At 39.3% G+C, this 271,685-nt stretch overlaps 4 protein-coding genes and 3 pseudogenes across 10 annotated transcripts; 1 reads left to right on the top strand and 6 right to left on the bottom strand.

Moving 5' to 3' along the window:
• Window positions 1-12,873: 12,873 nt before the first annotated feature.
• On the bottom strand, window positions 12,874-29,779 carry RGN (regucalcin). Of its 4 annotated transcripts, none has more exons than XM_005228066.4 (7): window positions 29,644-29,779; window positions 27,572-27,752; window positions 24,465-24,647; window positions 16,426-16,641; window positions 14,720-14,851; window positions 14,208-14,362; window positions 12,874-13,293 (listed from the first exon to the last, which is right to left on the bottom strand). In XM_005228066.4, the coding sequence occupies exons 2-7, from the start codon at window positions 27,738-27,740 to the stop codon at window positions 13,243-13,245; spliced, it is 906 nt and encodes a 301-aa protein (XP_005228123.1). In that variant the 5' UTR covers window positions 27,741-27,752; window positions 29,644-29,779; the 3' UTR covers window positions 12,874-13,242. The 4 variants fall into 4 exon arrangements, with proteins under 4 accessions (XP_005228123.1, XP_005228122.1, XP_005228121.1 ...); XM_005228065.5 differs by having other exon boundaries at window positions 27,572-27,749; window positions 29,644-29,761; XM_005228064.5 differs by lacking the exon at window positions 29,644-29,779 and adding an exon at window positions 27,970-28,062 and having other exon boundaries at window positions 27,572-27,749.
• Window positions 29,780-35,288: 5,509 nt separating this feature from the next.
• On the bottom strand, window positions 35,289-36,230 carry LOC100298804 (serine/threonine-protein phosphatase 2A catalytic subunit alpha isoform-like; annotated as a pseudogene).
• Window positions 36,231-59,354: 23,124 nt separating this feature from the next.
• On the bottom strand, window positions 59,355-198,136 carry JADE3 (jade family PHD finger 3). 3 transcript variants are annotated; one of them, NM_001304988.1, is made up of 11 exons: window positions 198,084-198,136; window positions 127,439-127,495; window positions 126,600-126,679; window positions 107,996-108,153; window positions 91,687-91,877; window positions 88,286-88,497; window positions 83,616-83,783; window positions 81,043-81,159; window positions 68,571-69,041; window positions 66,694-66,811; window positions 59,355-62,444 (listed from the first exon to the last, which is right to left on the bottom strand). In NM_001304988.1, the coding sequence occupies exons 2-11, from the start codon at window positions 127,482-127,484 to the stop codon at window positions 61,534-61,536; spliced, it is 2,472 nt and encodes an 823-aa protein (NP_001291917.1). In that variant the 5' UTR covers window positions 127,485-127,495; window positions 198,084-198,136; the 3' UTR covers window positions 59,355-61,533. The 3 variants fall into 3 exon arrangements, with proteins under 3 accessions (NP_001291917.1, XP_005228155.1, XP_024843590.1); XM_005228098.5 differs by having other exon boundaries at window positions 197,622-198,134; XM_024987822.2 differs by lacking the exon at window positions 198,084-198,136 and adding an exon at window positions 197,409-197,595.
• On the top strand, window positions 111,605-121,854 carry LOC132344296 (4-hydroxybenzoate polyprenyltransferase, mitochondrial-like; annotated as a pseudogene).
• A 3,045-nt stretch (window positions 198,137-201,181) lies between the features above and the next one.
• Window positions 201,182-202,278, bottom strand: LOC100140878 (large ribosomal subunit protein P1). Its single transcript, XM_059883835.1, has 3 exons — window positions 202,235-202,278; window positions 201,867-201,990; window positions 201,182-201,806 (listed from the first exon to the last, which is right to left on the bottom strand). Exons 1-3 carry the CDS (start codon window positions 202,276-202,278, stop codon window positions 201,594-201,596), a joined length of 381 nt encoding a protein of 126 aa, XP_059739818.1. The 3' UTR covers window positions 201,182-201,593.
• An 18,681-nt stretch (window positions 202,279-220,959) lies between these two features.
• On the bottom strand, window positions 220,960-269,432 carry RP2 (RP2 activator of ARL3 GTPase). 2 transcript variants are annotated; one of them, XM_005228079.5, is made up of 5 exons: window positions 266,946-267,239; window positions 248,263-248,928; window positions 242,960-243,074; window positions 226,110-226,195; window positions 220,960-224,672 (listed from the first exon to the last, which is right to left on the bottom strand). In XM_005228079.5, the coding sequence occupies exons 1-5, from the start codon at window positions 267,045-267,047 to the stop codon at window positions 224,589-224,591; spliced, it is 1,053 nt and encodes a 350-aa protein (XP_005228136.1). In that variant the 5' UTR covers window positions 267,048-267,239; the 3' UTR covers window positions 220,960-224,588. The 2 variants fall into 2 exon arrangements, with proteins under 2 accessions (XP_005228136.1, NP_001030480.1); NM_001035403.1 differs by lacking the exon at window positions 266,946-267,239 and adding an exon at window positions 269,212-269,432 and having other exon boundaries at window positions 224,464-224,672.
• Window positions 269,433-270,480: 1,048 nt separating this feature from the next.
• Window positions 270,481-271,469, bottom strand: LOC506245 (large ribosomal subunit protein uL18-like; annotated as a pseudogene).
• Between the last annotated feature and the right edge of the window lie 216 nt (window positions 271,470-271,685).

Here is a 271,685-nt window from a genome sequence, read left to right as displayed (position 1 = left end):
CTGCTTATTTAACTTATATGCAGAGTACATCATGAGAAATGCTGGGCTGGAAGAAGCACAAGCTGGAATCAAGATTGCTGGGAGAAATATCAACAACCTCAGATATGCAGATGACACCACCCTTATGGCAGAAAGTGAAAAGGAACTAAAAAGCCTCTTGATGAAAGTGAAAGTGGAGAGTGAAAAAGTTGGCCTGAAGCTCAACATTCAGAAAACGAAGATCATGGCATCTGGTCCCACCACTTCATGGGAAATAGATGGGGAAACAGGGGGAAAAGTGTCAGACTTTATTTTTCTGGGCTCCATAATCACTGCGGATGGTGACTGCAGCCATGAAATTAAAAGACGCTTACTCCTTGGAAGGAAAGTTATGACCAACCTAGATAGCATATTCAAAAGCAGAGACATTACTTTGCCAACAAAGTTCATCTAGTCAAGGCTATGGTTTTTCCAGTGGTCATGTATGGATGTGAGAGTTGGACTGTGAAGAAGGCTGAGCGCCAAAGAACTGATGTTTTTGAACTGTGGTGTTGGAGAAGACTCTTGAGAGTCCCTTGGACTGCAAGGAGATCCAACCAGTCCATTCTGAAGGAGATCAGTCCTGGGTGTTCTTTGGAAGGACTGATGCTGAAGCTGAAACTCCAGTACTTTGGCCACCTCATGCAAAGAGTTGACTCATTGGAAAAGACTCTGATGCTGGGAGGGATTGGGGGCAGGAGGAGAAGGGGACGACAGAGGATGAGATGGCTGGATGGCATCACTGACTCGATGGACGTGAGTCTGAGTGAACTCTGGGAGTTGGTGATGGATAGGGAGGCCTGGCGAGCTGCAGTTCATGGGGTCGCAAAGATTCGGACAGGACTGAGCGACTGAACTGAACTGAACTGACTGATGCTTCTTCCTTCACTGCAGGGATTCTCAAGGACTCAAGTCTTTTCAAATGCAAATGACTTCTCCTAGATAATAACCAAAACCAAGATGTCACTGGGTTGCGGTAACCTCGTTAACTTGCTGCAGTTTGAGGATGAGTTTCATCTGGAGGTAGGGACCAGCCTTGAATGTCAGAGCTTTCTACAAAAAGGCCTCTTCTTCTCCTGAAGAGGCCCCCAGGGCTCCTGGCACTGGTCCTACTGATTGCAAAGGTAGGAACCCAGGGCCCCACAAGCTTATCCTGTTTGGAAGCCATCAAAGGGCCAGGAAGCCTGTCCTACTACTCTCTGACCTCACCTCTGAGAACTGGGGCTGGGAAGCAACAGGGTTGATGTGAAAGAGTTAGCCTCCTGAGGTGTGAGGAGCTTGATCTGAGGCTTTTCCTAGAGCTAGATGTCTGGAGGGGACCTCCTAAAAGGCCTCTGCACCCTGTGTGGAGGTCCAGGGGAGCTGAGAAAGTCAGTCAACTTTCCAGACTACAGCATGAGAGAGTGACAGTGTTAGGCTGGAGAGGATGGAGCTTAGATGAGGTTTCAAATGGTCCCTGTTCCATAGGAGGTTCCCCTGAAAGATTTCTTTATACTTCACATTGGCTCATGGGATCATTGCATGAGATTCCTTTGCTCCTTCACATGATAAACTGGAGCACAGATCACTGGTAGTTATTGGAAGACTAGCTGGATACAGAGAGGGGGGTTTCTTGGGGCCCCAGATCCATCCAGTTCCTACATTGCCCCTCCTGAAAGGCCACTCACTGCACCCACCAGGGAGAACCCCAGACTTGACTTGTGCTATTTTCATGAATTCTTTTCTCCCCTACATAAGAAATGAGGCCACAAAGTGTCCAGGTGCAGGTTGTGTGTCTAGCCAACTCTGTCGGGAGAACGTGTGCTTATATTTGGGTTTACCCCTTTTTCCCAGTGGGTCCATCCTAAAAGGCCTCTGTACCCTTGATGTTGGCCCCAGATGTTGTGCCACTGCTCCCCAACTTCCTCTGCCCAAGAAAGGGGGCTTCTAGGTGCCTGGGTCATTATCAACAGACCAACCAGCCACAGAAGGTAGGAGGGGCCTGCTCAGAGTCTCTAATTGTTCCTGGTTTTTCTAGGATCAGTCCTGAAGGGACTCTGTATCTTCTCTGGCAGACTCCAGGGTCTACCTTTGCTAGTCTCTCCCTGTTCCTTTCTCCTCTGCCTGAGAAATGGTACCATGAAATGTTTGGTTAAGATCAGGTGGTTAAACCCGCTTTGGTGATCACTTGTGGAAGTTGGGACTTAGCCTCTTCACTGAAAATTGGAGCCTTCATCTCATGACTAAGAACAAGGACTTAGATCCTGGAGCTGAAATTGGGACTTAGCACTTGGATGGGGAGTGGAGGTTTGGCCTCTGGTGGAGAAATTGGGGAACTTATTGATCATGGCACAGGATGGGAGGCAGAGTGCCTGACTTGATTTTTGGCAGGAGAGGTCAGAACTTGGTCTCTGTAGGGAGAGACTGGAATCTAGTCTCTGAAGCATAAAGTAGGAGATAGATTCTGGAGCTATATGTGTGGAATTAGCTTCTGGAGGTGGAATTGGGGCAGTAGTAGTTGGCAGCAGAGGTTGGGAGTTGGTATCTGGCAGGAGGGAGACAGGATCTAGTGCCTGGTATGAGGAGCTGGTGTTACTGCCTGGCCTGAGGACCCTGGACTCAGTGTCTGATGGGTGCAGGTCAATGTCCAGAACTGTAAAAGGTGGCTCAGATGGTAAAGAATCTGCCTCCAATGCGGGAGATCCAGGTTCTATCCCTGGGTCGGGAAGATCCCCTGGAGAAGGGACTGGCAACCCACTCCAGTATTCTTGCCTGGAGAACTCCATGGACAGAGGAGCCTGGCAGGCTACAGTCCATGGGGTCACAAAAGAGTTGAACATGACTGAGAGCGACTAACAGTTTCACACTGAGATTTTACCCTACTTGCAAGCTAACATGCTATCCTGTTTCAAGCAGAAGACATGAGACTCCTGGGTCAGAGATAAAGGACTTTACTATTCACAGCAAAAGCAGTAGCCAAAGAGCTAGCATAGTGTTTGAACTGGTTCTCCAAGCAGGTAACACAGGTGAGCCTAGATACATGCCTGTGCACATAGTGGAAAGGAACACTAAATGTTGGGTATTAATTGCTCATTGGAAAAGACTCTGATGCTGGGAGGGATTGGGGGCAGGAGGAGAAGGGAACGACAGAGGATGAGATGGCTGGATGGCATCACTGACTCGATGGAGGTAAGTCTGAGTGAACTCCGGGAGTTGGTGATGGACAGGGAGGCCTGGCGTGCTGCGATTCATGGGGTCGCAAAGAGTTGGATATGACTGAGTGACTGAACTGAACTGAATTGCTCCAAAAAGCAGCAACAAGCCTGCTTTTTGTCTGGAAGGAAATATTACCTCATTTCTCAAGGGAGCTTGCTGCAAACACAACTCTGAAAAATAAACTGAGTTAAGAGTAACTAGGGCCTTGCATTCTTGGCATGTCCAGCAAGAAATGTACAGGTACCCTCAGGGATAATAAAAGATTTCCCTTTGATAAGTCAAAGTGACCAGATGATCTGCTTTGGGGTTTGACAAGATGTTTTGATTCAGGGGTTGATCTGAACTGTGCATTTGTGGGTTAAACAGATGTCTTGATTCACTGCCAAGTAGATGTTATTTTAGAAGTTTTGTTGACTAGATGGCCATCTGGGCAGCTAGCCAGAAAAGACTCAAGATAGTGCAAGGGGGTTGTTTGTCATGGGAAAGACTTCCACTGCCAGGGGAGGGGGCTAGAGCCTGGGTCCCACTAGGTTGAGTTTCTGGGTCTAGGGGTCTTGGAGAGAGGAGAGTCACTCTGGAAACTTGGGATCACCTGAAATTCTAGATTTGCTCCTCAAAGTCCTTAGACAAGCCACCTTAGTCCCTGGAGCTCCTCTGATATTTCACCACTCTCTGATCTACCTTGAATGACGTGCCTCCTCAGCCATTCCACTGCTGTCACTATTTGGAAGTGAATGGGTTAAGAGCTGAGCCAGCTGAATTGGGGGAAGGAAAAGGTGTCCTATTTTGTGCTTCAGATCATCCCTGGTCCTGATGGTCTACAATAAAGCTTTCCATACCCTTCATGGAGTGCTGGGAGTCTCCTCACCCCAGCCTGGTTGCTCTCTGAACTCCCTTGAGAAATGAAAGTAGGACAGGACCAAGCAGAGATCAGACAACTAGAGGACTGCAGTGAAGACTGGGGCAGAAGGCTGGGTGAGGCTTCAGATCCACCATGCTTGCGTGAGATCTCCAACGAAAAGGTCTTTGCAGATTGAGCTTGAGCCCAGGTGTTCATAAACAACTTTATGGAGTTGCTTTCCCCAGCAACTGATCTGCATGTGCATGGATTGGATCTTGATTAAAGATCCAAAGATTTTGAGAACTGAGCTAATGCTGTACCTCTCCCCTGGTTCCAGACTCACCACTGGGGAATACACACATGAGACAGATCTGAATAGCACTGAAAAGCTTGTGAAAACTGAACTGACACTGGAACCACACTCGCAGAAGATAGGATGGAACCTGTGGACTGAGCTTAACCATGAAGATTGTCTGTTAAACAAATGTATCAACATTCTTCTGGCTTCCCTGCTGGCTCAATGGTAAAAAATCTGCCCAATGCAGGAGATGTGGGTTTGATTCCTGGGTTGGGAAGATATTCTGGAGAAGGAAATGGCAACCCACTCCAGTCTTCTTGCCTGGGAAATCCTATGATAGAGGAGCCTGGTGGGCTACAGTCCATGGTGTCACAAAGAGTTGGACACAACTTAGTGACTAAAACAAAAAAAGCAATCAGCAGTCTTTATAGGATTTAAACAAGACCTAGAGTCTCATAATGTAATATTCAAAATGTCCAGGATACAATCCAAAATTACTCAGTGTATAAAGAACAATGAAATATTTGATTCAAGTGGGGAATGACAATCAACAGGTGCCAAGAATGAGATAATTCAGATGTTGGAATTATCTGCTAAGCACTTTATAAAAATGATTGAATGAGCAATCATGAAAATTCTCAAAACAAATATGAAAATGGAAAGCATTGGAATATAAAAAAGACATAAAAATTAACCATTTTCATTTGTTTCTATGCATTTTTAAATTTCTTCTGTTATTTATTGTTTATTCAGAAGCATGTTGTTTAGCCTCCATATGTTTGTACCTATGGGATTCAGTAAAAGCAGTGCTAAGGGGAAGGTTCACAGCAATACAAGCTTACCTCAAGAAACAAGAGAAAAATCAAATAAATAATCTAACTTTACACCTAAAGCAACTAGAAAAAGAAGAAATGAAGAACCTCAGGGTTAATAGAAGGAAAGAAATCACAAAAATTAGGGCAGAAATAAATGAAAAAGAAACAAAGAAAACTATAGCAAAAATCAACAAAACTAAAAGCTGGTTCTCTGAGAAGATAAATAAAATAGACAAACCATTAGCCAGACTCATCAAGAAAAAAGGGAGAAGAGTCAAATCAACAAAATTAGAAATTAAAATGGAGAAATCACAACAGACAACACAAAAATACAAAGGATCATAAGAGACTACTATCAGCAACTATATGCCAATAAAACGGAAAACTTGGAAGAAATGGACAAATTCTTAGAAAAGTATAACTTTCCAAAACTGAACCAGGAAGAAATAGAAAATCTTAACAGACCCATCACAAGCATGGAAATCAAAACTGTAATCAGAAATCTTCCAACAAACAAAAGCCCAGGACCAGGCAGTTTCACAGCTGAATTCTACCAAAAATTTAGAGAGGAGCTAACACCTATCCCACTCAAACCCTTCCAAAAAATTGCAGAGGAAGGTAAACTTCCAAACTCATTCTATGAGGCCACCATCACCCTAATACCAAAACCAGACAAAGATGCCACACAAAAAAAGAAAACTACAGGCCAATATCACTGATGAACATAGATGCAAAAATCTTCAACAAAATTCTAGCAAACAGAATCCAACAACATAATAAAAAGATCATATATCATGACCAAGTGTGCTTTATCCCAGGGATGCAAAGATTCTTCAATATTTGCAAATCAATCAATGTGATACACCACATTAACAAATTGAAAGATAAAAATCATATGATTCTCTGAATAGATGCAGAGAAAGCCTTTAACAAAATTCAACATCCATTTATGATATAAAAAAAAAACCTCCAGAAAGCAGGCATAGAAGGAACCTTCAATATAATAAAAGCCATATATGATAAACCCACAATAAACATTATATTCAATGGTGAAAAATTGAAAGCATTTCCCCTAAAGGCAGGAATAAGACAAGGGTGCCCACTCTCACCACTACTTTTCAACATAGTTTTGGAAGTTTTAGCCACAGCAATCAGAAGAAAAAGAAATAAAAGGAATCCATATTGGAAAAGAAGTAAAACTCTCACTGTTTGCAGATGACATGATCCTCTGCATGGAAAACCCTAAAGACACCATCAGAAAATTGCTAGAGCTAATCAACGACTATAGTAAAGTTGCAGGATATAAAATTAATACACAGAAATCCCTTGCATTCTTATACACTAACAATGAGAAAACAGAAAGAGAAATCAAGGAAACAAGTCCTTTCACCATTGTGATGAAAAGAATAAAATACTTAGGAATAAATCTACCTAAAGAAACAAAAAAACTATATATAGAAAACTATAAAACACTGATGAGAGAAATCAAATGACACAAATAGATGGAGAAATAGACCATATTCATGATTCAGAAGAATCAATGTAGTGAAAATGAGTATACTACCCAAAGCAAACTATAGATTCAATGCAATCCCTATCAAGCTACCAATGGTATTTTTCAGAGAACTAGAACAAATAATTTCACAATTTGTATGGAAAAAGAACAAACCTCAAATAGCCAAAGCAATCTTGAGAAAGAAAACTGGAACTGGAGAAATCAACCTGCCTGACTTCAGACTATACTACAAAGCTACAGTCATCAAGACAGTATGGTACAGGCACAAAAACAGACATATACACCACTGGAACAAGATAGAAAACCCAGAGATAAATCCATACATCTGTGGACACCTTATATTTGACAAAGGAGGCAAGAATATACAATGGAGAAAAGACAATCTCTTTAACAAGTGGTGCTGGGAAAACTGGTCAACCACTTGTAAAAGAATGAAACTAGAACACTTTCTAACACCATACACAAAAATAAACTAAAAGTGGATTAAAGATCTAAATGTAAGACCAGAAACTATAAAACTCCTAGAGGAAAACATAGGCAAAACACTCTCTAACATAAATCACAGCAGGATCCTCTATGACCCACCTCCCAGAGTAATGGAAATAAAAACAAAAATAAACAAATGGGACCTAATTAAACTTAAAAGCTTTTTCACAACGAAGGAAACTATAAGCAAGGTGAAAAGACACCTTCAGAATGGGAGAAAATAATAGCAAACAAAGCAACTGACAAAGAATTAATCTCAAAAATATACAAGCAGCTCCTGCAGCTCAATTCCAGAAAAATAAACGACCCAATAAAAAAATGGGCCAAAGAACTAAACAGAAATTTCTCCAAAGAAGACATACAGATGGCTAACAAACACATGAAAAGATGCTCAACATCATTCATTATCAGAGAAATGCAAATTGAAACCAGAATGAGGTACCATCTCATACCTGTCAGAATCACTATCAAAAAGTCAACAAACAATAAATGCCGGAGAGGGTGTGGGGAAAAGGGAACCCTCTTACAGTGTTGGTGGGAATGCAAACTAGTACAGTCACTATAGGGAACAGTGTGGAGATTCCTTTAAGAACTGGAAATAGAACTGCCATACGACCCAGCAATCCCACTGCTTGGCATGTACTCAGAGGAAACCAGAATTGAAAGAGACACGTGTACCCCAGTGTTCGTTGCAGCACTGTTTACAATAGCTAGGACATGGAAGCAACCTAGATGTCCATCAGCCGATGAATGGATAAGAAAGCTGTGGTACATATACCCAATGGAATATTACTCAACTATTAGGACACATTTGAATCAGTTCTAATGAGGTGGATGAAACTGGAGCCTATTATACAGAGTGAAGTAAGTCAGAAAGAAAAACACCAATACAGTATATTAACACATATATATGGAATTTAGAAAGATGGTTACAATGACCCTATCTGTAAGACAGCAAAAGAGACACAGATGTATAGAACAGTCTTTTGGACTCTGTGGGAGAAGGCGAGGGTGGGATGATTTGAGAGAATAGCATTGAAACATGTATATTACCATATGTGAAACAGATGACCAGTCCAAGTTTGATGCATGAAACAGGGCACTCAAAATCCAGTGGGACAACCCTGAGGGATGGGATGGGGAGGGAGGTGGGAGTGGGGTTCAGGATGGGGGACACATGTACACCCATGGCTGATTCATGTCAATGTATGGCAAAAACCAGCACAATATTGTAAAGTAATTAGCATCCAATTAAAATAAATAAGTTAACTTTTAAAATTAACCAAATGGATATTTTAGAACTGAAAAATAAAACAGCAGCAAGAACAAAAAAAATCACTGGATGGACTCAACAGCAGAATAGAGATAACAGAGAAATAAAAAGCTAGTGAATCTGAAGCTAGATCAGTAAAAATTATCCAACCTGAACAAGAAAGAAAGAATTTTGAAAAAAATTAACTGAACTTCAGGAACTTGTGGTAAAACAATAAAAAGTCTAATATTCAGGTAATTGAAAGCCCAGAAAGAGGAATATGAGGCAGAAAAATATATTTTAAGAAACAATGGATCCCCCGAACTTCTCAAGTTAGGTAAAACACATAAACCTATAGATTTAAGATGCTGAGCAAACCATAAACAAGATCAACCCAAATAATTCATCTTCAGACACATTATAATCAAAATGCTCAAAACTAAAGACAGATTGAATAATCTTGAAATCAGTGAGAGAAAAATGACTCTTTGCCTGTAGTGGAACAATGATTTCAACAATTGAAGATTTCTCATCAGAAACCATGAAAACCAGAAGGAGATGGCACATTTTTAAACTGCTAGAAGGCTGAAAGAAAAGAACTATCAACCATGAAGTCCATATCCAGTGCAAATAGCCTTCAGGAGTGAGGGTGAAATAAAGACATTCTCCTACAAAGAAAAATTAAGAGAAATCATAGCCAGCATATCTACTCTAAAAGAATTGCTAAAGGAAGTTCTTCAGACAATAAAAATAATATAGGAAGGAAACTTGGAATATCAGAAATGAAGAACAACAAAAAATGGTAAGTATCTTGGTAAATATAGCATTCTTCTCTTGAGGTCTTTCAAACATGCTTGAGAGTTCCCTGGTAGCCCAGTGGTTAGGATTCTGGGCTTTCATCACCGTGGCCTGAGTTCAGTTCTTGATTGGGGAACTGTGATCTCACAAGCCACATGGCATGGCCAAAAAAAAAAAAAAAAAAGAAGAAGAAGAAGAAGAATAGAATATGCTTGATAGTTGAAAGCAAAAAATTTAACACTGATGATATAAATATGGTATGTAGATATAGTATGTATACAGATAGAGTATACAATACACTTATAACATGAAGGAAGAAGGGTAAAGGGACGTCTATGGTGGTGAAATTTATACATTCCAATTAAGTGACAAAACATTGATTCTAAATACACTATGAAGAATTAACTATGTATTTTATAATCCCCAAAGTAGTCATAAAATTAATGTAAACAGATATAGTCAAAATCATGATAGACACAAGAATAAGTTCAAATAACCCAAAAGAAGGCAGGGAGGAGTAAACAGAGGAGTGTTAAACAGGAAAAAAGAGAGAGAGAGAAAGCACATAATAAAATGACAGACTAAATTCCAACATATCAGAAACTATACCAAGTGTAAATAGTTTAAACACATCAATTAAAATATGAGATTAGATTTTAAAAATGTCTCAACTTACACCTGAAACTAACACAATATTGTAAATTAATTATTCTTCATTTTTTAAAATACTCAATTATATGCTATCTAGAAGAAACTCATTTCAAATATGATATAGGTACTTGAAAAGTAAAAGTTTGGAAAAAGATATAACATGCAAATATGAACCAAAAGAAACTGACAAAGTAGACTTTGGAACCAAGAAAATTACCAGGGATAAAGAGAGACCTTACATATTGAAGAAGAGTCAATTCACCAAGAAGACATACAATTCTAAAGGTATATGCACCTAACAACAGAGTTCCAAAATACACAAGGCCAAAACTTTCAGAACTGAATAGAGAAACAAATCCAAAATTATAGTTGGAGATTTCAACACTCCTTTCTCATTAACAGAATTAGAAGATAAAAACTCAGAAAGGATGTAAAACTGAACAACACCATCAACTGAATCTAACTGACATCTGTAGAACACTCCACTCACAACAGCAGAATATACGTTTTCCTCAATGCACATATAATACTTAGCAAGGTCCTAAGGTCCTTACCTAGGTCCCAAATCAAACTTCAGTGAATTTCAAGACCTGAAATTATAGAATGTATGCTCTCTGACCATAATGAAATTAAACCTGATGTCACTGCCAAAAAGAACAATAAAGCTCTCCAATCATTTGGAAATTAAGCAGCACTATACCTGTGGTGGATTCATTTTGATATTTGGCAAAACTAATACAATTTATAAAGTTTAAAAATAAAATAAAATAAATTTAAAAAAAGAAAGTCTCCAAGGAAATTAGAAAATATTTTGAACTTAAAAAAATGGAAATACAACATATCAATCTTTGTGGGCTTCAGAAAAAGCAGTGCCGAGGGAAAAATCATAGCATTAAATGCTTATTTTAGAAAAGAAGAAATGTCTCAAGTTCATAATCTAAGATTCTAACTTAAGAAGCTAGAAAAAGAAATAAACATATATACAAATAAACATAAACAGAAATAAAGCAGAAGGAATAAAATAATGAAGACAGGATAAACCGATTAAATAAAAAATTGGTTCTTTTAAAAGATTAATAACTGGATAAGCTTCTGGAAAGACAAAGAATAAAGAGAAGATACAAATAATCGGTACCAGAGGAAAAGGGGGATGTTATTACAAACCTCATTGACATTATTAAAAAATATGGAAACACTGTGAACAACACACAAAAATTTGACAATTTATATGAAAATGAACAGTTCCTTGAAAGCCAGAAACTAGCAAACCTCACCAAGATTAAATAGATAACCTGAGTAACCTTATAATTACTTAAGAAAGTTTGAAAAACCTTCTGAAAAAGAAATTTCCAGGTCCAAATGGCTTCACTGGTGCATTTTGCTAAGTATTTATAGAATAAATAACCATAGATAAACACCATCTTTTCCAGAGAATAGAAGAGGAAAAACTACTTTCTAACTCATTTTCTGAGGCTATTATTATCTTGATATCAACACCAGACAAAGATAGTAGAAATAAACTAGAGACAAATATTCCTGATGAACACAGATGCAAAAATCCTAAACAAAATTTTAGAAGGTTGAATCTAGTAATATACAAAAAGAATAATCCAGGGCAAGGTTTATCCCAGGAATAAAAATCTATCATAGCGATGTCTAAAAAAGAAAAGCCATATGATCATATCAACAAATGCAGAAAAAATTGATAAAATCCATCCATACTACTACTAATAATAACTCTCAGCAAACTAAACTAGAACAGAAATTCCTCAACCTGAGAAAGGCCATCTACAAATTACTACAGCTAACATCATATTTAATGAACAAAGACTGCATGCTTTTTTCCTAAGACTGGGAATAAGGCAATGATATCCACTCTTACTATTCTTATTCAAAATAATACCAGCAGTTGTAGTCAGTGCAATAAGGCAAGAAAAAGAAGTTAAAATGTACATATTATAAAGGACAAAATAAGACTGCCTACTCACAGAAGACATGATTATATATTCAAAGAACCTCAGAAAACCTATAGAGATAGTCAAGGTAGTAATAACTAATAAGTGAGTTTAGTGAAGTCATCACATGCAGGGTCAACCTACAAACACCAATCATAATTTGTGAGCAATGAACAACTAGAAACAAAAAATTTAAATAATAATGATACTTATGATAGCTCCAGAAAATGAAATACTTGGATATAAATCTAACAAAACATGTATAAGATTTGTATGCTGTAAACTACAAAATGGTGATGAAACAAGTCAGACAAGATTAAATAATTGGAAAGACATGTCATGTTCATGGATTGGAAGAATCAAAATAGTAAAAATGCCATTTCTCTTCAAATTGTTCTACAGATTTAAAGCAATTTCAATTAAAATTGCTCCAGGATTTTTCTGTAGATATAGTCAAGTTGATTCTAAAATTTATATGGAAGGCCAAAGGAACTAAAAGAGCTAAAGCAATTTTGAAAAAAAAAAAAAAGGAAGTTGAGAAATCACAGTATTCAATTTTAAGGCTAATTTATAGTGACAGAAATCAGATCAGTGGTTTCCTGGGAATGGGGGCAGGCATACAGAAGGAAAGACACAAGGGACACAGGGAAGGTCTTGGAGTAGTGGATAGATTCATTATCTTATTTGAGGTGTTGGTTCCATGAATACACACACACACACACACACACACATATGTCAAACTTATCAAACTGTACACTTTAAATATGTAATATGTGTAGGTCAATTATAACTCAATAAAGCTATTTTTTCAAAAAAGTATTCTTTCCAAAGTGATACATTACTTTTACATCTACATCTAGGTGGCAGTTGGAACCATGCATTTTGACAAAATGTTTGATTCTTATCTTCTAGCAATGTTTTAGTTTGTAAAATAACATATAGGAAGAGTAATATGAAGATAGGCTGGCTTTGCAGCATTTAAAACATTTTTCTGCAGCATTTTTTATATGATTATGATGAAAATAAAAAGGAACATAATCACAATAAGTCATTGCCAGACTACTATTTATTAGTGTTTTGAAGCTTTAGGTATAGTAAGTATGGAATGCAGAGTAAATAACAGATACAGTTTCTTCTCCCTCCCCCAACTCCACCAGCAATTTACAAAGAATCAAGAAGCTTCGTTGATAGTTAAACACCCCTATATTTCTATAGTACCTTTGCAGAAGGCCTTATAGTAGGTTATCAAGACCACCTGTCACCCCTTGTTAGAAATGCTCTACCTTTTAAAAATTGTAAATAAAAATTTAATCCTGTTAATGTCATTGCTTCATGTTTTTGGTAACTAGATGGAAATTTTAGCTCCAGAATTTTCTAATTGTCTTCTACATTTCCTCCACTAGGAAGAGGATGTCACTCATCCTGTGTAAGGATAGGGAGGAATTCCTTTGACTCCTAGGCCAGTTATCTGTTAAAAAAAGAAAAGAGAGAAACTCTGATACAATGTAATTCACAAGTATTCTCCAAAAGCATTTTTATGATTCACAATAGTATATTTAGCCAACTATTATCCTTCTTTTATTTCCTATAATAAAAAAGAATTATTTGATTAGGTATTTATGGTCCAATCAATTATTCACATGATAATAATTCAACTAGCAACCATTTACAACTAGGATTGAAAACTGAATTATTACTATCTTCTTCCCATCTGTTTAGCAAGGGATTTCTACATTCCTTTTCAACTCAAGAGGTCTATAATTTTTACCAGTGTTTATTTCACTGCCAAAAAGTTAAGAACCTGAAAATATTCTTGTAACATCAAAGCAATCAACTAATCTTATCAGTGTGTTTTAAACACTGATTTTCTAAGCTTATTCTACTGATTTATAGAATTTAGACAAACACTACTGAAGCAAAAAATATTTTAAAGTACTGTCCAAAGTAAGCTAAACACATTGTCCTGGACTTCAGATAACTTAAGGTCTGTGGTGGCGGTGGTTTAGTCTCTAAGTTGTGTCCAATTCTGTTGACCCCATGGACTGTAGCCCGCCAGACTCCTCTGTCCATGGGATTTCCTAGGCAAGAATACTGGAATAGGTTGCCATTTCCTTCTCCAGGGGATCTTTCCAACTCAGGGATCTAATAGGGATCTTGAACCCATGTCTCTTGCATTTCAGGCAGATTCTTTACCACTGAGCCACCAGGAAAGCCTAACTTAAAGTCTAGAAAATCTAAATAAAATGTTTTTAAATCTAGCATGATGAGCTTAAAATGCCAAGTAGAATTGTGTTTGGAAAGTACGAAAAAGCACTAATCACTGAGTTACCTAACTGAAAATCTCCCACCTCACCCTCAAAATATAAGAGATAGCCAGATCACCTTGAAAATTCCACCAGCCTCAGGTTGCTGCAGAAGACCCTTGGAGTCCAACCCATCCCGGGCACAGGTCACGTACATTTCAGAGTAATCCTTCCCTCCGAAGCAGCATGAGGTTGTTTTATCAACAGGCAACTTCACAGTTTGGAGTCTTTTCCCTAGATCACCAAATATTTCATTCAGTCTAGCTCTAGCAAATCTCCAACTACATAACCTTTTGGGACCCCTTGTGGAGCAATAAGAAAGGTCAAAGAAGATTTGAAGGTCAATTCTCCCAGGAGTTTCACCTACCTTCCTTGACAATTTCTTTTGAGAAAAAAGATATACCTCTACAGATAAAGGAGTTCTGACCATAACATTTTGGGCTTTATCTTTGGCCTTTATTTACAAAATCATCCAACTGAGACCTTTGAATATATTTCTCTATAACTTCATTAGTAAGGAAGCTTCTCTGGCCCCTAGTGTCCGGTGTTTTCTAGACATTGTGGGAATTTATCATTTTGCTGTGGGCCTACCTGTCTCAGGATCCAAACGGATCACTCTTCCTCCATTGTAACAGGCCACCCAGAGCTTCCCCTCAACATCAATACACATTCCATCTGGGATTTGTTCTTCCTTCTCCAGCTTGTAAACACTTCTGCGGTTGGCTATGGTAAAAAAGAAAACAAACAAAAACAACACCAAACCACACTCACACATACACACACACACCCCAAAACCACAGGTCACTCACTAGTGAGCATCAAACAATGAGCAATCAAGTTGATTATAAATACTGATTACTTCCGCTTATCCAGGGTCTGACAAGTGGGTGCCACAGGCAGGATGATTCATGAGGATTCCTAACTCTAAAAAAGTTTAGAAACATGAGTGGGCATCCCTCAACGAAGGATTTTTCACTGCAGGATTTGAGGTGGATTTGCTCCCTTCAGTCTGCATACAGACACAGCTCTCTTAAGCTTTCAGAGGAGGAGAGAAAAAGGAAAGCAGAATTCTTAATAAAATACCAAAAGACCTTTTTGAGGCTTACCTGAACTGAAGCCCTGCCTGCCCACCTCAGATACACTTCAGTCTATGGTTAAACCTTTGCCGTTTTACTTCCAAAACTGCCTGTTTTGTGGAATTCCCTGGCTGTCCAGTGGTTAGGACTCCATGCTCTCACTGCCGAGGGCCTGGGTCCGATTTGCAAATAGTTCATGCACAAAAACTGGCAAGACGTGTAGGCTCTGTTTCGCCCGATTTCGCTCCAAAATCACCTTATTGAAACTAAATATTAGAAGGGCTTGTTTCTGAAAAAAGGGGGTATTTTGAAACCAGCTGGCTGGCCTTAAAGAAAATCATAATATACAAAATAAAACAAACATCAAAATTCATAGGAACTTTACACTATACAATCCAAGTCATTACAGTAATCAGATTGAGGTATAATGGAAGGAATGTTGAAACCATGTGTAAGTAAAATGAGTAAAAACAGTCATGAAATAGGGCACTACATATTTCAAAGCAAAACACCTATGCTGGAAATTTTCTGCTTAAATCTGCATGAGACTCTTAGGATATTTTTCAAGTCATTTTTATGATTGGTTTGCTCTTGTGGTCTGGCACCTTTCATGAAAGTTTCAAGCATGCCCTTTTAAATTCCTCCCAATAATTCCTTCCCTCCCAGCTTCCAACTATGGCTCATTTAGAGCCCAGTGGTAGAGTTGAACAATCTGTAACTACCTTTTTAATTTTTCCATTTTGAATGGTTGTTAATTTGTCTTTGAGTATTTTCCTTTAGTTAACTAAAGTACAAATAAGAAATATCAACCCCAAACTCTAATTTCCTGTTCTTTTGTCCCATTCGGCTGTATATTATTTGACTTTAAACACTGGCCGGCAGAACAGGATCCATTTTACAGTGAGCCTCTTTCTAGTGATGGTTGCAAGAAAAAAGATTGAGGACCTAGCCATCTTATGACAATTGTGGCCATACTTAGTTGAGAGCTAAAGCCATGAGAGCCATGGCTGAGACCCAGGGATTGAACCCAGGTCTCCTGCTGACAGCCATGGCTTGACTGGCAGCATAGTCAAGCCTGTGTAATCATTACAATATTGGAATTATAACATTGGGCAGTTCTTTGAAAAATAAGGACCTTTTCAAATGGATTAAGGGAGCAACAGCTGACTAGTCATAAGCACGTGAAAAAGATACCACGAAAAATAATGAAAAGGCACATACAGATCTTTCCCGTCTGCAGGTCATAGTCAAAGGCATCCACGGAGTAGGACAGGCTATCTATGTAATAGAAGATTTTGTGGTCCATAGACCAATCCAAACCATTGGAGATGTCCACCTGGTCAAAGTACTTTTCCACATGGTGGTCAGGAAAGAGGGAGTACAGGGACCCTTGGCGGCGCTCCAAAACTGCCGGAGCTGTTTCCTCAGCCATGGTACCTACAAAATCCAAAGAGCATGGAGCTCAGCCACACAGCATCCTGCCTGTGCACAGTGTCATCTCTCACCAGGGCTCCTTCCCCATGATGAAATCAAGGAAATGATGATACAGTCCCAATCTGGGTCCTATGCTTTTTTTTTTTTTAATGGCAACTACCTTGCTTGCCATGCTAATTAAAACTACCTGGAGAGGTTTTAGTTCAAGACATCTGCATCAACACATTTTCTCCCACTGAGCAAACTCTAGTATTAGTTGCTCAGTCATGTCCGACTCTTTGCGAACCCATGGACTGTAGCCCACCAGGCTCCTCCATCCATGGGATTTTCCAGGCAAGAATACTGGAGTGGGTTGCCATTTCCTCCTCTAGGGGATCTTCCCAACCCAGGGTCGAACCTGGGTCTTCTGTGTTGCCGACAGACTCTTTACTGTCTGAACCACCTAAGCAAACTCTAAGACCTGGACAAAATACACAGCGTAGTTTTTTGAGAACTCTGTGATGTAAGTCAGCTCAGAGAAGAACAGAGAATTTGAAGTATCACCTAACCAGCAGTGAGTTTTCAAGTTCTCCATTTTATCCTCCAGTGAGGGACTAAACACAGCACAGCACATGTCCTGGCCTGAACTCAACCCAGTCTGAAACGTGGAAGTGAGCGCTGTGGTGCAGGCAGAATGAGGTCCAAGAGAAACCTCCGAATCTGGCACAAGGAGCAGAAAACACTCCTGTGGCTCAGAGAGAGAGAGAGAGAGAGTAGAAGAAAACCCCCGCTTATATTCCACTCCCTTTTTTCCATTTTCTCATGCACCAGCCCCCAGGCAATTTTGCAGCTAGAGCAGCAAAGGGAGAGAGCCGTCAGCAACAGGAAACTACAGGAATCAAAGGTGCCGTTCCTCTCCATTTAGTGAAGCTTCAGGGACAAAAGGGCAGCTCAAATGCTGTTGCTTTCAGGTTCTCTCTCTCTCTCTCTCTCTCTCTGCCTGCCACTTGGCCCTGGAGGCAGAATAATCATAGAAGTGGGTGGTTTCTGGCTGGAGGAATGAAAAGGAGAGCTCCAGGAAGCTGGAAAGTACTAGAAGCTAGTGAAGCGGGATGATGCTCAGGAATGCAGTCTCATAAAGTTGTTTGTGATCTGCTTGTCCATGCATGGATCTGATTCTAATTAGCATACTAAAAGACTTGGAGAATGGAGCTAATGGATAGAACTCTTCTTTCTAATTCTCAGAGTGACCACTGAGTGGCACACTTAATGCCACCTAATAGAAAGCAGGTTGGAACTGGTGGGTGCATGTGTGCTCAGTCACTTCAGTTGTGTCCGACTCATTGCAACCCTATGGACTGTAGCCCGCCCGGCTCCTCTGTCCGTGGGATTCTCCAGGCAAGAATACCAGAATGGGTTGCCATGCCTTCCTCCAAGGGGTTTGATTGATTTCCTCCTCCAAGGAACTGATGCTTTTGAACTGTGGTGTTGGAGTAGACTCTTGAGAGTCCCTTGGACTGTAGGGAGATCAAACCAGTCCATCCTAAAGGATATCAGTCCTGAATATTCATTGGAAGGACTGATGCTGAAGCTGAAACTCCAATACTTTGGCCACCTGATGTGAAGAATTGATTCATTGGAAAAGACCCTGATGCTGGGAAAGATTGAGGGCAGGAGGAGAAGGAGATTACAGAGGATGAGATGGTTGGATGGCATGACTGACTCAATGGACATGAGTTTGAGCAAGTTCCGGGAGATGATGAAGGACAGGGAAGCCTGGAATGCTGCAGTCCATGGGGTTGCAAAGAGTTGGACACAACTGAGTGACTGAACTATGAACTGCCTCCAAGGGATCTTCCGGACCTAGGGATTGAACTCGAGTCTCTTAAGTCTCCTGCATTGGCAGGAGGGTTTTTTACCACTTGCGCCAACCTAGGAAGCCCTTTGAGAAGCTGAGTAAACCTCAACAGGATCAGTCCAAAGGAACCTATACTTAGACACATCGTAATCAAATTTCCAAAAACTTAGGTTAAATAGAAATCCTTAAGATTAATAAAAGAAAAATGACATACTACATATAGGAAAATGATGATTTCAATGACTGTTGATTTTTCATGAGAAACTGGAGGTCAGAAGGAAGTGATACATATTTAATTTGTCAACCTAGGTAGGATTCTATATTAAGTGAAAATACCCTTGAAGAATAGAGGAGAAATAAAGACATTCTCATGTGAAGTAAAACTAAGAGAATTCATAGCCAGCAGACTTGTTCTAAAAGAATTGCTAAAGGAAGTTCTTCAGATAGAAAGGAAATATTGAAAGAAAAAATACCAAAAGTAATATCAGGAATGAAGAAAGAGCTATAGAAATAGTAAATGTGAGACACGTGTACCCCAATGTTCATCGCAGCATTGTTTATAATAGCCAGGACATGGAAGCAACCTAGATGTCCATCAGAAGATGAATGGAAAAGAAAGCTGTGGTACATATACACAATGGAGTACTACTCAGCCATTAAAAAGAATACATTTGAATCAGTTCTAATGAGGTGGATGAAACTGGAGCCTATTATACAGAGTGAAGTAAGCCAGAAGGAAAAACACCAATACAGTATACTAATGCATATATATGGAATTTAGAAAGATGGTAGTGATAACCCTGTATGCAAGACAGCTAAAGAGACACAGATGTATAGAACAGTCTTTTGGACTATGTGGGAAAGGGAGAGGGTGGGATGATTTGGGGGAATGGCATTGAAACATGTATAATATCATATAAGAAACGAATCGCCAGTCCAGGTTTGATACAGGATCCTTGGGGCTGGTGCACTGGGATGACCCAGAGGGATGGTATGGGGAGGGAGGTGGGAGGGGGGTTCAGGATGGGGAACACATGTATGCCCGTGGTGGATTCATGTTGATGTGTGGCAGAACCAATACAGTATTGTAAAGTAATTAGCCTCCAATTAAAATAAGTAAATTTAAATTAAAAAAAAGAAATAGTAAATGTATGAGTAAATATAATAGAAAGCAAAAATTACATTTTTCTGATGGGATTTTTAATCTATGTATATAAAGACAACTATAACATAAGTGGGTGATTATCAACTGAAGTGGTAAAATATTGGTTCTAGATAGACTGAAAAATTAACTATATATTTGCAACCCTTTCAGGAGCCCTTAAAAAATTACACGGAAAGATATGATGAAAATCATAATAAATAAATTGAATTCTATAAAATACTCAAATAACCCAAAAGAAGGCAGGAAAAGGGAAACAGAATAACAAAAAAATACAGCAGGAAAGAAGAGAAAATAACAAAATGGTAGCTCTAAGTCAAAGTGTGTGCTTGTGTACTTAGTCGCTCAGCTGTGTCTGACTCTTTTGTGACCCCATGGACTGTAGCCTGCCAGGCTCCTCTGTCCATGGGATTCTCCAAGCACGAATACTGGAGTGGGTTGCCATTTCCAACTCCAGGTGATTTCCTCACCCAGGGATTGAACCTGCATCTCTTGCATCTCCAGCATCGGCAGGCAGGTTCTTTACCACTAGTGTCACTTGGGAAGCCCAAGATACATACTATGCAAATATTAACTTAAAAAACTGCAGAGGCTATGTTAATATCAGATAAGATATACTTAGAGCAAAGGAAGTTACCAGGGATAAATAGGAGTACTATATATTGTGAAAATGGTCACTTTACTAAGCCGACATAATAATCCTAAATGTTCATGCGCTTAACAACAGAGCTTTAAAATATACAAAGGAAAAGACAGAACTGAAGGGAGAAACAAATCCGTAAATCTGGCTGGAGATGTTGGCATCCCTTTCTCAATAATAAATCCATGTAGATAGAAAATCAGCAAAGAAATAGAAGAACTGAACACCATCATCCAACTGGACCTAAGTGACATTTATAGAGAACACTCCATTAACTCAAGTGCCCATGGACAATGCACTTAGATTTGAGTGTGATCTCTGGGGACAGAGTAGAATTTCACATAATGTAGAAACTGGAAAGCTCATTTATTGTGACATACTCCATCTGAAAGAAGAGTGACTTAGAGCAAAATGGACTGAAACTGGGAAGCCTGAATAGGAAGCTGGACAGGGTAAATCCTTCCTCCCTATTTTCTTGCTATAAGACAATTGGGCTTGTTTCGTTACTATTCAACTGCGCTCCCTCCCCAACTCATCTCTTTCTCCCACTACCTGCCTCACAGAAAGAGATGTCTGTAACATGAAAGGGGATCCCCCACTGCTTGGAAAGGGCTCTTCTTTAGTGGGAAACAACAACCTGGAGCCCTGGGTTATGCATCACTGTCTAGTAGTGAGACCCGACAGGTGAGAACATGGGTGTTGGGACACCTTCAGGGTACTACCCACCACTAAGAGACCCCATCCAGATTATCAGATGAGCTCACCCTTTTCTGGGCCAGGGACAGCTCTCAACACCTGCCGAAAGCTATGAACTCTCTGTAGAAAAAAGGTCTTCGATGCTATTGACAGATGCACACGACCAGTGTGTATACTCACACTGATGCCTACAACTTTATGTGGTCTCCAGAAGGCAAAGGTTAAGGACTGGGGACTGGGGACTCCAGGCTAAGAAATCAGGCCTCTGAGGACATTATAATTTTGTCTCACCAAATGCCACAGAGCTGTACACTTATAGCTAAGAGGGAGAGAGAAAATCAATTTCAACAGGAGGCAGGGTATCTGATCATATTTCTTCATCCCACAGTACTGGCTGAAGGGCTTCCAATGGACTATTAGCTTTAATCTTTCAACCTGTCTTGGACTAAATCTGTGGTTGTATAAAGTCCAGGTAGATGGGAAACTATTCACACCACCTGCTCAGATCTTACCTCCCTTCAATGTTGAAAGTGAATGAAGCCAGACAGCATGGCTGATGATGTGAGGGGCTGAGTGGGGAGTGGAAACAGCAGGCATTTAGAATCAATTTTGGCTAATTATTGGGCTTCCCTAGTAACTTAGACATAAAGAATCTGCCTGCAATGCAGGAGACCTGGGTTCAATCCCTGGGTCGGGAAGATCTCCTGGAAGAGGAAATAGCTACCCACTCTAGTATTCTTTCCTGGAGAATCCCATGGATGGAGGAGCCTGGTGGGCTACAGTTCAGGGGTTTGCAAGGAGTCTGACACAACTGAGCATCTAACACTTGGTTAACTATAGGGTTGTTATGTTGGGATGAAAATGAGAACTAAATATGAAATGCATTATTAACTTCAACACAGACTTAAAATTCATTTTAAGCTGTGTATAAGTCATTCTGCAGCCATCTTCTTAAAGATGGCTTCAAGCACAAATCATCAAGTAATGTAAAACCTAAGGGAGAAATTTTGATGAGGACCAGGATATTTGCTTGGACTTAAAATGTCTCCTCATGTTGTAGCCAGTCTCTAGGATGGCCCTGAATGATCCCTGACTCCCATTATTCACACCCTTGTCTAGTCCCCTCCATAATTATGTGGCCAATAGCACCCGGCAGAAGTGATGCTATGTTATTTCTGAGATTGCTTATAATAGGACTGTAGCTTCCATCTTGGGTGTTTTCCTTCTTTTTCTCTCTCCCTCCCTCCCTCTCATCACCAGATCTAGGGAAGCCAGGTCCTGAGCAATCTTATGGAGAGGCCCATGTAGTAAGAAATTGAAATCTCTTGCCAACTGCCATGTGAGTGAGCTTTGAAGCAGATCCTCCAGACCCCTTTAGAGACTCTAGCCTCCTCCAAAGCTATAGACCCAAACAACAACTTGACTGCAATTTCATGACATAGCCTTGAACCATCCAGCTAAGCCAGACTCAGGTTTTTGACCTTCAGAAGATAATAGATGTTTGTTATTTTAATGACTAAATTTCAGGGTAATTTGTTACACGGTAATATATCACTAACAAACCCTACAAGCTGCTTATAAATCTCAATTAAAAATAGTAACTATGCAGTAGAGAAATCTAAGACCTCAACTGGGTGATCAAAACTAATATCACTGATGGGGGGCAGATGTTACCCAGATGGGAACCCTGAGAAGGACAGAACTATGCAGTGATTCCAGCCATGAATGTATATATAGCATCAATCTAATCACAAGGAAGCATTAGACAAATGCAACAACATGAGGAATGTTCTATAAAAAAAAGAGGAGAGTTGGGTAGGACTGTAGTCTTCAAAAATGGCAATGTCATAAAAAAAAGAAAGGCTATGTTCTGTTCTAGATGAAAAAAGATGAAAGAGAAATGACAACTAAATGCAGTACATAATCCTAGACTGGATTCTGTACTAGAAGGAAAAATACTACTCTTAAAAACATTTTTATATAAAATGTTTATATAAACTACATAAATACTATATTATATAATTATATATTTTAATATATATAAATATACCATACATTTTATACAATATATTATATATTTAATAATAAACTATATTATACATAAATAATATATATGTAAAAAGGCTGGTGAATTTGGTGAATTGATAAAACTGGAATGTAGGCAGTGCATCAGATAAAATTGTTGTATAATGTTAAACTTCTTTGAATTGATTACTGTACTGTGGTTATATAAGAATATGTCATTTTTTTCTTGGGAAATTCACAGGGAAATATTTTAGAAGTAAAGATACATGATATATACAACTTACTTTCAAATGATCCTGGAGAAAAATGTTTATATGTACTAAGAACAGACAGAACAAAATGCTGTTAATAGGTGAGTCTAGGTAAGGGCTATCAGAGAAGGCAATGGCACCCCACTCCAATACTCTTGCCTGGAAAATCCCATGGACGGAGGAGCCTGGTAGGCTGCAGTCCATGGGGTTGCTACGAGTCAGATACGACTGAGCAACTTCACTTTCACTTTTCACTTTCATGCATTGGAGAAGGTAATGGCAACCCACTCCAGTGTTCTTGCCTTGAGAATCCCAGGGACAGGGGAGCCTGGTGGGCTGCCGTCTATGAGGTCCCACAGAGTTGGACACGACTGAAGTGACTTAGCAGCAGCAGCAGCAGGTAAAGGCTATATGGGTGTTGTTTGTGTTGTTCTTACTTTTTTTCCCGTAAATTTGAAATTATTTCCAATTTAAACAGCAATCACAGTTTGCTGCTGCTGCTGCTGCTGCTAAGTTGCTTCAGTTGTGTCCAACTCTGTGCGACCCCATAGACGGCAGCACACCAGGCTCCCGTCCCTGGGATTCTCCAGGCAAGAACACTGGAGTGGGTTGCCATTGCCTTCTCCAATGCATGAGAGTGAAAAGTGAAAGTGAAGTCGCTCAGTCGTGTCCGACTCTGTGCGACCCCATCCACAGCAGCCCACCAGGCTCCTCCGTCCATGAGATTTTCCAGGCAATAACCTTGTCTTAAAACTTATTTAAACTACAAAATACCATACAAATTTAGGTTGCCTCAGACAGCAATTGAAAGAAATATCTAAGAAGTTTTTCTCATGGGATTTTTTTTTTTTTTTTTTTTGGATACAAGTGACTTAAGTAATAAGAAAAGAGGAACCCAAGACCCATTATGGATACTTCTTTTACCACTGCAGCTGTGAGACTTTTATAAGTCATATTCTTCTGTTTTTTTTAAAGTCACTCAGTCATGTCTGACTCTGCTACCCCATGGACTGTAACCCTCCAGTCCCTTTTGTCCATGGGATTTCCCAGGCAAGAATACTGGAGTGGGTCGCCATGCCCTCCTCCAGATCTTCTCAACCCAGGGATCGAACCCTCAATCTCTTGTATCTCCTGCTTTGGTAGGGGGATTCTTTACCACTAAGCCACCTGGGAAGCTCCAAATCTCAGTAAGTAGGTGCTAAAAATAAACCATACCAGCAAAGTATCTCCCAGCGGGATCCACCTTCCCGTCATTGAATCGATTGTTTTTCTTCTCTTTATCTACTGTGGCCAAGACAACTGCTGACTGATCTTCCCAGTTCAAAGCACAGAACTTTGTTCCAACTGTGGCAACATAGCCTCCCGACTGGCGAAGGGCCACAGAGCTGACAGGGGCATCTGCAGAGGCAAAAGCAGCAGTCAGAAGGTAGCCAGCAGTCACACTGCAGCCATCACACTACCCCGCATCTCTAGGTGTGTGCAGCTCTTTGACAATAGGAGTGCTCCCTCCTTTCTGTTGAACAGTGAAGGCTACATAACCGAGTATATTCGTTGAGCATGAACTCTGTGTGCTGTTCTGCGCAGCAGGGATGGAAAGATGGATGAAATCCAGCTTCCAGCCTAGTGGGTGAAGCAGAGAAGTCAAACCACAGCAGTCACCATACACTGGGGCAGGCACCAAAGCAAGTTCAGAGGAGAGGTTCCTAAGGATGTGTGATAAGTGTGTGTGTGTGTGTGTACCAGGACAGTTGATACAGAAGTGATACTCAATTTGCCTGATCTTCAGGAAATTCAGAGACAAAAATTGTGTTTTGTTCTAGCAACAGGGTTTTGCACCATCTCTCTCTCCAAAAAAGGGCTTGTCTTGTTTTTCTTTTTAATTAGGACTTATCTTTTTTTAAGGGACATATTTTGTATACTTTTAACTGAAATTTTCTTTTCAAATCCTTTTTGGTAGTTAAGCATAGTGAAAAAAAAAAAGAAATGTAGATGCAGTGATTTAAAACTCACATTGTCCTTATAGTACTCTATTTTGTATATTTAAATTTTAGGTTTCCTGGGTTTAACATTTTTCCATGGAAACTTTTTTTTTTTTTTTTTTAAGTGGATAGATTGATTACTGTGGTGTGCTCAAGGGAAACAAAATGACAGAATTTACGGTGAAAACATTTTGCAAGCAGCTATTCTGTACAAGACGGTGCTTGGGAGCAGCTGGGTGTTTGGGAAAGGCTCTTAGCTAAAAGCCCTGCAAAGAAGTGGATTCCAGCTGTGAATTGTCCCAGGAAATGTGTGTGTGCCTGCTCAGTCATGTCCGACTCTTTGTGACTCCATGGACTGTAGCCCGCCAGGCTCCTCTGTCCACGGGATTCTCCAGGAAAGAATACTGGACTGGTTTGCCATTTCCTCTGCCAGGGGATCTTCCCAACTCAGGGATCGAACCTGCGTCTCTTAACATCTTCTGCATTGGCAGGTGGATTCTTTACCACCAGGTGGCGCTAGCGGATGCTTTACCATCTGGTGGTGCTAGCGGATTCTTTACCACCTGGTGGCGCTAGTGGTAAAGAATCTGCCTGCTAATGCAGGAGATGCAAGAGACTCGGGTTTGATCACTATGTTGGGAAGATCCAACATAGGGATGTTGGCGGAGGTAATGGCAAGTCACTCCAGTATTCTTGCCTGGAGAATCCCATGGACAGAGGAACCTGGCAGGCTACAGTCCATGGGGTCACCAAGAGTTGGGCACGACTGAGCACTCGCACACACATTCCACCTGGGAAGACTCTCAGGGAATGTGCAGGACACTATTAGGAGCGTCACATCCTCATCAGGGATCCCAACCTGTGGCCTGTGCTGTATTCTGTGCTTAGTCGCTCAGTCTGCTCAGTCCCAACCCAGGAATCAAACCGGGGTCTCCCGCATTGAGGGTGGATTCTTTATCAGTTGAGCTACCCGGTTAGCGTTTAAGCCCTTCGGAGGGTTTGAGTTTTTGTCTTTGTTTTGCAGATTAGGGGTAGGAATATATCCCTGGGCTTCCCTGATAGCTCAGTTGGTAAAGAATCCGCCTGCAATGCAGGAGACTCTGTTCAATTCCTGGGTTGGGAAGATCCGCTGGAGAAGGGATAGCCTACCCACTTCAGGATTCTTGGGCTTCACTTGTGGCTCAGCTGGTAAAGAATCCACCTGCAATGCAGGAGACCTGGCTTCGATCCCTGGGTTGGGAAGATCCCCTGGAGAAGGGAAAGGCTACCCTCTCCAATATTCTGGCCTGGAAAATTCCATGGACTGTATAGTCCATGGGGTTGCAAAGAGTCGGACACGACTGAGTGACTTTCACAATTCACATAAATCCTTAATATGTGCACCCTAGGAAAGGGAGACTAGAGAAGGTCGTGGGTCCCTCCCCCGACTCTGATCATAGCAGGTCATAGTCATTTTTGCCTTTAGCCACAGTCATGTCCCTGAGTGTATTAAAAGCTGTTCCCTCTCATTAAAAAGGAAAAAAGTCCCCAGTTTTGAATTGAGAGAGTGTCCTAAGGTCACAGGACCCTGGTATCTCTTTCCCACCAGCACAATAAAGAAAAGAAACTTATTACTTCTGAAGCCCATACCCTTGGGCCATAGAAGGTGATAAACCCCTCCTTGGGAAATCACAGGGCCATTAACAGGCACTTGAAACTCTCTTGTGAATCCCATTTAGAACAAGGAACAGATGGGGAGGGAGGTGGGAGGGGGGTTCAGGATTGGGAACACATGTACACCTGTGGCAGATTCGTGTTGATATATGGCAAAACCAATACAATATTGTCAAGTAATTAGCCTCTAATTAAAATAAATAAATTTAAATTAAAAAAATAAAAATAAAACCTTAAAAAAAAAACAAAAACGAACAGAAAGTCCCCGTTTATGCTAAGTCCAAAAGCTCTTCTTTGCACATTCAAAGAGAGGATATATCTGTTGTTTATTTGTTTGCAAACTAAGGCTTTGGACTGACCCAAGGTAGATAACCTTTGCTGTGCCACAAACCGGGTCTCCAACTTTCAATGCTGGTGTTTGAAGGTATTAAGGAAAGAGCCTACTTTCTTGGACTGTGACTCACCATCCCAAACAAGACCGGGAATGTGGCACAGCACCCACAGGGGAAGAAGAAAGTATCGACTCTCCAGATTTTACTCTTGGGTCAAAGTGGGGGATCCAGATAATACAATAGTTTTCAAGCATAAGCTTTAACAATCAAGTCCCAGAGGAAAAACACACTAAGTGACCGCCCCTCCCCAGGGAAGATCTGCTGTCTGGGCAGATCCAGGCCCATCCTTCATCCTTACCCACGGTCACTCGCTGCACTTGCTTGCTGAGAGAATCCCACCGGCAAACCTTTTTGGCAGGAATATCTACGAAGAGCAGAGAGTTGGACGCCTCCTCCCACACTGGAGACTCACCACAGTGGCAGTTCTCCCGCAAAACACACTCAATCTTAATGGAAGACATTGTCATGGGGGAGACCTACTGAAGGCAACAGAGATATGTTATCACATAGAGCAAATTCAGCAAAACACCTGACTTAAGACCCTGGTAAGATCCCAGTAGAGGCTGCTTTTAAAATCGGAACTGGAAAGGCTGGACACACTTTCTCCAGGTAAGAATAAAATATGCAATGTGGCAGGAGGAAATGCATAAAAAAGAAAAAAGAAGCCATAACACAAGACATCTTCAATCAACTTACCAGTGTTTTTTTTTCAAAGTTTCTGTAAAAAAGAGAACAAAAACAACACTCCAACATCCACACCTTGGCTCTAGCTGACCCCCAGAGAGAGCTGGCTAGTTGGACTAGGCAAGGCTGCTTTTATGCCAGCACCCAAGCCCCCAAGGCTGGTCAGGGGGCGGACAGTTCCCTCATTGGGCGTCTGAAGGTCACCTTCTTCTCTGCCCTTCAGATCCGCCCACGGTGTCGATTGCCTTCTCTCACTGCCCAAAGGCCAATCTTCCTTCTCTGCATTTTTAGAAATGCACTAAATACACTAAATTAGAACTAACATCCATTTTCTTTTTTTAAAATTGAAATACAGTTGACTTACAATGTTGTGTTAATTACTGCTGTACAAAAAAGTGATTGTTATACATATATATGTACATTCTTTTTTTTAATATATTATTTTCCATTATGGTTAATCTTAGGATATTGAATACAGTTCTCTGTGCTGTACAGTAGGGCCTTGTCTATCTATTCTATATATAAAAACTTACATCTGCTAACTCCAATGTCCCACTTCATCCCTCCTCCAAACCGTCCCCCTTGGTAACCACCAGTCTTTTCTCTATAACATTCATTTTCAAATTCAGACACCGGAAAAGGGGGAGAAAAGAACCTCTCTGGGATACCCTTGTAGGAAATGACAGGCCCTTAGCTATTCCTTGCTATCTAGGAAGGCACCCTGCCAGTTTGGCAAGGATTCTTGAACTCCACAGGCAGGAACATTCTATGCTGGGACTTTTAGGCCAGAGGCTATGACTGGTGAACTGGTAGAAGAAAAAGAAAAATTATTGGAAAAGAAAAAAATCCTTACTTAAGCAACTCATGTGGGAGAGGAAAGACAACTTTCCAGAGCCTTCTCTCTTTCCCAAACTCTGTCCTAATGATAATCAAAATTGCCTGCATCTTTATCCTTTTTCCTGACAGCTATCTGATTTGAAGTCAGTGGTTCCACACACAGATGGGCAAATTAATGACAGGGAAAAAAAAAGAAAAATAATCTTTGGTTTAATATTTCCATCTATAAACAGTTTTTTGTTTTTTTTTTTTTTTTAAAGAAACATACAGCTCAAATCGTTCTCACATACGGCCTGCCAGCACCGTAGCATCTCACTGGTTGTTCAAAATTGGCAGAGGTTCCAAAGGCCTTCCTGCTATCAATTTGAGATAAGGCCCAAGATCAGACGCGGGACTTTTGCAATCGCAACTTTCAGCCCCATGCTCCGTGGCGCAAGCTGGGTGATGCCAATGACCCCTTTCCGCTCAGGCTTCGGAGAGCAGGGTGTGAGAGGAGGCCATGGCCGTGAATGGGTGGCCCGCCCAGCGGGGACACGACGTCATATGGCCGCGCTGCGCGAGGCCATCTGTGCGGGCGAGGGGGCCTCGCCCCCGCGCACCCGCTGGCGGCGCGGCTGCGGCCTCGCGTGACCGCGGGAACGCTGAAGGTTGCGCCTGCCTAGTCCCCAGCCCCCGTCGGCCCCGTGGGGTGCGCAAGGGGCGCGGGGGTCTTCTTCCCCCGCTATCGGTCTTCTTCCCCCGCGATCGGTCTTCTCCCGGCCGCGCGGGTTTGTGGGTGGGGGCGGCTGTTGCCAGATGGTACCGCTCCAGGGAGGGGACCGGGAGGCCGGCCCGACCCGGGGAACTCACCAGGCTGATGACTAGCAGGAGGCTGGAGGTCAGGTGGACAGTCGCCTGGCCGGGGCTGCGGTTGGGGGTGGGGATCGGCTCCCTCCACGCCGTCCTCTACTCTTCGGCTGCAAGAATCTCGCAGAGCCGCCGGGGGCAGGGAGGTGGGGCAAAGGCTTGGGGCCCAGTGAACCCAAGCTTTGGAGTTTGGACGGATAGCTAAAGGTTATCTCTGACTTAACTGAAAAAAAGTTATTGAAATGCCTCGATGAGAGATTGGGTCGAGGGTCTGATTAAACACAAACAGGTTCAAAAGGAAAGTTCAAAGCGGTTAAACAAATCTTCAGTTTTCCTAGTGGAGAAGAGTCGGCAGGCTGGAGGCCAACTCTTGCAAAAACGGTGTTTTTTTTTGGTTGGGGAAGAGGAGAGGCTTTAGTTGATGTGAAGTGAAATAAGCCAGACAGAGAAAGACAGATACTGTGGGATCTCATTTATAGATGGAATCTAAAAAAATACAACAAACTAGTAACAAAAATAAGCAGACTCAGATACAGAGAACAAGCTAGTGGTTATCAGTGAGCAGAGGGAAGGGGAATGGGGTAAGAGACGGGGGTAGGGGATAAAGAGGCACAAACTATTATACTATATTTATATGTATAATAGTAGCTCAGAGGTTAAAGAGACCTGGGTTCCATCCCTGGGTTGGGAAGATCCCCTGGAGAAGGAAATGGCAATCCACTCCAGTATTCTTGCCTGGAGAATACCATGGATGGAGGAGCTTGGTAGGCTACAGTCCATGGGGTCGCAAAGAGTCCGACACGACTGAGCGACTTCACTTTCACAAACTTTTCATGTATAAAATAAATAAGATACAAAAAATAATGTACAGCACAGAATATAGCCAATATTTTATAATAGCTATAAGTGGAATATAACCTTTAAAAATTGTGAATCATTGTGCTGTATACCTCTCCAGATGTTGAGGTTCTCTTGTGTCTTCTTCCTATTCAGCAGCTTCCTCTAACTCCTCACTGCTGATGACTCCCCCACATATATCTCAGCTCAGATGCCTCCCCTAAACTACAGTCCTGTATCTCAAACCCTCTACTTAACAGCATCATTGAGCTGTCCAAAATCAAGCCCTTCCTCTGCACAAACCGCCTGGGCACTCTCTTGGTGACTGGGACCATGGTCCAACCAATGGTCTGTCTAAGAAACTCGGACACCTCACTAGACCTCGCTTGTTCCCTGCCTCAAGTCCAGTTAGTCACCAGGTCATAAATATTGTCCCTTCAGTGTCCTTCTAATTATGTTGGCACTGCCCTAGTTCATTCAGGCCTTCCCTGCTTCTTGCCCAAATTGTTGTCATCTTCTTGGAGATCCTGTCTCACACCTTTGGATCTGCTGCCAAGATGGCCTCCTAGACTGTGAGTCTAGTAGGGTATGGGAGCATCTTATTCACTTTCACCCTACCAGGTCCCATCACAGTCCTAACACATAAAACTTTTCAACTACATGCTTTTATTTATTTATTTTTTGATAGGGAAGGGGTAATTGTATTTTGACAAAGTTGCAGTCTTACAGAATAGTTACAGAAATAATATGAGGAATTCATGACTATCCTTCACCTAGATTCCCCAAATATTAACAGTTTACCACATTTGCTTTATGCTTCTTTCATTTACATATATATATATATATATATATATATGTATATATATATATATTTTTTCTGAGCAGTTTTCTAAACAGTTTGAGAGTTAGTTATGGACATGATTTTCCTTTACCTAAATGTGGTGCACCTTTCCAGAAGACAAGGACATTCTCTTATATAACCACAGTACAATTATCAAGATCAGGTGATTTTTTTGGGGGGGGAGGTGCCACATGGCTCCTGGGAATCTTGACCAGGGATTGAATCTGAGCCCTCAGCAGCAGTGAAAATGCAGAGTCCTAACCACTGGAACACCAGAGAATTCCCAAGATCAGGCAATTAACATGGACATAGTATTATCTAGCTGAGTTACATCAGTTGTCCCATTGACATCCTCTCTAGCAAAAGAAAAAAAGTATTTAATTCCCAAATCCAGTCCAGGGTAAAGCATGGTGTTTAGTCATGTTTACTTTCCTTGAACCTAGAACAGCTTCTCAGCCATTTTTGTTTGTTTGTTTCATGACATTGATATTTTTGGAGTTCAAAATGTAGAATGTTCCTTAATTTGCGATCATTTAATTTTTCCTCAAGGTTAATTCAATTTATGTCTTTTTTGCAATACAACAAAAGTGATGCTGGATTTACCTCCATCTTAATATCTGGAGGTAAATGATTTTTTAACTTTGATCACAGTATGTGGTTATTGAATCTTCATAAAATACAATCTAATCCTACCACCCTTCAGTGGACCTAAAAGCATATAAGGCCCAGAAGACTTGATGGTAGTCCCTTCTTGACCTCAGTCATGATCTAGTTATATACTCTCTCTGCTTCTTGCCTTTGAACTTATTACTCTCTCTGACTAAAACATTATTTTCCTCCCACTAAATCCAACCCCTGCCTCTGTACTGGGCTAACTTCTACCTAAAATTCACCCTAGTTTCCCCTCTCCCAGGAAGCCTTCACTGACATCCCTGGCTCTGACATGTCACTTGTACAGCATCCTGTCTTTATGTTTTATTATGATATTCATCACACTGACAGAACTGTTTCTTTGTCTCTCTTGCTACATCATGAGCTCTTAGGGGGTAAGTCCTGGATCTTTTATTATGATGTAAGTCCTTTCATTCATTAATTTGTTCATCCAGTCATGCAAATCTGAGTTCATTGATTCCTTGTCATGAGGGAGAACATACATTCCACGGGATGTCTCAATAAGAAGGTGTTAGATTCTTTTATGGGGCTTCCCTGGTGGCTCAGAGGTTAAAGCGTCTGCCTGCAATATGGGAGACCCTGGTTCGAACCCTGGGTCGGGAAGATTCTTTTATGGGATGTGGCCTCATATAAGGCGATTTGTGGGGGAGATTCCAAGGATTGGAGGTTGTAGAAAGTGAGAGTGATTTTATGATTGGGTATATTAATTATTATCTAGAAAGGTGAGGTGAAGGGAGTGATTGACAAAGAAGCAGCACCCATTTATTTATATGAGCTAGGAGAGGATAATGTTTAGTCATTTTGGGAATTTGGACAATGTTTATTAGTCTAGTTTTGGTCTTGATCCATTAGTCACAGTGGCCTTGTCTGATGTTGGGAATCTGTGAAACTGGGCATGTTCAACAGGAGAGCACCTAGGCCTTGCTGTGAGTGCCAGGCCAGCTCCTGCATGTCAGGGGCTGCATGTCTTTCTTGCTCCTCCCTTTCATCGAAGGGCAGATGAGGTCAGGCCACAGGACATGAATCTATGTATTCTAGTCATCACCATTACTGAGATTTTGCTGATCTGGAGGTAGCACTGAGAAAGCTGGTGCAGAAGGACTTGGGCAAGTCTCTCTTGCTCCTTTTATTGCAGGATGAAGTGCTGAATCTTGTGATGTGACAAGGGCTGCTCAGTGGCATTTAGGGCTCTGGACAGGCTCTGCCCCAAAGCACCACAGGCAGTTACCAGAAACAAAATGATGATCATTCATCCTTGTAATAGACCCTGGACATAGGAGCCTAGGTGACCCAACCCAGGCCATGGAAACATGTCCTATGGTTCAGCTGGTCTATTGTAGAGAGCCTGGTGCCTTTTTCTTTTAGCGTCATCAGAAATTGTTCTATTGACCTGTAGTATTTATGTAAGTACATCAAGAGGTGTTTGCTAAAGGAGAACCCTTTCCTCTGCTAGCCAAGGAAATCAAGGGCTATAAGACTGCTAGTGACAATATGGCTAATAAATTTAGACATTTTTTTGGGGGGGTGGGGTGGGGGAGTCTTCTTGAGTAAAAGTTGTGTCATTTATGGCATCTGTTAAGATCAGAGACAGGTTTGGGGCCACCTTTTCACCACTGTGGGAACTGCAGCTCACAGAGAATGCATGAAGAGTCAGTTACCTTTCTGGGAGCTGTCCAGATTCTGCTTTTTCCCTTTACTTTTCATGAGAATTTGATCCATTGGAAGAGAGGTAGTTTTAAATATTTGAAAATCTCTAACAATTACCTCAATATATTGGATAAGTTAGTGTGTGGCGGGTGGGCGTAAGTCTGATGTCCACATAAGAAATGGTATTCTAATGGAGCACAGACCTTATTGGAAGTATAAGTATCATTTTGCATGAGTTAATTATATGTCCCTTAAAATGGGCGGATAATGTGAGTGGAAGTAAACAGTTCCCCAAAAGAACATCTCTGAAGAGAACAGGTATTTGTACCACCAGGGACTTCCCTGGCGGTCCAATGGTTAGAACGCCATGCTTCCACTGCAGGGGGCCTGGGTTTGATACCTGGTTGGGGAACTAAGATCCTGCAAGCCTTGTGGAGAGATTAAAAAAAAAAAGGGAAGCCTGGTGTGCTGCAGTCCATGGGGTCACAAAGAGTCGGACATGACTGAGCAACTGAACAGCAAGCCTCAGTAGAAGTATTTTGTTGATGTGAGGTCAGTTTTTTTTTTTAGTGGCCTTGATTCTTATTTTTCTTTATCTAGAATTCTATAGATTCTAACATTTATCAATTGATGCATCTTTTAAATAAACAACACCAGTCTTGCCCATTGATCAATTAAAATTTGACTTTCTCAGTTCTTAGTTCACAAGTTTATTATGAAAAACACTGCAGTGTTCTTGTGCAGTAACATCATTTTATAGGAGGGAGAAAAAAAAAAAAAAAAAACTCCATTCAAAACAACTCACCAGGTTCTGACAGTAACAAAGAACAATATGAGGCCAAGATTTTAGAAGCGGAGATAAATCGAGCACAGACAAATCATACAGTTAAATTAAATGGTATCCCTAAAAATAAACAAAATGATTTCAAAACTCACAAATAGAAGGGAGGCTTTGGTACTTATTTTTAAAAATGTTCATTAAGCTCCAATGATTGCTGCTATTCTTATCTACAGTCATACTGAGTAAAGCTATAGCTAAATGGAAGTTAAATTGTATTCACAAGGTGTTAATGTTTACATCTTATTATCTGCAGTTTCTCAGAGAAAACAAAGTAACTACAAACAGCGCTAGGACAGAAACTGGTTTCTTGACCAACAGTGTCGCTTCAGCATACAATGAATTGGTTCATTCTAAAGTGATCATGGCTGTTGATGACAGGTTCAGTTCAGCCTCTCAGTCGTGTCCAACTCTTTGTGACCCCATGGGCTGCAGCACACCAGGCTTCCCTGTCCTTCATCTCCTGGAGCTTGCTCAAACTCATGTCCATTGAATCAGTGATACGATCCAACCATCTCATCCTCTGTTGCCTCCTTCTTCTCCTGCCTTCAGTCTTTCCCAGCATCATGGTCTTTTCCAATGAGTTGGCTCTTTCCATCAGGTGGCCAAAGTATTGGAGCTTCAGCTTCAGCATCAGTCCTTCAGCTGAGTCCTTCATCAGTCCTTCCAAGAGGCTTTGTATTTTTATATGGCACATCTTTTTGGTCCATGTGAAAACAAGTTTTTTTGAGTGTTAACTGTTCTCTGACACTTGTGGAGTTGCTCTTCCCATATGACATGGGAAGAGCAAAACTGTACAAGTTTAAAACTTCATTACAGGAAGCAGTCTAGGGTACCATGAGTAACATGTGGCTCACTTCTGCAAGGTGCTGGGAGTATTTTCAAACTGCAAGAAAGAGTATTTTAGAATATCCATGATTGCAGCTTGGTTACCACAAGGATAACAACAGTCTGGAGCACTGAAAATCATTACTCCATTTAGGTCATGGCACCAGTTATATTCCTCCATCACCAGCTGATGAGGTCTAGATGCCAACGTGAGGCCATCAACATGATTAAATGTCTCAGAAATATCTTGCCCCAAGGTGTAACCAGCTCCTCGAGGAGATATAACCCAACCTCCACCTTTCATCTGGATCTGACCACAGCAAGTCACACACTGGACCGTAATGGAGAACTTTTTGTAGACGATCGAGTGCTCTGATGTGATCCAGTGTATCTATGGCTGCTGAGTGGCCACCATGTTGACAGATCTGCCCATCCAGTAATAGGAAGTGATATCCTATCCAGTGATAGGAAGATAGTCAAAAAGATCTGTAAAATATTTCTAAACAGTTGCATTTCTGTAGTTTCTTAAACACTCATCATAGAAACCATGTACTTGTGTGATCTGTCTGCTCTCATGATTTCCCTGAAGAAAGGTGATACATTCATGGTAATGAACCTTAAGAGCTACAAGCAGATTAACTGTTTTCACTGAATGATATCCTCTGTCAAAATAATTGCCCATAAACAAGTAATTCGTATCTGGTGATGTGCCACCAATTCTAAACAATTCCATGAGATCCTGAAATTTCCCATGCACATCTCTACAGACGATGACTAGACATCGAACGACTTGCACATTGGATTCTTTTGTCAGGATTTCGTTAGCCTTCTCACGGAGGCTCTTGACCTGGGGCTGGGACAGCTGCTTGCACTTGTTCAGCTGCTTGGTCCACTGGTCAGCTCCTTGGTGAACACCTTCTCATCCATGATGCCACCCGCCCGAACCGTGCTCCTTCCAGGCCGCCACCCACACATGGGCCACAAGTACACGCCGTCGCCAGTTCCCAGGGTACTTGTGCAGGTACTGGCAGTTGCTTGGCGCTAGCACTGGCCCTCTAACTCGCCCCTCTGTGTTTGGCCACCAGCTGCTGCCCTCCTCCACTTGCTCTAGCTCCAGAGCTCTGCTCTCTCTAACTGCGGCTGCCTGTGGGGTGACACCACGCCCAGCGTCAGGAGGTGGTGGGATGTGGAGGAGTAGAAGGGCCGGAACTGGAGCTGCAGAACTGGAGGTCAGTTATTATATGACCAAAGTTTGGGATTAATGATGTAAGGGAAACTTAAGAACCAGACAAGTGTGTTAGTGGCTCAGTTGTGTCCGACTCTTTGTGACCCATGGACTGTAGCCCACCAGGATCCTCTGTCCACGGGATTCTCCAGGCAAGAATACTGGAGTGGGTAGCCATTTCCTTCTACAGGGGATCTTCCCAACCCAGGGATCAAACCCAGGTCTCCTGCATTGCAGGCAAATTCTTTACCATCTGAGCCACCAGGGAAGCCCAGAAGAACCTGAATGGGCCTTAATAGGAAATGTATCTTCTCAAGTGTTTAAAAGAAAAATGATTAAATTTTTGTCAGCAAACAGTTAAGTTCAGAGCAGTAGTTATGGTTTGAGAAAGACCTGTCAGGACGTTTTATTTTTTAAGTGGCAGAAGGTCATATAGGGTCAAAAGTCAAAGGATGAAGGTAAGGGAGAACATATTGAGAAGATTTACTGGGGAGTGTAAAGTACAATAACAGGCATGATGAGTGGTAAAGGGAAAGAAAAAGGCTGCTCACTGAAGAATGAGATTAACCTTGGGCAGAAGTTGTCCACTTCTGCAGTCAGCAGTTCCTGGAGGAATCCTAAGAATAGTGTTAAATTGTGCCAATGGAATGGCTGTCCAGTATTCAGGTTGAAGTGATATATGTCTTTTAAGTCAGAAAACATAAACTTCAGTACTTTGGAGTTTTGTTGTGTCAGTTGCTAACAGTACCTGAAAATCTCTTTTCCATTGAGGCTCAAGGGCAGTTTTTCTCTGATGCCTCTTCAGGAAGCCAAGCCTTCAGGTTTGGGATCATGCAGAGGCTGCTTAGGTGGGTGTTTCGAAAAAAACAGCTGTACTTATTGGTGATAAAACTGGAGGTATGTGTCCCCTGCTGTAATTAGTGATATCAGCATGTCATAGGGTAGAGTCTAAGATGGAGAATACTTTCCAAATCCATGGGGTAACCTGATATTTACTCAGAAGGAGGTAACTTGTGGATCCTAGAGGAGACAGCTTACTGCTATTAAGTATAATGGCAAGACTTTAGGCTATGGACATTCAAGGAGTTTCTGAGAGCTTTAAATTTTTTGGTTTTGAAATCTCATTAGTTCTCTTCACTTTTCCTGAATTTATGGAAGATAAGGACAGTGTCGTTTCAGGAGATAAGAATAAAAGATTGTGTTCAATGACCAGTGTTTTGTATCTGTTTCTTACATAGAAACTGTCCAGATAGCCAAAGATTATTTATTAATTAACTTAACCTTTTATCTTAGGCCTTAAAGGTAGTCAGGATGTGGAAATTTCAATTTTAGCTAATATGTTAAATTTTTGTGATTTGTAGCAACTTAAGAATTTCATAAAATTAAACTCTATAAAAAGACATTGGTTATTGTCATTTGTTTGTATATATATTTTCTCATAAAATTATGGAGACAATGGTAACTTACTTAACTCATAAAACCAGTGTAAGAAATTTAGAAAGTTTAAATAATTTAACCCTGGTTTTGTACAAACCAAAATATTGTGGTGACATTATTTTTAAATGGTAAACTAATTTATAAAGACTCTCAATTGTATCAAAATTCTCCTTCATCTTGGAATTAAGTTCGTTTCTCATAATTAGAATAACAAAGGCTATTACGTAAGTACACTTTTCAGTGTCGACAAAAAGAAGCATCATTAATAAGTTTTTTCTTGTTTTTAGACATTTTGATGGCTTAATTTGGACTAGAAAAGTGTATATACACATAACAACTGAATGTTTTTCTGATCAGTTAATCTTTAAAAGTTTCCTAAAGAGGTAAAACGGAGAGAGAGGGACAAAAAAAATTTAGGAGGACCCAGCTTCAGACAAGATTTCCCAGGTGGTGCAGTGGTAAAGAATATGCCTGTCGATGCAGGAGAAGCAAGAGATTCAGGTTCAATCCCTGGGTCAGGAAGATCCTCTGCAGTAGGAAATGGCAACCCACTCCAGTATTCTTACCCTGAAAATTCCATGGGCAGAGGAGCCTGGTGGGCTACAGCCCCTGGGGTTGCAAAGTGTTGGACATGACTGAGTGACAGCACGCACAGCTTCAGACAAATGTGAAATTTCACTTTTTAAAGGCTATTTATGTTGCTTTTTGAAGGAGAAGGAAGAATGTATTGATAAAGAAACCACATTTTGAAAAACACAAGAAAGATAAAGAAATAAACAGATATATAGATATTGAGATTACAGCTGGTTGGACAATAACTCAGGCCACTGACAATTTTACCAATCTAAACAAATCTAAAGCTACCATTCATTAATCCTTGAAGTATAGAAACAAAGCTAATATAGTCTCTTATGTTAAAAATATTCTCTTTTTAAACAATTTCCTCATGAGAGTTTCTTCCCTTTTTGGTCTAACGTCCTTTTTTTGGGCCATGCCATAAAGCTTGTGGGATCTTAGTTCCCTGACCAGGGACTGAACCTGGGGCCCTCTTAAGTGAACAGTCTTCACGTCAAAAATTCCCCAATGTAGCCATGGTAATTTCAAATTGACCCTAGAGGAATTATGCCAGGTAGAGGGTATTCTAGTAGGAAAATATGAAGGAGTGGGTGTGTAGCATGGAAGAGTTGCAGTTTTAGATTCAGAAGACCCCCATGAGAACTTCATGAGCTGTCAGGTCGGTGCTTGTGCAATCTTGTGTCTTTAGAGCCTGGCTGAAGCCCAACCATTACTCATCAGAAGCTAAATAAAACCTCCTGATTCCAGGCCAATGAAACAAAGTTCTTAGGGGCACAGAGACATAATTTAAGAAGTCTTTTTTTTTTTAAAGAAGTCTTTCTAAGGTTTTATTTTAATAGCTTTATTGATGTATAAGAGACATATAATAAACCGACATATACAAAGAGTATAATTTGGTTAGTTTCAACATATGCCCGAAGCCATTACCACCATCAAGATAATGAATATATCCATCACTCTCCAGAGTTTCTTCTTGCCCCTTTATTATCTCTCTGTCCTGCCTCCCTGTGCGCCTAACTCCCAGGTGACCACTGATCCACTGTTACTCTAGATCGGTTTTCATTTTCTAGGTTTTTATATATATATATGGAATTATACAGTATGTTTTCTGTTTTGTATGGCTTCTTTTACTCAGTATAATTATTTTGAGAATCAAACTATCCACCCTGCTGTGTGTGTAGTTCATTTCATTTTGTTACTAAGAGATATTTCACTGTATGTAAATACTACAATTGTTTATCCATTTAAGTGTTGATGGACATTTGTGTTGTTTCTAGTTTGGGCAATCATAAACAAAGCTACTATGAACATTTGTGTACTAATTTTTGTATGAACATTTGCTTTCATTTCTCTTGAGTAAATATTTATGAGCAGAATGGCTGAATCTTATGGTAGGTGTATGCTTAACTTTGTAAGAAGCTTCCAAAGTGGCTGTGCCATTTTACATTCCCTTCTCCCATTGTATGAGAGTTTCAGTTCATGGGGTATGGTGAGTCTTTTCAATTTTAGCCATTCTATTAGAGGTGTAATGGTATCTCATTGTGGTTTTAATTTTCATTTCCCTAATGACTAATGGGGTTGAGCATCTTATTATGTGAGCATTTGCCATTTATTGTCTTCACTAAAGTGCCTGTTGAGATGGCTTGCTCATTTTCTAAAATTTATTTTTAATGGAGGGATAATTGCTTTACAATATTGTGTTAGTTTCTGCCATACATCAGCATGAATCAGCCATAGGTATACATATATCCCCTCCCTCTTGAATCTCCCTCCAACATCCCACCCTACCCCACCCCTCTAGGTTGTCACTGAGCACTGGGTTTGAGTTCCCTACATCATATAGCAAATTCCTGTTTGTTTTTTAAATTTTTTGTAAGTCTTTATTGAATTTGTTACAGTATTGTTTCTGTTGTTTTCTATGTTCTGGTTTTTTGGCCACAAGGAATGTGGGGTTAACTCTCTGACCAGTGATCAAACACACACACCCTGCACTGGAAAGGCAAAATCTTAACCACTGGACTGCCAGGGAAGTCCCCTTGCTCATTTTTTAATTAGGTTATTTTCTTTTCCTTTTTTGGCTGTTCCAGGTCTTCTTTGCTTTCTGAGGGCATTCTCTAGTCGTGGCGAGTGGGGGCTACTCTCCACTGCGGTGCACAGGATTCTCATTGTGGTGGTTTCTCTTGTTGTGGAGCACAAGCTCTAGGAGCTTGGGCTTCAGTAGTTGCAGCATGTGGTCTCAGTAGTTGCAGTGGAGGAGCGTAGTTGTTCTGTGGCATGTGGAATCTTCTCAGACCAGGGATCAAACCTGTGTCTCCTGCATTGGCAGGAGGATTCTTACCCACTGTGCCACCAGGGAAGTCCACAGTTAGGTTATTTTCCTGTTTTTAAGTTGTAAGGATCCTTGACACATTCTGGATACCACTCCTTTATCAGATAAATGATTTGCAAACCTTTTTTCCCCCAGTCTGACTTCATTTTTCATCCTTATAACAGTGTCTTTCAAAAAGTAGTTTTAATTTTGATGAAGTGTAATATAAGTATGTTCTTTTAAGGAAAGCGTTTTTGCTGTCCTGGTATGAGTTTAAAAAATTTATTTATTTTAAATGGAGGATAATTACTTTACAATATTGTAGTGGTTTTTGCCATACATCGACATGAATCAGCCATGGGTGTACATGTGTTCCCTCATCCTGAACCCCCTCCCACCTCCCTCCTCACCCCATCCCTCTGGGTTGTCCCAGAGCACCAGCTTTGAGTGCCCTGCTTCATGCATCGAACTTACACTGGTTATCTATTTTACATATGGTAATATACATGTTTCAGTGCTGTTCTCTCAAGTCATACCACCCTCGCCTTCTCCCACGGAGTCCAAAAGTCTGTTCTTTACATCTGTGTGTCTTTTTCTGCTTTGCATATATGATTGTTGTTGTTGCTGCTAAGTCACTTCAGTCGTGTTCGACTCTGTGCAACCCCATAGACTGCAGCCCACCAGGCTCCCCCGTCCCTGGGATTCTCCAGGCAAGAACACTGGAGTGGGTTGCCATTTCCTTCTCCAATGTATGAAAGTGAAAAGTGAAAGTGAAGTTGCTCAGCCGTGTCCGACATTTAGCGACCCCATGGACTGTAGCCCACCAGGCTCCTCCATCCATGGGATTTTACAGGCAAGAGTACTGGAGTAGGGTGCCATTGCCTTCTCCATGATTGTTGTTACTGTCTTTCTAAATTCCATATATATGTGTTAATATACTATATTGGTGTTTCTCTTTTTGACTTACTTCACTCTGTATAATAGGCTCCAGTTTCATCCACCTCATTAGAACTGACTCAAATGTATTCATTTTTATAGCTGAGTAATATTCCATTGTGTATATGTACCATAACTTCCTTATCCATTCATCTGCTGATGGATATCTAGGTTGCTTCCATGTCCTAGCTAAACAGTGCTGCAATGAACATTGGGGTACATATGTCTCTTTCAATTCTGGTTTCCTTGGTGTGTATGCCCAGCAGTGGGATTGCTGGGTCGTATGGCAGTTCTATTTCCAGTTTTTAAGGAATCTTCATATTGGTCTCCATAGTGGCTGTACTAGTTTGCATTCCCGCCAACAGTGTAAGAAGGTTCCCTTTTCTCCACACCCTTTCCAGCATTTAACGTTTGTGGGCTTTTTGATGGTGGCCATTTTGACTGGTGTGAGATGATACCTCATTGTGGTTTTGATTTGCATTTCTCTAATAATGAGTGATTTTGAGCATCTTTTGCATGTGTTTATTAGCCATCTGTATGTCTTCTTTGGAGAGATGTCTGTTTAGTTTTTTGGCCAACTTCTGATTGGGCTGTTCATTTTTCTGGAATTGAGCTGCATGAGCTACTTGTATATTTTTGAGATTGTCAGTTGTTTCATTTGCTGTTATTTTCTCCCATTCTAAAGGCTGTCCTTTCACCTTGCTTATAGTTTCCTTTCGGAGAAGGCGATGGCACCCCACTCCAGTACTCTTGCCTGGAAAATCCCATGGATGGAGGAGCTTGGTGGGCTGCAGTCCATAGGGTTGCTACAAGTCGGATACAACTGAGCAACTTCCCTTTCACTTTTCACTTTCATGCATTGGAGAAGGAAATGGTAACCCACTCCAGTGTTCTTTCCTGGAGAATCCCAGGGACGGGGAAGCCTGGTGGGCTGCCGTCTATGGGGTCACACAGAGTCAGACACGACTGAAGTGACTTAGCAGCAGCAGCATAGTTTCCTTTGTAGTGCAGCAACTTTTAATGTTAATTTTAATTAGGTCCCATTTGTTTATTTTTGTTTTTATTTCCATTTCTCTGGGAGATGGGTCATGAGGATCTCGCTGTGATTTGTCAGAGAATGTTCTGCCTATGTTTTCCTCCAAGAGTTTTATAGTTTCTGATCTTACATTTAGATCTTTAATCCATTTTGAGTTTATTTTTGTGTATGGTGTTAGAAAGTGTTCTAGTTTTGTTCTTTTACAAGTGATTGACCAGTTTTACCATCACCACTTGTTAAAGAGATTGTCTTTTCTCCATTGTATATTCTTGCCTCCTTTGTCAAAGATAAGGTGTCCATAGGTGCATAGATTTATCTCTGGGCTTTTTATTTTGTTCCATTGATCTGTATTTCTGTCTTTGTGCCAGTATCATACTGTCTTGATGACTGTAGCTTTGTAGTATAGTCTGAAGTCAGGCAGGTTGATTTCTCCAGTTCCATTCTTCTTTCTTTGCTTTGGCTATTCGAGTTTTTTTTGTTTCCATACAAATTGTGAAATTATTTGTTCTAGTTCTCTGAAAAATACCATTGGTAGCTTGATAGGGATTGCATCGAATCTATAGATTGTTTTGGGTTCAGTTCAGTTCAGTCGCTCAGTCATGTCTGACTCTTTGCGACCCCATGATTGTAGCACACCAGGCCTCCCTGTCCATCACCAACTCCCGGAGTTCACTCAAACTCATGTCCATCGAGTCGATGATGCCATCCAGCCATCTCTTCTTCTGTCGTCCCCTTCTCCTCCTGCCCCCAGTCCATCCCAGCATCAGAGTCTTTTCCAATGAGTCAACTCTTCGCATGAGGTGGCCAAAGGACTGGAGTTTCAGCTTCAGCATCAGTCCTTCCAATGAACACCCAGGACTGATCTCCTTTAGAATGGACTGGTTGGATCTCCTCGCAGTCCAAAGGACTCTCAAGAGTCTTCTCCAACATCACAGTTGAAAAGCATCAATTCCTTGGTGCTCAGCTTTCTTCACAGTCCAACTCTCACATCCATACATGACCACTGGAAAAACCATAGCCTTGACTAGACGGACCTTTGTTGGCAAAGTAATGTCTCTGCTTTTGAATATGCTATCTAGGTTGGTCATAACTTTCCTTCCAAGGAGTAAGCATCTTTTAATTTCATGGCTGCAATCACCATCTGCAGTGATTTTGGAGGCCGAAAAAATAAATTCAGCCACTGTTTCCACTGTTTCCCCATCTATTTCCCATGAAGTGATGGGACCAGATGCCATGATCTTCGTTTTCTGAATGTTGAGCTTTAAGCCAACTTTTTAATTCTCCTCTTTCACTTTCATCAAGAGGCCTTTTAGTGCTTCATTTTCTGCCATAAGGATGGTGTTATCTGCATATCTGAGGTTATTGATATTTCTCCCAGCAATCTTGATTCCAGCTTGTGCTTCTTCCAGCCCAGCATTTCTCATGATGTACTCTGCATATAAGTTAAGCAGGGTGACAATATACAGCCTTGACATACTTCTTTTCCTATTTGGAACCAGTCTGTTCCATGTCCAGTTCTAACTGTTGCTTCCTGACCTGCATACAGATTTCTCAAGAGGCAGGTCAGGTGGTCTGGTATTCCCATCTCTTTCAGAATTTTCCACAGTTTATTGTGATCCACACAGTCAAAGGCTTTGGCATAGTCAATAAAGCAGAAATAGATGTTTTTCTGGAACTCTCTTGCGTTTTCCATGATCTGTCGGATGTTGGCAATTTGATCTCTGGTTCCTCTGTCTTTTCTAAAACCAGCTTGAACATCTGGAAGTTCACGGTTCACGTATTGCTTAAGCCTTGCTTGGAGAATTTTGAGCATTACTTTACTAGTGTGTCAGATGAGTGCAATTGTGTGGTAGTTTGAGCATTCTTTGGCATTGCCTTTCTTTGGGATTGGGATGAAAACTGACCTTTTCCAGTCCTGTGGCCACTGCTGAGTTTTCCAAATTTGCTGGCATATTGAGTTCAGCACTTTCACAGCATCATCTTTCAGGATTTGAAATAGCTCAACTGGAATTCCATCATCTCCACTAGATTTGTTCATAGTGATGCTTTCTAAGGCCCACTTGACTTCACTTTCCAGGATGTCTGGCTCTAGGTCAGTGATCACACCATCGTGATTATCTGGGTCATGAAGCTCTTTTTTGTACAGTTCTTCTATTTATTCCTGCCACCTCTTCTTAATGTCTTCCGCTTCTGTTAGGTCCATACCATTTCTGTCCTTTATCGAGCCCATCTTTGCATGAAATGTTCCCTTGGTATCTCTCATTTTCTTGAAGAGATCTCTAGTCTTTGCCATTCTGTTGTTTTCCTCTATTTCTTTGCATTGATCGCTGAGGAAGGCTTTCTTATCTCTTCTTGCTATTCTTTGGAACTCTGCATTCAGATGCTTTTATCTTTCCTTTCTCCTTTGCTTTTCGCTTCTCTTCTTTTCACAGCTATTTGTAAGTCCTCCCCAGTAGCCATTTTGCTTTTTTGCATTTCTTTTTCATGGGGATGGTCTTGATCCCTGTCTCCTGTACAATGTCATGAACCTCATTCCATAGTTCATCAGGCACTCTATCTATCAGATCTAGGCTCTTAAATCTATTTCTCACTTCCACTGTATAATCATAAGGGATTTGATTTAGGTCATACCTGAATGGTCTAGTGGTTTTCCCTACTTTCTTCAGTTTAAGTCTGAATTTGGCAATAAGGAGTTCATGATCTGAGCCACAGTCAGCTCCTGGTCTTGTTTTTGCTGACTGTATAGAGCTTCTCCATCTTTGGCTGCAAAGAATATAATCAATCTGATTTCGGTGTTGACCATCTGGTGATGTCCATGTGTAGAGTATTCTCTTGTGTTGTTGGAAGAGGGTGTTTGTTATGACCAGTGTGTTCTCTTAGCAAAACTCTATTAGCCTTTGCCCTGCTTCATTCCGTATTCCAAGGCCAAATTTGCCTGTTACCCCAGGTGTTTCTTGACTTCCTACTTTTGCATTCCAGTCCCCTATAATGAAAAGGACATCTGTTTTGGGTGTTAGTTCTAAAAGGTCTTGTAGGTCTTCATAGAATTGTTCAACTTCAGCTTCTTCAGCGTCACTGGTTGGGGCATAGACTTGCATTACTGTGATATCGAATGGTTTGCCTTGGAAACGAACAGAGGTCATTCTGTCGTTTTTGAGATTGCATCCAAGTACTGCATTTCGGACTCTTTTGTTGACCATGATGGCTACTCCATTTCTTCTAAGGGATTCCTGCCCACAGTAGTAAAGATAATAGTCATCTGAGTTAAATTCACCCATTCCAGTCCATTTTAGTTCGCTGATTCCTAGAATGTTGACGTTCACTCTTGCCATCTCCTGTTTGACCACTTCCAATTTGCCTTGATTCATGGATCTAACATTCCAGGTTCCTATGCAATATTGCTCTCACAGCATCAGACCTTGCTTCTATCACCAGTCACTTCCACAACTGGGTATTGTTTTTGCTTTGGCTCCCTCCCTTCATTCTTTCTGGTGTTATTTTTCCACTGATCTCCAGTAGCATATTGGGCACCTACCAACCTGGGGAGTTCCTCTTTCAGTATCCTATCATTTTGCCTTTTCATACCATATTGTTTTGGGTAGTATACTCATTTTCACTATACTGATTCTTCCAATACATGAGCATGGTATATTTCTTCATCTATTTGTGTCATGTTTGATTTCTTTCATCAGCATTTTATAGTTTTCTATATGTAGATCTTTTGTTTCTTTAGCTAAATTTATTCCTAAGTATTTTATTCTTTTCATTGCAATGATGAATGGGATTGTTTCCTTAATTTCTCTTTCTTTTTTCTCATTGTTAGTGTGTAGGAATGCAAGGGATTTCTGTGTATTAATTTTATATCCTGCAACTTTACTATATTCATTGATTAGCGCTAGTAATTTTCTGGTGGTATCTTTAGGGTTTTCTTTGTAGAGCATCATGTCATCTGCAAACAGTGAGAGTTTTACTTCTTCTTTTCCAATGTGGATTCCTTTTATTTTTTTTTCTTCTCTGATTGCTGTGGCTAGGACTTCCAAAACTATGTTGAATAGTAGTGGTGAGAATGGGAACCCTTGTCATGTTCCTGATTTTAAAGGAAATGGTTTCAATTTTTCACCATAAAGGATAATGTTTGCTGTGGGTTCGTCATATATGGCTTTTCTTATGTTGAGGTATGTTCCTTCTATGCCTGCTTTCCTGATGTGATTTTGACTGGAATTGTATTGAATCTGTAGATCAACTTGTGGATGAATGAAATCATAATAATATTGAGCCTTCTGATCCATCAACATGGTGTCTTTCTCTATTTATTTAGGTCTCCTATTTTTCTCAGTAATGTTTTAAAAAATTTTAATTGGAGGATAATTGCTTTACAATGTTGTGTTGGTTTCTGCCATATGATACAAATCAGCCATAAGTGTCTGTCTGTCTGTATGTATGTATGTATATATCCCCTCCCTCTTGAACTGCCTTCACCCTCCCATCCCACCTCTCTAGGGAGCACCAGGCTGAGCTCCCTGTGTTGTATAGCAACTCCCCACCTCTGTAATGTTTTAATGATTGTAAAGGTCTTTCACATCTCTTGTCAGATTTATACATAAGAATTTCACATTTTTGGATGCTGTCATAAATGGGATTATTTTTATTATTTTATGTTGCATTTGTTTTTTAATTGGAATATAATTGCTTTACAATGTTGTGTTAGTTTCTGCTCTACAGCAACATGAATCAGCTGTATGTATACACATATCCCCTCCCTCTTGAGCCTCCTTCCCACCCTCCCACTCCTCCCATCTAGGTCATCACAGAGCACCAAGCTGAGCTCCTTGTACTATACTGCAGCTTCCCACTAGCTATCTATTTTACACATGGTAGTGTTTTTATATCAATTCATCCCTCTTTCCATCCCCCACTGTTTCCACAATCTGTTCTCTATGTCTGTGCCTCTATTCCTGCCCTGCAAATAGGTTCATTGGTACCATTTTTCCATGTGTGTGTGTGTGTGTTCAGTTGCTCAGTCATGTCTGACTCTGCGACCCCATGTACTGTATCCACTAGGCTCCTCTGTCCATGGAATTTTCCAGGTAAGAATACTAGAGTGGGTTGCCATTTCCTCCTCCAAGGGATATTCCTGACCCAGGGATCAAACCCATGTCTAGATTCTATATATGTGCTGTGCTGTGCTTAATCTCTCAGTCATGTCTGACTCTTTGTGACCCCATGGACTGTAGCCAGGCTCCTCTGTCCATGGCGATTCTCCAGGCAAGAATACTGCAGTGGGTTGCCATGTCCTCCTCTAGAGGATATTCCCAATCCAGGAATTGAACCGGGGTTTCCTGCATTGCAGGTGGATTCTTTATCAGCTGAGCTACCAGGGAAGTCCAGATCCATACATATGTGTTAATATATGATATTTGTTTTTCTCTTTCATAAATCTTATTATTTTTAAAATTTCAGCTTCTGATTGTTCGTTGTTATTGTATAATAGATTTTTGTATATTGACCTTTTATCCTGCAGCCTTGCTAGACTCACTTACTAGATTTGGTAGCTTTTTTTTTTGTGAATTCCATCTGATTTTCTACATAGAAAATCATGTTATCTGAGAATAAAGTAACAGTTCTTCCTTTCTAATAAGGATGCCTTTTATTTCTTTTTCTTGCCTTAATTCACTGACTAGAAATTCCAGTATAGTGTTGAATTCTTACTCTCTGTAGTGAGTACAGATACTCTTGTCTTATTCCTGATCGTAGAGGTTAAACATGAAGTCTTTCACTATTAAATATGATGTTAGCTGTAGGTTTTTCATACATGTCCTTTATCAGGTTCAGAAAGTTCCCTTCTATCCTTAGTTTGCTAAGCATTATCAGGAGTAAATATTGAAGTTTGTCAAATGCTTTTCATGTATCTTTGTGATACAGCAAATCACATTTTTTTTTTGAATGTTAACTCAATCTAGGACTTCTGGAATAAATCTCACTTGGCCATTGTTTGTTTGACATTGACTGAAATGTTTGTGTGCCCCCAAATTCATTTGTTGAAGCCTTAGCCCACAGTGACTTGGTATTTGGAGGTGGAGTCTTTGGGAGAAAACTAGGTTTAGATTAGGCCAGAAGGGTGGCCTCATGAGGGGATTAGTACCCTTATAAGAGAAAGAGATGTCTTTCTCCATAAGTAGGCACCAAGGAAAGGCCATGTGAGTACACAGTGAGAAAGCAGTTGTCTACAAGGCAGGAAATGGGCCCTCAGTTCAGTTCAGTTCAGTCACTCAGTCGTGTCTGACTCTCTGTGACCCCATGAATCGCAGCACGCCAGGCCTCTCTGTCCATCACCAACTCCCGGAGTTCATCAGACTCAGGTCCATCGAGTCAGTGATGCCATCCAGCCATCTCATCCTCTGTCGTCCCTTTCTCCTCCTGCCCCCAATCCCTCCCAGCATCAGAGTCTTTTCCAATGAGTCAACTCTTCGCATGAGGTGGCCAAAGGACTGGAGTTTCAGCTTTAGCATCATTCCTTCCAAAGAAATCCCAGGGCTAATCTCCTTCAGAATGGACTGGTTGGATCTCCTTGCAGTCCAAGGGACTCTCAAGAGTCTTCTCCAACACCACAGTTCAAAAGCATCAATTCTTCAGCGCTCAGCCTTCTTCACAGTCCAACTCTCACATCCATACATGACCACAGGGAAAACCATAGCCTTGACTAGATGGACCTTTGTTGGCAAAGTAATGTCTCTGCTTTTCAATATGCTGTCTAGTTTGGTCATAACTTTCCTTCCAAGGAGTAAGCATCTTTTAATTTCATGGCTGCAATCACCATCTGCAGTGATTTTGGAGCCCAGAAAAATAAAGTCTGACACTGTTTCCACTGTTTCCCCATCTATTTCCCATGAAGTGATGGGACCAGATGCCATGATCTTCGTTTTCTGAATGTTGAGCTTTAAGCCAACTTTTTTACTCTCCTCTTCCACTTTCATCAAGAGGCTTTTTAGTTCCTCTCCACTTTCTGCCATAAGGGTGGTGTCATCTGCATATCTGAGGTTATTGATATTTCTCCCGGCAATCTTGATTCCAGCTTGTGCTTCTTCCAGCTCAGCGTTTCTCATGATGTACTCTGCATATCAGTTAAATAAGCAGGGTGACAATATACAGCCTTGACGTACTCCTTTTCCTATTTGGAACCAGTCTGTTGTTCCATGTCCAGTTCTAACTGTTGCTTCCTGACCTGCATACAGATTTCTCAAGAGGCAGGTCAGGTGGTCTGGTATTCCCATCTCTTTCAGAATTTTCCACAGTTTATTGTGATCCACACAGTCAAAGGCTTTGGCATAGTCAATAAAGCAGAAATAGATGTTTTTCTGGAACTCTCTTGCTTTTTTGATGATCCAGCGGATGTTGGCAATTTGATCTCTGGTTCCTCTGCCTTTTCTAAAACCAGCTTGAACAGCTGGAAGTTCATGGTTCACGTATTGCTGAAGCCTGGCTTGGAGAATTTTGAGCATTACTTTACTAGCATGTGAGATGAGTGCACTTGTGCAGTAGTTTGAGCATTCTTTGGCATTGCCTTTCTTTGGGATTGGAATGAAAACTGACCTTTTCCAGTCCTGTGGCCAATGCTGAGTTTTCCAAATTTGCTGGTGTATTGAGTGCAGCACTTTCACAGCATCATCTTTCAGGATTTGAAATAGCTCTACTGGAATTCCATCACCTCCACTAGCTTTGTTCGTAGTGATGCTTTCTAAGGCCCACTTGACTTCACATTCCAGGATGTCTGGCTCTAGGTCAGTGATCACACCATCGTGATTATCTGGCTCGTGAAGCTCTTTTTTGTACAGTTCTTCTGTGTATTCTTGCCACCTCTTCTTAATATCTTCTGCTTCTGTTAGGTCCATACCATTTCTGTCCTTTATCGAGCCCATCTTTGCATGAAATGTTCCCTTGGTATCTCTCATTTTCTTGAAGAGATCTCTAGTCTTTGCCATTCTGTTGTTTTCCTCTATTTCTTTGCATTGATCGCTGAGGAAGGCTTTCTTATCTCTTCTTGCTATTCTTTGGAACTCTGCATTCAGATGCTTATATCTTTCCTTTTCTCCTTTGCTTTTCACTTCTCTTCTTTTCACAGCTATTTGTAAGGCCTCCCCAGACAGCCATTTTGCTTTTTTGCATTTCTTTTTCATGGGGATGGTCTTGATCCCTGTCTCCTGTACAATGTCATGAACCTCATTCCATAGTTCATCAGGCACTCTCTATCAGATCTAGGCCCTTAAATCTATTTCTCACTTCCACTGTATAATCATAAGGGATTTGATTTCGGTCATACCTGAATGGTCTAGTGGTTTTCCCTTCTTTCTTCAATTTAAGTCTGAATTTGGTAATAATGAGTTCATGATCGGAGCCACAGTAAGCTCCCCATCTTGTTTTTGTTGACTGTATAGAGCTTCTCCATCTTTGGCTGCAAAGAATATGATCAATCTGATTTCAGTATTGACCATCTGGTGATGTCCATGTGTAGAGTCTTCTCTTGTGTTGTTGGAAGAGGGTGTTTGCTATGACTAGTGCATTTTCTTGGCAAAATTCTATTAGTCTTTGCCCTGCTTCATTCCATATTCCAAGGCCAAATTTGCCTGTTACTCCAGGTGTTTCTTGACTTCCTACTTTTGCATTCCAGTCCCCTGTAATGAAAATGACATCTTTTTTGGGTGTTAGTTGTAAAAGGTCTTGTAGGTCTTCATAGAACCATTCAACTTCAACTTCTTCAGTGTTACTGGTTGGGGCATAGACTTGGGTTACCAGACAAGAATCTGATGGCAGCTTGATCATAAACTTTCCAGCTTCCAGACTGTGAGAAATAAATTCCTGTTTAAGCCACCCAGTCTATAGTCTACAGTTTTTTTTGTTATAGTAGCCCAAGTGGACCAAGATAGTCATGATATAATATCCTTTTGACATATTGTTGGAATTCAATTTGCTAATGTTTTAAGAACTTTAAATAAAGGATGTTGACCTGCATTATTTTGTTTGTTTTGTGTTGTTTTGGCCATGCCACACTATTTGTGGGATCTTAGCTCCTTGGCCAGTGATTGAACTTGGGTCTATGGCAGTTAAGAGTGCTGAGTCCTAACTACTGGACTGCCAGGGAACTCCTCATCTGTAGTTTTCTTATGTCTTTGTTTTCTGTATTAGGTTAATGCTGGCTCATAGAATGAGTTGAGAACTATTCTCTTGTATTAAAATTTTTTGGAAGAGTTGTGTAGAATTGATATTATTTGTTCCTTAAATGTTTGTTAGAATTTACCAGCAAAGTCTTTTGGGCCTGGAGTTTTCCTCATAAGCAAGTTTTTAACTGCAAATTCAATTTACTTAATAATAAAGGGCTTTTTAGGTTATCTATTTCTTCTTGAATATGCTTTAGTAGTTTGTGTCTTTTGTCTTCGTTGCTGAGTTTACTGGCATCAGATTGTTCATAATACTCCTTTATTAGTCTTTTAATATCTGGAGAATCTGTAGCAATGTCATTTCTCTCAATTCTAATATTGATAATTTGCCTTTTATTTTATTCTTATCAGTTTCATTAGAGGTTTATCACTTTATCTTGTCAAAGATTGAACTTTTGATTTCAATAATTTTCTCTATTCGTTTTCTTTCCTATTTCACTGATTTCAGCTCTGATCTTTTATTTCTTCTACTTTGGATTTAATTTCCTCTTTTTAGAATTTCTTAAGGTGGAAGGTGAGGTCACTGATTTGAGACCCTCCTTTTCTAATATAGGCATTTGGCACTATGTATAGAACTTCTCCAAGGCACTGCTTTAGCACCATCCCACAAATTGTATGTTTTTTTTTCATTCAGTTCAAAATACTTTTTGATTTCGTTTTTCAGTTCTCCTTTGACTCATGTGTTATTTAGAGGTGTGTTTAGTTTCCAATACTTAGATTTTCCAGAGATGTTTCCATTATTGATTTTTAACTTTATTCTATTGTGGTCAGAGAAAACATACTTTGTTTTTGAATCATTTTAAATTTATTAAGACTTGTTTAAGGGCCCAGAATATGGTCCATCTTGGTGAATGTTCCACTTGCATTTGAAAAAAAAATTTATATTTTCCTACTGTGGGGTGGAGTGGTATCAAAACTAGGTAGTTGATAGTTTTGTTCAAATCTTCTATATCCTATTTTTGTGTACTTGTTCTATTAATTAGACATAAACTGTAATTGCAGGCTTGTTCACTTCTCCCTGAAGTTCAAATCGCTTTCCCTTAATGTATTCTGAATTTATGTTATTAGATGCATAAACATTTAAGGTTTTTATGGCCTCTTGATGAATTTGCCCTCATGTGATACTAATATAGCCACTCCAGCTTTCTTTTGGTTAGTGTGAACATGGTATCCTTTTCCATCTTCTTACTTTTAACTTATTCATGTCTTTATACTTAAAAGTGTTTCTTGTGGGCAGTATAGAGTTGCATTCTTTAATCCTCAAACTCTGCTCAGATCCCTGGGACCTTCAAGAACTCTCTTAATTCTCCAGGCTACCCATCTCCTTATAGGAGGCTGTGATAATTAGAGCATCATTCCTCATAATGAGAGCCCCGCCTGCCTTCTATCACTTCCCTGCCCTGCGCCCCCCAGGAATAGCAGTGAATTGTTTCCACTTCCCCAGGACAGTTTTTCAGAAAACATGGACATCCAAACCTATGGCAAATCCTTAGGCAGTGCCAGATCCAGCCACACTGGATCAAGCAGGCCCATGGAAGATTACCCAAGGCTACTTAAGAAGTACCAAAGGCTACCTTGGAAAAAGTAAGTGTGGGGGAGAAGGAAATAGAAAACTAATTTCTAAGAGGAAGGATTTTATTGACTGAAAAAAAAAAAAAAACTCACATGTATTTTTTACATTTCCAGAAAGTGTTTCAACTAAGATTGAAAAAACAAGACCAATCTAGAGTGGTCAGCTGCAGGCCAGGTGGGCCCTTTGGTGAGGAGGAATGTGCTCCTGAAGGATAAGAAGCACTTGCTCTCTGTCTAATGTATTAGTTTCCTATTTCTGTTGTTAATAAATTACCACAAATTTAGCAGTTTAAAACAGCACAAATTTATTCTCTTATAGTTCTGGAAGTCAGAAGTCTAAAATCATGGTGTAGACAGGGCTGGGTGCCTTATGGAGACCTCAGGGGAGAATTCATTTCCTTTCCTTCTTCAGTTTGTAGAGGTCACCTGCATTCCTTGGCTCATGGCCCTTCTTAGCATCACTCCAACCTCTTGCTTCCATTATTCACACTCCTCCTTCTACTAATGCTAATCCCCTTTGCCTCCCTCTTAAAAGTACCTTTACGATTATACTGGTTGGGTTCACCTGGACAACCAAGGATAATTTCCACATTTCAGGTCCCTAACCTTAATCACACCAGCAAAATCCTTTCCAGCTTCCCAGGGTAGCACTAGTGGTAAATAACCTGCCTGCCAATGCAGGAGACTTGTAAGAGATGTGGGTTCAATCCCTGGGTCAGGAAGATCGCCTAGAGGAGGGCATGGCAACCCACTCCAGTATTCTTGCCTGAAGAATCCCACGGACAGAGGAGCCTGGTGAGCTATAATCCATAGAGTTGCAAAGAGTCAGACACGACTGAAACGACTTAGCATGCATGCAGAGTACTTTTTATCATGCAGGGTAACACATTCAGATTCCAGGGATTAGAAGGTGGACATCTTTAGGGGGCCATTATTTAGCCAATTACAGGTTAGACTAGCTATGGAGAAGTCAAGTTCACTAGGTCCTAGCTCTGGCATGAGGCCTGTCAAGTCCAGATTTGTGTGAATTATCTTGTTCTTTGAATGTGAGCCTCTGAACTGTTTGCCTTTGTGTTATATGACTAGTCCAATCATCTGTCCATATGGCAAGAATCAAGTGGTACAGAATTCATGAGTAACCCCCTCTCAGGTTGCTTTCTTCAGGGAGAAGCTGAGTAGAAACTTGCTATAGCAAGTGTTGGGAAGCACAGTGCAAAATAGCCTTGAAGGAGAAGGTCCTTGGGAAAATGGCAGAGGGGCCAGAAGTACCCAGGCTTTGTGTACTGATAACTGAAAAACATCTCCTGCCTCGAGCTGAAAAACATGCTCGGCCCCAAGATTTAATAATTAAATATTAAGGATGTTGCTTGAGAAAATGGGTCATGGGATAAACACATGGGTCATTTAGAACGCGCTGTCCTTGAAATAACTTTTACTGATTATGTCTTAACCCTGTACGTGCTCTGCTGGTCGTATACTCTAAGCTCTTTGTTCCTGCTTCTATAAAAAGGCTGGACTGCAGAAATAAACTTGTCAGTCCTTGCAAGAGACTGTCCGAGTATTGTTCTTTCAGGTTTGTCGTTTTCAAGTCCTGGAGAGAAAACCCCTGACAGCAAGTACAGCTTAATCAGCCCAATTCCATCTTTTTAGTTTGTTTATAACCTGACAATCGGTTAAAATAAAATGAAACTGAGAAGGTAGAGTGGGACGAATAGTCAGGGGAAGAGAAATTAATGCTTGGGAGTGTCCAGGATTTGAGGTTGGAATGCTCACACCCAAACTCACTTGAACAAGATGAAAAATGATGGATGTTTTGTTTATTAAGATAATGTATTCAGGGAGTGTCAAGGCAAAGAACTCATCAGTGACTGGACAAGGCAGAAGGTACCGGTCTGGGGTGTGACAACCCCCTTCATATTGGCTCACTTCAAGGATAACTATCCTCATGGTAGGTCATGCAATTCGTTCCAATCCATGAAGTAAAATGAACTGAATTCACAGAAGCCTCCCTCAACAGTGGTGAACTGAGTATTACAGAGCTCCATGTGTAGGAGCCTGGCTTGGAGAATTTTGAGCATTACTTTACTAGTGTGTGAGATGAATGCAATTGTGCGGTAGTTCGAGCATTCTTTGGCATTGTCTTTCTTTGGGATTGGGATGAAAACTGACCTTTTCCAGTCCTGTGGCCACTGCTGAGTTTTCCAAATTTGCTGGCATATTGAGTTCAGCACTTTCACAGCATCATCTTTCAGGATTTGAAATAGCTCTACTGGAATTCCATCACCTCCACTAGCTTTGTTCGTAGTGATGCTTTCTAAGGCCCACTTGACTTCACATTCCAGGATGTCTGGCTCTAGGTCAGTGATCACACCATCGTGATTATCTGGGTCGTGAAGCTCTTTTTTGTACAGTTCTTCTGTGTATTCTTGCCACCTCTTCTTAATATCTTCTGCTTCTGTTAGGTCCATACCATTTCTGTCCTTTATCGAGCCCATCTTTGCATGAAATGTTCCCTTGGTATCTCTCATTTTCTTGAAGAGATCTCTAGTCTTTGCCATTCTGTTGTTTTCCTCTATTTCTTTGCATTGATCGCTGAGGAAGGCTTTCTTATCTCTTCTTGCTATTCTTTGGAACTCTGCATTCAGATGCTTTTATCTTTCCTTTTCTCCTTTGCTTTTCGCTTCTCTTTTTTTTCACAGCTATTTGTAAGGCCTCCTCAGACAGCCATTTTGCTTTTTTGCTTTTCCATGGGGATGGTCTTGATCCCTGTCTCCTGTACAATGTCACGAACCTCCGTCCATAGTTCATCAGGCACTCTATCAGATCTAGTCCCTTAAATCTATTTCTCACTTCCACTGTATAATCATAAGGAATTTGATTTAGGTCATACCTGAATGGTCTAGTGGTTTTCCCTACTTCAGCAATACATGAGCTGTGAACTTCCAGATGTTCAAGTTGGTTTTATTTATTTTTTTAATTTTATTTTTAAACTTTACATAATTGTATTAGTTTTGCCAAATATCAAAATGAATCCACCACAGGTATATATGTGTTCCCCATCCTGAACCCTCCTCCCTCCTCCCTCCCCATACCATCCCTCTGGGTCGTCCCAGTGCACTAGCCCCAAGCATCCAGTATCATGCATCGAACCTGGACTGGCATCTCGTTTCATACATGATATTTTACATGTTTCAGTGCCATTCTCCCAAATCTTCCCACCCTCTCCCTCTCCCACAGAGTCCATAAGACTGTTCTATACATCAGTGTCTCTTTTGCTGTCTCGTACACAGGGTTATTGTTACCATCTTTCTAAATTCCATATATATGCGTTAGTATACTGTATTGGTGTTTTTCCTTCTGGCTTACTTCACTCTGTATGATAGGCTCCAGTTTCATCCACCTCATTAGAACTGATTCAAATGTATTCTTTTTAATGGCTGAGTAATACTCCATTGTGTATATGTACCACAGCTTTCTTATCCATTCATCTGCTGATGTACATCAAGTTGGTTTTAAAAAAGGCAGAGGAACCAGAGATCAAATTGCCAATATCCGCTGGATCATGGAAAAAGCAAGAGAGTTCCAGAAAAACATTTATTTCTGCTTTATTGACTACGCCAAAGCCTTTGACTGTGTGGATCACAATAAACTGTGGAAAATTCTGAAAGAGATGGGAATACCAGACCACCTGACCTGCCTCTTGAGAAATCTGTATGCAGGTCAGGAAGCAACAGTTAGAACTGGACATGGAACAACAGACTGGTTCCAAATAGGAAAAGGAGTACGTCAAGGCTGTATATTGTCACCCTGCTTATTTAACTGATATGCAGAGTACATCATGAGAAACGCTGAGCTGGAAGAAGCACAAGCTGGAATCAAGATTGCTGGGAGAAATATCAATAACCTCAGATATGCAGATGACAACACCCTTATGGCAGAAAGGGAAGAGGAACTAAAAAGCCTCTTGATGAAAGTGAAAGTGGAGAGTGAAAAAGTTGGCTTAAAGCTCAACATTCAGAAAATGAAGATCATGGCATCTGGTCCCATCACTTCACGAGAAATAGATGGGGAAACGGAAACAGTGTCAGACTTTGTTTTTTGGGGCTCCAAAATAACTGTAGATGGTGACTGCAGCCATGAAATTAAAAGACGCTTACTCCTTGGAAGAAAAGTTATGACCAACCTAGATAGCATATTGAAAAGCAGAGACATTACTTTGCCAACAAAGGTCCATCTAGTCAAGGCTATGGTTTTTCCAGTGGTCATGTATGGATGTGAGAGTTGGACTATGAAGAAAGCTGAGCGCCGAAGAATTGATGCTTTTGAACTGTGGTGTTGGAGAAGACTCTTGAGAGTCCCTTGGACTGCAAGGAGATCCAACCAGTCAATCCAACCATTCTGAAGGAGATCAGTCCTGGGATTTCTTTGGAGGGAATGATGCTGAAGCTGAAACTCCAGTCCTTTGGCCACCTCATGCAAAGAGTTGACTCATTGGAAAAGACTCTGATGCTGGGAGGGATTGGGGGCAGGAGGAGAAGGGGACGACAGAGGATGAGATGGCTGGATGGCATCGCTGACTCGATGGACGTGAGTCTGAGTGAACTCTGGGAGTTGGTGATGGACAGGGAGGCCTGGTGTGCTGCGATTCATGGGGTCACAAAGAGTTGGACATGACTGAGTGACTGAACTGAACTGAACTGATGTGTAGGAGAGACAGTCTCAGGGCAGGCCTTTATTAAAAGTTATAAAAAAGTCAATATGTAATTGATGCTTTTCATAAAACTTGAAAAATGTGAATTAAGGTCGTGAAAATCTAATGAATATTTGTTATAAATAAGATACATTTTTGAAAATATTACATGATAATTATTCAGTGGTGAATCAGGTTTTAATCCTATCATGTATTTTTCTTCCATTCTTAAGGGTCAGCATGCATACTGAGGACTGTAAAGTCCTTTTTTTTTAGCCCCAGGACTGTATATCCTCTGGTTTATTCTGTGAATTTGAAAGTTTCTTCAACGTAAAAACAAAAGTTCGTCTCTTATTAGAAATACAGTCATCAGCATAAACCCAAAGCTTTTGTTGGCTAAAAGAGCAGTATTTGTAGTTTTGGTACCACAACATTTTACCTAGAAATTTACTGAATCAAAAGAGTTATCTATGAATGTGGTATTGGGGAAAATGCAGGGGGAGAGGGGGAGGAGGAGAGGAAATGAGAAGAAGGGGGAGAGAAACTATAAAAGATAATTATCTTTTAACTATCTTCACTAATGATTTATCCAGTGACCTTTACCAAATACATTTTGTGAACATAATGAAAATGTTTATAATGCCCTCAAAATCCCCATGACACTATATAACCTTTATTACATTAATATACTCACATGACTCCAAATAGAATGAATATTGTAAAGAATGTGTATCTAAAAGTGAGGCTTGATCTAAGCCCTCTGAGCTTTGTGACTTTAGATAGGATCCATTTTCCTAGTGATTTCTGTTGACCCTATGGTTCCATCTTATCAGCCCAATGAAATTGTGATTTCCAGGTAGAGTCCAATTCCCCAGAGTTCTCTTTGGTCCCTGCTATTGACACGAATCATGAATTTGTGCTTCTAAACATTCAATCACTCCTTCTTCTTCCTTTCCCCTTACCATCTGTTTTAATGAATAAGATTTTTTTTAAATAAAAGGCACATATGTAAGTTTTTTGAAAACCCAGATGCCCAAAAAATTACCACACTGACAGCAGTTAGCAGTTTTCATAATTTAATGAAAAAGTATTGGTAAAAAGGTGACATTTGAAAAAAGACAGTTTGTCTTTGAAAACTGGACTATATAAGACAAAATGAAAAAGATTTAACAAGAAGGTTAAGAGGTAATACTTCAAACAACAGCAAAATGTAGCAAATACATTTTGGGGCAGTTGAAATGTATACAGCTGAAGGCTCCTTCATTTATTTAGGAAAATTCTGTAAAAATATTACAACTATATTTCCCTGACTGAAATTATTTTTGTCAATACTATCCCAATGGCATTACATATATGGAATTTGGCTGAAGCACTTTTTTCAATGTTTGCTTTTCTTCCCACTCACTCAGAATTGAAAGGCATGAAAGGACACAGGTTACTGTACTGGCCTTTAACAGAGGAGTTTATAACATAGCTCCACTAGAATGGCATTATCATGAAGGTGTCAAATTATTATCTAACCCAGGAAATGCAAAGAAAAAGTACAGAAACCTAGTGCATAAATTGGAGAAATTCTCTTCCTCATTTGGATAATCCATAGCCTTTTCCTTTGTATTCAAATGAAATACAGGACACTGATCACACATGCTATGGTATGTTCACACATGTACACAGGCACAAAAGAAACATTTTGAAGGTGTAGCCAAAGGAGAGGCAAAATACAGAAATTTTCAGAAAAGGAGGAAGAAATAAAACCAAAGACAGCTACAGAAACAAAAGTGGGAAAGAGGTTTTGAAAACTACTGAGTTTCCCATATTTATGGAGAGAAGGGCCCCTGCCTTTACTGCAGCTGGGATATTTCACCAGGAAGCAACTTTAAAAATCTAAAATGGCCTCATTGTCTGAAAAGTCTCACTACATGTTCCCAAAATAGAAGAAAGAGAACATTAATTTAAGGCTAAGAAAAGTGAGCAGAGAATTATATATAGTTGGCTTCACATTTTAAAAACTGTTAACATTTTCCTCTTCTTTAAATGGGAAGCAGGTATGTTTTATCCTCCACAAACCTAACTATTCTCTTCTTCCCCAGGATTAATCAAGGCTGATAGTTTGGGAACAGAGTATGAGCAACTTCTGAAAAACAGCTCCAGCCTTTTTGTTTTGGAAATTGCCTTGAACTCATAGTTGGTACAAAGCTAAATTATATCCATGTGTTTTTAAACACATGCTTTCAAATTCTGTTTGACAATAAAAATCTGTTTCAAAATTAAAGCAGATAAGAATATTTAACTTCTCTGCACTTTATTATCTTTTAATTATACCTCAATAAAAACTTTTATAAACATTAAAGCAGGCATACAAAAACTGTCAGCCAAACTTATTTAAGCCAAACTTATTTGAAAACAGTTAACACAAAAACCCTGACCTGATACAAATCCCTCAGAAATGTTCTCACTTTGGGAAAGGCTCTGGGATCCTTCACAAGCGCCTAAACTGAGAGAATCAGAGCATTTTCCTTGGAAGTAGTACTTTTGTAAACACTATCCACAAGTTAGCTTTTTATGCTTGTTAGCTGGGTGAAATAGTTACGAGTGTGTCCCCAACAAGCAAGTCTAGGAACAGGCACTGAACACTTATAAGCATTAGGTGTATTGACTTGGTAAGTTAAGATACTGTGAAAGGAACTCAACCTTGTGCAGAGCAAAGGAAGAGGGTAGTGAATTTGACAGTATCTGAAATATTGGTCCCTGGTCTCTCCCTGAAGAGTGTTTCCAGGTACCAGTGGAGTTAGAAACTTCCTACAGACACCAGGTCCGGGAGTCACATGCTGTAGCTTCGAAAGATAAGTAGTTTTAGTGTCTGATAATCATGGTCTCTTGCAAATCCATTAACAATGCATGGACTCTTAATATGTATGTATATCAATGTGTTAATATAATTGGAATGCTGCCCCAAAGTATTTACGGAGCAAATTACTCTGGTCCCAGCTGTTCTCACTAGCTTCTGGCAAAAAAAACACAACCACCCAAACTTTTGGACAGTATGTAATCCCTATAATGTGCTTGTAAAAACTAGACTTGATACCAGTTCAAAAACTGCAAGCCAATTTAGTGTGGAAAAATTTATATTCCCTTTTACTACAATTTCTCCCAACATATACTAGAGTCATTTTGGTGTATGAGTTTTCCCCAATATATGAGGCAAAGGCAAAGATGGAGGTTTTCTTGGAATTTCTAATCACCTCTGCATTGAACTGTGGGAAACAGGATATGTCTTGCTTTTACCATGGCAATCCCGTTTGGAATCATGGGGAGGATTTTCCCTATCAGAACTCTCTCTCTTTACCCTGACTTTTTCATCATTACCATCACTTTCTGCTTCTGAATCACTCAGCTCCACATCTGGGCAATACCCATCATTCTCCTGATATGGAGCTCTCCCTGCAGACCGCCTAACAAGCTGCTTGCCCCAGAGCTGCTCTTTGGGGTTAATATTCTTGGCTGCCTTCACATAGCGCTGGAGGTTCTCTGTGATCTTCACCCACTTATTGGTGGTCTCCTTAAAGGACCTGCTGGAGTGCTCCACAGTAGATTTTCTAAGGCTGCCCTGACTACCCAAGTGGGAGCTGAGCATGGGCTCCTGGTCAGAGAACATCTCACCTGAGCTATCTTTTTGGGTGACATCCCCAGACCAGGTACCCTCTAGGCCATTGGATTTGGCAAACTTGGGATTAGGTTGATTTTTCCCATTCCCAATGGAAGACTGTCCATGCAGGGCAGCCTGAAGGACCAGAGGCTTTCCCAGAGACTGCCCATGATAGAACTTAGGAGATGGAGGTTTGCAAGCAGGACTGGGATCCTCTGCTTCACTTCTATCATCACTGGGATTGGTCAGCAAACAGTCAGTCTGGCTCTCTTGTGGATGCTTTGGGTATGACTTCATTCTCATTTCCAGTGAATCTTGAGCCACCTGCATGCTCCTCATATTACAAGCAGGGGAGCTGTCATCAGGATAGAGAGGTCCATGATCAGGCTCTGTGGAGCTGTTACTGCCATCTTCTGTGGCTGATTTGGGCATTTTTAACTTTAAGGTAATTCTTGGTGGTGGGTAAAACAATGAATTTTCTAGTGCATTTGTCACAGGAAGTCCTGAGATTAAAAAAAGAAAGGTTCATTTTAACAACCAATCTAAATAACAGCATCTGTTTTCATGCAAATGGAAATAACAAGAAAGTGGGGGCAGCAATACTCTTAATTAGACAAAGTATACTTTAAAACAAAGTCTATAACAAAGACAAAGAAGGGCATTAAATACTGATAAAGGGAGGAATACAAAAGGAAGGTATTACACTTGTTACCACATATACCCAAATAGAGGAACAACAAATATAAACAGCCAATACTAACAGAGATGAAAGAGAAGCTGACAATAATACAGTAATAGTAGGAGACTTTAATGCCCCACTTACATTAATGGACAGATCACCCAGAAAGAGCATTAACAAGTAATGGTGATCTTAAATGACACAATAGACAAGTTGGACTTAACCAGTATCTATAGGATATTACATCCCAAAACAGCAAAATACACATTCTTTTCAAGAGCACATGGGATGTTTTCCAGGATATATCATATGTGAAACCACAAATCATTTCTTGGATTATAAGAATTAATGTTGTTAAAATGGCCATACTACATTTTTTACAGAATTACAATAAATAACCCTAAAATTCATATGGAACCACAAAAGACCCTGAACTGCCAAAGCAACCTTGAAATAAAAGAACAAAGCTGGAAGTATCATGTGCCCAGACTTCAGACTATACTATAAAGCTACAGTAATCAAAACAGCATGGTACTGGTGCAAAAACAGACACATAGATTAACGGAACAGACTAAAGAGCTCAGAAATAAACCCACACACCTGTGGTCAGTTACACTTGCCTACAACAAAGGAGGCAAGAATATACAATGGAGAAAAGACAGTCTCTTTAACAAGTGGTGCTGGGAAAACTGGACAGCTTCATGTAAAACAGTGAGATTAGAACACTTCCTCACACCATTTATGAAAATAAACTCAAAATGGATTGAAGACCTAAAATGTTATATCTGAAACCATAAAATTCCTAGAAGAAAACAGAACACTTTTGACATAAATCACAGCAGTAGTTTTTTTGGGGGATCTGTCTCATAAGACCAAAGAAATAAAAGCAAAAATAAACAAATGGGACCCAATTAAACCTAAAGGCTTTTGCATGCAAAGGAAACCACTGACAAAATGAAAAGACAACCTACAGAATGGGAGAAAATTTTTGTAAATGGTACAACCAATGATGAGTTAATATCCAAAATACATAAAACAGTTCATACAACTTGATATTATAAAAACAAGCAACCCAATTAAAAAATGGGGAGAAGACCTGAACATTTTTTGGAAGACATATAGATGGCCAACAGGTACATGAAAAGATGCTCAACATTGATAACTATTAGAGAAATGCAAATCAAAGCCCGAATGAGATTTCACCTCACACCTGTCAAAATGCCTATCATCAAAAAGTTTGCAAATAATAAATGTTGGAGAGGATGTGGAAAAAAAGGAACACTTGTACACTGTTGGTGGGTGTGTAAATTGCTGCAGCCACTATGGAAAACAGTAGGGAGGTTCCTCAAAAAGCTAAAATTATAACTACTATAGGACCCAGCAATTCCACTCCTGGGTATATACCTGGAAAAAAACAAAAACACTATTTTGAAAAGGTATGTGCATCCTAATTTTCACAGCAGCACTATTTACAATAGCCAACATATGGAAGCAACTGAAAAGCCCATGAACAGAAGAATGGATGAAGAAGAGGTTATATATATATATACACACACACATATACATACACATATATATATACACACAATGGAATATTACTCAACCATAAAAAGAATGAAATTCTACCATGTGCAGCAACATGGATTAACCCAGAGAATATGCTAAGTGAAATACGTTAGCAGCAAAAGACAAATACTTTATGACATCACTTATATGTGGAATCTAAAAAATAATACAAATGATTATATATGCAAAACAAACAGACTCACAGATATAGAAAATAAACCAGTGGTTAGCAAAGGAGAGAGGGAAAGGGGGAGGGAAAAATTAGGGTATGGGATTGAGAGATACAAACTAGTACGTATAAAATAAACAACAAGGATATATTGTATAGCACAGGGAATTATAGCCATTATCTTTTAGTAACTTTTAATGGAGTACAATCTGTAAAAATACTGAATTACTATGCTGTACACCTGAAACTAATATAATTTTGTAAAGCAACTATATTTCAATAAAAAAATAAACAAATAAAGGCATACATTCTTACAGCAGAGTTCACGTGACCACTCTTCCAAATACTGAACAAATACCTGTGTTTGATATGTGCATATAGCAGCTGAAGTTAGCTGAACTAGAGGTTAGGGTGGGGATTGCTACAGGTGGAAAACTTAGCACTGCCACTTTTTGCTGTGTGACTCCCAACCTCTTCACCTCTGTTCTCCTAGTCTGTAAAAATAATCACAAAGACTAGTGTGATGCCTCATACATCCTTTCTGCTCCTTCTATTTCTGAAAAGAATGTCACTAGCAGTGGTTTAGAATAGGGTCTTCCTATTTGTGTGTCTGTACATGTGCATGAGTGGGTACCGCATAGCATTCAGAACTTGCCTGAATGTTCGGGCTTCCCTGGCGGCGCAGGTGATAAAGAATCTGCCTGCAATGTGGTAGACCCAGGTTCGATCCCTGGGTCAGGAAGATCCCCTTGAGAAGGGAATGGCACTCTGGTATTATTGCCTGGGAAATCCCATGGACAGAGGAGCCTGGCAGGCTCCATACAGTCCATTGGGTTGCAAAGAGTCAGACATGACTGAGCCACCAACACTTTCCCTTTCTTTTACTCTGAACATAGACATTTCAGATCACACCCTCCAGTCTTCCTAAAGCAAGTCAAATACAAACTCATAAGAATGTAGTACAGGTTTTGGTGGTTCCCATATATTTTATGTCCTTAACTTAAAATAATTTCTTCACTATGAATGACCATCATGGAGGTGTGGGGCAGGTTTTGTAGTGGCAAGCCCCCCAGAAAAGAATCATGATGTTTCTGCCAATCATGATATTTCTGCTGCTATGGGCTTGGCCTTGGGAGTACTGGCAATCAATTACCTGGTTATATCAACCCTATAATCATATTTATGACAAGTATTCCTCTCTATTATTCTGAGTGTTCTGAAATCAAAAGGGCACTAGTATCAAACAATTTATTTTTGTATAAGGACTTGACCTTTGCCCATTACCATCTCACTGTAGCCTCACAAAGATGACATACAGAAAAGACAACTATTAGGTGCCTCAATGGACATCTGTTCCCTAAAGGTCTAAACTGAACACTCAGCCCCCACTTCTACCAGAGCCTGCCATCTGTTGCTGCCACAAGCAGTTATGGGGCTGGGTCCCACTAATTAGAAGTCACATGGTCTAGGGGCCAATTTCCTTGGCACCATGGAAGCTCTTCCTGCTGTCCTCTGGTTCTCCTTGTCTTGTCTATCATGGTACTCTTATGGCTGAGCAGCCCTGCTGTTTCCTCCTACACCATTCTGCCGTGGCCTGTGATCCTCACAACTTTCCATAAGACTTTGACACCTACCTCACACCTTATTTCTGGGTGTCTCTCTTGCTCTATAGCTGGCCCTTGGCAGAAGCTGGATTCTGCACACATTGCCCAGTGACCCCTAGTTGCCCAGGCTCTGCCACTGACCTCTGTATTAAATGAGGCAAAGGGAGGTTACAAATATCTCTGAATATGACTGTCATCATTCCAGCCAAGCTCCTATGCTTAGAGTACTGTAATTATGTTCACTTGTTTCTCTCACCAAGTGGGCAGAGTTCTCTGAAGGAAGGAATTCTGTCTTGCTCACTGCTCTGTCTTCTAGCTCAGCTCTTAGTTCATAGGAGGTGCTCAACAAACGTCAGTGAATAAGTGAAAAGATAAGAACCCAGATCTCCTACTAAATTCTGGCTAAGGATTTGTTATTAATATAACAGACTGTTAGGATGAGTAACCCTGGAATTAAATGTTTTCCGGAAACTAGGATCAGATCGTATCCTACTGATTTCTAAATGAATCCAATGATTTTAGAATCATTTCATGGCTCCAACTAACAGCCTCTAATATCTGTCTGGGACATAAGTTATCTGTCCTAGACCTGCAACTCCACCAACCCTACCCTGGGATTTCTTGCCTCATGAGTCAACAGTGAAATGGGCCATGTTACATCATGGTTGGACTAGAACAAATGAATTTAAAAGATTTTTAAGTGAAACAATTGATATAAGATTTATACAGCTTACCTGCAGCAACTTCCTCATTAGCAAGCTTGACTTGCAAACCAAAGATCTGTTCTTGTAATTTGTTGTATGATAGTTTCATTTTTTCTCGTCTGCTTATCATGTAGCACAGGTTTCGGACCTGTAAGCCCAACCCCCAACAAATAAGAGAGTTTTGTCATGTTACACAAACCTGACAACTGAACATTGTTTGGCTAAAATTAAGACAACTTAATTTTACGTCACATGGCATGGGGGGCTGAGGAGAGAAGACAGAATCTAAAAGCTGCATAAAGAGAGCCGCTACATAGGTATTCACATGGCACGGTCAATGGTGGGATCATGGTTCCCATATCAATCAGCAGCACAAGCAAAAGCTCCAAAGCTACCTTCTCAAGTCTACTCTTCCTTTGGCATCATGGGCTTGATATTTATCTGTGCAGTCAGGCTAGAAAACTGAATGATGACTTAACAGTTTAGCTTTCCCTTTAGATCCCTGAGTAAATGGTGGCAATGCTGGATCCAGTATTCTAATGAGTGCTGGACCAGTAGGATAAAAGTCTGCTGGGAAGACTGGAAGTAGCTTTTTTTGCTCACACTTCCAGCTCAGTCAAGTTTCCATAGCCACAAGGGTGAAATCCTCACTCTCTCATGCTCTCCCATCTGGACAAGTTACTCAAACTTTCTGTGTCCCAGTTTATTCATCTGAAAATAGGGATAACTGTACCTTCTTCTTATGCATGTCAGGATTATGAGTTAATATTTACAAAATGCTTAGAAGAGTGGTACCACATAGTAAGTGCTATATATATGTGTGAGTTAAATTTTAAAAAGTGAGTAAAATCAACCCTGCATATTCACTGGAAGGACTGAAGCTGAACCTGCAATACTCTGGCCACCTGATGTGAAGAACCGACTCCTGGAAAAGACCCTGATGCTGGGAAAGACTGAAGGCAGGAGGAGAAGGGGATAGCAGAGGACAAGATGTTTGGATGGTATCACTGACTGAAAGGACATGAGTTTGAGCAAACTCTGGGAGATGGTGAAGGACTGGGAAGCCTGGCATGCTGCAGTCCATGGGGTCGCAAAGAGTCGGACATGACTGAGTGACTGAACAACAAAAAATCTATTAGTTCCTCTCCAAGTTCTGGTAGCACAGAAAAAAACAAGCTACCATTACACTTGATTATAAGATTCTCTAGGGTAAACACAGGACCTAACTTATCTTTAAATCCCTGCAGTACCTAATTTAGTGTGAGTGAGTGTGTGTGTGTGTGTGTGTGTGTGTGTATCTCATGAGTTACACTGAATTATCTGGCACAGAGGCTCTCAACCAGGAGTAATTTTTCACCCCTAGAGGGCATCTGGTAATTTGGGAACATTTTTGGTTATCACAACTGGGCATGTTGGGGGTTTGCTACTAGCATCTAGTGGGTAGAGGCTGGGGATACTGCTAAACATTTTATAGTGTCCCCCACAATAAAGAACCATCCAGTCCCAAATGTCAATAGTACCAAGTTTAAGAAACTCTAATCTGGCACTTTCCTAAGCAAAATTCATTCTTTCTTCAGCCTGCAGTCTCATAAGTGTGTCAGTAAAATATAGCTGAGCCAATTTAGGTTTAACAGTGGAAAAAAAGTAAACCAAATGAAATATTTATTTCATATTTAAGGTTCATAAAGCATCTAAGTGAGGACAGACTCTTCTATTCTCTGATGTGTCTAGCAGAATTTCAACTAAGCCCAACATTTGGGGCCACAATGAAATCAGAAGATAAACAAGGGCATAGAAGCCTATACTACAAATATAAATGGGTTATTTTTTTTTTTTAATCTGGAAGTGTGGCCTCCATTCCTATGCAGACCAAGATGTATACACTAGGTCATAGTTGGTCACCTTACCCTCTCTAGGTCTTGCCGCAGGTGCATAAACATTCTCATGCGAGTGTGAATACTCTCTTCTCTTGGCTGTACCAGGACATTTTCTTCTTCCTCTTTTGGAGGAAATAATGGCTTATTGAAGTTACTCTTGCGCTTCAGCTTCCAGTAGTTATAGATGAAGTCCACAATTAGCATGGGCAGCCCCAGCTCTGTGGCCACATCTTCCACATTGACCATGGAATAGAACTCCTCCTCCAGCTCCCGAAGCTTCTGTGCCCGTAGACTGGTCTTCTCACTCTTGGCCTGGCTCTGCTCTGAAGCCCTGTGTAGGGGGTACTCGGACTCCCTGAGCTTTTGCCTGCTTTGGCTGTGTTTGAGGCAGTATGACTTGAACTTTACTTCATCCCCCTTATCTAGGATGGTCTTCATTTCTAGGCTGTGCTCAAAGGCACAGGTGACATGGAAGGCAGTGATGCAACTTTTTATTGAGCACTGTGGGGAGAAAAGATGTGTTAAGGCAGCAGGGCTGTGTGGGGAAGAGGAAGCTCTATATACCTGGGCCTAAACTGAGAGCTCATAGGAAGCAAAGGAAAGACAGGGAGAAAGTTGGTCTTAAACTGACTATGACAGACACCTTACAAGTAAGCCCGGAAATCTGCTCTTTTACAAAACAGTAAAAACAGAGGCAAAAAAATATTTTTTTTTCAAACTCTTCTTTAAATTTTAGCACAAGCGTTAAGTTTTTCTGAGAATTGTTCTTTGGCCCCTATAAAGAGTCATGCTGTATCTTTTCTGTGACCCCAATATCACCTCATCATATGCTTCTATAATGGTCCTTTTAAACTATACTTAGAGCATAACAAATGTAAAATTCCTGGCCATGGTTCTTAAAGACAGAAGCTGTGTCATTCATCTTTGCATTGTCATCAACTATTGAACTAGCAAGTGCTCAAGAAATGCTTCTGAACAAATGAAAGAAAACCAGAATCAATATTACTGCCAGAACAGCTACTGGTTCTAAAAACGTCACAGGAACTCCAATATTTAAGTAACCTAACTTCTTGAAATTGGTCTTATAGAACTGTGCTGTCCAACATGGTAGCTAAGGTAGCCAACTGGCTATCTTAAATTACATATAAAATAAAATTAAAATTACATACAATTAAAAATTCAATTCCTTAGTCACACTAGCCACATTTCAACCATACTGGACAGCACAAATTTCCATCACATCATAGAAAGTTCTACTGGACAGTATGGTTACAGACAATCTGGAATTAAGTTTACAATATTCTTCCATTCATAGATGTAACACATTTCTTAGGTATCACTATGGGATATGCACTGAGGATTCACAGGGAGGCAAAGAGAACCTAGCCCATGACTGCTAGACTCTTGTGCTTCAGTTAGTTTCAATTACCATTTGTTATGGCTATGTTACGATTTTCCTTCCAAGGATTTAACATGCACATGTATTTATATTTTTTTTGCAAATAAAAGAAGGAAAGCAATGGAGGATTTGTTTCAAAAGATATAGTGGGAATTCCCATGATTAAAGCCAAGTCTCACATCTTTTGGAAACACCCATCTGGAGGGCAGACTGCTCAATTATCTATATGTTGGGTTTTTGATAACAAAACATAGAGAAGGACCTTGGATACAAATAAAGACTAAAAAAATGCAAAACCTGGCAGGCCTCCTTAAAGACTGAGAAATTCAACACTTGAGAGAATACTGGCAACACAAGAAAAGATATTCAACATTGCTCATTATTAGAGAAATGCAAACCAAAATAATAGTGAGTTATCACCTCATGCTGGTTAGAATGGCCATCATCAAAAAAATTTACAAACTATAAATGCTGGAGAGGATGCAGAGAAAAGGGAACTCTCTTGCACTGCTGATGAGAATGTAAATTGATAAAACCAGTAAGGAGAACAGTGTGGAGATTTCTTTAAAAACTAGGAATAAAGCTACCATATAATTCAGTAACATATAGCTCAGTAATCCCATTACTGGGCATGTACTCTGAAAAACTGTAATTCAAGACACATGTACCCCCAATATTCATTGAAGCACTATTTATAATAGCTAGGACATGGAAGCAACCTAGATGACCATCAACAGATGAATGGATAAAGAAGTTGTGGTACATATATACAGTGGAATATCTGCCATAAAAAATGAACAAATTTGAGTCAGTTGAAATGAGGTGGATATACCTATAGCCTGTTATACAGAGTGAAGTCAGTCAGAAAGAGAAAAACAACTATCGTGTGTTAATGCATATATATGGAATATAGAAAAATGGTACTGATGAATCTATCTGCAGGGAAGGACACAGACGTAGAGGACTGTCTTGTGGGCACAGCAAGGGAAGGAGAAGGTGCGAGGAATCGAGACAGTAGCACTGACATATATACACTACCATGTGTAAAACAGATAGCTAACGAAAAGCTGCTATATAACACAGGGAGCCCAGCCCAGCACTCTGTGACGACCTAGAAGGGTAGGATGGGGGGCTGCGAGGAAGGCTCAAGAGTGAGGGGATATATATATGTGTGTGCACACACACACACACTTATGGTTGATGTGTTGTTGTATAGTAGAAACCACAACATAGTAAAGCAATTATCCTCCAATTAAAAAAAAGAATACTGGCAACCACAAAAGCTTTAATGGGAGCAGATTCCACTTAATCTAATTTCACAGGATAAAGAATTCCAAGGATGAACAACAATTCAAAGATTATCTTATCCAACCTCACACGTGTTATTACTTGTGAAAGTAGTTAAAGTGTTAGTTGCTTAGTTGTGTCTGAATCTTTGCGACCCCATGGACTGTAGCCCACCAGGGTCCTCTGTCCATGGAATTCTCCAGGCAAGAATATTGGAGTATGTTGCCATTTCCTTCTCCAGGGGATCTTCCCGACTCAGGGATTGAACCCGTGTCTCCTGAATTGCAGGTGGATTCTTTATTGTCTGAGCAACCAGGGAAGCCCATTATTACTTGTACTTCCTGTAAAGTACCTGATTTTATACCTAAACTGGCCCCTACCCTCAACTCCTACTTTTCAGTTAAGTGGTACTCTAGCCACCTACTGCATTCCTAAAACAGCCCACCCCAACTTAGCTTAACTGGAAGAGTTTGTTCCATTACATTGAAATTTGTATCCTTAAAAATTCTATGATTTGAAAAGCCTCAAGAAAACAAGGATGATGAAAAGCCCAAACTATACTTTTATCTGGATACCTTCTGTTATCTGAAACTAACTGGTCGTTTAAAAAACAAGTAGCAAAAGGCATTCCATAGGAAAAGGTTAAAAATGTTGGGCATAGTGCTCTTCTGCTGTTTAATAGACAAAAATATGGGAAGAGAAAGCAAAAGGAATGTTTTCTTTTCAAGGAGATGAGTGTGTGACATAAAACTGATGGGAAGCTAAAAACAGATCATCTCTCTTAGATCAAATTTATAAAATATAGAGACATAAATATAAATTACTCAAAATAAAAGACAATAATATGAACAAGAATTAGGTACTTAGATGAAAAATGAAATGTCCCTAGGAAACTGCCATAAAATCCATCTAGTTTCAAAAAAGGTCATTCTAAGGTCATACTCAAAGCTGGAAGTCCACATACATATCTTGGTGATAAAGGAGAAATGCTAACCAATCAAATAACTTTTTACTTTTTTCCAAAAATATATATTTGGCACATTCTATTAAACAAAATGCTTTTGTAAATATCTCATTTCTACTGTAATCACTTAAGGTGACAGGAGTGGTGGTGTTTTAATGCTCATTTAAAAAGAACAGCTTTACTGAGATATAATTTACACACCACAAAACTCATCAATTTTAAGTATACATTTCAATGTTTTTAGTGTATTTACAGAGTTGTACAACCATCACCACTATGTAATTCCAGTACATTTTCATGACCCCCAAAAGAAATCTCATTTCTATTTGCCACTCCCTGTTCCCAATCCCAGCCCTGAGCAACCACTAATCTACTTTGTGTCTCTATAGAAATGCCTAGTCTGGGCATTTCATGTAAGTGGAATCATAGGTGGCAGTTTATATCTGGTTTCTTTCTTAGCATGTTTTTAAGGTTCGTCCATGTTGCAGTATGTATTAGAATTTCATCCTTTTAAAAATATGGCCAAATAATATTCCATTATATTGGATATACCGCATTTGTTTATCCATTCTTCAGTTGATGGACATTTAGACTATTTTTACTTTTTAGCTATTATGAAATAATGCTGCTATGAAGATTTGTGTACCAGTTTTTGTGTGGACATATGTTTTCATTTCTCTTTGGTAACATGCAATAAAGGATTAACTTTGCCAAAGAAAACTTTGGCCCTTTGCCTCTAGCTCCTGAGAGGTAACCTCTTAACCTTCAGAATGTCCTGTCTGATAAGAGTGTCTTTATTTACCTGAAGGCCTTGGGCCATGTCAGCTAGTCTCTGCTAACAATGTGATTTATGGTGGAAGCTCTGAGTCATGTGGTATCAGCCTGACCTTTGGAGGGACTGGAGAGCCTAGAGACTAAGTCCAGCTATGCAGGTGGTCAGTCATGTCTACGTGACCAACTCCTAATAAAATCTCTGAACCCCAAGGCTTGAGTGGTTTTGCTGGTTGGCAATACTCTGTGTGTATTATCATACATCAATGCTGAGAAAAATAAGCACTATCCACAAGATTCCACTTAAAGAGGAAACTGGAAGCTCTGTGCCTGGTCTCTTCTGGACCCTGCCCTATGCACCTCTTCCTTTTGCTGATTTTAATCTGTATTCTTTCACTGTAATAAACTATGACTGTGAGTGTAATTGTCTTTTGAGTTCTGTGAGTCCTTCTAATGAATTATTGAATTTGAGGGTGGTCTTGGGGACCTCTAACTTGTAGATATATACTTAGAAGTGGAATTACCAAGACATATAGTAACTCTAGCTTCCCTGGTGCCTCAGACGGTAAAGCGTCTGCCTGCAACGTGGGAGACCCGGGTTTGATTCCTGGGTTGGGAAGATCCCCTGAAGAAAGAAATGGCAATCCACTCCAGCACTCTTGCCTGGAAAATCCCATGGATGGAGGAGCCTGATAGGCTACAGTTCATGGGGTCGCAAAGAGTCGGACACGACTGAGCGATTTCACTTTCACTTTCATAGTAACTCTATGTCTAACTTTTTGAAGAATTGCCAAACTGTTTTCCACAGTAGTTATGCATTTTACATTCCCACCAGCAACACATAAGTGTTCTAATTTCTCCACCTTCTTGCCAATAATTGTTATTGTCTGCTTTTTTGATTATTACCACCCTAATGAGTATGAAGTAATATCTCACTGTGGTTTACTTTTAAAGGGGTTAAGAAGAAATAATTTTCTACTTATTTTTCAGAAATTATAGAAGAGAAATGAGTTTTTGAAATACTTCCATTAGAGGGAAAATGCTATCCTTACATGTTCACATTTGTAAGGGGAGTTGGAGTTTCTTGTGGGATGAGAATTGAATCAGATAGGGTGGTTAGAATAAAAATCTTTGAAAAAGAACACCAGAGACTGATTTAGGAATTAAATTGTTTCTTGCCTCTTTAAAGAAATATTTTATTACCCGCCCTAAAAGAAAACAGTGTGTACTCCTCAAAAGCAGATAACATCTGTGCTGAACACCATGGGCCTGGTGCATTTGTCCTCAGCAGTTTTTATCCTGCTGCAGGGCAGTGTCCATTTGGTTGCCCTTAATACCTAGTAATCTGTGAACAGACAAATGGGTGATATCAGAGCAATTTTCTCAAAGTCTGGTCACTGACACCATGTCATAAATGGTTCAAAGTCAGCCTACAAAACTTATTTAGCTGTTATGTACTTAAATTCTAGCACCAACAGTGGCCACCAGTCTTTCTGATCTCTCATCCCTAAGGGTCTGCAAGGTCTGATGGGTGATGTCACTTGAGTGTTATTTAACTTTTCTCATGTTTGTATCTGGTCTCCCTTAATAGACTATACATGCCGGAAGGCAAGAACCAGAAATATCTTAGAACAGGAACAATCTGTATTCACAAATAAAATTTGGAATATATGAAAAAAATATTAAGGTGCTTTCTCTCTTTTTTTTTTTTGGTGCCCTTTAATCTTAGTATTTAATTTCCTTTTCTACTAGTACCATCTTTAACAGTCACTGAGTAGACATACTTGCATTTCCCCACTTGTCAAAGATTTTCACTTGTTTTAAAAAAGTTCACTTCCCTCATAGTCAAAAGCTATTTACTGTTAGCCTAACAGTAAACTCCTGGCTGCCCATCAATTTATTCTGACTTCAATATACATGTATGTAACTCCAGACATGCCCACATTCCTCTACTGTCAAAAGGGGCACCTATACCAGCACCAAGTGTCTAATGATTCTAGACACTTGGTGCTGGCGGATGAATGCCAGGACATCAACAAAGTCAGACTGATGCCAGGAAATAATATTAATATGAACAGTAACAAGTACAACTACTAGTATCACAAATATTTACTGAGTGTTCAGTATCTGTTAGGCACTGTGTTAAGTTCTTCACCACCTCCTTAAGTAGGTACTATTTTATCATCTCCATTTATAGATGTGGAAACTGAGGAACAGATCTGGTAGGTAACTTCCTCAAGACTACATAACAAACAAGAGATGGAACCAGGATTTGGACCCCAGAAATCTGGCTTCAAATGTCATATTTTTAACAACTGTTCTTTCTTTTTTTTTTTCCTCAAGGAAGGCCTAAAACATCTAGATTTAGGCTTAATGGGGCTTGAAGATAAGATACATAAGGACCCTAAAGGAATTCTGGAAAGGTGGCAGATAGACTGTATGTCCACGGTCTAGGCAAAATTCGGAGCTGTCTGGGGCATCTGTTTCTAACCCAGTCTTTAGAATCTGTTCCAGGATTACCAGAAACTTTCATCCTCAGAAGAAAGGTTCTAGCTCCCAGATATGGAGGCTGTAGATAGTGGCTAGTCTAGACCCCAAAACCACCAGTGTAAGATTCTATTCTTGCCAAATGAATGTTTCCAAATCCAAAGAAGGGGAGAGATGTGGGTATTCCCCACTGCTGGAAGGTAGGAAGAATTAAGAAATCTCCATGAAGATTTTATAAAGCAAAGTACTCGAAATGTGTGACTAATCACAAATACCCTTAAATAAACCTCTGAAAAACAATGATGTTAATAAAACTTGACCCCCACCCATATTCGGCTTATACTAGTGTAGAGTGTGCTTTGTTTTCCTAGCTGACATCTAGTTTTACTGTGGCAAAAGAGACCAAAACCCCTTTTCCCTTTTAAGCCACCATTAAGTTAATTCCAAACTGGTAAGTAATTTAGAATCTTGTTTCCTGTATGGGAATCAATAGTAAACAAATACAGTATATTGGTATAAGCAGAACATAGGTGGAGAAAAACACAACCACACTTTACAAGGTCACCTGCAGTTCACTCTCCCTCACCTGGGGGGAAGATTTTTAATGCAGCCTGGCAGTTAAACTGCACTTTCCCAAACCAAAACACTATTTCACACCTCTTCTCTCTCTAGACTGGAGACTTCACCCACAACCTTACTCTCAGCTGATGATTCTGTTTCCTGCCTCACTGAGGAAATTACAACAATCAAAAGAGCACTATGCAGATTCCCAGCAGCACACCTACTTAATACTGTGCCTACATACTCTGCCTTTGAGTCTGTTACCCAGGAAGAACAATCTGTGTTCTTACCTGAAGCCGCCCCTCTCTCACCTACTGAAAAACCTCTATCCAACAGTTTTTCCTCTCCACTGGGTCACTCTCTTTGCATGCACACTGTTATGTTCTATATGTTAACAAGCAAACATACAGTGTTAAGTGTTAGTCGCTCAGTTGTGTCCGACTCTTTGTGACCCCATGGACTGCAGCCCACCAGGCTCCTCTGTCCATGAGATTTTCCAGGTAAGGATACTGGAGTGGGTTGCCATTTCCTTCTCCAGGGGATCTTCCCGACCCAGGGATCGAACCTGGGTCTCCTGCACTGCAGGCAGATTCTTTATCGACTGAGCTACAGTAATACACAGGGAACTGGTTCTAGACTTCCTGTGGGTACCAAAATCCATGGATGCTTAATCCCTTATATACTGATAAAATGGCGAAGTATTTACATGTAACCTATTCATATCCTCCCATACTTTAAATCATTATAAAAGCTAATACAATGCAAATGCTATGTAATAGTTGTCTGCGCAAGGCAAATTCAAATTTCCTTTTTGGAACTCCCTGGAATTTTTTCTGAATATTTTCAATTTGCCATTGGTTGAACCTGTGGATGTGGAACCTGTGGAAACAGAGGGCTGACTGTACATACTTGTTATTTCTTCCATCTTAAAGAGTGAACTTCTTTTCCCTACTTTTCCAAACTTCCTACTCTATTTCTTTGCCCTGACCTTTGGCAATGTAGCTTTTGCCATCACCACTCCACCTAAATTGCTCATCCAGATAACTAATAATCACATTGCTAAATTCAGGGATCAATTTGTAGTCCTCATCTTACTTCAGCAGTATTTTTACATCACTGATCATTCCCTTCTCCTTGAAATGCTTTCTTTCCTTGGTTTCTAGGCTATTACACTCTCTTGGTTTCCTCCTGTCTCCCTGATGACTTCTCAGTCTTCTCTGCTTTCTCTCCCTATTCCCCCAACTACTTAACGCTGGAATGCTTCAAGATCTAGTGCTTGGTACTATTCTCCTCTCTGTCTACACACACTCACTCAGTGATCTTACCCAGTTCAGGGTAAAGATATCTACACGACAATGACTCCCATATTTATGTCTTCAGAGTAAAACTTCCTCACAAACTCCCACAGACAACCATCAGTTTATTTCCACTATGATAACTGATAGACATCTCAAACTTGAATATCTAAAACTGAACTCATGTTGATCTTTCCCTCCACATCTCTTCTAACTGGAGATTATTCCATTCAGTTTATGGAAACTTTACCCTTCTCCCTGTGTGGGCCAAAATCTGGAAACATCCCCAACTCCTATCTTTCTCTCTCACCTTGCATCCTATTCGTAGCTAATCCTGTTGGCTCTATTTTCAACATTCATCCAGAACCCAATCACTTTTCACCACCTCCACAGGGCTACCACTCCAGACAAAGCCACCCCAGCCATCTCTCAAGGATTACTGTAAAAGCTTCCCAATTGCTTTTCTTGTTCCTAACCTTCCCTCCTCACAGTCTACTTCAAATAAGCAGCAAGAGTGCCTATTTTTGTTTGTAACATTTTACTATGGAAAAATCTACATAACAGCATAGAGAACACTCATTATATACTCATTATCCAGCTTCGATAATTAATGTATGACCTATCTTGTTTCATTTTTAATCTCTGTAGTACCCTGCTCTCCAGAATGTTTTGAAGCAAATCTTAGACATCATTCCATAGTGATCTGTTAAAAATATAAATCAAATTATGTCTCTCATCTGCTCAAAACCTGCCAAGGCTCCCCCTTTAAATGCTGAGCAAAAACAAAAGATCTTTTTTTTAATCTCTTGGCAGCACTGTGTGGCATGTGGCATCTTAGTTCCCCTGAAAAGGGACCAAACCCATGCCCTTTGCCTTGGAAACTTGGAGTCTTAACCACTGGACAGCCAGGAAAGTCCTCAAATAAAAGACCTTATAAGGGCCCTCGGAGAAGGCGATGGCACCCCACTCCAGTACTCTTGCACCACAGCAGCATACATCTCTACTTCACTGATCCATGTATCAACACAATGATAATTGAAGCATGGCAGGAATTCACAGAAGAAATTCTCCACCTGATACTGACCACAGCGAGGCAAGAAGAAAGTCAACATTGTTTACACCAAAGAGTTGCTGAAATCTCTTACCCAAGCCACTGCTGCCAGTTGTTGGCATAGCTAAGAATGCATGGTAACTGTAATGGAGAGGCTGGCAGATAGTTACCTAATAATCAAAGGACATTACTGAAAGTATACATTCAGTGGCTCCTAAACCAAGGAAGAAGAAAAGTTGAGCTATGCATCCTACATAGCTGGTATTTCTCCAGTGGCTTTGGATGCTGATCAGCATTTGGGAGACAGTTGAGGTGGTATAGCAAAGGTCCAAATAAGAGAGATTAGCCAGAAAGAAATACACGGGGTGTGGAGTCTGGGATTAAGGCATGACAAGATAATGATGGCTGAATTCCCAAGGAGGGTCATTATGTAGAAAATGGAGACAGTCCCCCCAAAAAACCCCAAAACATTTCTAGTTTGGGCCATTCAGAGAAGTCCACCAGAACAAAGCAACTGGAGTGACAAGTGTTATCGAGTCTTCTCATTGCTTAACCCTACTTGCTGGGAACACCAGAGTCAGAATTTTGAAGCCAGATTATCCTTTGCTTAGAACTTAATGCTGGTTCATGAAACTACATGCAACAGAGGAACTGGATGGGGAATGTTGAAACAAGTAAAATGATGAATGTATTTTCTTTTATTACCTCAACAAGAAAGCTGAGAATTAGCTATTATATATCTGTATTTTAACAACCATATTTTAAGCCACTACTTTCATTTAGTAAACTCATAGTATACTAAGCAGAGATACTACAAAAGTAAAGGTAGTACAGATGCATTACAAATTATCTGTTATAAAAAGGTGTTGGATCTGTTAAGATTGAGAAAAACTAAGACTTCATTGGAACTTCATTAAATCTCTAATTTACTCAGTAAAAAAAAAATTAAGTCTTAATTTGGAAAGACCTTTACAAAACGCAGAATCTAAACTCTAAGTAATAAAAACAAAATCCACTTCAGTGCAAATGAAAAACCCACTCCAGAATGTTTTTTCCATCCATCTATTCATCTATCTTCTACCTATTGATCTCATATTTATTGTCAATCTGCCATGTCAGGGGTTTGGAGGATCTAAGGATGAAACAGTCCAAGCTTGTAGCCTCCTAGGGAAGCTAAGACTTGTAGGTAAGTAACTACAATAGAGGGAAGAATGTGATAATATGGTGTGTTTTTTTCTCTCATCACAGTCATGCTGCCAAATTACTAACTGCTGTAAAAAAAAATCATCCTTTAAAGCAGCAAATATGGGGGAAAATGCAGGGAGAACAGTAAGGACAGTAAGTAAATTAATGGATATAAATTCAATGTGCTATTATAAAATGACTATATGGTAATTATGAAAACATGGAGAATATTTTTTTTTACTGGGAAGAATGCATATTACATTTAATCTATGATACAATTAAATACAGTTATAGTTATTCAATGGGCTGACACTGGGCAGGCATTCTCCTTTGTGCTAGGGAAACAATGATGCATAACCTTGGCCCTCAAGAAGCTCATATCTGGGGAGCAATCAGGAGGGAACTTAGAAAAGCATAAAAAGGCAATGTGTTAATGCAGTAGACCCCATGGGAATAGTTTTCCTTAAACGATTTCCTCCTTATATTTGCTAAAGTGCTATAGTTAAATAAAATCAGCTGGAAAAATTTTTTTTAAAAAGCATGACAAAAAAAAAAAAAAAAAAAGCAAGACAAAGTATGCAGTCCTGTCAAATGTAAAAATGAGTTTAAAAATCTACAAGATGAATCAGATAGCAAGAAACCTCATGAAACACCTAGAGACACTGTCCCTAAGCTATGACATCATATGGCCCCCTTTCTGTGAAGAAAGTAAACATGCAAACCTAACTGCAACCAGCCTGTAGCTCCTATCAAGAGGTCTGGGGAGTGGAAGGTCAGCCCTTCCTCTCTTCTTGCCAGGAAAGCCACCTTATTACATTTGGAATAAAAGGTGAGATGACATTCTGGAAAACTAGATTATGAAGGATCAATATTTCTGCCTTTTCTGGGTGTGACTGGCCATTCTCCACCCCACCCCCCCAAATGATGCTTTTGGGTGCGCCAGCTACACTTCTACTTCAAGTAGCTAAATTTCTATGCCTCAAATGTCTCAGAAAACTCTATTTGCACTACCATATGCAACAACTGTGCCTTTGAGAATGACTTTCAAGTCTATCAAACCAGAATTTATCCATTTAGATGCATCTTTCCTATCAAGTGAGATGCACTTCGTCCAACAAAAGAATCATCTGTCAAACTGCCCTGGAACCCAAGTCGTCCATCCTCCATGGGTGAGCCACATAAGAACACGGGCCTGGTTGTTTAGAAGTTATGGCTTGTTTCCACCCAGGATCATCTAGCTTCAGAACTCACCTAATTCATCAGATCTGACAGCAAAGGATGGAAATCAACCACCACTATGGCTACCGAGAAGAATAAGCTGAAGGGTCCAGAGGCAACATCCAAAAAACGGTTCCAGAAATGGTCTGCACAGTAGCAGAGCTCCAGAAGTGAGTGGGAGGTGGCTTCCTGAGTAACCTTTCAGTTAGCAGGATGCTCTAACTGGGAGGATGAGTTTGGCTAATTTGGTGTTAACCCACTCAACCACTTCTCATTGGACTTACCTGTATACAAGCACCTGTCTTCAACTTGCACAGGCTGCAGACTAAGGCCCACCGACTGGGCGGAATATGGGAGATCTTTGTGATTGGTTCCATTCTCTCAGGACAAGCAATGCTGACCTACAAATAAAACACCACCATAAGGCAGAAGGCACCAAGGCATTGCAGAAGTACCTTTCACAAACCATGAGTGGTATTATTTGCAGCTCAGAACATCAAAACAATGAGGTGAGCCATATCTCTTAAGGTTATTATGGAACTAAGAATAAATGAAACCTGTCTCTAGCCACTGCTCAGGCCTTCAATCATTTCCAGTAATATAAACAATTCATATATAGGAGGAGAGGGCAGAAGTAGAGACTAAGCATGGTTACCTTAATGAATCAAAGATATCTACATTTTACTTAGGAACCAAAGAAAGCTACTGAGGAAAGGAATTAAGATTCACAAAATCTAGCACCTCTTACATGTTTGAGATGGTGCCATATGCCTTGTTTTTTTTCATTTAACTAATGAACGATGAAAAACAGAGGCAGTGACATAATATTATTGGAAAGTAGTAGCAATCTGCAGCACATAAGTAGAAAAGATGAGGATGTTAACATTTTAAAACCAGTTTTTAAAATCATGTAACTATTACCAGCTTAGTCTATTCTCCCAGCCAAAGTAGCTTGCTTGCTTTATTTATTTTTCATTTTTTTTTGGCCATGCCACGTGTACAGGATCTTAGTTTCCTGATCAGGGATTGAACCGTGCCTCCTGCAGTAGAAGCAGAGTCCTAACGACGTACTCAAAGTAGCTTAAAAGTGAAACAAGTCTTTGAGAGGGTGCTGAAAGAAATGCTTTTTTAAAAAAGATGGAAATTTGTGTGTGTGTGTGTGTGAGTGAAAATAAGGGGTCAAGCAACTTCTGGTAAGAAGTGTTTTCTTTTCCTTCTCTTTAAAAATATATAATGTGTTCTTAAGAAACAACTTTAAAAAAGTGAAGGACCATTGAATAAGGACAGTCAAATGAGTACAAGTTCCACCCACATCAAGAAAGCAACAGTAGAAAGATCAGGGACATCTTGAACAGGCCCAAAGGTACTAGAAATCAGGTACTAGAAACCATAAGAGAAGGTCAATGGTGAGAAAGCTTCTTTTGAAAAAAACTCTTTCTGAGTCATATTCCAGACTTTTAACATTTTTTTCAGACTTAATATTTTGAAAGAATCTGCTTTATTAGCTAGGGAATTTGCTACTGGAAATTAATGATTCTCTGGCCAGAAACCTCAGAGTTCATTTCACATGTCTATTAGCTGGATGTTCTTAGTAAGAAAAACAAAACCACTACTCAAATTAAAAAAAAATACTGACTTCTGTATCCATAAGAGGGCTTCCCAGGTGGTGCAGTGGTAAAGAATCCACCTGCCAATGCAGGTTTGGTCTCTAGGTCAGGAAGATCCCCTGGAGTAGGAAATGGGGTATTCTCCAGTATTCTTGCCTGGGAAATCCCATGGACAGAGGAGCTGGTGGGCTACAGTCCATGGGGTCGAAAAAAGTCAGACTCAGCACACATATCCACAAGAATACCGTAGTATGTACCTAGGATTTTCAGTTCAGAAGTTGCAGCTTGTAGGCTCTAGAGGATGTGGGTTCAGTAGTTGTGGTGCACGGGCCTAGTTGCCCGTGCATGTGGATTTTTCCTGGATCAGGGATTGAACTCATGTCCTCTGATTGAACCCAAGGCAGGCAGACTTTTAATCACTGGATCACCAGGGAAATCCAAGATATGGTACTTTTAAGGTAAGTGAAAAGTGAAAGTGAAGTCGCTTAGTTCTGTCCAACTCTTTGCAACCCCATGGACTATAGCCCACCAGGCTCCTCAGTCCATGGAATTTTCCAGACAAAAGTTCTGAAGTGGGTTGCCATTTCCTTCTCCAGGGGATCTTCCCAACCCAGGGATCGAACCCAGGTCTCCTGCACTATAGGCAGACACTTTACCATCTGAGCCACCAGGGATTACTTTTAAGGTAGGTTTTACCTTAAAAATATCTGCTGCTTATCCCCTTTTCTCTCATCCAAATTTATCCAATACCACTGGCAAAAGTGAAACATGAAAGTGTCAGTCGCTCAGTTGTGTCTGACTCTTGGTGACCCCATGGACTACAGCCTGCCAGGCTCCTATGTTCATGAAATTCTCCAAGCAAGAATACTGGAGTGGGTAGCCATTCTCTTTCTCCACTGGATCTTTCTGACCCAGGGAATCAAACCCTGGTCTTCTGCATTGCAGGCATATTCTTTAACATCTGAGCCACCAGGGAATAACCCTGGTGGTATTTAAGGTAGGTTTTACATTTTAAAAAATCTGCTGCTCATACCCTCTTCTCTCATCCAAATTTATCCAATACCACTGGTAGTACCACCTATAAATTAATTAGCATGGGCTCACATGCATCCAAGAAGGATGTGACGGAGGTCAAGGCAAACCATTATCAACTCAGAATCATGGGCAGGCATGAAGCATCTCTACAAAGCCTGAGTCAGTTTGAATGTTGTGGGAGAACAAATGGCTCACAGACTTGGATGAATTCATACCTCTGGAATCCATAGGGCACAGCTGACATGAGCCCATTTAGTCCCTGTTTTGGTGCTCTTCATGGCTCCACCTTTCTTTGGACATAACAGACATTGTGGATAAATGCCCAGGACACAGGAGCGACACAGCCAGCTGCCTTCTGGGACCTTGAGGATGCCGTAGCAGGCCTGGAGGCACGGGAAGGAGAGCAGGGAATGGTTAGCATCTACTTACTGGGTCAATGTCTGCTCTGGTACACAGTCACAGAGTACCCTCCACTTTTAGGAGAAAAGGTCAAACAAGCTCATATCCAGGATTTAGTAATTTTAAAACACTCAAAATAAAAAGCAACTTCTAGCATCTGTTAAGATCAGCATGTCTCTATATGAGAATTGATTTAAGGGCAACAGAATAAGACTAGAAGGATATACACACAAAGGTTAGCCCAACTGTTATGAGTTTTGTGATTACATTTTTTTTTTCTTTTTACCTCCATTTTCTAAAGCTTTCTCAATGCTTATGTATTATAATTAGTCAGTCATATACTTACTGAACAATGTCTGTATGTCATGCACTGTTGTGATCAAGGAAAAAGTGTTAGGAAATAAGCAGAATGACACTTCTGAAAAGCAAATGAGCTAATGTTAAAGAGCCTGATAGTGCCTGGTGCATAAAAAAAGCACTCTCAACAAATTGGAGCAATTACTTGCTTCGGTTGAAGAAAAAGGGACTTAATGGATCCTAAACTGAACACAATATTAGACTAATCACAATACTCCATAATGAGTTCTTGAAGCCACTTCAAATTCCTTACAGAACAAAGATGGATAAATAAATAAACTACTATGGGTGGGGAGAGGGAGATTAGATTGTGTAATATTTTAGATTTCCTTTTCACTACCTCTAATCTCACCCATCCTTCCCCCTTACTGCTCAATCCTGACCATTAGAGACTATAGCTGAGGGCCACTTGGCTCCCCAGGTGGCCTAGCATACCTTTACCAATGACTGATTCACCATTGCAGATTCAAAGTCTGTGCCTGCCCCAGAGAGTTCACCCACAGCTCAGATTCAAGTTCCAACAGTCATTATCAATGTTAGCCCCAACTAGTCTAAGCCCCTTTCCAAACTCTATCCATATCACCACCATACTTTGCAGCTTCCAGATCCAAATTCCTTGATCCCTATTATCCACTTTCCTTCATCTATTGTCCCTGGGCTTGCTAATATTCCCTTCAGAGTCGTCACTAGACTCTGACCATCTTCTCCATCTCCACCACAACTACTCCACCCAAGTCCTTATTCATATCATGCCTGGACTGATTTATTTCTAAATTCTCTTCTTTTTCCTTCATACCTTCAATCCTTCTATTTGGCTGCTATAGTCTTCATACCAATGCACAGCAATAAAGCCTCTAAAATCTCCTTCTGCTCCCACCCCCAACCCCATCTAAAACCAGGGGTTGGCAAACTACTTAAGGCCCATTTCATAAGGGGTACTTGGTCAATATCATGTATTCTTCTCTAACTGTTATGTTTTATCTCCTCAGTGATACTGTAAGGTCATTGGGGTAGGTTCTTTATCATCAATTTATCTGGATGGCTCTCTATGCTGAGCTTGAGTAGGTGGTTTGGTAGAACAAATACATTTCACTCAAGAACTGAAGCTGGATTCTAACTAGGCTGCTCTCACAAAAGCAGGACATCATTTTATAAGGTCCCTAACCTTCAAAGCTTTTTCCTTTTCTGAAATTCAGAAAGTCTGCAAAGAAATGAAAGCAAGCTTCCTCCCTAAAATAGAGCCTCTTTCAGATGAGCAGAAGAAAAACCAGTAGCTGGTTCTAGGAATACCCTTTATTATATGGCCATTTTATTGGGTAGCAAATCGTTTACTGAGCTCTTATGTAGACTTATTCCTAGTCATAAGATCACAGAAGCTTGTAATTCACTGTAGTGGCTCTCAACTTTTCCTAGACTATAAAATTATGAAGGCTGGACTCTTATTTTTAAAAAAACTGCCCACATGCACGAACATATGTTTCACATATAACTTCAGGGGGTTAATAAATTTAGTGCCAAACATTATATATATGATAGGTATAAAAACTATGAGCATGTACCTTCAGGTAAATTAATTTAGGCCTCAGTTTGAGTGTTCAATATTTGGGCTAAGAAGCAGAAAATGGAACACATTAAGGGACTTGGAATGGTCCCAATTTTCACACTTTTTAACGAAAAAAATTTAAGTTCTTTTTAAAATCCAAAATCTACTGATGTAAAATAAAACTCTCTTCTATAGCACTGACCATAAGTGTATTGTAGTCACAAAGAAACAAATATTTGATATAATATGGTGGCAGTAAAGAAGAAAAATTATGTTTAATAAAAACAATTGTCAACATGTCCCCAATTCTGTTAAGTAAACCAAATCTTCCAAATCATTTAAAGTCACTTTTCAGTCAACAGAGGGAGCTCTAACCTAAGTATCTCTTTAGAATTCAAGTGAACATACTCACTTAGGAAGAATTCTCTTACATGAAACTGTGTGTGGCACCAACATTCAGCTTTAATACATACCAGCTTATATTCTGCAAGGCCTGGTCATGTGTTATTGTCATTTCTTTCTACGTGAGGAAAGGGACCATTTATAGTCATTACTGGGTATGTTTTCAAAGTAAAATACCTTTAAGGAGAATTATTATGCTACATTTTGTTACCCAAAGAACCTGGAAATAATTCATTAATATTTTGTCCTAACTGTGAAGGAAAAATACAGAAAACATATACACATGATCTTGGTACTGTTACCTTCAAATCTACTAAAGATTCACAATCATTTATCTGAAAACTCTAGGGTAAGAAACATCAGGAAATTTAGAACTGTGCATATCTCAGGAAAGTAATACAGTATATACATGGCATATTATATTGGCATATTATATAACCCAATAATGGGATCAGGGCAGTACCATATAATCAAATACAATACATTAATAGTTCTCTAACAAAATATGAGTATTTTCACAAAAGGGACTAAAGACTACAAAAAGCCTCACACTGGGTAAGTCCTGCATCTTCCCTCAAATCATTTAGTATCAAACTTATATAAAAAACAAACAAACAAAACTTATAGTTTTCACAGCTTTAAAATTCTGGAAATGCAGAGAAGGGGCTGTGGACCTGTGCTGTCAGGTATTTATATATTTAAGTTCATACTTAAGTGATAAAGATTTTCTCTGTCACTAAAGGTGGGACATAAATGCTAATACCTGATAGAGTGAAGATAAATTTTCAAAATTCACTCCAAAAGGATGCAAGTAAAAGGAAGAAAGAGACCCAACTGATTACAGAATAATTCTGAATACCTTTTAATACAAAGGGTTAGGTTAGGTGGCCCAGAGAATTAAAGTCTTAAATCCTGGTTTCTCTCTCCTGTATTATTTAAATCATTTTAATAATTTTGTAGCCAGAATGACATTTCTGAATTACAAATCATATCCTTCAGGGTTGACAGGACAAAACCGAAGTTCCTTAGTTTATCAGGGAAGGCCTTTCACATGTTCCATGTATTACTCTCTAGTCTCACTCTCCATGCCTTCCCTACTTGACCCCATCACTCTCCACAGTTCTGAACTGCTCAGAGTTGCCTCTAACATACTTTGCCTACTCTTACTACCCCACCTGAACATGTTCTCCTCTCTGTCTGAACACATGCTGCTGTTTTTTTCTGGCATTTCCCTTTAGCTGTTAAGATTCAGCTTGGGTGCCACCTCCTGGAAGTTATCCCCAACCTCTATCCCTCCCATGCACTTCTACAGCAGCATGGACTTCTATCTACAAACATGCTTGGTATACTATGCTCAGTGGGCAGTTTCCTTGTAGAGCCTACACCAGACTGATTTCCCTGGGGGCAAAGACCTTGTCTGCCTCTTCATCATTGTGTCTTCAGCATGCAGCAGAGTTCTGGTACGTGGATGGTGTTGCATACCTATTTGCTAGATAAATTAACGAAATGAATGAAACACACATGTTCAAAAGGGTGAAAAATTACTTAGGGTAAGGGACTTCAAGAAAGGACTTGAACTAGATCTTGAAAGATATGTGAAGTTTTGTTAACCAGAAATGGGAGAAGGCTGTAAGAGGTTGGGTAAAGTCACTTCATTTCTCTTGGTATTATTTGTAAAATTAGGGAGTGGGTCAGTTTTTTACAATCCTAAAATTCTACTGTTTAAAAGTAGAGTGGACCAAGTTTTCTGAGAGTGGTATATTTGGGAGATGAAGGAGAGCTTTGGGTGCCAGGATGAGAAGTCCGCACTTCCAGATACAGGAAGTGTAAACTCACCAAGGTTACTGACCATGGGTGTAACCTGATGATATAAAAGGGACTCCAAGGCAGAGGAGACACTCCCAGGCAGGTAGCAAGGAGATACCCCAGGGTACTGTAAAAGTATTGAACAAGGCGATCTCAATGGCCTGGGCATGATGATACACAATAAAGACCTGGGTTTAGCCCCCTGGATTAAAGTTAATAAGAAGTATTATTTCTAAAGGAATTACTGGAGAACAGCCAGGCCAAGTTGGTATTTTCACCCTTAAATGCAAGTTGCTACCCAGATATGGGTGCTGGAGATCATCACTGAGCTTCAGAAAGGGTGACCGTGGGGAGGTGGCGGTCTCCACTCTCACTAACCTGATGCACACAGATGTTACACTTATCACAGAACACCATATCATTCCCTTCTTCACTGTCTGGAGACCGGCACACATCACAGATCACATCTTCATCATACTCTATGCCTAGCCCTTCCTCTGTCTCAATAGCATGGTTCATATTTTCATGGCAATGGCGTTCCAGGACTTCTACTGTCTTTTCCATAAGATTCTCATCAACTGGCCCATAACCTGCACAGAAATACAAACAATCAATCAACCCATCAGTCAGCTGTCATTCCCAAATCACCTACTGTGAGCCCGGTGCAAGCAAGGGTGTGGGGATTCTAAAGGATAAAATCATCTCTGATTTTAAAACCAGATTTTAAAGAATCTTTTACTAGAGCTGTTCTAAAATTAGTGTTTGAGACATGAAAGGAGAAATACATTTCACCATATTCCTTGTAAGTTACATACACTGACCCTTTCAATTTTCTGTCCAAATCCTAGCCAGTCTCCTCCTAAATTTGTTTTCTTTCTTTTTTATTTTTGGCTGCACCACTTGACTTGCAGGATCTCAGTTCCCCAACCAGGGACTGAACCTGGGCAATGGCAGTAAAAGCCTGGAATCCTAACCACTAGACCACCAGGGAACTCCCCTGAATCTGTTTTCTCTTAGTCCCACTGAGGGAGGACTTTCACTGAACTTTGTAATTTTGAACACTTTAATTTATAGTATAATAATTAGAATCATGTAACTATTTGGATATAAATAACAATTCATTCTCAGCAAACTAGTTCCAATGAGCACATTTAATGGAAATTTTCATACAAAAATGTATTAAGTCATAAAAGAAAATTCTAGGTACTGTATATGTGACTACACATATGAAATACTTGTTTTTCAAATCTGATTTTTAGAAAATTCAATAATATTTTCTAATGACAAACTATAATATAAAATAAACTTATTAGCATTCACAAATCTAATTGGAAATTCTGAAATTACCTTTTTTTGCCTCTTGATTCCTTTTCCTTCTATACTTTTAATTTTTCTCAGTCTTCTATACATAATAACCCAACTCAAAGATTCATATGGTGGCTATTGATAACAACTAACATTTTTCTTTTTAGGGGGACTGATGATTTTGTGAGAGCTCACATGAATTTACCCTAACAGCTTATAAACTCAGGAGTAATTCTCAAAATGATCCAAAACAAATTTACCCAAATATTTCACTTAATTTGTAATATAAGACCCTAAGGAACTTTAGAATTTCACATAAACTACCTTTTCAATGCTGTAGCTACTTATGAAACCAAAAACTACTCAGGAAGTATGTTTAATTTTTCCAGCCAAGACAAATTACACACTTTTCCCCATGAAGTGAAGGACTATAGTATCTGGTTAAAAAAACACTTGGATTCAAATTCCCACTTGACCTCATATTGGTTACATAAGCTTTGCAGTCCATGGGGTTGCAAAGAGTCAGACACGACTGAGAGACTGAACTGAACTGAAGCTTTGACAAGTTATTTGCCCTCTTTAGGACTTAGCTTCCTTATCTATAAAAATAAGGATAATAATACCAAACTCTTGATTTCTTATGAGGCAGAGATGAGATCATGTTCCTACATTGCTTAGTATAGTGCAATGTATAGTATAGTATGTATAGTATAGTATGCAGTAAGCTCTCAATTTTTAGAATTCCTTAATCTGAATAAAAAACATGCTGAAGTTAATATTATTTTTAAAACTATTTTAAGTTCTTAAAACCTTACTACAATATCACTCTAAAGGAAGGCTTGAGATAAAGTTATCCTCTTTTAAAAAATCATTCAAGCCTAAATGCAATGTGGTATCATGGATGGGATCCTGGAACAGAAAAAGGTCATTCGTGGAAAAACTGGTGAAAACCCAACGAAGCCTAGAATTTAGGTAATATAGCACTGTACCTGCACTGGTTTCTTAGCTCTGACAAATGTATCATAGTAAAGTGAGATGCTAACATGAGGGGAAACAAACTGCATGAGGGGTATGTATACTGTATTAAATCTGCAGCTTTTCTTCAGACTTAAAACTGTTTCAAAAATCTTTTAAAAAAAACTCATCCTAAGAGAATTAATGTGAGATACCAAAGGGACTTTGTTATAAGGCAGTGTCATGTTGAAGGCAGCACTGTAATGTCTTCAGTGTATATGAATGCTATATGGTTCATAAATACATTTGCGCATTGAGCCATCGATCCATTTGATTATACCCTCATACTCTCATTTTCCCTTTCTGTCAGTTTTTTATTCCCTTTTCTTTGGGGTTCCCACCCTAAAATTTTGACTCCTCTCTTTCCTCTTAGAAGGTAGAACAAGAGAAGACACTAAACAAAAAGTTTTAAAAAGCAAGAAGTAAGTATCGGTTACTGGCAGAATAACTATCACTATCATGCCAAATTGAATTTAATATAATTTTAATTTTTTATTCACATGCATTCAGATACCAACCTCAAAAGAGAGAAAAAAGAGGGAAGAAAAGGAAAACCACTGATCCCTGTACTAACAATGAACAAATGTGATTCAAACAAAAGCAAATGTATCCTTTACTGTATCTCATACAGAGAGTTAAGAACCACCCAGTTTCACAGGACCGCTTGGACCTAAACACTGTTTAGATGGAAGACAGGTCAAAAAGAACTATGTGTAAGTATAAGGTGAACTTCCTTTCAGCCCAGAATCTCCAAACATTGCTGGTATGGTACTGTATGGCATATGTTTACTTTAAAATTACTACTATGTTTACTTCCAATTTTTTTGTTTGCTTGTTTTTGCTTCATTTTATTCTATATTTTGAGAGTTGCACGACAACTTTAGAACTCACTTGAGGTAGCTAAGAACTGCTTTGGGGATGTTTTGCCTTAGGCCTGCCATTCTTCTTCCAGGCAGCAAAATTCTAAGTCCTTCATTAAGGCATCCTTGGTCATATCAACCTGTCAGTTGCAGTGGTGCTGCCTAATGCTAAAGTTGGAGCTTCTTGACATTAGGTGGCAATGTTAGAGGTGCCACTACCCTTGGCCCTGCTCACTGATCATAGTACTTTCCAGGGCTGAGTGAAGAACCAGTCTCAGAATCCTTCTCAACCCGAAGTCCAGCCAGTACAAGTCTCATACTCAGAAATGGGAAATGGCCTCATGAAACCTACATGCCATCTCTGATCTGTGATATTTACCATAAACAATGAAAGAAAAGGTCAGATTTAAATACTACTGCTCTACCTCAATATATTTATGCACTTCAGGAAATGCCTCATTAAGATTCAAGAGGAAAATAAATGAAGAGCCCAGAAAAGAAAGGAAGCCACAGAATGAAAGCAAGTTAAATGGTCCTGACAACTTAAAAAAAATAACAAATTCAGACAAGGAACAAGTTACATGTGAGGAAACAACTTACCCATTGCTGTGAGGTCTTCATTGAGTTCCTGGAGCCAGAAGATGTCCATGTCGTCTAGGTCATAGCGGCACACAGATGCCGCCAGCTCCACGATGTTGATGTAGCCAGGCTCTGTGGTCTCTGGGTTGGAGCACTGGATATATTTCCGGGGCCGGACAAACAGGACCTCTTTTTTCTTGTCGGCCATAACCCTAGCAAAGCAAAAAAAGACACTGATAACAATCAATGAATGAGAGATGCCATGCACTGACTGGATGGCTAGACAGCACTCAGGCCATGCAGTGGAGCTAAATTGTTATCCTTCCCCACCCTGGGGAAATCCCCTGCTCTGCCAACTGAAAGGCATGATAAGACCCCTTTTTAGAAGGCAAATGGTTCTGCAAATCCAGTTTTGTCATTTGCTGTGAATATTCTGACTTTTAATGAAATGCTTCATTTACCCCACGGCTCCTAAGTCCCTACTACCACTCATTCTAATAAAATGTTGCATTGTGCGTTCTTGGTGCAATGGCCACCACATTTATTTAGAAGGGGAAATAGCAGAAGGAGTGATACTTGTACAAAGGCACAGCCAGATTCCACACCAAAGGTAAGTTTTAGCTAAACTCATGTTTTCTATCATAGAGGCCATACTGGATGGTAGTAAAGAGTAGAGGCTATAGACTCACACCATCTGTTTTTCACTTCCACTCATTCACGTGGTGATCTTGGGCAATTACTTAATTTCTATAAAGTCTAGTTTTCTTAGCTAAAATATAAGGATGATAATCATAAATTATAATAGTATCAAACTTATAGGGTTATTATGATGATTATATGAAATAAAATACATAAAGTGCTTAGGACAGTGTACAGTAAAAGCTGGATGATTAATAATGCCATTGTTATTTTTATATCTCTTATTTTCACTATTTATACAGATGAGTTAAAGCCAAGAAGCTATAGATTTATACAAACTTAAGGCATTTATCAACCATAAATGTAAGTCTGGGCCAGGATAAGGCAATGGGATGAAAGATTCCCATTCTTCCAACATATTATCTAGCAGGCCTGAGTCAACCCATATTTCCCCTAATCTCTCCTGATACTTAAGATCCTAAGGCAAGGAAACCAAATAAGGGAAGAAACAGAAATTCTCACACCAATGACTGGCTCCATAATCAATGTTTTAGATGCTACATGAAGTATTAGAACACATAACCAAGAGGGGATCTGAATAATTATTCCCTGGAAATTTTAAAGAACAGGGTAAGCCATCTAAAAAATAAAGACATAGATATACAAAGAACAGGGTAAGCCATCTAAAAAAGAGAGAAAGAAATATATATACATATATAAAATAGTGAAAACTGTTTCTCTGGAAGGCTTCTGGAGCCAGTTTCCCTACTTTAGAGTTACTATGTATGTAGAATGATTCATAAACATTAATGTATTCATATGAATACACATAACTATATTAGGTTGGTGCAAAGGTAACTGTGCTTTTGCACTGTTGAATTTTGCTGTTTGATATTAGAATACATCCTTAAATAAACATGGCTATGTTACACATCATTTTAATGTACATTTCTTGCTTTATGTTTTTTGCTAATGCCCTATTACTTGCTGTTTATTTTATATTTATTTTGAACTATAGAAATTGTGTTAGACAAAAAGTAAATTCAAACAATTTTTTTATTCAAGTTCAAAATGAGTTGTAAAGCAGGGGAGACAACTCACAACATCAACAATGCATTTGGCTCAGGAACTGCTAACAAACATACAGTGCAGTGGTGGTTCAAGAAGTTCTGCAAAGGAGACAAGACCCTTGAAGATGAGGAGCATAGTGGCTGGCCATCAGAAGTAGCAACAACCAATTCAGAGCATCATTGAAATTGGTCCTCTTACAACTATATGAGAAGTTGCTGCAGAACTCAGTATTGACCATTCTACGGTTGTTTGACACTTGAAGCAAATTGGAAAGGTGAAAAAACTCATTAAGTGGGTGCCTCATGAGCTGAGTGAAAATAAAAAAAGATTGTCATTTTGAAGTGTCTTCTTCTCTTATTCTACACAACAACAAACCATTTCTCGATCAGATTGTGATGTGTGATGAAAAGTGGGTTTTATATGACAACCAGCGATGACCAGCTCAGTGGTTGGACTGAGAAGAAGTGCCAAAGCACTTCCCAAAGCCAAACTTGCACCAAGAAAAGGTCATGGTCACTGTTTGGTGGTCTGCTGCTGGTCTGATTGATGACAGCTTTCTGAATTCCAGCAAAACTATTACATCTGAAAAATATGCTTAGCAAGTTGATGAGATCACCAAAAATTGCAACACCTGAAGCTGGTACTGATCAACAGAAAGGGCCCAATTCTTCTCCACGACAATGCCTGCCCAACTGCACATCACATCACCAATGCTTCAGAAGTTGAACAAATTGGGCTATCAAGTTTTGCCTCATCTTCCATATTCTCCTGACCTCTAGCCAACTGACTACCACTTCTTCAAGCATCTTGACAACTTTTCTCAGGGAAAACACTTCCACAACCAGCAGAAGGCAGAAAATACTTTCTGAGTTCACTGAATCCTGAAGCATGGAGTTTTGCACTACAGGAATAAACAAACCTATTTCTCGTTAGCAAAAATGTGTTGATTGTAATGGTTCCTATTTTGATTAATAAAGATGTGTTTGAGCCTAGTTATAATGATTTAAAATTCATGGTCTGAAAATGCAATTACTTTTGTACCAACCTAATATACAGAGGCACAGTCCACTCTGTAAATATAGAGTGAACATTTCCTAAGCATTCTTCTAGAAACTTATGATTCCAAATAATGTGTGTTGAATAAAATAACTATATGCAATCACATATTTTAATTTTTAAAAAACCATATGGAGCTTTTAAAGCCAAAGGCAATAAAATATTTGAGGAAAAAGTAGAACTCTAAAATAATTAATGGAAGCTAAAAATTTGGGAAATGCTAAATGAGGCCTGCTTCCCACTGAAATGAACCCAACTGAAAAGGCCAAGACATGCGTATGAATTCTCCACAGTCCATGAGATTAAATATGCTGTGCTTTTTGGTGCATGCTTTATGAGGTAATTATAGAATATTTTTTTCAAGATTCATCTTTTTCTAATAGGAATAATATTTTGCTTATCTATTCATCTTAACTGCCTCAAATTCCCTGTGGAAAAAGGTAGACCTATAGATGTTCTTGACTTAAACTAATACATTTATTATGCTTCTGGAAGAAAATAAAAAGGAATATCTTTATGACCTTGGGATAGACAAAGATATTTTAAGTAAGACACAAAGTCATTAACCATAAAGGAAGAGATTGGAAATACTGTTTGTCAACAGTGTATAATAAACTTTTACAAATCAAATAGAAAATGACAGATAAATCAATTAAAAACTGGGCAAAAAATTTGAATAGACACTTCAAAAATAAGGCTATCCAGATGGCAAAAATCTCAAAAGGTTCTCAACTTCATCAGTTAATACAGAAATGCAGATTGAAATCATAATCATCATTACCTGCCAGAATGGCTAAACTTGAAAAGATTGACTAAAAATTGAAGATACTAAGTGCTTGCAAGGAAATGGAGCAAACAGACCACTGCTGCTGGGAGTGTGAACTGGTACAATCATTTTGGCAAACTATCTGGCAGCAGATATTATGGCTGAACATATGCATACCCTATGACCTAGCAAACCCACTCCTAGGAATATACTTTAAAAAGTACACATACATATATATACTAAAAGATGAACAAAAATGTCCATATTAGCATTTTTCATAATAGCTGGAAACTGAGAGCAACCCAATATCTATCAAAAGCAGAATGGATAAATAAAGTGTGGTATATTCACACAATGGAATATTACACAGAAGTGAAACTTAATGAAATGCTACATGCAACAGCATGGATGAATCTCACAACCATAATGATGAACAAAACAATCCAGTCTCAGTATGAAGGTTAAAAACTGGCAAAACTGTCACCTATGGTGAATGAAGTCAGTGGGAAGGAGAAGGAGGGCTTCTTGGGTGCTGATAATGCTTTATTTCTTGATCTGGGTGGAGGTTAAACAAGTGTATCATGAAAACAGAGTTATATAGTTATGCATTAGTTATCTTTCTGTGTGTATATTTCAATGCAAAATTTATAACATGATGATGATATTATCTCATTCATCTTTTCATATGTCTAAATCTAACGACTAAGACTACGACAATAAAAAAAAATTATAGGCTGAAACAGTAATGCCAAAGGATACCCACAAGCAGAAATTCTTATGATAGAGGGAAGGTCTATAACAATAAGTGAAAAAATACTGCTTTGGGTTTTGTAAAATGCAGCTCTAAGATCTTCAAATACACATTATATTGCTATAGCTGGTGGAAATCCCAGGATCATTCCTTGGTGATTTTCTTCTCTGGCCACTATACACTAGGTAGAGGGACATTCTCTCAATGGTCATCAGATCACTGAACAAAATAGCAAAAGCACACAAGTCTAGAGGTATGAACAATTTTGTTAGGGTGATGTAGTAAGTGCAGTTTTAAATTTGGATGCCTGAATGTAAATGAATGTGTAATAACTTCCTGGATGACCAATTTTGGTCAAAGGACCCACAACCACACCTGCTTAGCCTCACAGAAAGAAGGCCTCTCCATCTGCTCCTCAGGGTAGGTCAGCTAACCTCTGGCCCATGTGAACACTGCTGTGACACTAAAGAGGCATTAAAAGGAAGCTGGAACCACTCTAAGCTGACCTATAGCCTCTTCCAGTGTTTTATGCGCACTGAGTCCTCTAGTTGATCTAAATATTTAACAGGGAGAGACTATTATCAAAGAGACTTCATTTCCTGATGAGTGGATCAGAATCATTTGTGAATAGCACAAAAACTGCACAAATACCATAACATCATGGACTTCTAAAAGGCTTGAGTAAATGTCTTAAAAGCTAACTAAATAGAAGCCCCTTTTAATAATATCCCTAGGAATAGTTTCCCAAGATGTCCCTTGTTAATCTTGCCACTCTTGCTTCTCTGCAAGACTCCATGTCTCATCTATGAAACAAAGGACAATTATAACATCTATGACAGAAGGTATTTAAAAAATTCCACATGCTCTTCTACAATGTGACTCTGCCCCTCCCCCAAGTGGTGAAGTCTATTTCCCCTCATCTTGAATCAGGGAGGGTAATATGACTGTTTCCACGGATGGAATACAGCAGAAGTGATGCTATGAGAATTGCAAGGCTGGGTCATAAAAGGGAAAACAGCTTTCACCCTGTTTGCTGGAACACATGCATATGGACCCCTGTACCTAAGGCCTGTGAAGAGTCTTCCTACACTGAGGTTGTCATGCTATGAGGAAACCAAATCAAACAGAGAGGCCATGTGCAATATTTATATCATCCCAGCCCAGGGAGCAGACATGTTAGTGAAAAAACCTTTACATGATTCCAGCCCCCAACTACTGAGTCACCCCAAACTTCAAGTCTTCCTCACTGAGGCCCTAGACATCATAGAGTAAAGACTAACCATCCCAACTGTGCCCTGTCTGAATTTCTGACCCACAGAACCTATAAGTATAAAAACATGGTTGCCTGACAATAAGTTGGGGAGCAACAGTAACTGAAAAAGCAATTTATACAGTAATAGTAACTGGAAAAACCACCAAAAGACTGCTTTAAACTTTAAATAAGATAGATGTGTATATAAAAGTACTCTTTATTGATTCTCGTAACTGAAAGCAAAATGGTAGACTGCTGCTGCCTAAAACAGAAAGGAAAAAGAGCTGAAGAGTGGGGCAAGGACAGTACAGGGAGGTGACAGAAGTATGATGGTGAAATACAGCAGTGGAGTGAGAGGCAGGCTTGTGGTCCCATATATCACTAGGGGCCATTCTTCCTTTGACTTATATATATGAAATCTGATATATCTTGAAAGTAGAACCAAGGGGATCTCCTTTGATATTGAATATGGGGTATGAGGCAAGATGATTCTATGAATTTTGGTCTGAAAGACTGAACAGGAAGAATGAATCTGCTATCAGTTAAATGTATAAAATTACAGGTGGAACTAGTCTGGGAAGAATATCAGTAATTCAGTTTGGGACATTTTAAGTCTGAGATGTCTATTGGACATCCAAGTGGAAATGCTGCATTGGTGTTTACCTATTTGAGTCTAGAGTTTAGTGAAGAAAGTACTGCTGTCTGTAACCTAATCAAACATTTACATTCCAAGGAGAAATAGGGGCCTCTCTGGATATCTAATCATCCTCTCTTTCAATATCACTAGTGACTCAGAAGTATATTTGTTAAGTGAAAGAAGCAAGCTACAGAATATTCCCATTTATTTGTACATACATATGTACATGTTGTCAGAGAAGGCAATGGCAACCCACTCCAGTACTCTTGCCTGGAAAATCCCATGGACGGAGGAGCCTAGTAGGCTGCAGTCCATGGGGTTGTGAAGAGTGGGACACAACTAAGCGACTTCACTTTCACTTTCATGCATTGGAGAAGGAAATGGCAACCCACTCCAGTGTTCTTGCCTGGAGAATCCCAGGGATGGCGGAGCCTGGGGGGCTGCCATCTCTGGGGTCGCACAGAGTTGGACACGACTGAAGCGACTTAGCAGCAGCATGTACATATTGTATAAGCACACACATACAGTCAATATTTGTGTTCTGATGTTTTTGTTTCTACAGTAAGTCAATTAATAATTAATCTAAGGCTTCCCAGGTGGTGCTAGTGGTGAAGAATCTGCCTGCCAATGAAGGAGCCACAAGAGATGAGGGTTCCACCCCTGGGTCGGGAAGATCCCCTGGAGGAGGAAATGGCATCCTACTCCAGTATTCTTGCCTGGAAAATTCCAAGGGCAGAGGAGCCTGGCTGCTACAGTCCATGGGGCCACAAATAGTCAGACATGACCGAGCGAGTGAGCATGGGCACACAAGCACACACATACATTAACCATTTATGTGTAATATAACTTATAATGCATGCTTCCTTTCAAACAAACATAAAGCATTGTTTTCCTTCCATTGGACCCTTACTGTGAAAGAAACTATTTTAAATAAACAAATGAAAACAAAACAAAAACTATCTGAAGCTTATCACTGATGAGCATCAAAATCATCCAGTCTACCTAAAAAACATGTAATGGTGTTACAATCATTTTTATTTGTTGAACTTAACTTCAAAAAATTCCTGTGGTAATGAACAGGCTTATCTAAATAGCTGAAACTTGCAGTGCAAGATGGCTCTGTTTCATAATTCTCTGTACCCCTCACCTCAATCACCACATATACATACTACACTATCCTAAAGGACAAGAGAATTGCAGAAATGACAATAGAACAGAGAGGAAAACCTTACCTGAAAGCCAGAACACTTCTAAACGGATTTGCTCCACCTAATCTGCTGTATCTTTTTCCATCCCTTTTCAGTTACTACAGCAATGAATAAGAGTAATTCTAGGACCCAAGAAACATGTCAATTCATACACATCCAAAATTTCTTCTATAAGTCTATTAGAAAACACAATTCTGAAGTATCTTGACAATCTTGTGACTTAGATAATAAATAAAAAGCATGTTTAGTTTTATTAGTATTTAAGTTTCTCTAGCTGATTGACTTAATCTGGCTGTAGGCAATAAGACAAGTAACTCAAATACAAACATTACAAACATTACTATTGTGATGGATTGAAGATAGTCACAAATCCTTTAACAGTCCTGTCAAGAGGTAGGGTCAATTTCCCTCCTCTTCAGTCTGAGACTGCTCTAATAAAATATAGTAGAAGTAGTACTGTGCCATTTTCTGAGTCCAGGCCTTGAGAATGGCACCTTCTACTTCTTATCTCTAAGAATACTCACTCTTAGAGCCCAGAGCTGCCATGTAAGAAGTCAGGCTATCCTGATCATGTGGACAGGTCCTAATACTAAATGGGAATCTGGGCAATACACATCATAGCATCAACTACAGGGTTACAGTGGTGAATAAAATCAGTAAGGCTCCTGTGCTCATGTAGCTTTGAGTTTGTAATGCCACTACCAAAGTGTAAGAGAGAAATGCTAATATGTTCACCAAACCCTAGATGTTTTCCATCTAGGCACATAGCAAGGCTGCATTCCCCAGTACCCTTTGCAGTTAGGTGGGCCATATGAATGAGTTCTGGCTAATGGCATATGTGCACATCACCTACTTCAAAGTCTAGACCCCCTCCAAATCTACCTGCATCACCCTCCATGCTGTCTTGTCTTTTCCTGCAAACTGGATTTAAAAGTTTGGGGGTGGAAGAGTGGGAAAAGACCTAGCAGATAGAGGAGCCACTCCAAAAAAGAGCCTGAGTCTCTGAATGACTATGAGTGGCAGAGATGATTCACATCCCAAACCCACACTGGATGGAGACATGTGCAAAAAATAAAACCTTCATTGTGTTAAGATACTGAGATTCTTGGGGAGATGTTTGTTATAGCATTTGGCCTATCATGACTAATACATACATAATGGTAAAAAGTTATTTCCCAGTATTTTCATGTTTGTTTCCACTTAACTATTGCATTACATTAGATTCATTCTTAAATTTCTCTAACAGATTTATATTTTGGGATATTCTCTCTAGAGATAACCAACCAACAAGGTTTAAATTTTACTAAAACTAATATGGAGGAGTCAACTCAAAATAATATATTAAAAGATTTTTATTTTTACATTCTGATACTTTTTCTATGGTATGGTGAACTGCTGAAACATTCTTTATTAAAAACATTTAGCACAAAATCAAGGAATGTCCTCATGCTTTTACACACACATTAATTTTTTAAGTTTGGGAGGCAGGAAGAATTTTTACCATTAAATAAGTATTAGTGAACATTTCTGTTTTTTAAAAATGTAACAATATTAATTTAATGTAATAATGTTTGGTCAAAACTAAAATCACTATTTCAAAGATGAATCTAGCACTGATTCTCGAGGTGCAGGTTTTGAGTTTTATGTGCATAAACCACCCTGTGAATATTTCTTTGTATATGAAAGTAATATATAATCATTGAAAATATTAGTTTTAAATTTAAAAGCAATCATAGAAAGGGTTTGTTATGAAACATTTACATTTGTTTAGATTTGGCTAAAGTTGTGTCAGAAGAAAATACTTCTATTTATTTTGAGAATAAAGCTACATCTTTTAATTTCAAAAACTAAGTATTCTCTCAATAGTGTAAATAACCACACTGTTACCAGGCACCTCCTTAACTGCTAGGAAATTTGTAATCTATGAAAAAAACAACAAAAACATACAAAAAGAAACACTAACATAAAAAGTTATAAAATTAACCAATAAAAAGGAACATATCTGATATTGTCCTATATAGTGGGGAAAAGTAGCATCTTTGGACAGAGTGAAAGGTATAGTAGAGAAATTAGCATCTCAGTTCAAAATAGGAATAGCTAAAAAAAATCAGTTTGGTAGATTTGTGAAAGGGGATTTAAAAAAATGGAACTGGGATTTCTTGGTTATTCAAGAACCATGCTTTCTTTCTTAGCAGCCTGGTGGAACCAAGGTGGTTGAGGTTGGGATGTGGTGTCCATTTTCAAAAAGGAAGCTGCTCAACAAGTGGTATTGGGACACTTGGATATCCACATGCCAAAGGATGAAGTCAGACCTTTAACACCTCATACCATACACAAAAATCAACTGAAATGGATCAAAGACCCAAATATAAGAGTTAAAACTACAGAATTCTGAGAAGAATTCTAGGTATAAAACTTCATCTTGGTTTAGGTAATGATTTCTTAGATATGACACCAAAAGGACAAGCAACCAAAAGAAAAAAATAGATGCACTGAACTTCATCAAAATTAAAAACTTCTGTGCCTCAAAGGACACCACCAATGAAGTGAAAAGACAACCCAGAGAATGGGAGAAATTATTCGCAAATCATGTATCTGGTAAAAAAAAAAAAAAAAAAAAACCTGTATCTAGACTATGTAAAGAACTTTTACAATGTAACAATAAAAAGACAAATAACACATTTTTCTAATGGGCAAAATATGTGAATAATTTCCCCAAAGAAGAGATATACATAGGAGGTATGCATGGATGCATCAAGTAAAAATGGAACATTCTACAACTGCTGGTCAGGGGGACATCATCACCCTTTTCACTAAAAGGCTAGATTTTCAGCAGCCAAAGGCAGCCATTTCAAAGTGAATATGACAGAACATAAAGAGATGAACTGACATGTTTCACTTTACAGTTTGAACAGTAATGTTTCACAGGAAAGGAAAAAAAAAAAAACCAAAACATTGTATTTGCTAACCACATAAAAGCTTTTTCTCTTTGTAATAAAATACAAAAGCTCTCTTCCAAGAACATACAACTGGCTGGTAAGCACATAAAGAAAAGATGTTAGGACTTCTCTAGTGGTCCAGTGGTTAGGAATCTACCTTCTAATGCATGGGATGTGGGTTCAATCCCTGGTCTGGGAACTAAGATCCCACATGCCCAGGGGTAACTACTGAGCCTGTACCACAGAACTAGAGACCAGGTGCCACAACTAAGACCCAACATAGCCAAAAGTACACAAATAAATAAATAATAATAAAGAATAGATGCTCAACATCATTAGCCAACAAGCAAATGCAAAATCACAATGAGATGTACTTCATACCCACTAGGATAGCTATAATTAAAAAAATAGAAGTGTTGGTTAGTATGTGGAGAAAATGGAATCCTCATAAAATGCTGGTAGGAATGTATGGTTGACCCTTGAACAAGACAGGAGTAAGGGGTACTGACACCTCATACAGTCAAAAATTCACATATAATTTGCAGTTGGCCCTCCATATCTGTGTGGATCTGGATCTGTGGATTCAAACAACTGCAGGCTGCGTATTACTATAGTATTTACTATTGAAAAAATCCACATATAAGTGGACCTGCACAGTTCAAGCTCACGTTGTTCAAGGGTCAACTATAACATCTTTTGGTTGGTTACTAATTTTCTTTCCTAAAACCCACCCACTTTCCTCTTTGCTTCCTTCATCCTATTCTCTTTACAATGATAAATATACACTGAAAACCTACTATTAGGCAGTAAGGGTTCTGCTCTTAAGTAGCTTATAGTCAAATTTGTTGTCTTTCTTCCTTTTCTCTTCTAATCACATGTTGCTGTGCTGTCATGTGCCCACTACCACATTTTCTTACCATCTACACACTCTTGTATTTGTGATGATTGCATATATTTATAGTTATATATATGGATGATATTTTTATTAACATTATTGAGGTATAAATGACATATCAAGCTACATATATTTAAAATGTACAAATTAACAAGTTCTGACAGATATATAAATTTGTGCAACAAGAACTACAACCAAGATAATAAATATAACCATCACCTCTAAAAGTTCTCTTATATCCTCTTGCTCCACTGGCCACTTTCAAAAAACCCAATGATCTGCTGTCACCAAAGCAGGTAGTACTCACTTTGCACAGTGGTACTGTACTGTAAAAATGACTGTGCAAACTGAAACTGTGAAAAGCAATCTTAATAATCACTGGGGAAATTATGATTTTTCAGTGACCTTTAACATTTTTGTCAAAACATTTTACTCTCTTATTGTTGGCTATACTATATAGGGAAATAAAAAATATTAAAACCGATATGTATTTGATACCCTATCATTTGAAACACTGAGAATTTAAACTCTTTTATCTCTTTGTAAAACTTATCAAGAGTACAGTGCTTAATTCTTAATTTACAAAACTTATGAAACAGAATAAGCAACTCTTCTATGTCCTGGAAAGTTGTCATACTACTCTATGAACTTGGATTAGTTTCCAACATTTTGTCCTTTGTGCTTTCACTGCTATAAAATTTTTTGAGAGGTCCTTTAATGTGAAGTTTTATTCTGGCATCATTTTATCTGGAACATCTTCATTCTTTTCATCACAATCACTTTCTTCATGTCTGTATGTCTGCCTTCATTAAGTTCCTCTAGTTGCATATCTAGCAGCAGCAGCTGCATATCTAGAGCCTCTCAAACTGCAACAGTGCATCCACATTCCCATGTTCAACTATTTATTCAATAACTACATTGAATTTGATTCAAATTTCTCTTTCAGTATTATCAGTTTTTATTTCTTTAAATGTTTGGTAGAATTTCCCAGTGAAACCATCTGGGCCTGGAGGTATTTTTATGGAGAGTTTTTAACTACAAATTCAATTTCATTAATAGTTATGAGGCTATTCAACTGATTATTTCACATTGAGTAAGTTGTGGTAATTTGTTTGGATAACCCCCAGGAAGGCAGGAAAAACAAAAGAGAAAAATAAAAAACAGAGAACACTCATATACACACACAATAAAATAAAATGGCAGACTTAAGCCCTAACATATCATTAATTACATTAAATGTAAATGGTCTAAACACATTAAGTCAGAGGTTGGCAGAATGGATTAAAAAACATGATTCAAATATATGCTATCAAAAACACTTAAGATAGAAACATATAAATAAGTCAAAAGTAAAATAAAGGAGAAGATATAAATACAAACATTACTCAAAAGAAAGCAAGAGTGACAACATTAGTATCAGATTAAGTAGCTTTCATAGCAGAGAAAATTACCAGAGATGGGGAGGAATATTACATAATAAAGAAAGGATAAATTCACCAATAAAATATAGCAATCATAAATATATGTGCACCAAACAACAGTGATACAAAATATTTGAAACAAAAACTGATTGGGATGAAAGGAGAAAAAATAACTTCCCAATTATGGCTGGAGACTTCAACCTCTGTGATAGAACAGACAGAAAATCATCCAGGAGATAGAAGAACTCAACACTATCAATTAAGACGATTGAACTGACATTTATAGAATACTCCACCCAACAGTAGCAGCACAGGCATTATTTTCAAACACCCATGGAACATATACCATGATAGACCATATCCTGGGCTATAAAATAAAACTCAACAAATTTAAACAAATTGGTATTATACAGAGTGTTCTCTAATACAATGGAATCAAAACTAGAAATCAGTAATAGAAAGATAAGAAAATATTCAAATAAAGTAAAAACCACACTTTTAAATAAAAGAAGTCTCAAGGGGAAAAAAGTGAAGAAAAGAAGTCTCAAAGGAAAAAATACACTAAAATGAATGAAAATGAAAATATAACACATCAAATTTTTTGTGACATAGCTAAAGCAGTGATAAGAGGGAAATTTATAACATTAAATGCTCATATTGGAAAGAGGAAATGTCTCAAATCAATAAGCTATGCTCCCAATCCAAGAAACTAGAAGAGCTAAATAAATCCACAGCAAGTAAAATAATTGAAGTAGTAGAGATAAGAGCAGAAATAAATTAAAAACAGAAAAGATAATGAAACCAAACTCCAAATTCAGATTTACATCCTACAATTTATCATGTCAAGGGTCTGCTGTAACACCTGACTGCAGTGAAGCGTTTACCACTGGTTTATTGTGATTATTTTGGCCACTCCTGAAGGAAGAATGTTATTTATGTATGGCTGCAGCACCAAACAGACAGTGTGGCATATGAATGACAATGCAGCTTCCTGTGATGCTGTGGAACATGTGGGATACAGAACACTGCCTAAGATTCTGAGCCATACTGCCCCTCATTTTGCATGAGCAGCTATATAGCTTTGCAGTAGAAAAATCTAAAGAATCTATAGCACGTGTTGTAGTTTGGAGAAAGACAGAAGCACAAAGAAGCTATACCATGGAGAGTACTTTGTGTGGCTGTGATCAGGGAACATGTAAGGGTTTACAGATTGGTACTCGAGAATTGGAAGAGATGGGAGCAAAATTTTATGTTGGCCTATCATGTTTGAAAAGACTGATATCCCCATTCGAATATAATCTGCCTTCCCGTCTGCTTGATTTTGAAAATGACTTGATTGAATGGAGCTGCAAAGTAACTAGCCCCCCGCCACTTATGTTATGGATGAAGATGAACCTCGATTCCTTGGAGAAATAGATTACAGTACAGATAGTACTGATGAGTTAGATATTGAATTGACTGAAAACGCAAGAGACTATGAACCTTCTGCCCAAGAAGAAGTACTTTCTGATTCTGAATCAAGAACCCTTTGATTTAGAGGGTTGAGCCCTTTGCCATCTCTTGTTAATTGCAAAGAAGAAATGAAATACCTTGGTTTTTATTACACAGCAAGTTTGAGAGAAATGAGTTTATAGAGAGCTGACTCAGATAAACAGAAAGCAACCTGGGCCTGTTTGGTTTCATGAGACAATGAATATGTTTATTAATTCATGATAAAAAGATGGCTTTGTGAAATGGTCAATAAAAATGACCAACCTATAGCAAGTAAAAAAGGAGATAAAAATGGCCAATATCAGGTATGAAAGAGGGGGGATATACACCTGTTTCTTTTGCTTTAAGTGTGTTCATAATTGCTCACTGAAGCATTTTTATGATGGCTCCTTTTAAATCTTTGTTAGACAATTCTACTATCTCTGTCACATTGGTACTGGCAGCTACTGATTATCTTTGATCAAGTTGAGATCTTTTTAGTTCTTGATATGAGTGATTTTTTTCCACTGGAACCTGGGTATTATGCTACAAGACTCTGGATCTTCTTTAAACCTTTTATTTTTACTGGCTTCCTCTGACACTGCTCTGGCTGGAGATCTGGTTGGGGAGGATATCGCCTCATCACTGTTATGTGATTGTAGAAGTCCTGGTTCACCATCTGGCCTATGTTGACATTCAGGGGCAGGAATTCTTTGTTACTACTGGGGGAGACTGAGAGTTCTGGCTTCTCACCAGGCCTCCACTGATACCTCCCTTGCTGGGATTGGTAAGATAACTTTACTACTGCTCCCTATATGGTCTTCACTGATACCATGTGGCAGGGGGAGGTGTCCTCATCACCCCTAAGGAGTGGTTAAAGTCTCCTACAGATGGGAAAGAGAGGGATACATGATTATTACTGGTTTAAGGTGGTAATCTAGGCTCCTTGCTATTACTGCAACAGTATATAAAAATACTGACAGTAAAGACATGAAAATGTCTGACTTATGTTCATTCATGATACTCTTGTGATTTCTAGAGGATGGTGGCAATGATGATGAGCTAGTGAGGGTACGTATGTGTGTTGGGCAAGACTGAAGTTTTTCTTAACAGAGAATAGACAGTCTCTCTGTGGGTGGGACAGCCTGGGCTTGCATTTTTAGAAGTGATTTGACAAGCATTTCTGGAACATGACTAAGACCTAAGAACCTGCTGCTGCTGCTAAGTCGCTTCAGTCATGTCTGACCCTGTGTGACCCCATAGTCGGCAGCCCACCAGGCTCCTCTACCCCCGGGATTCTCCAGGAAAGAATACTGGAGTGGATTGCCATTTCCTTCTCCAAGAACCTGATGCTAGTGGCCAAAAATTCAAGAATGTGGTCTCTGATCTTTAAGAACCTAATATGTACTAGAAATAGATAGCTGTACAAAGAGATGTACAATTTCTCATAGTAACCAGGAGGTCCCACCAGCCCCTTTATCTGATGTTATTCCTTCCTTTTCCTTCCTTCCCTCACTCATTCATTTAAATTTATACCAAACATTTTATTTCATGCTGGCCTTCATGCAAAACACTGGCAAAGACCAGGAGGAAAAAATGGCTTCCAAAACTAGTCATTACTCTTGAAGAGCTAAACTTACTATGTCCTCTTGGCAAAAAATACTCTCCTACTTAAACTTCTTCTCAAGTCTTTGCAAAGGAAGGCTGTGTGCTTATGGTCAACCCAATTATTCCAGTTATCCCCTTTCATTTGGGTTTATGCATTTTAAAAACTCTGTATGTTTTGGCCCTCTGTTTACAGATGCTATCACTATGAGGCCCCTATTAAAATGAAGCAACTTCTCATGGAGTTATATATTAATAGGGGTATTATGGGGTTATGTAATTAGTGCTCTGTTTCTCTTCAAAGGCTAATAAATGCTACTGATTGTTGAGTCAGATTGGGAAATCTTGGTCTCCAAAACCTTATCATAATTTCAGATTGGACTTCAAACAGTTTTATCCTGTGAATAGGTACATGTTATATCCCTAAATAAAGAGTCTGAATGACTACTGACCTATCTTAGTCTGGTATAATCTGCCATTGGTCTGAATGAATCGCTGAACATGTATGTGACTTAGCATTATAAATGTATAGTTAGCCACTCAAAGTCTCCCCTCAAGCAGCTCACAGGCAACCATAAGAGCATTCATCCCCTAAATCAAAGGTACAACCATGAAAATACCTGACGGAAGGCTGTGGAAGAGTGTCTGGATTGGCTGGTACTTGGACTCCCTTTTCCCATTCTTCCTTCCATGTATCCGTGAAGAGGTAATAGTTGTCAGGGTTAATATGGTGAGAGTCTGGAATCTTCATGGCACTGATAAGGTCCTTCCGGAACACCTGGTAAGACATTGCACACACCTTGAGAAGACCATCACTATGGAATTAACACCATTTAATGTTCTTTTAAAAAGACCATCCCCACCCACTCTGCACTCCAACAAAAGAGACATCTCTAACTTCCTAAATGGTCACATCAACTTCTATTTGGAAAGGGTGTGAAGAATTGACAGGAAAGTCAGCTTGTTCTGGATTTAATAAAGAGTAAAGGGGTTCTTCCTAAATTTTGTTGGGCTCCTTGAATTTAAATCAACAGTACAGGTTACTCTTAAAAAGTCTATGTAAAACAAAAATCCTTAACTCTCTCAAATTAATCAACAAGTATCCTATGATAACTTATGATCATTTAGCTATCACCTAATTTTAAAATTATTTACATAATTTTAGTATTACAGAGAAGTTACTAAAATAATACAGAGATCCCATATATCCTTCTTATATTTCCCTCTAATGTTAACATCTTGTATAACCAGATTACAATTACCTAAACCAGGAAATTAACATTCACCTACAACTAATTTTCCCCCAATGTCTTTTTGTTCCAGAATTCAATCCAGAATCACACTTTGCAGTAGTTGTCATGTATCCTTTGTATCCTTCAATTTGTGATAGTTTCTCCTTTTCTTTCCAGACCTTGACACTTCTGAACAGTACCGCTCACATACTTTATATAATGTCCATACCATCTGGGTTTGTCTGGTATTTTCTCATGATTAGATTGAGGTTATTCATTTTTGAGCAAAAACGCCACAGAAAGGATGCTATGACTCTCTTATCCCATTATATAAGGAATGTATGATGCCAGTGTCATCTTAGTGGTAATGTTAAACTCGATCAGTTGGTTAAGATAGTGTGTCTTGCTGATTTTCTCAGCTGTCAGGTTACTATATTTTCCTTTCTACTTAATAAATATCTTAGAGGAGGTACTCTGAGATTATAAAAAACACCCTGTTTCTCCTCAAACTGCCATGAACTAATTTTAGCATTGACAGATATATTTCTTCCCCGCAAAAGTTATTACTTTTGTTATGGTATTCTAATGGTGATTTGTTATCTTCCTTAGTTCTACCAGCCCTACATTTATGAATTGGAATTCCTCTGTAAAAAAAAAAAAAAGGCCTGCCCCTTCTCCCTAATTTATTTTTTTGTTCATTCATTCAATTATTTATTTATATCATTAGCACCTTATATGGTGGTTTGTTGTTTTAGTTGCTAAGTTGTGTCCGACTCTTGTGACCCCATGGACTGTAGCCTGCCAGGCTTATCTGTCCGTGGGAGTCTCCAGGCAAGATGGAGTGGGTTGCCATGCCCCATTCCAGGGGATCTTCCCAATCCAGGGATAGAACCCAGGTCTCCTGCATTGCAGGCAGATTCTTTTACCGACTGAGCTATGAGGGAAGCCTCTAGAACCTCATGGATCTATTTTATTCTTTGGGTTATAATTCAGTATTACTGTTAATTAACAACTTTATGCTCAAGTTGTTCTACCTTTGGTCACTGGGAGCTCTTTCAGGTTGGCTTGCACCTATGCACTTTTGACACATCCCACTCTTTTTTTGAGTACTTTTTAAACTTCCTACATTACAACGTGCCCTAGGCATCTTCCACTTGATTATAAAAGCTATTGATTTTATATGTTAATGTCATATCCTGCCACCTTGCTGAATTCTTTTTTTTCTGGTGATTTTTTAAATTTGATTTATCCAATAAATGGAGAACATACTGTGAATTTAACACTATTGGGTTGCTTTCTCTGACCTCTCAAGTTCAAGACATTTTAAAAAATTAATTTATTTATTTTAATTGGAGGCTAATTACTTTACAATATTGTAGTGGTTTTTGCCATACGTTGACATGAATCAGCCACGGGTGTACATGTGTCCCCCAGGCTGAACCCCCTTCCCACCTCCCTCCCCATCCCATCCCTCAGTGTTGTCCCAGTGCACCGGCTTTGAGTGCCCTGTTTCATGCATCGAACTTGGACTGGTCATCTATTTCACATATGGTAATATACGTGTTTCAATGTTATTCTCTCAAATCATCCCACCCTTGCCTTCTCCCACAGAGTCCAAAAGTCTGTTCTTTATATCTGTGTCTCTTTTGCTGTTTCACACATAGGGTCATCATTACCATGAAAGTTGAAGTATAGAGTATGATACAATAAAGCAATTAATTCTCAGTTGGTGTAGTCTGTTTAAACTGACATTTCACAAAGTACAGGACTGAACAATCATATAATCAGTTCAGTTCAGTTGCTCAGTCGTGTCCGACTCTTTGTGACCCCATGGACCGCAGCATGCCAGGCCTCCCTACCCATCACCAACTCCCAGAGTTCATCCAAACCCATGTCCATCGAGTTGATGATGCCATCCAACCATCTCATCCTCTGTCATCCCCTTCTCCTCCTGCCCTCAATCTTTCCCAGCATCAGGGTCTTTTCAAATGAGTCAGCTCTTTGAATCAGGTGGCCAAAGTATTGGAGTTTCAGCTTCAACATCAGTCCTTCCAATGATGTCATTTAAATGAATAAGGACTCATTCCATTTGCTACTTTGCAGGGACAACTCTGCAAATGCCTATTGGTTTCATTTAGGGAAGATTTAGAATTAATAACATGACCTGAACAGGAAACCAACATTGAACATGCTGGTGATGAGGTGGTAACAAAATGACCTTCCTATGAAGAATCCTAGCCAATTAATTGGCTACTGTGTGGGGAGAAAGCTAAGTCTATAGGAAACAAAAATGGGAGGTTTATTACATAATGCTTTGTATAAGGAAGCAAGAGAGGATCACAGACATATCTATTAACATATTTTGCACAGGGCTCAGTGTTCTGGGTGGCCAGTGGGAGAAACTGAATCACCATTTTGCTGAAGACTCTGAACCATCTCTATAAATTACCAGAATGCCTTTAATGAGACAGTGGTTAAGAAGAGGCAGCAATTTACAATTGTGCTCAACTACTGCCTCTGTGAAACAGGGTTCTGTGGGAAATCCTACCTTAGCTCTGGAAAGACTATTACAACCAAGTATTTTTCAACCTCCTAAAATATTTCATTATTTTTCATATATTTCTCAAAATATATCAACTGACTGCAAAGTCATGCTTTGGGTTTAGTAACAATCACACAGCATATACCATGTCTTCATACCTGATAAAATTGCTTACAAAAATCTGTTCTGTAGCATTTTCTAAGTTAGCCTAGAGACACAGAAGTGGGCTGAATGGTGCCCCCCCAACTCCAAAAACATGTCCACATCCTAATTTATGGAACCTGTCAATGTTGCATTACTTTAGAAATGAGTTCTTGGCAGATAAAAATAATTTAAGGATTCTGAGATGAAAGGATAATCCTGGAAAATCCAGGTGGGCCTTAAATCCAGTAACAAGTGTCTTTATAAGAGAAAGCCAGAGGCAAATTTGAGACAGAAGAGAAGGGAGTACAACCATGGAGGTAGAGACTGGAATGATTCATCAATCCACAAGTCAGTAAGTGCGGACAGATATCAGAACCTGGAAGAGCAAAGAACAGAATTTCCCTAAAGTTTCTGGAGGGAGTAATCTGGTCGATTTTGGACTTGTGAGAAAATAAATTCCTGTTGTTTTAAGCCACTCAGTTTGTGGTAATTTGTTACAGCAGCCCTAGGAAACTAATACACACATTTACCAAACATAAGAGAAACTTGAAGACTCTAGACAAAGAGAAAAAGCAGAGGCCAGTGAAACTTGGCTCTTGTCCATTGCTTCAGAAACAGCAAACTTCCAGGGAACAGGAACATTGTGAAGTCTGGGGAACCTGGGACTGTAGAAATACCAATCAATTCATACCTATTTTTCTTAAGCAAATGAAAGCTAAATCCAATGACTACTGTAATTCTCTCTTCCACCTTTAGAAAAAAAGACTTATATGGTAAGCTTGATTTCAATTTAACAGGCTAGCCAGATTAAATAGCATCAGATCCAAGGTTTCCAGAGAAGCATTTTTACTCAAGGCAGAGTGCAAGAGTCTGCCTTATCTTGCTGTAGAAGTCAAACATTTCAAGTATGAGGCAGAACATAAAATGCTGAAGAGGGGATAGGAATGTGAGTTCAGTACTCAGGAAGATATCTGCAAAGTGATACAAAATATATTTACCAGACTGGTCTCATGAATCTGCTTCTGGTAAGAAAAGGTATTTTTTAAGGTTTTTAAAATAAACATGGGCAAACAAAATAGTTATAGTGTATCCTGATAGAGGTATCAGTTTTATACATATATAGTAGTACACACATACATTCATATTTGTATTTATTTTCATAAAGAAACAATAAAAAGATAAGCCAAGAACTTACAAAGAAAACCATTTAACGCTGAGAAAAGGGGAGAAAACAGGGACAAGAGAGACAAAAGCTGGATCTCTCTGAATGTATTTTGTTTCACAGTTTGATATTTGAACCAAACAAATGTTTCAAATGGTTAAAAATAAATTAAAAATCTTTATAAAGAAAGGAATATGTGTCTAGGGACAGACTGCTGGGATTGGTCTACTAATTTTACCACTTACTAGTTTGGGGAAGTTGTCTAAATTGTCTATGTCTCAGTTTACTTATCTGTAAAACAAGAATAAGAACCCTTAACCTCACTGGGGTAGTTGTAGGGATTAAATAGGTGAATTTATGTAAAGATCTTTAGTATGGTATTGGGCTCATGGTAATTGGTAAATAAACTCCAGCTGCAGTTATTTTACTATCATCAACATAGTCTCAGCTTTAGTTCTAAAAGCAGAAAGTTCTCTTTTCCAGTCCATAAATTAATTGTTGATAGGTAAAAGGAGACGTGAATTCATGGCTCAACTAAAACGTGGATGGTCTGACTTCCAAAGACAGTGTTCCCAAGCAATAGCCCCATCGAGAACTTTAACCAACATTCTATAGGTCACGAGGTAATGCAGAAACTTCACAGAATGAAACATGGGTATTTGCTGCTAAATTAAAGATTGTGAATGACGGATCTGGATATTGACACTGACCTAGGTAATGAAGTTTACAAGTTTTACAAGTTCTTAATTGTGTGCCTATTTTATATGCACTGGTAGTTTCCCCAAAAGTTCCTGAAACAAAAAGACTTTGTACTTACCAGATATCTGCTCATTTATGGTCAAAGAGGGAATTCACAGCCTAACATACAGTCCAGCAGCTATGCCAAGTCCAACAGTGCATGCCCATCCTGGCCCCTCAGATGCTTGCGGAAACAAAGGAGGCCTCACTACGAATTCAATTAGAATATCAATGCTTAACCTGCCAGAGCCACAAAATGAAAATGCCCTTCATGGACAGCTCTGGCTTTTACTGTTCTCATTAACATCTCTCAGTGGGCAGTTTCTTAAAGCACAGCTAGTCTGAACATTTCTGTGACATTTTTTAGAGGAAAAGCCAAAACATTTACTTCCTATATGACACAAAGGGGAACACTGTCTGGTCCATGTATAATGAAGCAGAGAAGATTGATCAGTTTTGATTCATAGTCACTAAATCTAAAACTATACATAACTGATGACAAACAGATGTCACCCCAAAAGTATTAAAAAAGAAAAAACAGCTGCAAACACAGTAACTATATCTAATCAAAAGGAATAAACTGTAAGTGATTTTCTTAGAATTATAAATCTTAAGGCAAAAAGAGACTTTTCAGGTTATCTAGAAAGAATAAACCATTCAAAGCAGAGAAAGCCTAGCAAAGAATTTCTATAAACAAAAATAGCCAATGTTGTCAAGATATTATGTCCCACAGTGGTTTTTCCAGTGAAGCGAAACTTATTTCTCAGTTTAAAGCTTTAAAAATCATGGACATATCTTTCAGATAGTTTAAAATAATTCTTAGGTTTCTTATAAAGAATAAATAGGACATTTCTGATGGCTATGGGCTGACATCAACTGAAACACTGATTCCCAAAAAGCAATGTACTTTTAGGCTGCTTAGATAGGTTTGATAATTCTCCTACCCTGTATCACAGAGGTATTTACCATGATACTGATATATTCTGGTAATGGAGGAGTGGGAGCAACTGAGTCTGACTTGAAGATCTGAGCAATTTTCGCATAAGAGATGACAACTGAAGTTTGCTTTCAAAGTTTTTCTCCCATTCCTCAACGTCCCTTTTTGTGCAATAAGTGTGCATTTGCAAGCTTAGTACTTTTTATCTGCTGTGGGTCAGAAAACCAAATAATCAAGTTTGTTAGAGATACAGGTAAAATGATATGAATAGGCTCTATTTGAGAGTATGCAGTGTATTCTGCTGACTTGAAATATATGAGCTTTCACCCTGCTGCTATGAAAGTCTCAGATGTAACGAATGAGACTCTAGGCCTAGAGGAGACACACAGTCAATCTTTTAAGGTAGGTTGATATGTTTCATAGACCAGTTAGACTAATATTAGGTGAAAATATCCAGGCTTTGAGAAAGAATGAAAGATTTTTTAATATATTCAAATTGGTCACCTAGTACTATGAACTTTTTCTACAGCAATTAGCTTTTTAAAAACTTCTTCAAGAATAGGGGCCCACTTGAGAATCAGAAGAAGGCTACTAGCTCAGAAAAAAATATACATAAAAACATATCCTTAAAAGTCTGCATACAATTTTCACAAGGTATCAAAGCCCCTAAACGTATGTGGAATTCACACAGCCCTAGGAAATGCTTCTCTAGAGGATAAATCAGGGGGAGGCACACACAGGAATCTCAGCAAAGCACTAAACATCAAAGAAAATATTTGTCTATCTGTGTAGCCAATTAAGCCTCAGAGAAAAAGATCATTTATACTGCATTTCAATGATTAACTCCTAGTTAAAAAAAAAAAAAAAAAAAAACACATGAGGTTTCATCTTGGACCTGTAGAGAGTCAGAAAAAAGAAATTCTCATCCTTACAAGAAGAAAAAGGCAGGAGAGGCAGCAAATTAACGATTTTTTGTGAAACCATTAGAGAAATGAGTCACAGGACAAATGGTCAGACTCAAAGAGAGACAACCATGCCTGCAGGGAGACATAGGACAGAAGCATTTACTTTCTTGGGGCAGAGGTCACAGTAGGAACATTAAATTAGAAATTCTGATGAATCTCTGGGGGCCAAGTGGGGACTACTATGAGAATATGAAGTTTCTGGGGGCTGTACTCATAGGGAGTTCCCACCTTCTTGTAAGCTTTTTCTCTAGAAACCTAGGAGCGATCTCACAGGGAAGTTAGGGAGAGAACCTGGAGAAAAAGCTCCCCCAGTGGTACTGTCTGGGTTGCTGGTGTTCAGTGTCCTGGCTCCCTTACTGAACAAAAGGCTTCATCTACAGAGGAAGGATTTCAAGTGAGGGCACTGAAATAATTTGACTAGTGCTATGGGAAGGGAGAAGCACCCAGCCTCAGCTTCCCTGTGTTACTCAAGGGAGAAAAAAGCCCTAATCTCAAGAGAGAGAATCTCAAGGACACAGACTGAGAATACTAGAGGATACCTGCTATAGGCAGACAGGATAATAGTGGGCAGGGGCAAAATGCTCTATCCCTGAAGGCCACTCTCCAACCCTGCTCCCAAACACAGGACTACTACATGCTCCTGAGATTGAGATGTAATCAGAAGAATAGAGAACACTATCCCTCCTAAATATCCTAAATATTTAATACCATTACCACCACACTAAAGCCTGATTGATAACAGTAGCTATACTAGAAGAGCTGCAGATGACAAAATCTCTGAGGACAAGCATAAAGGAAAAGGTCAAAAAAGGAGACAAAAACAGGGTCACCAGAGGAATGCCAAGTCTCTGGTACCCATAGTAAGAACTAATTTCAAACACCCTTGTACACTGCTGGTGGGAATATAAACTGATTAAGCCCCTTTGGAAGACAGTCTGGCATTCTCTCAAGTGGTTAAACAGTTACCATAGGACTCAGCAATCCTACACCTAGGTGTTTTTGAAAACATATGTCCACCTAAAAACATGTATATGAAAGCTCACAGCATCATTACTCATAATATTCCAAAAATGCAGACAACCCAAATTTCTATCAACTAAAGAACTGATTTTTCAAATGTGATATATGCATATAATGGAATATCATTTGGTCATAAAATGGAAATGAAGTATTGATACACGCTACAACACGGATGAATCTTGAAAATGTTGTTAAGTGAAAGAAGCCAGTCACAAAAGGCCATATATTGTATGATTCCATTTATATGGAATGTCCAGAATAGGCAAAACCATAGAAGCAGAAATTAGATTAGTGGTTGCCAGTGGCTGGGAGTGGGGTCCGGGGAGTTAACTGCTAATGGATAGGGTGTTTCTTTCTAGGGTAATGAAAATGTTCTAAATTTAGATTGTGGTAATGCTTACCCACACAACTCTGTGAATATACTAAAACCCCCTGAATTATACACTTTAAGTAGATGAATTATATGCTGTAAGAATATTTTAAAAAAGATGATAAAAATGTTTTTTTTTTTTTTTAAAAAAGAACAATCCCTATGGTACTAATAACATCATCTGAAAGGCGTTGACATCCACTCTCACTTAGCAATAACAAGGCATTCCTCCTCCTCAATGTGATATCAGTAGAGACTGGGTAGGGAGCCTAGACTGTCGCCACTGTCCATCAGTAATGCAGTACCTGTTACCACACCACTCCCTGCTATAAGTGGAGGCAACAAAATGCGGATTTCCACCCCTGCCAAGAAGTAATGAGATACCCTTCCCCATTCCCAGAGAGAGAACAGAACTACCTTCCTAGAGAGATAACAGAACTAGGATAAAGAATGTAGGGAAATCTGCAACTGGTGGTAAAAAGTCAGCACGCCTCTTCCCCACCGGTCTGGTTATTATGGAGGCCTGCCAAAAAAAGATTTAAATAAGACTTAGTGTCTGAGCTTTCTTGGTGGTTCAGTGGTAAAGAAACAATTTGCCAATGCCAGAGACACGGGTTTGATCCTTGATCTGGGAGGATCCCACATGCTTCAAAGCAACTAAGCCAGAGCACCACAACTATCGAGCCTGTGCTCTAGAGCCCAGGAGCCACAACTACTGAGCCCATGTGGTGGTACTACTGAAGCCCACTTGCCCTAGAGCCCATGCTCCGCAGTAAGAGAAGTCACTGAAATGAGAAACCCACGCACTGCAACTAAAGAGTAGCCCCTGTTCTCCACAACTAGAAAAAAGCCTGTGCAACAGTGAAGACCAGCAGAGCCAAAATGAAATAAACAAAAAAAAAATGTTTTTAAAGACCTGGTGTCTGTTAACATAATACCCCTCCCTGCCCTGCCCCATAAAAACCTAGCCCAGGATGCAACAGAAAATTTCTCAGAATACTAAGAACCAATAAATAGACACCAACACCAAGATGACACAAATGTTTTAATTATCTGACAAGGATTTTAAAGCAGCCATCACAAAAATGCTTCAACGAGAAATTACAAACATGTTTAAAAAAAATGAAAGTTTCAGCAAAAAAATAAGAGGATATAAAGAATAACCAAATGGAAAATTTGAAATGAAATAATACAATAATCATGAACTCCTTATTTCCAAATTCAGACTTAAATTGAAGAAAGTAGGGAAAACCACTAGACCATTCAGGTATAACCTAAATCAAATCCCGTACAGTGGAAGTGACAAACAGATTCAAGGGATTAGATCTGATAGAGAGAGGGCTTGAAGAACTTTGGACAGAGGTTTGTGACATTGTATAGGAGGCAGTGATCAAGACCAACCCTAAGAAAAAGAAATGCAAAAAGGAAAAATGGTTGTCTGAGGAGGCCTTACAAAAAGCTGAGAAAAGAAGAGAAGCAAAAGGCAAAGGAGAAAAGGAAAGATATACCCATTTGAATGCAGAGTTCCAAAAAATAGCACGGACAGACAAGACAGCCTTCCTCAGTGATTAATGCAAAGAAATAGAGGAAAAAAATAGAATGGGAAAGACCAGAGATCTCTTCAAGAAAATTAGATAACAAGGGAATGTTTCATGCAAAGATGGGCACAAGAAAGGACAGAAATGGTATGGAACTAACAGAAGCAGAAGAGATTAAGAGGTGGCAAGAATACACAGAAGAACTACACAAAACAGATCTTAATGATCCAGATAATCATGATGGTGTGATCACTCAACTACAGCCAGACATCCTGGAATGCGAAGTCAAGTTGGCCTGAGGAAGCATCACTAAGAACAAAGCTAGTGGACTTGATGGAATTAAAGTTGAGCTATTTCAAATCCTAAAAGATGATGCTGTGAAAGTGCTGCACTCAATATGCCAGCAAATCTGGAAAACTCAGCAGTGGTCACAGGACTGGAAAAGGTCAGTTTTCATTTCAATCCCCAAAAAAGGCAATGCCAAAGAATGTTCACACTGTCGCACGATTACACTCATCACACAAAGTAGCCAGCAAAGTAATGCACAAAGTTCTCCAAGCCAGGCTTCAAAAGTACATGAACCGTGAACTTTCAGATGTTCAAGATGGATTTAGAAAAGGCAGAGAAACCAGAGATCAAATTGCCAACATCCACTGGATCACTGAAAAAGCAAGAGGGGTCCAGAAAGACATCTATTTCTGCTTTATTGACTATGCCAAAGCCTATGATGCAGAGTACATCATGAGAAATGCTGGGCTGGAAGAAGCACAAGCTGGAATCAAGATTGCCCGGGGAAATATCAATAACCTCAGATATGCAGATGACACCACCCTTATGGCAGAAAGTGAAGAGGAACTCAAAAGCCTCTTGATGAAAGTGAAAGTGGAGAGTGAAAAAGTTGGCTTAAAGCTCAACATTCAGAAAACAAACAGCATGGCATCTGGTCCAATCACTTCATGGGAAATAGATGGGGAGACAGTGGAAACAGTGGCAGACTTTATTTTTGGGGGCTCCAAAATCACTCCAGATGGTGACTGCAGCCATGAAATTAAAAGACGCTTACTCCTTGGAAGGAAAGTTATGATCAACCTAGATAGCACATTCAAAAGCAGAGACATTACTTTGCCAACAAAGGTCTGTCTAGTCAAGGCTATGGTTTTTCCAGTAGTCATGTATGGATGTGAGAGTTGGACTGTGAAGAAAGCTGAGCGCTGAAGAATTGATTCTTTTTCAGCTGTGGTGTTGGAGAAGACTCTTGAGAGTCCCTTGGACTGCAAGGAGATCCAACCAGTCCATCCTAAAGGAGATCAGTCCTGGGTGTTCTTTGGAAGGAATGATGCTGAAGCTGAAACTCCAATACTTTGGCCACCTGATGTGAAGAGTTGAGTCACTGGAAAAGACTCTGATGCTGGGAGGGATTGGGGGCAGAAGGAGAAGGGGACAACAGAGGATGAGATGGCTGGATGGCATCACTGACTCGATGGACGTGAGTCTGAATGAACTCCGGGAGTTGGTGATGGACAGGGAGGCCTGAAGTGCTATGATTCATGGGGTTGCAAAGAGTCGGACACAACAGAGCGACTGAACTGAACTGAAAGCCTATGACTGTGTGGATCACAACAAACTGGAAAATTCTTAAAGAAAAGGGAATACCAGACCACCTGACCTGCCTCCTGAGAAATATTTATGCAGGTCAAGAAGCAACAGTTAGAATTGGACATGGAAAAACAGACTGGTTCCAAATAGGAAAAGGAGTACGTCAAGGCTGTATATTGTCACCCTGCTTATTTAACTTATATGCAGAGTACATCATGAGAAATGCCAGGCTGGACGAAGCACAAGCTGGAATCAAGATTTCCAGGAAAAATATCAATAACCTCAGATACACAGATGACACCACCCTTATGGCAGAAAGCAAAGAAGAACTAAAGAGCCTCTTGATGAAAGTGAAAGAGGAGAGTGAAAAAATTGGCTTAAAAGTCAACATTCAGAAAACTAAGATCACAGCATCTGCTCCTGTCACTTCATGGCAAATAGATGGGGAAACCATGGAAACAGTGAGAGACTTTATTTTTTTGGGCTCCAAAATCACTGCAGATGGTGACTGCAGCCATGAAATTAAAAGACGCTTGCTTCTTGGAAGAAAAGCTATGACCAACCTAGACAGCATATTAAAAAGCAGAGACATGACTTTGCCAACAAAGGTCCATCTAGTCAAAGCTATAGTTTTTCCAGTAGTCATGTATGGATGTGAGAGTTGAACTGTAAAGAAAGCTGAGCAGAGAATAATTGATGCTTTTGAACTGTGGTGTTGGAGAAGCCTCTTGAGAGTCCCTTGGACTGCAAGGAGATCCAACCAGTCCATCCTAAAGGAAATCAGTCCTGAATATTCATTGGAAGGACTGATGCTGAAGCTGAAACTTCAATATTTTGGCCACCTGATGCAAAGAACCAACTCACTGGAAAAGACCCTGACACTGGGAAAGATTGAAGGCAGGAGAAGGGGACAGCACAGGATGAGATGGCTAGACGGCATCACCGATGCAATGGACATGAGTTTAAGTAGGCTCCGGGAGTTGGTGATGGACAGGGAAGCCTGGCATGCTGCAGTCCATGGGGACACAGAGAGTCAGACACAACTGAGCGACTGAATTGAACATAACAATTGACATAAATACATACTATAGGCTCAATAGAATAATGGAATTAACAGAATAAAGAATCAGGGGACAGGAGCTGGGAGTGGGCGGCATGGGGCCTGAGGGCTGGGGTGCAGGAGTGGCTGTGGGGCTCAGGCAGCCGCTTCCTGGCCCTTGTATGCATGGCCCATGGGCTCCATGCTGCAAACTGGCAGCCCTCGGCCGGGCAGGGGCCAAGCGGGCATCCACTGAGCCTGTTGGCAGCCATGATCATGAACTCGGTCCCCGCCCTCTGCTGCCCTACCTGTGCCTCATGCGGTTAGACAAGCCCCTAGGAACCTGGCTGCTCTGTTTACCATGTACTTGGAGCACTGGTCTGGCAGCGGACCCAGGTTGTCTCCCAGACTGGTACATGTTATCCCTCCTTGGCACTGGAGCTGTTCTGATGTGTGAAGAAGGCTGTACTATTAATGACATGTGGAACCAGGACTATGATAAAAAGGTTACAAGAACAGCAAGTCGCCCAATAGCTGCTGGAGACATTTCAACTTTTTGATCCTTTGTTTTTCTTGGGGAACAGCTGACCTTGGCCCTGGGCATTCTTCTGTGTCTGAATTACGACAGCTCTTGAAGCAGCATCCCTACTTCTTGTCATCACCTACCCACTAAAGAAAGGAATTACATACTGGCCTCAGTTGGCCTTGGAATTGACATTTAATTGAGGAGCATTACTTGTGTGGTCTGCTATCAAGGGTTCCTGTGATCCATCTGTTTGCCTTCCTCTTTATTTTTCTGGAATTATGTGGACTCTAATATACGATACTATCTATGCCCATCAGAATAAGAGAGATGATGCTTTGATCGGGCTTAAGTCCACGGCACTGCAGTTCTGGGAAGACACCAAGAAGTGGCTCAGCGGTTTCAGTGTGGCCTGCTGGGGGCGCTGAGTCTGGTGGGAGTGAAGAGCGGCCAGACTGCACCCTACTACACTCCCCTGGCTGCTATAGGAGCCCATGTGGCTCACCAGATTTATACTCTGGACATCCACAGACCTGAAGACTGTTGGGAAAAGTTCACCTCCAACCAAACAACAGAATTAATAATTTTTTAAGGGACTGTCCTTAGGAATTTGTGGAAAGCAAAGGAGACCAATGAAACAAAGAAAAATATAGAAAACAGAATAGAAAATTAGCAAATTAAGTTTATCTAAGGATTTCTAAAACAAACTTTTACAAAACACTCTCAGGTCTTGTTACCACATAATTAGATTTAAGTAAGTCTTACAGTCTGTTAATGAATTACAGACCAGTAAATGAAGTCTTAGAGCATTGTGGCCTAGATTTTAGTTCAAGTATGTACATGTCAGATTCTTCTCCTGTCACAGACACCAGGGACTTTGCAGGGTTTGCAGTGACCTGGAGTATTTAAGTTAATGTTTTCTTCCTGTTGTAATTCTTACCTAGAGTTACAGGAATTATATGATTTTTAGCAATTTAGCAAAAAACCCTCATATATGTCTCATCTGAATGAATGTCTCTTTAGGAAAATGGACTCTCTTTTTCAGAGAAAAATAAAAAGCTGCTACAGAAAGTTGGGGCTTACTGTTCTTTGCATTGACCTTTATTTACTGCCAAAAGCTGAAATTCAGGAAACCATTCAGGTTTTTATATTTTAGGAGAAATGTAAGTAAGTAAATAAAATTTTTTTACCTATCAAAAAAAAAAAAAGAATCAGTGAACAAGAGAAATTAATCTAACCAAAGAAAGAATATACACTGGAAAAAATGAGTCTCAAGGATCTGTGGGAAAATAATAAAGGATCTAACATTCAAGCAACTCAAGTCTCAGAAGAAGAAGAGAAAAAAAGATGAAGCTGAAAGATAGCTGAAGAAATAATGATTGAAAATTTCACAAAATTGGCAGAAGATATAAACTTAGATTATACAATCTAACTTAGAATCAAATCTCAAACAGGATAAATCCAAAGAAATCCATGCCCAGGTATGCAGTTGTAAAGTTTTCTTTGGAAAACTAAAGGTGAAGAAAAATCTTGAAGGCAACTGGAAAAGAAATGACTGATTACCTATAGGAGAGCAACCATTTGAATGAGAACAGATTTCTCATTAGAAACCATGGAGGCAAGAAGGAACTAGCACATTTTTCAAGTGCTGAAAAAAAAAAAAAGTTTTGTCAAACCAGAATTCTATATTAAGTGAAAATACCCTTCAGGTGAAACCAAGACATTCTCAACTGAATGAAAACTAAGAGAATTTATCACTAGCAGACTTCCCCTAAAAGAATAGCTAAATGGAGTTCTTCATAGAGAAAGGAAACAAAAGGAATAAGTTGGAATATCAGGAATAAAGAAAGAACAAGAGAATAAAAATATGGGTAAATAAAATAGACTACTCCTTTCCTCTTGAATTTTATAATAATATTTTATGGTTGAAGCAAATATTCTAACATTGTCTAATGTAGTTGTCAATGTATGTAGAGAAAATATTTAAATAATTATATGATAAAAGTCGGGGGTGGATAAACAAACCTAAATGGTGGTAGCCTTCCTTTACTTCACTCAAAATAGTATATATAAAATGTAGAGAACAGTAGACTGATAAGTCATTTTGGAAGATGGGCCTCTCTTTAAAAGGTTACTTCTCAAAAGCAACCACTAAAAATCTACACAAAGATATATATGTCTTTAAATCTTAAAAGCCACCATAGAAAAATCAATATGGGGGAAATTCCCTGGTGGTTCAGTGGTTGGGACTCTTTGCTTTCACTGCTGAGGTCTCAGGTTCAATCCGTGGTTGGGGAACTAAGATCCTGTAAGCTGCATGCCACAGCCAAAAAAAAAAAAAATCAACGTGGAATTTTAAAGAATATTCAAGTAATCCACAAGACAGAAAATAAAAGAGGAAAAAAAAAAAAAACCAGAGAAAATAAATAGATGAACAGTAAAATGGCAGACTTAAACCAAATCATAATAAAAATTACATTAAATATAAATGTTTTAAATATGCCAATAAAGCGACAAGAGATTTATAGAGTAAAAAATGACCCAACTATATAAGAAACTCATTTCAAATAAAAATCGTATGTGTAAATTAAAAGTAAAAAGATGGAAAAATATACCATATACCATATAAACATGGATCAAAAGAAAGCCAGAAACAATATTAGTATTAGATAGTATAGACTTCAGGAAAAATAAAATTACCAAAGACAAAGAGGGACATTACATGATGATAAATTCACCAAAAAGGTACAGTAATCCTAAATATGTTTGTAGTTAACAACAGAACTTAAAAATACACAAAGCAAATCTGATAGAAATAAAAGGAGAAAGAAGCAAATCCACGATTACAGTTGGAGACTGCTATAGCCATCTCTAAACAACGGATAATACTACTAGGCAGAAAATCAGCCAGGATACAGAAGAGTACCATCAACTAATAGGACCCAACAGCAGCATAATACACATTGTTTTCAAGTGCCCATGAAATATTCACCAAGATAAACCATATCTTGTGCCAGAAAACAAACCTTGACACCTGCAAAAGAACTAAAACCATACAGATTATGTTCTGTGACAAAAGTGAACTCAAACTAGAAACTGGTAACAGAAAGATAGCAAGAAAAGTCTCCAAATGCTCAAAAACTAAACAACACTTTTCTAAATAATACACGTATCAAAGAGGAAGTCTCAAGGAAAATAAAAATACTGAAATGGATGAAAATGAAAATAAACATACCAAAATTAATGGGGTGAAGCTAAGCAGTATTTAAAGGGAAATTTACAGCACTAAAATTCTTATATTAGAAAAAAGGAAAACTTTCAAAGCCTAAGCATCAACCTCAAGAGTCTAGAAAAAAGTACAAAATAAAACTAAAGCAAAAAGGAGGAAAATAATAAATATAAGAGCAGAAATCAAGAGAAATTGAAAAGAGAAAAATAAGAGATAATTTCACTGATTACAGACTAACTTTAGCAACACAATATATTATGTAGTATTGGATTATAATCCAAAGTATAAAATAAATATACATGAGTTCATACAGATATAAATAAGTTATTAAATAAGATTTTCAAATGATGGAAGCATCTAAGAATATTTTTATAATTGCTTACTTTTGGGAAACAATCAGACAATCTAATCTAAAGCTCTAGCACATAAAATTTCAATAAATGGAACCTATGAGAGGTAGATGTGATAATGTCCATGTTATAACAACAAAACAAATTACCTCAGAGAGATGAAATAAACCAGCAAAACATGGAATCAATCTCTTCTAATGCCAAGGCTGGTTTTGCTATACAATATCAGCTTCTTTCTTTTGTAACAGAATGGGGCATATAAATGAAAAAAATTTGCTTCCAGTAGCCCAGGTCTTCAATCTTTTGCAAAAGAATGATATTCTGACTTGGAGGCAGCAGGCCTTGCGACCCAAAGCTCTTGAGTCACTTTACGTTCTAGGACTGGTTGTCCTAAATGGGAAAGTAGCAAGGTTTCTTTCTCATCAAATCTGCAGTCAAAGCCACCTCTGGATAGATGGGAAATTTGTTTTGCTCCTGTTTTGTGTATTTTATTTCCTAAGTTTTTCTGTATGACACAGACACATATAAATACACACTGATAGTCTACTGTGCCCAGAAAGATCCCTGGCAAAAATAGAAAAGTGATCTCTGAGAAAGGGAGAAATGTTCTCTCTGACACCCGAAAGCAATGCCTCCCCCCACCACACCTGCATGAGGTCAAACTGAACCTGGCCTTCTTTCTAATCAATAGAAAATGGCAAACATGATGGGACATCATTCTCATGATTATGTTACATAAGCCTCAGTCAGACTGGAGTAAAAGACTCTCCCCTCACTGGATTTCAAAGTAGGCTACTGTGTTTTGAGAGGACCCATGGAGAAGGCCACATGGCAAAGAACTATAAGCAACCTAGGAGTGGAGGGTGTCCTCTACCAAAAGCCAACAATGACAACAAACAGGGACCTCTCAGTACTCCAGCCAGAAGATGAATTCTGCCAGCAACTTGAATGAACTTGCAAACAAATTCTTCCCTAGTCAAACTTCCAGATGAGAACACAGCCCAGCCAGCACACTGACTGCAGCCTTGAAAGACCTTGAACAGAGAGAATCTAGTCACGCTGTAGCCAGACTCCTGACCCACAGAAACTGATAATAAATGTGTGCTGCTTTAAGCCACTAACTTTGTGATAACATATAATGCTGCAATAGTTTACTAATACATTCTTTTTTCCTTTGCAGCCAAGCAAGACTACTTATAGTAGAAGCAAAGATAGGCAAGATCAGTTTCTCATCATTTAATTATCACAGAGGAAAGTCTGTAAGATCCACTAAACTATTCCCAAATCCAAGTGCAACTCTGGCACTTTGCTGCCCTTGAGGCAGAAGATGACCAGCCTCACAAGGACTGGGCCATTTTTCCTGGCTTCATGGTAGTGCCCTGAAGGCTGTGAATATTTACCATAGCCCCAAAGATCCCCAACCCAGTCTTTTTCTTCTCTATCAATGACTTCTTCATCTACCCTTTCTGCATTGCCTCCCACTTACCAACTTAGCTCTTTCCTATCATAGACCAGATCATTGGCTCTTTTGGTCCATCCCAATTCTCTGGCTTACTCTGACTTCTTGGCTAGAGGAGGATTTATATTCTAAAGCCAGGCACTTAGGTGCCATTACCAAAATGAAAGCAGAGTGTAGACCACTGTTTTCCCAAAGGAAAAATAAAATGGAATCTTTCTTGAAAAAAAAAAAGTAGATAGACTTGTTTTCATCAGAAATACAAGCCTATCCACTGGAACACTGTTTACTACTCACATCTCTAAGATCTGGGTATTGTAGGTATGTAGGCAGAAGGTAGCTGTCTAATTTTTTAAGTCTAAAAATTTAATATCTGATCTCACCTCGGCAGGCTTCTTGCGTTCATTTGGCATTTTTGACTTGCTCCTATACATTGAGCCAAAAGTAGAGGAAGTGCAAGGATCTGTAAAAGATAATTAGAAAAAATACTGAGACTTATTACCTGTTATTATAACTAAATGTCATCCAAGAGTGTGTGAAATATATGATGGAGAAGAGCACAGTGACCTCATATCACTGAAGAAAATAGTTAAATTGCAACCACAAAAGCCTCATAAAGGAGTTTAATGACATTTATAGGTGACATCCCAGGGTGCAAAAGCTTCAACAATGCTAATACTGAGGAGATTCAATTTGGTATAATCATACTTCATTATAATTTAGAACAAGACAATTTATGTTCCATCTAGAGAAAAAGTATCCGCAAAAGCAACTGAAAAAACTAAAAATGTGGAGCAAGTAATCTGCCTATCCTTCAGCATTTTCCCAAATGCTACTGTTAATACAGTTGTTGTCTTTTACAAATGATGACACATCCAAACACTTAGCACCTCAGCTAAAATAAAACTACAGGGTCTACAATTTATGCTCTCACACTTTTCTTTCTAGAAAAGCACTGTTCCATTGGTAGATGTGGCTTTTGTTGCCTGGGTAAATAAAAAGTGCAAAACAAAATGCTATATGCCACACAAAACCAATTATCTCATCTAACTTACCTGTCTAAAGGAATTTAAACAAGTAAGAAAAATGGTACCCCAAGTTTTCCTTCTTAGAAACATTTTTTAACCCATTGAAAGAAGCATGAAACAGCTTGTTCTCAAGTCAAAGAAACTCTAAAAGATTATAGATACAGAGTTACCAGCTGTTGGCTGGTTCTACTCACTGTCCTCTGAACTGTCACTGCTGCTGATATTTCTATGGCGCTTCATCGTGACGCATCCTGGGAAAGAGAAGGCAACACTGAATAAATACTCAACACACAGATCCATCCCATAGGGCAGTCAACACTGCTCAAGAAGCAGCAGCAGGTGAATTACACAAATCATATTATTTTTGTTAAGAATATTCTCAAATGACCTAGAGTGGTGGGAGAAGAATTCTACCAAATTCTCCCCATTACAGAGTGTGAAAGACTGGGTGAGGCCACATACTAGCTTTAGGAGGAAATCTAAGCTGCAGAGGATGAATGACATAGGACTGGCAAGTCCTATGTCAAATGTGGCCACATGACCACTATTCAACCAAACAAAGAGGGGCAGCCACAGGGTCATTATCAGTCAGGGATCCCCAATAAGAGATGAGCAAGAAAGGAAAAGCAGTTAGAAAGGTAGAGCTGTCAAAGGCCAAGGTTGAAAGGCATAAGACAAGGCTGGCTGAAGAAAGAAGTGAGGCACGTCCCATCTTTGAATGCACAGTTCATTTCAGTCACTCAGTCATGCCCGACTCTCTACGACCCCATGGACTGCAGCACGCCAGGCCTCCCTGTCCATCACCAACTCCCGGAGTTCACTCAAACTCACGTCCATTGAGTCAGTGATGCCACCCAACCATCTCATCCTCTGTTGTCCCCTTCTCCTCCCACCTTCAATCTTTCCCAGCATTTGGGCCTTTTCAAATGAGTTAGTTCTTTGTATCAGGTAGCCACAGTATTGGAGCTTCAGCTTCAGCATCAGTCCTTCCAATGAATATTTAGGACTGATTTCCTTTAGGATGGACTGGTTGGATCTCCTTGCAGTCCAAGGGACTCTCAAGAGGCTTCTCCAACACCACAGTTCTAAAGCTTCAATTATTCTCTGCTCAGCTTTCTTTATAGTCCAACTCTCACATCCATACATGACTACTGGAAAAAAACTATAGCTTTGACTAGACGGACCTTTGTTGGCAAAGTAAAGTCTCTGCTTTTTAATATGTTGTGTAGGTTGGTCATGACAGAATGTGGTCCAATGGAGAAGGAAACGGCAAACCACTTCAGTATTCTTGCCTTGAGAAACCCATCAACAGTATGAAAAGGCAAAATGATAGGATAGTGAAAGAGGAACTCCCCAGGTCAGTAGGTGCCCAATATGCTACTGGCAATCAGTGGAGAAATAACTCCAGAAAGAATGAAGGGATGATGCCAAAGCAAAAACAATATCCAGTTGCGGATGTGACTGGTGATAGAAGCAAGGTCCAATGCTGTAACGAGCAATATTGCATAGGAACCTGGAATGTTAGGTCCATGAATCAAGGCAAATTGGAAGTGGTCAAACAGGAGATGGTAAGAGTGAACATCGACATTCTAGGAATCAGCGAACTCAAATGGACTGGAATGGGTGAATTTAACTCAGATGACCATTATATCTACTACTGTGGGCAAGGCTCCCTTAGAAGAAATGGAGTAGTTATCATAGTCAACAAGAGAGTCCGAAATGCAGTACTTGGGTGCAATCTCAAAAACAACAGAATGATCTCTGTTTGTTTTCAAGGCAAACCATTCAATATCACAATAAGCCAAGTCTATGCCCCGACCAGTAGTGCTAAAGAAGTTGAGGTTGAATGGTTCTATGAAGACCTACAAGGCCTTCTAGAACTAACACCCAGAAAAGATGTCCTTTTCATTATAGAGGACTGGAATGCAAAAGTAGGAAGTCAAGAAATACCTGGAGTAACAGGCAAGTTTGGTGTTGGGAGTACAGAATGAAGCAGGGCAAAGGCTAACAGAATTTTGCCAAGAGAACACACTGGTCATAGCAAACACCCTCTTCCAACAACACAAGAGACAAGTCTACATATGGACATCACCAGATGGTCAATACTGAAATCAGATTGATTATATTCTTTGCAGCCAAAGATGGAGAAGCTCTATACAGTCAGCAAAAACAAGACTGGGAGCTGACTGTGGTTCAGATCATGAATTCCTTATTGCCAAATTCAGACTTCAGTTGAAGAAATAGGGAAAACCACTAGACCATTCAGGTATGACCCAAATAAAATCCCTTATGATTATACAGTGGAAGTGAGAAATAGATTCAAGGGATTAGACCTAAGAGTGCCTGAAGAACTATGGACAGAGGTTCGTGACATACAGGAGGCAGTGATCAGGACCATTCCCAAGAAAAAGAAATGCAAAAAGGAAAAATGGTTGAAAGCACAACCCATTGCTTTTCTGCCTGCCCTTTTTCCCCCTTTTGCGCTTTCTCCCTTGTTCCCAACTGACAAACAACTAGCTTAACTTAAAGTTACATCTATCGCAAGGAATGCTAAAAAAAAAAAAAAAGTGTTAATTGCTCAGTTTTGTTCAACTCTTTGTAATCCCATGGACTATAGCCCGCCAGGCTCCTCTGTCCATGGGATTCTCCAGGCAAGAATACTGGAGGGTTGCCATTTCCTTCTCCAGAGTATCTTCTCAACCCAGGGATCAAACCCAGGTCTCCTGCATTGCAGGTGGATTCTTTACTTTCTGAGCCACCAGGGAAGCCCAGACAAATGAAACCCAGTATTTCAGTGCCGAGGAATGTTACAGAAAGCTCCTATATTGGGAAAACTAATGTCTCTAAATAAAATTTCCAGTGGTTTAAGCATCTGTGTGTGTGTGTGTGTGTGTGTGTGTGTGAGAGAGAGAGAGAGAGACAGAGAGAGACTACACACACTTTCAGGCAAATGGGGAGAGTAAACAGACTTCAGTAAAATAATGCAGCTAGTCACTAAAAGAGTAAATAAGCAAATAATAAAGAGCCCTGGGGTCGGGCGGCAGGGTGCCGGTACTGAATTGTTATATTATCTAAAACGCCCAGTTTACAGCAAAAAATTATGAGACATGCATGGGGACTGAATTCACACCCTAGTAGTGAAAGTGCCAAGTCCTAACCCCTGGACTACCAGGGAATTCCCAAATATGGTACTTTCTAAATTAATACAGTAACAATCCTTTTTTGTTAGATGGAAACCAAAAAATCTTGTATTATCAATAAAGAGCCTAGGAAACAGATTAACACCAATAATACCAGTCCCGGAAACTGGGTTGCTTATAACTTAAAGAAAACAAAGCAAGCAAATTTGGGGGTCTGGGCTGTTAAAGTCCACTGATCTATTTCAGTGATCACTGCTGTTTTAATTACTATAGAAAAATGACAAAGAACAGTAAATATCAGCAGAATAATTCCATGATGGTAAACCTTTAGATCTGTCTTTATTACCTTTAATCAAGTTTATAGAACAGCAGCAGTCCTATAAATATCATTGCCACCATTTTACAGATGAGGAAACTGGGGCTCAAAGTCAAAGTGTTAGTCACTCAGTCATGTCTGACTCTTTGCAATCCCATGGACTGAGGCCCACCAGGTTCCTCTGTCCATGGAATTTCCCAGGCGAGAATACTGGAGGGGGTTGTCACTTCCTTCTCCAGGGGATCTTCCTGATCCAGGGATTGAACCTGGTCTCCCGCATTGAAGGCAGATTCTTCACTGCCTGAGCCACCAGAAATGTTTAAATAACATGCTTGGAGCTACATGGCCACCAGAGGGCAGAGCATAGCTGGCAAGTATATGGAGAATGGACACTCCAAGTTGACCCTGAGACCTGAGGCAGGCTAGGGAGTTAACAGCAGGAATGCTGCCCCTTCTAAGCCCAAGCTTCCTGAGCATGGCCTTCTAGGTCCAGAGCATTCCAGCTTCAATTTGTCAGATCTCATCAGCTGCTGCTCCCCTACTTCCTGCACTTGCTATGCGCCATGTGATTCCATGAATGTATCATCTTGTTTCATACTTGCCAGCCTTTGGACAGGGCTCTTCCCTCTGCCTACAGTATCCTGCCTATTTACCTGGACCATCCCATTTTCTCTCAACCTGGTCTGACTCATTTGTTGGATCTCCTCAGTAAGGTTCTCTCTATACTTCAGTCCATGTAAAGTGCTCTTCATTTGCACTGTAAATATTCTTTACATGGTCAGCCCTGCCACAAGACCACAACCATCTTCAAAGCAGTAACTATGTCAAATTCATCTTTTACCCCCAGGTCTCAGCACAGAGTCCTGCACAATGTAAACATGAGAAAGAGTAAAAGATGCCTCACCCAGATCTCCTTTACTAGCTAGCATACCCATCTCCCAGCTACTGCCTGTTGGCTGCTAATGGCTCACAGCTGTCCCCTTCCCCAAGGGCTGGAGTCCTGCCAGGGAGATTATACTCTCTTTCCCTCCCAGGGGCAGCCAGCAGCCAATAATTGCTCTACACCTGCCCCTAACCATAACTGGCTAAGGCTACACTTTCCTAAGACCATATCTTCACTTTAGCTCCTTCCTCTTTCCTACCTTCTTGTCCTTGCTCCCTTATAAGTTTCTCCTGAAAGCACTCCCTCAACAAATCATGTACATTCAAATACAGTCCCAGATTCTGCTTACGGCCATCCCTAAAACAACATGTGAAACTTCACTTGGAGGCACACTTTAAAAAGTACTTTAGAATAAAATTTCTTGCTAAGCAAAACCATAAATAAGTACAGTGCAAAGCACCTCATTGTCTTACATCTGGATTTGTTATTCAGCTGTTTATATTCTAGTCTTCTATTTAGGGTGCAGACTTTAGAAAGGCATTATTTTCTTCCTTACCTCCCACAATGAGTATTCCTTTGTTTTGGCAGAAATGAAATATGTACCAGCCCTCACCTTGCACCCTTGAGAACAGTAATTTGAAGGCAGTTTTAAGATCTTGAAGTGAAGTGAAGGGAAGTCACTCAGTCGTGTCCGACTCTTTGTGACCCCATGCACTGTAGCCCACCGGGCTCTTCCATCCATGGGATTTTCCAGGCAAGAATACTGGAGTGGGCTGCCATTTCCTCCTCCAGGGGATCTTCCCAACCCAGGGATCGAACCCAGGTCTCCTGCACTGCAGACAGATGCTTTACCGTCTGAGCCACCAGGGAAGCCTTTTCAGATCTTATTCCTACTATAATCTCACTCAAAATGATTAACAGGATTCTGATTTATCTTAAGTGCTGTAAGCCAGGCAAAATACAATAGTATAAAGTAAATGCCTTTCTTGGGTGAAACTCCTTTTTAAAGGAGCATTGTCGGAAGTCAACCCAACTAGGATTATTTGGGGCTGAGAATCTAAGTCTGTGGTTTGGTGGCTACTTGATTCCCCATTAGGACTTCCCTGGTGGCTCTGACGGTAAAGCATCTGTCTACAATGCAGGAGACCTGGGTTCAATCCCTGGGTCGGGAAGATTCCCTGAAGAAGGAGATGGCAACTCACTCCAGTACTCTTGCCTAGAAAATCCAATGGATGGAGGAGCCTGGTGCAGGCTACTGTCCATGGGGTTGCAAAGAGTTGGATATGACTGAGCAACTTCACTTTCTTGATTCCCCATTAATGTTCCAGAAGAGCAGGGGGCAGGAAAAGTGATTAACTCAAACATAGCCCTTTTCTTTCCTTCTATATGCCCACCAGACATACTTATGAAATGCATGGTCAGTGCAAAGAGCCACAACTGAGTGCCATCTATGGGGTTATGCAGCAGCTTAAAAATAACTTGAGGCTCCACTTTAAACATATCCACACCCTTTGATCCAGGAAATCTACTTCCAACATCCATGTCTGAAAAATAATCCAAAACACAGAAAATGATTTATGAACAAAATGTTCATTAAAGCTCCCTAATAAAAATAAATGAAATCTAGCTATCAAACAAAACAGGAGTAAAGTATATTAATATTATGGTATTTCATTCAATTATTTAAACATGATACACAGAAAATGTGTATGTTAAAACATTGTGGAAAAAACAGTATAAAATTAGTTTTATAGCAAGACTGTATCTATGAAATAAAATATATAGAAAATAATAAAGGCCATAAACCAATTTACTGACATTAGTTGCATCAATAAGTTTTCTGAGTGACAAACATTCTTTCCATTTTTTTCCATTCTCCACATTTTTTACAGTACACACAGGACGTTTATAATTAGAAAAAACTTCTAAGATTTCAAGGTATTTGTTCCCCATGTCACTCACAAACGATGCACCTGACTTGAAAAACTGAAACTATGAAAGTGATTCTCACTGTTGTTCAAGATGGACATCAAGCAGGGCTGGAAAAAATCCAGAAAAGCACAATATAATTAATTGGATATATAAACCTCCATATTTATAAAGTTAGTCCCCAAAGCACCAAACCTTACAGTTTAGAAAAGACAAAGACAAATATCTAAAGCAGTGGTTTCCAACTGAAGGCAATTTTGTTCCCTGGGGACAATGTGGCAATATCTAGAGACATCTTTGGTTGTTGCAACTGGCAAGGGGCATTGTTACTGACATCTAGGGGATAGACACCAAGGGGGCTGCTACATATCCTGCAATGCACATATTTATCTGGCCCGAAATGTCAATACTGCCAAGGCTGAGAAATCTTGCTCTACAAGAATGAAACAGATTGATAAGAATCAAGAAGAGTGTGGAAATTGTTGACTTTATTCACCCAATCACAAAGTTAAAGTAACAAAGGGGCACTCCCTGTAACCTAAAGGAAATTTTATCAAAAAGAAAGCAGGACTTTGAGCAATGCTTAGGGAACTTAGAGAACTCATCAGCTCAAGAAGTGGAACAGAATGAAAATGTAAACAGGTTCAAGAAGGACTGAGATAAAAATCAGGGAAGATAAATCCATGATGGTATTTGGAAGTAATCCTTAAGTAAAAGAACATCTGAAAGTCCAGCTCCCTTAGACTTTCAGGAATACCCTTCGGAGCCATTAATGGAGAGAGATGTTTGAGTTAGGCCACTAGTCAGACCAGAGTAGAACACTTCTTTCATCCTTAAGGATCAATTCCTGCCCATGTGGGCAAAGAACCTCCCAAACTTTTCCTTAAACAGAAGTCATAAATATTATAAATGTATTTCTTGAGTAGTCCAGTAACTAAAACCATAAATACGGAACAGAGTAAACAAATCAGAAGAAAAAGAACATATCCTACATATTTTACTGCTTCTCCTTTGTCTTTAAAAAAGATACCAGAAGTTGAAGTAGATGAACTTTTCTGTACTTTCTAAAAATAAACCTGCCTTCATCTCAGTCATTTTAAAGCTTGTTTTTAAAAATTAAAAGACACATTGTGTGACTCATGAGTCTCCTATGACCAGATGAATAGTCTGGAGGTCAACTCTTTTCCAAAGCTCTCAAAAACCATTAAAGAAAAAAGAAAAAAAATACAAATTTACCTAGATAGGTGCCTGCCACTCAGTAAAGTATTTCTATGTCAACCACAGTTATCCCTGTTGCCAGGAAACAGGCTTACCCTCTTTAATGTTAATAGACATGTTAACAAATTTCAAACCTCCTGGGTAGAAATCATCTTGCATGGGAAGGCCACATTGGGAAGGGAGTTTAAATTAGGGTTCAGCAAACTTTTTTTGTAAAGAACCAGATAGCAAATATGTTTGGCTTTGTAGGCCATATGGTCTCTATGGCAATTACTCAAATCTGCTATTGTAGTACAAAAGCAGCCACAGACAATACATAAACAAATAAATGATCGTGGCTCTGTTCTAATAAAACTTTATCATACTAAAATTCAAATTTCATATAATTTTCACTTATACTATTCATTTTTCAAATTCACTGAACACTTCACTAAACCTATAACTAAAAATGTTAAAAGCCATTCTTAGCTCCCAGGCCATACAGAAACAGGTGGCAGGCTAGATTTGGCTCACAGGTCACACCTTGTCAACCTCTGATCTAAACTATAAGAAACCTTTCTTTTAATGATAGACTATTAAAAATTGGAAGCATACAATTGAATTATCACTATCCTAACAACACTCCCTCCTTCCCAATCTCTCAGCCCCACTGGATAATATAGACCTCACTGGAAGGTTTTTAGCTTGGGTGGCCTATTCTAATGGTCCTAGAACCTTTCTAAATTAAAATCTGTTTTGTGTCTTTTAAGCAAAAAGGCCTCAGTTCTAATAACTTTTTAAAACTTAGTAGTACATTTTCTTTCTTTTTTTTTTCTTTTGAGTGCACCTCATGGCTTGCAGGATCTTAGTTCCCCCACCAGGGACTGAACCTGGGTCATGGCAGTGACAGTGCAGAGTCCTAACCACTGGACCACCAGGGAATTCCCCACATTTTCTTTTTAATTTATAACATATATTCAACAATTTCAACTACCCATATAAATATAGGTTTGGCATCTTAAGAATAAAGAGATATATGTACAAAGCATAAATCCTTTAAAGATAAAATGCCATTTGCAAATAAGACCTCTTAAAAATTAAGTGAATCAACAAAAGCTTTTACTATGAAATACATAATTCTTTCTCTAGATAGAAACTCAAAACAACTTTAAAAAATAATGATTTTCATTATGTCTTATCTCCTGCTGTGGGTTGCTTCCACATTTAAATTTAGTCACATGTACCCCTAATACATTTACAATAACATCTACCTGATTTAAAATGATCATCAGAATTTATTAGGAGGAAAAATACCTTTACCTCAGATTTTAGAAAGAATAACAGGTCTCACATGTAAGGTCAAACAAATAAACAACCCCAAACTTACTGAGCAAGAGCAAATCCACTGCACATCAACTGTTAGTACTGTATTAATAGAGGGCAGGCACTGCACTGGCCACCAGAATGGAAAAACCAAGACTTCTGGCTCCCTCAGAGACAGGTCACAAGACCAGGTGCGCTAGACACACTGTTACTATGGCTTGGGTGATCACAGCCTAAAGCTAGTGACCAGTGATGTATGACAAACCAATCAGAGGGGGGTTTTGGGGTTAATCCCAAATCAATCAAGGTGGTGTGGGTGTGAAGTGGAGGGGGGTTACAGTGAAATGTTCACCTCTGTTCAGAGATATACTAAAGGCCAAAGAGTAGTCAGACAGGGAAGTTAACATATAAGGGAAAGGATCAGCACTGACTTTGAGGACAACAAAAAGTGAGAGAAAATGAAACGGCTACAAATTTTTCTCAGGAGAAATGAAAAGTGGCTGGGCAATAGATGCCAACACAGTTTAAACCCTGAGAAAATTATCTGGCCTCCCCAGCAGAGATTCTCAATCCCTATTAAACATTTTCTGGGATTAAAAATCATCTGGGGAGATTGTAAAAATTCCACCACCCAAACTGCACCCATTACCAATTAAGTCAGAATTTCTCTTTCCAAAGAGCCAACTTTTGGATTCATTGTTGTTCTCTATTGTTTTTGTTTTCAATTATATTAACTATTCTTTATTATTTCCTTCCTCCAGCGTACTCTCGGTTTATTTTGCTCTTCTTTTTTCTATTTTCTCAAGGTGGAAGCTTATTCATTTGTAACTTTTCATCTACTCCTCATATAAGCACTTAGTGCTATAAATTTCCCACTCAGCATTGATTTTGTTACAAGCTACAAGTTTTGATATGCAGCATTTTCATTTTCACTCAGGTCAATGTATTTTATTTCCCTTGGAGACTTCCTCCTCGACCCATGGATTAATAAGTGTGTTGTTTAGTTTCCAAGTGTTTGAAGACTTTCCTGTAGTCTTTCATTTCTAGTCTGATTCCATTATGGTCAGATAATATACTCTGTATGATTTTAATTTTTTCATATTTGTTGGTTTTTTTTTTTCATGACCTGGGATATAGTCTATCTTGGTAAATATTACATGTGCACTTGAAAAGTAAGTATATAATGTTACTGAAGTTCCCAACTATAACTATGGATTTATATCTATTAATATTTCTCAGTTATCTAGAGTTTTGCTTCATGTACTTTGAAGTTCTGTTGTTTGGTGCATACACATTTAAGACTGTCCTGTCTTCTGGGTGGAATGACCCTCTGAATCATTATGCAGTGCTCCTTTTGTCTTTTGTAATTTTTTTTTGCTCTGATGTCTAATTTATCTGATATTAGTATAGCCACCCCAGCTTTCTTTTGATTGGCATGTGCATGGTATGTCTTTTTCCACCCATTTACTTTTAAACTACCTGTATTGTTGTATTTAGTTCGAACACTGTGAAATGTGTTTACTCCATTTTGTTTGGAACAGGAAATTTGCTCTCTATATTATTTTTGCAATTCCTCTCTAAATTTAGACATATTATCTCAAAATCTCTTATTTCAAGATAAAAAATGTGACTGTTAAAAACTTAAGTACACGATTAAAGGGGCATTTTATTCATGTCCCTAACATGATGGGAAGAGTATTAAGAAAGGAAAATCAACCTGAGAGATTTTCACTTACTACATTCTCTCAGAACAAGGAAACAAAGAAACAAGTAAAATTTACAGGCCTAGAAGTAACTGGGAGGCTGATTCCCTATCTGAGGGCCATAAGAAGGAAAGTCAGTTCGTAACAAAGATGCATCTATTTTTCCTTAAAAGATAAATATCCACCACACCTGGTGCTTATTCTTGGGTCAGGGGAGTTGTTTTTTCCCCAATACTTGCATTTTCCAGTTTCTCTGTATGGATTTGTTGTTTTACTACATATTAACATTTTCAAAAGGTTAACAGAATTTAAAATGTACAACTTGAGAAGGAATAAAAGTCTAAGTAATTAGTTATACCACTTGTTAGTTCTGTAAAAGAAGTGAGTGAGAAAGCTGGAAAGTACTGACTAAAATGTGGCTTTCTGAGAATTAGTTGAGTTCAGTAATTTATGCCGTTCATGCTTCAGTACCCCAGGAAGCCAGATTTGGATACAGATAAGTAGTCATTTGAGACTAACAGCAAAATTTACCCCTGAACTGTTTTAAACACGACCCAAAAGAACCACTAAAAAGATCTAAGATGAGGACTAGAGAGCATAGATGGAAACTATCTGCTCTTGGCCCTTAAAAAACAACAAACTTCCATGTAAACTAAAAGCATCCATATAGGAATATGAATCACAGAAAGAGGAAAGGAAACAGGTTTTTCTTCTCTATCCATCTCAGTGCAATTTTAATTATTACAAGGAACAGTGTTTTACAAAAATGATGGACAGATAAAAAATAAAACTCTCAAAAATCTGAAATAAAGGCTTTGCTGTTGTGTGTGGAAAATGACTACTTTGTCAAAAATACCTGTGAACTCAGACCATGATTGACTGTCATAGTGATGAAACTTTCCTGGACACTGAGCCTCAATATTTTCTTATCTGAGAATCTGCAGTTTAATTTCATCCTTCAAGATCAAAGGTATGTAAGTTAACTTGGTCCATTGATTTGATCAATTTATGGAGAACTGCCAGGCAACACAAGTCCACAGAATAACTCATCAGTTTATAATGCTTAAAACAACTTTGGGCAAAGTGTCGAGAATTGAACAGAGACTAAAACACCCAAAGACACTCACCAACCAATATATCTTTTTACATATCTAAATCTAACCTCTATTTGACCACACCAGTGACAGGGAGCAACTATCTAATAAGGCAATCCATTTTCATTTTTAGGCAGCTCTAAACAAAGAATAACTTTCTATGATGAAAAAAGTCTGCCTTTATACTAAGACTTGTTTCTGTTAACAGATTCCAATCTCTCCCTACCTTTATTCCCAAATTATCTCTTGCCTTACATCATTTTTCTCTGTGTGCTGTGTTTAGTTGCTCAGTTGTGTCCAACTGTTTGCGACCCCATGGACTGTAGCCCGCCAGGCCCCTCTGTCTATGGGTATTCTCCAGGCAAAAATACTGCAGTGGGTCGCCACGCCCTCCTTCTGGGGATCTTACCAACCCAAGGATCAAACCCAAGTCTCCCACAATGCAGGAGGATTCTTTACCATCTGAGCCACCAAGAAAGCCCAAGAATACTGGAGTGGGTAGCCTATCCCTTCTCCAAGGGAACTTCCCAACCCAGGAAGGAATTGAACCGGGGTCTCCTGCATTGCAGGTGGATTCTTTACTAGCATTCTTTACCCAGGAAGCCCTCATTTTTCTCTAATACCTAATCTCTTTCCCTTCTTTTGGAAACTTCTCAAAATGTAGTCTATGGTCTGTCTTCCTTTCCTGGCTCTCAGTCACTCCTCAATTGGCTTCTATAGAGTTCTTGGCAAAGTCACCAGTTTGTGCAGTCTCAACCCCCATCTCTTAAGTATCTGTACGTTGCATCTGACATATGATCGTTCAGTCCCTCCCTCCCACTTTCCCTCTTGAAACAGATTCCTTGGTTTCCAAAGGCTTTTTTCCGGATTCCCTGTATTGCTTCCTCATACCCTTTTCTTCCTCTAACCATCTTGTAAGTGGTGGTGTCTCCCCAAAGTGCCCTACTACACTAAACCCACGTTATGGCTTCCAGAATAGAAAGAGGCATAGGAGGACAGAGGAAGGAAAGGAAAAGATAAAAAAAGAAAAAAAATCGACCACCACCATCCTCCTACACATCCCCAACCCCCACCAACCAGATACATCAACCTGAAAGGTGATCAACACCAACACCATTATCTTTTCTCTACTGGTTTTCTCCTTTCTAGTGGTTTCAATTGGCACTCTCCACTTAACTGCAAAATCTAGAAAACATTAACTCTTCCTTTCTCTCATCCTAGAACATCCTCATCAAACCCTGCCAAGTTAACCTCTGAAATAATCTTCTAAATTAATATTCCTATCCCATTTTAGCCTTCATTTTTCTAGCTTGGGACTTAACCATCTCCTGAAACTGCAACAGCAGCTTCCTAACTTGTCTTGCGGCTCCTGATCTTGTCCTCAATTCACCCTCTACCCAAATGCCAGAGACTTACCTGAAACACAAATTGGACCATGCCCCATCATTGTTGAAACTTTAATGGCTTCCCTTCGCTCCTAGATCTTTATTAGTGTCCTCATCAAGGCCAACAAGATCCTCCAAAGTTGAGCTACACCTACTTCTGCAGCTTTATCCCTCAATACACTATGCTCCAGTTTTATGCTCAAACAATGCTGAACCTCTGTAGTTTCCACACTCACATTGCATCTCACCCCTTTGCTTTATATAATTATACTATCCCTTCTGCCTAGAAGGCTCTCTTCTAACCTCCTCACTTTGCAAACACATAAACTCATTCTCATAAGGCTTAGCAAACATGTCACCTCTTCTAAAAAGCCTCCCTTGTCTGACTCACCCCCTTGACAATTGCCGCCAAAGCAGTATACTCTCAGAGTGGGCTGTGTACAGCACCATCGCTTACATAAGCTATTTTGTAGTCACCGATACATGTTTAAAAAAAAGTTATAAATTTCTTACGGGGAAAATATAATGTTCCAGAAAGTTAAATATTATTAAAGAGGTATAATATTATGGTGTTCATTAAAAAAAAAAAAAATCTCCAACTAGAATATGAAAGTGAAGTGAAAGTGAAGTCGCTCAGTCGTGTCCGACTCTTTGCGACCCGTGGACTGTAGCCCACCAAGCTCCTCCGTCCATGGGATTCTCCAGGCAAGAATACTGGAGTGGGTTGCCATTTCCTTCTCCTAACCCTAACTAGAATATGAGTTCCTACCAAATATGGCTAGGGTTTTTAAGAAATTCATAGTGGAAGTTACTGTTTCTTTAGCTCTTTTAAAATAAACTTTAAAATCACTCTAAAATGATTCTCATTTGGAGTAAATGTATTTGCTGGTGGCTAATTTGGACAACTGTTCTCACTTTGAGGTTTTAGTCTGTAAGCTAACTTTGGAGAAAGTTCATTTCCCTCCTTCTTCATTGACACTTTCCATTGAGAGTGGCTTCCTCCCAGCATTCTCAGTCCCATCCCACCAATAGGGATAAAAGTACAGCTGCAGACAGTAAACTTTACACACACACACACACAAAGCAAACAGTTTCTCTGCTTGTCTGTCTGCCACTACAAACAGAAGTAACATCTTTTTCGGTCTCTATTCATGAGCAACCTTTGACTTTGCATAGCCAGGGATCATTTCCTCCAATCACAGAGTGTTTTGATTTTCCATTATCTACAGAAAAACAATTCCCAGCCATCTCTACCTTCTTCTGGATCTAGAGTCCAGTAGGTCAGTAACTAGAAGCTCATGACTAATAATCTTCACTTACTATTTGATATGTTTCTGGTCCAGAGATTTATCTTTTCTTCATCACAGATTGTCTTTCTAATTTTTTTATTTTATCTATTATAACTTTATTTAGACAGGAGAAATGAGTGTGAAGCATGAAAGCAGAGCCATCTTGACAGAAGCCCTTAGGTTTAAATGTTACAAGTACAACATAATCTTTTGGAGCAGAGGTCAGTAGACTCTGGCCTATAGGCCATATCTAGCTCACTGCTAATTTTTGGTATAGCCCATGAGGTAAGAATGGCCCTTACATTTTTTAATTGTTGGGGAAAAAAAGAATATTTTATGACATGAAAAATTCTTATTTCAGTGTTCATGAAACAAGTTTTACTGGAATACAGCCATGGCCATTCACTTCTGCTGTTCCAGTTATCTACTGCTATGTAACCACTATAAAACACAGTGGCATAAAGAATCATCATTTTATCATCTTACAAATTCTGTGAATCAGGAATTCAGGTGACACACAGCAGGGATGCTGTTTTTCTACTCTATGATGTCTGGGACCACAGGTGGAAAGACTCAAAGCGGCTGGAATGATCTAGAGGATTCTTCACTCAGCTAGCCCCTTTGACAGAGATGACTGGGCTTAGCAGAGACTACCTCTGAAGTGTCTACACAAGGCCTCTGCAGCATAGTAGCCTCAGGGTAAACAGACTTCTTACATGGCAGCTCAGGAGTCCCGGCATAAATGTTCTAATGAACAAAGCAGAAGCTACATGCTTTTTATAACTTAGCCTCAGAATCACATACTCTATCACACTGGTTGAAACATTCACAAGCCCACCCAGATTTAACTGGAAGGAGATATAGGCTCTACCTCCTGATGAGGGTAATGTCAAAGAATCTGTGGCTACATTTTAAAATTTCCATTTATGCTTGTCACATCACTTAGTAGCAAGGATCCAAAGTTAAAGGAATTCCCTGGTGGCTCAGACAGTAAAGAGTCTACCTGCAATGCGGGAGACCCGGATTCAATCCCTGGGCTGGGAAGATCCCATGGAGAAGGAAATGGCAACCCACTCCAGTATTCTTGCCTGGAAAATCCCATGGATGGAGGAGCTTTGATTTAAAATGTGAGGCACATTCAGAACATCCAAGTACCCCCCAAAAGCCAACTTCACAAAAGGGCTATAATCACGGCTCTGACTTGTGAAAAACTTAGTATTTTCTTATTTGTTTCTGATCAGTCTTTAACCCTGTGAATACAAATGATGTGAATATACAGAACACATGAGTGTTTAAATGTTACAGAAGTAACTGAAGCCTTTAAGAAGAGAAATCTGCATTTGTCTGATAGCACAAATGCTCTCAATTCTCCACCTTCTCTTATCTATGCTCTTTCAAGGTGATTTTGAAGCTCCCTTCCATTCCTTGAATCTGGACTGGCTTTGTGACTCGCCTAGGCCAGGAAAATGTAGCAGAGGTGATGCTATGCGAATTCTAAGCCTCAAGAGGCCTGCCCAGCTATTATGAAAACAAGCCTGGGTAGACTGCTGTAGGTTAAGAGATGGATAGCCCAATACTCTTACCCTCTACCATTGTCCCAGTTGACAGTCATAGCCAACCTGAGAAGTAGAGCTCCCTGTTGATCTATAGTTGACCACAGGCATAAAGGAGACCAGCTAAGAACAGAACTGGTCAGCAGAACCCAGCCCAAATGGCCAACTCACAGAATAAATAATTATTACTACATTGAGCCACTAACTTCTGAAGTGGCAAGGTATACAGCAAGAGTTAACTGATAGAATTTAGAAGTCAGTTTTTAATGATTAAATATAGAATGGAAATTTCATTACATACCACAACCCTACTATACTGACACTTTAGACAGTAAATACTTCTCCAAAGCAGGCACTACTGCTGGGCTCCACTAGAGAAGAGTACTCTAGAGTACTCTAGAAGGGTACTCTAGCTAATGCCAAGATCACAGAGGGAGTCAACCATCTGATCCCAAAGAAGAAATTTGTAATAACGGCCACACAAATAGCAAATGTCACTCTATGTGTAAGTCTCTTATCCTGATGCCAAGGCAGGTACTTTTTCAGACCAGAGGCAGTGGTACCTACAATAAGCACTTAACTAGTTAACATGGCCCACACCCCTAATACCTCACCTGAAGAGAACTCAGCATTGCTACTGGAACCCCTATTCTTTTTATTTATAATCCCCATCCTCTATCTGCACACTGTTACCCTTCAGTGTACTCCAGTAAAGACAGGGCAGATACCAACTCAAAAGGTTAATTACACAGATGTATGTAACTATGAAGTAATTAAAAACCCAAATATACCAGAATTCACACATTCAATTATAGGCTGACTTCCAAGAGACTCTCTGAAGCAAACGCAATTCTTCAAAACACTTAGGACATTTTTTATTTGAATTTGCTTTCTGTCCCTTTGGTGTATCATATTTCTTTGAATAAAGTCAATGGAAGCAATTTTTCTTCCTTTGAGAATGAATTTCACTTTTGGAAACAATCAAATGTTATTCAAAATCTATTCAAATGGGCATGCGATGGAGGTATGTAAAACCAGTTTTAGTCAGTAACAAGCTGGGAAAATAAATTGCAAGACTGATTTACAATTCCAATTCTACTGTCATTAGCGGCAGTTAAAAACTCTAAAAGCATAAAACCTTCAATGGCTCCCTACTGTTCACAGCACAAATTTCAGACTCCCAAGCTTAGTATCCAAGGCATTCCACAATGTGGCTGTGGGTCACCTTTCCAGTGTTATTTTCCTTGCACAGTCTCTTCTCTAGGGAAGATGCGCCACTCATTGCTCCCCACTCACATGTCCTGGTGCTTTCCTGCACACATGGATCTGTTCACACTCCTTCCCTGGACCACCTTCTATGTCCATGTCATCTGCTTCTGTATCTGATATAGTGGCCAACCTTGTAAACGGGAGCAGGGAGGAGAGGGTGAGATGTATGGAAAGAGTAACATGGAAACTTACATTACCATATGTAAAATAGATAGCCAATGGGAATTTGCTGTATGGCTCAGGAAACTCAAACAGGGGTTCTGTATCAACCTAGAGGGGTGGGATGGGGAGGGAGATGGGAGGGAGGTTCAAAAGGGAGGGGATATATGTATACCTATGGCTGATTCATGTTGAGGTTTGACAGAAAACAAAATTCTATAAAGCAATTATCCTTCAATAAAAAGAATAAATAAATTTGAAAAAACTGAAACACTTATTGAATGAATGAAGTGAATAATCAATTCTGCATGTGGTTTATTAAATGGCTCCAAAGGTAATTCCAAAAAGGAGAGCCCCAAAAACATTATGAACAAGGGAGTGTCTCCAACATGCATTTTGAGAACGAAGTTATGAAATGTCAGAATAACAACTGATTTATAGTCAGGCCTAATGACTGCCTAAGAAAGCCTAGTGAATGAGGTACTGAGCCAGAAATGAACTAAAAATTCCAGGTTACCCCAGTCTACCTATTGGAGAAGGAAATGGCAACCCACTCCAGTGTTCTTGCCTGGAGAATCCCAGGGAGGGGGGAGCCTGGTGGGCTGCTGTCTACGGGGTCGCACAGAGTCGGACGCGACTGAAGCGACTTAGCAGCAGCAGCAGCCAGTCTATCTAGACCACTGATCACAATGCCATTGTATTTAAGGCAGCAGGCCTTGGGGCTCTGGATTTCTTTGGGATTCTCTCTCAAGAATATCCAAGTTAAAAACAAACATTGTTTTTGTAAGTGAGATTGCTGGATCACATGGTAGCTGTTATTCTTAATTTTTGAAGAATCTGCATACTGTTTTTCATAGTGGCTGCACAATTTTACATTCCCACCAATAGTGTGGGAGTAAAGAGTTCTAATTTCTCTACATCTTCACCAACACTTAGCTTTTTTATATATAATAGCTATCCTAATAGGTGTGAGGTGATATTGTGGTTTTGATTTGCATTTCTCTGATGATTAGTGATGTTGAGCACCTTTATATATATATATAGACACACACACACACCTGTTAGCCACATATATCCAAAATAACTGAAGTCAGAATCTCAAAGAGATATTGGCTCTCCCATATTCACTGCAGCATTATTCACAGTAGTGAAGATATATAAAAAATCCAAATGTCCATTTGACAGATGAATGGATGAAGAAAATGTGGTATATACACACAATGGAATATTACTTGGCCTTAAAAAAAGAAGGGAATCCTTTCATTTATGACAACATGAATGAACCTGGAGGACATTATGCTAAGTGAAATAAGCCAGGAAAAATACTGCATGATTTCATTTATATGAGGTATCTAAAATAGTCAAACTCACAGAATCAGGCAGTAGAATGGTGGTTGCCAAGGACTGTGAGAAAGGGAAAATGCGACATTATTGTTCAATCAGTGTAAAATTTCAAAACTGCAAGATGAATTAAGTTCCAGAGATCTACTAGGGTAAATCTCATGTTAAGTGTTCTTATCACAAAAAAGAGGCATAAGGAAACTTCTGAAGGTGATGGATATGTCTATTACTTTGATTGTAGTGATGGTTTCACAGGTATATGCAGAGTCCAAACTCATCAAATTGTATACAATGGAATGTGTGGTTTTAATGTATCAGTTATACTTCAATAGAATTGCTTAGAACATATTTGATAAGTGATGATTATGTCATAAATTTTTATAAATGACTTTGTAAGAATTTATGATCTCCTTCCTCCTCTGATGAAGTTATGCCCAATAAAATAAGCTGAGAATATTTTCAAAGCATTTGTGTGGTGAAATTAGTTTAGACATATCAAGTTAAATCATATGAAATTGCCATTGTTGAAGGTAAAAATGTTTGAGTATCAGCAATTTCATATCGTTCCATCTAATACTGCAGGATCTTGCTCACGAACAAAAAAAAAAAAAAAAAAAGAAAAGGCCCTATCCTTTGCTTCTCTTCCTTTGTCTCCAAAGCTCTCACACACTCTGAAAAACCTTAATTTCTATGAACTTTTGAGGACTTATAATAAACAAAGGAAAAATGCAAGAAGCCTCACCTATACATATATTATTTCTTAGTTCAAAACACCTAGTTTCCTTTAGGAGTTGTATTCCAGTTACCAGACTCAAGGTAATTGGCCTGTGAGTCCCCAGTGGGGTGTTAGGTCTCTCCACCTACATCTCGAATTTCTAGGTCAGATCTGAGCATCCTCTTCCCATGTTCTATTTACACACTGCAAATAGGCCATCACACCCAGGATTCTTAAATGTTGTTTAATGTAAGATGAGGTTGTCAACAAAAAGGTGTCTAATCGTTACTATCAGTGTGGGCTTGGGGGTTGGGGGGAGATGATTTTATTCTCATTTTTGCTGCTCTTCCTGCCCCAGCATTGCAGCCAGCTGGCTAGACTATTGTTTCTGGATCTCCTGTTAGAGCAGGAGAAGAAGCCTCAGAGACAGGATTTCTAGCCTTGCATCTGTGGCTGGAATGCTGAGGCAGTTTTCCTCCATCTTCCTGGACAGCAGCAACAAGACCCTGTGAGGAGGCGCAGGTGCTGCGACTAACTGGCACATTCCCAAGCCACAGTCAACACCACGTGCTCAGAACAGAGGCTCAATTTTAATCCTTCTGAGACACTATTTCAGGAATCAGCCAATACATGGGACATGTAATCAATGTGATGCTTTTGTGTACTATTGCGGGTCTTGAACTTATGAATTTCCTGCATAGAAATTTTCCTAAGACAAATATAAATGCAATCTCTTTTTAATGGTAAATGTTATTTCATGAGAAACAGTGAATACATAATTTCAGCTTCAATGGTCAGAAGATCCTGTGCTTTCAAGTTTACTGACAGAAATGCAAAACAGGGACAGCAGAACTCCATCATCCCACCTCTGTTCCCTCAGTACAGGATGTTTTATTCTTTCAAAGGTTTTTGAAGAAAATAAGATCTTTCATCTAGTGTTTTAAATAACCAACTTTCTCTATTTCCCCAAGAAGATTATCACATGGTCTAATTAGGTTTCCCCTTAGGAAACATCAGCCCTGACATGAAAAGAAAGATAAAACAATGGTGGCAGATTGTGAAAATAGGAATATTTTTTACCAATTGAAAAACTATAAAACTCAAAAGTGCCAAAATTACTCCTAAGCTGTTAGCATGTGAAATATCAGCAATTCATAGGAGGGAGTAAAAGTTGATTATTTAGTTACTGTTTTCCCCATGTTCTGAATTCAGAACCCCACATTCCTACTTTGACAGCTGACAGCATCCCAACCACCTAAAAAGAAGTTCAGAGGGTTCCACTGCAGACAGTATAAATAATGTTTGCTTTTGCATAATCTGTCTTAGAAGTAAACCAGAAAAGGAACTGAGTTTCACATGTTCACTCTTACAGAGTTTATCAAAGAACTCAATAAAAATTTGATGAAGGTACGTGGGCTGGAATTCAGGAAATCTGGCTGTTACATCAAATTTTTAGTCCATTATAACACTACTTTTATGACACTGGCTTTGTAATAAGTTTTATTCTGGTAAAGCAAACTCTACTTACAAATTCTCCTGACAATTCTTGGGCATTTATTCTTCCCCAAATGTAAATCTGATCGTGACTCCTTAGTGTAAAACCTTTCCACTGATCCCCAGTCACAGGTTCCCTTGCAGGCCTCCACAGGCCTAAAGTTCAGTAGAGTGGAAAGTACAAGTTTAGAACCAACAAAAGGAGAGTAGAGTCAGTGCCACCACCAGAGAGCCTCTTTCTCTGCCCTAGCTCCTCACCAGACTCATTCACTCCTTCGAAAATAAGTGTTGAAAAATGCTTAACAATGGTTTTTCAGGGGTGCTGTGTCAGGACTTCCCAAGACCACTCCAAGTTCTGTGATGCACTAGGAAGATTCACAGAGCTCAGCATATAACCACTCATCGCCTATGATTTATTACAGTGAAGAGATACAAAGCAAAATCAGTGGACTGAAATACAGGGAGACCAGGCACAAACTTTCAAGAGTCCTCTCCCAGTGGAGTCACATGGGATACCTTAATTTCCCTAGCAACAAGCTGTGACAACACACATGAAATGTTGTCCACTAAGGAAGCTCGTCCACTAAGGAAGCTCATTAGGGATTCAGTGCCCATAATTTTGATTGGACGTTGACCACATAGGCACCCTCTGATTGGCAAATATAAAAATTCTAGACCTCAAGAAGGAAAGCAGGTGTTCACCAGAAACCACATTGTTTGTATAAACAGTTCAGGCACACTGGGCCACCCTTCTCAGTTCTGGGAATGGTACTGGTGCGAATCCCCCTGAAAACCAAGATCCAGATGCCAGCAAAGGGACCCTTCCAAGTCAGGCCTGCTTTGACAACACTTTTTTACACAAGTGCCAATCATTAGCCTGGGTTGGCATCAACATGTCCTGCCCAGGTGTAGATGGGGTATAAAACCATGAGAGTCTTCTGAGCAGCATGAATGGAGGAACACCTACCCTTTCCCACTGGCAGGAAGGACTGCTTCCTGGGAGACGCAACGCCTGAGCCAGGTCTAGACACGTGACAGATACTGTGATGTGCCTAGATTTAAGTCCCAACCATGTGGGTAATCCTGGCTAGTTAATTATCTAGACTCAGCTGAAGGAAGTGAGTTACCCACACGGACTAGAGCTATTTATATGGTTTCCAAACCTCTTGCCAAGCCCTGAGGCCTTGCAAGAAGTGGCACCAACCTACTTCTCCAGCCCCACATGTACCTCTCTGCCCCTCAGTCTCTATGATCCAAACATCCTGCCCTTCTTTCAGTGCCTGGAATGTGCTCCTTTCCACCTCCAAGGCCCTTTACATTCCACCTTCCTCCACCAATTGCTGGCCATCAATCTTCCTATCTACTTCCCACAGCTAACTCCTACTCATGTCAGATTTCAATCCATGAAGCACTTCCTCAGGGTAGCCTTCCCTTACCTGCCCCACAGTAGGTCAGAACCCCTGTCATTTGCCTTCCGGCACCAGTAACTCCTCCTTTATTACTGTGAGCAGATTAAAGTCCATTTAATAAAACACTTATACACTTCAAGAAGGCAGAGATGGAGCTTCCCTGGTGGCCCAGTGGCTTGATCCCTGGTCAGGGAATTAGATCCTACATGCCACAAAAGTTCACCTACCACAACTAAAGATCCTGCCTGCCACAACTAAGACCCAGCACAACCAAATAATCAGAAAATCTTTTGAAAAAATGAAGGCAGAGACTTTGACTATGTTGTTCACTATAATAACCCCTGAGCCTAATATGACATCTATCACACAGTGGGCACTAAGCAAATGTATGAAAATGAAAGAGGAATGAATGAGGGCTAACTCTCAGTTCATGCAGTCTGGGTAAGGGCAATCTCTGCCTCGCTTCCCAACACATACATATCTCTTGAGCCTAAGGCACATGAACCAGGCTAGATCAACAAGTCATTCAAGGGTTTTGACAAAAGTACTGGAAAACAAGTAATGCATCTGCTGCAGAGAGCCTGCCTGTGAGTGAAACTAAGAGGAAGGCAAATGTGAGAGGAGGATCAGGGATGTGATGAGTGAGAGAATGCAGCCATTTCTAAAGGCAGCCAGCCATCCATGGAGTTATTCATAAACCAGTAAACTTTCTTTTCCTTTGTTAGGCTAATCTGAGTTGGGATGCTGACACATGTAACTAAGAAACCTAATACAAAAACAGGAACAAGAATTAGACATGCAGTTGGTCCCAAAGAACAAGAGAAAGACCATCAACAAGCCTAATGTCAGCTACTGGCCGAGGGAATCCTTTTAGTTCCTAAACCATGAAACGGTCTGGTTCTGGTGCTGGAAGAAAAGACATTGGCTGGGGAAGAGAGCACAGGCATTCGGCTGCTCATAATCCTAAAAACCTCCCTGTTCCTCTCCCCAGGGATAAAAAACTTTTTGCAGCTATGACAGCAGAATCACTTCCTTTCATCTATGAAAACTCACAAAAACCAGACCTCTGAACAGACTGGAGAGAGGCAAAAATCTCTCTTATTTTCAAAGGGTATAATTATTACTGATAAAACACTTGAATCTCACTCCAAATTAAATTCTATACCAGATTAATAAAGCACTAGTTGGATAAGTACTTGAAAAAGAAAAAATAATCACTAACACTCACCACAGACTCTCTAAAATCATGACATACCCAACTTACCCCAGACTTCTTTCTGTTCCAGTCACTCAATTCATTTATTGGGATAATTCTTTTTAGTTAGAGTATATGTGGCGTAGCTGACAAAGGCCATCAGGATTTTCCAGTTGATAAGATGGAGAATCCTGCAGACAGGCAAACCTGAAACGTGTCGCATGGTAGGACACAGAGCTATGTCCTTGGCCCTGGTTGGTCCAAACTTTGATCAGTAATGTAGATGAACCTAGGATTACTGACGTAGGAGGGGTAACATCAGAGGAAAGGGCAAAAGTCAAAAGCTAATATAAGCAAAAACAGTATGAAATTGAATGAGAACATATGTAAAGCCACTGGAAGTTTTTAAACTCTTAAATACAGGATATATTCTAAATACAGGATGATAGATGTTCAGTTTTCTATGTCAGCAAATATCCCAGGGTGATACAGCTACTCAACTTGGGCTGGATTCAAAAATATATCATCTACCTCAGTTGGACAACAACAGGACAAGCAAGTTCCAGTCTCAGTATCACAAAGAAACAATAACCAACAAAAGTGAATCCAGAGAGGGGAACCAAGATTAGAAAAAAGGTTTGGGAATCATGTCACACAAATGACAGTTGAAAAGGTGAGAATGTAAATTGATATAGCCACTTTAGATAGCAAAGACAGAATCCTGTAAAACTGAAAATATCCATACCCTGTGATCCAGCTAATCCTATTTCTAGATGATATATTCTGGAGAAACTCACAAATTTACACAATTACCAATACAAAACTGTTTATAATAGCAAAATTCAGTAAATCTTTAGGCTTCTTCTGTCAATCGGAGAATGGCTAGATAGAATAGGGTCTATTCAAACTGTGAAGTATCCTTTGCAGCTGCTAAAATCAGTGATGTAGGTGTAATTATAAATCAGGATGGGATAAGTTTGCCAAATTAATGAAAGAAACCTAAAATCTCACTGGCTTAATGCTGCTGCTAAGTCGCTTCAGTCGTGTCCGACTCTGTGTGACCCCATAGACAGCAGCCCACCAGGCTCCCCCATCCCTGGGATTCTCCAGGCAAGAACACTGGAGTGGGCTGCCATATCCTTCTCCAGTGCAAGAAAGTGAAAAGTGAAAGTGAAGTCGCTCAGTCGTGTCCGACTCTTAGCGACCCCATGAACTGCAGCCCACCAGGCTCCTCCGTCCATGGGATTTTCCAGGCAAGAGTACTGGAGTGGGGTGCCATTGCCTTCTCCAGTGGCTTAATACAGCAAGTCTATTTATTCCTTACACTACATGTTTAAAAAGTGAATTGGCAGGAAAGTCCAAGACTTTCTCAGGCCCAGGCAGACAGGGAGAGCCCATCTCTATTTGTCAGGGGAATGAAATATGGTAATCTCATACTGGCTCTTATAACTTCCATTTGAAAATGCACCTGTTACTTTTACTGACATTTTATTGACGAAAGAAAGTCACATAGCCACATCATCTAATTTCAAGAGAGGCAGAACTACCGACCAAATGCCCAGATGACAGACAGCCAAATATTTTATGTTTTATATATATAATGACTAATACAATACACAGTATGGGAAAATTAATACAAAACATATGAAAAGATTTAAGACATTTGCTGTATGGACAAAATATATAGACACATCCATAATAACACCATTTGTGTAAATTAAAACAAGTCTATATGTTGTTTATATATATATTTATATATATATATATATGTATGCATGCATGACACTGAGAGGGAGGATGAAGACACTAGAAGGGGTGATCAAAGGAGAAATAACCATTTCTGTAATGCTTTAATTCTTTTACTTAAGAAAAATATGATAAAATCGTGAAGTGAAGTGCAAATTGCTCAGTCGTGTCCGACTCTTTGCAACCCCATGGATTATATAGTCCATGGAATTTTCCAGGCCAGAATACTGGAGTGGGTAACCGTTCCCTTCTCCAGGGGATCTTCCCAACCCAGGGATTGAATCCAGGTCTCCCGCATGGCAGGCGGATTCTTTACCAGCTGAATCACCAGGGAAACCCAAGAATACTGGAGTGGGTAGCCTATCCCTTCTCCAGCGGATCTTCCTGACCCAGGAATCAAACCAGGGTCTCCTGCATTGCAGGCAGATTCTTTGTCAACTGAGCTATCAGGGAAGCCCGATAAAATCTTTATTGTTGATAATTTTGGTTGGTTCATTATATTATTCTTTAAATTTTCCACTGCGTTAAAAATCCTTGACATAAGCTGTTGAAAGAACCACTAACTTTTTTAGCCTGGGGTCACAGGTGGGAGAAAGGGAAAGTAGGAAAATAGATGGCTTTAACTATGTTGGGTGAAGGAGATTTGCTTTGTGCAGTAATGGAGAAGCTAGGAATAATGGTGAGAGACCCTAGAAGGCACATCTTGGGTTGGGAATAAGAAAATGACCTATCATGGAAAGATAAGTGAATAGCATCAAAAATGTATGGAGGAAAAATATATATATTCTTTGGGGAGAAAAGTGGTAAAGAGTCAAACAACTGTCTGACAGAATATTGTGGAGAGGATTCTTGCACTGGGAAGGTACCTGGATTTGATGATCCCCAAAGCCCTTCTAGCTCTCAGGTTCCATCAAGGTTAGGTAAGAACCTCACAGTTTAGAGCTCACAGACTCTGGAAAATTCAACAGTTATCCCAAGACAAACTTTAAAAAATAATGCAACAATCCAAAATCAATATAGCCTTTAATGGTTTTACCTGGGAATATTTCACAATCAATGAGGAAAAATTCACTTAATTGGGCCTGAAAATTATTACAGGTTTAGGGGGCGGGCAGGGGATGTTCAGGAACTATACTGGCCTTAAATAAAGCTCACTTTAATTCTCATGCCTTGGTTGACTTTATGTACATAATTAACTATTGCCTATTTAATCACTGTTTCTGTGACTTACTGTTTTTCTAGTACCAAAGTCAAATTGCTCTGATAGTGAAAGAGATCTCCACAGAAACATGCCACTGAAATGAGCATTACTGTGTAAAATGAAAGAGTTAAAAAGAAAACACACTCATTATTCTAACTAGTTGCTTTGGCTACTACCAAAAGAAAAAAAATAAAAATCTTAGCAGTGAAAAACAGTTATCATTGACCCGAAAAAATAAAAATTTAATCAGGGGAAAAGAGTATCATTGACCTGTCCTTGTGTAAGGAGGGCCAGTCTGGCAATAAAAACAGTGGGTCAGAACTCAGGCAGCTCCCTGCTGCTGCCCTGTTCTCAGACAAGAAGATAATGAATTTCAGTGGGAGTAAATGAGACAACATGCTGTACCTGATGATTTTCTTTCCAAAAAGTACCATATCTTTTGTGTACCTACAAGTTTTATCTACACATAGTTAATATACATAGTTAATACAGGCCCAGAAGATTATGAGTTGAGCAGTCTTTGCATGCCTGGAACCTGACGGATCTGAAGAGACATCTGGGAAGCCCACTGTGGTTTTTAAGGAATGTTATGCTTCCACCATAAAAATATTGAAAGTGTGCTGCAACCTAAAAACTTGTGCTTTGTCCACGTGTTTTTGCCCTTTTAGGATTTCCTTCCTGCAGTAATTCTGTACTACCATAACAAACAATAGGAAATGCTTGCATAAAAGTAACTTATTTAATAGTTTCTTCCTATTAAATCTCACAATTAACAGCAAAACAAAATAGCTCAGAAGGCTCTGATTTATTCCCAAGTTAATGAGGTTAGTGTGGCTTGAGCACTACCTTCTTTTTGGACCAATATTTCTGGCTATGCTGGAGCTCCACCAGACCTGGACCCACTCTCACCAGAAATACTGTATGAGAGGAAAAGCCTTAATATGCTGAAACAGCAGCTGGCTAGACCACCACAATGCCTTGCAGGGACTCAGGTCTGGCCCTAATCTATAAGCAAAAGCTGCTTACTCATCCTCCATCTCCCCAGCCTAGCTTCTCCATCCTTCAAGTTCAAGCACTTACATCCCAAGAGCAGTGTATTTATCCATGGAAGACAGGGTCTGGTGATAAAATGGAAGAATGTAATGTTCGCAATAAGAGAGTGTAGGGAAACTAGAGACTAATGGGGGAGGGAGTAGGAGGAGAAAGGAGTTGATGAATGAAGTCCTGAGGGGCAAAGGTTACTGAAAAACAGCAGGTCAGAAGTAAGAGAATGTGACAAAGAGGCAAGGCCAAGGAAAACAAGGAGGTCAATGATATGCTGCATGAGGACAAAGAACTGTGCTTCCGGATGAAGTTACCATATATGCCTTGCAGAAAAGTGGCTTTTTCAGGAGATGATGATTCTGCCAATAGTGCAGCTTCTCTGCTTACACTTAGAAACTTTTGTCCACTTAACTACACCAAACACTGCATGTTTGAAACTATTATTTCAGAGACATAAATACTTTGGGGAGTTGAGGAAGCCAATTGAAAACATCATTTAAAATATCAGTTAAATTGCTTTGTGTAGTATACTCATTTTCACTATATTGATTCTTCCAATCCATGAACATGGTATATTTCTCCATCTATTAGTGTCCTCTTTGATTTCTTTCACCAGTGTTTTATAGTTTTCTATATATACGAGACAGCAAAAGAGACACTGATGTATAGAACAGTCTTATGGACTCTGTGGGAGAGGGAGAGGGTGGGAAGATTTGGGAGAATGACATTGTAACATGTAAAATATCATGTAAGAAATGAGTTGCCAGTCCAGGTTCGATGCACGATACTGGATGCTTGGGGCTAGTGCACTGGGACGACCCAGAGGGATGGTATGGGGAGGGTGGAGGGAGGAGGGTTCAGGATGGGGAACACATGTATACCTGTGGTGGATTCATTTTGATATTTGGCAAAACTAATACAATTATGTAAAGTTTAAAAATAAAATAAAATTAAAAAAAAAATAAAATATCAGTTAAGACTTCTGGTTGCAAGTAAGATGGAGTCACCATATTTACCTTTCTGTCCACTGAAAGCAGCAGCTATAAAATCTGCATAGAATGCTTGGGCAGCTGTTACAGAATTCCTGAAAGTATATTATCAGCAGGTGAATCAGGAAAGAGTATCAGAGTGCCCAGTACAACTGAACTTCACTCCTTTTTTTCCTCCAGTATTCCCTGGCCTGAAAACATACCAAAACCTGAAAGTGAGCACTATGTTTAGAACACATATTCTGGCTCAAGGAGCTGTTTTTGGAAAAGGGAACTTTTAAAACTCAGAAAGACTGGGGGGAAATTCCCTGGGGTTTTCTCTCCTTTTCCTCCTTTCTCTCGTATCCAGAAAATCTCATGGTGGAGGTTGTGCCAATAGCAACAAAATTGACTGGCATAGTGAGACTGTAGGAGTTAAAACTCTTGAGGGAAAGAACGTTCCATTCCATTTGGTGGAGCTTATAGCTTAGCTCCAAAAGGGCAAAACCAAGTCCCACTGTTTTTTCTTGCTTTCTTTCTGTCTGCCTGTCCTTTATGCCCTGGAGGCAGTACATCATGAAAGCAGGTGGTTCCTGACTATAGAGGACTGGAAAGGAAACCTCTAAAAAACCAGAAAGTACCATGGTAAGGTAATAATGAATAGGGAAGACCTCAGGAAAGCTAACCCATAAAGCTGCTTATGAACAACTGTGATCACCACCCCATCGTGTATGTGTGGATTTGATCCTAATTAGCATGTCAAAGACTTTGAGAACTGAGCTAAGAGACACTCAGGTCTCAGACTGACCAGTGAGCATCACACATGGGACAGATCTAAATAGCACTGCAAAGGCACTGAATACTGAACTCATACTGGAACTACAGCCCATTACAGAAAGTGAGCTGAAACTTGCAGTCAAAACCTAACCAGGTCAACTGACGGCTGAACAAATAATCAACATTCTCCATTAGACTGAAACAAGATCCAGAGTCTAATTATATTCAGAATGTCCAGGATAAAACCTAAAAAAAAAAATGCCAACTAACATAGGAAAAGACAATCAACAGATGCCAACAGTGAGATGACCCAAATGTTGAAATTATCTAACAAGTAGGTAAAAGCAGCTATTATAAAAATGCTCCAATGAGCAATCACCAGACTTGAACACTCTTGAAATAAAGGTAAACAGAAAGTTATTGGCAAAGTACAGAGAAGATATAAAGGATAACCAAATTAAAACTTTAGAATTGGAAAATAAAATAACTGAAATAAAAAACTGACTGGAAGAATTCAATAGCAGAATGCAAGAGGCAGTGAAACTGAAAACAGACTAAGTAGTAAATTTAAATAACAGAAAGAAAAAAGACTGTGTGGGGGGAATCAAAGTGTCAGAGACCTGTAGTATAGGAATAAACGATCTAACATTTGTGTAACTGGAATCCAATACAGAGAAGAAAAAGAGTGTGTTGTCGAAAAATATCTGAAGAAAAAAATGGCTGAAAACTGCCAACAAGCTGAGAGAATATCAAACATAATAAATACAAAGAAATCTACACTCAGACACATCATAATCAAACTGCTGAAAACTAAAGACAAAGAACTGAAGAAACAGAGAATTCACACTAACAGAGTTCAACATCCCACTTTTGCTAACAGAACTAGATAAGGCAACAGAACTCGAAAGAAAATCAAGCAAGAATATAGAAAACTTACACAACACTACCACAAAATTGACCTAGCTGGCATTTACAAAACACACCTCTCATTTACAAAATACACATGCTTTTCAAGTGAATATGGAACATTCTCCAGGGGTTGGTGGGTCTATAACTTGGTTCAGCCACCTTGGAAAACAGTTTGGCAGTTTCTTTAAGAAGTTAAGCATAAATTTACCACACAACTCAGCAATTCTACTCCTAGGAATCTGCTCAAGAGAAATGAAAACATATGCCCACATGAGGACATGTACATAAATGTTCACAGGAGCATTACTCATGAGAATCCCAAACTGGAAACACCAAAAATGTCCATCCACAGAGAATAATCATAATGTCTTATATTCATATAATGTAATACCATCCAACAATAAAAAGGAATGAATTACTGATACATGGCATATTCATGGATGAATCTCAAAAGCAATGTGACACATGAAAGAAGCCAGACACAAAAGAGCATATAGTGTATGAACCTATTTATACAAAATGCCCACAAAAGGCAAACCTGTAGAGACAGAAAGTAGATTAGTGGTTGCCTAGGGCTTTCCCTGGTGGCCCAGGGGTAAAGAACCTGTGGCGGATTCATGTTGATATATGGCAAAACCAATACAATATTGAGAATACAAATTAAAAAAAATTAATAACACAAGTGTTATCGAAGATGTGAACAAATGGTACCTTTTGTATGCTGCTGGCAAGAATGGAAATTAGTAAAAATGCTTTGAAAAGCTGTCTGAAAACTTCTACTAAAGCTTATCATAAGCATACCCTATGACTCAACTCTTAGTTATATATCTGACAGAAATGCACACATTTGTTCCTCAAAAGATGTGTGAGAATGTTCAGATGAGACATGTTCATCACAGTACAGATTTTTAAAAACCGTATGATGTATTATATACATGTATTTTCCATCTACACAAAGTGAAAAGATGGCATTAATCTATATTGATGGAATTCAAGATAGCGCTAACTTGGTAACCTTCAGGGTAGAGGGAAGGGGAAAGTCATTGTCAAGAAGGGGCCCTCTGAGGTGCTGATGATGTTCTTTTTCTTGACCTGGGCACTGGTTAAATGGATGCGCTCACTTTGAGATTATGAATACAGTTGTGCACTTACGACCTATTCACTTTCTCTTCAGGTACATTCTACTTTCACTTATATTTTAGACTGTTGCTTATGCTATATGTACATATAATTAAGGCTTTCTCTCTTTGCTCACTGCCACCACCACTACTCCGTTTGCCCCCTTTATCCTTCTTTAGCATGTAAACTTCCCTTCCTTTGAATTCTTGTCTGCCTATCAATAACACTTGGTACTTAACCTGAATCTTCATTGGCAGTGACTAGGAACAGAACACGTAAAGTCAAAATTGCAGTGAGTAAAGCAAGCCCAGTCCCCTATAATGAAAAGGACATCTTTTTTGGGTGTTAGTTCTAAAAGGTCTTGTAGGTCTTCATAGAACCGTTCAACTTCAGCTTCTTCAGCCTTACTGGTTGGGCCACAGACTTGGATTACTGTGATATTGAATGGTTTGCCTTGGAAACGAACAGAGATCATTCTGTCGTTTTTGAGATTGCATCCAAGTACTGCATTTCGGACTCTTTTGTTGACCATGATAACTACTCCATTTCTTCTGAGGGATTCCTGCCCACAGTAGTAGATATAATGGTCATCTGAGTTAAATTCACCCATTCCAGTCCATTTGAGTTCGCTGATTCCTAGAATGTCGACATTCACTCTTGCCATCTCTTGTTTGACCACTTCCAATTTGCCTTGATTCATGGACCTGACATTCCAGGTTCCTATGCAATATTGCTCTTTACAGCATCGGACCTTGCTTCTATCACCAGTCACATCCACAGCTGGGTATTCTTTTTGCTTTGGCTCCATCCCTTCATTCTTTCTGGAGTTATTTCTCCACTGATCTCCAGTAGCATATTGGGCACCTACTGACCTGGGGAGTTCGTCTTTCAGTATCCTATCATTTTGCCTTTTCATACTGCTCATGGGGTTCTCAAGGCAAGAATACTGAACTGGTTTGCCATTCCCTTCTCCAGTGGACCACATTCTCCCAAAAAAGATGTCCTTTTCATTATAGGGGACTGGAATGCAAAAGTAGGAAGTCAAGAAACACCTGGAGTAACAGGCAAATTTGGCCTTGGAATACGGAATGAAGCAGGGCAAAGACTAATAGAGTTTTGCCAAGAAAATGCACTGGTCATAACAAACACCCTCTTCCAACAACATAAGAGAAGACTCTATACATGGACATCACCAGATGGTCAACACTGAAATCAGACTGATTATATTCTTTGCAGCTAAAGATGGAGAAGCTCTATACAGTCAGCAAAAACAAGACCAGGAGCTGATTGTGGCTCAGACCATGAACACCTTATTGCCAAATTCAGACTTAATTTGAGGAAACTAGGGAAAACCATGAGACCATTCAGGTATGACCTAAATCAAATCCCTTATGATTATACAGTGGAAGTGAGAAACAGATTTAAGGGCCTAGATCTGATAGATAGAGTGCCTGATGAACTATGGAATGAGGTTCGTGACATTGTACAGGAGACAGGGATCAAGACCATCCCCATGGAAAAGAAATGCAAAAAAGCAAAATGGCTATGGGGAGGCCTTACAAATAGCTGTGAAAAGAAGAGAAGTGAAAAGCAAAGGAGAAAAGGAAAGATATAAGCATCTGAATGCAGAGTTCCAAAGAATAGCAAGAAGAAATAAGAAAGCCTTCTTCAGTGACCAATGCAAAGAAATAGAGGAAAACAACAGAATGGGAAAGACTAAAGATCTCTTCAAGAAAATCAGAGATACCAAAGGAACATTTCATGCAAAGATGGGCTCGATAAAGGACAGAAATGGTATGGACCTAACAGAAGCAGAAGATATTAAGAAGAGATGGCAAGAATACACAGAAGAACTGTACAAAAAAGAGCTTCACGACCCAGATAATCACGATGGTGTGATCACTGACCTAGAGCCAGACATCCTGGAATATGAAGTCAAGTGGGCCTTAGAAAGCATCACTATGAACAAAGCTAGTGGAGGTGATGGAATTCCAGTTGAGCTATTCCAAATCCTGAAAGATGATGCTGTGAAAGTGCTGAACTCAATATGCCAGCAAATTTGGAAAACTCAGCAGTGGCCACAGGACTAGAAAAGGTCAGTTTTCATTCCAATCCCAAAGAAAGGCAATGCCAAAGAATGCTCTAACTACCGCAGAATTGCACTCATCTCACATGCTAGTAAAGTAATGCTCAAAATTCTCCAAGCCAGGCTTCAGCAATATGTGAACCGTCAACTTCCTGATGTGCAAGCTGGTTTTAGAAAAGGCAGAGGAACCAGAGATCAAATTGCCAACATCCGCTGGATCATGGAAAAAGCAAGAGAGTTCCAGAAAAACATCTATTTCTGCTTTATTGACTATGCCAAAGCCTTTGACTGTGTGGATCACAATAAACTGTGGAAAATTCTGAAAGAGATGAGAATACCAGACCACCTGATCTACCTCTTGAGAAATCTGTATGCAGGTCAGGAAGCAACAGTTCGAACTGGACATGGAACAACAGACTGGTTCCAAATAGGAAAAGGAGTACGTCAAGGCTGTATATTGTCACCCTGTTTATTTAACTTATATGCAGAGTACATCATGAGAAACGCTGGACTGGAAGAAACACAAGCTGGAATCAAGATTGCCGGGAGAAATACCAATAACCTCAGATATGCAGATGACACCACCCTTATGGCAGAAAGTGAAGAGGAACTAAGGGGCCTCTTGATGAAAGTGAAAGTGAAGAGTGAAAAAGTTGGCTTAAAGCTCAACATTCAGAAAACGAAGATCATGGCATCTGGTCCCATCACTTCATGGCAAATAGATGGGGAAACAGTGGAAACAGTGTTAGACTTTATTTTTCTGGGCTCCAAAATCACTGCAGATGGTGACTGCAGCCATGAAATTAAAAGATGCTTACTCCTTGGAAGGAAGGTTATGACCAACCTAGATAGCATATTGAAAAGCAGAGACATTACTTTGCCAACAAAGGTTCGTCTAGTCAAGGCTATGGTTTTTCCTGTGGTCATGTATGGATGTGAGAGTTGGACTGTGAAGAAGGCTGAGCGCTGAAGAATTGATGCTTTTGAACTGTGGTGTTGGAGAAGACTCTTGAGAGTCCCTTGGACTGCAAGGAGATCCAACCAGTCCATTCTGAAGGAGATCAGCCCTGGGATTTCTTTGGAAGGAATGATGCTAAAGCTGAAACTCCAGTACTTTGGCCACCTCATGAGAAGAGTTGAGTCATTGGAAAAGACCCTGATGCTGGGAGGGATTGGGGGCAAGAGGAGAAGGGGACAACAGAGGATGAGATGGCTGGATGGCATCACCAACTCGATGGACCTGAGTCTGAGTGAACTCCGGGAGTTGGTGATGGACAGGGAGGCCTGGCATGCTGCAATTCATGGGGTCGCAAAGAGTCGGACATGACTGAGCGACTGATCTGAAAGCAAGCCCACAATATAACTGCAGGGAGAACACAGACATCCTTTAAACAGGCAGAATTTCATGAATCAGCATCAAAGAAGTCAGCCCTTGTCTATCCACAGAGAAGAAACCATCCTGTAAATAGTAGGATTAGTTTATTTGTCCACATAATTCTAGGACAAAGCTGGAGACCCAAGAGTGACATTCTTTTACATGTTCCTTCCTGTATAGGGAATTTTCCCAAAGGCAATTTCACATACTTTAGCAATTATCAGAGTTGAAAAATATTATAAAGGAGGCAAAAAGGCTGTCTGGAATTGATTCTTAACCCACAATGTAAAATTTGGACTTAAGGAAACTTAATTTTAAAAACTCCCACAGGCCCAGAGGGATGGTATGGGGAGGGAGGAGGGAGGAGGGTTCAGGATGGGGAACACATGTATACCTGTGGCAGATTCATTTTGATATTTGGCAAAACTAATACAATTTTGTAAAGTTTAAAAATAAAATTAAATTTAAAATTAAAAAAAAAAAACACACAAAAAACTCCCACAGGCTAACTTAACTTCCACATTCCCTAATTTCAAAGAATGTTTTTTGTTAATTTACCCACAACCTAAATTTACATACAAGATCCCACAGGCCTGATACCTTGCTCAATACTAAAGATACAGGGACAGATAAAACTGCAAGGCCTGTAATTTCAAGGAGCTCATGGCTCTGGTGGAGTGATAAGGAGAGGAAAACAAATTACCAGAGTGACAGGGTTTCTAACAGAAAAAGAAGGGAAGGCTCCAAATTTCCTAGGAGCATGCAAGGATAGTGACTAAATCTATCCAGAGACAGTATGGAGATTCCATGTTGGACGTGACCCACTATCAGGATGTGGACCAACCAAACAGCATGGGATCTCTCAGTATGAGACATCTCAAGAACCTAGAATTGCAAAATGCAGGTGTTTACTCTGAGAAATGACTAGTAAAACCCACATTTGGATGTGACTGAACACCTATGGGGGCAAACCCTCATACTGCCTATACAGGTGACCAAAATGCTCAACACCTAAAATTCCCAACAAATTAATTTGGGAGCGGCCTGGATGCAAAACAAACAAACAAACAGTTTGACTTCATTTCAGGGAAGCAGGATTGAGATATGACTGACTACAGCTAGGAGCAAAAATAAAATTACATTTTATGTTCTACTTAGGATGGAAAAAGACAGAATAAAAAGTAGATCAGGACTGCAAACAGGAGTCACACAGTAAGAAGTTCCCATCTAAGCATGGCTCAGAGAAGACAGGGCTCATGTCCAAGTACCCACCCCTCTGGGCTGAAGAACTGGAACACCACAGTTTCAGAAAAGCAGCTCTCATGCTAACATCAAATATGAGAATCATTAAAGTCCCTGGTCCAAGTCCACACTTATATGTAAAAATCTTGTGAAGATGGTTTGGCTTCCCACACAACCTGCCCAAAGAGACAGATAGTATCAGTGGTATGCTGATAAATGTTTAACAGGCTCTCCAGGAGGGTGGGGGAAAGCTCTGATTTGTAGTTTACTGATTTCTAAAATGTAGATACTCTCACCATGGTCAATTTCAAGCTATTAAGATGATGTCACTCATCATGGAGTTTGAAAGTGATGTGTACAAATGGCTCTTGCAATCTGGTGTGAAGTGACTACCATACCAACATGCAATCAGTTAAATTTCCACTATATATCAATAAATTGTCATCTTGGCTTATAAAGATCAGATCTCAAGAGCTAAGTGACCTTAAGTCAATTCCTAAGTAGGGGTCCATCCTTATTGGAGTTTGGAGTCCACCAAGTAGAAGCAGCCCTGGACCAAGGTGAATTCTCCAAGGTGAAGAGCGTAACACACATGATGGCATGGAAAGGCACATCATGCGAAAAACAAAATAAAATTGACAAGCTAACAGACAAAGAAATAAGTAATTCTGCATAGACCAGAATATTCACTCTGTAGATTATAGGGTGGTATAAGAGATGGATGAGCAGTGAATTTGGGGAGCCAAGCTAGGGACAGAATATAAAGAGGGGGATTGGGGTATCATAGGGGTACCCTTTGCTGTGGTAAATACTTCATATACTTTAATTCATTTAATCATACCTGTCATGTGATATTATCCATTTATACAAAAGAGCCTCAGTGAAGGATTATGGACCTGAGGTTTTTACCCATAAACTGATTCCCAAAACCATATTTCCCCATTAGTTCATGTTACTTCTATGGGAAGGCTGGGTGATGATGTAAGAATGCCCCTTCCTAATCCTGCCCCACTGCCTCTTAAGTTCTCTACATTTACCTGAACTCCTAAAAGGGAGACTGAAATTTTCCTCTCAGGCCCAGCTAGGAAATTCTACTATATACTTTTGGAATCCATCTCAACAGTTGTTAGAAATACTTCCTTCTTTTCCTAAACCCATCATAGCAATAAAGTTCTTATATTATTTTTAGTACTCATGTTATAATTGGCCACTACCAAACTTTGTTTAAAATGTCCCCAAGTACTGAAGGAGTACCCTCAACCTTCTCTTTTGCAGAGTCAATAATCATAATGCTTTACCAGCTACTCTAAAGTCTTGCTTTCCAACTCTTTATTATTCTCCATGTTTTCCCAAGCCAGATACTCTTCTAAAAGGCATGACTGCTGGTGAACACCATAAGGAGATTACCCTGTAGTTCCTGTATTTTGTATTACCATATATTTATCAATTATTAGAAAAACCATGGGAACTCTCAAAAAGGGAGTTAAGAATAATTAAGCTAGTTAAAGAATTTAAATTTTTTTTATTTAATCCTTACTAATAAATACAAGCATTATTTAGGAAGAGGGAAACAAATATTATAAAACTTACTTTTATACAAAGACACCACTAGGGTGAATATAGGAATTAGAAACGTGAAAAATTTCAAACATAAATTAGTAGTCCTTTAAAGACTATGATCCGTCCCTTTCCCTACCATCTATCCTAAGCATCTACTGTATAAATATTTTACATAGAATAATGACTTTAATTGATATTGACTTATAAGACATATAAGATACCCCATGAACACTTTGCTGGATCCTGAAAGACCAGCAGGAGCCAGTAGAACCAAGAACCACACAATTTGGGTACAAACAGAGCCACAGGATGCCAAGGCCTGAGGATATCAAGATTACACAATATTAAATGTGTTTTCAGGGGTTGAGGAGCTGAATTTTTTTTTTGATTGGATTGCCAATCTCCTTGAACACAAGAAAACAAAAACTCAGAAATATTCTAAATTTTCTTCCTGTGCTCCATTTTACCTTGTCAGTCTCTGCTGCTGCTGCTGCTAAGTCGCTTCAGTCGTGTCCGACTCTGTGCAACCCCATAGACGGCAGCCCACCAGGCTTCCCTGTCCCTGGGTCTCCAGGCAAGAACACTGGAGTGGGTTGCCATTTCCTTCTCCAATGCATGAAAGTGAAAAGTGCAAGTGAAGTCGCTCAGTCGTGTCCAACTCTAGCGACCCCATGGACTGCAGCCTACCAGGCTCCTCCATCCATGGGATTTTCCAGGCAAAAGTACTGGAGTGAGGTGCCATTGCCTTCTCCGTGTCAGTCTCTACCAGTCATTTAAAATTCATCACAGTCATCATCTCTGTTGGAAGCCTTACCTAATCTCCCCTCCCACTACCAAGCTTTAAAATGCCCATACTAAACTTTACCATAATATTCATCCCCTGTGATCATTTGATCATTTGTACATGTCTCCCAGTGGACTCTAAATTCCAGGAAGGTGGAGTATGTCATGTCTTATGTTTCTAGTACATAACCCAGTATTTAGCGTCCAACAGAAATTCAGTGAGCATTTTTAGATGGATCTGCTTATTATCATTTGTCCAATGTCACAGAATTGCTGTATGGCAAAGGAAGGCCTATGTCCCAAGACATTTGGCTCCTCATCTAGTGAGCTTTTCATTATAATATATATTTAAGAGTCACTCATGAAGAAGTTAGACACAAATCTAGAAAATACATTCTATAGATAAGACATTTTATTGGTATCTGAATGACCAGCAAATATAAATGGTCCAAATAAGCCAATTAGAAGACAGAGAGAGACTGAAAGAGTGGGTTAAAAAACATGATATATCTATATGTTGTCTTCCACAACTCACTTCAAATATAAGGATATAAGTAGGTTGAAAGTGAAAAAAATGGAGGATATAAATATTACACAAAAGAAAGCAGATGTGGCTATATTAATATCAATAAAAAGAAAATCACCAAAGATGGAGAAGAACATTAAATAATGATAGAAGGGTCAATCTACTAAGACATAGCAACCCTAAATGTGTATGCTCTAAAAAAACAACTGCAAAATGTTAAACAAAAACTGACTGACTTGAAAGGAGAAACAGATAAATCCAGTCATAGTTGGAGATTTCAAAATTTTTCTCTCAACAATTGACAGAACTAGTAGACAGAAAATCAGCAAGGATATACTGATAGAAGAACTCAACAAACACAGTCAACCAACAGGATATAATTCACATCTGTAGAACATTGCATCCAAAACAACAGATTACATTCTTTTCAAGCACCCACAGTTAATATACCAAGATAGATCATATCTTGGGCCATGAAACAAGCTTCAACAAATTTAATAGGATTGGTATCATGTGGAGTGCATTTTTGACTACAATGGACTCAAATCAGAAATCAATAGCAGAAAGACAACAGGAAAATCTCAGTAAATAACATACTTCTAAATAAGCCATGGGTCAAGGAGGAAATATCAAGGGAAAATTTTAAAATACACTAAACTGAATAAAAATGAAAATAGAACATATCAAAATTTGTTGGTCACAGCTAAAGTGGTGTTAGGAGGGAAGTTTATAGTACTAAATACATTAGGAAAGAAGAGTCTCAAGTCAATAATCAAAGCACTTGCCTCGAGAAACTAGAACAAAAGAGGATAACAGTTCTTGGAATAGGATACAAAAGTAGATGAAGATTTGGGAAGAATGATAGTCAACTTCTATGAAACAGCAACACTGGATAGGTAGGTCAACTACTCAGGCCTGAAATGGGCACTAGGTGGTACATGGCAGAATGTTTGGGCAGGGAGAAGGCCAAATGAATGCTAACATCTCAGATGAATGCAAGAGATGGCCTAGTTTAGGTAAAAGTAGAAAATAAGCTCTGGGCTTCCTATAGTTGCTGTCCAGTTTTAAAATCTCTTCAAGGATATGTACCACAGGGCATATATTATCAGTACCTACACACAGACTTACAGAGGGGCCTAACTTGAGTAGAAGGTGATTAACACACTAGTGGATTCTCACCTGTCAGGTGTGCAGTCTATCTTACTAAGAATCTAGTTTCTTGAGGGATCAAGAATTCCCTAGTAAAGAAGGGGTTCCCAAGGAAGACGGTAGCTCATCAACTGGATCTAGAGGCAATACCCCAAGGTATGAGAAAGGAATGACTCAGAAAACGGGAGGGAAGGGTGTTATTCAGGTTTATGTAAAAGCTTAGCTTTCAAGGACTTGGTTCAGAATCCAGTAAGATCCAGTTGCAGCAGGAGGATGAGAGAGAGTCAAGGGTCATAGCACACACACCAGTACCTTTAACTGGGTACTGTATGACTGGGTCATCCATGTGGACAGAATCAGGCATGTCAGTGGTGTCTGCAGCACTGAAGGCTGTACAAACACAGGAGAACCTATAGCGGCTAAAAACACTAGAAGCCCATCAAGGACCCTGCCCCAGAGGTCACCAAAGGTGCTAAGAGGAAAGAGGAGAGGAGCGAGATGACACTTGGAGATCTAGAATACCTATTCAGGAAAATACCAGATACCTCCAGAGTAAACTGGGTATGTTTGAAGACTTCCCTGGAAGCTGTAGAACTATAACAGAAATAGCAAAAGTCTAAGGGACTGTTATTCAAACCCTGCTTTCACCTCCAGAATGGTGTGGCCAAGGACATTCAGAACAGCTATATTTCATTATAGTAATATATCCAAGAGTGGCTATAAAGTTATAGAACACATATACATAGAAAATACATATGCATGCATAGTACAGAGAAATTTGTTTTCCTGTCACCTAAAAGGTAAGCTTCCAAATCAAGATAATATTCTTACCCTAAAAATTAATGTATATTGTGCATTTAAAATTGATTGTTGCTAGGAACTCTATGATAGGCAACCCACCTGGGATGTTTAAATTTTAATGGGCAACAGAAGTTCACTCAGACTTAAAAAAGTCCTTAAATGCGTGCATAATTCAGATGTGGTTCATTTGGTCCTTGAGATGGAGGGAAGAGGTTATAGCAGAAACAGGCCATGGACATCTCAATGGACTTCTGATGGCAGCTGGCAAGGCAGGTCAGTAAGCCCAGAGGAAAGGCCCACCTATAGGGGTTGGGTTGAGTGGCAATGATTCCTGCTCTGAGATGGGCTTCCCTCTTCATTTAAAAGTGATCAGCCATTTCCTCTCATTAGTCGTAAAGAAAAAAGACTCACAAAAGCCCAGAGAAGCAGGAAAACAAAATTTAAATAATGACCTTTATCTCGTCCAGCCAAGAAAACCTCTCAAAGTCCCCCCAACCTTGGGCCTCATATACCTCCAACTGACAATCATCTTCAACCAGGTAGAAACAGTTCTGCCTTTTCTTCTAATCAATTCCTCCTGATCTGAAATGCTAATTTTACTTTTTGCCTTTATTTAATTTCTCCCTCAGTTTTACTGAGGTATAATTGACAAATAAAATTATAATATATTTAAAGTGCATGATGTGATGATTTGATTTGATATACCTATACACTGTGAAAGGATTCCCACCATCAAGTTAACACTTCACAGTTACCGTTTTATCTTTTTGTGGTGAGAACATTTAAGATCTACTCTCTTGTTTAATCACTAAGTGGCCTTCGACTCTTTCGCAACTCCATGGATTATAGCCCGCCAGGCTCCTCTGTCAATGGGATTTCCCAGGCAAGAATACTTGAGTGGGTTGCCATTTCCTCCTCCAGGGGATCGTCCCGACCCAGGGATTGAACCAGTGTCTTTTACATCTCCTGCACTGCAGGCTAATTCTTTACCACTGAGACCATGGTAGCTAGCATTCTCTTAACAACTTTCGAGTATAAAATAGAGTATTGATAACTATAGTGACCATGCTGTACATTACACCCCCAGAACTTATTCATCTTATAACTGAAAGTTTGTACCCTTTTACCAACCTCTCCCCATCTCCTCCAACTCTTAGCCCCTGGCAACCATCATTCTAATCTGTTTCTATGAATTTGACACCCCCCCCCCGTCTTTTTAATTCCACATGTAAGTGATACCGTGCAGTATTTGTCTTTCTCTGTCTGGCTTATTTCGCTGAGCATAATGCCTTCCAGGTTTGTTCATGGTGCTGCAAATGCAGGATTTCCTAAAGGGCTACTTTGAAAAGAACAGAATATTACAGAACTGAAAACATTTAATACATGTCAATAGACTAGTATTACAATCAGTTAATGATTCTTATCTTCTACTATTCTTATACCTGACACTTATTCAAAGAGCAAAGTTTGAATTTCAGTTACCCTTTTCACACAGTTCAGATTAATGACATTCTAACTCAGTTCACTGGACATTGTTCTAAATAAGGAGTTAGCAAACTTTTTCTGTGAAGGACCTGACAGTATATATTTTTGGCTTTGCAGGCCACTCAGCCTCTGTCTTAACTATTCAACTCTGCCATTACAGTATAAGAGAAACCACAGACATTTATGTAAATAAATGAACATGGCTTTGTTCCAATAAAACTTCACTCATAGACATTGAAATCTGAATTTCATATAATTGTCACATGTCATCAAATATTCTTTTGATTTTTTTCAACCACTTAAAAACAGAAAAACCCATTCTTAGCTTATGGGCTGTATAAAAACAGGTAGTTGGCCAGATTTAGCTGGCACACTAGAGTGTACCAGTCTTTGCTCAAACCAAGACTCGATGCCTCCCTGAAGGAATTTAAAATTTCAGACCTTCCCTGATTTTTTTAAAAAGCAGACATTTCAAACCAGCATCTCATCATAAACTTATGTTAAAATTTCAGCTTTGGAGGAGGGATAAATTCTGTAAGTGCATAAGAACATATTATAGTAATGTAAGCAGAACTTGAACACTAAATTAGAGACCTGCAAATTTACTAGGTGTGTAAAAGTACAAAACTCATTCTCTCTGAAGCTCAGTTCTCTCCATTCTAGTCCATTTGCAATAATCTTCCACATCACTGAAAGGGAGCAGGAGTTACAACTATAATTCACTAATGTTAAATTCTATCTGGAATATACAGAAAAATTTCTTTTCTACTGTGTGAAGGTCCCTATGAAGCAAATATACTTTCATAAGAAGTATTCTGTCATTATTATTCCAATCTATTCTGGAGCCACAGCCTGCTCATAGGACGACTTTGAATAGCCTGAGCAGTGAAAAATCCCAAACAGAATAAAGCCAAAAAACCTGTTTTCAGACATATCCAAATCACATTTCTGAACATAAATACAAAGAAAAAAATCTTGAAAGCAGCCAGAGGAAAAACACATTATCTTATCAGGGTATAAAAATTTGAATTACAGTGGATTTCTTTTACCAGAAACCATGGAAGTCAGAAGGAAATGACACAACATGTTTGAAGTGTGGGGAAAAAAGAACTGTCAACATACAATTCTATATCTAGCAAAAATATCCTTCAGGAATGAGAATTTATAGCAGCAATCTACTCTAAAAGAATTGTTAGAGGAAGCTCTTCAGTCAGTTGGGAAATCACAACAGAAAGAAATTTAGCACATTAGGAATGAATAAATGGCAATATAAATAGTAAAATTTGGGTAGATATAACAGACTGTTCTTCTCTTGAACTATTTAAAATGTTTTTGGCAGCTGATAGCAAAAATAATGAATGTGTGAAGGGATTTTCAAATGTGTAGATGCAATAGGTAAGACACATATAATATAAAGGGCAGAGGATAAAGGAACCTACAGGGTATAACGTTTCTGCATTCCTCTTGAAGTGGTAAAGTATAGATTCTAAGTAGACTGTGCAAAGCTGTATATTATGATCCCTAGAGCAAACACAAAAGATATGCCAAGCAATAAACTCAAAAATCACAGTAGATGAATTAAAATAGAGCACTAAAAATGTTCAAATATCCCCAAAGGCAGGAAAGTAGAAAAGAGAGGAAATAATAACAGAGGTAACATAAAAAATGATAAAATGGTAGGTTTAAACCAAGCATATCAATACATTAAGTGTAATGGTCTAAACATACAATTAGAAGACAGAGACTGTCAGAACAAATTAAAAAAAAACACAACCTCACTACACAGACTATAAGAAAATAATTTAAAATATAATGATACGGGTAGATGAGAGGTAAAAGATGAAAAAAGATATGATGCAAATGCTAATCAAAACAAAGAATTTAGAGCAAAGAAAATTATAGGAATAAAGGTACAATACTCTCCAGTTCTACCATTACCATTAATGTAAGTAACGTTTGTAAAATTCTTACCTAATAAATGTCTGCTTAAAAGTGCTTTTTTAATTTGTCTGTTAAAACTAGTTTTCTGCAGATTGTTTCACTGAATGCAGTGTCAAATTATGAAAATTAAAGTGCAGTAATGTTTGAAGACTTTAAGTGATGCTGTATCTTGTTTCTAATATGGGAAATGTCTTTGTCTTTGCTTTATGAGAGAGTTGATATGTCTGTGTTTAAAATGCTGTTTGGTACAATCGGTGTAAAATAAGTTCTGTAAAAGAAAAGTGCAGAAACTAGCCATGCAGATTTATTGGTGCATGTGATGAAATCTACAGCTTTTTGGGGGTGATACAATGCTCTGCTGGTTTACTCTAAAGTGGCTATTTTATGGAGTTTGACAAGGACAAACTTTTTAAATTGGATTTTCCTTTGCAATATGAAGGATGTCTTAATCCTTTATCATGATCATATACAGAAAAACAATGAAAGTTGATAGGGCCCACATTTTTAGACAATCTAATATTCAATTTATGTAATTGCTGCTTCTGAAAGGTGAAAAGTAAAGGAATGCCACCATTTTAAAGAGAACTGAATAAACCTGTTGCAAGAGGGTTTTACAAATGAAACATCCTGGCTAACCTAAATTAAAATGCTTTGGCCTCCATGTTACCACTAAAATTCACATAAAAGGTGGCAGTTCCTGGTTCAATCACAAAACTGGGATCTGCAGAATATTGAACTTCATGCAAAATAACCACGCTATTTACACTGGTTACTGAAACAGATGGAAACTGCACATTAGGTAAATGAGAAGGGAGTTAATTAGCCCTAAGATTTGTAAACTAGTGATGCTGCTGCTGCTGCTAAGTCGCTTCAGTCGTGTCTGACTCTGTGCGACCCCATAGATGGCAGCCCACCAGGCTCCTCTGTCCCTGGGATTCTCCAGGCAAGAATACTGGAGTGAGTTGCCACTGCTTTCTCCCTAGTGATGCTAGGATTGGGAAATTGGTGTTCATCAAATACCTTTCAAATGCAGGAGGACAGAAAAAGCTTGGACCAAAACTTTAAATGTTTTATCTGCAGTATTACTTGGTGACCATTATGAAATCTCTAAGCCACCTTAGGGGGGAAATAGGGTTGGTTTTATTTAAAAATAACATTGCAAAGTCTAATCAGTGTTATTATGGGTCAAGTCACTTTATCCATTCCCATAAGGCTACTGATAAAAGTCATGTAGTTGGTGTCAACACAATTTCAGTTGGTTTCCAATTTTATGTGTTGCCTACAGCTATTTTTCTCATCCCTGCTCAAACTATCCTCAAGAGCCTCATCATTCCACAAACTTGCCAGGCCATCAGTTGTGGTTGGGCATGCCACCACATTCTGCTTGCATCATGTCTTCCCATTAGACTAGGCTTCTGTTTCCCAGGGTGGATTTGGGTATATAGGAAATGTGGAAGAGGAATTGCCCCAGTTCTTTCCAGTTCTTGGTTTACTATCTTAACAGGTAGTTTAATTTTGAAATCTAATTGCTGGTTTTCTTGAACCAACTTTTATCATATTTTCTTCAAGGGGCTTTTAAAAAACCCACTTAAATGACTGCCAGAAAACATGTAGCAGGCTCACAAAAACTTCTGAGACCCAAATTCCTTCCCACTCAAAAAAAAAAAAAAAAAAAACTTAAACCATAAAATTTTGTGTATAGCGCCTGTTCAACTATATATAATAATAGAATAAATGTATATTCACCTAAAGGATAAAGTGGGATATAAAGGGAGTATCATAATGCTAAAAGGGTTATTTAATTCGCCTCAAAGGCTTAACAATCCTAATGTGTAAACACCTAACAACAGTGCTTCAAAATAGGTGAAGCAAAACTCTTAGATCTACAATCAGAAGCAGAAAAATCCACAATTATAGTTGGAGGTTTCAATATTGCTCTCTAATTAATATACAGAACTAGTAGACAGAAAATCAGCAAGAATATGTAAGAACTGAACACCATTATCAACCAAGTGGAATTAGCCAATATGTACAGAACACTCTATCCAACAATAGCAGAATATAGCAGAATATATATTCTTTCAACAAGAGAGACCACATCCTGGGCCACAAAACAAACCTCAAACATAAAAAGAATTGAAATCATAAAGAATATGATCCCTGACTATAAAGGAAATAAAACAGAAATTAACAATAGAGAGAGAAGAGGAAAAGCTCCAAACACTTGGCTATTGGATAGCATGCACCTAAATAATTCATTAATCAAAGATAAACTTTTAAGGGAAATTAGAAAATATTTTTAATTAAAGAAAAATGAAAATACAACATAACTCAACTTGTTGACTTGGAAACTCATAGCAATAAATAATAATCTAGATAAAAAAAAGTTTTCATATAAATACAGTTGACCCTTGAACAATGCAGGGGCCAGGGGTGGCAAACCTCTGCACAGTTGAAAATCCTTATCTAATTTATTGTCAGCCCTCCCTATCCATGGTTCCTCCATAACATCTGTTCCTCTGTATTGGCAGTTCCACATCTGTGGATTCAACCAATCATGCAGTACTGTAGTATTTACTACTGAAAAAAAATCCACATATATGTGGGCCTATGCAGTTCAAATCCCTATTGTTCAAGGGTCAACTATAATCTACACTTCCACCTTAGGAAACTATTTAAAAAAGTAAAATAAACTCAAAGCAAGCAGAAAAAGGAAATAATCAAGATAAAGCAGAAATCAATGAAGGTGAAAACAGAAAAACAGAGAAAGATAAATGAAAACAAAAGCTGGTACTTTCAAAAGAGCAATAAAATTGATAAACCTCTACTTTATCTGAGAAATAAAAAAAAGAACAAATTACCCAATATGCAGAACAAAAGAGATTATCACTATAGACCCCACAGACATAAAAAGATAATAAGGGGGATACAATGATGAATACCTCTATGCATGTAAGTTAGATAACTTAAATGAAATACATTCCTCAAAACTCCACAAACTACTAAAACTCATTGAAGATGAACTAGGTAACCTGTATAATGCTCCATCTATTAAGGAAATTCAATTCATAGCTAAAAATCTTTTTGGAAAGAAATGCCCAGGCCCAGATAGTTTTGCTGGCAAATTTGAACTAACATTTAAAGAAAAGATAACACTAATTTTGTAAGATCTCTTCTAGAAAACAGTAGAGGATAGAATTTCTCCCAACTCAGTTTATAAAGCCCTGATACTAAACCCAAACATAATACGAAAAAGAAAACTATAGACCAATATCCCTCAGGAATATAACAGAAAATACCCTCAACAACAACAAAAAAACACAAAAAACAAAAAACTAACACCTTGCTTCCCAGGTGGCACTAGTGTTATAGACTCTGCCTGTGAATGCAGGAGATGCAAAGAGATGAAGGTCGATCCCTGGGTTGGGAAGATCCCCTGGAAGAAGAAATGGAAACCCACTACAGTATTCTTGCCTGAAAAATTCCATGGACAGAGGAGTCTGGTGGGCTATACTCCATGGGGTCACAAAGAGTTGGACACAGCTGAGCGACTGAACACACATATACAACCAAATGGGGTTTCTCCCAGGAATGCAAGGCAGGTCCAATATTTGAAAGTCACTCAGTATAATCAACATATTGAATCTAAGAAAGAAAAACCAAATGATCGTATCAGTTGATGAGGACAAAAGCATCTGACAATATTCAGAATGCATTTGTAATAGAAACTCTTAGCATACTAGGAAAAGGGAACTTCCTCAACTTGATAAAGAACTTAAAGGTGAAACAAAAAAAAAAAGATGTGCTCTTTCATCACTCTTATTAAAGCTCATAATAGAAATCTTGGCCTGTGCAATAAGAGACAAAAAATATATAAAAGGTATACAGATTGAAAGAAAATGAAAGTATCCCTACTCCTAAACAACATGATTGTTTGCTTAGAATATATCAGAGAATTTATTTTTTTAAGTCCTATAACTAACAGCTTAGCAAGGAAGCAGGATATAAGGTCAATACAGAAATCAATCATATTTCTATATGGTGGCAATAAACTAGAAACTGAATCTTTAAAACATGTATCATTTACAACAGCTTCAAAGAAATGAAACACTCAGGTGTAAATCTAACAAAACATGAACATGACTTCCCTGGCATCCAATGGTTAAGACTCTACGCTTCCAGTGCAGGGGATGTGGGTTTGACCCCTGGTCAGGGAACTAAGATCCCACATGCTGCACAGTGCAGCCAAACAAAACAAAACAGAACAAAAAACCCCTGAAACTCTCAAAACACAACAGTAAGAAAACTACTAAATTTAAAAATGAGCAGAAATATTTGAACAAATATTCTTCTCAACAAATACTTGAGTAAAATACTACTCTCTGATGGACTCAATAAAGGTCATGAATTTTAATTTAGTTTGGCTAAATTATAAGGGTAAGAGCAACACTACTTCCAGCTCCCTACATCCCAAGGCAAAGCTGGCCCAAAATGATTATTTTTCAAAAGCATTTTATTGTGAACTATTACAGAATTTCGTTTTAATAATCACCAGAGAAAAGGTAGGTTGAAAAACTTTCTCCTATTCCTGTTCCATAGCCTCAACCCACTTCACCCCCTCCTCTCTGGTGTTTTAGAATTTTGATTCAGACTTCCTTTGCAGAGGATTCCCTACACTGCATGGAAACGTGGCACTTTGGTCTTTGTAAGAAAGGGCACATTTGGATTATTTCTGAGTTTGAATATTTATTGGAAGATATTTGTTTCATACCTCTTTCAATAAAGTTGTCAAGGTGATTTCAGAATATTTATAAATACCAGTTTGTTTGTGAACCATGTTTTAACCCACCCTTCCTGTTTCTCAGTATGTTTCAAATCTGTATGCATTAAATATTCAGTGGTGTTGTAGATCATTAAATTGTTTTAAAGTGAAACAGATCCATTCTTTTGCTTGACTCTATTTTAAATCTTTTGGGTGACAACAGGGCAGACTGCAACCCTATATTTGGGTTCTAGTCTCCATTTTCATCCTGGACAACTGAAAATCAATGATTGATATTGAGTACTAGCTGAGCCTGCTTAGGGAAGGCGGTGAGGGCAGTCAGGGCTGAGTAGTGCCTAGTACCTGGTTGAGTAGTGCCTAGTACCTGGAACTCACTGAGCATTTGCTGAATTTGTTAATTTGATTATACTATTCAGTGGTGTGAAAAAGAAAGTGTTAAAATAAAACCTGTTAGGGAAAAGGAAGCTCTATCACAACAAGCTGCAGTATATTTTGCCAAAGCTATTAGATTTTTGAGGCAGCTCCTAGTTTATCAATTTTTAGTGCCCCAATATAGTTATTTTATGGCCATTACTAGCAAAAGCAGATTATAGGATTAGTGTTTAACAGGAAAGAAGGGCCCAGTGTGAGTCTCTTTGCTCTGGATCTCTAAAACCACGGTTCTTAATGCCATCCTCTTGGTTTATAGATAGAGAACAGTAACATGATAGGAAAGAACATCAGTTTCGAATTTTGTGGGAGTAGTTCCAGAAAGTCTTTCTGCAGTTTTCTTGAGCACTTGCAGAGGCACTTAGTTTTTTTCCTGAGAAGATCTCTTTAGGTACCAGCATGATCAAAAATGTATCTCAAGGTGCTCATACAGCATTAAAACCAGCAATCAGTAGTAGATTTCAGTGACTTTGTATAGGATGGGGCATGGTCCACAGACAACATCATATGATGTCTGGAGTGTCAAAATATAATTTTCAAAATTAAAAACATGACTCATATACAAATACAGAATGAACATGTCAAAGACTATTAGTGAGGGCCCAGAATTATGCAAGGCTGATTCAAAGAATGTTTGAGAGACTCAGTATATATAGATACTGAAAGTAAAAAGGCTAAAATAAGATAGCTAAATTAGATAGAAATGTGGTTAATGCACTATAGGACAGTTAATCCATAGTCTTTGGGATTATTTCTTCTACCGAACATAAATTTTTTTTTCATCTCTATCAGACAAAAATCTGTAAGTTAACATGTCTCTTCAAAAGGTCTAGCTCCTAATCATTAGTGAATAATAAGCCAAGCAAAGATGTAATTCCCTAGAGAACTAAATAATCCCTGGGTGGGCCTCTCCACCCAGGGACAATGCTCCAGGATGACAATGAAAGGACATTTGATCATTCTTTTGTATTACTTTTAAGTTTTAAAATAATCTCTATTAACAGAGGGTTAATAGTTTTATAAGTGAGTCTAAATCTTTGGAAATAAAATTAAGGTTCTAGGGGGCTCACCTTTAGAATAGTGTGGTAGCACTTCTGTATTTTACTTTACACATACATTCCAAAATAATAATTTATTTACCTTTCAAACCAATCACTGTATCTTAGAAGTCATCTGAGATCCAGGCATCTCCTAGGACAGGAATGCTTTCTTTCATAGTTTTGACAGGTAATCATGAAGCATTTGTGTACAGGAAGGAAACTAACGTTACTGAGTGCCTATTATGTACAAATTTATTTTCTCACAGTAATACATTACCTATATATTTAGCCACTTTTATCAAATAAATAGATCTCTTCAGCATAATTGCTTTGAATTATACCTTAATTGAAAAATTTACACACAGTATAATTTACCCTTTTTAATATACAGTTCGAGTTTTGACAAATACCTATGGTTGCAATTAACATCAGAAACCAAATACAAAACAGTTCCAAGCATAATTTCCTCTTAAATGTCAATTAATCAACAAGTATTTATTGACTACTGATGTGTCCAATAGTTACTGGTTAGTCTTTGGGGATAGCAGGAGAGTGTAAAAAAGCAGAAGTTAAAGATATTATGTCTGTCTCCAAAGAACTTCCACAGTCTAAATCACAGGGCACAGTTGCACACACAGGAACCAAGCATAAATAAGCAATCTACTAGGTGATAATCTACATGACATGTGGGTTCTGGTATTGAGACTGCCACCATATTACCCTGAATAAGCCATTTATTATTTTTTTTAATCTGAGACCTTCTTTCCTCATTCATAACTAGAAGGGGTTGTCCTAGACAATCTCTTGGGTCTCTCCTAACTATAAGCACATGTGAATCAGGTAGTGAGGGTTCAGAGTGATGATGGAAGGCTGGGAAATTGAGAACAGCTTTATGGCACTGAGGCAGTCCATGGGTTGGCCCCTCAGAGTTAGTGAATGAGGTAAGTAATGAGGGATGCAGAGTAGAGCTGAGAGATACAACCTGTCACAGGGGTGTGAAGGGAGCAAGTGAATGGATATTGGTCCAGTGGAGCAAAAGAGAACTACAAGGTGTCATTCTGGAAGACAGTGTTGAGCTCAAGCTTTGAATTGTTTGAGAGCCAGGGAGAGACATAAGGACTGGGAAGTTTGGTTGCTTACTAAGTAAAGAGAGGAATGACATGATAATGACAGTTATCCACAATCTCTTACTGAAAACCTATCATGGACATGCTCTCTAGAAGCCAGGAATACAGCAGAACAAAATCTGCCCTTTCAGTTATTTATTGCTGCATGAAACAATTCACCCCGAAACCTAGTGGCTTAAAATAACAACCATTTTATTTGCTCATAATTCTCTGCATCAGCAATTTGGGCGAGAATCAGCTGAGTGGTTCTGCTAGTCCTTCCTAGAGTCCCTCATGAGGTTAGTCATCTGGCAATATGATTAGGGCTGAATAAAGATGGCCTCACTCACATGTCTAATGGTTGGCTGTTGACTGGCCTGTCCACACCACCTCTCTTCCTCCAGCAGACTAGTTTGGGCTTCTTCACATGGTTGCTTCAGAGTTCCCAGGAAAAAGAGGAAAGATACAAGACTTCTTGAGATCTAGGCTCAGAAGTCACCCAGAGTTACTCATGCTGCATATATTGGCCAAAGCAAGTTACAAAAACAGCCCAGATTCATGGAGTAGAGAAATATATTCCACCTCCTGATGGGAGGAGCTGCAAAGTCACACTGTAAAGTGGTATATATACAGAGATGTAAGATTGGGTGGGCACTAAGCACTCTATCACACTATCCCATTTGGGAATATAAGTGTTGAGCACATAGTTCTTGAGCCTTGAGAGACGGTAGGAACCACTGAGGTGAAAAAAAATATGAGCTTCTGAGTGGATCCTGAGAAACATGCAGCTAGAACAAACACAGAGGAATGTGCAGAACTTCAGGCAGAGTCAGTACAGACGGACTGGCAGGATGACTCATGGTATGTTTAGACTCTAGTGAATGCACACTTGGGTACAATGGGTAGAGGAGAGGATTTCAGACATAAGTATTAAGAATGATGGGAAAGGTTATACTTGGCTGTGGGGGACTTTACCTGCTAGGCTCTCAGGAGTACAGATATACCTACTATGCAGTGAGCAGTGAGGGGTGCATGGTGGCCTAGTGGCAGAAGTGGGTATACGGAAGAGGCCTTTACAACCTGCATCTTTATGAACAGCCATTTGGAAGGAAGTTGAGCTGGACCTGGAGTGGTACAGAGATCATGGCAAGAAATCAGCCTAGAGACAGTTTCCCTAAAGACAAGTGCTTACATGGATTCTGCTCAAGGAGTTAATGGGCATAATTGGAGTTTTTTACAAGTAAGCTTATTTAGAAGTATAAAAACATGTTTATTCTGGATTTAATTGGTTATCCTCAGTTAGTTCAGTCACTCAGTCGTGTCCGACTCTTTATGACCCCATGGCCTGCAGCACGCCAGGCCTCCCTGTCCGTCACCAACTCCCGGAGTTTACTCAAACTCATGTCCATCGAGTCAGTGATGCCACCGAACCATCTCATCCTCTGTCATCCCCTTCTCCTTCCGCCTTCAATCTTTCCCAGCATCAGGGTCTTTTCCAATGAGTCAGCTCTTCGCATCAGGTGGCTAAAGTATTGGAGTTTCAGCTTCAACATCAGTCCTTCCACTGAACACCCAGGACTGATTTCCTTTAGGATGGACTGGTTGGATCTCCTTGCAGTCCAAGGGACTCTCAAGAGTCTTCTCCAACACCACAGTTCAAAAGCATCAATTCTTCGGCGCTCAGCTTTCTTTATAGTCCAACTCTGACATCCATAACTAGACGGACCTTTGTTGGCAAAGTAATGTCTTTGCTTTTTAATATGCTATCTAGGTTGGTCATAACTTTCCTTCCAAGGAGTAAACATCTTTTAATTTCATGGCTGCACTCACTATCTGCTGTGATTTTGGAGCCCCCCAAAATAAAGTCTGCCACTGTTTCCACTGTTTCCCCATCTATTTGCCATGAAGTGATGGGACTGAATGCCATGATTTTGTTTTCTGAATGTTGATTTTTAAGCCAACTTTTTCACTCTCCTCTTTCACTTTCATCAAGAGGCTCTTTAGTTCTTCTTCGCTTTCTGCCATAAGGGTGGCATCATCTGAATATCTGAGGTTATTGATATTTCTCCCAGCAACCCTGATTCCAGCTTGTGCTTCATCCAGCCCAGTGTTTCTCATGATGTACTCTGCATATAAGGTTATCCTGCTGCTGCTGCTAAGTTGCTTCAGTCATGTCTGACTCTGTGCGACCCCAAAGATGGCAGCCAACAAGGCTCCCCCATCCCTGGAATTCTCCAGGCAAGAACACTGGAGTGGGTTGCCATTTCCTTCTCCAATGCGTGAAAGTGAAAAGTGAAAGTGAAGTCGTTCAGTCATGTCTGACTCTTAGCGACCCCATGGACTGCAGCCCACCAGGCTCCTCCATCCATGGGATTTTCCAGGCAAGAGTACTGGAGTGGGGTGCCATTGCCTTCCTAGAGAGAGCTAAACTTAGACTCATCACACACACACACACACACACACACACACACACCCCCCCCCCACACCCACCCACCCACCCACCCCTCTCTCCTGTGTAAGATGCAAGTTTCATGTGTGACAAGTAGGATACAACTGTTTACAGTCAAAGTTTTGTCTATATTTCAAAAGAAAAAATCCTAGTGCTCCTTAATATTATAAGTAGGCAAGGAGTTGTGGAAAAGGCTGGAAACCATGATGGAGCCAGGTGAAAGCTGCCTGCAGTTTTGACTGTAATCTATACTGTGAAGCCATGCTCTGCCCAGGCAGACTGTATAGCTACACTTTTCACATTGGCAACATAGGAAAATATCAGTTTTCTTTTGACAGTCTGCAAAATGTGTATTTCTTTCCCCCAAATTACTGCTTTCCACAGGACTTACGTGGCCATCAAAATATGCTATGTGTGATTTTTAAACACAAAATGAGAAGTGATATTTGGTTTGTTAATTGAACAGCAGGCAGAAAACAGATAACCAACAAGGACCTACTGTATAGCACAAAGAACTATACTAAATATTTTGTAATAATTTATAAGGGAAAATAATCTGAAAAAGAATGTGTGTGTGTGTGTGAGTCACTCAGTCGTGTCTGACTCTTTGTGACCCCGTGGACTATAGCCCATCAGGCTCCTCTGTCCGTGGAATTCTCCAGGCAAGAATACTGCAGTGGATTGTCATTCCCTTCTCCAGGGGATCTTCCCAAGACAGGGATTCAACCCGGGTCTCCCACATTGCAGGCAGATTCTTTACTGTCTGAGCCACCAGGGACTGAACCCACATCTCTTATGTCTCCTGCATTGGCAGGCGGGTTCTTTACCATTAGTGCCACTTATATACATACATATATATGTATCTGAATAACTCTGCTGTACACCTAAAACTAATACAACATTGTAAATCAACTATACTTCAATAGAAAATAAAAACATCAGCAGGCAACAATTCTGTTTCAGGTATTTCTGAGAGATAAAATGTAGAGAATTTGAAGGCTTCCTAGCACCATGGGAGTGGAAGTCTAGTTGTAACCTTCAGGTCATGTGTATATGAAATAAGTCACAGAGTAAGGAAGTATGGCATTAGGTGCCAAAGTGAATACAGAAGACAAGACTTAAAATGAGAGAATATAGTGTAGAGGATTACATCCAAATGAGTGGCCTTTGGGGAAGTGGGGAATCTCCTGCTAAGCTAGAATTTCCAAGAATTTGGAATTGGCCCAGGCAGGACTGACTGGCAGGGTGAAGAGGACAGGATGATCTAGTTGTGAGGAAAGGCTCCAGGTAAACTGGAGTGCTGGTGGTATTGGTAGAGGGGAGGCAGTGAGAAAACAACTCAGAAATGACTTCCTAGACTGTTCCACCTAGTTGCTCTGAAATTCCAGGTGAAGAACTGTCCTCAGTTGATGGATTGTATCATGTGAAAACATTACAAACAACTCAACTAACAGACAGGAAAAGAAAGGATATTTAGGTTCCTTTTTGCATATACAGGGCTTCATCTACTATCTGGTAGGTGAATGGGTGGCCCTTTGTGAGTACATCACAGGATAGGAAAAAGTTCTTCAAGGGGAAAACACATCTCCTCTGCCCTTGGTGCTTGCTCAGACTGAGCCAGACCACAGTATATAGCAGTTATGCAAGAAAGGGACTCCACTGCATTTCCTAATGACATAGTGTTCTAGGTAGAGATCTGAGTGGGCATGCTGAGTTTTTGCCAATTCTCTCAATGTGCTCTTCAAAACTGGGGAGACTTCCTTTAAAAATATGTGTTTTATTTTAGGATCTAAGAAATCATAAATGGTTCATATCATGGAGGTTCCCAGAAATCATGCCTCATTAGTGTCCTTAACAGTTAGTTTTTTTTAAAAGTATAAAAATAACATTTAGTGATTATCCAAATTATTTCATGGGGAAGATACTCAGGTTTATATACATACTTGAGGAGTGTCTAGACATGGGCTTGGTATACAGCAAGCACTCAAAGAGTGTTAGTTGATTCTGAACTACCTGATTCTGAGCTTTTTGCAGCTTCTTTATAAAATATAGCAATACACTAAATTTTTGGTGAACTGATTCTTTAACATTGGGAGGACAAGGAAAACCATTAACAGTAGGCATCTGGGTTGTCCAAAAGTGGGTCCAAACTTCAGATATTATATAGGACTCCCATACATCTATATGATCCTAAACTTTTTCACCACTAAGGACAACTTTTAAGATTTCACTCATTGACAACATGCTTTGAAGACCTGCCTACCAAACACGCCACCCCTATGGATTATTTAATTTCTCCATTTTAGCTGACTAAAGGTAAATGTTTCTGACAAGTAAAGGTTCTATTAAACATGAGATGATAAGAATAATGTATTTGTTTGCCAGACATTGATCAGCATTTTATTCTTAATTTGCCATTAATTCCACACAATAATCCCGTGCATGCTAAATCACTTCAGTTGTGTCCGACTCTGTGACCCCATGGACTGTAGCCTGTCAGGCTCCTCTGTCCATGGGATTCTCTCAGCAAGAATACTGGAGTGGGTTGCCATGTCCTCCTCCAGGGGATCTTCCCCATCCAGGGATTGAGCCAGTGTCTCTTGTGCCTCCTGCATTGGCAAGTGTGTTCTTTACTACTAGTGCCACCTGGGAAGCCCATATGAACTTCATTTTACAAACAAGGAAACTGGGGAGTTCCCCATCAGCCCAGTTGTTAAGACTCCACCTTCCAATGCAGAGGGTGTGCGTTCAATCCCTGGTCAAGGAACTAAGATTCCACAAGCCATGTGGAGAGGCGAGGAAAAAAAAACAACTCAATTAAAACTATACAAATAAAGAAACTGTGGCACAAAGAGGTTAAACTCACTCGAGGTTGCATAGCTAGAAAAAGGCAAAAGCAAGATTTAAACAACTTGGCTCTTCGCTATTCTATCCATTCTAGCATTCAAACTTTAGCTAACTAGTTTTACCATGAATGGCAGTGTAATTCTAGCAATCTCACGCTCAGGTATTTACCCTAGAAAAAATGCAAATTTATGGGCACACAAACACTTGCATGTGAACTTTTATAGCAGCTCTACTTATAATCACCCAAAACTGGAAACAACCAAAATGTGGTACATTCATATAATAGAAGATTACTCAATAATAAAAAAGAACAAGCCATTTGAAACACACAACTTGGATGAATCTCAAAAGCATTATGCTGAGTGAAAAAAAATTAGATTCAAAAGATTACATATAGTCTGACTCCATTTATGTTACATCAGAGTGACAAAACTAGAGTATGATAGAGCACAGATCAGTAGCTGCCAGGAGTTGGGGTGGGAACAGAATGTGACTGAAAGAGGTAGCACAAAGGAATTTCCTGAAGTGATGGAATTGTTTTGTACTTTGATTTTGACAGTGGTTACACTGATCTATATACATGTGTCAAAATCCACACAACTATACACATCCCCCCAAAAGTCATATATACCGTAAGATAAAGAAAAAGGCAACAGGTCATCATCTTTTTGGTCAGTACTAATTTCTGTATTTCTCATTTACTCACAATAACCTTCTACAGTTCAATGTATCACCAACACTAGTCTTCAGGTTTAAAAATTAGAAGAGTTAAATTATAATGTGAAGCAAAGAACCATGATTAGGCCACACATCCAATTGGAATGATGACAGTTACCTCTAATAAACATTCCTTAAAAGTTAAATGAATTTGGATGCTTATTTCATTAAAAATAAAAGTATTTCACAGGACTTCCCTGAAGGAAGTCCAAGTTAAGACTCTGTGCTTCCACTGCAGGGGGCATGGGTTCGATCCCTGGTTGGGGAACTAAGAGCCCAAATGCTATGTGATGCGGCCAAAAAATATTAAAAGTATTTCAGTAAACTTATTGGAGAAGGCAATGGCAACCCACTCCAGTACTCTTGCCTGGAGAATCCCATGGATGGAGGAGCCTGGTAGGCTGCAGTCCGTGGGGTCGCTAAGAGTTGGACATGACTAAGCAACTTCACTTTCACTTTTCACTTTCATGCATTGGAGAAGGAAATGGCAACCCACTCTAGTATTCTTGCCTGGAGAATCCCAGGGACAGAGGAGCCTGTTGGGTACCATCTATGGGGTCACACAGAGTCAGACACGACTGATGTGACTTAGCAGCAGCAGCAGCAAAAAACTTATTAGATGATATATTTAATATAGCAATTTGCAGACGAAAACAAAAGTATGTAACCAAAATTAACTCTGGGAAGGAGAACGTGATGGAATGAGTGTCATAAGGATGTCATGGACAACCATGGCTCTTTCTACAACTTTTCAGTTTTTACTAGAATGCATTCATGCATCACTAGTATAATTAAAAACAAAAATTTAAAAAGAATTTTAAAAATCCTTCTCAATTAAAATGGAGATGATTCCCAAGTTACAATATATTTCCATCCATGGGGCTTCCATTGCCTTCAGGCACCCCTTGGTTACTCTATTTACCAGGTTAGGCTTGTATTCTACTTAACACTTAGTGCCTCACTCATAACACAGTGGGCACTCAAATATTAGCTGAACTGAACTGCACCTGGAAATGTGGAGAATAAAAATGACAAACACATGGTCACCAACAAACCCTATAATCTAGAAAGGCTAAACCATGCTCTAATTTTGAATGAAGCAAATTATTATTGACTGCTAACAACATACTCAATAATTACAAAGGCACACACAGAATTTTGAAAGAGAGCAAGACAAACATTTAACATACCACCAGTGGTACAGAGGTTTTTAAAGTCTAAAATAGGCAGAAGCCAAACCAGAATCAATTATTCCTGGCTCCCTAACCATACAACTATAAAATTCAAGGGTATGAGAAAAATAAAAATAGGGGGAAAAAACTAACCTGCACTAAGTTTCTGTGGGCTGCATACTAGACATTTATGTAAATTAAAACTTTCTTTGAGGACTTAAGTGTCAGTTCGGTCATGTAAAGTATTGGGAGGCCATCATTTCCACTTTTACAACAAGAAAGAAGCTAGATCCACTGAAAATCAATGACTCCTCTTGATATGTCCAATGGCCCTATCAGAGAAATGAAGTCACAGGGCAAACCACCATCCCACTATCTGAAGCGATTGGTGCCTGCAGGTAGACACAGGATCTGAATGTGTAAGCTGGGAGGAAGATTAAACTAGAGATTCTGACAAATTACTGGAGACCAGAGTATGGAAACATCATGAGAGTATGAAGTTCCTGGGCTCCACATTGTGGGGGTGGGGTTTCCCATCCTCAAGTTTTACCAAAAGGAATCCCACAAGGTTCCTACAGGGATTAGGAAAAATGTCAAAGCTTCCACCAAGGTGCTGGTTGGCTGAGGAAAACAGCACTCACTGTGAAATCCACTCAGACCCCTTTCCTTTATCTATCACACAGAACAAAAGGCTTAATTTGCAGGGGTTTGAGGGGTGGACTTAAAATCTCTGGCTTGAGGATACTGGTGGATACTCATTGCAGCTGGGAGAAGGAACAGAGGTAAAAGAAAAAGAAGCTCCACCCCTGGAAGCGGGGCAGGAAATTTTATGAAGGACACACTCAAGACACACTAAAGGCAGTTCCAGCACCTGCCTGAGAGTTATTCAAATCATCAGAGAACTCCTCCCCCACCAACCACCACCTGGCAAACCAGCTACTGGGTTAGCAATGGTGGAATACAACTGGGAGGGCTATAAGAGACCTCTTTCCTCTTGGGAAACAGCACAAGGAAAAACCCAAAGCTAAGCAGGAGTCAAAAAGAAGGTATCAATCACTAGAAGAATCAGAAATCTCTGGTGCCCATAGCAAAAACAAAGATGGAACATAGGCCAACTCCTGACTAATTTAAATCCCCACACTAAAGGCCTAGCAGAAGAAAACTTGTGTTCTCCTACCCATGTTCAGCTTTCAGCTTATTTACGAGGTATAATAAAAGGCAGGAAGATATTCCAAATGCCAAAACAACCATCAGGTCCAGACTCAGTATGACACAGAAATTGGGGCTATCAGAAATGAAATCTGTAAGAATTATGTTTACTATGCTAAAAACTCTTAAAGGAAAAGGTAGACAATATGCAAGAGCAGATGGATAATTTCACCAAAGAGGTGTTAACTGTGATAAAGAATCAAATGGAAATGCTCAATATGAAAACAGTAAAAAACACACCATGCTCAACAGCAGAACTGACACAGACAAAGAAAGAATAAGTGAACATACAGATCAAGTTTACTGATCAGGTCAATAAAAATGAAAAGAGACAAAAGAGAAAAAAATAGAACACAGCATTCAAGAACTGTGGGGCAATATCAAACAGAATAACATACTTGTAATTGGAACCCCAGAAGGAAGAAAAAATAGAGAACTGGGCACAATAATTATTTGAAGAAATAATGGCTGAGAACTTTCAAAATTAGTGACAGACAGCAAACCACAGATACAAGAAGCTCAGAGAATACCAAGCAGCATAAATATGAAAAAAAGAAAGCCACACCTAAGCAAATACAAAGTGATTAAAGGGAACCAGAGGCAAAAAGACAAATTAACTATGGAAGAACAAGAAAGAATTACAGCAGACTTATCAGAAACCACGCAAGCAAGGCAACAATGGAGAGAGGAAAAAAGTGTCAACATTCCATGAAAATTCCACATCCCATGAAAATGTCCTTCAAAAGTGAGGGAAAAAAAGACTTTCTCAAACAGAAACAAAATATTTACTGACAGTATATCTAGCATAAAAGTTGATGTTAAAGGAACATTCTTCAGGCAGAAAGATTATGAATAAGGTAGGAACTTGGATTAGCATAAAGAAATGAAAAGCACTGGGAAAGGAATAAATGAATGTAGAATATAATATTTTCTTTTCAAAATGTTTCAAAAATGAGGGACTTCCCTGGTGGTCCAGTGGCTCAGACTCCACACTGCCAATGCAGGGGGCCTGGGTTTGATCCCTGGTCAGGGAACTAGATCCCACATGCTGCAACTAAAGAATTCACACACTGCAACAAAGATCAAAGACTGTGCATGCCACAACCAAGACCTGGTACAACCAAATAAAATTTTTAAAAATGTTAATTAGAAAAATGTTTGAAAAGCCAATTTCCCAGATACCAGTCAAGGGTCAATCTTTCAAGCAGGCCTTCTAAAGATAGCACCCTTAGGCCTATATTAAATCTTTTCAGTGTGTGTGCATGCTAAGTCTCTTCAGTCATGTCCAACTCTTTGTGACCCCAAGGATTGTAGCCCGCCAGGCTCCTCTGTCCATGTGATTTTCCAGACAAGAACACTGGAGTGGGTTGCCATGTCCTCCTCCTGGGGATCTTCCCGACCTAGGGACTGAACTCACATCTCTTCCATCTCTGCAATGGCAGGTGGGTTCTTTGCCACTAGTACCACCTGGGAAGCCCTTTTCAGCACAAGAGAGTTAAAAAAAAAAAAAACCCTGCAGCTAACATCATACTTAACAGTGAGAGATGGAATACTTTCGAAGATTGGATCAAATTAAGGATGTCCTCTCTCACCACTACAACTCTGATAAAGAAGAAAAAATAACAGTATTCATATTACCTGATTTCAAGAATCCTATGAATCTATTGTAGTCAAGACAGTGTGGTAATGGCAAAGTGATAGACACACAGATCAATTCATCAGAATAGAGACCTCAGAAATAGACCCACACAAGCATTGTCATATGTCACAAGCATTGACAGAAGTACAAAAGCAATTCAATGGAGAAACACAGTCTTTTCAACAAATGGTTCTGGAACTACTGGACATCCATACACAGGAAGATGAACTTTGACATACACTCATTTTCATGGCTGGTGGGAATGCAAAATGACAGAGAACCATTTTGGAAGATAGTTTGGCAGTTTCTTATAAAAACTCTGCAATCCCACTCCTAGGTATTTACCCAAGTGAACTGAAAACTTATATCCACACAAAATGTTTATTCAGATTTATTCATAATTGCCTGGAAGCAACCAAGTTGTGTCCTCAAACAGGTGAATGAACAAACTGTGGTACATCCATACAATGGAATGCAATTCAATGATAAAAAGGAAAGAAGTATTATTAGATGAATCAAGTAAAATCAGACCAAAAAAGGCTACATATTGCATCTATTCCATTCATATGACATTCTGGAAAAGGTAGGGCTATAGTTAAACATTCAGAAGTATGCTATTCTGAGGCATTTCTAGGAAACAAAACTGGCTGGATATATTTTTTACCAAGGATAGTTCTGACCAGGTCAATGGAAGTTCATATCACCATAAACATACACCATTTCTTTTTAGATAAATGTCCTTCATTTTTAAAATAGGGTAATATATTCACATGGCTTAAAATTCCAAAAGTATACATAAAAGTCGGAGAAGGCAATGGCACCCCACTCCAGTACTCTTGCCTGGAGAATCCCATGAGCGGAGGAGCCTGGTAGGCTGCAGTCCATGGGATCGCTGAGTCGGACACGACCGACTGACTTCACTTTCACTTTTCACTTTTATGCATTGGAGAAGGAAATGGCAACCCACTCCAGTGTTCTTGCCTGCAGAATCCCAGGGACGGGGAAGCCTGGCGGGCTGCCCTCTATGAGGTCGCACAGAGTCGGACACGACTGAAGCGACTTAGCAGCAGCAGCAGCAGCAGCAGCATACATAAAAGTTTATGCAATGAAGTCTCCTTCCCTCCCTCTATCCCAGCCATGTGTGCCCCAAAGCTCAGTGTCTTGAATATCCTTTCAGAAATATTTTATGCTTATATAAGCAAAAATGCATGTATTACTGCCCCACTATTATACACAAATGGTAGTATACAATATACAGTGCTCTATTTCTTGCTTTTTCATTTTGTACATCTTGAAGATCACGTGATATCAATGTAATATTCTACTGCGGAAATCAAGCCTTGATTGATCCTTAGGCTATAACCACTCTTTTGCTATTATAAGCAATACTCCAAGTAATATGCAAGTATTTGTTGAATTCATTTCTGCAAGTGTTTGCTGGGTCAAATGATATGTGCATTTATAATTTTGATGGCTATTTCCAAGTCACTGACTTTTAAAATATCAGGGATGTTTAGTTTTTCTCCTAAGAGGAAAAAAAAGAAACTGAGATTCTATCACCAGGCAATTTTCTGGAGCTCTAAGATGTACAAAATAAAGCCTTCTACTCAGTTTTCCCCACGTGCTTACTAGGATCCAGTTGAATTTTCATGTAATATATTTCAGGCCACAAGCTGGTTGCAAAACCTATTTCAGGTATGTAAAAGGTATTACTTCTAAAATCGTCACAAGCAAAGGCCGGCTGACGCCCCAAATTACTAATCACTGGCCACTAACTCTGTAGCACAACAGTGGATTCTTCACTGCAACCACACAGAGATTTTAAAATTCTGACCAAATAAAACATACCTAACAGAAGGCAATGGTACCACACTTCAGTACTCTTGCCTGGAAAACCCCATGGACGGAGGAGCCTGGTAGGCTGCAGTCCGTGGGGTCGCTAAGTCGGACAAGACTGAGCGACTTCACTTTCACACATTGGAGAAGGAAATGGCAACCCACTCCAGTGTTCTTGCCTGGAGAATCCCAGGGACGGTGGAGCCTGATGGGCTGCCGTCTATGGGGTTGCACAGAGTCGGACATGACTGAAGCAACTTAGCAGCAGCAGCAGCAGCAGCAACAGAATTCTTTGTCCTTATTATAATGCCCAAATAAGGATTTCTTCTCTTAGGTAAAACTGTAACTCACATAAAGGTTATGAAGAAAGGCTGCAAATGTTTCTCTCATCTTTCAGGTAGTGATGGATTCCCAATTAACTGTCTTTTTGCTTGACCTCAAAACCTATTGCAGTCTAGCACATTACAGTTTTTGTGCTAAAGCTTGAACCAGAGGTTGAGGAAACCCAGGGGCTCCTTTGATAATAGCCATATAAGATCAGTGAGCAACAAGCCACTCATGAGACTATATCTTGAGCCACAATGTCACCCTCTGGCTTCCTTCCAGAAAAACCATCACTCAGCTTCAAACTTGATAAAAGAGAGATGGCACAATCATATTATTTAGTTTCAAGAATATACTACATTGGGACTTCCCTCGTGGTTCAGTGGTTAAGACTCTGTGCTTTTAACGCCAGGGGCACAGGTTTGATCCCTGTTTGGGGAACTAAGATCTCACAATGCTGTGTGGTGTGGCAAAAAAAAAAAAAAAAAAAGAATACACTACATTTATAAGTAAGTGTTTAAAATGATTTATCAAAGGAAAACAGATTATATTCATTAATAATTAATATGCATTACTGCAGTAATGGTCCCCAATTTTCTCACATCTCCTTGTGTCCATGCCTTGGAGGGTCCTCTCCCACAATGACTCTGGGCTTGGCCAAGGAACTTCTGTGATTTGGCTGATGGGGCAGTATCAAATGTGACAGACAAGATACTTGAGAAGTGCTTTTGCCTTGGTGCTTGCTCTCATCTGCTACTCTTTGTGCCTTTGAGACTATGATGTTAACAAGTCCAAACTAGCCAGCTGGATGAGGGACCACTTGGAGTGAGGATGAGCCATCCCAGCTTAGGGCCTCCTAGACCAACCAGCCTGGCAACTACCAGATGTATGAGCAAGGCCATCCTAGATCATGCATTTGCCAGCTAACCACCCTCCCTCTCCTCCTCCAAAAAAAAGTTAACTGACATAGGCTACTCCAAAGTAAATATGTCTGTGGTCCAATACATATGGAAAGGGGAAGAGAACACTGATCTTACCCTATGAAGTTTACTCTGCACATAATAGTTCCAAACAGAAAAACCTGCAGTACCTGGATGAGAATAAATATATAAGTATCAAAAAAATTCCTGAGTCCTCCTGGATTCTCACAAATGCACTGTCTGCCATCACAGATGGCACACACTAAAACACACACACACACAACACAAAAAATTTCCATTTAGTCAATGAAGCATCTTTATCATGATATATTTAAACCAAAGTCTTATAGTCAACAGTTCCATTTCTAACATGAACTCAGGTTTCTAGGAATTACTTTTTCTTTCAATTCTACTTGCTTCCCCATTTGACAGGGCTTGGTGAAAGCTCAAAGAGCTCCCTCAATGCAGCCTAAAAAGCATCAGGTAATAGAGCCCAATTAAACCTCCTAGAAGCATTCCACAGGACCAGCTTCTTCCAGCATCACAGCAACTCTTTTTAGCCATGTTAATGGCGGGCAGTAAAAACTGTTTAAGATCTACACATTTGGGCCAGAAACATTGCCTCTATTGGATCACTAAGTGAGACACTAAAAGGGAAATGACTCTCTTAAGCCACTTTTGTTTAGGCCTCAGGAGATGCCTTTCTGGATTCACACACACACACACAGAAACACCTTCTAGCAGCCTCCTACAGCCCTTGGAGTAAAACACAAGCTCCTTAACGAGGTCCCCTAAGACCCTGTCAATCTTACCCTGCCTGTCTCATCTCTTTCTCCAGGTCCTAGTCAAACCTCTTTGAATCCTTACCACCTCTCTCCCACCTCAGTGCCCTTACAACACCTGCTGTTCCCTCTGCCTGGCAATCCCTTCTCTCTTTTTCCCTGCTTTTTCCTGCTAAGTCTTCAGGATTCAAGGCACCATGCTGGTCTCCATCTCCCTCTCTGAAGGATTCTACCTCTTACTTGCTGTTTGACTTTAGGCAAGTTACCATTGCTTCACCTCTTTGAGCTTCATATCTCAGAAAGAAACCCTGTGATAAGCACTTAGCACAATGCTTAGCACACAAAAAATGCTTAACAAATCATCACTGCTGTTATAGCTATTATAGTAATCTTCATTGCAATTTAGTACGATTAGTAATTAGATATTTATTTGTAGAAAAATAGAAACACCTCCTTGGATTTCACCTTAATACCTAATCCTGTTCATGCTATTTCCCCCATAATGCAATTCTGGAAGGGAAGATGAATGTTTATAGAGCAATTATTACCTCAAAAGTGTGTTTTGGCAGATGAAGAAACCGAGGCACAGTGAAATTAAGTGGTCAAAATCAAGTGATGGATTAAAATCCAAGTTGGCATGACCCTACAGCCTGTGCTGTATATGACACCAAAGGTTTCTCTAACTCATGAACCTTGTCAACTAAGAGCAGCAAGCATCAGAAAAAATGAATCTTCACATTTACATACTTCTCAAACGACTCCCAGGTATTTAACTCTTCAAATCCTTAACCAGCCTGATGTTCCAATCAGCCATGTAAATTCCTTCAGCAGAATACTCTTCCCCTTGATTGAGATGGTAGATTTCCTTACCTTTCCACCGGATGTTGAGCTTTCAAGGGGATGAATATCTTTCACGTCTTATACCCCTAGCAAACAAATTTGCTAAATAAATTAAAATGTTGGAGAATATATAATAAGTACAAAGTTGGGGAGTGGTGGAATGACTTTTCATAAAAATATTAAAGTTTGGCATAGCTAAAAACAAACTTGACAAAAATGACAACAAAAAGGGAGTTTATCTTAACCACTTTTACAATTGATAATGATTTCTATATCTAGTATTAGAGATTCCATGTTATTTACAAATGTGTATTTTACAACTTTAGGTAGACCACTCACCAATATTCTGCTATACCCAGCAGCTGCATTCGAGCCACCCTCATGAGCGGATGCCTTTGACAAATATCTCAATGGTTACTTTCAAATGGGTCATAAAAGAAAACAGAGCAAATGATAAAGCAAATGGGAGCAAACTGTTAGTAAATGGTAAGTTTGAGCAAAAGGAATACAGGAGTTCTTTGTACTATTTTTGCAACTTTTCTGTAATTATATCAAAATGAAATGTTCTGAAAATTTGAAATTAAAAAAAAAAAAAGATTTTCCCAGGAGATTGAACACACAAGGTACTGGCCATGCTGGTTTCGTATTATCTTGTCACTTGTTCCAAAAAACACACTCCAGTCATGGTTCCTTGCCTGTCAGCCAATATCAAAGGACAAAAATCCCATGGGCAACAGGGCTCAGCCACCACTTCTGGGTTGGGACAGAGATTAAATTATTTATTGCTTGAAGAGTACTAATGAACACATAGGTATCCTATTGGACAAAGCTCCAGCACTATTCCCCACACCAGGCACCCTACTTTCTTCAGTCAGCTACCCTTTGAGTCCTTACTTTCCCTTCCCCAAGCTCAGTTATGGGGCCAGGCAAATTCTCCTCACACTTTCTTGCTCACTGTTCCACCCACACAAGAGAAGCACAGAGACAGATCAGATGGTAAGAGCTTTGCTGCTATTGTCTATGGAGAGACTTACAGGGAGTAAGAAAAAATAACCCTAGGGGAATCACAAAGATTCCAGAAAACAGAAAACTCAAAGCGGTAGTTACTTGGTCTGTAACAACCACTTGCTAGCACCCTTTTATTCATTCATCACTTCTACCTACTCGTCCTAGACCTTCCCCACTCCCCAAACCAGAATGCTTCAGCTTTCCTAGCCACTGTAAGTAGGACAACAGGTAGAAACTTGTAAATCATTCAAGTGTCCCCATATTAGCCATTTCAGAAGAGTGCCACATGGGTGTCACCCAACACTCAACCCTCACCTATAAGGTGAGACAAATAAAGATCATAGTAAGTTATCCTCGGATGAGATTTTCTTAATGTAAACCAGCATATGATCTCTACCTTCCTCAGCTCCTGTTTTGTGTAAGCTCTATGAGGAGGTAGATGCATTATGTCCTACACAATGTTCAACCTCTGTATCCCTGATCAAGGATTATTAAAGCCCTCTGTAATGCCCTATCTGTAATGCCCTATCTTCAAAAACACCCAATGCTTTCTGCCTCTTGCCTCCCCCCAAATACTTGCTTAGTTCCAGCCATACCTCAAAGTAGTATGCAGAAAGAAGAAATGGCTTTGTGTAGCTTAGGGGAGAAATGGGTTGATAGAGTTGGTGGAAGACAAAGGAGAAAAAAAGACAAGCATTACCAAAGAAATTCATATTCAACCTACAGCCTTCAACATCCTTTGTTCTTAAATATTTTAACTTTCGCTAACCCATACAACTCAACTATGAGAGCCATGAACCATCATCTGTCCTGCTCCTGGGAACCTTCTCTACAGGCCAGAAGGTGGGTCACAGGTGCCCCTCAGGCTGCTTCCACATCACTCCTGGCGGCCAACTAATCACGAACACTTCAGGAAGGACTGGGAGGCCCTTCTTCACTTTCCCCTACCTGTGACCATGATTCACCAACTCACAGAAACACGACTCAGAAAAGTAGGAGAACGAAAGTGTAGGTTCTAGAACCAGACAAGGACCCCTGAATATTTCAGAAATGACTGGACAAAGAATGCAAGAAACTCTGTCAAGGCACCAAGACTAGGTTACAAGCACTTCTCTAGCAAACAAAACTGTAGAGAAGAGCATAGTTGAAGAAAAGGTGTCAGTGATGGTAAATAACCCTGAGAAGATCTCATGTAATTCTTTCACCCTTGGAGTTTTTACCCTCTTATAGTTCAAGTATTTAAATTCAGAGCTCACTTTAGATGAAAAAGAAAATGACACGTTATAAAGGTAAATAGAATGCTTGCCTGCTAAGTCAAGTCGGACTCTTTGCGACCCTATGGACCATAGCCCGCCAGGCTCCTCTTGTCCATGGGATTCTCCAGGCAAGAATACCGGAGTGGGTTGCCCTGCCCTCCTCCAGGGGATCTTCCCGACCCAGGGATCAAACCCAAGTCTCCTGAGTTAGCAGGTGGGATCCTTACTCCTAGGCTAAACAGAAGAGGGGGAAAAAAAACCTACATATATTTCACTTATCCACATGATGCTATGAAAGCATGAGAACTACACTATTCAAAGGGTACAGAGGCCTAGGATCCACATTCCCATTGTTTACAGATATTATGAAAGTATTAAATAAAAATACAATGCTTTGTTCAGGCCGACTCCTTTCTCCCCCGGCCCCAGTATCACCCCCCAGGCTGACAAGAAATAGCTGCAGGGAAGGTATTTAAGAGAACTACTCTGGGAAAGTGGATTCTGGGTTGCTTAAACTAAGCCAAGATGTTGTGCAACCAGTCTTTACCTAAATTATTTTCCATTACTTTGCCAGTTTAGAGAGAAGCAGACAGTTATCTTTATCAGAGAATGAGGTCGCCTTTCCCTCCAGGCCACTGGAATCACCATCAACACGGTTTTGATTTCTTACACAATCAGGCGCGCGCGCGGGGGCGGGGGGGGGGGGCGAGGAGGCCCGCTGGGGGGGCGGACACGGGGATCTCATCCTCAGCTTTACAGATAAACGGATCTCACATCAAAAACAACCCCATGAATATGAGAGCATGGATTTCCTTGCATCTCAGAAAGTCAGAGAAGCGGCCAAACAAGTTTCTCGCCAAATGCTTAGGAGCTGCATATGTCCCAGGGCTACACAATGATACCAACTTTTAAACATGCCTTCACATACCACCATTATGGTCCCACACTCGAGGTCCCTCGCCCGCTTTCCCCCCTCACAAATAATAAACGCAGGTTGGTTACCGCGTGCAATTTAAAGCCGGACTTTACCGAAGCAGTAGCTCGAGAAAAGCGAGAGGAAAAGATTGGAGGCAGACTTTTTTTTTTTTTAATCGATATCCCCATGGCGTGGGGAATAAAACCAACTCAATCGCTGAGAAAAGTTAAGTTTGCCGTGCCCAGCTGTGGGAAAAATTTTCCCGTAAGATTCGGAAAGCCCTCCCGTTTTTCCCACCCCCGCCCCCCCGGACCGCCCGGCACTCGCCGGTCGCGGCGGCCCGGGACCGGCAGCTCTGGAACAATAACGCGAGGGGGAGGGAAAGTTCGTCAGCCCGCGGGACGCCGGGGCTCACCAACGGCGGGACCACGCCGCCGCCCGCACCGCCCGGCCCCCAGTCTCTGGGACTCGGTTCTTCCCGCCCCTCAACAGCGAAACAGTCGGGGTGCGCCCCCGCTCCCTGGAGCATCCGGCCCCAGGGGGCCCGCAGAGCGGGTCCTCACGACGCGAGTCGGACCCCGGGAGCCCCGAGAGCAGGCAGTAAACCGGGAGGGAGGGGGCGCCAGGAGGGGGCACCGGAGGAAACGGCCGCAACAGTTATGGCGCTCAATTTCTGCCCGAGTGTAGCCGCAGCCGAACACGGCCGGCCGCCCCCACCACCCACGCCCCCGGGCCGGCCACCCAGCGCTGCCCGGAGCCGGCCGAGGAGCCACCGGGCACTTTACCTCAGCCCACACACGCTCTCGGCTCCAAGGCTCTGGGGACGCCGGAGGCCACCGCCGTGTGGAGCCGGACCGACCCGGAGCGCGGCGAGGTTGGTCTGGGACGTTGCGCTCCGTGGCGCCTGTTTCCACCCCCAGAGGCCGCCACTCCCGCTACCCACCCGACGCGACGCCCCCCAAAACCCGCTCGCCCCGCGTCCAGTCAGAGGCGCCTACCTTAGCGCGGCGCGACCGCTGCTCCTTCCCGGCTCCACACTAGGGCCCGGCAACGTGCCGGGCGAGTCCGGTAGAGGTGGTAACCGCCCCCTGAACCGCTCGCTTTCTTCTCTCCCCTCCCTCGCACCTGCCCCCTAATCTCCTCCCTTACCCCCCGCCCTCCGCCCCGCCGCCGGATCCGCCGGGGCCGGCCCCCGCGCCTCAGCTCCCGCCCTCGGCCCTCGCCCGCCCGCCCGGCCCGTCAGGCCTCAGCGCTGGGCAGGCGGTTGGGCGGCGGCGGCAGCGAAGGAGGCGGCGGCGGCAGCGGCTGAAGCGGCGCGGAACACTATTGTATTCCTGACACTGTGCGCTCCCACGCTCCGCCTCTTCCCCTTCCTTCCTTCTCCACCGTCTCCCCAACCTCCGCGTTCCACTCCAACCGCCCCCCCACCCGCAGCCAACCGCCGGCCGCGCTCGCCCTACCCGTCTCTGGCTCCCTGCTGTCCGACCGCTCTGACCGCCGCGCGCTCTTCTGGCGGGCCGGGCGCAGTTTGCCACCGCCGCGCGCCTTGAGGCCCCGCCCACTTGCTGCTCCCGCACGCGCCGCGCGGGGCTCCAGGTGGGTTCCTCTCAGCTCCTGCTGGGTGCGCTGCAGCCTGGAGGCGCCTCACCACCTCTGAGGGCTGGAGACGCCGACGACGGGGAGGTGCCTGGGTTGTGTTGAAATACTACCTAAGCTTTTCAGGGCCCCTTTCAACTCTGAAGTTCTATAAGTGGACCCTCCTGTATGCAACTTGTTGTCGGTCACTATTGATTTAAGCCGTTTGCGCTTAAATTACACCTATAATAATATTCAAGCCGAAGTGGCTATTCACAGAATAAATTTATTCAGTTGCAGGCACAAGTGGTTTATGAGGTATGGCTTTTTGATGAGTCAACTTGGTTAGGGTACAGCCCCCAGTTATTCAGTCAAACACTAACCAAGGTGTTGCTTTGAAGGTATTTTCGAGTAATTAAAGCTCCTGATCAGTTGACATAAAGTGAGGGAGATTATCCTGGATAATCTGGATGGGTCTGGTCGTTCCTTTCTGATTGCGTGCCCTATAGATTTTGGATTTGCCTTGCCTGCCCCACATTTGTAAGCCAATGTCTTCTAATCAATGAATGAATAAAAATGTGACTGTGTATGCGTCTTTGTGGGTCTGTCTCTGGTGGAAAACTGACTCATACAGATGTTTAAGCAGCAAACTCTTTACCATGAACTCATAATTGTCGTTTTCATTCACATTTCTAGGCTAAACAAAAATGTGGGCTCTTTTTGTATTTTGTCTGTTTTCAGTATTAAAGATGTAGTTCTATTTCATAACGTGCAAATATGTGAATTCTAAAATATTCGTGGTCCTTCAGACTTACCTCATTTATTTATTATCCTCCTTTTATTTACCTCAGTATTGCTGGACTGTGCTGTCCTTAGTCGCTCAGTCGTGTCCGACTTTTTGCGACCCCGTGGACTGTAGCCCACCAAGCTCCTCTGTCCGTGGGGATTCTCCAGGCAAGAATACTGGAGTGGTTTGCCATGCCCTCCTCCCGGGATCTTCCCAACTCACGGATGGAACCCAGGTCTCCTGCATTGTTGGCAGATTCTTTACCAGCTGAGCTACCAGGGAAGCCCTACCTCAATATTATACTTACTTTGAAATAATTATAGATTCACAGGATCTGTAAAAAAAAAAAAAAAAAAAAGTATTACAAAACAGTCTCAAGTACTCTTCACCCAATTTTCCCCAATGGTAATATCTTACATAACCAAGATACTGACATTAGTACAAGCCACAGTCCTTACTCAGATTTCACCAGTTTTAAATGCACTCATTTCTGTGTCTGTATGTATAGAACTGTGCAATTTTATCACATGTGAATGGGATCATACCTTTTGAAACTGGCTTTTCTTCATTCAGCATCATTTCTTTGTGATTCATCTACTGGCTTTTCTTCATTCAGCATCATTTCTTTGTGATTCATCCAAGTAGTTGCACATATCAATAGATCATTCCTTTTTATTGCTGAGTGGTAATATTGCTATGAATGTACTACAGTTTAACTATTCACCTGGATGGATATTAGGGTTGTTTTCGATTTTTGTGTATAAGAATAAAATTTCGATGAATATTCATGCAGAGTTTCTTGTGTAAACATTAACTTCTCCATGACAAATACCCAGGAGTGCAATTGCTGGGTTGGATGGTATGTGTATGTTTAGTGTTATGAGAAACTGCCAAAAATTTCCAGACTGTCTATACCATTTCACATTCCCACCAGCAATGTAGAGATCCAGTTTCTCTACATCTTTGCCTGCATTTGGTATAGTGACTATGTGTTGTTGTTGTTGTTGTTGTTGTTTTTTGACTATGTTTTTATTTTCATCATTCTAATAGATGTGTTGTGATACCTCTTTGTTTTAAATTGCATTTCGCCAATAGCTGATGTTGTTAAACATCTTTTTATATGCTTATTTGCCATTTGTATATCCTCTTTAGTGAAATGTCTGCTCATGTATTTTGCCCACAACATTAATTTTTTTTTTTTTTTTTGGCTCTGCTGGGTCTTTGTTGCTATGCAGTCTTTTCTCTAGTTGTGGCAAGCGGGGGCTTCTCATTGTGGTGACTTCCCTTACTGTGGAGCACGGGCTCCAGGGCATGCAGACTTCAGAAGTTGTGGCACGTGAGCTCAGTAGTTGTGGCTTCTAGGCTCTAGAGCACAAGCTCAATAGTTGTGGCACAGGGGCTTAGTTGCTCCCTGGCATGTGGGATCTTCCTGAACTAGGGATTGAACCTGTGTTTCCTGCATTGGCAACCGAATTCCTCACTACTGAGCCATCAGGGAAGCCCTGCCCATTACATTTTGAGAATTCCTTATATATTCTAGATACAAGTTCTCTGTCAGATAAGTGATCTGCAAATATTTTTCCCAGTCTGTAACTGGTTTTTTCATCCTCTTAAGAGATTTTGAAGGTCAAAACTTTTAATTTTGATGAAGTCCAAATTATCAACGTTTGCATTTATGTATGATGAATTGGTGTCACGTCTGAGAAAAATTTCACCTAGCCCTAGGTCCCACAAAATTTTCTCTTGTATTTCCTCATAAAAGTATTAGAGTTTTATATTTTATATATAAGGCCATGATTAATTTGAATTAATTTTTGTAAAAAATGTGAACTTGAGGTCGAGGTTCATATTTTTGCCTATGAATGTCTGATGGCTGAAACACAATTTGTTAAAATAACTATTTTTTCCTCCATTGAATTACTTTTGCACCTGTGTCAAAATCAGTTGGGCATGTTGTATTTGGCTGTTTGGGGGCTATTTCTAGGTTCACTATTCTGTTTTACTGTTATACCTGTCTATCCCTCTGTGAATACCAAGCAGTCTTTCTTAAAATTCATTTTTAATTGGAAGATAATCACTTTACAATGTTGAATTGGTTTCTGCTGTACAACACCAAACAATCTTGATTACTGTAGGTATGTATTTCTTTATTCTTCTTCAAAACTGTTTTAACCATTCAAGGTTTTTGCCTTTCTATATAAATTTTGGAATAAGCCTGTCTCTATCTACAAGAACCTTGCTGGGATTTTGATAGGAATTGTGTTGAAACTATAGATCAATTTGGGGCAAATTGAAATCTATACTATACTGAGTCTTCTAACCCATAAACACAATATATATCTCTCCATTTATTTAGATATTCTTTGATTTCTTTCATTGCATTTTGGAATTTTCAGCATGCAGATCGTGTACCTGTTTTGTTAAGTGTATACCATATTTCATTTTCTTTGGAGTGACTGTAAATAATATTGTGTTTAGAATTTCACCTTCTTTATTCCTTATTAATATATAGAAATGCAGTTAATTTGGGTGTTGATCTTGTATTCTTTGACTTTTTTTTTTTTCAGCAAAGAGCTCAGCTTTTTATTGAATGTGTTACTAAAAAGGTTTAGTCAAAAAGACAAAAGCCCATGTCATCATTAGACTCTTCAGATTCTTCTTTCCTTGCTTTTACTTTCTTCTTAGCTGAGGCAGCAATGGTGGAGGGGACAGGACCTCCTGAGGGGACAGGACCTCCTGCGGGATCAGCACCAGCTGCTGGGGCAAGTCCTCCAGCTCCCACGTTGCAGATGAGGCTCCCGATGTTGACATTGGCCAAAGCCTTTCCAAACAAGCCTGGTCAGAAAGGTTCAACATTTACACCGGCTGCTTTAATGAGGGCATTGATCTTACACTCTGTGTCCTGCAGGATGAGGGCCGAGTAGATGCAGGCGAGCTCCAAGGAGGCTATGGTGCATGCGAGTATGGTGCAGGCAAGTGCCTGGTGGGGGCTGCCGGGAACCCTGCTAGTCGCCCAGATGAAGTGAGGGTCTCACCCTAGCGGGGCCTTAGCTTCCTTGGAAGGACCGTGTACCTTAGCGGCAGCTGAGGAAAGCCTTTGACTTTGTTGAATCCACTTATTATTTAGTCTTAGCAGTTTTTTGGGTAGATTCTTTGGGATTTTCTCCACAGACAATCATGTTGTCCATGAATATGGACAGTTTTATTTCTTCCTTTCCAATCAGTATGCCTTTTATTTCCTTTTTTTGCCTTATTGTGCAGATGAGAACTTTCAGAGTGGCCTGAGCAGACATCCTTCCCGTGTTCCCTATATTAGGGGGAAACATTCCATCTTTCACCATTAAGAAAACTGTTAGTTGCTGTGTATTTGTTTTTGTAGATGCTTTTTTTGTCAAGTTGAGCAGATACCCTTCTATTCCTAATTTTCTGAGAGTTTTTATCATGAATGAATGGTGAATTTTGTCAGGTGCTTTTTCTACATTACTTGATATGAACATATGATTTTTCTTCTATAGCCTGTGGATATCATAGTTTAGTTTACATTGATTGAATATTGATTTTTTAACTAATCTTGCATAACTGGAATAAACCCTACTTGGTGATGGTATAATTGTTTTTATACCTTTCTGGATTCTATATCACTAATAATTTGTTGCAGATTTCTGTGTCAAAGTCCCTAAAAGAAGTTTGGAGAGTTTTTTCATAGTGTGTTTGTCTGGTTTTTGTATTAGGTGAATACTGGCCTCATAATATGAGTAGAGAAGTTGTACAGAAAAGAGTTAACATAGCAGGCCCTTGGTGGGCCTCTGGGAACTGGGATTTCAGGAGGATTTCCACCATCCCCAGAACTGATAAGAGTGACTCACTATGCCTAAACTGTTTGTACAAATGTGATTTATGCTGGGACTAAAATTCAAGTCTCCTGATTTCCAAGCTGTGCGGAAGAGTTAACATAGCAGGCTGACTGTTATCCTTTGAAAGGCCTGTTTGCAAAGTTGGTTCTTTGATGGCATCTGGAAACTTGGATTTGGGGTGAGTTCCTCCCATTCCAAGGACTGATAAGAATAGCCCACTCTGCCTAAACTGTACAAACAGTATGGTTTATGTTGATCATCTGCTTTCCTTCTGGGAGTCTGGAATTTTGGTAAGTGCTAAGCAGTGAGTGCCTATATGATCAACTCTCAATAAATGCCCTAGGAACTAAGTTTCTAATGAGCTTCCCTGATAGACAGCATTTCGCATGTGTTGTCACAACTCTGCTGGAGGACATAAGTATATCCTGTGTGACTCCACTGGGAGAGGACTCTTAGAACCTTGTACCTGGTTTTCTCTGGATTTTGCCCATGTGCCTTTTTCCTTTGAAGGTTTTGCTCCGTTCTCTTTCACTGTAATAAATAATAGCCTTGAGTCTGATTGTATGCTGAGGTCCCAGTGAATCATTGTGCATGAGCACAGGGATGGTCTTGGAAACCCCTTACACAGAAATGCTCCCTTCTCTTTGATATTCTGGAAAAGACTGTGGAAAATTGGTGTTAATTCTTTAAATGTTTGGTAGAATTTTCCAGTGAAACCATGTGGACCTGGAACTTTTCTTCCCAAGACCTTTTAAATTACAAATCTAATTTCTTTAATAGTTATTGGACCATTCAGATTATAAATTTCATATTTTCTGAGTTGTGATAATTTGTGTTTTTCAAGGAATCAGTCCATTTTATCTAAGTTGTCGAATTTATACACATAGGGTTTTTCATAGTATTCCTTTTTTAAAAAAATATATTTATTTATTTTTACACCACATGGCATTCAGGATCTTGGTTTCCTGACCAGGGATTGAACCTATGTCCCCTGCAGTCGAAGTTCAGAGTCCTAGTTACTGGACTACCAGGGAATTCCCCATAGTATTCCTTAAAAAAAAAAAAAAAAAAAAAAACCACATCCATCATCTCACATATTTACTCTCTTTTTCTTTCGTGAGAACATTTAAGTTCTACTTTCTTAGCAATTTCAATTATACAATATAGTATTATCAACTATACTCACAATGTTATACATTAGAGTCTCAGACCTTCTTCATTTTATAGCTGAAAGTTTGTTTGTTTTTTTTTTTGCCCACGTGGCATGTGGGATCTTAGTTCCCAGACCAAGGACCAAACCTGTGTCCCCTATTGTGGAGGCACGGAGTCCTAACCACTGAACCACCCGGGAATCCCCTGGAAGTTTGTACCATTAAACCAACATCTCTCAGTTCTCCCTACTCCATCAGTCCCTGGCAACCACTATTCTATTCTCTGTTTCTATCAGTTTAACTTAAAAATTTCACATGTAAGTGATACCATGCAGTATTTGTCTTTCTCTGACTTATTTCACGTAACATAATGCCCTCCAGATTCATCAATGTTGTCACAAATAATAGGATTTCCTTCTCTTTTTTTAAGGCTGAGTGATATTCTTGAATATATGGTATATAAATAAATATATATATACACATATATCATATTTACTTGATCCATTACTTGATCTGTTGACACTCTTAGGTTGCCTCCATACCTTGGCTCTTGTGAATATTGCTACCTTGAACATAGGAGTGCAGATATTTCACGAGATCCTGATTTCCATTCCTTTGGATATATTCCCAGAAGTGGAATTCCTGGATCATATGGTAGCTTTTTTTTTGGGGGGGGGTGTTCCTAATGTCAAAGAAATACAATAATTTGCAAGTTTCTTTTCCAAATAGTGACATTTTGGGGGTGTTCTCTGGTGGCTTAGTGGTTAGGATTCTGGGCGTTCATTGCTGTGGCCTGGGTTCAATCCCTGGTTAGGGAACTGAGATCTCACAAACCACACAATGTGGCCAAAAAAAAAAAAAGAGGGGGAGAGAAAAGCAAATAGTGACATTTTTAAATGAATATTTTGGTCACGGATTGACTATATGTTTGCTATAGGCAAACATTTCCATAGCATCTTTCTTCCAAAGACTTTGGGTACTGGGTTGAGAACTTTATTTCCCTTTCAATTGGCTGCAGGATCTGTGAAAAGATTTCTCTGGCTCATTTGTGATATTAGTGATTTATGTCTTCTCTCTTTTTAATCTTAGTCAATTAGTTCTATAGGTTTATAAATTTTATTGACCTTTTCAGAGAAACAGCTTTTTGTTTAATTGATTTTCTCTATTGTTTTCCTGTTTTTAAATTTCATTGATTTCTGTTCTTATCTTTGTTATTTCCTTCCTTCTGCTTGCTCACTTTGGGTTCATTTTCTTTTGTCCTTCTTTTTCTAGTCTCCTGTAATGGGAGCTTATATGATTGATTTGAGACCTTTCCTCTTTTCTAATGTAAGCATTTAGTTCTAAATTCCCATGCCAGCACTATTTTAGCTACATTCCACAAATTTTGATGTGTTGTATTTTCAGTTTTATTCAGTTCAGTATATTTTTTAAAATTTCCCTTGAGATTTCCTTTCGACCTATGGATTAATGAAAAATGTGTTATTTAGTTTCCTAGTATTGGGGGATTTTCCTGTTGACTTTGTTATTGATTTCTAATTTGATTCCATTATGGTCTGAGAACATACTCTGTATGATATCAGTTCTTTGACATTTTGTTGAAGTTTGTTTTATGACTCAGAATATGAGCTATCTTGGTGAATGGTATTTGAAAAGAATGTGAATTATGTTTTTGGGTGGAGTGTCCTATAAATTAGGTCCTCTTGTTTTATGATGTTGTTGAGCTGTATAATCTTGCTGATTTTATGTTTAGTAGTTCTATTGCTGAGAATGAGTATTGAAGTTTCCAACTATAGTTATAGATATGTCTGTTTCTCCTTCCAGTTCTATTAGAGTTTACTTCATGTGTTTTGAAGCCCTGTGTTTGGTGCATACACATTTAGGATTGCTATGTCTTCCTGGTGAATTGACTCTTTTATCACTATGTAATATTCCTCTTCATCCCTATAATTTTGTTTGCTCCGAAGTCTACTTTATCTTATATTAATATAGCCACTCCTAGTTTTATAAATTAATGTTTAAATAGTATATCCTTTTCTATCATTTTACTTTCTACCTATCCATGTTATACATGAAGTGAGTTTCTTGTAGCCAACATATAGTAGGGTATTTTTAAAAGCCATTCTGTTAAATGCCATTAAAATACAGAGCTATTTTTTTTAAATTTTATTTTATTTTTAAACTTTACATAATTGTATTAGTTTTGCCAAATATCAAAATGAATCCACCACAGGTATACATGTGTTCCCCATCCTGAACCCTCCTCCCTCCTCCCTCCCCATACCATCCCTCTGGGTCGTCCCAGTGCACTAGCCCCAAGCATCCAGTATCGTGCATCGAACCTGGACTGGCAACTCGTTTCTTACATGATATTTTACATGTTACAATGTCATTCTCCCAAATCTTCCCACCCTCTCCCTCTCCCACAGAGTCCATAAGACTATTCTATACATCAGTGTCTCTTTTGCTGTCTCGTACACGGGGTTATTGTTACCATCTTTCTAAATTCCATATATATGCGTTAGAATACTGTATAAAATACAGAGCTATTTTTAACTCATGTATTTATACTATTTACCTTTAGCATAGTCATTGATACCTTAGGGCTAAAGTCTAATGTTTTCTTATTTGCTTTTTGTTTTCCCCTCAATTTCTCATTCCTCTGTTTTCCTTTTCTTGCCTAACTGTAGGTTGCTTGAATATTTTTTTAGAATTCCATTTTGATTTGCATTGTTTTTTTGAGTATATCCTTTTATATAGTTTTTGTTTTTTTTTTTTGCCCTGCCTTATGGCATGAAGGATCTTAGTTCCTGGACTAGGAATTGAACCCAGGCCCCCAGCTGTGGAAGCACAGAGGCCTAACCACTGGACCACTAGGGAATTCCTTGTATAGTTTTCTTAATGTTTGCTCTAGATATTAAAATACACATATGTAATATCACAGTGTACTATGGCCATAATTTTACCAATTCTAGTAAAGTGTAGAAATCTTATTTTCATTTATATCCCTTTACCCTCCCACTTTTAAAATACAGTTTTCTTATCTATTTCTCTGTATACATGAAACCCAACATCAGATGGTGTTATAATTTTGTTTCAACAATCCATCATGATTGAAAAAATTCATGAGAAGGATAATCTACTATATTTATCCTTATTTTGACACATTTGTTTCCCTTCATTTTTTTAAAATTAATTTATTTTAATTGGAGGATAATTACTTTACAATATTGTGATGGTTTCTTGTTTCCCTTTCTTTCTAAAGTTCCGAGCTTCCTTCTGTTATCATTTCCATTGTGTTTGGAGAGTTTCCCTTTACCATTCACTAATAGTAAGTCTGTTAATAAAAAATGTTATAAGTTTTCTCTTATCCAGGAATGTCTTTATTTCCCCTTTATTCCTGAAGGATATTTTGCTGATCATGGAATTCAGGTTTGATTTTTTTTTTTTTTTTGCTGTACTGTACGGCTTGCAGATCTTAATTCCCCAACAAGGAATTGAACCCATTCCCTCAACAGTTAAAGCATGGAGTCTTAACCACTGGACCACCAGTGAATTCCCAGATATGACTATTCTTTTCTCCCATCATTTGAAAAATGTGTTACTTCCTTCTAGCCTTTGTAATTTTTGACGAGAAATTCACCATCATCTAAATCAGTGTTATTCTGCAGATAATGCATTTTTTTCCCCTCTAGCTTCTTTCAAGATTTGTTTTCTTTATCTTTAGTTTTCAGAAATTATTTATGATATGTCTTAGTGTGGATATTTTTTAGTTTTCCTATCTGGGTTTCACTGAGCTTCTTGAATTTGTAAATTCATGTCTTTCACCAAATTTGGGACATTTGCAGCCATTATTTCTTTAAATTCGTTTTCACTTCTCTTTCAGTGACTTCAATTTTATGAATATTAGCACTTTTTTTGTTACTGTCCAACAACAGGGGAAGTTTTACCCCTCTTTTCTCTCTTTTGTTCAGATTGGAGAAATATTATTGTTCTGTCCTCAATCATAGTCTAGTGAGAGCAGGGAGTACTAACCACTGGACTGCCAGGGAATTCTCTCTCCATTTGTTTCAAGAGAATTTGTAATTGTTCACTGAAACATTTTTTATGACAGCTACGCTATAGTTCGTTCAAGATAACTATAACCTCTGATTGATCTCAGTGGTATATCCGTTAATTCTCTTTTCCCAGTCAAGGTGTGATTTTACTAGATCCTGGTATGATGAGTGTTTTTCTATTGTCTCTTGGACATTTTGCACATTAGGAGACTCTGGATACTACTTAAATCTTCTATTTCAGCAGGCAGTAATCCTATTTAGGTTTAGTGTACAGGTGCTAGCCTTCTTTTGTGGGCTGTGGTTCCAATGACAATTTTGTTTTTAGAACCTTTGCAGTACTATCCCTGTCTGCTTTGTTTGTGTACTATTTGAAACGACCTTGACAAGTGAAGAGGTATTCCACACTGTAGTTCAGTTCTCAGACCTTCAAACATGTTGATTTAGTCGGTTTTTCCTTGTGGTCAGTCAGGTATCTTTCCAGGACTTCTATACAGATTTAAAGAATCCCGCCCCAGCTCCCTCCTCTTTGAGATCCTCTCTTCACTTTCTTATTGAGAGAATGAGGGCAATAGTTGCCACTGGCAGACAAGGGTAAAAGTCTAGACCTCTCACTTGGTCTCCACTGACACAGCAGGCAGGGGGAGGGGCTCTCTGGATCCTCTCTTTGTGCTTTGTGGGAGAGGAGTGACAGAGATCCAAACTCCCCCGTGTGCTCTCAGCCAACACCCGTGGTGGGAGAGGAAAGTGACTCCCCACCACCTGCCACTTGATGGGGGTCAGGAGATCCTGTGCCTCCCTGGTCTTGGCATGTCACCAGGTTGAGGGGAGGGGGTTGGGAGATGCCAGGCCTGCTGGGGCTGAAAGTGCTAGCCCTGGCTACCTGGTGTTGCCGGGTGGGCCACAGTGGTGTGGATTTCTTGCCGGCAGAGCACAGAACCATCCCCACCCCCACCTTCCCCTCCCCCCTACTCCCACCCATGCCAGTGTGGCTGCCACTGTGGCTCCAGCTTGCTCTCCATGAGGGGTGGAGTGGGGGTAGGGAGGGCTTCCCAGGCCGTCTGGTGCTACGGCACTCCCACTCACACGGTTTGTGCTCTTTGAGGAAGAAGAAAGCATAGGAAAGCATTTTCCCTAGCTGACTACAGCTACAGAATGGAGGACCAAAGTCTAGTGCCGGTCCTCACTTGCTGTCAAAAAGGTTTCTCTCCTCTGGACTCGGTTTCTCTCCTTTCCAGGTACTTTGGCCAGAAAGAACAGGTTTTTCTTCGACTTTGTTTGTTTTTGTTTGCTTCGGTCTGCTATAATTGGAGATTCTAGGTTTCAGGCTTCTCCAGCACCCAATCTGGAATATTGAGAAACCAGGGACCTCACCTCTATGTTTCCTCAAGTCCTGTGGTATCTGGCCAGCCCACATTCCTCTTTCCAGCACCAGATTCTCTTTATGATGGACTTTTCTTCTTGTCTGGAACATGAAGTTACCTCATCATTTAAAAGAAATTAATGAAATGATTAACAAAGAGATTTTTGTTTCACTTGGAAAACAGAAAGAATTTGCCATCATGATGACTTCAGCTTGCACTTTAAAGCCAAAACTATTTTTCTTTTTCTTTCTTTTTTTAATTTGTAAATTAGAAGTACTAATGCTTGGACTTCAGTGGAGAGAGACTTTCAGAAGGCCTAGGGGACTGTGTATCTGTCTTTGTTGAGCCAGTCCTTGATGAAACTGGATGCAAGATCTTTATACTGCCTATGCAGACATTATGATGTGTAGCTTGCCCGAAATGGGCTCAGGGGGACTGAAAGTGAAAAGGCCAAAGAAATACAGTGAACTAAATTATCACTCTTGGCAAGACCTTCCATCCTTCTCTTTTCTTTCCAGTCTCTCTTACCCATCACACCAATTTTATATGATAAAAATCAATAATAGGCCCCATTTTCCTTAGACAAGCAAAAGAGCTACTTTCCATATAATTTCATCTGTCTGTGTACTGTAATATATGTGTAAATCCATAGACAAATGGTCTGGAAGAATACAGACCAAATTGATGATGGTAGTTATCAATGGGGAGTAGGAATCAAAGAGGATTTTAGATTTATTTCCATTTTTCTCAGGGAAAATAAAATGGTATTATTTGTGTGAAAGTGAAAGTTTCTCAGTCATGTCTGACCCTTTGCAACCCCATGGACTATATGCTGCTGCTAAGTCGCTTCAGTCGTGTCGGACTCTGTGCGACCCCATAGACGGCAGCACACCAGGCGCCCCCGTCCCTGGGATTCTCCAGGCAAGAACACTGGAGTGGGTTGCCATTTCCTTCTCCAATGCATGAAAGTGAAAAGTGAAAGGGAAGTCGCTCAGTCGTGTCCGACTCTTCACGACCCCATGGACTGCAGCCTACCAGGCTCCTCCGTCCATGGGATTTTCCAGGCAAGGGTACTGGAGTGGGGTGCCATCATTCTCCAAGTCAGAATACTAGAGTGGGTAGCCTTTCCCTTCTCCAGGGGATCTTCCCAACCCAGGGGTCGAACCCAGGTCTCCTGCATTGCAGGTGGATTCTTTACCAGTTGAGCCACAATTAACAATTAATAATAAAACAAAATAACCCGTGCATCTGCCAGGCCACATGAGAAAGACTGATAAGGAAAAGAATTTAAGATATGCTCCCTTTTCCTCAGCCAAATATTCCTCAGCCAAATAATTCAGACTTGTGAAATCTGATGACACCTAACCTTTGTTCAGAACTTTGCGTCTATGACTCAGGAACATTTTCAGATAAAATTTGAAAAATTGTTGATTTTTCAAACAAAAAAGCAATTGTAAACACATGGAGAATTTTATCTGCACTCGTGGTTGAAACGATAACATGTAAACATGCACGTAAGTAAATACAAAAGAAACTACAGTGAAAGAGTATAGCCAGTGTGATAAATTCACAAGCACTGGTAACCTCGGTTGATTCTTTGCTATATATTGATATCCAAAATAATTCTATCAAATAGAAACAATCTGCAAAGAACATTGGAGAGAACTTTTAATTCACAGGATTTCACTTGTGAAGGCTACCATGGAAGGAGACAGAAAATCAATGTACGGAGAATCTAGTGTGTTTCAAGTGTTTCAACTTACATTTTGTCATCTAATCCTTCCCCAAACCCTCCAGATAGTAATCATTATTCCCACTTCACAGGTACACAGACTGAGATTGAGAGAGAAAATAACTTTCCCCACACCATTAACAGAGAGTAGATATGCTTCAAACAAAATGCTTTTTACTCTTGTGTAGGTTTCATTATTTAAAACATCCACCATTTTTATATCAAGTGAAGGTAAAAATTGTCAATTAATCTAGCCCAATATTCATTAAACATTTGTTGCATGATGGGAATTCCCTGGCGGTGCAGTGGTTATGACTCAGCACTTTCACTGCTGGGACCTGGGTTCAATCCCTGATCAGAAAACTAAGATCCTAAAAGCTGTGCAACACAGCCAAATAAATAGATAATACATGATTTACAGATGAAGAAATACACACCTATTCCTTGAAATACTTTGTTCCTTTTTAGGAAGAAACTGCAACTTAGTTGGAGAACTAGTTTTCTTACCAATAGAAAGTGAAAGTCCCTCAGTTGTGTCCGACTCTTTGAGACTCCATGGATAGTCCATGGAATTCTCCATGCCAGAATAGTGGAGTGGGTAGCCTTCCCTTCTCCGGGGGATCTTCCTAACCCAGGGATCAAACCCAGGTCTTCTGCATTGCAGGCAGATTCTTTATCAACTACGCTATCAGGGAAGCCCAATAAGCTGAAAACAATTTAGTGGAATCAAGCAATAGCATACACCCAATGGGTGAGTTATAATCAATGAAGTTTCCTGTTACCAGCTGGCTAATGACCTTTATAGACCAAATATGTATTAATGCTGATGCGACAGACTGATAATATTGGCTCTCTCTCTTCTTGGAAGCTCATCCAGGTTTGTGATTTATTATTACAAAGAACAAAGTGTTCTGATGGAATTTGAACACAAAATAAATACCAAGCAACACCATTAGTGTTACAGGGCTAGGCTATAGTTCCTAACTATTCATTTAACAGTAATCAAGATAGGGGTGTGAAGGCAATTTGTAGATATGATTCAAGTCTATAAACAGTTGACTTAAAGTGAGGAAGATTATCCTAGATAATCTGGGTGGACCTAATTCAATCAGTTTAAGGCCTTAGGAGCTAGGGCTTCCCTGAAGAAGAAATCCTACCCATAAACAGCAGCATCAGCTTGTGCCTCAGAGCTTCAGCCTGCCCATCCTGATACCCCCATCTACAGGCTTCAGATTTTGGACTTACCTAGCCAGCCCCCAATCACCTAAGCCAATTCCTTGATTCTGTTTCTCTGGTGGAATCCTGAATGATACAACCACTGTCTTTACTTTTATGTATAAATCCAGAATCTAGAACTTTGTCTTCTCTCCTTAGATAGGATTTTTCTAGATTGGAAATTTCAAAAGGGATGAACTGTCTGATTCCAGAGGATGCTCAACTTTAGAGACTAACCATCATTTTCCATATTAGAAGTAAACTGCACCATGTGTGGCTTAGGAGAGAGTGGATCCTTTTGGAAACCATCATCTAAGTGACTTTTCAGAAGTCTCTGTATCTGACTTTCTGAAGATATAAGCACCAGGATCTTATGGCATAGACAGAAGGCCATGAAAACTGTTCCAGGCCTTCTCTACTCTAGTCAAAGCCATCCATAAATTATGCATCTCTAATGACCAGTTTTCATTCCAATCCCAAAGAAAGGCAATGCCAAAGAATGCTCAACCTACCGCAGAATTGCACTCATCTCACATGCTAGTAAAGTAATGCTCAAAATTCTCCAAGCCAGGCTTCAGCAATACATGAACCATGAACTTCCAGATGTTCAAGCTGGTTTTAGAAAAGGCAGAGGAACCAGAGATCAAATTGCCAACATCTGCTGGATCATGGAAAAAGCCAGAGAGTTCCAGAAAAACATCTATTTCTGCTTTATTGACTATGCCAAAGCCTTTGACTGTGTGGATCACAATAAACTGTGGAAAATTCTGAAAGAGATGGGAATACCAGACCACCTGACCTGCCTCTTGAGAAACCTATATGCAGGTCAGGAAGCAAAAGTTAGAACTGGACATGGAACAACAGACTGGTTCCAAATAGGAAAAGGAGTATGTCAAGGCTGTATATTGTCACCCTGCTTATTGAACTTCTATGCAGAGTACATCATGAGAAACACTGGGCTGGAAGAAGGACAAGCTGGAATCAAGATTGCCGGGAGAAATATCAATAACCTCAGATATGCAGATGACACCACCCTTATGGCAGAAAATGAAGAAGAACTAAAAAGCCTCTTGATGAAAGTGAAAGATGAGAGTGAAAAAGTTGGCTTAAAGCTCAACATTCAGAAAACGAAGATCATGGCATGTGGTCCCATCACTCGATGGGAAATAGATGGGGAAACAGTGGAAATAGTGTCAGACTTTATTTTTTTGGGCTCCAAAATCACTGCAGATGGTGACTGCAGCCATGAAATTAAAAGACGCTTACTCCTTGGAAAGAAAATTATGACCAACCTAGATAGCATATTAAAAAGCAGAGACATTACTTTGCCAACAAAGGTCTGTCTAGTCAAGGCTATGATTTTTCCAGTAGTCATGTATGGATGTGAGAGTTGGACTGTGAAGAAAGCTGAGCACTGAAGAATTGATGCTTCTGAACTGTGGTGTTGGAGAAGACTCTTGAGAGTCCCATGGACTGCAAGGAGATCCAATCAGTCCATTCTGAAGGAGATCAGTCCTGGGTGTTCTTTGGAAGGAATGATGCTAAAGCTGAAACTCCAGTACTTTGGCTACCTGATGCGAAGAGTTGACTCATTGGAAAAGACTCTGATGCTGGGAGGGATTGGGGGCAGGAGGAGAAGGGGACGACAGAGGATGAGATGGCTGGATGGCATCACCAACTCGATGGACGTGAGTTTGAGTGAACTCCCTGAGATGGACAGGGAGGCTTGGCATGCTGCCATTCATGGGGTCACAAAGAGTCAGACACGACTGAGCGACTGAACTGAACTGAACTGAATGGTATACATGTTTTTTTTTGTTGTTGTTTTGTTTCTTTGAATCACAACAGCAATAATTTGGTTCCTGAAGTTCTTCAGAAATTTCTTGGGAATTTTTTTACTCCTCTGAGATATTTTACCCAAATGATCTCATTCCATTCTTTATTCCTCTGAAAAAACTTTTGGGCTATTTGGGGAAATGTTCTTAAACTTTCCCCCTCCCATTTGTTTGTGGTATATTCTAAACTATACAGATTGTAAGTTTCATGTTGCAAATACTGATAGTTGCTTACCAAATAGTCATTTTGATCTTTTGATCTTACTGTCAGAACCTCAATTTTCCAGGGAGACAATATGCGCAGTAAGAATAGGGAATACTTTCTAGAAGGTAGGATGGCCATTTGATTGAGCTCTGGCAAATGAGATATAAGTAGAAGTCCACTGAGTGAGACTTCTGGGAAAGTTAGTATTTTCCCAATGGAAAAGTACAGACTTAGCTGGCCTTTTGGCATTCCCCTTCTGTGTTATTTCTACCTAGAAAGCAGTCACATACTTAGAGGTATGAAAGACATGTTACTGGCATAACAAAAAAGTTAACATGATGGCAGAGCAGGAAGATACAACCTAGGATCTTAAACACATTTTGGAGTTGTTGGGCTGCCTAGCTGCCTAGCTTAAGACGTTGTTACATATGACTCATCATCTCAGCTCATAAAAGTTCAATGTTCTTAGGTATTTGCATTAGAGTACTAGAGGGCTTCCCTTGTAACTCAGTCGGTAAAGGATCTGCCTGTAGTGCAGGAGACCCGGGTTCGATCCCTGGGTTGGGAAGATCCCCTGGAGAAGGAAATGGCAAGCCACTCCAGTATCCTTGCCTGGAAAATCTCATGGACAGAGGAGCCTGGTGGACTGCAGTCCATGGGGTCGCAAAGAGTCCGGCACGACTGAGTGACTAACACTAACTAGAGTACTAGAGCCCCCTATACGTGTTTATATTTGTATTCATCCAACCAGTATTCTCTCTTCTTGGAAGCTTGTTCAGGCTTGTGATTTATTTTCACAAAGATCAAAGTGTTCTGATGGAATTTAAAAACAAAATGAAACACCAACCAACACCATTAGTGTTACAGGGCTAGGTTATAGTTCCCAGCTATTCATTCAAACACTAATCTAGATGGAGATGTGAAGGTGCTTTGTAGATATGGTTCAAGTCTACAATCATTGGTATTCAAATCTACAATCAGGCAGTATTTGGCTGCCTGAGGCTAACAGATGGCAGGTACAGAAGTCTTGGTGTCTGTCCGCAGTGAATTTTGTGCCATTTTAGAAAAATAAGACACAAGAAAAGTAACACTTCAGAGTTCTGCATGATTAAGAAGAGTTAACACTAGTCTAGAAATTTTACTTTATTTCACTGAGTACTCAAAATAACTGAAAAACAGGCATTATTTTCATTTTACAGAGGATAAAACTATAGACATATATGGCTTTTGGAGATCTACAAAGGTAGTATACATAGCAGAATTTAAGTCAAATCCAGATCTGATGGTTCTCAAATCCATAATTGTTCTTTGCAACTCTGATCTGACTTGTTCAAATGATCAGAGGCCAGTGGCTTACTGGAGGAGATAGAAATAAGGCCGGTCCTGAAAGAAGGGCAGAATTTGAAGCTTTGGGGTAAGGGGGTGGGCAGTAAGAATGATCAAAGTTTCCAGGCATGGAGAGGAACATAAGCAAAGATCAGTTTTCATTGATCATGACTATTCTACAGTCAGGAGATCAAACGGCTAAAGTGGAGGACTGAGCTCTTTAGACAAGTAACTGTTGACTTTTGTCAGCATCCTGTGATAGCTGCTGTGGGCTATACCAAAGTTAATTTTGTGGAAGTACCTGGCATGTAGTCGTTGCTCAGTTTTTAAAAAATGTATTTTATTGAATTATAGTTGATTTATGTTAATTTCTCTTGTATAGCAAAGTGATTCAGTTATACACACATGTATATATTCTTTTTCATATTCTTTTCCATTATGATTTATTACAGGTTATTGAACATAGTTCCCTGTGCTATACAGTAGGACCTTTATCCATAGTAGTTGTTTATCTATTCTACATATAATAGTTTGCATCTGCTAATCCCAGACTCCCAATTCATCCCTCCACTACTCCCCTCCACTTGGTTTTTTATGTTATTTTTGTTCTTTAAGAAAGTGGTCCTAGACTTGAAAATGAAAGTGTTCATCATTTGGATTACTCCAAAAGTTGACGATCTGGCTTGGGAGAGAAATTTAAGAGTTCCACAATAGGAAGTGTCACAAGATGCTGTGAGATTAATGGTAACAAAACCACCCCCAAAGGGAGATTGAGGTTGATATATACATACTAATGAGAAACTACTGTATAGCACAGGAAACTCTACTCATTGCTCTATGGTGGCGAAAATGGGAAGGAAATCTAAAAAGAGTGGGTATATGTATATGTATGGTTGATTCACTTTGCTGCACAGCAAAAACTATTGTAGAGCAACAATACTCCAATAAAAATTAATTTAGAAAACTACCCCCAAAGGCTATGCTCTTTACTATGTAGGGCAAAACCCTGCAGTGTATGGAATGCATTGGAGGAAGCAAGCAAAGATCTTAAATAGGGTTTCTAGTGAGAAGACTCATATAAAAACCATGCAGCTACATTAAGTTGATGAGTATGGGCATGAAAAGGGGAGGATGGAGAATGGAAACATTTCAACATCAGAGCTAGTTAAGAGCTACCTAGCAAAAAAACCCAAAAAACAAAAAAAAATGTCTAGCAAGGGGTGGGTTGGGTGGGGGAAGAACATTCTACTATGACTCCAAAATGGCAATGGTATAACTGAGATAATTCTGTGTCATCAATGAAAACAAAGATGCCAGGACAGGGAGACCATCTAGGAAGGAGAAATGTGATGAGTTCAGTGTAGTATGTGGTGAGACCAGGAGAACAATTAAAATTTAACTACTGGAGTGGACATATTTGGTAGAGTTGAAGATTGAGCAATAGCAGTCAGATAAACAGCTGTCCTCAGTGGTTCTGGTTGAAGCTGTGAGAAAGGTTCATGGAGCCAAAGGAGAGGACATGGTGATCAAAGCAGAGGATTCACAACTGACCCTTGTACTGTGATGACAGCTGAGATGGAAGAGGGAAAATGAAGGTAAGAGAATAAAAAAGAAATGAGCTATCCAAAGAAACTAAGTCTCAAAGAAGTAGGAAAAATTGAATCTAGCACAGTGCCTGGCCCAAGAAGCAGCGTTCAGTGAATTCATGGATGGTGGATAACTGCATCATTATCACAGGAACCAAGGTGGGAGAAAGTTTAAAGAACAAGGCAATGATTATCAGAGAAAAATGCTACAGGGAACAAAGTGTGATCTTAAAAAATAAAAGACAACAACTATCTATGGATCTTCATGAGAAGATTTAGAGGCACTCTTCTGAAATATAAGTGGCATTGACATTCACAGCAAAAAGTGGGAGGGGCTCCCCTGGTGGTCCAGTGGTTAAGACTCCATGCTTCCACTGCAGGGAGAACACATGCCAAGGAGGGCAGAGTAATGCACAGGAATAGCAACAGAAGATGTGCCACTGACGTGATAGTTATTTGGTTCCTATTCCTTCATCAAGTTGGATTCTTCCTCAACTCTCTCAGTCACTCAGGAAACACCTTTTCTATCTGGACCTCAGATTCAGTCTAAGGTATCAAGCCAAAGGTCATCTCTTACCAGCCATCTCTGTGTACTAACTTTTTACTTTCCCTAAATTCCCTCCAATTACTTTACCAACAAAGGTCCATCTAGTCAAAGCTATGGTTTTTTCCAGTGGTCATGTATGGATTTGAGAGTTGGACTGTAAAGAAAGCTGAGCACTGAAGAATCGATGCTTTTGAACTGTGGTGTTGGAGAAGACTCTTGAGAGTCCCTTGGACTGCAAGGAGATCCAACCAGTAAATCCTAAAGGAAATCAGTCCTGGATAGTCATTGGAAGGACTGATGCTGAAGCTGAAAATCCAATACTTTGGCCACTTGATGCGAAGAACCGACTCATTGAAAAAGACCCTCATGCTGGGAAAGATTGAAGGCGGGAGAAGGGGATGACAGAGGATGAGATGGTTGGATGGCATCACTGACATGATGGACATGAGTTTGAGTAGGCTCCGGGAGTTGGTGATGGACAGGGAAGCGTGGCGTGCTGCAGTCCATGGGGTCCCAAAGTCCATGGGGACACGACTGAGGGACTGAATTCCCTCCCAAGTTAAAAAAATAGTCTTTGGCAAAAGTATTCTCGTGAATTTTACTATCTGTTTTTATTCTTTTCCTCTTTTACTCTCTAACCACCTTCTTTCTGCTTTTTACCCCCAACTCAGATCTAAAAACAGGTAATGTATTTACAAAGTTCAAAAGTCAAAGCTGTAAGGAGTCTCATTCCCACTTCTAACCTCATCCCCCTTGGTTCCTCTTGCCTCCTGTGGGCAATTTTTGATTTGCCCTTTCAGTAGTCCTTTTTGCAAAATTAAGAATATATGTGTGTGTGTGTGTGTACTTATTATCTCCCCTGTTCTTATACATAACGTAGCATAGTGGTTACACTGTTGTAGACCTTAGTTTTGTAACCTACAAGTAACATTACTCCTTATCAGTACTGCCCACTGAAGAAAAGCACACAACATAAAAGTTGTGAGTTATGTTTTATTTGAGAACCTTACTGAGAGAGGACTATAGCCGAGGAGCCAGCCACTCAGATAGCTCTAAGGAACTGTTCTGAAGAGGTGAGGGAGGGGCCAGGATATATAGGAGCTTTTGCAAAAAAAGTAGTTGAACATCGAAAGATTACTGCTAATCACAAAAAATCCAGTTACCTCCAGTTACTGATTTTAGTGCTTTTCTGTGTACGGGAAGATGAACTGGTCATTGAAATTGTTCCTTTGATAGGCATCTTAACTATCTAGACCATTATCCTGTTTTTCTCCATCTGAATTTCTCTGAGGGTCACCTTGGGGTGGGGGTTGGGGGCTGCAGTGCCTGACGGCTTAATGGTGGGCAACATTGTTGTTTACTGAGATGGCAATCCACATTTTTTGTCCACAGTACGTCAAGATGGATCTTTGGTTTTTGCTATGTGAATGTTGTTTCTCTGCCCATCTTTGATCTTCTTCCCCCACCTTTAATGCTTTACACAATCACCTTGTTTAGATTTTCTAACTGCCTGAAGGGCCATATATATTTTGAAAAATACCCACAAGTAATTTTGATAGGCCCCTCTCTTTGTAATAATGGTTAAGACACAGCCATTTAAACCCCAGCTCTACCACTTACTTGCTATGATAATGCTGGTCTTCAGGGAAAGGAAGCTCAGAGTTACTCTTCTCCTCCCCTACTTCCCTGGATAATCCTGCACGTGTTCTGTTGATGATGATGCCACTCTCATCCCTAAGCACTCTTGAGGTGGGAAGATGTCAAGAGATAAAGAGGGAGGATAACATCTGAGAGGGACTAAGTGACTTTCCCCACAAGCCCAAAGCAACTAGCTGACTGCTGTTTAACTCAGCCCCAGCATCAACAGTGCACCACTCAGGTTTATGCAACACGTTTCCTCATTAAGTGGGCTTTCCTGGTGGCTCAGCTGGTAAAGAATCTGCCTGCAATGCAGGAGACCTGGGTTCGATCCCTGGGTTGGGAAGATCCCCTGGAGAAGGAAAAGGCTATCCACTCCGGTATTTTGGTCTGGAGAATTCCATGGACTGTATAGTCCATGGGGTGGCAAAGAGTCGGACACGACTGAGTGACTTTCACTTTCATTTGTGGCATGTACCCCTACAAAATAAGCTAACAACAGCATATGTATTGCCTACCAGTGCCAACCATTTGAGTACCTACTCTGTGCCCACTTGTGAGCCTACAGTGTACTTGTTATGTATTTGTGTGCATTGATTGTATTTATTGTGTATAGCCCCCTCCTTATATTACTGACCGGAGGCTAGATAACCAAATGGAGGTCCATAAAAAGCACTGGAGAAGTGGATATATAACTGGATGGGCAAATAATTACCAGATAATGATTGAATACACTGGTTCAGTGATAGATATATTACATTTCTGAATAATAGAAATACCATGAAGCTTTTCTTATTGTTACTGGGATATGGCCTGGATGTTCTCAGAAATCTGGCTTTATTAGTTTCCAACTGCTTCTGCAATAAATTATCACACTCAGCTGGTAAATAATCCGCCTGCAATGAGGGAGACCTGGGTTTGATCCTTGCATTGGGAAGATCTGCTGGAGAAGAGATAGGCTACCCAATCCAGTATTCTTGGGCTTCCCTGTGGCTCAGCTGGTAAAGAATCCGCCTGCAAGGCAGGAGACCTGGGTTCAATCCCTGGGTTGGGAAGATCCCCTGGAGAAGGAAAAGGCAAAGGCTACCCACTCCAGTATTCTGGTCTGGAGAATTCCATGGACTGTATAGTCCATGGGGCTGCACAGAGTCAGACACGACTGAATGACTTTGACTTGACTTTGCTCATTAAATAAAACCTGAATATGAACATCAGATGAAAAGTTAAGTCAGAAACTGCTGTGCTCTTATCTGTTTACAATGCATACCACTGATGTTCTTAAAGCTCCCTAGGAGCCTCAGTGGGCAGAGACCCTGGTTACTATTTCAACACAAAACACGGGGGCAGGGAGCAGGGAGTAAACACTGTATAATGTTTTTATTCCAAAGCCAATCAAGGAGAGTATGTGAAGAGAGGAATTACAGGAAAGACTAAGATCTGATAAAGAATTAATAGAATGAAGCACTGGATTATTTCATTCAATCAGAAACATTTATTAAATGTAATAATGATCACATTACTGGACCCTAAGCGCTTCTCTTGGGGCTCAGCTGGTAAAGAATCTGCCTGCAATGTGGGAGACCTGGGTTTGATACCTGGGTTGGGAAGATCCCCTGGAGAAGGGAAAGGCTACCCACTCCAGTATTCTGGCCTGGAGAATTCCATGGACTGTAAATCCATGGGGTCACAAAGAGTAGGACACAACTGAGCAACTTTCACTGGACCCTAAGCTACTCTCTATGAATACAAAGGTTTCTAAGCCTTGATTTTAGCGCTTGAGGAGCCAATAGTCTAGGACAAAGCTTCTCCAACTTTAAGGTGTGGATGAAGTATGTTAGTCATTTAGCTGTGTTCGACTATTTGTGACTCCCTGGATTGTATCCCACCAGGCTCCTCTGTCCATGGAATTCTGCAGGCAAGAATACTAAGGTGGGTAGCCATTCCCTTCACCAGGGGGGTCATCTCCCCTCCTCAAACACTCTACCAAAAAAGAAACCCAAAACGATTTTCACAAAAAAGTTTTCATTACTAAAATTAAAATGAAATTTGACTTTTTAAGATTATACTTTTAAAGGATGAAATATTTTCTAGAATGGATTTTGAAGGAGAATCATACCCTAATTACAATATCTTCTCTTCCTATGGAAAATAGAGTTAAAAATGAGAAAAAAAATTTTAACTCAGCACAGCAAGAATTATCCAATAAGCAGGAAGTAATTTTTGCTGCTGTCTTGTACAGTTCTGTTTTTTTCCCCCAAATGCTCTAAATGTACATGTAGAAGCTTTATACATAGAAATAATAATAATAAATGTTATTTAAAAAACTCACCAATCTGAAGTTTATCTGATTTATGGGCTGGGAGAGGGAGAAGCTAGATAGAAAGGCTGGTAAATTTGGTAGTAATTTAAAAATAAGGTCTACTTGAATAAATCTGAAAGTATGTCACAATTTGCTATTTTCTCAAGTATGGAAGAAAAACATGCCTAATCTTAGTAAGTATTCAATCATAACAAAATGTATCTTTTAACAAAGGGAACATGATACTGGAAATTCCTCAGATTAAAACAAGTTTTCTACTTCCTCTGCATTTCTCCAGAGAGCTTTGTACACACAACATGGCATACAGTTCATTTCTCACTAATATAAGACAGATTAGACCACTGTATTTTACTTTTATCATTAAAAAAGTTGTGTCATGATCAAATTTTGGTACACATATGAATAAATTTATACTATAGAAGTGCTCTTCAAAAATTGGTGTTAAATTATTTTCATTTTGACAATATTTATTACAAATCACATTTTATAAACACTAGATAAATTACATACAAAAGCTAGACACAAATATATAGAAGTAAAAAGCAGTACTATTGACACAAGAGAAATAAGCTAATATAATGTCAAATATCTATAACTTAATAAAATTACTAAGTTTTCATTGCTAATACATTTGCATGAATTCAAAAGCCATTCAGAAGTAAAATGTATAATACTAATTATAATCAAGGTTTAAGGTGATAGAAACAACAACCATAGTACTACTTATTTTTTAAAATCTTTTCAAACATTCAGAAACAAGAACTGTCCTAAAAGACAAGTTAAATCTGGGTAAAAGCTCTTACCTAACTGAAGAGTATAAAATTTTAGGCTTTGGTTAATAGACACTAAAATTTAGTGGAAATTTTTAAATTAACATCTGCCTTATATGTAATATTCCTGAGTTTTTGCTAAAATACCATAGATAAAGAACTCAGTCTACAGCATTGCATAACATTGTACTATATTTTTGGAAGACAAAAAGTATTATGATTTTTAAAACTGTGAATAATGAGATTTAATAATATAATTATGATCAGAAAGAATATGCTTAATTTAGCTTACCTATGAGAAAAATTAATGCCCTCTGACCACTATTTGGCAAAGCTAATTTGTAAATTATGATCAAAATTATATTAAATCCATCACTGATTTTTATTTGCATCTTATAAAATCATTTTGATTTTAATGAGAGGTTATGTAATATAGAATGCTCTTATAAAAGACTGAAATGATATGATGCTAATACAGGTGAGGCACAGGCTAGGTGGTCAACATTACTTATTAGTTTAAAGTGAAAAGTCTTTTAATGTATTATTTCTGAACATTGGACATACAATACAGTAGTTGTAAATGAATCTGAAAATATCCACAGAGAGTTTAAACATGAAAATAAATTGTTAGTAACAATTGTAAGAGGAATTTTTGCAAGTGATTTTTTTCAGTCTTAGTTTTATCAAAATAGAATTAAATTTAAAAATAGACCTACGAAAGCTAACTTCCAATTAGCTACTCTGTATGGAGAAGGAAATGGCAACCTACTCCAGCATTCTTGCTTGGGAAATGCCATGGACGGAGGAACCTGGCAGGCTATAGTCTATGGGGTTGCAAGAGTCAGACACGACTGAGTAACTAGGCACACAGCACGTGATGCAGATGGCAGGTTCAGTCCCTTCTCACAAGATCAACCTATCAAAATCTTCTGATTACTTTCTGTTACAACAACCCTCTTAAATCAGTTTTCCCTGGGCACTGAATCAATGCACCTAAGGACTGGTCCAAGAATGTGGATTTTTAAACAAGTAGCTCCCTCCTGCCCCCTGGTAAATTATTACGTTCAGGTTGATTTGGAAAATAATGCTTTAAAGCAACCAAAATAATTTTTACCAGACTTGAACATTGATTGATAGGAATTTATCTAGCTTCTTAACAATCTGCATAACTCATCAAGATGCTTAAGTATTCTTACCTAAAAATGCTGCAAGGTTTTGTTTTAATTCTAATAGCTCATAAGAGTTGATAAAACGGTAATCACCTTTGTGAACTGCTGGTGATTGGGCTTCTATAGTTTCATTATTCCATATACCTTTTCCTACCAGGAAGCAGAAGAGTCATTTAACAGTTTTATTCAAAAAATAAACAATGTGGAATATATTCAAATAAGCATACTACTCACAACTGTTTAAAGTAGTCTTTAAACAGTTATACCAACATGAGCTACTTGCAAAACTGGTTATCAAATACCTATTAATTAAAAAATTGAATTTACAAAGTATTAGGTCAACTCTGTACACAAAATCTCATTTTCCATATTATGGAACTAGGAAGCAAATATTTAACTGGATATGTATACAAGAAAAATGTACACAGGTTCATTTTAACTGATCAGCTAGTAAGGAATCCTTCTAAATTAAAAAAGAAAATGGAAGATATTCTCAAACAAGTATTATAGAGTACTGAGTAAAGTGTAAATTAGAGATTTGAAAGAATGTTTAATTAGGATTAAAATAATGAACTGCTAGTCACTTCTGTTTTCTAATAACAGTATCATATGCAGAGAAAACCTACAAGCTCACTGAACTGGGTTAAATGGTTTTTAAGCTGATTAAAACTACTTAATTTAAAATGAACTCTTTCCGAATCTCACATAAATGATGCAGTATTCAACAATTTATTTAAAAAATGACTTTAACAATTTTAGCATCAGTTTAAAAAAAAACCCATTGCTAACACACAAATTGAAAAGGGCTTAATACGAAGCCCTTGGTTCCTCATTGCACTTCATATTCCCATCTGTATATCAGCAAAATTGTAGAAGCTGTCTACATCTCCAGGTGCCGTCTCCTTGCTTTCTGATACAAATATCTATGTTAAATGTAAGAGAAAAAAATAACATATTAGTAATCCCCAAATTCCAAAGCCCACATCCTCCACAAAACAGTCAAAAGCTTGCTATTTAAAAGAAATTCTGGATTTTCTGTAGAATTCATGCAGTATAGTTTCAATTAGCTATGATGTAAATACAGCTCTTTTAAAAGCATTTATGATATAATTAAAGTCTTTGCTTTATAATGCTTTGGTTTTATTTTACTACTCTTGGAATTTCAGTTTTTAAAACATGTAAACCAATATTATGAAAGCTACTGAATAAAGAGATTTATGTAAAGAACTCTTAATTTCTTCTATTTTCTAATAAGAATCTCAATAGACCAAGAAGCAAAATTTGAGATTATTTTTTTCAAAGCTGCTAAAGATATTTTACTAATTTTAAATTAACTATTTTCCAAACATCAACAAAGCAGTACTCAATAGAACCCTTCAAAAACAGTTTTTTATAAATGTCTGCCAGAAATCAGAGGAGACCTGAGTTCTATTTATCTTTATCATAACTAGCTGAATGATGCTGACAATTTAATCAACCTCTCTGGGCTCCATTTCCACATCTGTAAAATGAGAAAGTTGGATTAGATAATCTATAACTTATTCAGATCTAAAAGCTCCAAATCATATAAACATTTTCTCTCTGTTTCCTTTTCCATTCAATCTGATTATATTTGCCCTCTCCCTAAGTACTTGTGCAATGATCAAATGAGACAAAAGACAAAGTACTTCAAATTATGCAAATTCAAAGGCCCATAAGCTAAATCAGACTACAAAACCAAACATTTCCTCTCAGATATTTATAAAAAAAGTTACATATACTCATTTAATCCTCTTATATGTTTGTTTCTAAGCTATATTAAGTAAAAATTTGAAATTCTTAGACTCATCAACATCTACATGTAATGATTTCTAGATATAGCTCAAGTTTTGATGAAGTATTACTGAAGCAAATAAAAGTGAACACTGAGCAATAGGCTTGTCCATTTAAAGTATACAATCTTAGAAATGTAACATTTTCAGCATATCACTATTTTTATTTATTTGCCACACTGTGCGGCTTGTGAGGCCTTAGTTCCCTGACCAGGGATGAAACCTATGCTGCCTACACTGGGAGCACAGATTCTTAACCATTGGACTGCCAGGGAAGTCCCAACATATCACTATTTTTTAAAAAGGAAGAGACATTTGGTGAGACATTTGACTTTAGAAACACGTATGATTGAGATTTTTAACACGTAGACACTTTGTGAATTTTTAAGCTATTAAAATTTCAGTTTGGCAAGGAAAAACCAAAGCTTAGTTCTCGATTGTTTACCAAAAGTTTTAAAAATCATGATGTGCTAAAAGTACTATTTAATTGTAATGAAAAGAGAAGGAAATGAAAGGTTCGACTGAAATATAGTCAATAGTATCTTGTACCTTGGTCCCTTTGAATGTCTCGTTGACAATAAGTTGACATCCTTCCACAGCGCCATCTCCATTGAACTCCAAGGCAATAACAGGACCTATAAGCAAACCCAGGAAGTGTTGTCTTATCATGAACACAAATCTATTCTCAAATTAATCTTCTTATTCTTCCTTGAAAAATCTACAGCCTTTTCTTTGGGGGTAAGAGAAAAGAAAGAAGAGAGTAGATAGATAGGACACATCACTTCAGCTACTTTTACTCTAATCATAAAACAAATTAACATAGAGTTTCATCACATGACAAGTAGCTTCAGTGCCATTACAGGTCTAGTGTCACATTTTTAAGTGTTGTAAATAGTCTGGCTTTTCTGGTTTTCATTCTTCTATGAAAACCATAAAAAGTCCACCCATTTAGCAGTACAAAAAAATAGCTGATAAAATGACAAATAAGATCAAAAGCTATTCAAGTCATTTTGCCAGGCAGCCAGGCTTTCTTCCAACTCTCCTACTTACAGCCAAGTTTTGGGCCACCAATAATGAAGCTAAGCCAAGTAGGAATTGAGGCCAGGTACCAAAAGTCATGATCATCTGAAAGTGTTTTCTTGAATGTACCATAAAACTATATTCTAGAACCAAAGAACAAATTTTATTTTTTAATTCTCTGGATAGAATATTTGTGCCTCCTTTTCCATACTTACTTTGATTACTTTTAAACCACCTGTACTTGAAATTCTGGTGTAAAGATTAGTGATTCAGTTTGGGCGGGGATCTAAATGTAGCACTGGCACTACTGGTGTCAAGTTATTGGCAAACATGGCCATAAGTCAGCCAAACAAAACAAGCCTTTCAAGTCAATTCAATTTTTTCAGTTATATTCCTAATAGATTTGCTCTTTATCTCCCAGTAATGTAGAAGTTCTGACCTCCAGGAAATTACAAATTTCTTGAAAAAAAGACATAAATCTATTAAACCATATGGAACAAGGGAGAATAATGAAGTATTAAGGAATGAAATACTAAAATGAATGTAGACATGTGCCTCAGAACAAGGCACAAGAATGAGAGAAAAGGGCTTGTGATTTAATACAGACAACAAATACAGAAAAGACAGGCTATGTCACAGTCAACTCTACAATTAGATACAGTGAACAAGTTTGACTTTTGGCAGCATCACAGTATGTAGATTAAGATAGGTGCTGAGTAAAGAAGATAACTGAGGAATATTTTCTCAGAAAAAAAAAAGGATGAGTCTATGTCTGAGGCAAGAAATGAGTAAGATCAACCTGGAATATCTTGTTGAGCCAAAAAACAATCAGGCTATCAAAGACCAATAGGGTTTTATCAAAAGGATATAGGAGCCAGCTTGAATAGGCTACTAATGGCCAAAGATGATACATAGTGAGATCAGAAGGAATAATGATGGCAATTTATTAAAACATACTGAATACATAAAGTCATGAGCTCATAATAACATTCAAAAAAGACACAAACAAACAAAATTCATTGGACACCACTGAAGGTTGCTAGGGCACCAACTTTTTACTCTGAAAATTGATGTTTAATGATTTTTCCTTTATTTACTTTGCATTTCTGATATGAAGCATATTTCAAGTTAGTCAAATATCTCAGTGTATAAGAAGTTCTGTTAATATCCATTAATAAATGCAGAGGTAGTGACACAATTAGAAAATGATCATTTTGAAACTGTTAATAAAATAACTGGATCAGGCAACAATCATCAATGGCTTTAGTATCCCACAGGGAAGACTGACTGGAAACTACAATAAAAAGATTGTCACCACCTGAGCCTAAGAATCTTAGCATCACTAGAAGTACAACAATCAAACATTATGTGCCTTCTCATTACAGAAAAGAGTACAACCTGTGAAATATTCTTACCCTCCACCCCCCAAAAAACTCCTTAAACCTGAGTGTAAACAAGGCTTTGATTTAACTTTTAATCCACAAGAACTACAGAAGGACAAATTAAACAAACCCATGCATACTATGGGACAATTGACCAGGTTTCTTTTACAAGACAAAGGCATGAAACAAACAGGGGACGGGGAACACCTGTTTCTGGTTAAGAGTGATATAAGATACAAAACAACCATATCCAGTGAGTAAGGAGGCCAATTTTAGATCTGGATCAAATTAATCATAAAAATATATAAAGAACGTTTTTAGACAATTAGGGAAATTTGAATATGGACTAGTCAGTAGATATTAAGAAATTGTTAATCGTGTTGGATGTGATAATACATACCACTTAGGAGAACATTTGTGTAGTATATAAATTATATCTTTATTTAAAAAGAAAACAGTCATTTTTAACTTCATTTTGTTTAGGACACACATACTGAAATATTTAGGGATGAAATGACAGGACATATCAAAACTTGATTAAAATACTTCAGCAGAAAAGAATATAGATTATTTTTAAAAGTATGGCAAAAAGTTGATAAAACTGGGGTATGGGTACACATGGAATCATTGGAAGCTACTTTAGAGTAGAGATAGTACATATAGACGTTTGCAAAAAAAAGTTTAAAAATACATTTTAAACTGAATAAATATTGAACTAAAAAGAAAAAAGTTGATAATGTAGGGTTTCCAGTTTTGCAGAGAATGGAAAGTTTTAATTAGGATAGAATGGAATATGCTTTTATTCAGGATCACTAAAAGATACATATATATATAGATACATATATACACACATATATTATATATATATAAATATTATATGTATAATATATATACACACTATATATATATAAAGTCAGACATTTATTACTGAAAGTTCCTGTATTCTACAAAGACAATAAAATCTAGAATTTGGAAATACAGTTTTGGTAGAATTACCCAAGTATGTAACTTGGTTGCTATCCTTTGAATAGAACATTAAGAACTTCTGATAAGTGACTTAATTTGCCAACAAAGAAACATTAACCAAAAAGGCGGATAAGTGTATCAATTTTGATTAACATGTGTGCATTACCCTAGATTTAAAAAAACTACACCACCAACAATGCCGTTTTTAAGCAGTTCTAGTCATCTCTGGAGAAGGCAATGGCACCCCACTCCAGTACTCTTGCCTGGAAAATCCCATGGACAGAGGAGCCTGGTAGGCTGCAGCCCATGGGGTCGCTAAGAGTCGGACACGACTAAGCAACTTCACTTTCACTTTTCACTTTCATGCATTGGAGAAGGAAATGGCAACCTACTCCAGTGTTCTTGCCTGGAGAATCCCAGGGATGGGGGAGCCTGGTGGGCTACCGTCTATGGGGTTGCACAGAGTCCGACACGACTGAAGCGACTTAGCAGCAGCAGCAGTCATCTCTAGTCATCTAATGACGAGGACTACAATGACTTCAAAGTGATTACTTCAAGTGATTATTTCAAACTGAATTATGAGGTCAAGAAGATCACTGGTCATGTTTTTAGTGTTTTAATGTGACTGTCTTATCAAATAGCTTGCAGTAGCTTTAAATCTAAATATTTGAACTGTCATGAAAAAAATGTGAGACTCTGAAGTAAACAAAAATGATTTCTGGATATCCTATCTAATGAACTCTATGTTATTTAACATGACCTTGGAACAAGCCATTATCACGTTTCAGTTAGATTACAGCAACAGCCTCCCAGCTGGTCTCTCCGTTTTTCTCTTAGAGTAACCAGAATGATAAAAGCTACATTTTAAAGGGACCATGGCATTCCTATGCTCTAAAACCTCCAGTAAAATATGTCTATACTTTTCTTATTTTTAATTGTTCTAAAAATAATGGACAGTTTAGGGAGCAGTTGTCTCAGGATTACCTGAGATGCTGTCTCCCAGGCTTGAACTCCTAAAATTTTCCACCCAAATAAAACACAACTCTTAACATTTAGGTTGTGGATATATTTTTCTAGTTGGCACTTAAGGCTCCAAAATCACTGCAGATGGTGACTGTAGCTATGAAATTAAAAGACGCTTGCTCCTTGGAAGAAAAGCTATGACCAACCTAGATAGCATATTAAAAAGCAGAGACATTACTTTGCCAACAAAGGTCCATCTAGTCAAAGCTACGATTTTTCCACTAGTTATGTATGGATGTGAGAATTGGGCTATAAAGAAAACTGAGCCCTGAAAAATTGATGCTTTTGAACCATGGTGTTGGAGAAGACTATTGAGAGTGCCTTGGACTTCAGGGAGATCCAACCAGTCCATCCTAAAGGCAATCAGTCCTGAATATTCATTGGAAGGATTGATGTTGAGCTGAAACTCCAATACTTTGGCCACCTGATGCGAAGAACTGATTCATTTGAAAAGGCCCTGATGCTGGGAAAGATTGAAGGCAGGAAGAGAAGGGGACGACAGAGGATGAGATGGTTGGATGGCGTCACTGGCTCAATGGACATGAGTTCGAGTAGGCTCCAGGAGTTAGTGATGGACAGAAAGGCCTGGTGTGCTGCAGTCCATGGGGTCTGAAAGAGTTGGATATGACTGAGCAACTAAAACGAACTGAACTGAACGGAACTAAATTTCTTTGCATTGTTCATTTAAGAAGGGCTTGTTATCTCTCCTTGGTGTTCTCTGAAAGTCTGCCTTCAGTTGGGTATATCTTTCCCTTTCTCCTTTGTCTATAGCTTCTCTTCTTTCCTCAGCTATTTGTATAGTCTCCTCAGACAACTCTTTAAAAAACGTCGTCACCAAAGACAAAGACTGAAACGCTGTTCAGATTGAGGGAGAGCCATGACCACTAAATGCTACACATAATCCTGGAACAAATGAAAAAATAAAATTTCCCTCTGCAAATAATAATAAAAAATAAATAAATAAAATAAAATATTTAAAAAAATTTATTTATTTACTTGGCTGCTCTGGGTCTTAGTTGCAGCATGTGAACTCTAAATTGTGGCACATAGATCTCATTCCCTGCCCAGGAATCAAACCCAGGCCCCCTACATTGGGAGTGTGGAATCTTGGCCACTGGGCCACCAGGGAAGTCCCTTGTTGACACTTAAGGTTCCAATTCTCACCAATATGGATCAATTTGTACCACAGAAGGACAATGAATGTGAAAAAGAAGAACTGCAGAAGAAACTTGGTTTTATCCTACACATAGGGTAGGGTAATAGCTTAATACTCAACAACAGAATTAAGACAGAACTCTAAACAGAAATTTAGAGCTATTTCTTTGTAAAGCTGCTCCTCACTGTTATTTCCTATAAAACCCATCTGCCTACACCCAGAGAAACTGATCTTATTCCTTTCAATTGAAGGATACCATCAGGTTTTCCTGGTATCACTTTTCTTGAAACTTAAGTCTGCAACTGTCTCAAGGCAGAATGCCAAGATCATCAGGGGACTCAATTTGTCTCTCTCTACTTAGGAAAACACATTCTAAAAAGGATTCTGAAAATGACATTTTACATTTATTTCAATAATTTGAAAATTATTTCAGAAAAGATGTACAGAGAGCTTACTATAAATTGTTAATTTCATTTTTTATAAAGAAAGATTATAGTTAGGAGTGCATGGTAACTGTTAAAGAATTTTTTTCCAAAGTTAAAAAAGAATATTTGACTAATAGTCTTTGAGAAGAATAGTTCATATATCACACTGATTCCCTCTTTTATTGAGAAGCTCTCTTGAAGTCATGTAAGAATCTGTGAAAGAGAAATAAGGCATAATTCAGGGAGAAGGGAGGGAAGAGAAGGGCAGTAAAAAAGAAAGAAGAGGAACAAAACAGAGAAAACCAGTAGGAAATGCTGGCAACTGTGGAGAAGGAGGAATAGTGAGGGGGAAAAGGAGAAAAGAAGAGAAGAGGAGTAAGAAGAAGAAGAAATGGAGGAAACAATGCTACTTCATTTCTAAGATTGTGAATAAGGCTTGTCCAGAACTTTCATTACACTTGTGTTGAAGCTTGTATTATCAAAAAAGGAGAAAATCATTTATTCTCATGCATAAATGACATGAGAAACAAACAAATAGTAAATGAAAATATTTAGAAATAACCATGGTAAAAAGTTTAAAACAGTAGGATGACTATAAAAAAGAAAAATAAAAACTTTTTCTTCCATAGCTTTCTTTAAAACTGAAATAAAGGGCCTCCCTGGTGGTCCAGTCGTTAAGAATCTGTCTTGCAACCATGCAGAGGACACCAGTTTGATTCCTGGACCAGGAAGATCCCACATGCCGCAAGGCAACTGAGCTCGTGTGCCTAGTGTATGTGCTCTGCAACAAGAGAAACCCCTGCAATGAGAAGTCCTGACGCTGCAACTAGAGAGTAGCCCCCGCTCACCAGAACTGGAGAAAGCCCTTGTGTAGCAACAAAGACGTAGTGCAGCCAAAAATAAATAAATATTTTTTAAAACTTAAAAAAATGAAATAAAGAGTATAGTTATTCAACACTGAGATCACACTCTTAAGTACCTCCATTTTTTCCCACTGAAGGATATTTTACATATTCCTTTTATTTTACGTTTCTCTAATAATGAAGGATGTTGAGTTCCTCACTTACTTGTACTGTGAATGCTTCATATCCACTGCTTCTTTTTATTGGACTTTTGGATTCTCTTTGCTGATTAGCAGTGTATATAAGTCATAGAAATAAGGCCTTTATATGTGATATTATGTACAAACGATCAAAACATATCTAGAATTTGTTCCCTTCTCTCCACCTCTTCCCATGATAATGGACTTACTGGACAATATTTCTCTCCTGAGTGACTACAATAATCTTGCAACCTTATTTCTTGTTTCTGCTGAAAAGATATTAGATGCCCAGAAGTGTTTCTGTGGTTAGGGGATTAACAGCAGACAACTCTTGTAGAGGGACAACTTCTGATAAATTGAATGTGTTCTTGAATGTCTATTAAAATCCTTGAGAAAAAGAAAAAAATAACTGACAGTTTAATAATGTAAACAATGCATTAGGTGTTTGTAGCATATATAATGGAGAAGGCAATGGCAACCCACTCCAGTACTCTTGCCTGGAAAATCCCATGGGCGGAGGAGCCTGGTAGGCTACAGTCCATGGGATTGCAAAGAGTCGGACACTACTGAAGCGACTTAGCAGCAACAGCAGCAGCAGCGGCATATATAATAGTAAAACATATAGCAATGACACAAGGATAGGAAGGAAGATTTGAGAATATGATGTTATTAGGTCCTTATAAACTACAAGCCATGTGGTACAGTACTATTATAAAGTGAAAGTGAAAGTCACTCAGTCGTGTCTGACTCTTTGTGATCCCATGGACTATACAGTCCATGGAATTCTCCAGGCCAGAATACTGGGGTGAGTAGCCTTTCCCTTCTCCAGGGGATCTTCCCAACCCAGGGATCAAACCCAGGTCTCCCGTATTGCAGGTGGATTCTTTCAGCTGAGTCACAAGGGAAGCCCAAGAATACTGGATAAATTATTTAAATATGTATACTGTAAAACCAAAGGTGACCATTAAAGAAGACTTAGGAAAAGAAGTATAAATAAATCAATCAATAGGTTTTATTAAAAAATACCCAATTTAACAGAAAAAGAGTTAACAAAAAAACAAAGAACAAGTGGAACAGAAAGCAGCTAGCAAGATGTAGATGTTAATCCAACTATAACAATCTCTTTCAATATGAATGGTGTAAACACAGCAGTTAAAAGACAGAGACTGTCAGATTGGATTGAAAAGCAAGAACAAACTATACGCTGTCTACAAAAAATTCATTTTAGATACACAGATTTTGATAGTTAAAAGAAAATGGATAAAAATATATGATGAGCAAACAAAAGCTGCAGTAGATGTATTTCAGACGAAGCAGATTTCAGAACAAGGAAGATTATCAGAGACAAAGAGGGACATTACATAATGATAAAGGATTCTTTAAGAAGACGTAATTCTAGATGTGTATGCACCTAAAAACAGAGTTTCAAAATTCATAAGGCAAAATCTGATAGGATTTGAAAAAAGAAATAGACAAATGCACAATTATAGTTGAAGACTTTGACACTCTTCTCTCTTTAATTTATAGAACAAATAAGCAGAAAATCAGTAAGGATACAGATGACCTGAATAGCACCATTAACCAAACCAATCTAGTGGACATTTACATAACATTTCATGAAACGAAAGCAGATTATACATTCTTCTCACATGCACACAGACTAGGAAGAACCTTAACTTTTTAAAGAAAATAGAAATCATACAACGTGCATTTTCAGACCATAAGATCATTAATCTAGAAATCAGTAATAGCAACATATCTGGACAATCTCTCAAATATTTGGAAAATAAACATTATACTTCTAAATAATCCATGGATCAAATGGAAAGTCTCAAGGGAAACTACTACATCAGGGGTCAGCACACATTTTCTGTAAAGTGCCAGATGGGAAACATTTTAGGCTTAGTGTCTAAATACAATGTTTGCCACAACTAATCATCTCTGCAGCAGAGATGTAGCAGCAAAACCTAATAAATAAACAAGTGTGGTTGTGCTCTGATAAAACTTCATTTACAAAATATACAGTAGGCCATACTTTGCCAAACCCTGAGTTAAATGAAAATAAATCATATCAAAATTGGCAGGATGCAACTACAGCAGCACTTAAAGGAAAATTTCTAACACAAAATACATATACAGTCAATCTTCATTATTTGCAGGTTCCTTATTTGCTAATTGCTTACTTGGTAAAATTTATTTTACCAAACAGGCAAAATATTTTACCTAATATCAATACTTGCACTTTTTTCATGGTCATTCATGGACATATACAAAGTGGCAAAAAATATGAGCTGCCTCACATCCATGCTCCAAGGTAAATTTGAACAAAGTGATGCTCTGCCTTCTTGTTTAACCATTCATTCTGTAAACAACTGGCTTTTTCACAGTCCATTTAGTACCACATTTTTATACATTTTGTTGGTAATATTGGTATTTAAAATGGCCTTCAAATGTAGTGCTCAAGTACGGTCTAATGTTCTTAAGCTTAGGAAATCTGTGAAGTGCCTTACAGAGAAAATATCTGTTATTAACAGATAAGCTTCATTCAGGTACAAGTTATAGTGCTGTTGGCTGTGAGTTCAATGTTAATGAATCAAAAAAATATACTAAATGAGGGTTTTAAACAGAAACACACATACAACAAGGTTATACTGATTGGTTGAAAGAAATGCTGTGACCAGAGACTTACAGGAACCTAGCCCTACATTTCTCCTAGGAGTAGCAGTACAGTACTCACTGATTCAATATTCACAGCAACTTTATAGAACATATTTACTGTGAATAACGAGAATTACTCTATTAGAAAAGATGAAACCAGTAATGCAAACTAAAACCTTAAGAAACTAGAGAAAGAAGAGCAAATCAAACCTAAAGCAAATAAAAAGTAAATAAGCATTGAGCAGAAACCAATGAAACTTAAAAGAGAAATAGAGAAAATCAATAAAACAAGGAGTTCTTTCTTTGAAATTATCAACGAAAGTGATAAACTCTATCAAGGCCAATGGAGAGGGAGAAGCCTCAAATCACCAATAGGAGTATAAGGACATCGCTACTGATTCTGCATACATTAATAAGAATAAGGAAATACTATAAATTCTACACCTATATATTTGATAACTCAGATGAAATGAAATAATTCCCCCAAAGACAAAAACTATCAAAACTCACCCAAGATGAAAAATATATCTTGAAGAGCTCTATATGTAATATATAAATAAATTAATTAAATGTATAGCTACAAATCTTCCCCTCAAGTCTTCAGGCCCAGATGGTTTTGCTGGCAAATTCGACCAGACATTTAAGGAAAAAAATGATACTAATTCTCTATAATCTCTCCAAGATGACAGAAGATGAAGGATACTTCTCAAATCATTTTATGAGGCCAGCATTACCCTAATATCAAAGCAAGACAAAGATACTACAAGAAAAGAAAATGACAGACACAATATGCTTCATGAACAAAAATGTAAAAATTCTCAATTAGCAAATTGGATCCAGCAATATATGAAAGGGATAAAACATCATGATCAAGGGCATACATCTCAGGAATATACGGCTGGTAAGACATTCAAAATTAACAAAAGTCACTGACCAGATTAAATGACTCAATAATTTTAAAAAAATATGGTCATTTCAATAAATGCAGAAAAAGAATTTAGCAAAATTCAATATCCATGCGTGATAAAAACTTAACAAACCAGGAATAGAATGAAACTCCCTCAGTCTAATAAAAGGTATATATGAAAAAAATCTGTAACTAACATCATTCCTAATGGTGAGACTGAACACATTTTATCCTGAGATCAGAAACATGGCAGAGATGTCCTCTTTTCACTAGTTTACACAACAAGACCTAGCCAACACAATAATGCCAAAAAAGGAAATAAAAGGCATGTCAAAGAGACAGAGGAATTAACCTAAAAGAGCTCCCAAAGAGTAAAATTGGAACAATTTGACAGTATTGGACTATAACCCAAAGAATAAAATACATATCTGTGAGTCCCTACTGACAGACATAAATGACTGAATAAATAAATGGGAGAGAAGGGACAAATCTTTCATATAGAATTCCAAATAATGTATGTAGATACTCCTCTCTCTAGGAGGTGATGCTTAATTCCTTCTTCTTGAGTGTAGACTGTTCTTAGAGATTCAAATTCCAAAAAAAAATAGAAAGAACTTCCAAAGAGTATAGAAAGGGGGAAAAAGGAACTTTACAGTGTTTAAGAAACCTGGCAGATACCACCTGAACCAAGTCACTAAGGGCAACATCACCAGTGTTAAGTTATGTTGCTATCACGTGCCCTACGGTGTGGTGTGATGGGATGTGATGTGATGAGAAAGGCACTTCACCTCTCCTCCAAAACTCAAAACCCCAGTATAACCAGAGAAAACACTAAGACACACACAAATCGAGGGACATTCTACAATAATTTACCAGTACTGTTCAAATATTTCAAGGTTATGAAAAACAAGGAAAGACTCAGGAACTGTTATAGATTAGAAGAGATTAAGGAGATATGGTGACTAAGTGCAATGTGGGATCTTGGATTAAATTCTGGAACAGAAAAAGGACATAAGTGAAAAAAAACCCAGTGAAATCTGAATAAGGTTTATAGTTTGAATAAAGAGTATTTTACCAATGTAAAGTTTTGACAAATGTACCATGCTTATGTCAACATAAGAGGAACATAAGTAGTAAAACTCTCTGTACTACCTTTGTAACTTTTCTGAAAGTCTAAAATTATTCCAATATAAGTTTATTTAAAAAAATAGAAATGTCTAGTAGATTTTCATCTCAAACTAGAAGCCAAAGTCTCTACAGTGGCTCACATGGCCCTACATTATCTGATTCTTCCTTTACTACTTCTCATATCTCATCTATGTTTGCTGAATAAATGAATGAATGATCCTTTAAAACAAAGGAACCCAAATCTGACTAATCATCAGAACCATATGGGGAACTTTGTAAAATGCAGATGCCAAGGGAATATCTCAGAGATATTTGAATCAGTCCTGAAGTGGGAGTTGGAAATTTAAATCTTTAATAGTACCCCAGGCAGTTCTGAGAATCAGTCATTCGAAAGATTCTCAGGATGAAAAAACACAATGAATTCCCTCATTAAGCTGTCAAATAGCTTCATTAATAGAAAGGAAATAACTGTGACTACTTTAAATGATGATGAAAATTTAGAGACTCTAAAATAAAAACTATTTGAAATAAAAGCAAATTTTCCAAAGGGTAAGTCCACTCCCCTCCCCTCTCAGAACAGTGGTTTGCAACTGGGGGCAATTTAGCCCCCGAAGGGGCATTTGGCAATGTCTGGAAACGTTTTTGGTTGCCATAATTGGGGCAGTGTGCTACTGGCATCTAGTCAGTAGAGGCCAAGGATGTTGCTAAACATCCTATAATGTACACAACAACCCATCACAGCAAAGAATTATCTAAAAATATCAAATACTGGTGAGGTTGAAAAACTCTCCTTAGAATGTCTGATGGCCACTTTTACATAAAGACCCAATGCCTCCAATACCTACAGGAATATCTCCACGGACAGCCTGTTCATTATTCCATGTCAATCAATGCACTACTGGCAGCTTAAAACTTTTGCCCAACTTTTATTTTGAAAAATTCCAGATATTATAGAAAAGTTGGAAGAATGACAAACATCCATTTGCTCTTCGCTTGCATTCATGTTAAGTCGCTTCAGTCGTGTCCAACTCTTTGCAACCCTATGGACCATAGCCTACCAGGCTCCTCTGTCCGTGGGATTCTCAAGGAAAGAATACTGGAGTGGGTTGCCATGCCCTCCTCCAGGGGATCTTCCTGATCCAGGGTAGAACTCACGTCTCTTACCTCTCCTGAATTGGCAGGCAAGTTCTTTATCACTATCACCACCTGGGAAGCCCTTGCTCTTCACCTATACCCATCAAATGCTAACATTTGGCCACATTTGCTTTGCCACACACTATACACATACACACACATGCACACAGACATGCACAAACACACACTTTGCATTGCTGAGCCATTTGAAAATAGTAGATATCATAACACTTTAGCATGCATCTCCTATATAAATGACCACAATACTATTATCATACTTAAGGCTACAACAATAATTCCATAATATCATCTTCAAAATTCCCCAGTTGTCCCCAAAATGACTTTTAAAACTTTAGAGTTCACCCCACCCTAATCTAAAATCCAATTAAGGTTCATTCCTTTCATTTAGTTGTTCCGTTCAGTTCAGTTGCTCAGTCGTGTCTGATTCTTTGCGACCCCATGAATCACAGCACGCCAGCTCTCCCTGTCCATCACCAACTCCCAGAGTTCACTCAAACTCATGTCCATCGAGTTGGTGATGCCATCCAGCCATCTCATCCTCTGTCGTCCCCTTCTCCTCCTGCCCCCAATCCTTCCCAGCATCAGAGTCTTTTCCAATGAGTCAACTCTTTGCATCAGGTGGCCAAAGTATTGGAGTTTCAGCTTTAGCATCAGTCCTTCCAATGAACACCCAGGACTGATCTCCTTTAGGATGGACTGGTTGGATCTCCTTGCAGTCCAGGGGACTCTCAAAGAGTCTTCTCCAACACCACAGTTCAAAAACATCAATTCTTCAGCGCTCAGCTTTCTTCACAGTCCAACTCTCACAACCATACGTGACTACTGGAAAAACCATAGCCTTGACTAGATTGACCTTTGTTGGCAAAGTAATATCTCTGCTTTTCAATATGCTATCTAGGTTGGTCATAACTTTCCTTCCAAGGAGTAAGCGTCTTTTAAATACATGGCTGCAATCACCATCTGCAGTGATTTTGGAGCCCCCAAAAATAAAATCTGACACTGTTTCCACTGTTTCCCCATCTATCTGCCATGAAGTGATGGGACCAGCTGCCATGATCTTCGTTTTCTGAATGTTGAGCTTTAAGTCAACTTTTTCACTCTGCTCTTTCACTTTCATCAAGAAGCCCTTCAGTTCCTCTTCCCTTTCTGCCATAAGGGTGGTGTCATCTGCATATCTGAGGTTATTGATATTTCTCCCGGCAATCTTGATTCCAGCTTGTGCTTCATCCAGCCCAGCGTTTCTCATGATGTACTCTGCATATAAGTTAAATAAGCAAGGTGACAATATACAGCCTTGATGTACTCCTTTTCCTATTTGGAACCCGTCTGTTGTTCCATGTCCAGTTCTAATTGTTGCTTCCTTACCTGCATATAGGTTTCGTTTAATCCAGAACAGTCCCCCATTGTTTTTATCCAAGGGTGTTGTCTGCAGAGTCCTTGCCAATTGCCTTGTAAAATGTCTTCCATTTTTGATTTGTCTCATTGTTCCCTCATGGTGTCATTTAACATGTCTCCAGATTTCCTTTATTCTCTATAAACTAGAAGCTAAATCTTGGCTCAATTAGATTCAGGCAAAATATTTTTGGCAAGAATACTTCACACATGATGTTGTATATTATTACCATCACATCAGGAGAAATACAATGCCAGGTTGCTCTGCCATCACTGATGCTAAGTACCCTGATGTAAAGGCACACTTTCCATTTGAATTAGAATGTGTGTATCCTACTTCTCATCAACTTTTACCCCAATAGTTTTAGCATTCATTGATAACCTTTGAGTTAATTATTACATCAGGGTTTGGAAAATAGTGATTTCTGAAGTCTATCATTCCTTCTATGTTTATTAGCCCACAGTATTCTGTAAAGAACAGAAGAGCTTTCCTTATTCCCTCTCTCCCTGCCCACCCTTTTGTTTGATGCTTGTGTGTGTGTGTGTTATTCGCTCAGTTGTGTCTGACTTTTTGTGACCCCATGGGCTGTAGCCCGCCAGGCTCCTCTGTCCATGGAATTCTCCAGGCAAGAATACTGGAGTTGCCATTCCCTTCTCCAGGTGCTTAATGCACATTTATTAACTGAATATATTGAATACTATTGATTTTACAAATTAGATAAAAAGCATGGGCTGATGAATTTTATAGAGATATTCCTCAGACTATAAAAACAAATTTTAAACAGATGATTTGTTTGTGATTACCTAGATGAGAAACTGATTATTACTGTGAGACCATTTGGGGTCCTGGAGAACTGGTCATTTCAAGCTAATGGAAGAGTGCTTTCCTGGTGGCTCACATGGTAAAGAATCTGCCTGCAATGCAGGAGACCCAGGTTCAATCCCTGACTTGGAAAGATCCCCTGGAGAAGGGAATGGCAACCCACTCCAGTGTTCTTGCCTGGAGAATTCCATGGAGAGAGGAGCCTGGTGGGTTACAGTCCATGGGGTCACAAAGAGTTGGACACGACTGAGTGACTAACACATACATAGGAAGCTTCTGGATCATGGGAATATCTAGCAGTCATTCATGATATCTGTGAGGACCATACAGTTAGATAGATTCCAAGATGACTGGGTATGCTGGTCTATGGTTCCAGTGCCAATTTCCTCTCTCCTCTTTTTTATTACCACTATGGATGCATGGATTTCTGATGTTGTTAAATCAATTCCCTTCATTATTGTGGTTTTTTTTGGGGGGGGGGCCACACCACATGGCATGTGGGATCTTAGTTTCCTAAACAGGGATTGAACCTATACTCCCTACTTCATCATGCTTTTGATGCTCAAATTGTCCCAAATTTGACCAGTGGAAATTCCTTGAGATTCCTTTAAACTGACTCCTGTGACCTTTTGACATGGCCTCATTAGTCTCTGACTACTTCCTATGGACATCTCTGATTTTAAAAGCTGTTTATATATTGCTTTGCTGAAATTCTTAAAACATCTGTCCATTAGTTTGAGTTCTACTTTTTGCAGGAACAGAACACTTCTTCCATGTGGAATGTTATGTGACTTAAAAACACATACTATGGTTGTGTTAGAGCAATTCTATGAAACCACTTCACTAACATTACACAAGCATATAAATCATTAATTTAGGTCTATTCATATGCCCACTTCATCCCTAATCCTCACACTTTTATATGTCTATTACACTTATTATTTGATTGAATTTTCTTAAAGCTGCTAAGGGTTTAAAGATTTATTTTCCAGGTTCCATCAGAATGTTCCTGTATCAATAAGGCTGCATCAAAGGAGCCAGGTCATAATTTCCTATATATAATCTAGGATAGATTCATACACTGGTTAGAGACAGTCTATGGTACTACCAGAGGAATCACAAAAGTATATAAAATATATTGTATTAATACTTAAGGACTGCATCACACCCAGCATTAGTTATTAAGATTATCCTAACAATCCTCCAATATTTTCCTATAGCTTTTTGCAGTTTATTTTAACTTATTTATACATAAAGAGCATATGAATGCAGATGTGCCCCCTTTCCAGGATATATCCAATCATCATTATGTATTATTATATATTTTGCTCAGGCCAGTCAAGAAAAGCCTGATGAGCCTTCAGCAAACAACATCCCTGCTCTGACGGATGAACTCTGTCTTCTAGAATCAGGACACCTTCAAATACATGGAGACAAACAGCAACACTTCAGAAGTACACATGAACTCTAGTTCCTCTGTTTGTAGACATATTTCCAGCGTCTGAAATTTACTGGTGGCATTTGCCCACTGGGGAAAACAATTCTAATTATGCATAGAAACTTAATCAATCATGTTAAGTACACAGAATGGTATGCCCTTTGATTTATATTTCTTATTTCTTTTCCAGTACTGTCAAAGCACACTCACTGAAGGCAGAAAGAATCCTTATCAAGTCCTTTATAACTGGCAGGGAGAAGGAAATGATCACTCACTATAGTATAATAATACAACAATAATAAAATAATAATTAAAGATGATAAAATACATAATAATAAAATGTGACTTTCAAGAAATAAGATGATAGAACAGGGGAAGGAAAAAACCTAATGCGTAGTGTCTAGTTGCAGGGTGGGGGTTGCAGATCAGTGGTAAAGCATGTGCTTTACATGTATGAGGTCCCTTCCATTTGTCTTTGGGGCTTCCCTGGTGGCTTAGATGGTAAAGAATCTGTCTGTAATGTGGAAGACCCAGGTTCGATCCTTGGGTAGGGAAGACCCCTGGAGAAGGGAATGGCAACCCATTCCACTATTCTTGCCTGGAGAATTCCATGGACAGAGGAGCCTGGCAGGCCATAGTCCATGGGGTCAAAGAGACATGACTTAGCGACTAACACTTTCACCTTTCACTTCACTAATGTCTAGTTAATTATATATGGCATTTTGAATGATGTGAAATTTTGACATTTCTGAATGGTAACAGGAAAAACATAAAACAAATGACAAAGAGAAGACAATTTAAGAGAAATACTAAAGGCAAGAGTAAGTCAAATCAGCAGTTTAAAAGAATAACCACAAAAAATATACCAATTATCCAGAAGGTACCTTTGTTCAAAAGAGGAAGGAAGTCAGGTGCTTTTTCATGAAAAACCCTTTGAGCATCTTCGGCTTTCATTGACACCTCCTTTGTCTGAACTAGGAAAAAGCCTTTAGCAACCATCTGTGGGAAATAAAATTTCATTCAGATTTTAAAATGACCTGAGGCTAAAACAATGTTTTCCTATTCTACAATTTTTCTATATAAAATGCAACACAGCACTCTGATTTTCATTTTAGTTAGAACTGTAATTCAGGGTGTTTACTGTAACAAGTTTTCACATACACAAGATTCTTCCTTCCAGATGCATGGTTCTGGTTAAGAATGAGTACTGCTATGCTTACTGTTACAATTAAGAGCCAAAGAAACATAAATTAGCCCTCAAAATTTTAAGCATTATTTAAAATTTTTTTTGACTGAAACTAACAAATATAAGCTTTAGTTTGGTGATAGCGCAAATGTCCAATGAGAGGAGAATGGTTAAGTAAATTATGGTATGTTCACATGATAAAATACCATAGTTCATTAAATATAACAAATAATAATGGGGGAAGCTTATATAATAATGTTAATTTTAAAAACCATGATTCAAATTTACATAGTCTAGCACAACAATGATAGATTATGTTTATGGAGCACTTACTATGTGCCAGGCAGTTTTATGTATTCTATATGTATAACATGTTTAACCCTCTTACAAGACAGATACTATTATTACTCTCATTTTACAGATGAGAAATTAAAGCACAGAGTGGGTAAGACATCTGCCCGTGATCACACAACTATTAAGTGACAGAGCTGTGATTTGAATCCAAGTAATCTGACTGCTGTTGTTCAGTTGCTAAGTCATAACCATGTTTGCAAGCCCATGGACTGCAGCACGCCAGGCTTCCTTGTCCTTAACTATCTCCCTGGGTTTGCTCAAATGTGATTACAGACTAAATAAATTAAAAACTATTCCTACAAAGATAATTCAAGGTTCAGCATAAAAAGCTTATTTCTACTCTATTTCTATAGTTCTTTACAGTAAGTACATATTTTTTTAAACATGCAAACACAATTTATTGTGTGATAATAATTTTCATCCATCTTGGGCAAATATTTAGGAATAGGACTGTTCAGTCATATATAAAATGAGTACACATTAATTTTTAAGATAATTATGAAAATAGTTTTTTAAAATGCAAAATTATGGAGAGAGTAACATGGAAACTTACATTACCATATGTAAAATAGATAGTCAATGGGAATTTGCTGTATGTCTCAGGAAACTCAAATGGGGTTCTGTATCAACTTACTGGGGTGGGATGGGGAGGGAGATGGGAGGAAGGTTCAAAAGGGAGGGGATATATGTATACCTATGGCTGATTCTCATTGAGGTTTGACAGAAAACAACAAAATTCTGTAAAGCAATTATCCTTCAATTAAAAATAAATAGATTTTTAAAAAATGCAAAGTGACTCAGCCAATTAAAGCCTATTGAAAATTTTAATCATAAAAGTAACAAATAAGCTCAATATAGAATATTAAGAAAAAAACAGAAACAAAGAAATATTGACCAAACTGCCACTACTCAAGGATGTCACTGCTATAATAGGTACACCTTCTTTTCTGGGCCATGCCACATGGCCTGTGGGATCTTAAAAGTTCCCTAACCAGGGATCAAACCCATGCCCCCTGAAGTGGAAACTCAGAGTCTTAACCACTGGACCACTTCATCAGGGAAGTCCTGGTATACTTCCTTTTACCCTTCCAGTTTTTGTTCCATTACAGAAATAATACAGGTTTTATGTAAAATCCATAGAACTAAAAACAAAAAAAGAAAACCCTGATCTTAATCCACTTCCTAAGAAGAACCACAACTATTAACATTTTAGCATATATAACTTTCCAGACTTATCTACTTAAAAAAATCAGATACATAATATTCTACAAATTTTCACTTAGTTGTAAACATTTTCCAACTATTCTACTATAAAATCAGTTTTAATGTTTGATAGTATTTCATTCTATGGCTACATTATCCCATACTATTTCATCAAATTGGATTCAAACTCAAATCCTTTTTCAGAGCCCTCAATGCTGCCTCAGAAATAAAAAGAAACACCCATTAAAAAAGTAGAAGAAAATTACATAAACATCACTGCCAGACGATGACTGCAAAGTTACTTAAAATATCAGAAACAATCCGACATCTGTTTCTAATTCCCTAGACTGCTCATTACCTCTCATTTTATAGTCAGACACATAAACTGACAAAAACTAAGATGATTAATTCAAAATACCATTACCTAAAAACAAATAATGAACTATGAAACTAGTATATCTAGTTTGATGTTTCACTGCAGACATGTGAAGAAACTGTTTCATGAAAATTCTACTTTTAAAGACTTGAAAGTAGCAGTAACTACCCAACTTAAATTATCCAATACTTTACTTCCCAGATGGTGCAGTCGTAAAGAACTCGCCTGCCAATGCAGAAGTAGGAGACGTGGGTTCGATCCCTGGGTTGGAAGATCCCCTAAAGGAATAAATGGCAACCCACTCCAGTGTTCTTGTCTGGACAATTTCATGGACAGAGGAGTCTGGTGGGTTACAGTCTATGGGTCACAAAGAGTCGGACATGACTGAGCACGTATGCACGTGGTTACTTCCAAACAACTCAAACTACTTTTACTTTAATTTATCCTATGCATATCTGTGATGCAGTTAAGAGCCAGCAGGAAATCTGATTTTTAGATGAGAAAATTGAGGCTCCAGTGACGCCATCCAACCATCTTGGATGACAGAGGATGAGATGGTTGGATGGCATCACTGACTCAATGGACATGAATTTGAGCAAACTCTGGGAGATGGTGAAGGACAGGGAAGCCTGGTGTGCTGCAGTCCATGGGGTCCCAAAGAGTTGGACATGACTGAGCGACTGAACAATGAGAATTTCTCTTGACTCCTATGGAATGTGTTTTCTGGTTTACCCAGTTTTTCTAGACTTCCTACTCTCTCCAAGTTTTATACTTTCTATCTCAAAAAACTATTACAATAGCTTTAATTTATAAAAACAGTATGAAAAAAATTCTGTGTTACTCCTACGGTTTAACAAAACCAGAGACAGCAATCACAGTTTTAGTCTAAGCTGTTTTAAGACATTTGTGTTATGATATGGAAAGACTCATTTTATTTTTTCCGTCTCAGCACTAACTAGCTTCTACACATATTTTCCAGGGAACTCTAGCTTCATTTTTTTTTCTAAAAAAACTATGTAACCTCTCTCTTAATATGTAAGTCATTGGTCTTTCAGCATGTTGTGATACCCTGTTCACATGTACTTGGTATTTTCTTCTTTTTGTTCTCTTTATTCTGTGATTTCAGAATTAGTTAGGATAACTCTAGCCAAAAAGTTCCATGGTTCTTCCTTCTAGGCTAGAGGGTAGTATCTGCTTTGCTTTCACACACTTTTGGTCACATTTCTACTCCACCAGGCATTTATCAACTTTCCTTTACCTCTGAGGCAGCATAACAGTATCATGCTTAAGGGTTAAGACTATGGTCTACAAAGCCAAACTCCCTGGATTTAAATCATGGCTCTGCTACTTACCAGCGAGTGACCTCTTGCTGGTTACTTACTTTCTCTGTGACTCAATTTCTTATCTGTATAAAGAGGAACAATGGCACCTATTTCATAGGTTATTCTGAATTAAGTGAGTTAATTCACTTAAATATTATACAATAAACACTATATAAATGTTAGCTATTATTATTATTGTCATCATTTTAATTTTTGTTATTGTTGCATTTTTATTTCAGTTATTCTGTAATCCAGAAGGCTATATAAAGAACACAAATCTTCCTGGTCAGGTTACTTTCAAGTGCACACAACCTGTCATTTCACATATCAGATACCAAGTTAAAAGGTTAAGAATGTCTGATGACTCATGAAGAATGACAGTGTTTGCTTCGATGGCTTTTTTTCTTTAAACATATTATACATTCTTTATGTTCTCTTTGAACTATCAACCAAAAAGGAGTTTAACCTGAATAATTACTTCTTTTGAAAAATGTATGTAGATTTTTAAAAAAAAATCACCATACAGTATAATGAAAATGTTTACCTCAGATATTGGATTAACATGTGATTAGACAGCTCAAAGGCCAGAGCACTTTTTCTACATCTCACCAGATCCACAGCACATGTTTATCAGATTGGCATAATCAAAAAGAAAATATCAAATTCTTAAGATTATACTTGGCTTCAGTTGTTTGGAAAACTGGACCTCAGATATACTTTGAAGATTTCAGACATGGGCTTTCTACATTGTGGAATGTATAAACTACAGAGAAGCAGTCACTTGTAGTTTTTTTTTCCCCTAAAACCATTCTTTTTGACAGAAGTGTTACAACTTTAAAAAAATCCATTCAAAAAGAGTTTTCCGTTCACCTCTCCATTTCTGGAAGTTTGATTTTCAAATTCAAAGAGACTTTCTGAAGAAAGCTTGATTAATGGATAATCAATACTTCCTATTGCTGCCTCCCCATTGGAGCATCCACCAACCAAGAACTACTACTTCTGGAATCCCTAACCTCCAGATCCCCACTTATTTCTCAAGTGAAAGTTGCTACCCAAAGAACCCTTCTCTATTCCTGAATGCACTAAAAGCCCCTGATCATGAGCCTACAACCTCTGGCGTCCCAGCTGCCACCTCATTCTATCACACTAACTTCTTCTTCATGGCAATAGGGCAAAGGGAAGTAAGGAAAGTAATGTGGAGGTTGCTCTCACAGTCAAAACAAGCTCCAAAAGTTGAATTCCTAAATGTCTTTCTCACACCCTAAACAATTAAAAACTCCAGATAAATTTCCCCAGTAAGTAATTATAAAAGGTCATGCTTCACTTTGTAGTACTACTGTGATAAAGAATGGAAATTATTTGAGGGCAGATAATTTTGTTTGTGTATCTCTCCTCACAGCATATATTACATTTCATCAGCTCTAAACTTCCATCAATTGTAAGACGCATTTCTGAGAAGCAAAACTGGAAAATAAAGACATATCCTATAATCAATGAAATATGGTAACAGTAACTTCCACATAATGAGTGCTTAATGGATGCTTCCAGAATTGAATTATGTTTTTAAAGTTTCTTTGGGAAAGTATTTGAGGCCTAACTTCAGATAAATCCATAGTGGGCAGAGGACTATAATTTAAGGATTGCCTGTATTTCTAATAGCCAATTTGAAAAGAATGGATATTCTCCAGGAAGTGGTTTGTTCCTATATAGATGTATGTCTGTTTTGGTTCTCTCTCTTCTCCTTACCTCATCAATTAGTTTTCTGGCATTTGCTATAGTATAATCACCAGCAAATAATACCACTAAGCATGACTCATCACTGCTCTTCTGTCTCTGACCCCGGGACACTGGAACGATACTTCTACTCGCTTCTGTGGAAACGCGGACAGCTTTGAGCTCTTCGGTAGTAGGTAGAGGAACATGGTCCTGAACGACAGCATCTTCTGGAAGAAGGCTCCAGTTGTGTTCTCCTGACACAGGTGTAAAGTCATGAATGCTACTCCAGGTATTATTGAAGATACTGAGCCCAGCATCTTTGAACTGGAAAGCTAATTCAGGGTAATACCATTGAAAACAGCTAAACTTGATATTCGTGGAAGACTCAATAATGGGCTGAGTGGCGCAGCACAAGAAGACTTCCAGCTTTCTACAGTCCCGCACACGAAACTGTTGGCAGGCTAATGCGCACTTACAATCTCTGCAATTCCGGAAAAACACGCTGCCTTTCACGGGTCCCAGAAAAATGACACAATTAGTACAGTCATCAATAGTAACGGTAGCAGAATGATCAAAAATATAGATGTTACAGTTCTCACAGTCTTGAATGAGAAATTGTTGTCCTGCCACTTTCCCAGGTAAGCGACCTACTGTTACATCCTTCAGTCCACTGAACATGTAGTCTTTCAGATCAACCTGTAGGAACAAAACACAGACCTTCAGTATTATTAACATTATTCAGCAAACATTGTCTATTAGGTGTCAGGAACAATTTTTTTTTAAATGCCAGAACAGAGACTCAAGCCAGCTAATGATCACTGTCTAGTGTCAGAGCCCAGAGGCTCCAAGGTTTGCCAGCCTTGGAATACACAAGTGGAAAGCCTGGGATCGTGGACACGGAGAGGCCTGCTTTCTTTGCCAGCAGGGATACAAGCAAGTACAGAGCTAAGGACACACAGAAAACTGGAATCAGTCACCTTTACTCTCCCCAGCTGGGGTCTACACACTCCTGGCTCCTTCAGGAGCCTCATAAATACAGGGAAAGAAAAAAGATCACAAATAACCACACAGACAGATTGTAGAGCCCTGACATACTCTGCCTCCAGGACACCTGCTTCCTGGGAGACATGTCTGGTTGATGTGCGTGGGGGTGATGGCACGAACTTTTCTTATAACCAGACCTGGCAGTTTCCTACACAAGGTTCCAGTAAGCTTACATAAGCTGAGTACCCAGTCCCCAAAGTAGAAAGCTACTTTTGGGTTCTAGTCATTGAAACCATGGAAGGAGGCCAATCAGTCCAATCTCTTGGTGGGGCAGTCAGGCACATCTACCTGTATCTCAAACTGGTAGGTTCTGGCTAACCTAGTGGATACAGTGGGGAGACTAAGAGCCGCAGAGCCTTTTATGATGCCCTAAACTGGGTAGGACTTATGAAGAAAGTGGCCTTCCTAGTTCTCGGGATCTCAGCTAGGATTCCCAGAAGACCTACTTCATTTGACATTCACTTGAAAGATTTTCAGAGCCCTAGATGGTGCCTAAAAGGGAAGGAACAATTTTTAATGATAAAATAATATATTCCAACTCTTAATGACTTTGCAACATAGTGAGAAAATAAACATGACAACATTTTTTTAATAAATAAATAAAAGGCATGGGAGGGAAAAGGGAGAGGAAACTGTTATAGATAAAGAAAGGCTCAAGGACATACCAACCAAACAATGTGTGGACACTGCTGGATCCTGTTTCAATATATCAACTGTAAAAGTAATTTTTAGAAACAACTGGGGAAATTCTCATACATACACACAGCATATTGGATGATATTAAGTAATATTTCAGCTTTGACCCTTTTCTTTTTCTGATGCTTCACTTAAAAAAAAAAAAACTGTTTCTTTAAAACTTCTGAATTTGGAAATACGCCCAGATTGGAATATGCTTCTCTTTTCTTCTATAAACTGATGCCTGGGGTCTTACTTTCTAAACCCCAACTGATTTCTGCAACGTGCTACAGAAAATGGAAGAACGTGAAGGCATAAGAGTCACTGTATGTTAGAATTTGTATCTACAAATTTGATTCAAACATTTATTAAGCTACTCCTACAATGTAAGTTTTTTCCCCCAAATTTCACCATTTCTAGCTTTAGGTATTTTAAACTAAAACCCACAGAATCTTTTAAACAGTATACCTGGAATCTGTCACATTATCTTTTAAATTTTAGCTGACCTCTCAAAATATAGTCATTAAAGGACCATTTTGATTTCTCCAAATTACTTTGAAATCTACTTGCACTGTCTTACCTCTTTGTGAATATTAAATTTCAAGCAAAACTATTCATGTACCAGAAACAGGCTCCCATAGGTATAGTACATCAAAAACTTCATTATTTACAAAGGAATAATTTAATCATCTTAATCATACGCAAACTAGCTTAAAGTGACTTATTCAGTATTACACAATAAATGTTGTACTCATCTGGTTTTACACAATGTACTAGAAGAAATATTGGTCTGTAGCATGAGGCAACAAAAGAGGCCTCTTTTCTAGCCTCAATTTGGTCACCTATAAGCAACATGAATGAAAAAAGCACTTTAACTTTCAAGATCTTCAGTCACTCACCTTTTCAGTCATCTGAACACCCAATTAGAGCCAGACATTGTTTTAAGCACTAAAATGAATATGGCCAGATTTTTTCCATGAAAGAACTGAACACCAACTAAACAAATAATTTTAAAACAACCTGGCTGATGTTAGGGGCGTCTGGGGGTGAAAGGATACATATATATGTATGGCTGAGTCCCTTTGCTGTTCACCTGAAACTATCACAGCATCATTAATTGGTTATACTCCAATACAAAATAAAAAGTTAAAAATAAATAAATAAATTGGACATCTGAATTTGGGGGGAAAAACCAATAAAATAATGTGGCTGGGTAATGAGAGATGCCCACAATATTCTGGAAGTACAGAGAAGCAACACCAGGGGTAGGGAAGGTAGGGGTATAAGACTTCCTATTCAAAGTGAGAATGAATAAGCTGAAGTTCACCAGGTAAAAGGGATGGTAGTAAAGGATCTCCCTTCCCTTATCAGGCAAAAACGAAAGAAATGAAACAAAATAAAACTCTTCAGGGAGGGTGAGGAAAATGGAAAGTGGTTTGGTGTTACCAGTGATACTGCAATGGGAGCAAATAAAGCTAGAGAGACAGGCAGGGGCCATATTATGAAACTTGGAAGTGATCTATGGGCAGTAGGGTACCACAGAAGGAAATAAATAAGCAAAATTTACATTTTAGGACGATTATTTGGTAAGAATAAAGACAAATGGCATGGGGATTTGAGTTCAGTTCAGTTTCAGTTCAGTCACTCAGTCGTGTCCGACTCTGAGAACCCATGAACTGCAGCACACCAGGCCTCCCTGTCCATCACCAACTCCTGGAGTTTACCCAAACTCATGTCCATTGAGTCAGTAATGCCATCCAACCACTTCATCCTCTGTTGTCCCCTTCTCGTCCTGCCCTCAATCTTTCCCAGCATCAGGGTCTTTTCAAATGAGTCAACTCTTCACATCAGGTGGCCAAAGTACTGGAGTTTCAGCTTCAACATCAGTCCTTCCAATGAACACCCAGGACGGATCTCCTTTAGGATGGACCTGTTGGATCTCCTTGCAGTCTGAGGGACTCTCAAGAATGGCATTGAAACATGTAAAATATCATGTATGAAACGAGATGCCAGTCCAGGTTCAATGCATGATGCTGGATGCTTGGGGCTAGTGCACTGGGACGACCCGGGGGGATGGTGTGGGGAGGGAGGAGGGAGGAGGGTTCAGGTTGGGGAGCACATGTATACCTGTGATGGACTCATTTTGATGTTTGGCGAAACTAATACAATTATGTAAAGTTTAAAAATAAAATAAAATTTAAAAAAAATTAAAATTAAAAATTAAAAAAAAAAAAAAGAGTCTTCTCCAGCACCACAGTTCAAAAGCATCAATTCTTCGGCACTCAGCTTTCTTTATAGTCCAACTCTCACATCCATACATGACTACTGGAAAAACCATAGCCTTGACTAAACGGACCTTTGTTCATAAACTAATGTCTCTGCTTTTTAATATGCCATCTAGGTTGGTCATAACTTTCCTTCCAAGGAGTAAGCGTCTTTTAATTTCATGGCTACAATCATCATCTGCAGTCATTTTGGAGCCCAAAAAATAAAGTCAGCTACTGTTTCCACTGTTTCCCCATCTATTTGCCATGAAGTGATGGGAACAAATGCCATGATCTTAGTTTTCTGAATGTTGATTTTTAAGCCAACTTTTTCACTCTCCTCTTTCACTTTCATCAAAAGGCTCTTTAGTTCTTCTTCACTTTCTGCTATAAGGGTGGTGTCATCTGCATATCTGAGGTTATTGATATTTCTCCCAACAATCTTGATTCCAGCTTGTGCTTCCTCCAGCCCAGCATTTCTCATGATGTACTCTGCATATAAGTTAATAAGCAGGGTGACAATATGCAGCTTTGACGTACTCATTTTCCTATTTGGAACCAGTCTGTTGTTCCATGTCCAGTTCTAACTCTTGCTTCCTGACCTGCATACAGATTTCTCAAGAGGCAGGTCAGGTGGTCTGGTATTCCTATCTGTTTCAGAATTTTCCATAGTTTATTGTGATCCACACAGTCAAAGGCTTTGGTATAGTCAATAAAGCAGAAATAGATGTTTTTCTGGAACTCTCTAGCTTTTTCCATGATCCAGCAGATGTTGGCAATTTGATCTCTGGTTCCTCTGCCTTTTCTAAAACCAGCTTGAACATCTGGAAGTTCACAGTTCACATATTGCTGAAGCCTGGCTTGGAGAATTTTGAGCATTACTTTGCTAGCGTGTGAGATGAGTGCAATTGTGCAGTAGGTTGAGCATTCTTTGGCATTGCCTTTCTTAGGGATTGAATGAAAACTGACCTTTTTCAGTCCTGTGGCTACTGCTGAGTGTTCCAAATTTGCTGACATATTGAGTGCAGCACTTTCACAGCATCATCTTTCAGGATTTGAAATAGCTCAACTGGAATTCCATCACCTCCCCTAGCTTTGTTTGTAGTGATGCTTTCTAAGGCCCACTTGACTTCACATTCCAGGATGTCTGGCTCTAGGTCAGTGATCACACCATTGTGATTATCTGGGTCATGAAGATCTTTTTTGTACAGTTCTTCTGTGTATTCTTGCCACCTCTTCTTAATATCTTCTGCTTCTGTTAGGTCCATACCATTTCTATACTTTATTGAGCCCATCTTTGCATGAAATGTTCCCTTGGTATCTCTAATTTTCTTGAAGAGATCTCTAGTCTTTCCCATTCTATTTTTTTCCTCTATTTCTTTGCATTGATCGATGAGGAAATCTTTCTTATCTCTCCTTGCTATTCTTTGGAACTCTGCATTCAAATGGGTATATATCTTCCTTTTCTCCTTTGCTTTTTGCTTCTGTTCTTTTCACAGCTATTTGTAAGGCCTCCTGAGACAGCCATTTTGCTTTTTTGCATTTCTTTTTCTTGGGGATGGTCTTGATCCCCGTCTCCTGTACAATGTCACGAACCTCCGTCCATAGTTCATCTGGCACTCTGCCTATCAGACCTAGTCCCTTAAATATATTTCTCACTTCCACTGTATAAGGGATTGGAGAGACGGTTTCAGTCATCCAGAAAGGGCTGGAACTAGATCAGTGGTTAGCAGGGAAGAGGAAGATAGGATGAATTTGAGAAATTGAGGAAGTAGAATCAGCAGAATTAGTAATTCAGTGGCTGTAGGAGGTAAGGCAGAAGGATGAGTCAAACATGATACCTAGCTCTCTAGTCTGCTTTTTCAATCTTTTTGACTACAATCCACATTAGAACATTATCCTGCACAGCCCAGTACACATATATATGAATATTTGTATACACATACCAATGAAATTAAAGTTTCACAAAATAACACTTACACTTATTTTGTGTTAAATCCCTAATATTTTCTATTAACCCACCCAAGGTTTGAAAAAACACTGCTCTGGTTTATGTGATTGGATATTGGTGGTACAGGTAGCGCTAGTCATAAAGAAAATGCCTGCAATGCAGGAGACATAAGAGACACGGGTTTGATCCCTGGGCGGGGAAGATCCCTGGAGAAGGCAATGGCAAACCACTCCAGTATTCTTGCCTGGAGAATCCCATGGACAAAGGATGCTGGTAGGCTACAGCCTGCGGAATCACAAAGAGTTGGACATGACTGAAGTGATTTTGCATAGCTCAGCACGCTGTCACACACCAAAAAGAAAAAAAAAAAAAAAGAAGAAAATACAAGAGGCAAAACACGTTTAAAGTGGGAAGGGATGTTCAAACAATTCCATTTCTAGGATTTTACATGTGACGCATATATATAAAGGTACAGTGCTCCAGTTTGGTCTCTACCAAGATACTGAACTAGCATAATTGTTGGCTCCCAACTGCCCAAGATCAATCTCAAATGGATCAAGTAAGAAAAACACTAAGAAAAGGGGAAATGATGCAAAACCCTTGTGGTGGGTGTGAAAGATAAAACAGAAAAGGAAACTCAGATTTCTGCTCTCGCTTCTCCCCCTCCCAAATCTTGAGACAACAAGGCTTCCCCTACACCTGCTGGGACTCAGACTGCTGGTCTAGATTTCCTTGGGAGCAAATTCAGGTAAAAACCCTGTGCTGGTGAAGGGCTAAGAAAAATGGGTGGTGATTAACTTTGATAGTGATTTAGATCAGATCAGTCGCTCAGTTGTGTCCGACTGTTTGCGACCCCATGAATGGCAGCACGCCAGGCCTCCCTGTCCATCACCAACTCCTGGAGTTCACTCAGACTCACGTCCATCAAGTCAGTGATGCCATCCAGCCATCTCATCCTCTGTTGTCCCCTTTTCCTCCTGCCCCCAATCCCTCCCAGCATCAGAGTCTTTTCCAATGAGTCAACTCTTCGCATGAGGTGGCCAAAGTACTAGAGTTTCAGCTTTAGCATCAGTCCTTCCAAAGAACACCCAGGACTGATTTCCTTTAGAATGGACTGGTTGGACCTCCTTGCAGTCCAAGGGACTCTCAAGACTCTTCTCCAACACCACAGTTAAAAAGCATCAATTCTTCAGCACTTAGCTTTCTTCACAGTCCAACTCTCACATCCATACATGACCACAGGAAAAACCATAGCCTTGACTAGATGGACCTTTGTTGGCAAAGTAATGTCTCTGCTTTTCAATATGCTATCTAGGTTGGTCATAACTTTTCTTCCAAGGAGTAAGCGTCTTTTAATTTCATGGCTGCAGTCACCATCTGCAGTGATTTTGGAGCCCAAAAAAATAAAGTCTGACACTGTTTCCACTGTTTCCCCGTCTATTTCCCATGAAATGATGGGACCAGATGCCATGATCTTCGTTTTCATGTACTAGTACTAGATCGTAAAGAAAGTCTCTATTTTTAATAATCGATAACCTAAAATATTTAGGATTAAATATTAAAAAACCATCTATGGAATACACCAAAAATGGATTTTAAATAGCCACAATAAAAACTCTCAAATTAATGCATTAAATGTCCATCCTAAGAAATTAGACAATAAAAAGTACAATAAACTGACTTTCTGTAGAAGGAAAATAGATAAAAATAATATGAGACTACTGATTTAGAAATCAAATATACAGTAGAAAATATCAGCAAAGCCCAAAATAGGTTTTTTTTTTTTTTTTCTGTGGGGGGCGGGGATCTAAAAATTAGGTAACTTTCTGTCAAGAATGATGAAGACAAAAGAACAAAAACACAAACAGTGGAAAGGGGTGGGAATGTGGTCATGGAGCAGGATAATAGGATATTGATCTAGTCGGCAACATGCAAGAGTGGTTGAAGTTGTTCTGCTTTAGACCTTAAGCAGGATAAAAAGCACTCTCTAGTCTTCAGCTTGTCTCTTGGCACCAGTCCACCTCCCACAGTGGGAATGAGAAGATCTAGAGTGCCACCAACAGGTGTTTTTGCTTTTTAAAAAAAGAGCCCAGGAGTTGGCCTGTCTCTACCAAGGCCTCAAACTCAATGAGCAAGGGGAAATCTTCAAGCTTCAGTATGGTTACTCTCACTGTACCAGAAACTGCTTAAAATTTTTAGGTAAAAGTTTGTGTGTATTTTCCTGGGGAATTGATTTGGGCTTCAAGATTCTGGACAAATTATCTTTGTGTAAGACACAGATAGCAAGTTCAAAAGTCTGCAAGCATATTTATCTCAGAATTAAGTAGGAAACAAACCACTGTTTGGATAAAGATAAAAAATAAAACAGTTAATACTTCTTAAAGGAATTCAGCTATTTTTTTGGCATGGGAAATGATTTATGATATATTATAAACATACAGTATTTAACATACAGAAATTTCAACTATATTAATTATAATATAACTAGTACTATATCACTAGTGTAGTTAAGACTTGTTGCAAATGCAGAAAGAAAATCTATTCTTAACTTCAAAAATACTGAGCTGCTGTTTTAGGCTTGGGCTGTATTATGGACTGAATGTGTTGTCTCAAAATTCATGCCTTGAAGCTCTAATGGTATTTGGAGGTGGGGACTTTGGAGGTAATTAGGTTTGTTTGATGGTTTAGTCACTAAGTCCTGTCCAACTCTTGTGACCCCATGGACTGTAGCCTGCCAGGCTCCTCTGTCCATTGGACTTTCCAGGCAAGAATACTAGAGTGGATTGCCATGTCCTTCTCCAGGGGATATTCCTGGCCCAGGAATCGAACCCAGGTCTCCTGCATTGCAGGCGGATTCTTTACGGACTGAGCTATGAGGGAAGCCCAATTAGGTTTAGAGGAGGTCATGAAGGAGGAGCCCTCAGGATGGGATTAATGCCCTTATAAGAAGAGATGCAGGCAGGCACTGAGGAAAAGAAGGGCATGTGAGTATACAGGAAGATGGCAGCTAACTACAAGCAGGAAGAGGGCTTTCACCAGTGAGAAATACAGAACTCTTGGCACGCTGCAAGCCCATTCAAATCCTTGCACTAAGAAACTTGACCAAACTCTAGCAAGGCTTCTAGTAGCACAAGGCTATGTCCTATTAAAATGCCTGCCCAAGAAAAGCTCAACCCTGCATGAACATTTACTATTTGTTCTAGCCAATATCTGATGACAGGCCCCTGACCTCCCTTTCTTAGAACATTTACTGAAACAGGCTTACAACTGTGACTGTATTCCTTACTAGAAGTGTCTTTCTCAAGGACCTGAGAGCCATTGCTATGAAATGTAATTATTAGGAAGGACAGGGCCTCTGTTTACCAGTCTCTGTGGGAAGATAAGATCTTAACTTCTAAACTGCCAGCTAACAAACATGGCTGGCCTATTCTCATTTACAAGGACCAACTTTGTAATTTTTCACTTTTCTGACTCTACTGAGGCCCTGCTCTTCCCCCATCCCTCATTCTCTCTTAAATGGCCTAAATCACCTCTGCACAAATTGGAATGGAACTCAGCTGTTTCCCCTGTCAGGAGTCACTGAACAAGATCTGTTTTCATTGCTTTAACTAATGTCCAGCAGTATTTATCTCTGACACCAGACACTGCATCTGCTGGCACTTTGATCTTGTACCTCCCAGCCTCCAAAACTGTGCAAAATAAATCTCTGTTGTTTAAGCCACCCAGTCTATGGTATCTTGTTATAATGGCCTGAGTAGACTAAGGCTGGCTGCCATAAGAAAATAATACAGTCTGGTTAAGTTAAACAGAAATTTATTTTTCACAATTTGGGAGGCTGGGAAGTACAAAATCAAGGTGCCATTGGGGTTGGTTTCTGGAGAGACCTCTCTTTTTGTCTTTTGGATGGTTGCCTTTTTGAATTATCCTTACATGGTCTTTCCTGGGTGAGTGCAGGGTAAGCTTTCTGATGTCTCTTCTTATAAGAGTACTAATCCTGTCAGACCAGGGTCCCACCTTTATGACCTCATTTAACTTTAATTATTTCCTTAGAGGCCCCATCTTCAAAGAAAATCAACCATACTGGGAGTTATAGGGGACTGGAATGCAAAAGTAGGAAGTCAAGAAACACCTGGAGTAACAGGCAAATTTGGCCTTGGAATACGGAATGAAGCAGGGCAAAGACTAATAGAGTTTTGCCAAGAAAATGCACTGGTCATAGCAAAACCCTCTTCCAACAACACAAGAGAAGACTCTACACATGGACATCACCAGATGGTCAACACTGAAATCAGATTGATTATATTCTTTGCAGCCAAAGATGGAGAAGCTCTATACAGTCAGCAAAAACAAGACCAGGAGCTGATTGTGGCTCAGATGATGAACTCCTTATTACCAAATTCAGACTTAAATCGAAGAAAGTAGGGAAAAACACTAGACCATTCAGGTATGACCTAAATCAAATCCCTTTTGATTATACAGTGGAGGTGAGAAATAGATTTAAGGGCCTAGATCTGATAGATAGAGTGCCTGATGAACAATGGAATGAGGTTCGTGACATTGTACAGGAGACAGGGATCAAGACCATCCCCATGGAAAAGAAAAGCAAAAAAGCAAAATGGCTGTCTGGGGAGACCTTACAAATAGCTGTGAAAAGAATAGAAGCAAAAAGCAAAGGAGAAAAGGAAAGATATAAGCATCTGAATGCAGAGTTCCAAAGAATAGCAAGAAGAGATAAGAAAGCCTTCCTCAGCGATCAATGCAAAGAAATAGAGGAAAACAACAGAATGGGAAAGACTAGACATTTCTTCAAGAAAATTAGAGATACCAAGGGAACATTTCATGCAAAGATGGGCTCGATAAAAGACAGAAATGGTATGGACCTAACAGAAGCAGAAGATATTAAGAAGAGGTGGCAAGAATACACAGAAGAACTGTACAAAAAAGATCTTCATGACCCAGATAATCACGATGGTGTGATCACTGACCTAGAGCCAGACATCCTGGAATGTGAAGTCAAGTGGGCCTTAGGAAGCATCACTACAAACAAAGCTAGTGGAGGTGATGGAATTCCAGTTGTGCTATTTCAAATCCTGAAAGAAGATGCTGTGAAAGTGCTGCACTCAATATGCCAGCAAATTTGGAAAACTCAGCAGTGGCCACAGGACTGGAAAAGGTCAGTTTTCATTCCAATCCCAAAGAAAGGCAATGCCAAAGAATGCTCAAACTATCACACAATTGCACTCATCTCACATGCTAGTAAAGTAATGCTCAAAATTCTCCAAGCCAGGCTTCAACAATACGTGAACCGTGAACTTCCTGATGTTCAAGCTGGTTTTAGAAAAGGCAGAGGAACCAGAGATCAAATTGCCAACATCTGCTGGATCATGGAAAAAGCCAGAGAGTTCCAGAAAAACATCTATTTCTTCTTTATTGACTATGCCAAAGCCTTTGACTGTGTGGATCACAATAAACTGTGGGAAATTCTGAAAGAGATGGGAATACCAGACCACCTGATCTGCCTCTTGAGAAATCTGTATGCAGGTCAGGAAGCAAGAGTTAGAACTGGACATGGAACAACAGACTGGTTCCAAATAGGAAAAGGAGTACGTCAAGGCTGTAAATTGTCACCCTGCTTATTTAACTTATATGCAGAATACATCATGAGAAACGCTGGACTGGAAGAAACACAAGCTGGAATCAAGATTGCCGGGAGAAATACCAATAACCTCAGATATGCAGATGACACCACCCTTATGGTAGAAAACGAAGAGGAACTAAAAAGCCTCTTGATGAAAGTGAAAGTGGAGAGTGAAAAAGTTGGCTTAAAGCTCAACATTCAGAAAACAAAGATCATGGCATCTGTTCCCATCACTTCATGGGAAATAAATGGGGAAACAGTGTCAGATTTTATTTTTTGTGCTCCAAAATCACTGCAGATGGTGAGTGCAGCCATGAAATTAAAAGATGCTTACTCCTTGGAAGAAAAGTTATGACCAACCTAGATAGCATATTGAAAAGCAGAGACATTACTTTGCCAACAAAGGTCCATCTAGTCAAGGCTATGGTTTTTCCCATGGTCATGTATGGATGTGAGAGTTGGACTGTGAAGAAGGCTAAGCGCCGAAGAATTGGTGCTTTTGAACTGTGGTATTGGAGAAGACTCTTGAGAGTCCCTTGGACTGCAAGGAGATCCAACCAGTCCATTCTAAAGGAGATCAGTCCTGGGTGTTCTTTGGAAGGACTGATGCTAAAGCTGAAACTCCAGTACTTTGGCCACCTCACGCAAAGAGTTGACTCATTGGAAAAGACTCTGATGCTGGGAGGGATTGAGGGCAGGAGGAGAAGGGGACGACAGAGGATGAGATGGCTGGATGGCATCACTGACTCGATGGACATGAGTCTGGGTGAACTTCGGGAGTTGGTGATGGACAGGGAGGCCTGGCGTGCTGCAATTCATGGGGTGGCAAAGAGTCGGACACGACTGAGTGACTGAACTAAACTGAACTCAACTTAATGAAAGAAATCAAAGATAGCATAAACAGATGGAGAGATATTCCACGTTCCTGGGTAGGAAGAATCAATGTTATGCAAATAATTATACTACCAAACACAATCTATAGATTCAATGTGATACATATTAAATTAACAAGGGCATTTTTCACAGAACTAGAACAAAAAAATTTCACAATTCATATGGAAACACAAAAGACCCCTAACAGCCAAAGCAGTCTTCAGAAAGAAGAATGGAGCTGGAGGAATCAATCTTCTTGACTTCAGGTAATACTACAAAGCTACAGTCATCAATACAGTATGGTACTGGCACACACAAAAAATCAATGGTACAAGATAGAAAGCCCAGAGATAAACCCATGCATCTATGGATACCTTATTTTTGACAAAGGAGGCAAGAATATACAATGGGGCAAAGACAGCATCTTCAGTAAATGGGGCTGGGAAATCTGGACAGCTATATGTAAAAGAATGAAATTGGAACACTTCTTAACACCATACAAAAAGATAATCTCAAAATGGATTAAAGACCTAAATGTAAGACCAGAAACTATAAAACTCTAAGAGGAAAACATAGGCAGAACACTCGATGACATAAATCAAAGCAAGATCCTCTGTGACCCACCTCCTAGAGTAATGGAAATAAAAACAAAAGTAAACAAGTGGGACCTGATTAAACTTAAAAGCTTTTGCACAGCAAAGGAAACTATAACAAGGTGAAAGAAAACCCTCAGAATAGAAGAAAATAATAGCAAATGAAGCCACTGACAAAGGATTAATTTCCAAAATATCCAAGCAGCTCATACAACTCAATACCAGGAAAACAAACAACCCAATCAAAAAGTGGGGAAAAGACCTAAACAGACATTTCTCCAATGAAGACATACAGATGGCTAACAAACACATGAAAAGATGCTCAACATCACTCATTATTAGAGAAATGCAAATCAAAACTATGAGATACCACCTCACACCATTCAGAATGCTGCTACTGCTAAGTTGCTTCAGTTGTGTCTGACTCTGTGCAACCCCATAGACAGCAGCTCACCAGGCTCCCCCGTCCCTGGGATTCTCCAGGCAAGAATCCTGGAGTGGGTTGCCAGTTCCTTCTCCAATGCATGAAAGTGAAAAGTGAAAGTGAAGCCGCTTAGCCGTGTCTGACTCTTAGCGACCCCATGGACTGCAGCCCAACAGGCTCCTCCGTCCATGGAATTTTCCAGGCAAGAGTACTGGAGTAGGGTGCCATTGCCTTCTCCGACCATTCAGAATGGCCCTCATCAAAATTTCAACAAACAATAAATGCTGGAGAGAGTGTGGAGAAAAGGGAATGCTCTTGTACTGTTGGTGGGAATGTAAATTGATACAGCCACTATGGAAGATGGTATGGAGATTCCTTAAAGCATTAGGAATAAAACCACCATATGACCCAGCAATCACACTCCTAGGCATATACCCTGAGGAAAGCAAAATTGAAAAAGACACATGTATCCCATTGTTCATTGCAGCACTATTTACAACAGCTAGAGCATGGAAGGAACCTAGATGCCCATCAACAGATGAATGGATAAAGAAGTTTTGGCACATATACACAATGGAATATTACTCAGCCATAAAAATAAACACATTTGAGTCAGTTCTGATGAGGTGGATGAACCTAGAACCTATTATACAGAGTGAAGTGAGTCAGAAAGTAAAAGATAAATATCGTATTCTAACACACATATACGGAATCTAGAAAAATGGTACTGAAGAATTTACTTGCAGGGGAGCAATGAAGAAACAGACATAGAGAATAGACTTATGGACATTGGGAGAGGGGAGGAGAGGGTGAGATGTATGGAAAGAGTAACATGGAAACTTACATTACCATATGTAAAATAGATAGCCAACTGGAATTTACTATATGGCTCAGGAAACTCAAACAGGGGTTCTGTATCAATCTAGAGGGGTGGGATGGGGCTGGAGATGGGAGGGAGGCTCAAAAGGGAGGGTATATATGCATACCTATGGTTGATTCATGTTGAGGTTTGACAGAAAACAACAAAATTCTCTAAAGCAATTATTCTTCAATTAAAAAAAAAACTGATCAGAGGCTAGAGGCAGAGTTGACTACAAAAGAGCATGAGGAAATTTGGGGAAATGATTGTACTGTTCTAGATATTTGGCTTATTCCCACTTTTTGGCCATTACAAATAATGCTGTTACGAATATTTGTGTACAAGCTTCTGTGTGGAAGTATGTTTTAATTTCTCTGGGATATACTTAGGAGTGGAATGTAACGGCCAAAAAGTGGAAACAAGCCAAATGTCTAACAAAATGGATAGTAAAATAAATAAAATTTATTTATAAATAAGATTAAATAAAATATCTACTCTATTTTAAGGTTATTCAGCAATAAAAAGGAATAAATTATTGATATATGCTATAATATGGATGAATCTCAAAGACATGCTAAGTGAAAGTATACAAAAGAACATATACTGCATGATTTCACTGATAAATGTCCCAAATAGACAAAATCTCTAGAGATTGAAAGTAAAATTATAGTTTCCTGGGGCTGGGGGGAGTAGGGATGGATCTGGGTTTCTTTTGTGAGGGATGAAATGTTAAAAAATTACATCACAGTGATGGAAACAGAACTCTGTGAACTTGTTGTATGCCTATTAATTATATCTCAATAAAACTATTTTTAAATGTATAAAGAAAGAACTAGTTATTTCCATTAAGTAACAACTTTATGTAAAGGATTTAAAACAAGTCGACAAGTTTGACATTTCTCCCATCAAGAGAACCCCTCCCTTTGGATGTAGGTGACACCTGTGATTGCCTTAGTAAACAATATGGCAGAGACTTCCCGGGCTGTCCAATGGTTAGGACTCTGGGCAGGGGGCACAGGTTCCATCCCTGGTCTGGTTGGGGAACTAAGATCCCAAATTCCACATGCTTCGATATGGCCAAAAAAAAAAAAAAAGGCAGAAGTAATGTCACATTACTTAAGAGAGCAGTTAGAAAAAGCCATGCAGCTTCTGTCAGTCTCAGGACACTCGCCTTTGGAACCCAGCCATCACGCTGTGGGGAAGCCCGGGCTACATGACGAGGCCCCTGGCCCTTAGCCCCAGCTAAGCTTCCAGCCAAAACCAGCATCAACTTGCCAGCCACCTCTGTGATTAAGTCATATTGAAAGCAGATCCTCCATCCCCCAGTCAAGTTGCCGCGATTGATGACACACAGAGCAGACAGCCAACCAGGCTAAGCCCCACACAAATTGCAGAATTGTAAGCAAAATAAGTACTTGCCATTATTCTGTGACATTAAGTTTTGGGGTAGTTTGCTAGGCAACCATGGATAACAGAATACCTTAGGTACTTAAGAGGTTAAAAATACCATCTACTCAAAAACAGCCCCCTACTCAATGCAGATACTTCTTTCCAATAAATCACCATCCAACCTCTATGTGAATATTCTGACTAACATGAAGATTGTTTCTTCACAAAGCCACCCCTTCTGGTGATGAACAACTCTTGAGTTATGATCTGCCTTGTATTAAGATTGGTTCTGCCTGTCCAAGTTCTGTCCTCAGAAGTAGCCAGTACTGTCTAACCTCTCTTCCTCAGGACAGGCGTTTACCTTACTAAATAGTAGAGAAATCTTTACCAGGTTTCATTTTGTAGCTCAGAAAACTGAGTGGATATAATATGTATTGTCTGTGCTCAAAATCACAACTTTCATACCTATGCCACCATTTCTATCATCTAGGAAGAGAATGGTATAAGTAACTAGAAAATGAAAGCTATTTTCCTGTACTACTCATCCTTCCTTTGTACTTAAATATTTCTTGTTTTAATTTAAAAATGCCAGTTAGCTCTTCAAGGGCATGGAAAATAATTCTTGTCATTGTGAGTCTTCCTTGGTGTTTGAGGACATATATATTGAATAATTTGCCTAGCTATGGGAAGCAGCATACAGATAACAAGGATACAAGCATTTCTTTCCAAATGATTTAAACACAGATCTTACAATCCAAAAATACTTTGCATCTTATCAATGTAGTAACTGTACGATAAGTTTTTTTCTTTTTCAAAGTCAGCAACAGAAAATGAGCTTCTTACACTGTTGATTACAGTAAATCAGTTGTCATGACAACACTTAAGTCCCCAAACATTCTTTCTAATTGAGACAATTTCTTCTAGCTTCAGTCCCTTAAGACTGACTCAATTACACAACTCAAAATCCAAATCCCTGAGGGTGCCTCTGAATAAGGATACTGATTAAGCAACCTAAGGAAAAGTCTAAACACCACTTTTCCAAGTTGCAAGGAAACTTTTCAGGCAATGCACTTTGTTTTTACAGCTAAGTCTTACAAGTTTAATGGTAATTGTATGATGTAACTTTAAAATTGTTTATATTTCATGATCATATTACAGAGATCTAAACTTTTAATACAAACCATTCTGTTTATATACCTTTAATATATCTCATTCATGTTCTCTGGGCTATATTTACATCCTGTTTCTTTTAAGGTACAATTAAAATCTTCTACAAGCAAGCAAGACCATGCTAAACTCAATAAAAGTATCACTGGATTAATATAGAACATATGCACACTACCCATATCGAGCTCATGAGTTAAGGAGCAGAAAAAAAAACTTTAAAATCATATACAACCTTAGCAGGTCATCATAAATTAGAGGGGCCCAAGAATGAATTCTTAGTAATTCCAAAAGAACAAAATATTCCAAAAAGAAAAAGCAATGTTGGGAAATGTGGTATCTCTGTTGTCTCAAAATGTAAGCTGGCAATTCTCTAACAGTATAAAAGATTTTTAAAAGGGCTTGCTTTCAGACAGAAAGTACAGTACTTTCCACTCCTACGTTATAAAATGCTGCTATCCCAATGGAAATTTGCTGTATGATTCAGGGAACTCAAACCCAGGCTCTGTAAGGCCCTAGAGGGGTGGGAAAGGGTGGGAGGTGGGAGGGAGGTTCAAGAGCGAGGGGACATATGTACACCTATGGCTAGTTCATGTTGATTATCACAGAAAGCAAACCGATATTGTAAAGCAATTATCAATCAATTAAAATAAATAAATATAATTTAAAAAATGCAGCTATCAAGTATGGATAAAATAGAATAAACCGACTATGCAACCCTGTGAAGCAGGGGCAGAAAGATGGGGCTGAGAAGTCTGTAAAAAAGTGTCCAATTTTTAAAATCTGACACTTGGAGAACCGAGTTCATGTGAATAAATTCTGCGGGGGACTGGAAATCATGTAGGATGGTCTATGAAAACAAATCATTAATAAAACATTTACTATAAAGCATTCATTGATAAAGATATGTTTCATTAAGCAAGGAGTTGTATTAACTGTTCATAACACCCATTTAAAACTTCTTATCATTTTGTTTGGAAGAGAAAAAAATTAATGGATCTATCAAAGTATTTTTCTAAACATAAATGGAGAACTATGTAGAAAGAGGAAGCATTATGAAATTTATGACTAAGTGTGTTTTGTGTAAGACTAAAACTGTTCAAAGGTAGTGGACGTGTTCAAAGGTTTTTCGTTTCTGGCTATAGGGAAAAGTAAAAATAAGGACATTTTCACTCATTCAACAGTAAAATACTGCCTAGCTTATGTAGGTTATTTTCACCTTACAGTCTTAACACACATTCCAAAGACTGATTTGATTTTCATCATTCCTTTCGGGAAGAGGAGGGAAAGCAGGGCTGTATATGTCAAATGGTCCACTTCATCATTGAGAAAATTCTGCAGTGGAATATATCAGGAGGCACCAGAGATTTACTGACTAGGGCAGACAAAAGAGAAAACAGCCACAGAAAGAACATAAGCCGCAAAAGAGATGAGATCAGTCCCAAGTGTAACTCGAGGACTGGACAAAACCCTGCTCGGCGCTGCAAGTGAAATGAGCAGACGTGATTTGGGGCATTCCAGGTTCTCCTTCCTTCTCTGGAGTCCATTCTTGGACCGGAGAGCAGGATGCAGAGAGGAGGGAAAGCCCGCAGTGTTCAACTGCCTGGACAATGAGCTCTAGGGCCCCATCCAGAGCTGCACCGCCCTCCTTGAAGCCTTCTCTAGCGTTCAATTTCACGGCTCCCCCAAAAGTCATTCACTTCGACTTCAACAGCTTGCGGGAGAGAGCACGCGCGCAAGAGCAGCAGCTGCTGGGCCCGCCCCCTTAGCGATGCTGGCCGCGGGGGACCCTCGCCGAGCTGCTCAGCAGGACTGAGACCAGCCGCTAAGGGACTCTACCTTCTCGCGCTGGTCCCAGCTGTACTGCTTCGGCTGCACTTCCTCGTCCTCCGGCTGCGACTCCTTCTCAGCCTTCCGCCTCTTGGAGAAGAAGCAGCCCATGGTCTTGGCCCGCCGGGTCTCACTGGCCGCTACTCCTCGCCGGCCTGCTGGCTCAGGCACCTCCTGGAGTTGCAATGTGAACCCCGGGCGCCTGGGCCCCGCAGCGGTCTGAACACTGCCCCGCGGAACCACCCAGTAGCCCGCAGCCCAGGTTTGCCCGCCAGGCCCAACACCCCTGTTCTTTTTCCTCTCAGTTGTCCTGACGACCCACCGCAGCCAATGACTGCTCAGCGCTCGGGGAACCAATCAAAGTCCCGCGAGTAGCCCTGCGCGGCCTATGAAGAGAGGTCGACGCACGAACACAACCAATCTTGGCCGGGCTCCTGCGCCGGCCTCCAGGGGCTGGTCCGGCCGGCTTCGGCTCCCGCACAGCCGACCCAGCTCCGAACCTGCCCCGCCCCTCTTTGAACTCAACCGGACTGTCCGGCTGCCGGTAGTACATCTGCGACAGCCAGGTCTTTTTGCCCTAGGTTCTCAGTTTCCAAGTTCTAGACCCGGAAGGGCAGCCTAGTTGACATTAGACTTCAGTTTTGTGATGCTATTGGTGAGGGAACAGGAATTCCTGCTGGTGCAGGAAGGGTCCTGAAATTCACTGGCCTCAATCCTTGACCCCACGTCGTCTGGCTAGTGTCACCCCCCACCCCAGGAAATTCCCCCAACGACCTTTCTGACCCTCCTTGCCCTCTCTAACGTGCTTTCTTAGAGCTTCTGCGAATGACTCTAAAATTGAACAAGAACTTGGAAAAATAAGTATTTTTGTACTGTCTCCTTATTGGAACTGTGAATTTCTCGAGACCAAAAGCCCTGTCTTTTTTTAAATCCCCCAAGCCTTGCTTAACTCCACACTAATTGCTCAATAAGACGTTTGTCAAATGAATGCTTGCATACTAGTGAAGGAAACATTTACAACCTTTCCCTATTCTTTCCCAAAGTGGCTCAAGAGGAGGGGTCGGGGGAGAGTAATGGTAAAAGGGTTTTCATGGAGTTTATAGCCTCATGGAGGACGTAAGCATTGCCATATAAACTATCAGATATATTCTCAATAAATGCTGTAGGGTTTGTCTGAAGACTTTTTTTATTTTTTATTTTTTTTTGAAGACTTTTTTAAAATATTAAATATTAACATATGCTATGCTTGGGTTGACTTTTACTACAATACACAAAGTAAGTTGTTGGTTTAATTCTCTGAGCACAGTATTTTGGCGTTTGGTAGGACATCAAATGCAGATTGTGTAGGCTTAAATTTGGTTAACTTTCTACTTTCCCACACTTATTCACATCTAATGTATATCCTTAATGAGCATCTGACTTAACTTGAGCATTAAGAATGTTCCCTTTTTCACTTCCTGCCATTTATTGCACAATCAGGAAGAGAAGTACATGTGCTCAAGTATTAGACATTACTGTTAATTTAAGTTCCAGATCTTAGGCAATAGAGTCTTTAACCAGTACACACTTTTCCTTCTTCAGAGTGAGATGAAAAGTCTATGTGACAATGTTTTGAGTAAGACCCTTAGATGTTTTATATTCATAAAAGGTTAAAATTGTGACTTCCATGTAGTACAGTGGAGGAAACAGAGGTCCACAGAGGTGAAGAGACTAATCTGTAGTCACAATGAGAGTGGTTAGACAGGGTCTAGAAAGATCCAGAGCCTGCACTGTTCAAGGCTCCCTCCTCCTAAATTTGTTCTCTGATTCATCTGAGAGAAGTAAAGAAGTATCTGCTTAGGCCTTCTGATGCCTTGGGAGCTCTGTCCCACAGTGATGTTGTTCCTTTTAATGAACAAACAAAACTAATTTTAGAGAAACAATCTCTAAAGCTCATGGTTTTGAAGTATTCATTAATGAGAAACTTAAACCTAAAACAAAATCTATATCAAAGAGTGGTGTTTTCAGGGATCCTTTAAAAAAAGTGAAGACAAAATTCCCTTTCTGTTAAATCCCATCCCACCATCACCCCTAACCAAAAATGAAATAGTTTAATAATTATTACTGTTTAATAATTAAATTATTTAAACTAGGGCATATTCAAAGCCAATAAAAGAACTACTGCTAGAGTTCACTCATGCTCTTTCTTTTTCTTTCTTTTCTCCCCCCTTCCTTCCCCTGCCAATGAATTTTATAACTGCTTTTTTCCCCCTGCAAACCAGCACTCTTTACTTACTCATTGGCATACATATGGCTGAGAAGAGTCATCTCACCGATTCCTCATTCCTTTCTGTCCAAGTGTATGCTAGAGTCTCTTTATATCTTAGCTCAAATTCTCAAGGAAGATCACCAGATAAAGTGTTGGGCAGTCAATAACAGATTGGACTTCCCCAGTGGCTCAGTGGTAAAGAATCCGCCTGCAGTGCAGGAGCCACAGGAGACTCAGGTTGGATCCCTGGGTTGCTTTGGGAAGATCCCCTGGAGGAAGGCATGGCAACCCACTCCATTATTCTTGCCTGGAGAATCCCATGGACAGAGGATCCTAGCAGGCTACAGTCTGTAGGGTCACAAAGAGTCAGACTGATTTAGCATGCTCACACCCATGCACAATAATGGAATGGTTACTCATCAGTCATGTGCACACCCCTGGTCTAATTGCTTCAGTCATAGGATGAGTTCTATTTTGCAAACACGAGTGGGGAGCAGGTCCTAAAGGGGCACATGTGCTGGCAGTCCTAAGTCTATAGAGTCCAGAAAGAAATTGGTCATTCCTTCTGCCTGTAATCCTCCTGCTACTTATACTCTTGTTATAGCTTTTCTATAGAAACTTATCCTTCATGTTCAGTGAAATAGATGGATGTGCATATGCATTAAGAAGTTGAGTTGTGGGTTTGCACCTGGATACAAGCTGCAGATATGATCTGGGTCCCCTGAGTGTCTTGACCACAGAAATGATAGAGTTATTTACCTCTCAGAAGACAGCACTGAAGACGTATATCTTCACAGCATGGATAAACCAGTTACTCCAGCAACGGTGGCTGGAAAAGTCCCTTTTCTCGAGTTGACCTGACCCATGCTTGCTCACTCTGTACTCACCTAAGGAAACACTTTACAAGTGAAGGAGAAAAGAGAGGAGTGTTTCTATGATCCACTGCTGTGTAACAAACTTAATGGCTTAAAACAACAATTATTTATTTTCCTCTTGAATCTGTAATTTAAGCAGGGCCCAGGGTGGACAGCTCAATTCCAGTTTCATGCTGCATCCAGAGCTTCAGCTGAGATAACTCAAATGGCTGAATCATTCTACATAAAATCTCAGAGCCTCTCTGTGTATGATCAACAAGGTAGCTTTAAGGTATTCAGATTTTTAAATATAAATTTATTTCTTTTAATTGGAGGCTAATTACTTTACTATATTGTGTTGGTTTTGTCATATATTGACATGACTCCGATTTTAATATATGATGCTGAAGGCTCCAAGGATAAGTTTTCCATGAGACCAAGGCAGAAGCTGCAAGGCCTCTTATTTATTTATTTTTTTGCTTGTTCAATAAATTTATTATTGTCTTATCTGAAAAATCTTGATAGAAAATTGTGGTTTGGTTTAACTCTCAGCAGCTTGTTCTTGAGCTCTAAGGAAGCTTGCCTTCTTCTGAGCTACCCGATCTTTCTTCTGGGCAAGTGACATTTTGGGACGGTTCCACCTCTTCTTTTTAACTTCAGCATATACATCTTTCTTATACATCTCCTCCATCATGTCTGGAGTTATGTTGTTCTTTATGTACTGAGAGAATTGTTTCCTGTAAGCATCTTCATCTTCTTCAATCAGGTAATGCATGTAATCTGCAATGTTTTGCCCCATGATATGCTTTCGGTGTACCTCAGCACTGAACTCTTTGCTTTCTGAATCATAACCAGGGAACCGTTTGGTACTGTGAGGGATAAACAAGCCTCCATTGACAGCTCCTTTTAGGGCCCCCAAAACTTTATTCCCAGTAGTAGTTCTGGCAAGTCCTGCATCCAAGTAACAGGTGAAGGCACCAGGTTGACCATCAACGCTTTCCACATTGTATTCATCTCCAGTCACCTTGACTTGGCCTTCATAAACTTTGTCCATACCAAACCTATTAAGAAGTCTGTGGGCCAGCAGCGCGGGCCAGCAGCAGGCCAGTACAGTATGCTGTAGCATAATTTGTCAGGCCAACCTTCACACCGTATTTTGGGAGTTCGTGAGCATAAGCTGCATAAGCTATCATATCTCCTTCTATACGGGCATAAGCCATCTGACAAATGATTTCTCTGTTCATTACACGAACAATCATTCTGTATTTAGGTGTGTTGGACTTATTTTTATCTTGGATTACCAATCGTTTCCGAGCATAGTAGTCAGTTTTGCCCTCTCACCTTCTTCTGAATTTCACTTGGTATCTCTTGAAGTAGGCCTTGTTCTTGACAACTTTAACAAACCTCATCCTGCGGAACAGAACCAAGACTCCGCGGAACGGAACAAGACTCCAAGGCTTGCCACAGAGCTGCAGAACCAGCACGGCTCGGTGGGGGGCGGTGTGGGGCGAGGCAGGGGGTGGGGGTGGGGGAGCCGGAGGGGGAAGTGCAAGGCCTCTTAAAATGTAACTTCAGAAATGACACATCAGGACATGGAAGCAACCTAGATGCCCATCAGCAGATGAATGGATAAGAAAGCTGTGGTAC

The sequence above is a fragment of the Bos taurus genome, chromosome X (genome assembly GCF_002263795.3).
Source record: "Bos taurus isolate L1 Dominette 01449 registration number 42190680 breed Hereford chromosome X, ARS-UCD2.0, whole genome shotgun sequence".
In the NCBI taxonomy this organism is placed as follows: domain Eukaryota; kingdom Metazoa; phylum Chordata; class Mammalia; order Artiodactyla; family Bovidae; genus Bos; species Bos taurus.
The sequence above is the reverse complement of the archived record's forward strand: the minus strand, read 5'-3'. Positions and strand labels throughout refer to the sequence as shown.

Coding starts and splice junctions, on each gene's coding strand:
- RGN (XM_005228064.5), bottom strand. CDS start 28,026: ATGTTGGAGTGTTGTTTTTGTTCTCTTTTTTACAGAAACTTTGAAAAA. Junction 16,642..24,464: donor CGCTGGGAGATACTTTGCTG/GTATGGTTTATT, acceptor TGGATTTTGTAG/GTACCATGGCTGAGGAAACA. Junction 14,852..16,425: donor CCTGCAGACGGGAAAGATCT/GTATGTGCCTTT, acceptor TTTTTACCATAG/CCAACCGCAGAAGTGTTTAC.
- LOC100140878 (XM_059883835.1), bottom strand. CDS start 202,278: ATGTCTGCTCAGGCCACTCTGAAAGTTCTCATCTGCACAATAAG. Junction 201,991..202,234: donor GTTCTCATCTGCACAATAAG/GCAAAAAAAGGA, acceptor CTGGGCGACTAG/CAGGGTTCCCGGCAGCCCCC. Junction 201,807..201,866: donor ACACAGAGTGTAAGATCAAT/GCCCTCATTAAA, acceptor TTGTTTGGAAAG/GCTTTGGCCAATGTCAACAT.
- RP2 (XM_005228079.5), bottom strand. CDS start 267,047: ATGGGCTGCTTCTTCTCCAAGAGGCGGAAGGCTGAGAAGGAGTCGCAG. Junction 243,075..248,262: donor CCAGAAAACTAATTGATGAG/GTAAGGAGAAGA, acceptor TATTTCCCACAG/ATGGTTGCTAAAGGCTTTTT. Junction 224,673..226,109: donor AGACATTCAAAGGGACCAAG/GTACAAGATACT, acceptor CATTTAACATAG/ATATTTGTATCAGAAAGCAA.
- JADE3 (NM_001304988.1), bottom strand. CDS start 127,484: ATGAAGCGCCATAGAAATATCAGCAGCAGTGACAGTTCAGAGGACA. Junction 91,878..107,995: donor CTTCCACAGCCTTCCGTCAG/GTATTTTCATGG, acceptor TTGCTTTGCTAG/GGTTATGGCCGACAAGAAAA. Junction 69,042..81,042: donor AGACAGGTGCTTGTATACAG/GTAAGTCCAATG, acceptor TTCTCCCCACAG/TGCTCAATAAAAAGTTGCAT.